The sequence below is a fragment of the Polypterus senegalus genome, chromosome 6 (assembly GCF_016835505.1).
Source record: "Polypterus senegalus isolate Bchr_013 chromosome 6, ASM1683550v1, whole genome shotgun sequence".
Classification (NCBI taxonomy): Eukaryota; Metazoa; Chordata; class Cladistia; order Polypteriformes; family Polypteridae; genus Polypterus; species Polypterus senegalus.
Window position 1 is genome coordinate 117282496 of NC_053159.1, and position 288358 is coordinate 117570853.

At 37.4% G+C, this 288358-nt stretch overlaps 5 protein-coding genes, 1 long non-coding RNA gene and 2 other non-coding genes across 12 annotated transcripts in view; 2 read left to right on the forward strand and 6 right to left on the reverse strand.

Moving 5' to 3' along the window:
- Nucleotides 1-22866, reverse strand: part of castor2 (cytosolic arginine sensor for mTORC1 subunit 2) — a 79113-nt gene extending 56247 nt beyond the window's left edge. The window contains exon 1 of the mRNA XM_039756902.1: nucleotides 22476-22866. Within this exon, the coding sequence (XP_039612836.1) occupies nucleotides 22476-22588 (113 nt within the window). The 5' untranslated portion in view covers nucleotides 22589-22866. The remainder of the gene's footprint in view (nucleotides 1-22475) is intronic.
- Nucleotides 22867-46333: 23467 nt separating this feature from the next.
- LOC120531467 lies at nucleotides 46334-53754 on the reverse strand. Of its 3 annotated transcripts, none has more exons than XR_005634110.1 (9): nucleotides 53649-53754; nucleotides 51480-51544; nucleotides 50518-50557; nucleotides 50139-50184; nucleotides 48678-48716; nucleotides 48381-48422; nucleotides 47957-48021; nucleotides 47600-47669; nucleotides 46334-47021 (listed from the first exon to the last, which is right to left on the reverse strand). It is a non-coding gene; the product is annotated as an uncharacterized LOC120531467 (long non-coding RNA). The 3 variants fall into 3 exon arrangements; XR_005634109.1 differs by having other exon boundaries at nucleotides 48678-48719; XR_005634108.1 differs by lacking the exon at nucleotides 48678-48716 and having other exon boundaries at nucleotides 53649-53753.
- On the reverse strand, nucleotides 48147-48285 carry LOC120531999. Its single transcript, XR_005634187.1, has one exon. It is a non-coding gene; the product is annotated as a small nucleolar RNA SNORA8 (small nucleolar RNA).
- On the reverse strand, nucleotides 48819-48953 carry LOC120532002. Its single transcript, XR_005634190.1, has one exon. It is a non-coding gene; the product is annotated as a small nucleolar RNA SNORA18 (small nucleolar RNA).
- A 6815-nt stretch (nucleotides 53755-60569) lies between the features above and the next one.
- On the reverse strand, nucleotides 60570-72527 carry LOC120531471 (pinopsin-like). The gene is made up of 5 exons (XM_039756907.1): nucleotides 72251-72527; nucleotides 71763-71945; nucleotides 63080-63225; nucleotides 61173-61412; nucleotides 60570-60724 (listed from the first exon to the last, which is right to left on the reverse strand). The coding sequence occupies exons 1-5, from the start codon at nucleotides 72498-72500 to the stop codon at nucleotides 60575-60577; spliced, it is 969 nt and encodes a 322-aa protein (XP_039612841.1). The 5' UTR covers nucleotides 72501-72527; the 3' UTR covers nucleotides 60570-60574.
- Nucleotides 72528-86711: 14184 nt separating this feature from the next.
- On the reverse strand, nucleotides 86712-154701 carry cfap221 (cilia and flagella associated protein 221). Of its 3 annotated transcripts, none has more exons than XM_039756905.1 (26): nucleotides 154625-154701; nucleotides 149789-149871; nucleotides 148370-148536; nucleotides 146982-147082; nucleotides 143118-143204; nucleotides 141550-141645; nucleotides 138938-139038; nucleotides 129664-129767; nucleotides 125572-125731; nucleotides 119190-119322; nucleotides 118998-119109; nucleotides 118530-118638; nucleotides 114053-114140; nucleotides 111456-111545; nucleotides 111091-111186; nucleotides 107286-107376; nucleotides 106964-107097; nucleotides 102162-102242; nucleotides 99874-99981; nucleotides 95916-96080; nucleotides 93422-93577; nucleotides 92882-92982; nucleotides 90699-90794; nucleotides 90238-90351; nucleotides 88805-88870; nucleotides 86712-87055 (listed from the first exon to the last, which is right to left on the reverse strand). In XM_039756905.1, exons 3-26 carry the CDS (start codon nucleotides 148482-148484, stop codon nucleotides 86917-86919), a joined length of 2643 nt encoding a protein of 880 aa, XP_039612839.1. In that variant the 5' UTR covers nucleotides 148485-148536; nucleotides 149789-149871; nucleotides 154625-154701; the 3' UTR covers nucleotides 86712-86916. The 3 variants fall into 3 exon arrangements, with proteins under 3 accessions (XP_039612839.1, XP_039612837.1, XP_039612838.1); XM_039756903.1 differs by having other exon boundaries at nucleotides 90238-90354; XM_039756904.1 differs by lacking the exon at nucleotides 154625-154701 and adding an exon at nucleotides 153948-154024 and having other exon boundaries at nucleotides 90238-90354.
- A 10609-nt stretch (nucleotides 154702-165310) lies between these two features.
- On the forward strand, nucleotides 165311-239872 carry LOC120531470 (secretin receptor-like). Its single transcript, XM_039756906.1, has 13 exons — nucleotides 165311-165940; nucleotides 166234-166339; nucleotides 201476-201586; nucleotides 206820-206923; nucleotides 207176-207273; nucleotides 213718-213850; nucleotides 216679-216832; nucleotides 219304-219364; nucleotides 228936-229002; nucleotides 233146-233240; nucleotides 233475-233613; nucleotides 233957-233998; nucleotides 239195-239872. Exons 1-13 carry the CDS (start codon nucleotides 165893-165895, stop codon nucleotides 239366-239368), a joined length of 1332 nt encoding a protein of 443 aa, XP_039612840.1. The 5' UTR covers nucleotides 165311-165892; the 3' UTR covers nucleotides 239369-239872.
- Nucleotides 239873-254396: 14524 nt separating this feature from the next.
- cpda (carboxypeptidase D, a) overlaps nucleotides 254397-288358 on the forward strand; it is an 80699-nt gene continuing 46737 nt past the window's right edge. The window contains exons 1-3 of the mRNA XM_039756908.1: nucleotides 254397-255185; nucleotides 261777-262024; nucleotides 284949-285091. Coding sequence (XP_039612842.1) covers nucleotides 254503-255185; nucleotides 261777-262024; nucleotides 284949-285091 — 1074 coding nt within the window. The 5' untranslated portion in view covers nucleotides 254397-254502. The remainder of the gene's footprint in view (nucleotides 255186-261776; nucleotides 262025-284948; nucleotides 285092-288358) is intronic.

Here is a 288358-nt window from a genome sequence, read left to right on the forward strand (position 1 = left end):
TGTCTTGTTCAGTGGTTGTCGGGTTTCAGCTTTCCTTACCTTGGCCATGTCTCTGAACACTGAACACCTTGTACTTCTAGGCACTACAGGTAGGTTGCAGTTCTGGAATATGACAGCACTAGAGGATAACGGGTTCCTGGCTGCTTCACTTTTGATTCTTCTCAAATCTGTGATAGTTAATTTGCGTCTTTTTTCTCAACATGTTTTTTGTGACCCTGTTGACTATCTGCAACAAAACGCTTGATGGTTCTATGATCACGCCCCATTATCTTAGCAATTTGTAGAGTGCTGCATCCCACTGAAAGACTTTTTACAATTTTTTACTTTTCAGAGTCAGTTAAATCTCTTTCTGGCCCATTTTGCCTAAGGAAAAGAAGCTGCCTAATAATTATGCACACCTTGATATAGAGTTTTGGTCTCCTTGGGCCATAACCTCCCTCATTACACAAATACATATCACCTGATATGTCTAAATCAAATAAGCATTCAAATGTATACAGCGTGGAGAAAAATTATGATATGGTCAAAATACTCACTTGCCTAATAATTGTGCACACAGTGTATATTCCCCATATTTGATATAACAAACTTTCCATTATAATGAAATATTTTTATGGTCCCATGAGTTTTGTTATAATGGGATTACACCCATATCTCACCATATCATTCATCAGCACCGCCAACCCCACCTTCTTAGCCTTCCCATAAACTTCACCCCTTCTACTAATACAGAAATACACATAATTTAATTTAATTTAAGTTGCAACCTATATTGACGCTTTTTGGGTGACTCACCATTGTATTCAATGGGAAAGGACTGCATACGGTTTGCAAAGAGTCTTGTGATGGAACACCATGGGTTGAATAATTTTGAGAATGCAGAAGTCATTAAAAGTGTCATTTTGTGCTAAATGTGGAGAAACCAATTGTAATATTAGTTATGCTGAGCTATTTAAATTGTTCTTGTTTGATTTGTTCATTGCAAACAGCTGAAAGTTTGTAAATAAACCTAATTTGCAATGGGGGTTGAATAATAATAATGTACTGTATATTGTATTGTAGCTCGGAGTCTGGTCTTGAATGATAAAACTAAATGAAAGCAAGAAATTTAAAAAGCAATTTTCACCAGGAGCCAAATATAAAATAGTTTATAGAAAATAGTCCATGTGCAAACATAAGTTTTATGAAATCACATAATTAATATACAATCTCCTGATCACATTTTTTAAATTTGCCAATGTAAAACATCAAATACAAAAATAGAATTTGTACTCAATGCTGAATAAAAATAATCCACAAAACTGAAAAGTGCACATTATCAATATTATTCTCTGTAAATATGAAGATCATGAAGAAGAAAATAAATTAAAATGCCACCACTTTTATCATTGAACTTTTATACTTAGAAAACATTCATAGGCTTCATTAAAGCCTTTGAATATTAGGACATTAGAACTAACTAGACGAGAAAAGGCCATTCAGCCCAGCAAAGCTCACCAGTCCTATATCTATCTACTTAATTCTTCTTAAAAAAAAACAAAAAAAAAAAACATTAGGTCTAGTTTTGAAAGTCCCTAAAGTCATACTGTCTACTACTCTATTTAGTAGCTTATTCCAAGTGTTGATGGTTCTCTGTGTAAAGATAAACTTCCTAATGTTTGTGCGAAATATACCCCTAACAAATTTCCAACTGTGTCCCCGTGTTCTTGATGAATTCATATTAAAGTAACAGTCTCGATCCACTGTACTAATTTCCTTCATTATTTTAAACACTTCCATCATGTCACCCTCTCAATCTTCTTTTGCTTAAATTGAAATGGCTCAGTTCTTTTAATCTTTCTTCATAATTCATCCCCTGTAGCCCTGGAATGAGCATAGTCAATCTTCTCTGGACGATTCCTTAGCGCTGCTATGTCCTTTTTTTAGTCTGGAGACCAAATCTGCACACAGTACTCCAGATGGGGCTTCTCCAGTGCATTATAAAGCTTAAGCATAACCTCCCTTGGACTTGTACTCCACGCATCATGCTAAATAACCTAACATTCTGTTTGTCTACTTAATGGCTTCTGAACAGTATGGAAATTGATAGCGTAGAGTCCACTATGACTCCTAAATCCATATTGTAAGGTGCACTTTCAATTTTCAGAACTCCCATTGTGTACTCAAACCTAACATTTTTATTTCCTATGTGTAATACCTTACATTTACTGACATTAGATTTCATCTGCCACAAATCTGCCCAAGCCTGTATTCTGTCCAAGTCACTCTGTAATGATTTAGCGGATTCCAAATTATTTGACATTTCCACCTATCTTGGTGTCATCTGCAAACTTAACCAACTTGTTACTTATATTCCTATCCAAATCATTTAAATATTTAAAAAATAGCAGCGGTCCTAGCACTGACCCCTGTACTTTTAACATCACCCAATTCTGATGAGGTTCCTCACACCATACCCTCTGCTTCCTTTTTAAATTTTTTAATTCCAAATTTCGGTATGTATGGCTCTGAGGCTAGGGATCTACACCAGCAATCAGAAGGTTGCCAGTTCAAATTCCGTAAATCCCAGAAGTGAACCTACTCTGTTGGGCTCTTGAGCAAGGCCCTTAACATGAAATTGCTTCATCATGGGTGTGATGTAAATCTGCAGCCCTGCAAGCAGGTCCTCCCATTTACAAGGAAAACTTTGGGGTTGATGGCAGGGTTAACAGTCCAGCCACTGAAAAAAAACTCACACTGTTCCAAGTGCAGTGCTGAGGTGTCACCAGCAGCACTCGGGTCCCAATCCAGTTGGTTAGTTGTGTTTCAACGTGCTATCACTGCATACTCCCAACCTAATCCTCCTATCCTGCATGTACAACATTGTTAAACATGTTACTCTTCTCCTCATCTGTCTCTAAATTGAAAGCTTATCCCAGGCTATTCTCTTTACACTTTGCTGCATCTGCTCAAAATGTGCCATACCAAAGTTAAACTTAACAATTTTGGTTTTTGCATCTGCATTCTTATGAAACACTGAGAATTATATTATATTATGGTCACTTGACCCTAGTGGTCCAATCACCTCTACATCCTCAATTCAATCCTTAGTATAACAAAAAATACTAAATCCAAACAGGCTTCATCCCACGTCAATGACAGTCACTGATTACTACTAAAAACTCCACGTCTTATGCTCCGCCATTTGCAAGATTATCCCAGTTAATATTTAGATAGTTAATGTCCCACGAGACTATAATATCCTCCTATACACTTGCCTTTTTTTATTACTAAAAAGATGTGTGTTGAAATTACTGTTTGCCTTGGGTGGTCTATGTAACACACTCATAGAATACAGACTTTTTCCCTAATGCTTTCCAGGTGAAGCCACAGGTCATCACTAAGATTGAGCTCATTGTCCAACTGAAGCAGACTTGTGTTTAAATTCTTTTTGACATAAACAGAAACCCCATCTCCTTTTCTGTTCTGTCTATCCTTTCTAAAAAGAATGTATATCCCTCTGTTATACTCATCCCCATCTTTGTTATTTAACCAGGTTTCCATTATTGCAATAATATCATAATTATCTTCTGCTACATAAAACTCCAACTCACTTGACTTATTTTTGATACTTATAGCATTAAAAGTTACTTTTAATGTGTTACTCCTTTTATATTTAAACATTGGGTTAGAATTTACATCACTACGCATTTTTATTTTTACACTATTGTTTGTTCCTCCATGTATAATTCTAAACCTAGCTGTCCTAAACTCCTTGCCCTCCCATTCCCTAGTTTAAACAATCCTCACCTAACCTACTCATACTGGTTCACATGTAAAGCGGCTGCAGTGGAACAGGTCCCATCTGTTCCAAAAAGGATTCCCAATGCCCCATAAACCTATAGCCTTCTACCAAACATCATGATTTGAGCCACACGTTAACCCTTCTAATCTAATCAGTCTTACATGGACTAGCACGTGGCATAGGCTGAACTTCAGAAAAGACTACCTAGTCAGTTCTGCACCTCAGCTTGGCACTTAACTCTTTGAATCTGTATTGCAGAACTGACAGATTACCCTTATATATGTGACTAGCAAAATACCCACGCTTCACAGCAGAGAAGTAGTGTGTTAAAGAAGTTATGAAAAAGAAAAGGAAACATTTTAAAAATAACGTAACATGATTGTCAATGTAATTGTTTTGTCAGTGTTATGAATGTTGCTGTCATCAAGGATTTGATTATCATCATTTCTTTCAATCAGGTTCGTATTTGGAGGACGTGTTGTGTTCAAGTTACATTCCATGTTTGTCAACCGTTGTAAAGATAACAGGTTTCATTCATCGAAGTGTTCACTACCCAAATCGCTACTCGTGAATCTAAGATGTTTAACAGGCATTCCAGGTATTAACTTGTGGATTTGCCTGCGAATATTTAGCGGCAGTGTGTCTATGAACTTATGGATTTGCCTGCGAGCATTTAGCGACAGTGTCTCTATGAACTTGTGGATTTGCCTGCGAGTATTTAGCAGCAGCGTCTCTATGAAGTTGTGGATTTTTCTGCGAGTATTTGGCGGCAGTGTCACAAAGTTGTTTCCGTCTAGCTGCATCAGAAAATGTACCACGACGTCTGACACGCCTCCTTTCTACTGTTTTCTCACAGCTTGGATTGCTGCTGTCATAATCAGCTTGAGTTTTATGGTTTGTTTCAATTACGTTAGTATTTGCAGGACTTGTTCTGTTCAACTGACATTCGTCATCTGTCAAGCGTTGTAAGCATACAACCGGTTTCATCGATAACTTCGCATCCAGCTTTTCATAAACATGTGACCACTACTCAAATCGTCACCTGTGAATCTAAGATTTTTAAGAGGCATTGGCGGTTCTCCAAAGGTGTATAATATTTGGCCATTTCGGTAGACTTGAAAGCGACAACCGAACAATTCAGCGGCAGCCATCAACTCACATGCAGAAGCATAGGTGAAGGGCTTAAGCATTTCACTCTTATAGTGCTCCTGTGTAGTATAATTATCTCCTGTACCGTCATCAGTTTACATGTCCCAGTCATTCAATACATAAGACACAATGTTCCTCCGGATATCAAGAGTGAGCCTGATATGGCCGTGCAATACGTAACACAGAGAATGGAAAAGGCAGGCGGCATCGCTGGGCATGGAAACCACTTGGTAAATGACAGCTCTTTGATCGATGCTGATCACCTCAATATACATGTTAATGGGGGTACCGTTGGAATGGTAAAGGAAATGGGTACCTGAACAGTAAACTAAGTCTAAAATACCTACACAATTTAACTATAATCGTAATAAACGAACAATAAAACAGCGGAGAAGCCGTGGATTAAATAAAAAGGCTGCAGTTATCAGCAGGGAGACAGGAATACCGTGGCAAAGCAAGGAAGGGAATGAGGAGACCGGAGCAATGGAGGGCCTTATATAGGCAGGCAGCCAATTACGTGGGAGGCATGGGGATGGGGGACGCAATATAGGCAGGCAGCCAACTATGTGGGAAGCGTGGGGATGGGGGACACAACGCCACCTCACACGACTGCAGGCTATGGACGTATATATGTACGTAAGTAGGATTCAATTATGACCATTACGCACAGAATTTCAAAATGAAACCTGCAAGGAATGAGCCTGCCAGATTTCAGCCTTCTACCTACACGGGAAGTTGGATAATTAGTGATGAGTGAGCCAGTGAGGGCTTTGCCTTTTATTAGTATAGATTCCAACATGGACAATGGCAACTGGATCCACCATTGCTCTGGCCAAGAGCTAATCTACACTTCCAGGGAGATCTCCCACCTGTGCACCCAGAAGACAACACACTGCACGAGACTCTTTGTCTCTGGAGCAAACCTGTGCTTCAATTCCTCTAATGATTGAGTCCCCAAAGATCACCACCCCTCAATCTAATGTGGGAACTGATTTTGAGGTGGACCATTAGAGCTCCTCATCCCTGCCTACCACATCAGACTCATTTAGTTATAGTGTGCATACTAGTTCTAAAATCACTATCAGGATCAGTGACCAATATCATTCAAAACATCTGTAAAATTATGTGCTGTAGCTTCTAGAAGATAAATGCTTGTCAAAAGAGAGGTTTATTAAAATGAAGTCCCGTAAAAACATATAGACAACAGTGCTGCTTTCCAGGATGATCATTTATCCATCTCTTTTATTAACCTGCTTTTTCATCATTACATGGTAATGAGGACCTTGAGCCTACTGCAATTTGAATATACTCAGTGAAAAAAATTACTTCCTCTAATTTTTTCATTCCAACACAAGACTGTCAGAGCAAATGCTGTTATATAGCATGAAGCTTGCATATAAATAAGAGCTTGTGATTTTTATCATTATAATGATTGCTACTGAAAAGTGAGGAATGAATAAATTACTGTCAAAATCAAACTCTTCTAGGTTTAATATTAAATAAAATCCTAAACTGAGATACAGTGGAAAAGTTCAAACTTTTGCATTTGTTCACAACCACACACTCGGGTGACGAACAAGCCAGTTTCCCTTCCGGTTCGTACGTGCTGGTGATTTACGCATGTGTTCAGTTTCTCCACTGTACATTGTTCTCGGTCAGACGTGCATTGCACAGAGGGACTTTAACTCAAAACTGTAATCTCCTCTCCACCCAGTTCCTCCTGACTTCCTTAATGCCAGAATTTGACTCCTGCAGGGTTACTTTTCTTAGTTGTTTATGGTTAGTTTTTGTATAAATTACAGATTTTTCAAATGTTCATTTTTTTCCCTGTGCTTAAAACTCATTTAAAAAAAAGTGTTTACAGCAAGCGGTTTGTAAGGCTCTAGCGTGAACTCTTGCAAGGTTAGTTTTCTCTGTTCAAGGTTTTCTCAGTGTTGTTCAATGTTTTTATATTTTGTTTACTATTACACTGTAAATTCTATAGTATAATTAAATAATTTTGTGCTTAAAAATCTTTAAAAAATATATATTTACATACAGCTCGTACGGTCCGATACAGATTAATTGTATTTACATACAGTCCTATGGGGGAAATTACTTCGGGTCACGACAAAATTGGGTTGCTACCAGAGTTTTGGAACGGATTACAGTCGTGACCCGAAGTTCCACTGTATGTGTTTCACAATATTGATGCAGATTAAGTGCACATTACAACAGAAAAGTTACATTTGTTAATCTAACTTAAAAAAACAGTAATGATTGATTGTTAAAATAACCCTAAAACAACAACTTGCCTGTGTACATTTTTCTGACAAAATAAGTTTCAAAAGTAGCCCATTTGATTGCCAAGAAAAAAATCCACAAGGTAACATTTCTTTCAGTAAAGTGAAATCATCATTTGCCACCATACTCTAGCCAAACATGTCTGCTGATTTAAAGATTCCAGTGTCATAAGCCATCAGTTAAAAGAAGAAATTTGAACTTTTTAAAAAATTGTAAACTCCTAACAGTCTGCGTTAGTGTCTGAAAAGAATATACTTTCAACACAAAGTTATATTCTATAGTTTAAAGTCAAAATCGATTTTATACATCTTGCACAGTCACTCTTTTCTCCTTTCTATGGCTTCAAGTGTCCTTGCAGGTAAAGTATTTTAGTAATTCTGTGTTTATTTTCTTAACATTTTCAAACATTAATAATTATATATATCAGTGTACATCTTACAATTTTGACATATCAAAAATGGAGGTCTGTAAAAGACATTCATTCATCTCAAGTGTTAAAAGCGTGAAAGAGAGATTAAAAAAGAAATAGCTGACTTCCTTAACAAGGAGGGTGTCTTTTTATCCCCAACACCAGAAAAAAAATCTGAAAATGTAGTTTTGACATTAAGTATGGCTACAGTATAGAGTAGAGAAGATATTTAGCGAATTTAAAATCACTTAAAATGTATTTTGGAGGAAAGCATAATTAACTAATGTGTTATGCTTAGTGTGCAAATACATAAATCAAACTTTTGCCTGCTATTAACAGAAATAGGGGAATATTAAAGCATGCATATTAATTCTAAGTTCAAGAGTCTTGCATGGGTACAATTATGCTTGGGGCTACAGAACTGCTCAGCATGCATTTGGAGCTAAAGGTTACATTGCTCTGTAGATTTAAGCATGTATGAACCCCAACCCAGTTCCCCCATCCACACACACTCCATGTTTGCAGAAACTTTAACATGAGGTCTGGTCTTGAGCACAAATACCAGCAAACAGCATTTATACCAAAGTCTATAGTGGTGACAGGTTTCATTTTGTTTATAAGCTACAAAGTATTCAAGCTACTGCTCCACAAACAAAACCAATGACTACTCAAAGCCGGGGCCAAACACCATTAGGTAATTCCACCAGCTTCAAAATCATAATGCAAAAAATGCAATAACAAAAAAAAAAAAAAAAAGTATTAAGCACACAAACACTGTCTACATGAGGTTAAAAATAGTCTGGAATGTGAAGCAGAACAAACCCATGGCTGCTTTTAAAGCACTTAATGCCTAATACTGGCATACAACAGAACACTGCCACAAACAGAAGAAAGTGAATTAGTCTGGTCTGGTCAACTGTTAAATGAGGTGCACCCTTCATGAGCAGTGTTGATATTAGTTAGGTCTTACTCTACCATACCTAATCAACTACTCTCCAATACCGTATTTATTCATTTATCACTATATAGCACTCTAATGGTAGGAACTACGAGTTTCCAATTAATCTTAAAAAAAATGTTCATAGTTACATTAAACTGCCTACTCTATAGGTGGAAAACATGACATCATTGAAAACTCAAAGCTATAGTCTTCTAGTAAACCAAACAAATGACAACATAGCAAAGTTGTAAAAGAACGCAGACAAAATTTTAAGAGAATTATAAAAGGTGAAAATTTGAAACAAAGGATCAAACAAGAAATGAACTACTGTGTCAATTTTCAGACCAAATGGAGATGGAATGTCCTCTATCATGTTAAGTTGAAACCTCAGTACCAAACACAGCATACACATTTATCTTTATTAAAAGTTACAAATCCACTGTAAAATAATGAGCAACAAAACTGCTGGTAATCTATTTTAGAAGGGCCATTCATCTTACCTGTTTTGCTTCTATCAAACAGATTAGTCATTTTGCGCAAACAATTTTTTACGTAAATGCACAAAAAACTTAACTCTTTGTGTAGCCCAATTAAATTTGCCGTACACTAGACTGTCAAGGCATTGTATCTCTAAAGAATATCCAAATATCAGAAAAGAGAACTGTTTGTGGGTAAGGATACAATCAATTTTCAAATGGTCCCAAGCAACTTTCCAAAAAATTTGAATAGGAATAAATTGAGTTGACTTGCTTTGGACATACAGTAGTTAAAGCTCAGACCAAAGGGCCATAATTAACATTCATTACTGGTGGTTCAAGATGCTGTTGAAATTGCAGCACTCCTGTATCTAATCAAAGAACATCACAATTAAAGTTGACATTCTTCAGACAGATGTGCAGATGTTTGCAAATACATTAATTTATAATCCAACTCACACACAAACATGATTCCTTTCTCTTTCTACAAAATGTAACATTCTTCACAACAGCATGCAGTGATCAAATGAAAACTTTACTATTTCACCATAGATTCCAGCCCATCTAAAGCAAGCTACTGCAAAGAAAGACATCAAAGAGAATAAACTTCTAACAAGGTTCTGTGGGAAGAAATTTTGATCACAATAAAAAATCTGGGCCATTGAGAATTTTTCTTGCTGAAAGTGTCCAAGAGTTTCCATCTCATTACTCTAAGCAACTACAATTCTGCAATTGTATCTACCTTTGAAAATCTGCAATAATTACTGCAAAAACATCTTAGCATTTAAGAGGCGCACAGCTGAAAAGAAAAAAAAAAAAACCTCTTGAGAAAAATGGCACACTGCCTAACTAAAAAACTGTTTTAAAAAAACCCATCCAGTCTTTATCAAACTTACTTATTTCAATTTAGGTTTGCAGGAGCCACAGCCTATATCACAAACATCAGGAAGCAAGACAATAGCCAGCCCTAGACAGAGAACCAGTTCATCTCCGGTAACTCTCTCACACAGAGTCATACAGAGCCATTTTATAACTAACCTGCACATCTTTAATTTATGGCAGAGAAAGTTAGGGAGAGGAAAAAGACATCAAGCAAACAAGCCTATCTGTCCACCTATTCATTATCACACCACATTAAATCAGTTCAACATCATAAGAGCCAGAACATATCTTGGCAGAAAGCACCTACAGGCAAGGGTGACAGTTCATACAAGCTAATATATCTATCCACATTTAAATAATAAAACATTGTATATAATATAGCTCCTTAATAGAGTCGCCAATTAATGTAACTTATACATCTTTGGGATATAAGAGAGAAAACCACCATGACAGGTCAAGAAGGTGGTAATTTCCCACTTACAGTAAATTTTAAGGATGGATGGATGGATGTATGGACAGATAGATAGATATTATTGGACTAATATGGGATCCATATCAGTGTCAACAGGCTAAATACAAAAGGACAAGAGTCACCTTTCACAGCAACATTATCTAGCTCTTTCTTAGGAAAACCAGAGGCTAATGTGCTGGACAACTGTAACGTCTTTAAAAATAAAAAAATGAACAGTGAAAACAAAAAACATACTCTTCCAAACTCCACTCTTTATACATACAATAATACCAAGATGAGGCTGGAGAAATAAAATCAAAACTCCAACTTTACTCAAGTTACTAAATCAGAACATATTACAATTGTTTATATATATATTTTCTGGTCAGAAATGGTTCAAAGGCAGTTTGAGTGAGTTGCTCAAGGTCACATCGCTGAGATAAAGGATGAGACTGAACTAGCAACCTCATGGTTTAAGGTTAAATACCCTAATCACTATGTCATACTACCTTCCTATATTTAAAATGGAAAAGACAAATTAAGGGGAAAAACTTTACAAATGTTAAAAAGGGGTTAACTTAAATCTTTTTATTTACTTCACAATTGTTGTCAAAACAAAAAATGTACCGGAGAACTTAAAAGATCCCAATAGCTAAAATGAAAGTGTGTACAATCGTATAATAGTACTTCTGACTACATATAATAACCCTATAAACTGTGAGACATGCATATGTCTTACATTACAGTCTTAAAAAAAGTTTTAAAAGCCCAACAACACTGCATTATTTAAAAAAAAATTAGGACTTTCTGTGCAATTTAGGGAAACGAAAGGCAAGAGTAAAAACAGAAATGAAGCAGTACAAGAATATCTGTAACCTACTGATCAGATTAACACTAAAACCATTACATGATAAAGAATAAACTGTAACTAAAAAAAGAACTTTTTTTTTTTCCAGTGTTTGATGCTAGTGCAAATGCAGTTTCTGCTTTAACAGATCAACAATACTTTAACACAAAATGATACATTCCTGATAGCTATTCTAATTCTCTCTCCATTTCAGCTTCACTTATGCATTTATGATTAACTAAGTTTATGCTTATCATGGCATGTGTTAATGAGATACATTCATCCAAAAGGAAAACAGAAGCTGTAATGTATATAACTAAAAACTTTCTCATAACAGACAAAAAACATATTTTCTATGTCAAACAGTACTTCTGTCATAAGATACTTATTATCTTTATCACAACAAAAACATATTTACTGAGTCAACGGTGAAAAAGAAGCCTGAACAACTGGTATTACCTACTTCATCACGATTTAAATTGCATTATTACTAGCGCAGATTGGGCAACGAGATCCTAACCCCCTTGCTAATCAGCTCCCTAAAAATCTAAATTCAACAACGTAACTGGCCAATACATAAAGCCTTAAACATGTATTCACCTGCTCAGAAAAAGGCACTCATCAGAAATTAAACAACTATTCAAGAATAGAAAACATATTCTTTCCAAACACATATAATGCGTGATCAAATTGTGCATCAAGTAATTCAGTATGTTTAAGGCAGAGATTTGCAACTTACTACTTGATGCAACTAGACATATCACAGGATTACTGTGAAGATCTTCAGGAACCCAGCCACAGGGGATGCACAATCCAGTGTGTTTCTTTGTTCCAGTCCCAAGACGGGATAAATGGGGAGGGTTACATCAGGAAGGGCATCTGGTGTCAAATTTTGCCAGATTAAAATACCGACAACAATACAGATTTCCATACCGGATCGGTCAAGGCCTGGATTAACAACGGCTGCCACCAGTACAGTTAGCCAACATTTTGGGCTACTGTTGGCCGAAGAACGAGAAAAAGAGGGGGGGTGGTGGAGATGTGTCCAGTGGCAGAAGGACAGGAGAAAGGTAAAGAGAGTGGAACTGAGGGTAGGAACTTAGAAAGTTGGCAGTATGACTGGAAGGGGAGAGAGTTAGCTGATGTGATGGAAAGAAGGAAGGTTAATATATTGTACATGGAAGAGACTAAATGGAGGGGTAGTAAGGCCAGGTGGATTGGAGATGGATTCAAATTGTTCTATCATGGTGTGGATGGGAGGAGAAATGGGATAGGGGTTATTCTGAAGGAACAGTATGTCAAGAGTGTTTTGCAGGTGAAAAGAGTGTCAAACAGAGTGATGATTATGAAGCTGGAAACTGAAGGTGTGATGATGAATGTTGTTAGTGCAAATGCCCTGCAAGCTGGGCATGTGATGGGTGAGAAAGAAGATTTCTGGTGTGTTTTGGATGAAGTGATGGACAGTGTACCCAAGAGAGCGGTGATTGGAGTGGATTTAAATGGACATGATGGTGAAGGGAACAGAGGAAATTAGGAGGTGATGGGTAGGTATGATGTCAAGGAGAGGAATGAAGAAGGTCAGATGATAGTGGATTTTGTGAAAAGGATGGACATGGCTGTGGTGAATACAGAGGGAGGAACATAGGGTTATGTACACAGGAAGATTATATCCTATGCAGTAGGGTCAATCTGAAGGAGACAGACGACAGCAAAGTGATGCCAGGGAAAAGTGTAGTTAGGCAGCACAGGATGATGGATCGAAGGAGGATGAGGAGATCAAAAAGAGGAAGAGAGTGAGGGCAGAGCCAAGGATCAAATGGTGGAAGTTGAAGGAAGGAAGAATGCAAGGTTGAGTTCAGAGAGGAGGTAAGACAGGCACTGGGTGGCAGTGAACAGTTGCCAGACAGCTGGGCAACTACAGAAGAAGTAGTAAGAGTGACAGCAAGAAGGGTGCTTGGCGTGACATCTACTCAGAGGAACTCAGAACCTGGTGGTAGAATGGGGAAGTACAGGAGAGTATACAGGGGAAGAGGCTGACAAAGAAGAAGTGGAACAGTCAGAGAGATGCAGAAAGCAGACAAGAGTACAAGGAGATAAGGCTTAAGGTGAAGAGAGAGGTGGCGAAGGCTAAAGAAAAGGCGCATTATGAGTTATATGAGAGGTTGGACACTAAGGTGGGAGAAAAGGACCTAGACAGAGGGACAGAGCTGGGAAAGATGTGCAGCAGGTAATAGTGATAAAAGATAAAGACGGAAACATACTCATAAGTGAGAAGGGTGTGTTGAGCAGATGTCAAGAGTACTGATGAATGAAGAGAAGAAGACAGAGAGAGAGAAGGTTAGATGATGCGGTGATAGTGACTCAGGAAGTGTGTACGAATTAGCAAGGAGGAAGAAAGGACAGCGATGTAGACGATGCAGATGGAAAGGCAGTTGGTCCAGAGTGCATACCGGTGGAAGCATGAGGGTGTTTAGGACAGATGGCAGTTGAGTTTTTAACCAGATTGTTTAATGGAATCTTGAAAGTGAGAGGATGCCTAAGGAGTGAAGAAAAAGTGTACTTGTAACGATTTTTAAGAATAAGGGGGATGTTCAGAGCTGTAGTAACTTTGGGGGGATAAAATTAATGAGCCACAGCATGGAGTTATGGTAAAGAGTAGTGGAAGCTAGGTTAAGAAGGGAGGTGATGATTAGTGAGCAGTAGTATGGTTTCATGCCAGGAAAGAGCAACACCGATTCAATGTTTGCTCTGAGGGTGTTGATGGAGAAATATAGAGAAGGCCAGAAGGAGTTGCATTGCGTCTTTGTGGACCTGGAGAAAGTATATGACAGGGTGCCTCAAGAGAAGTTGTGGTATTGTATGAAGAACTCAGGAGTAGCAGAGAAGTATGTAAGAGCTGTACAGTATATATACAAGGGAAGTGCGACAGTGGTGAGATCTGCGGTAGAAGTAACAGATGCATTTAATGTGGAGGTGGGATCACATCACAGATCGGCTCTGAGCCCTTTCTTATTTGCAATTGTGATGGACAGGTTAACAGACAAGATTAGACAGGAGTCCCCGTGGACCATAATGTTTGCTGATGAGATTGTGATCTGTAGCAAGAGTAGGTAGCAGGTTGAGGAGACCCTGGAGAGGTGAAGTATACGCTCTAGAGAGGGGAGGAATGAAAGTCAGTAGGAACAAGACAGAATACATGTGTGTGAATGAGAGGGAGGTCAATGTAATGGTGATAATGCAGGGAGTAAAGATGGCAAAGGTGGATGAGTTTAAATACTTGGGATCAACAGTAAAAGGCAGAGTGGAATAGGTGGAGAAAAGTGTCAGGAGTAATGTGACAGGAACGGGTATCAGCAAGAGTGAAAGGGAAGGTCTACAGGATGGTAGTGAGATCAGCTATGTTATATGGATTGAAGATGGTGGCACCGACTAAAAAACAAGAGACAGAGCTGGAGGTGACAAAGATGCTAAGATTTGCTTTAGGCGTGACAACGATGGATAGGATTAGGGATGAGTACATTAGAGGGTCAGCTCACTTTAAGCAGTTTGGAGACAAAGTCAGAGAGGTGAGATTGCGTTGGTTTGGACATGTACAGAGAAGAAATGCTGGGTATATTGGGAAAAGGATGCTAAGGATAGAGCTGTCAGGTAAGAGGAAAAGAGGAAGGCCTAAGAGAAGGCTTATTGATATGGTGAAGGAGGACGTTCAGATGATGGGGATAACAGAGCTAGATGTAGAGGACAGGAAGATATGGAAAAAGATGATCCACTGTGGTAATCCCTAACAGGCATAGCCGAAAGAATAAGAATAACTGTGAATATCTTCACAAATTGTGTACGAATTTATTGAAGTGCCCCTTTCTTCAACATTCTGATACTCTTGTTCTTTCTGTTCTGGAATGTTTTGAGAGCCCCACTGTCACAGTTATTGTCAGGAGGTGGGGTTTATCAAATCAGTATTAGGCTTATGAACCAATGCTGAATCCAAAAAAGTATTTTTGGATAAGAATTTAAGTATTTGATGGCACACTTGTGCACAAATGTTTGCTTACTTTAAAAGGACAATGTAGGACTCATAATGAAAATAATTCTAGCTTTGATATACATTGTAAATGTGCTTCTTAATAAAAACTCAAGCCCTTCTGTGATTAAAAAGACACACCTACATAACACAGATAAGGGAAACAGCATTTCCCAGAATGGACTATTTATGCATTAAATTTTTAAACAAGAATATCCTGTTACATTAACCGAAAACATGTAACAAGCTGTTAGTTTTTTTTTTAAATTGTTTCAAGTGTAGGAGAGTACTGATGTGCCCAGATGGCAGCATATGCATGTGACTGACAAGTGGCAGACTAGCAGCCTAGAACAACCACTCTGATAGTACATATGTTCTAGGTAAGCTCTGGCATCCTCTCACCTCAGTTAAGATAAATATTTGAGGAAAGCATGCTATTGAGGCCCATTCACAGCAGTGGGTAAATTAGCAAAAACAATAATTCAAGAGTTGTCATGAACATACACAATCACTGTGCATGGAATCCCTGTGTTTACACAGCAGCTGTCAGGTTATGGCAAGGCTACCAGTTATATCTTTATGTCTATCTAGGTGTAAAATGCTGTAAAATGTTTTTTAGGTACTACTACTAATTTTACTTGTGAGTCTTCATCGGTGTACTAAAATGTGTTCCTGCAACAATTCTTGGTTATCAGTGCAATCAAAAAAATGTAACTATGAGTGTCAGCTTACCGACTGTTGCTAATCAGTTTTTGGCTAATGACAGTGAATCCAGAATGTTTTGAGAAAATCAATAAGCTAACAAAAGCCCTGTCAAATGATTTCGTATGACTACCAGTCATCACAAATTTACCTAGCTAGTGCTCCCAATACAGAAGCATACTGGAATCCAGCCTTATAAGAAGCATGGTTGTTTGACATGTGTCCAGTCATTACATATATGACACTTTTGTATTTCAGCACAGTATTATACACTGTAGCTTACAGCATACTTCATCATGCATCTGCTCAGAATGGTTACGAACAGCTTTCATGCATGCAGTTTACATACAACTCTTACATATGTAGATTAACAACATGTCTTAAAGTAAGTCTATATAAGCTGTAGCAGTGTGTCAAGGTAATCAACATCTCTACTTTAGACTGTGAGAAAAAACCAAAGCACCTGCAGGCAACCCAAAAAAATACATTTGGACTAAAACATACAACTGTCTTAAAAAACACATGAATCAAATTTAAGTTAGAATTTTTCCCATCACAACTTATTTTGTAACACACAAGTATATAATTGAAAGCAACGTTAAATGTGTAGTTTTTAATGAATTACTGTCTTCAAATGTTTGAAGAAAATATACAGACAGTTGGGCAAACAAGAATGCTAAAACTATAAACCGGCAAATGATACAGCTTTTATAAATAATAAAACAAAACACACTTTTCTTCAATATGTGCCAAAAAGCCAACAATGCACAAAACTACATTTGGTGAAAAAAACACCAAAACAGATTACAATATCAACAGTGTAGAAAAATTAGTATTTTTTCCATATGCAGTGGTGTGAAAAACTATTTGCCCCTTCCTGATTTCTTATTCTTTTGCATGTCTGTCACACAAAATGTTTCTGATCATCAAACACATTTAACCATTAGTCAAATATAACACAAGTAAATACAAAGTGCAGTTTTTAAATGATGGTTTTTATTATTTAGGAAGAAAAAAAAAAATCCAAACCTACATGGCCCTGTGTGAAAAAGTAATTGCCCCCTTAACCTAATAACTGGTTGGGCCACCCTTAGCAGCAATAACAGCAATCAAGCGTTTGCGAGAACTTGCAATGAGTCTTTTACAGCGCTCTGAAGGAATTTTGGCCCACTAATCTTTGCAGAATTGTTGTAATTCAGCTTTATTTGAGGGTTTTCTAGCATGAACCGCCTTTTTAAGGTCATGCCATAGCATCTCAATTGGATTCAGGTCAGGACTTTGACTAGGCCACTCCAAAGTCTTCATTTTGTTTTTATTCAGCCATTCAGAGGTGGATTTGCTGGTGTGTTTTGGGTCATTGTCCTGTTGTAGCACCCAAGATCGCTTCAGCTTGAGTTGACGAACAGATGGCCGGACATTCTCCTTCAGGATTTTTTGGTAGACAGTAGAATTCATGGTTCCATCTATCACAGCAAGCCTTCCAGGTCCTGAAGCAGCAAAACAACCCCAGACCATCACACTACCACCACATTTTACTGTTTGTATGATGTTCTTTTTCTGAAATGCTGTGTTCCTTTTACGCCAGATGTAACGGGACATTTGCCTTCCAAAAGTTCAACTTTTGTCTCATCAGTCCACAAGGTATTTTCCCAAAAGTCTTGGCAATCATTGAGATGTTTCTTAGCAAAATTGAGACAAGCTCTAATGTTCTTTTTGCTCAACAGTGGTTTGCGTCTTGGAAATCTGCCATGCAGGTCGTTTTTGCCCAGTTTCTTTCTTATGGTGGAGTCGTGAACACTGACCTTAATTGAGGCAAGTGAGGCCTGCAGTTCTTTAGACGTTGTCCTGGGGTCTTTTGTGACCTCTCGGATGAGTCGTCTCTGCGTTCTTGGGGTAATTTTGGTCGACCGGCCACTCCTGGGAAGGTTCACCACTGTTCCATGTTTTTGCCATTTGTGGATAATGCCTCTCACTGTGGTTCGCTGGAGTCCCAAAGCTTTAGAAATGGCTTTATAACCTTTACCAGACTGATAGATCTCAATTACTTCTGTTCTCATTTATTCCTGAATTTCTTTGGATCTTGGCATGATGTCTAGCTTTTGAGGTGCTTTTGGTCTACTTCTCTGTGTCAGGCAGATCCTATTTAAGTGATTTCTTGATTGAAACAGGTGTGGCATTAATCAGGCCTGGGGGTGGCTACGGAAATTGAACTCAGGTGTGATACACCACAGTTAGGTTATTTTTTAACAAGGGGGCAATTACTTTTTCACACAGGGCCATGTAGGTTTGGATTTTTTTTCTCCCTAAATAATAAAACCATCATTTAAAAACTGCATTTTGTGTTTACTTGTGTTATATTTGACTAATGGTTAAATGTGTTTGATGATCAGAAACATTTTGTGTGACAAACATGCAAAAGAATAAGAAATCAGGACGGGGGCAAATAGTTTTTCACACCACTGTATAACCCCCATTTATTCTTTATTTAATTACGTCTTCAGTGCTCTCCACTTCTTGGAGAGCAACTTCAGATCAAAGGAAAAGCTAAAAGTGGATCTTGTGACCCATACAGCCAAAGCCTGCCTCAAAAACATTCCTAAGCCTCTCAGCATAGCTGTCCAAATTCATTAAGGATGCAGACCCTATGTGAACCTGACATGTTTTTGGTCGCAGTGGTAGAAAGCTGTCTCAGATTCAGTAGTGCCTACAACAACCAAATAGAGGCACTTGTCTACTATGCTACATTAGTATGCAGGTTAATGTTCACACAGGCCAAGACAAAAGGTCGATATGCTCAAACAAATTTGGTTAGAAGTACTGATCCTAGTGAGCAATCTCTTGTGTCTTCTCAAAATTATGTTAGTTCAGTGTAAATGCTAACAAAAGCAGGCAGTTAGGGTTAAATCATTTATATATACATTTGTTAGCAGCAACATTAAAAACAATAAGGCAAATGTGAACAACCAAAAGACATGTATATCATTTCTTATCATCTTGTTTAACTTAAAATCCATCATTTCCTCCTTTTTATTGAATCCATTTCTTCAACTTCTCTTCATTTGCTGTTACCAGAATAACAGTAGCAGGTAGTGCAAGTTTAAGCAAGGGTCGAAGAAGCAACATGCTGAACTGGACAGACCAAGCAAACCTATCTATAGCTACTTTTTCCAAATGCTCCCGTGGCAACCGTGAAACATAATATCTGCAGCCTGCTGAGGATCTGCAACCGAGCCCTCCCTGTTTCAGCTGTGTATAGTATACTCCCTGTGAGTGGTGCCCAGTCTATCCTAAATACAACTGCAAACTACTTTTACTAGCTCCTCTTCATACAAATTATTAACATTTTGAATTCTGAGCTCATCTTTGTATGCTTATACTCAGTAGTTCACTACCCTGAGGTTGTGATCAAAGGACAAGGATACCGACTTAACAGAAATCAAAAGCTTTGTCCATGAACTTAGCTCCTGATTCGCCAACACAGGCTAATACAAAGTGAGCAAAAATGCTGCCACTGCACCAATTCATTGGTTATCTTCCAGATCACCTCTACCCTGAACAACACCTCATGGTATTTTAACTCCTTGAAGTTGCTGCTCACCCCTTATCAAAAGAGAAAAGACACTCATTTCCAAGTGATGTCTCTGAGGTACTAATTCACATTCCTACTACATCACACTGATTTGTGATCTGTTCCAGTGTATGCTGGGGATCACAGTCTGATGAAGCCAAGCGAACAATATCATCCACAGGAAGCAGCAATTCCATCCTTACATTACTACACTAAATATTCTCCAAGCCTTAGCTAAGCCTTAAAATTTAGTCTATAAAAATGAAGAGCTGGAGACAAGACTAGACACATACAGACACTGAATGGACTCAACTTAAGTATACAAACAGAACAATCACTCCCTACATATAAGGAAAGAAATTATGCACATCAGCATTGTCCACTGACAAGACAGAATTAACACTGCCCCAAATGGACTGATACTGGAGGGAGTAATGAGCCCTTTGTATCTGGAAACACACCATCTTTTCCAATCTTTTAAAAATGGGGTCCATCTCCCTAGGTGGCCCTGTCTATGGCAGTGCTCCAATCTTCCATGCATCATTGTAATTGGACGTTAGCCAAAACCCTGCTATGATAATCCAGTCATTTCAGTATTTCGGTTTGGCTCTCCCTCTCCCCTGCAAGTTTGCCATAACAACTGCAAGTCTGCCATAATAAAACATTTTAATCAGTGCTGTGATCTCAGCCACACAAACATCCAACTCTTCCATTAAAGCCTGTTCCAAGGAGGACGTATGTGCTGGTATTGACATTTTTTGACAATATCCACCGTTAATGACAGTACATTTTCTATTTGTTATTCCTTTTTTTCTGCTGGTTGTAACTGATTTTAATATTTACTGCAATATAGCATACTAAACAGATTTATGTCAGCACTAGTTACTACCTTTCCGTTATCCCTTCCCATTTTCTGCAGTGGTGTCCTGAACCACTGACACCTGGTGAAAGTAATCTGCAGCATCTTTAAATGTCCCAACAATTGACAAGACTCAGTGCATTTAACCTTCTAAGACAATGCAACACAAAACAATCCTTAGATGTTAATTTTCTCCAGCATCCCATCAGCTGGAATTTTTGTTTTTGTCTCCTCCCCAGCCATCTGACCATGGCATTAGACTCTTCTGTTTATCTTTATAACCATTTGAGATATAAAAACCTATGTTTAGCTAATTGTTATTTTTAAGCTATACTTAAGGAGTCTTGCATTCTTCATTTATATATATATATATATATATATATATATATATACACACACACACACATTATAATATGTACTTTTTTATCTACCTATTTTTTGTAATTTCTTCTTTTATGTCTAATAAGGCACTTTGAGCTACACTGTTTGAATGGAAATGTGCAATATAAGTAAACTTTGTTGTTATTGTAGCTCAGCGTCAATAAGAGACCAGTAAGAAAGCATGAACCTTCCCAAATGAGAGACCTATCTATCCTATGACACATACTCAGAAGTTAAATTAAAATGCGCATATATACTGTACTGAATATAATGAGCAGTAAAAATACTGTCCACAAAGCAACACAAATTACTTAAGACATGTCAAACATAATAAAATGTGTAAACTATTAAGGAAGAAAAGATACCTACCTTTTTTTGTTTTCTAAAGTTCAAGGGTTCTGCTTCTCTCAGTCCCTCATGTGTTTCTACCTCTAAAATGCTTTAATAAATGTGTAGGGAGTACACAACTACTACAGTGTAGAAGTAAAATTCAGAGAATTCTAAGATAGTGTATATCTTTGGGTGAGGATACTCACTTTAACTGAAGAATGTCTAAGCTGGAGGTGTTCTAGCTTGCCTAAATAACACTGTTTAACACCTTGCTTGGATCAAAGAAGGTTTTGTTGCCCACCTGAAGAATCTATTTAAATCCATATGCTATATACAAAAAACTAAAAAAAACTAAGGACAGCAAGTACTTGTTTATCACAAACCTCCGCTTTAAGCTTAATATGTGGTCAGCATCTGCCCAAAACCTGAAATCTGGCATGTGCCTCGTGTACAATTTCTGCTGTAAATCAGCACATCAAAAGTGGTCAGGGTAACATTTTAGAGTGGGTCAGCAAAGGAATTCCTACTTTGAGACCGAACATGACTGTAGAGTTATGTCAGGCAAATTTTCATCTCATTGTGACCTTTGAGTAAAATCTTTTAAAGCCTAAATTAATACATATGGTACTAACAACTTTCCATTTGCCTCCTTAATATACAGAATATTGTAGGGGTTGAAATTTAGCTCATCTTTTCAATACCATATTATAATGTACAGACAGAAATAAAGACACAACACCAAAATGAATGCTGTTCAGATGTGAGACTGTAAAATTTGTTAAACTACCCCAGTCTTCAACTTTGTACATCAGATGAGTCAGTCTAGCAACATGGTGGAAGCCTCGGAAACAGTACCATAACTCAGCCATCTGTACCAAGGTCTGCGCAGGAGATGAAAGAACATAACAAGGTTTTTCAATTGTCCATTTGTGGGCTATTGGTGACACTTTTGGAAAGGTCTTGGTTAAAGTTCCAAAGAAAAGCTCACAATATAATCCTCTATTAACCTGGAGAAAATTAATGCATCAGGGTGGTGTTCAGGCCAATTTCCCAACCGAAAAGTTCCCCTGAGTGTAACTACTGGGTTCTACGTTCTGAGACCAACACCCCATTCAGTCTATTTAAACAAAACCGCACATAACTAGCTGACTCTGCACTTTTGCGCGACGTGAAAAAAGGCAGGCTGGCAAAAAAACACGGGGGGCTGTAATATGAGGTTGGTGTCAGGATTGGGGGTACAACTCAACTCCTGCGCGCACACGTAACAAACGAACGCGCGCACGCCCCCACTTGTTTTTTTTTTAATGTAAATGAAGGAAGGCGCGCGGAAGTTGTTTACGCGGTGCTGAATGCCCCCCCTCCCCTTCTTTGCTATTCGGGCACGCGCACTCACCCTGTTCTGGAGCGAAGAAAAGCTAGTTTGATGAGTCCATGAGTGAACAGCTGGATCCCCTCCTTGGCTATGCTTGCCACTTTCAGACTGTGCTCCAATATGTGCAGCTCCATCGTCTGCGCCTCTCATTGGGGGCCTCGCGTGAGCTGCATGGGCTTTGCGAGAGAAGCGCAAAACCCGGCGGCTCGGTCCTTAAGTTCACGGTGAAGGCGAAAGGGAAGCAAAGAAAGAAGCCGTTAGAAAAGAAAACGTAGAGCTTGTTAAGAAAGCGAAAGAAAAAGTGCCGGACTGAGTCTCAAAGAGTGTCCACCGAATCGAGCACCGGGTACTCGACTCCTCAGTCCGTCCAGCAGCTGCTTGGGCATCACAAACAAGCTGCCTGCCCATCAACGCGGGAGGGGGCGGGATCGCTCGATCGCCGCAAAGCGTACTGGGACGTGTAGTGCAGCAAGCTCAGAAAGATTAAATGAATTTCACAGCAGTACGACAAAAACACAGGGTCCGGTAGGCTCTGCTGATAGTAGAGTACGGCAACATTGTACTTGAGAGCTGTGTTTCAAAATAATAAAAAGTAAAATGTTTACAACATGCGTTAAAATTAGACACTGCTTCTCTGGCAACGTTATAATACAGTTCAACGTTTGTAGTCTGAATTAAACTCGGTCACAATCATGTCATCATGTAAGCCTCTTTTTATAGAACAGTTTTTGAAAAGTTATAAACTGTTATTTTAACTCCGTGTTTGACAGAGTTTGTGATTGCGAAACAAATCAATGCTGTTAAAAGACTTTCAGATAAAAACAAGCTTTTGGAAAAAGTAACCGTTATTGTCTACTGAATTGGGTGGTAGGTTAGTTTGAGTCTATGTGAAGTGAAGTGGGTGGGAGGGAACGCTCGGAAAGGCTGAACCGCTACTGTTATAAGTTTTAATCTAAGCGTTTCTTCACTTCTCAGACTCTTCCTTTACTTTCTGACCTTTGATTGCAAGCAGAGTGCTGGTCATGCATCTTGTAGTTTTAAGATTAGAAACTCTTTATTCTTGTTTGTCCAATCCATGGCGAATACTGTAGGTATGAAGAAAATTAACCTTAAAGTAGGCCTACCACATTCATTCACAGATTGGCAGACTTTGATAACATGGAAGTCTGAGACGCTGAGACTGGACAATTTAATATGTCGGGGTGCTTTAATCGTTCTTTCAATGGCAGCGTTTTATCACATCCTGTCTCCGTTCGTCATGGTATGGTTGCAGAAAATTCCAAAAGTCACTGAGACAATATGGTGTTTAAGCAAAACGATCATATGGATTGCTGAACAAACGAGCAGCTTAATTTAAAAAAGAAAAATTACAATTGACTACTAGTTTATAACGGTAAAGTGGGATGCCTCATATGAAAGTCACCGAATTCGCTTGGCCCACCTAGATGCCAAGGACTTAAGCTGTTAAATGATGACAAGGAGAACATGGTCTCCTGTAATAGCATAGACAGATCAAAGTGCACAAAAAAAACTTAACTTTACTTCCTGAGATAATGCATCTAATATGAATCAGATTATTCTTTTTATGCTTGTCCAGTACTGTACTTTCACCATAACCTACACAATCAAAGTTTTTTTTAAGGTTTCAGTTACAAAAACATCCTGGGTGTCTTCTGTGCATTATTTGAAGCAATTACTCTTTTTTCCACTTCAAACAGTAGTTAGTGTGCTATGTAATAGGCTTGCACCCCTTGCTTCCTGCCTTACAACCGATTTTGTCAGATTAATGTTTCAGAATCCTACACTTGGACACTATTTTCAAGGAATGGGTGAATGACTGATTGTTCTCTAAACTGATGTAAACTAGCGCTTTATACAGATAATAGGAAGAATTTGCAAGACTACGCAATTAAACACGAAGATTAAAAATGAAGTTTTTCAAATAGATAATTACTGGCAATTCATTCTGTCCATCCATTCACATTATCTTCTTGTTCTAGTACTAAATTCTGAGCTGGAGCCCATCCCACCAACAACACTGCATCCAAATTAGGAACCAGTCCAGGACATGGTGTTAGCCCATCACAGGTTGCACTCATTGGCACCCTCACATTCCACCAGGCCAATTTACCAAGCAATCACATCTCTAGAGTATCACAGGAAACCTGAACTTCCAGAGACAACTGCAAACTTCACACGCATGGACACTGAGCAAAAATCAACTATCTGGGGGTGTGAAACAACAATAACACTAAAAGTTGGCCTCTGTGCCAAATTGTCTATTTTCTGGACAATCTTTTCCATTACGGTACAAACTTTGTATTGTCCTTGTGTGCCCTATGATGGACCAGCACCTCATACAAAACTCGCTCCTGCTTGGAACCAAGTGCCACTGGGATTAATTACGTTTTATGCAACCCAGAGTAAGAATTTTTGAAAATGACAGATAAAATAACTAGAGTTTTCTGAAAAACAAAACCAAAATACAGAAAGATAGTTTATATTGGTGAAATTAAGCAAAATTTGATTTTGAATAAAATCACACGTTATAGACAATTTAATCAGAACATAAGAAATGGAGTTGGAGCTGGAAGGAAGGATATATTTTGCAGAGCATTTGTTTTAAAGTGGAAATTTTTGAAAGGTGGGTATGAGAAAAGCTTAAAAAGTGAGCAGACTATCTGTTCCCTACCAAATAAGTATGCTCTGTTTGATTAGAGAGTTAAGGCCACATAGGTATTTTTTTTTAAGTTTACATAGTGAGTTTTAGCCTTTCTTTGCTCTGTTAGTTGCTTTACTTTGTATAAAAATTATAACATTTGCAAACCTGGTTAATATAATAATAGGGTCACACTGGGATCAGAGCCTGCTGTGGTATCATCAAGCACAATGCTGGAAACAACCCCCAAAGTATATCAGTCCATCATAAGATCCATTGACACACACCCACAAAAAGCCAATCTAGAACTTCCAGTTTAAACTGACATGCTCATTTTTAGAATATGTGAGGAAAGCCAGAGCACCAGGTAAAAAACCTATTGCAGCTGCGAGGATAACATGCATACATGCAAAGGCAGCAACTGGGTGCAGGACTTGAATATTGAATGCCAGATCCCCAAGACTTTGTTATTGTGGCTATCTGGCTTCTGTTTTCACAGAATAACAGGCTCAGGTATTTTGTTTATCTTCACTTAATATTGTACCAGTTCATTGCTCTCTAGGCTCCAATGCTGTCAAAAGAGTTCCTACATTCTTAACAGTGGGAAGCCTTCATTTGCCAGAATATTTGAATGGCTCAAATGCCTGCCCATGCAACCCTCTTGTTTAGTTCTTTTGAAGCAAGAATAACTTTTTTTTTCTAACTTGAACAAAAGAAATAAAACCATGCAAATCTGACCGTAAGTGTGTGACATCCAATAATGTTTTAAATATTATGTTCACTAAATGCTGCTTTTCAAAACCAAACCCTTGTATGTGTGGTAAATTGGATTAAAAGAAATTGAAATGCATGAGTAAGTTAATATAGGCAAGCGTGAGACTTTTTGAAATGGCAGGGAATACCGACACTAGATTCTAATCATTGGCTCTGCGTTCATATCAGTTATCAGGGAATGAGGTGCATTGCTGCCCTGTAAGTATGACATTTAAGACACAATAAGGCCCGTAAAAGTATTCATACACTTGATCAAATCTCTAAATTTACTGAATAACTAATCTATAAAATTTACACACTGTTCAGGAGGAGTGATTGTAATTTGTTCTTCCAGGCAGATTTGCTCCTTTTTTCTGGTTAGTCAGATGATACTTGTGGATTGCATTTGTTCCATATATTTCTCAGGTAGATTTACAATAGATCTTGGATTAAGCCATTCTAGGACATGCTTTGGTCTTGTATTTGAGATTATTGTCCAGCTAAAAAAAATATTTGCTTTTATTTTGTAGGACCCACTGATCCCTCTGTGTTAACCAAATGTAAAGTCCCTGTTGTTAAAAAGAAGTCCCCCGACATTATACTACCACTACCAGACTTCACTGTGGATATGCAGTGTTTTGAGCCGTGGATGGTGTTATTTGTGCTATATACATCTCTTTGAATTTTGTCCAAAAAGCTCTGTATTGGTGTTATCTGACCACAAAACCTTTTTTCACCTTGCAGCTTTGTCATTCTCATGTTTTATGGCAAACTCTAGACATGCTTTTTCAGGTTGTTTTCTGAGTAATGACTTCTTTTGTGTCACCCTCCAATACAGGCCTCTTTTGTAAGTCACTTTGGATAAAGGCTTCTGCTAAGTGAACATGTTATATTTCTGTTAATAAATGAGAAAATGATAATGGGCTGGGGATCTGCCAGGTACCCCTAGTAATTCAATGCAATGAAATGAAATGAAAAACTAAGATTGCGTCCAGCGTGCTTTTCGTCTGGAAACAAGCTTCTCCATTATGGAGTTACGTATGCTAAGCAAGCATGGTCTGAATCGCAGTGCTTTTGCTCTTTAAATAGCTCCTGGGGTGGAAGAAATAGGACTACTGTGGTTATCCTGGCAGTGAAGACACGGGCCGTTCCGGGACTCTTCCACTGCTCTGCGGGGAAGAGAGAAGAGGTGGTTAGCGATTTTTGCCTCTGACAGTTTGGTTGGTTCTTTTAAAATGCTTTCCAAGCAGTCATGTGCGACAATATAAATATTAAGCACAGCTCTAGATATTGTTTGTACACCTTTCCTCAATAGTCTCAGCTATTGCACTCTGCAGCCCCCTCTAAGCGATTGTTGAATGCTGTGTGGCTTCTCTGACAAGCTTCCTTCTTGTTTGTGTAGAGGGTTTTGAGGGGCACGTTTTCCTAGGTGGCATCTGGGTGGTTCATGTTCCTTTTCATTCTCATAACTGAACCAACTGTGGAAACTAGTATACTTGATTATTGCTTGCTTCTCTTTTCTTAATGTATGCACTTTTTCATTGTTTTATGATGGCCTGAAAGCACGGCCAAGCTCTGTGACTGTGACCTCTGGTCTGAGCTGCAGGACCCTATCCCTCAACCTGACATGTCTGCTACCAGATGAATGTAACTTGCTACTTTCTCATAAGCAAATGTGCAATACAAGCAGAATACTGCTTAGTGGACATGTGATCCTGGCACGTCTGCTGACAAGCCCATGTAGGATGCAGATGGCCTCACCTCGACTGCTTGCTATCCTCAGGCAGCTTTGTATCAATTTAATAACAGTTTAATAATTTACATTCAGTTGCTGGGGTTACAACTGCACAGCCCCCGCCAGAGTAATAAAACAACAGGCTGGCTTTTGTCTACCCACAGACTGGTTCCTGATAAGATCAGAATGGAATTTGTTCTATACTTGAAGTATGACAGACGGCAGAGGGAGTGTGGGAGAGCTGCTCTGTTAAGGTTTCCTTTTTTTAGCAGCTGTCTCTCTGATCAGCCTTCACCAGGGTGCTCGCACCATAAACAGAACGTCAAAATGAAGATCCAACTTTCATCTTAGAAAAAGCAGGCCCAAATAGGATCGCACAATGCTTCACAGTTTGTCGACTGGTAGATAATTGGGATTGCAGCAGAATATATAAAAACAAGTAGCTTTTCTCTAGTGGAGTAAAATTTTGATTTCTTCAAGGTTTCGAAATTTGTAATCTATGTTATGACCCTTTGTACAAATAAATCTCACCAAGCCCAAGGAGTCCTGGTGTTCTCTTTTACCAAGATCACTGCAGCACTGATGCAATCCTTGAACATAATGGACATCACAGACTTGAAAATACAGCACAATGCCTGCAGAGTATAATTATTTATTGTTATGCCACCAGTTCCCCTTGAAAATCATGATAAACCTCTGAATAACAGGTTAGGCCCTCACTAGACATCCAAAGGGGTTTAGATTCCTTTGTGCATGATAAACCAAAAATAAACAAGGTGTGTGTGCACAAATACACTGAGCATGACAGGAAATAGAAAGTAGGTTGGGACACTCAATAAAACTAAAAAGCCATCCAATTTTTTCTCTTTTTTTCCCCGAATTGTAACATGCCTCATCCTCCAGAGCACCCGTTACTCTCCAATACCTTTAGAGGGCCAGAAGCAGCACCCTCTTAGGGCCAGCTGAATTCACAGAAGGACCTCCAGGTACGGCCTCACAAAGCACAGTGTAGTATCTACTGCTTTTTATTTCAACTAATTTCATAACTACTAATCAATATCAAGTATAAGCATCAAATATTGTGCATACTCATTTAACAGCTACAGCCCCTAATAGTGAGCTTATCCTCCTTTGACCTTCAGATCAGTCTGAATTTGTTAGAGCATGAATTTGACAATTTGTCAAAAGGTAAGAAATTCTGGAATATGCAAACTCCAACATGTTCTTTATTTGATGCAACTTAGCTGTGGATCTGGATGGTAGAGCCACTAGTGCTACATAGCCCAAAAGCTCTACTGTAGGTTCACAACCCAGCCCTCCACTATCTGTGGAGTGTGCACCTTCTACCATATTTTCATAGACCTTTTATCTGACAGGTGTGCAAGTTAGATTGAGCTGTGACCATAACTAGTCCATATTTGATTTGATATACTTTGCTATACCAGAAGGGGAAACTGTCTTTTTGCATGTTTTTTGGGGGTCAGAGCACAGATTCATCCATTGCATAGCGCCCCTGGAGTAATTTTCATGTTAATGGCCTTGCTCAAAATCCCAGCAGAGTAGGATCTCTTCTGGTAATGGGATGTGGACCATATATGACTGAGTCTGATTGTGCCCTGCAATGCACTAGTGCACAGTCCAATTTCTGCTGAAGTAGACTTGGGTTTCCCTTGATGTTAAACTTTGATTAACATGTTTAGAAAATGGATGGTGTTCTTAACCTTGTGACTGGGGGAACCACACCATTAGGCTGAATTCACTATCACATTCACAGAACCATCATAGTACTCTTATGGCCTTGTGGAAAACTTTGTTGCTATAAAGGGATACGCTTGATCAGCAGGTGCGTTCCGATATTCTGATGTACTCAAATGTTGTTTTACTCATATTAAGCAAAACAATGTGTTCCATGAAAACATCAGTCTGTATTATTGGCAAAATGGGGCCGTTAAGCAATTTTTGTCTTGTCGGGGAACTAAAAATTATCAGGCCAAGATCTATTAACCCACTTTGACTTTCAAAATGATAAAGTTCAGTACCCATGCAAAGATACAAAAGACAGGGATTCAAGAATAACGTGAAAAGGGGTATAGAATTGGCTAAAAGAGGGGAAACACTGCACTATGTCACACAAGCCTTCTGTTTGGATTAGATGAGATGCTTTTTTTAAATACAAAAAAGTTTAACAAAACCTAATCAGCACATTTTTTACATTTGTGGATACTATTAGGTTTTGTGGATTAGTCAGCACATCACTGCACAAGGGTCAGCAGTGCCTCAGCATTTAGGGCAAGTGGAGCACCACCTGCCACCTCCCAGTAGATCACACTGTTGTGCAAAAATTAAATGAACTGTAAACTCACCTAAATAATATACAGAATGTTGCAAATTCAAGTTAGCTATCATGCCCATTTTTTCCAATTTTCATGATATGCTCAATGCAATTTCTTGACCAGAAAAATATTTGTTTGTTGTATGTGATGTTTTCTTTGTGCCTGGCACTACAGCATGTTCCCTGCATATTCTTGCTTATGTGTGTGTATGTGCAGCTTAAGTTGTCAGTTCTGCAATGGGGTGTAAAGTCTAGAGCCCCTTTTAAGTGACACATTAGTTGTTTTTTTGTGATGCATTGAAAAGACGGTACAAAAACTATTAATGACACTGATTACTAATGTACAACATGATTTAGTGCTTGGTCCATTGAATAAAAATTGGAAATTTATTCATATTCTTTAGTATTTCTGCTTTCAGTATTGAATATTCAATGCTGAGAAATCTTGCACTGTGCATATGTTGATAGACCTTCCATTTATGTGATTTTTTTTAAATATCATTATTTGTCTGTTGGTAATCTCATACATTGTGGAACATCATGTACCTTCCTTGCTCCCCAATATGACTGATCGTCCACAGCTTCGTCCATAACACATGAATGATCTTTTTGCTGCAGCAACCCCTGCAAACGTATTTTTTTTGTAATAAAATTTTTATTGATGATAAACAAATAGTACAGTAACAAAAAAGAAGACATTTTCATATTGAAATATTGAAGAAAAAAACATCCACCTGAGAGCTATTTAAGAAAGTAGATACTAATTTAGGACTGATGGCACACACTGTCATCCTGCAAACACATTCATGCCACCAGCTCCACCTCATACTGCTCACTTGGGGTCAGAGACAATACCATCTGTGCTCACTTTCCTCAACTCCATGGGCTGAACCAATCTAAGCCAGGACCCCATACAGAGATTGCTGCAGGTCATGCCAATAGAGTTAAGGAGAGGAACAGGTCTTGTAAGTTCTGCTCTTTATGTGTTTAATAAACTTTCCTTCTCTGTCAGTCACACACACAAACTATGCATGGCCTCTTAAAATGCCAAAGTCTTGTCTCCTCTCATAGCATCGCCCTCTCAGCTCTGTGTGAACCAACCAGAATTTTCATGCCAAAAATAACCACTGAGAAGGAATTTTAAAAATGTGTATATGGGCAGATATGTGGCAAATGAAGTGTAATGTTAGCAAGTGTACAATCTAACACATAGTGACTAAATAAACATAACATTCTCAAATTTGTAAGGGGTGCAGCCTATCCCAGTAGCACCAGACACAATGCAGGAGAAAGACCTGGACAAGGCAGCAGTCCACCCCAAACTCTGCTCACACAAGCACAAATCAAGATTCACTCTCAAATGGCCGATTTGGAATTACACAATTAACCTAACTTGTACATCTTTAGGGATGTAGGAAAAACCTTAAAAAGACATGGGAAGAATGTGTAAACAGCACACAGACAACAGCCAGGCACAATACTCAAAGCAGGGGAGTAAAAATATTCAATAAGTTTACACGGATGTGAGAGGGGCATCCCTGTAGCTAGAACACAGACTTTAAAAAGATAACCAATCAGTGTGTAGAAGTGATTAAAAAGGCCAACAGAATGAAAGAAATCAATAAATACAAAGACAAATAGGATTTTTAATATTTAGCACTCAAGCTCAAATATAACTCAAGAAAGGCTACCTATAAGCTATACAACAAACTTGTGAGACCTTCTATAGTAAGTCTGACATCTGTCTCCACCCACATCTGACTACACCACATCCCACATCATGCCAAGGACAACTTCTCTCCTGACAGGGAAATAAATGGAAGATGATTAAAGGTCAATTTTGCATAAATGTTAGAAAATACTTTTTGTATAGACAATTCTAGATATGTGGAGCATGTTATGAAGTAATGAACATAAAATCAGCCTATAAAAGACCTTCATATATGTACTAAAAATTATTCTGAAAACATTAGGTCAATAAAAAAACAAGTTATGCTGCATTAGTAAGCTTGCTCTTGTCAAAATCGTTTTTGTGTTCTTAACTTTGCAAAGTTTGTGCTCCATACTGTACTGCAATGACTTCATCTTGTTGGTGTCTAAAAAATTATAGGATGACTGGATCACCGGCAGCCATAAGTTTTTTGTGATAAGGCACAAAATGTGGACTCTGATATGTTTCCTTTGGTTCAAATGCTACACTCCAGAGTCATCTGAATTACTGTAACTTCTGTTTTGCTCCTCAAAAGTAAAGCCAGCTTCTGCTGGCCAATTTTACCAAATCTTATTACAACTGGCTAAATGGCTGTTCATACACCATGTGATGCCTGAATGTATGAAAACTCCAGGAACGTTGCTTTTCTTGGTACAATTAGATAGATAGATAGCTAGATAGCTAGACAGATACTTTCTTAATCCCAAGGGGAAATTCACACAGGCCAGTAACAAACTGCCTTTATTAACTCCCCTCTAAATTGTACACACCAATGTTCCAATAGTACACGTTTATCTACTTTGAACAAAGTTGTCTACCTAAATTGGTCAGTCCTTTTGCTGATATTATCCATCCTTCCATTGTCCAACCCGTTATATCCTAACTACAGGGTCACGGGGATCCGGTGGAGCCAATCCCAGCCAACACAGGGCGCAAGGCAGGAAACAAACCCCAGGCACGGCACACACACATACATGCACACATTAGGGACAATTTAGAATCGCCAATGCACCTAACCTGCATGTCTTTGGACTATGGGAGGAAACCAGAGCACCTGGAGGAAACCCACACAGACACGGGGAGAACATGCAAACTCCACGCAGAGAGGACCCGGGAAGCGAACCCGGGTCTCCTAACTGCGAGGCATTGCTGATATTATTTTAAGCATATTTTAGAAATGTTATTCATTTTTGCATGTTGCCAGTAGTAAGTAATTGTGAAACACAATTATATGATATAATCTACTGGTAAACACAAGTACGAGTGATAAACACATTTTCTCTCCAGTTATCTGTTGGCTACTAGAACACTATTTTAGGTTACATTTTTTTAAACCTTCTTGTTCAATTTTTATTGCATTCATCTGCAAAAAATATATGTGTTGTACATACTGACACACAGATTTTGCTTGATATTCTAGAGACCAATAACTGTAGATGTCTGATAAGCTGTGTGTGGTTATTTAAATTTGAATTATTGTATTTCTGATTAAGTGATTAAGAAACAGTAATGAATACAACTAAAAATATTCTGGCAGTGTGTTATTTTAAAATCTGAAAATTTGTCCATCCATTGATCCATCCATCATCCAGCTTAAGGTAATGAGGACCTCCCAGAAGCGTCAGATGCACACCTCAAGCCTGAATGGGATACCAGTCCATCACAGGCCATTCACACACCCAAATTCTTTCATATGGGACCACAATATCTTCTTTAAGCTAAAGAAATGTTATGACGGAGGAGTTGAACTTTCCACGCATCAAGTTCAAACCTAGTTTAAAAAATATAGAAGAGAAAACTGAAATGATGCTCGTAACAAATTATTCTTTTCTGAACCAGATCTCTTCTTGTTAAATTATAAAGGCAAATTAAGAGGAATGGAGGTTCTTGATCTTTTGAGCAATATTGATCACAAAATGATTAGATGTGAAATTGATTCAACAACATACAATTGTACATTAAAAACTATAATTTGTAGAAGGCTGATTTTCTTTAGGGATGAGAAAACACTAGACAGGAAAATTAAAACCATGTAAATATAAGTAAAAGGTGCCACTTTAAAGGTAATCTGATATAGGCCCTAAACATATATATATTTCAAAATTAAATAAAATGAAAAGACTTAAGAAGTGGACAAAGTGCATGAATAAAGACATTGCTGAAGAAATAAAACCAAAATATCACAAAACCAAAAAAAGAGGAATACTGGAAACTGTGGCCAGTAAGAGATAAAAAACAACAAAACAGTTAAAGAAAAATTAAAAAACAACCGTAATTGAAGCAAAGACAAACAGCAAATATTTTTTTAGAACTACCCCAGAAAGAGAGCAGTTGATGAAAATGTAAGTAATCCATGAGTGAAGCAAAGGGAAAAATAATAAAAAATGAACAGCAATAGCAAATTAACTAAATAATTATCATAACCAAATCTTTATAAAAGAAGAAAATATATGAAATTCTTTAGGCAAAAGTAAAAACAGAGTTTACAGATTTTAAAATATCAAGAGCTTCAGGCCGTCAGTGTATTGAAGACTAATACGTGCATCCAATGGGATCTTATTGAAAGAAACTACATACATTATTTTGAAACCTTTTCTGGCATGGATGTGCCATTGCCCTTTTCTTGATGTGTGTTTTAATGTTCTGTTCTGTTTTTGCATATGATTTTGTTTATGAAACTACATTTAATTACCTCTTTTATTTATATTATTGTTTTTTATCAAGTGTTTTAGTTTTTGTCTATCATTTTGTGATCTTCTTTTCTTGGTGTTGTAAATGTCTTTTTTCCTTTCTTTGTTTAACCTGGGCACAGTATGCTATAGGTCTTCAGGGGGCTACTATTATTTTAAGGTCCCTGTAGGCCTCAGTCCAGTTGCTGAGAAGTTGGTTACTTCTGCTCTTTGTTTTGCTCATCTTTTCCACTTCCTCATTATTTTTGTGTAATTTCATTAGTATTTTGACCATATTTCATTATTACTTCATTTCGTGACTTTTGGCATTTTTTTTTGTAGCTTATCACTTTATAAATGTGCTTTGGTTATGTTTGGATTTTTGTTTTGGTTTCTTTAGCATTTAGCTTTGTATTTACTTATTAATTCTTGTTTTGAATATTTTGTTTTATTTTGAATTGTGTTGTGATTTTGACATTTTGAATTCTTGATTTTTTTTTTACTTTTCCTTAATTTAATAAAGTATATTATATAATAAAGTCTTGTTCAATGGAGCCAGGGGCTTTAGTAGTTTCCCTACCTCTCTTTTTGAAAAAGCAAGCCTCAAACCTTTTTTTCAAAGTATACAGGCTGTTTTTTAATTTATATTCTGCTTAATGACTGTGAGACTGTCAATGAGACTACTAATAATTATAAAATAGAATTACTTCTATTCTATCTAAATTTTCCCTTGGGATTAATAAAGTTTGTCTAATCTAATCGATTATATACGATTACTTAAAACTTAAATAATGTACTAATCAACACATAGCATAGGTTCATGAGAGTAAGATTATGCCACTTTTCTGCACAGGCAACTGGATTCCCTTGGGGATCTGCGGAAATTTGGAAAATTTTGTTTAATGTGAAAATGAGGCAAAGTGTTATACCTTGTACTAAAGAAAGCATCTTCCAAAGGATTTAGGGTTTATGTTACATATCAGCAAAGTAAACTGTGCTCAAGTTTATTCCTAGAGGATCATATTGGCTGCAGGATTTTGATTCAATCCAATTATTTATTTAGAAGTAAAATACTGTTGATAACAAAATATAATTTTATGGGTTGTTAGAGATTTCATTCTACCATCTAAGATTATTCTAATATTGTAGATCTTTCTTTTTTAAGGATATAACCTAAATGTACAGGTCAAGGTCTATGGTGGTAAACAATTGGGGACATATGAACAACCCCATTATCACATAACATGCTCCTGTCTCTCTAATACATCTAGTGCATCCAAATGGCACTCAAGTTTGCAGCCTCTGTTTCACTGTTCTGCACTCCTCCACCCACTAATGCCATGAAGTACTTTTCTCAAACAATGTCACTGTACTGTACACATTAGTGAAATTACTTAGAACAAAATGCACTCATGCACCCAGTGTCTTTAAATACACACAAGCAGATGGAATAATACCCCGGTAAGTGATATGCAGTGCAAAGCCTGCCATTTTGCCTGATTTACAGTTAAACAAAAAATCATTAACTTAAATAAAGTAAATACTGAAAACCACATTTGCAGTACATTGAGTTGGCTGTGTCGTTACCTGAACATGCCCTTAGATTGACACGGGAGGGGGATCAATCATTGTCAAAGGAGATGCATCCATTATCATAACTGAAAAACATCTATTGAACAGTGAACATCATCATAATTAATTATGAAAAGGTCAGAGGCATCTGGCACATTTAAGAAAAAAAGATAAAGGTATGTCATGATGTCATCATAAACATTTTTATAGTAGATTCTTGGATTAGTAACAGTAGCACTAAATGAGGATTAGAATAGTAGCTAGTTAACATTATCTAATGTTATACAGCATACCCTATTACATATAAAATTCCCTTAAAATGTTGTGAGTGGAACACAGAGAAAAGATAAGCATAGAAGTTACTAGATTTGCTTTGTCCATCTTGATTATATTGGTTTAGAAAAACAAATCTTCAGTTTTCACTTTAGTGTCTATGGGCATATAACTACAAGCCACATGTTTCTTTATTCACATGAATATTTGGCTTACATAATGATGTTTTGTAATAAACAGCCAGAAACAACTATGGTATCAAAATTTGAAAAAAAGACATTAACTTTTTATATTAATTTAGATGCAATTTGTATATTTTTTAAAGGTCATATCACTGACATTGAGATTGAAGAATCATCTGCTACTGCCTCTTCTTCAGTCCATGCTTCTCAGATGTATGCTTGCGTCCACCATTACAACTTAGATATTACTAGAAGCAGGCCCATAAAATGATAGTAAGTGTAAACCAGTATGTTGTATGTTCTTATAGCCAAACAGTGTACTACACATACAACTACAGAAATGGCACATCTATCACTATGCCTGTATCCTCAGGTGTGAATAATTACAGTACTGTGTTTGTGGTAGTGAATGACTTTCCTGTTGAATTACACTGTTAAAAAAACAAACTCCAGGCTTAAAGAAGAAACTGGTGGACCGCAAAGGGTACAGCAGGTCCATTTACTTCCTTAGTGTGCCTGGACTCATATTTAAATCATGGCTGAAGCTAGTTTGCCTAATTTGCCTACGTAAAATGGATTTTGTAACCAAGTGTAGGTGCAAGTGCATTTTGTAATGGGCTAGTATTTTATTCTGGATTGGTTCCTACCATATATCAGTCGTTACTGGGATATGCGCTGGTTTTACTGCAACTCACCACTAGAAAAGTGAAATTAAAATGGATACTTAGATACAAGTGACCTCATGTGAAAAACACATATCCATAAAATTGAAGCATGCATGAAAATCAGGTTAGCATATGATTATTAAAAGGCTGATAAAGAATTACCACTGTGTCACTACAAATGACAGACTATAAACTCCAGACTCCATGTCAGTACTGTGAATTTTTTTCCCCCCACATATACTGTACAGCTGAAACACAGAAAATGATCTCTCAGTTACATTGACATCAGTGTTTTTGGACAGAGAACAGCCTGGTCTGAAAGCTTTTGTCATTAGAGTAGTCATGACCTGCCCCAGTGCCCTTTTCTATTCATACAAAGGTGCTGAATAAGCACTGCCACAAAGTAGCTGCTTGAGTCAATACCTTAATGTGTCTTCACTGTTTGTTCTATTGGATTGATCACAAGGTTCCATTTACTGCGGGGAAATGTGTTAGGAATAATGGTATCATTTCCTCAGGAGAAAGTAGATGTCTAGATTATTTGTCCAGGCAAACTGGAAGACCAGATTGTTGGCCATTTGAAAAGTGCAATCAAAACATGAGAATGGTACCTTGGTTCTTCATGCTTACATTCTTGAAGCATGCACTTATTGATGCATGTCCAAATATAGTCTCCCGGTTATGTTAAAGGACAAGAGCAGTTAGTGCCTCTGTATCACAGCTCCAGGGATGCTCTTTTTATTAGCATTACTGAACATTTGGCCAAAGATGTTACCCAAGGTGGCTATGATTATAATTCAAAACAATTTTTACATCAGGAGCACAGGCCAGTTAAGTAACCTGATTAGGGTTACAAAGTATGTTAAAGGTGTTAACTAAACTGTCAGCCTTGTGGTTTAAGGTCCAGTATACAAGATGTTATGTCAAGAGGACAAAAAGGAAGAACCAGGAGATAAAAGGGACAAAATGTAAAATAGCACCAAAACGCGTAATTAAAGACCAAAGAAAGAAAGAGATCAGAGAAATGAAAAAGCATGACTGAACTTTAAAGTAATTTGTTTTTTTTTTTAATCTGCAAACTCAATTAGCCAACTTTAAATACTATAAGAAACGTCACTTCGTTTGTGACCTCCAACATAGCTGCTAGGAACCACAAGGCAACAGTAAATAAACTATGCAAAATACTGATTCCCATGTAAAATCAAAATGCTGTTGCAAGGAAACTTAACTAAATTTAAAAAAAATACTTTAAAATGATACTAAACCAAACTACACAGACATCAAAATTGTGTACAAGTAATTAAATCCTGACCAAAAACAATTCAATCACAACACAAGACCACATTCCCCATACTATCACTGCTTTTACATCCTCTGTGAGCCTTCTCTGGGTTGAATGGTAGTGCTAAAACTGGCACATTAAGCTAACCTACTCCATAAATTGGTTTCAAGAATTTCTAAGATATTCTTGGGAAATTCAAATTCAAGAGAAAGAAAAAAGGGACATATCTCTTCCAGCAGGTCCTGGGTCTTGTTGGGCCTAGTACACCTCCTTTCAGATCATCACTACATGCAGGAAAAGTTAGGACTACAGTCTGGTCTCATTCAGGTTTTGTTTTTTTTGGTTGCTTTTACTATTTTCCTTCCAGTCTCTTTTTTTGTTCTTTGCTTTCATTTTATTTGTACAGTATTTTTAATTTATCCTTAAATCACTTCGCCCCAACTTGTGTGTGTGTGTGTGTTTATAGAGGCTCCTTGGTTGTAAATTGCTCTCAAATACTGCAGTATTTGGAACCACAATCATTCAAAAGGAAAATATCATCAGCTTTCTTGGCCACTGCTAATTGCAGCTGCATTAATTTCCATACCTTGTTCGTTTGTTACTTTTCCAGTAAGGTCTGAGGTCTCTGATCTTGAAATTTTTAGATGCTTAGATTGAAGTTGGGATTCAAGGCCTTTTGTTTGGTACTTCATTCTTTGTTGATTTGTTTTCCTTTAGTTCCTTCCTTTCTTGGATCAATACAGGCGGGCCCCAGGTTATAAATGAGTTCCAATCTTGTGGACATTTGTAACCCAATTTTAAATGAAAGTATGAATTTGCGTTGAAAATACCCTTAAACTGAAATATCTGCAAAAAAAGCATAATGCTTCATAATGTATTTTCCATAAAAACATTTTAAACTTATTAATAAAATGCCAGTGAAGCAACATCACTGTATGATAATTAATAAAATAAATAATACTAAATTAATCGGAGGTATGTAGCTCATGGACTTATGCTTAAAATATTTTACACATTCTGATGACACAGTACCTCATAGTGGTGGAAAAGACCCAACGATGGCACAAAGAGCCACCACTAACTGGCAATAGATCCCTCAGTAGAGTAGTGTTATGTTCACTGAGGGATCACAAAGAGTACCAGTTCCACCCCCAACCAGTTATACTCTGAGATGGGCATGTGTACTTTTTTAAGCTTTGAATTACAAGCAATGCAGCTGCCTTTCTAGACGCTCACTATTCACATATTTCATGTGTGGCTGCATGTGTAGTCAATTACATTTGGAGACATATGCATGAAAGCACAAAATTATTGAAAACAGTGACAAAGTCTGTAGTATGCGGTAATATTCTGCACCATGACACCTGCTGCCTATTCATGTGTATAAAAAGTTTTTTGCTTCTTGTGTAGATAAACAACATGCAAGTGTCTGTATAAAAATTAATTGAAATTCACTTTTATGGGGGTTTATGTGCTCATTTGTGTCAGCAGAATTTACTTAACTCGAGACCGCTGTAACCTACAACATGCTTAATTTTTAGTTTTTGTATTTTACTATATTTTACAAGGGGGCTTCGCTTGCCCATCCCCGGGTTTGGTTAACCGGATATACAGTACAATTTAAAGAGATTGTTATTTTTATGGGAATTGTTACATTTGCATTATTTTCACTTTTACTTTAAAACTTTAGTAAAAACAATATTTGGAATTAACTTTTCTTCAAGATCGCATTGAATTTCGATTCCGTCTTTGGACTTACATCGTGACAACACAACGTATAACTGCCTGTGAGTGAATATTGTTTCTTTCTCTCTAATAAATAAAATGACTTTTTCGAATGTTTGTCCATGCTCTTTCTTCTTCACTTAGTCGTTGAAGTGTCATCTAGAACGTATAAAATTATTGTCCTGATAAAATTAAAGAGCTTAGAGCACAGGAACTGTATCTGACAAAAGCATTATGACCGTGGTCTTGTTTTAAAATAGTTATAAGTAGGTCATGACTTAAAAGAATCTCTTGCTAAAAGTCTCCATCTCACAGACTTCATACCACACCAATGTTATTGGAATCTTTTGTTGCTGGCAACATGAATTAGACGATCTACAAGTCTCCGACTTAAAGTTTAAATCCGAACAATATATTCAATCTCTTTTCGCTGTTCCATTATTGCACCGAGTAATAATTTCCATTTGCGCTAATGCGATCTTTCCTATCCTTTTTTAGAGAGTTTCAAATTTTCATACTTTCATTATCTCTAACCTGTTCTGCATGTGTACCATGCCAACATTTTTTAATTCTTTACGTTCTACTTTGTCATCTTCTTTTTGTCCTTTATTTCCAGCCCCAGGCGTGGTTAAATCTCTTGGCACAAAGACTCATCTCGCGGGATGTATAAGTGTCTCTCCGAGAAAATCACGTCTCGTCTCCAAGATTTTTTTTTATAACAGAGAGATATGTTTGAGATTAGTTTTACATTTTTTTCAATTCTTTTCTGGATTTTTAAATTCAATTTTTCTAAAGGTTATCTTTCACAAATGCTTATATTTCTATATTTAACAAATACACTTAAAATATGAAAAGATTAACTTGGTGACCAGGGGCCTCATGTATAACGCCGTGCGTAGAACTCGCACTATAACATGGCATAAGCACAAAAGCCGAAATGTGCTTACGCACAGAAAAATCCAGATGCAGGAATCTGTGCGCATCTAACTTCCACGGTTCTTCCGTTACATAAATCCCGATCAGCATGAAAACTAACACTCGTGCACGCGCATTATGTAACGCCCCAAATCCTCCCAGAATTATGCCTATTTGAATATGCAAATCAATATAAATCGCCCTTAAGCGCAGCCTTCTGTAAAAAGACAATGGGAAAAGCACGGGGAAAATATAAGAATTTCAGCGAATACCAAGTGGAGGCAAAAGAAAAACATACTATTTGTTCAAATAAACCGTGGTATAATCAACAAAATGAAGTTGATCGAGTGACATAGCGTGTTGGAGAAACTTGAAAGCTCACATTCACAAAATCGCACAGTGCCGGAAATAAAAAAGAAGTCACATATCAAAGTTGCCATGAAAAGAAGAGTTGTAAGCCCACTGTCTGAGTGTCATATGAAAGTTTATTAGGGTACAGAGAAAAAAGGCACACGGTGGGGAAAAAGCACGAAATGTCAACTTCAATCTCGACATTTCCACTTTAATCACGTAGTTTATTTTGTCATTTAGTAGAACATTATAAACTTCATCTTAAAATAGTTTAATTAACCAGTTTCTCAAATCACATCGTAATTAAAGTAGCACGTTAAATGCTTTGTTTTGTATTTGATCTTCTACTCGTATGTGCTCTGTGTGTGTGAATCACTACTTGCTTCTTAAACTGGCTCTCTTCCTCCAACTGGACACAGAGTCCATTACATTCGTGATATTACAGCTCTCTGAATAATTAAAATACTGAGATGTATACGTGATGTCATTTTCATGATGATAGGAGTTAAAGCACGTTATTAAACATGTGTTTCACTTCATGAAATAATTTATTGTCGAAATTTGTCGCTGCGTTTTAGCTGTGTTGTTATTTTCTCTTTCTGTGTTATATTCAATATATATTTGGCGTAGCCGTCACTGCTTTTCTTTCCCCAAGTAACCGATCGCCATACAATCAGCTCTGTAATTGACGTTAAGCAATCTGTAAGCTTAGTGCCGATTCTTCAAAAGGTTTAAAGAACATTGAAATATCTTCGTAGTACATGTTTAATTATTCTATCCTTCACGACACTCCCAGTGAAGAATATAGATTATTTAAATGAAGTTAAAGTTTTATGTGTATAATTTAACAAACATATTTTGCTGCATTTCACCTTAAAAATGATATCGTCATCATATGTAAATACGCGCTTTATAAAGTGGCTCAGGTTGTGAGATATTATAACTGTAGTGCAAGTTTACAGTGGGGTGATTGTACTTATAAGTACAAATCGTTCTACAAGGAGCACTTGATTGAGTGCATTTAAAGTTCTTGGGATTAAACTGTTTCTGAACCGCGAGGTCCGTACAGGAAAGGCTTTAAAACGTTTTGCAGTGGCTGAGACAGCGTGTCCTTGAAGCTGTATACCGATAATTCTCTTTCCGATCACCTGCTGCTGTGATTCACACTCAGATACAGTGATATAAATACTCCGAGTCGTGCAGTGAGAGTAATATGGAAAAAGATGATCCGCTGTGGCAACTCCTAACGGGAGGAGCTGAAAGAAGAAGTAACAATGCTAAAGCAGTTATGGTATTTGGAATACTATGGCTGTTCCCTGACCCATTATATTGTTACGAGTTAATTACAATCAGATGCATTACACTAATAAACAATATGCGGTTAGTTTCTGTGTATTTATAAAGCCGCGTCATGAAAATAATGAGTAATCACACAAGAACAGTACCATTGCTTTGACGCTGGGTGCCGCCAGTTTGCAAAACCGAGCGGAGAACTTGCGTACGACAAGGCATGAGGTACCGTGGAAAAGTGCGTGGCTTTATGTCAAGTGTAGGTTTTATACATCGTGATTTGAACGTGGAAAAGTTCTTACACAACATTTCTGTGCGTAAGCACCGTTTATACATGAGGCCCCAGGAGTTTTTTGATGGTTTCCCTCCCCATTTTTGGCAGATCTTGATAACATGAAATCACTTTAACTACTCACTCTGTCACAGGCAGTAAACCTAGAAGCCTTAAACAGCAATTTTATTTTGCCTAATTGTACTCATAATTTCATTCTTTCAATCACTACTCAATGCTTGAGATCACAAGAGAAGACATTGATGTGAAATAGCTTGAATATAAAAGGTTTTCCTGAAGACTTTGCACATGCTCTAACACAATGTGGGAGAGTTGGATCAGGTCAGGATCACCATGGTTCTTGAATTCCATCTCTTCCAATGCCCATTTCAAATGGACTAAACGGTAAGAATGAGAGCACAACTTTTGCATCTAAAACAAACAGACCAAATGGCATATTCACCTAAATCAAAAAGGATGCATTTTTAAAAAACTTGGTGACACTCCAGCCACCACTTTAGCTTGCAAAGTATTCAATCCCCTTGAATGTCACCATAATTTTCTGCATGATGAAAGATTTGCACACATACTTATCTATTCAGTATTTTTAGTGAACTCTTACGCTGTAACAACATATTTCCAAAGTCTAAATAAACCATTTTCTGTAGAAACTGTACTTAATTGCCAAAGAAAATCTCAAAAAGTTAGTGTTTGCATAAGTATTTAAACTTCTGTGATTTGAAAGATCCAGGTTTACATAAATGACAAATTAATCACAAATTCCATAAAGATGATGATCAAATGACTATAAATTAAACAATTAGGGAAAACTTGGGAGTCTGTCATATCCCTCTGGATATACAAATCACCCTTTGTAAGGGACATAGTCTCTGTTGGACAATCATCACAAAAATGAAGGAAAAGGAGCATTCAGCTGCTGTGAGAGAGTGAGTCACTGAAATGCACAAGGCAGGAAAAGGCTACAAAAAATATTGAAAAGCTTGAATGTCCTATTGAGCACTGTTGGACATGTCCTCAAAAAGTTGAAGGTTCATCACAGCATCAAGACTCTTATTAGAACAGGCCATCCATCAAAACAAAACATCACAGCAAGATGTTGACTGGTGAGAGAGGCTACTAAAAATCCAAGTGAAGGTCCAAGGGTCCACATTTTCAAGCGCTTTCTATGAAACAAGCCTCAACAGGCTTGAAGAAATAAAGAAGCTATTCCTTAAAGTCATCCACATAAAAACATGTATGGTAGTAGTTGTAACAAAACAAGAGAAAGACCTAGTTAAGCTGTGGGAGATTTTATGGCCAGATGAGACCAAAATATGTTTGGCAAGTCTTCATTTAGGAATGCCTATGCCTCAGGAAACACCATACCTGCGGTGAAATATGGTGGTAGCATCATGCTATGGGGACGTTTTACATGTGCTGGTACTGGGAATCTCATCAGACTAGGAGACATTTTTATAGACACAAATACTGCACAAAATTGCAGGAAAACTTTTTTCAGTCTGCTATGAACTTAAGGCTCGGCCAAAGATTCATCTTTCAAGTTGACAATGACTCCAAACCTAAGGCCAAAGAAACACTGGAAAGGCTCAAACAGGAGAATGTTATTGAATGGCCACGTCAAAGCCCTGACCTTAACCCTATGGTGAATCTGTGGCAGTATTTGAAAACTACTGTCCAAAGGCACCAAGACACCATCCCTCCTCCCTAGAAGATACGTTCTGCCAAGAAAATGGGTGGGGCCGTGGGGGAATCTCTCCTGAAACATAAGCTGGCACATAACCCAAAACAATTAAGGTGGCTACTGGAGCAAAAGGGTTTTTTGACAAAGTATTAATATGTAGGGCTAAAATACACACACACACACACTAACTTGAGTTTCTTCTTCAATCAAACATCCAGATTGGAGTTGAGTAGATTACAGAAGGGGACCAATGATTTTCCAATATCCAACAGACCTACACTAGACTGTTCTAAATCCACCAGAACCAATACTGTGATTTACAGATAATTCTCTGCTCTTCATAGCAGGGCCTTGAACCAGACATCCCATCATCTGACCCCAGAAGTCTTACCTTTAGAGACTGGCATGATTCTATAGACAAAGATTCTGTTTCTCCATTATATGCATCTCTTAGGTTAGTATGTACTTTTTGGTATGGCTTTCACCATTCTCTTTACTGTACTACGGCCATTCATAATGAGTTATGACACTTTAACCATATATGTTTACCCCAATGCAAAACCCATATTTACTTTGTCTCCCAACCACACAGAGCTCTTTCTATGGAAGCAGCAGCAAACTGCTACTTCAAGCATCTCCTAAAACTATGAAATGCATGCAAGCAGAACTGTGGAAAGGTGCACACAACTGCTGGACACCAAAAATCTACAAAATATATTAACAGAGCATTAGGATACATGCAGGGAGAGAGAACCATTTCCAGAAAAAAAAAGTAATCAAAAAGGTACATACCCCTTCTGGAAAAACCACATTGCCCCCTTGAATGCTCAAGCTAAACAGGTGCCTTACATGGAAGCATTTAACCAGTTATGTTAAAAATGATTTTCATGACTTCTGCATTGTTTCCTCTCACTTTGGTATGTATTAACATGCCAGCAAAAGACAATTTCACAGAATACTTGAAACCATGGCCTCAACATGAAGCAAATGTGCCATTAGAATAAACCGATTCAACTGAAATGTTGAGAGCTCACACCATAGGTTCTACAGGGCTATCATAATCATAAGTTTTTTCAACATCACAATCATTAATACAAAGATTGCATCATTGTCATCTTTCCATATACATGTCATTATTCATAGTTGGTTGAGAACTTCCTAGAAAACAAGACAACCCGAGTGTCTTTCAACAGGGACCACAAAAGTATGATACACACTGCTTTTCTGTTTCAGACATGTGGAACATGTGCTTAAAGAATCTTCAGACGAGCTTAAATGGAATGCCCCATTACAGACATCTGTTTGTACAACTAGGATTAACAGAGATTGAGCCACATTCCGGCTGATTGAGTCTTCTCTCATTTGGCTATGTATCATAGTTCGCTTGCAGTACCAATTTTTATTAAAATCCAAGAGACACACTGGGCCGAGGGAAGGGGCCTCTCTCACTCACCAGCTTCGGGGTGTGTTCCTTAACTCCACTTAGCTTGCGAACGGGAGAACAATTGAATTCAACTTTGATATTTAAAATGTGTTACTTGGGCATTGATGAATTTGTGTCTAGATAGTCTCTTAATGGTATGTCACATTGAAAACACAAACACATTGCAATTCAGATTGTGGATCGTGATAGGATTTTTTGGAAAGATCACCCCATCCCTAATTTGACTAATCAAGTTTTCAAATTTTAATGCTTTGGGAGCGGTGTGTTGGAGACCCCTGGTTTATACTATTCAAAACAGGTAAAAACCACAGAATTACCTGGACCCAAATCTTTGAAGGAGAGTCAAAATTCACACTACAGTTGTACAATTTTAATAACCTTTCAGAAAAGACAAATACATCATTTTTCAACAATCTCCCTGCTTCAATACACTTTTTTTTTATGGTTTTGGGGTACAAAAGTTTGACAGATGGGGTAAAAAAAAAAAAAAAAAGTTTAAGGCTGAGCTGCAAGCAACAAAAGCGCTGTCTTCACCTCTTCAGACATTAATCTCTGTCCCCATATGGCTTCTTTTGAAACCCAAGTCTGTTGTGGATTACTGCATAGAGGGCCATAGCAGATTTGCCACCTCTACGGGCCCTTGTCCTCATCTAGAATCATTTCATGTGCACACTCAATGTCATCAGTTGTGGATGGGCACCCAGGTCCTTCACGGATGACTGACACTTGTGACCTTTCTTGAACGTCCTCAATCCATTCATACACACTTCACAACAAACTTTCTCCATACTGTGCACCCTCACAAAACAAACTAATCACTGCATACTGATCTTTCTCGCAAATCATAAGTGGGGCAGCAAGTGTTTCTCGCACTGCAGTTACAAATGATCCGGCGTAACACGTTCACACCTGCACAGCAGTGACTGGGGAGACCGACCTCGTATGGAAAGTACTGATGAAAACAGTGCTGCCAACAGAGGTTTTAATATAACTGAAGTGCAGATAATTTGACTCTCTCTCATATACCCCATGTGACCTGTGGAAAGGGGAGGAGGAAGAAAAAAAAACCATCAGTATGCAAAAAAGGTTGCACTGGTGGAAAACATGCAAATCATGCAGTCCATTTAACCAGTACTATATTTTGAACATAAGCTACCGATTTCTCATTTCTTTGTAGTCAAGCTTCAAATCTGCAGTTAAATCCTATTATCTCAGATTGAGAAAACAGTATCAATCAATACAGACAAGTTGTAGCCTCTTTCAAGGTAAGAACTCAAATGCTGAAGGATGCAGAGTTCGTGTCTCCAAAAAAAAGGCACTGATCTTGGGTCATTGCGTAAAGAGTCCCCGGAAAAGGAAACAGAGACTCTCTTTGAAAATAACCCCAAGTAATATGTGCATGACGCGATTTACAGTGTTCAAACTCCACAGCTGAGCAATTAGAGTCAAATTTATTTCTTTCCATTGAAACTGTACAAGGAACCACTAGAAGGATTAAGTGAAAGGCTTTGCAAAAAAAACACCACACTGGCAACTTGATGCCTGGGGATGTTTAAATTAGGAAAAAAGTCAAAATGGTTTCAACAAAAAAAGAAAACCCCACATATCACTTACCAGACAGCCTTATGTGCTTAACATGGCTTCAACCCAATTAGTTCTCTCACTTACTGTATTTCCAAACACACTAGGGAAGAAAAAATAAAATAAAATTACAAGGTAGGCAGAAGTAAGGTCTTATGCAAATCTAAAGCCAAGTATGTGCTGCACTTTCCAGCCGACCAACTAGTATAAAAACTAGGGCTTCTTTGGAAAAAGAAAATGCAATCTACTTTTTGGTCATGTCCACAGCTGGCTAGAAACCACACATCCCAGCAGCCTTGGTAATGACCCTAGAACAAAAAAACACCCCCACACACAACCCTTTACAAAAGTTAATCTAGCAAAGGAAAAAAAAAAAAAAATTTTCCATACCTAAAATGGCTCACTTGAAGTTAACCAAAAGTAGCACTTGTATGTGCAGACTGTGCCAGAGGTGCCTAATCAAAAGATATAAAAGTTATAATCAAATCCCCTACGTTTGTCGACCTGAGCCTTTTACTTGCAGACTTTCATTTTAGAACACAATCAAGATGTAGATCTCCTTACATTTCTTGCTATAAAACACTGTCTCAGTAAAAATACCAGGTATCACACACACTGCAGTGAGGAAACCAACGATGCCAAATACAGAATTGCTCTAGCACTGCTTAATGAACAACCCAGCCAGAGAAAATGACTGGGTGCAGATACCATGCAGTGCTGTTACATATACAGAGGACTTTTTTAAATATATATTTGTTATATATCAAGCAGCACCTAACCTGATGCTACTTTCTTCCCATAACCAGACACTCACATTTGGTTGTCAGGCATCCATCTACATGGTGCAGGTCACACCCTGTAATAGAAATGAGGTATAATTAAGGGTCCCTTCAAACAGATATCCTTGAAAAGTGTTTGATATGACACTAGCGCTCAGAACCAAGATAGTGTTCATGATTGGTCACACAGCAGTTGAACTAGAGAGTTCATCACAGCTATATAAATCTAAATGAATGGATCTCAAAGTGAAGGACTGATCCCAAATATACTGCAAGCATTCAGCATGTCAATTTTGAAGAAAAAAAATTACACACTTAACTGTCATTCATACCTGTTTAAGGGCAGCTCTTTTCCCATGAGACCAACCACACTACTAGGGAAAAAAAACCACCATAAGCTTACAAAAACAATCCCATCTTTGCAAGGTCAGTTCACTTCTAAAACCAGTATTTGATAAGCTGCAAGCAAATTAGAGTATTCTGTAGTTTTATCCCAAAATATCCAACTGCTATGGATTAGTGGGTAAAGCTGAACTACAGGTTTTCTTTGCGAGGTTTTTCCAACGATGTGGTCCTACTGAAAAAGACCTATCGGGATAGACCTCAAACATGTTTCCTTAAAAATATGCAGACTAACATTTGACATGTGATGGATAGTACAGGGTGGAAATGTCCCTTTAATTCTCAATACCAAAACAAAACCCCCTCAATTTTACGCTGGGGTTAGTAATGACCTGTACAGATGATATTTCCACTTCATCATCATCATACACCAATCATCTTGAACATGGCTCATTCGGCCTACCATAAAATGCATCTCAGGAACACAAACATCTTTAAGCAACTGCTTAAGCATTCGTCCCGTAAGGCCTTTCCCTCCCCCATCCCTTTTAAAAAGCTAAACACATTGCATGACTGAAACTTTGAACTCAAAAGTTTAACATTACATTTTAATGTTAAAGTACTCTTACTGAAAGGCTCAACCCAATTTTGTGAACCTTGCAGCAAGCTGCAACTCAAGCAGCCTCTTGCACAAGCTCAAAAATTACTCTGAATGGGTTACAATTCACCATCACCACACCCAAATTCCAGTCAGACAAAGCAGTTAAAAGGTTTCCCGTTAATCTAATGCAATTTTGATAGGTGGGAGAAACCAAAGGACATGGAAAAAGAACCCTCTTAGTTTGGAACTTGTAAGTTTCATCTGTGTCTAAGAGTAACTGGAACCCAAACCTCCTGAAGTGAAGGGATAGTGCATCATACCCACTCAGGTTAAAAGTAAAGTTAATTTAAATCAACACATGGTGATGGCAGGGAAAGAACTCCCCATAACTCTTGGCACTACAGGTTGCCCCATACAAATAACTTCCCTAACTGATGGGGTGACACACACATTCAGTGGTTAGAGAGGTTCATTTAACTAGCTTCTAGAAAACTCTAGGGTTAAGGGGTAGTCTCTTGTAGCAACACTCACCAAGTTAAAGGACATGCTAGCAGAACCTGTACTGCTGTGCAACGTTAAGGGTCAGATCTTTAAAGTAGCCCATAGAAAATACTTATACCAGCGGGGACCCACTTAATACATGGAAGATAAGGATACCTCCAATGTCATCCGTTAGTCTTAGAAAGCCATCAACCTGGCAGGCAACTACACTAGCATATAGCAATGCTTGGATTACTGGGGTTCTTTCCAGTTAACTAGGTACTTTCATTTAGACCACTAGCATCTCTAGCTACCCAGGACAAAACCCCAAATTCTGCACCAAATTGTATGGGATCTTATGTATGCTTACCATGCTTGGTACCCTCTGGAGACTCCAACTGTAGTCAGGGCTTATTCTGTTGTAAAAGGAGGAGGAAAGTAGTTTCAAGAGTATTAGAAATATTTTAAAAAGCAATTAGACCTAAGGCAACCATTCAGCCAGCAAAGCTCTGCTTACTCCAACTTAAGGATGTTAGATAAGAACTACTGCTAGCTGTTCAGAAATAAAAACCAAATCTCATTCACTGTCTTTCAGAGCAGTTGAACATTTATTCATTCATCACAACAGCTGTAAAAAAAAGCACTGCACACCTTGTATCAGTTAGGGGCCATGCAGGAATATTCCATATATGCCTTTGGTAAATTAAAACAAAAAAACACTTTAGTGCCAGCGTACACACAATACTTACCACTTTTCGTGATCCAATTTTAACAGTGATTCATTTCTTCCTACAAGAAAAAAAAAACAATTAGATTCTGTACAAGTCAGGGATAAAGACGGATTTCAAATTAATATTGGGTTTTGGGTTTGTTGAAAATAAAGGGGGCGACCTCAGATATTTATCTGGTACTGCCAGTAGTTGTGTCGCCACATATACTGAAAGGTGACGTAGAAATGCTTCAACACATCCATTAGTAAAAAAGGAAGACCTCCAGGTACAAGTCAGAATTATGAACAGAAGCCTGAAATTTCAGACAAGCATTGATATTAAAATACAGTTCTATCCACAGTATACTACAGTCACGATTATAAAAGAGTAGTTTGTACATACCGGCAATAAATAAAGTTAAACGTTAAATGTAAGCAGCTGTAATTCTGCAACATAAAACCGTATTACTGAACTCAATTACTGTTCTAATTCGGAGACCATGGAAGGAATGCAGATGCATAGGTAGGAAACCTGAGACAGCAGTCTCAAAAAGCTGTCCCGATATTCTAAATCCACACTTCCGCACCAATAAAGCAGAAAATAAAATTGAATATGCATTAAAATATTAATTGCACCCCTAATACATTTTATTTGTACAGCACCTTTCACATGCTCCCTAGAATCTTAAATTCTATTCACACTTGTAGGCTCAAACTTTACCACAATAGGAGATAATAGAGAAGGTACCATTTTAGAAAATTCCGATAAAAAATTACATTACTTTTTAAAAATGCACACACGCTGTACGTTAAGTATATGGCAAAATAACCTACAAAGCTAGAAACAAGATGTTCCACCTCGAAAGTATCACTACTGCTGATAGCACAGTAGCGAGTTGCATGAGGGATTTTGCTGTATGCGCCACACGTGTCATAGCCTACTGTGTCAAGACATGGACATGTGTGTTGACGCTCAGAAAGCCAGGCAGGAATGCTACTTACCTTGTCTATAATTCTGTGTCAGATGTTCTGCTTGTGGCAAAATAAAGTACCACCACACACAGCACCTATGGAGATGGAAAAATTACTACAAGAAGCCACTGGTAGGAAAGGTATTCAAAACATCAGATTCAATTTTCCAACGTTTACATCATTTAAGCACCCATATACTGTATTTAAAAACTGAAGTGCAAAAATCTGCACCAGAAAACACCAAAAGTAACAGGTTCAGTTAAAAAACACAACAAACTGTTTCAGGTCTCATTGTCACCATTAGGTATTTGCTCCTAAGTGATGAAAGCAAAACCAGGAATTGTTCTTGCCATGAGTGCAAAATAGGGGACATCTATTATAAAGACTGCCCCCTGCATATATGAAAGGAAACCATGGCTTAATGTTGCATCAATAATTAAATGAAAGTCTGCATTTGTAAAGTAATGCTCCAAAACAAAAAATAACACACACAAAACACTTACCTAGTGCTGAGTGATAAGAAATTGCAAATTGAAAAGGAGGGGGGTATGGGGAAGAGAGAATAAGAGTACAAAGAGATGTACCTTCCAATAAGAAGAAATTATAGGTTTACTGCACACAGATGTGTGGATGCCAAGCATATGCCTTACTTTCAAGAAATATGGAAAACAATGCTTCCCATTATTACCTTTTTTCAATGAAGCTAAACCCACCAAGTCAGCCAGAAATTACATTTCTCCAAATGTAGTTGAAGCACTGAAATGCAATACACACTTAATGGATAAAACCCCTCCCCATTTTTCACTTGCCGACAAGGATAAAGCTTTCATTAACCAAGACGCTTTCTTGCCAACTTAAAGCCAACAGTTCAGAGAATACAATACACAAAAGATATCTTGTCACAACCACCTAAATTCAAAATTTGGCCATTTATAGGTTCGAGAACGCTAAACAAACTAGACTGGAATGGGGGCGCACAAAGGCAAGAATGTGCATGCAAATATTTACACGTTTAGAAGTCAAAACGAACAAGATTTTTATAACGTTACTCCCCTGCCGCCACCGTTATGTCCAAGGATGGTTAAAAAAAAAAAAAACTCGATGGGAACGGTGACGTGTTGGGGCGTGACTACTGCGCATGCGCAGAACAGCCCAGGAGCACTTTTGAATACAGTACATGGTTTATTAGAATACCGGAAGCGGTCAAACCACACTATGAAAAAGTACTACAAAGGCCGGAGTGCCACAGCCACGTCTCTTTCCCGGATAACAATACCCCACAAATCACGCTCCTCCACGTGCCATCGGTCAGACGGAAGTTTCGAGGATCCCTGAACGGTCCACGAAGTCAGATTTTCAATAAGAAAACAATCCTATCCGAATTTGCAGAGTACAATTTACCTTGCACTCCAATCCTATAAAATGTATCCTGTTGAGCCATGTATTTAGATAGATAATTTACTAATCCTAATTCACATACTCCAGCAGCATACTGATAAAAAATATTAATGAGTAACTATTTAGAGCAACGCGACACATTTATCTCCTTCCTTTTTCAAGAAAAGTGGCATGCTGCTCTTAAACGCACTTTTCCACAAGGTTGGGAGCATTCACTGAGAGCGTGTTGCCGCACCCACTCGAGCGCAGAAAAAGCAACACAACTGCGATTTCACATTTCTTCCAGAAATACACGTGGACGCACTGTATCGGGAAGGTGAAATCTCTCAAGCGGACGCTCTGAACACGGAACAGCACGTGGACACAAGATAAGTCGATAATTCAATCTAACGAGCTATAGTTAAAAAGTACAAAACAATACAATACACTTTATACTGTAAATAAGTGAGGGATTCGCCACAGATCATCTGACGCCATCTTGAGATATCAGCGATAACTTAACTACACTGGTAGAACATGCGGTTAATGCATTTTTATGTGCATATTGCACCTCTTAATATACAAAAAGGCACCCCCTGAAATAATCATTTGTCATTGAGAGTGCACCGCCCATTAGTTAGAAACTGCATGGTCAATCCAACAATACAAAGTTGCATGCGGCGTCTTAAAAACAAAATTTGCAGTTATGACGGCTAAATTTTAAACATGGACTTTTAACACCTACAGTGAATGGACAACACATTAAACTGAACCCTTGCAAAAATGCAGACGTACGTCTTCAATACTTCAAGTATATATTACCTGAGGGAATGCATAATCTGATAACGCAAATCTTCGATCTTCTAAAATGAGGCAGTGGAACGTGAGCGAATGAGTTTTATACTGACCATGACACGGGGGAATGAAGGACAGTACAGCCAATCATAAGCGGTTTAAGCGGAAGTAACCGAACAGGAACGTTCCTGTAAGGAGGACGATCTTCCTGCACTACTCCGCCAATGATGAGTGACGTTTCTCACTCTTTGGTCGAGGTTTATATTTCCCGCTTTGTGAAAAGTAATAAGGGCATTCCGAAAATAAATGCATGTTATATACAGATTGTTATAATTTTCCTTCGTTTTAATCTCAGTTTATTTATTACATAGCTAATTTACAGTCACAACAATCGAAACAACTACAAACATAACATTGTTTAACCGCTTGATCTTAATTGGAATAGCTTGAGCCCGGAATCTGTCTTTGCGGCACTTGGTGTAAGGTAGGAAACAGGTTTGATCATGGCGCCAGTCATCTCCAGGTCGAGCAACGTACATCTCCACAAAGGGTGAAGGTAGAATCGCCAATGTAATTAACTAGCTTGTGTTCGTGGGCGGAAAACTGGACTACCCAGTGGAAAACTCACTCAGACACTGGGAGAATGACCGTGCATCACACAGACGATGACCGACATCAGTATTTGATCGAAAACCCTGGATCGATAAAGCAGCAGCGCTATCATATACAAGTATACGATATTATATACATAAAGCAGCCCGAAGTCCGAAATGATTAACAGATGATCACGCCCACAGGATACGCCCGTTTTACTCCGGGCTGCAGCTGTACGCTTCTCCTTTAATAGAACAGGAACCCATTGATTGTTCTGCAACGTTACAGACCCATGGTCCAGGAATAGAGAGTCCTAGTGCGGAACTTGTGTTTACGTTTTGTCCATATTGCACATTTATATAAATTAGATTTCCAAGTCTCTTACTAGTAATATGTCATATAAATGTTAATGTATACCTATATATTAAGTCCAACTAATGACAGAGGCGAGGAAAGCCATACTGCATACTACACAGATTCCATAAATATAGACCTCTCTGTTAAGGCATGATATGTTTACCAAATTTAGATAAGTCACTAATATCTGTGCATTGTTAATATTAGTTTTGCCTGTGTAACAATGATGAATAGTTGAGGAATTTAATAATTAAACTAATAAGATTGTGTTGTTGTTATTGAGCTATGTAAAATGCTATTATGATATATTTCAAAGTAAGACTACATACATAGCTAATTAATTTGCTTCTTATTCACAAGAAAAATGGACAAATAATAAACCTTTATTTAGATGTTTTAATAAATATCAATACAAAAAAGCTATCATATACAGGTGAAATAAATATAAATTCTCTTCAATCAGCTTCTAAGATATTGAGATTTAAACCAGAGAACTCTTTATGCTAGTTTTTCTCTGGGTACCTGTTGTTTCACATCACAATGACAAGCATTAGGAGTCTAAATTGGTAATATATGGTAATGTATGTGAATAAGTGTACTTTGTGGTGAAATGGTGACTCCTCTAGGTATTTTTATCTTATGGGTCTGTGATAGAAGCTGGGTTACCCACAACTCTGAACTGTGTCAAATGGATTTGATAATGAGGGAATGGATGTGTGGATGTTATATATTCATTCCTTATCCAGTTAAAATAAAAAATTACTGAGAGTTCTTTTGAAATTTGTAAACATCCACATTAAAGTTTTACTCTACTAGCCACTATTGTATATTATACAAAATAAATCCACACAATTTAGAGTCAAAGGGACTTAATAACAAAGAAACAGTTGATTGTGCTGTAAGTCTAAAAGATTCCTGGTTTAACATACTGCTTTTATACTTTTCATGTGGGAATGTTTGCATACCATTTGTTTCATTGCTGTGAAAGACACACACACACACACACACACACACACACATATATATATATATATATATATATATATATATATATAAAACAGATTTCTGCAATATCTCCTACTATTTTTGAGGGGCATGTTTTAATTTTCTCTAGCCACAGCAAAACACTATATATTATGTGTGGGTGACAAATTATCATGTTTTGAAAACTTGGGTAGAGAAGCTTAATTTTTCTTTAATTCCCTTTCAAAAACTAGGAAGATGAGTACCCTGTGGTTCTCAAGAAAATAATTCTCCTTTGTCGTTAAAATGAATGTCATTTTAATTGTCAGTCACTTCTTAATTTTGCCATATTATTTTATGTCGTTCTTTGCCCTCTTTTACAGGTATGTAAATCACCTATAAATTCACATTGCCCATTCATTTTTAGATGGCCAGACACCAAAGGCAGGTCACTGAGTGGTTTAGTAATTGTTTAATTTAAAAAAAAAATTTTTTTAGGTGTTAAAAAGTGTTTCAATCCATTGCTTTTGAATGTATCAGCTAGTCTGAGTCATTAGTAGACACCTAAACTCATAGATCTCATTAATGCTATTCAGTGTTTTCCTTTTTTATTATAACTGACCTTTATCCCTTAGATTTAAACTCTCAGATAATTTTTCTTTATTCTGTTTTCAATTTGTATTGTCCAGAATGATGCAGATGGAATTGCAATCTTCATATTGTTTTCTTTTAAGAAGATGCTGCAGTGCAACTATGTGGTTTGTTTGTAGGAACACAACAAAGAACATCTGTTATTTTGTTATTGTTATTGAAGATTAAGTTTATTATTTTACTCCTTTACCCAGTCAACATGTTTCATCATTGTCATTTTGCATAGACATCAAAATGGTGTGAGCCACTAGGGAGTGTTGTGCCACCCTATCCCTCTGACACAGACAGGCAGGACACAGGTTCACTCAACATCTGTGTTTATTTACAGCCTGTGCACACATTACCAACACTGTAATACACAGTCCATTCCCTTCCTTGCTGCCAGTCCATCCACCTCCACTCTCCCTCAGGCTTTGTCCACTCTTTCCCCCCGACTCTAGCCATTGAATGGAGTGAGGCGGCTCCTCTTAATCAGGTCACGGGAGTGTTCCAGGTGGCTCATCAGTATTACCTGGAATCACTCTCTGGTGCGCAGGAGGTACTCTACAGGGCTCTGCAGCTCCCCCTGGCGGCCCCCACAGAACCCTACAGGGCTTCACCAAACTCCAGTTCCTGACATGCCCTGCGGGAATCCGTAGTGCCACAGCTGCCCAGGAGGGCTGCTCTCTAGTGTCCCTGGGGAGGTATTGCCACATCAGTGCCCTCTCCCCTGGTCCTTCCACTCTGCTGGCATCCTGGCCAGGTAGTGGCTGTGGCCGCCCATCACAATGGCTACAGTTAAGCAGATAGAATTAGAAAGCAAAACAACTATAATCTACTGTATGCAGAATGTTGTGCCAGTCCATTACAAGACAGATTCACACAAAGATTTAAAATTTAAGTAAATAATTGATAATTGATAACCAATGTGTATTTATTTGTCTAATCTGTCAAACTCATAAGGAATGTGCATATAAATAGCTTGGAGCTGCTGGTTTGAATTAGGATGGGTAAGAAATGCTGCAAAGGTTTAGTTCTCATTTGTTGTCTATTTTATTTGAAAAGGATTTAGCAGATTAGAAAATAGATACATGGGTGAATGAGTAAGAAAGAATGAAGTATGTTATGAAATATTCATAGATTGGACCTAAAATGTGAATTCTCAATTTAATATTTAGTGCCTATTAATGTTATATGACTTTTTAACTGTTTGTTGACTATGTTGTTCCTTTTTTCTAAACCATTCAGGATTGCATTTTGCTATCAGAATGCTTCAGAGTTACTTCTTATTTATGTCTGATACAGTTTAGTATGGTTGGAATAGTGATATCAAAAAAATAAACATCTTTGTATAAATGGAACAATTCCATTATAGAAATCTTTTGGGAACAACAACACAAGCTGTTCATGTCCATGCTGGCTTTTCTGTGGGTGCTCCCAAGCCATTCTGTATTCCAGAGACATGCCACTTGGGTTGACAGGAAACATTAAATTACCCTCTGAGAGATTAAGTATGGACATTTGAGTGAGTGTACTCTGTGATCACCCCTTCCCAGGTTTGCTGTTGTCTTGTACCCAAAGCTGCTGTTGTAGACTCTGGGTCCTTAAGGTTCTGTATTGGATTAAATATGTTCATCTGTCAAGGAGTCACTGTAGTACAGGGGACAATAACAGAGCATAGGGAATGTAACAAGGCTGAAACTAACATTAGTGACTAAATGGTAGTCAGTAGGGCAGAAGTAAACCATATCTGTGTAAAGGTAACACTGTAAGGAAATGCTTAGAGTGCAATGCATCGTCTTCTGGCAGAGTAAGACATGTAGAAGGGAAGCTGGTATATTTTAAAAATGTAGAAATTAAGTGAGCCAGTTAAGGGGCACAGCACTTTTAGGAGCTACTTGAGGGTAGGAGGAAACTCTGCCTCTGCAGAAGTCACCCTGAAAACAGCATGTCTAGAGGGTCCTAGACTAAAGGAGAGACCATATGGGACTGGTACTCAAAAGGTGTAATCATAGAAATCCCATGAGAGACAAGTGGGATTTTACTGTTATTGCGTTATATTTATTAAAATTCTAAGACTGTTTAAGATTCTGAGTGAATAGCTGTATACAATAATAAATTGAGCGGAATTTAATTGGGACCCTGCTGCCCAAGACAAAGAGGGGATAATTTGAAATTTAAAAGTACTCCTTTAATATAAGTGAGTTTGTGTTTTGGAGGGTGCCCCTTGCCCCAGAAGTGAATCTCAAGAAGATTTAAAGGTTGTTCCTTGATGATTTTGTTAACCCAGTGGTAGAGATTTTGGAGATGTTACAAAAGAGCAGTCAGATATATCTTAAGTTGGGACACTAAAGGTCAACAGATCATTCATTAAGTTTTAGGGACAACCAATGAATTCAAAATTACCAAAAAACAATGTTGTAATCAAAAGATTCTGAACCAAAAAGTTTAGTATGTTTTCCCACTAAGTCATTCTTTTATTTTGCAACAAGTTTTGGATACATCTTATTGTAAAAAGCTATTTTATATACGGTAACATGGATGCCATCATATCTTAGGACATGTTGTACATACATCATATGCCTAACAACCACACAGCACCATAGCAACCAGGTATGCAAAATGGTGGAACCCATAAAATCCAGAAACAAAAATGGTGGCACCCATGACAAACAAATACACAAAATGGACATAAAATGATAGTAATTCAGGAATGGTAAAAATAAGCATTAAGAGTACATATAAATAAGAAAGAACCAGAGTATTATTTTCATAAACCTGATAGCCACATACTGAGCTGACACCAGAGGAGTGAAATATCTGAGGACAGAAGAGGATTTGAAGGGAATAATTTAGCAAAGTGTTTGAAGGTGCAAGACTGCAAAGCTATTTCACACACTGATTTTGGGAGTGATCTGTGGTTTGTCAAGCTCTTACTGGCCATGTATGCTTTCTTTAGTGTTTCATTGTATAATATTTGATTCCTACCTTTTTTCAGTCTTACCTGCATTGGATTAGAAGAATGGCATTTTTGATATCCTGGTGAACTACTTGGCATTTTGCTTCTGTATTACAGCGTTCACCAGGAGGAGCTGTCATGTTATCTTAATCGCTATATTATCTTATAGTATTATTCACTGATTACACATTGTAATATGAATTTAACCAGCTGTTGACCAATTTTGTAATTAAGCTACAAGGATTGACTTGATTTTTATCCTTCAATTCTTTGTAACGTTTCATGGCTGAGCTCAGGTCCTAAGTTGTGATGCTGAGATGGTTTGTCGTATGGTGGGTGCGTCAATGCGTTGTATGGTGGTTGCGTCAATGCGTTGTATCAGTGCTTGCTCCGAACCTTCAATGCTTTGTAAAGCACCATACAATACTGGGCCATGTAAAACTTGATATATAAACTTGGTATGCCTAATGGACTGCTTTAGCAATTTCCACAAAACAACCCAAGACAGGATTTATGGTATTTTTCAAGAAAGCAACTGGCTTCTTAAATTCCACCTAGTCTTAGAGAACTATGTGCTTCAATTAAGCAACCAGTACAGCATAAAGCTGATTCAGCTTTACTCTGACCACTGTGAAGTGTAGATATACTTGTCCCACTTTGTTCCATATCCATACCTGGCATTTCTAATCACAATCAACTCGCTAAGAAATGTCACACTTTAATGAGACCTTGTTTGAAGAGATGCATTCTCCATCTGAAGTGTGTTTGGATGCCATGTGAACAATACTACTGTTTAGCATCTGCATCAACACTGTCATTTGATGAGCTCTAGGCTGTGGTCTGTTCTAGCAAGAAGCTGACAAGAGGAAGTTGTGCATTTGCAGGGAGTGGAGCTGTAACTACTTGTCATCTAGACCTTTAGACTTAGCTATATAATGATATAACAAAAGAGTATGTAAGCCCATATATATGTATGGGAGACAGCAGAAGAAATGACTAAATTTAATCAGCTCAATCAACTAAAGTGAAAACTGGAGTTGGACTTCTTTCTATATTCACCTTAACCACCCTTGGCAGTGAAGTTATATGGTGAATTAGCAGAAGAAACACCTCAAAATAAGACCAGGAACAAACTACCCAGGTGAACTCTGTGGTAAAGGAAAATGCAAAGCACCTCTCAATCAATGAACAATATAAAATAATTAGGAAAGAATAATTTATGAGGAGTAAAGTGAATGGCTTCTACACAACTAGCATATAGTTATAAAAGGACTGAGAACAGTCCTTTTTCTTATGAACCATTCAGCACAGTAACAAGTTTATGTTGTCATCAAATACAGTAATGTGCAATATAGCCAGCCACTGTACAAAGAAAGCACAGACTTTAAGAACTGATAAAATCAGATACTTTGGATCCAGAAATATGTATGGATGATGGCCTGGTTGTGAGTTAGGCTGGGCTGACTTTGGTCCCAGCCCCTGAAGAAACAGAGACAACCTCAGTGCGTCCTGCTGTACTGGAAGCAGAAGATGAAGTCTCCTCTTCTGTAGCAAAAGGATTGCGGCCACAACACATCATAGTCAGCATGCAATTACGGAACTGTGGGAAAATGTATGGGTCAGAGGTCAGTCAGAGTATGATTCGTTTTAACTGTATGCTGATGCTCACTGCATAAACATTACATTTTAAAAGAAAGAAAACTGGAATCCTATATACTCCTGGTTTAGCAATGTCATGCCTGAGAAATGGAATTTTGCAGTCTTATTACTGTATATGGCAGAAGTCATTTAATATTTAATAGAAAAAATGTTCAGAACTCCAATTGGATTTGCTTGGTTTAACAGTTTTAGAAAAGTATACTATATTATGTAAAAAACATGGTATTTCTTTGCCCCCCATCTGAATTTATTGCTGCCAAACGTTTCCTGTCAATTTGCTCCTGACACTTCAGGAATCTCAGTTAATCTCAGCAGGAATGATTGCTTAATGCCAGGAAACCTTAACTCTATAGATGGGCAGTAAAAAGAAGCCTTATTGGTGGTAGTACCTGTTTATTCATGAACACGTAGATAATGGGGTTGTAGACTGTGGCTGTCTTCGAGAAGTAGGAGGGCATGGAGGCTAGAGTTGGATTGATGACTATATCCTTGTCAATTGCTACAACCATGGCAAAGGTGGCATATGGTAACCAGCAAATCAAGAACGCCAATACCATTGCAATGACCATGCGGGTGACCTCCCGTTCAGCCCGCTGGGTGGTCTCAGATTCCTTTTGCTGGGCAGCTACCTGCAACATAAAGAATTAAGACAAAATAAAAGCAGGAAATGATGTTTTTTGAGCATCTAAAAATTGGTTATTCAGCTCAATAATTGTTATTCCTCAAGTGAAAGTCTGAATATATTTATTTGCAATTTGCCTGTGTATGTGAATGTACAACTAGAGGGCCTTGATGGAAAAACAGGGACCTAAATGAATTTAAGGAGTGTGTGAGCAAGATGCTAAAGATCCTTATAAGGTTTTGTGGTGGCACATATGTGGACTGCTTTGGGGGACTTTCTGTGTTTTGTAGGGTCACTAGTTCTCTAATATTTACCCTAGCTATGAATCCCAATGGATGGGAAGCACCCACATTGTATACAGAGACATTGCAATTTTCTGTCATAAAGTGGGTGTAGGGGGCACAGATACTATTACTATTTCATCAAGCTGAGAAGCATCTGGCTCCTGAAATTGGAAATTGAAGTTGGTGAGTTGTGGCAGGCAAGATCATCAAGGAAATATAACATATAGCAAACCCTAACTAATTTCAATTAAGCAAGAACTAACAATGAGGCAGTGTCCGCTCACCTCTGGCTCTAGTACAGAAGAGCAGAGGCATGAAAATAACATGCAAATAGTATCACTGTCAGTTTATGAAATATTTAAGAAGATGTCTCCATGTGTGAATTCATCACTGTGTATATGGGCATTATGAATGTAAATATTGAAAGTGTACTACTAGTTCCACTCATTGGATGTTGACATGTTTTTAATTCAGTATATACAGTAATTACTGTTTATAGTAAGGTACGTAATGTTACACCGTATGGGGTTTGCACCTTTTTCTCAAGGTGTTCCAGCTTCCCTCTCATATTACCAAGACTTGCTTGAAAGGTTAACTTTGGCCTATGTGCATGTGAGTGGGCCTTGTGAAGGATAACATAAATCATATTGTCTTGCTTGGAGGTATGGTTCATTGAGATAGACAGCAACCATGAACTTGACTAGTTGGATTTTAAGATTGTAATGCTATGTTATGTATGAGTTACTGGCAACTATTACATTTTATCTTTCTACAGACCATTTTAAATGCTCTGTCCTCCTCAGTCACTTAACACCTATTGTGTCTCCCATGCAAATAAACTCATCTGTAAGAAATGACAAGTGTCTAGTACGAAATCTACTAGTGAAATACTTATTAATTTTTTTAACGTGAAACTAGTTTGCAATTAATATACCTTTATCAATAGATACACCTGTAAAGGCAGAGCATGAATATAGCTGCCCTACCAAAGTGACAAGGATTCTTAATGTGATTTTTTCAAATAAATGGCACCCTTTCTGAGGCTGGCCTATGCCTTGAATCTGATGTTGCTATAATAGGTCCCATCCCAGGACACTGACCTAGGTTAAGAAGATCTGGTATTGATTGATCGATTGATTGATTGATTGATTGATTGATTGATTGATTGATTGAATGAATTAATAGATTTCATTTGAACAAGTGTCATTAGCGGATCTTTCTTCCATAGCCCTAGATGAAGACCAATCTGTGAGTTTTGCTGCATATAATTTGTGAGAGACACTTTTCTGCCCTGTGCAAATCCTAGGTTTCTTGTCTTGTATCTTACCCTGTGCTCAGACATCTGCCACAAAAGAGGAATTTTGTATTCAAAGATGATGTGTGCACTTACAAGTCTCAGTGTAACCAGAAGGTTCCCATAGGAAAAAATGATCATGCTGAGTGGCATCACAAAGCAAGTAATGAAGAGCATCATGACATAGGAGTTGTTGTTTGTCCCTCCAGTGTACCAGTTAGGACCACAAGAAGTACGCAGGCCTGCAGGAGAAACATGCAGTTAGTTACTGGCAGGGCACCTGTGTTAGAGCTTTGGACCCTACCCTGTTCAATCCATTTTAAGCTTATACTGTAAGTTGGTTGTAGAAACAGCATGGTAACATGGAGGAGGTGCTTTCTCACAACACCAGGACAGTGGGCTCACACCCCAGCAAGATATCTGTGTTCTCCACAGGTCTTTCACATTTTCTCACACATGCCAAAGATTTCTATATTAGGGTAGCTGGTGACACTAAGTTGTCTCGGTGTATATGAGTAAGTGAGTGAATGTGGGTCCTCATAATTGTAAAATATAGAATGTTTTGATCTACAGTAAATAGGCAGCAGATAAAGGAGATCAGAGAGAGGATACAATATAAGTAATTGTAGTTTTACTGTTTTGTGCTGTTTATTTTGATTTCAGATATATGTACAAAGGGGGGCGGCACGGTGGCGCAGTGGTAGCGCTGCTGCCTCGCAGTTAGGAGACCCGAGTTCGCTTCCCGGGTCCTCCCTGCGTGGAGTTTGCATGTTCTCCCGTGTCTGCGTGGGTTTCCTCCGGGCGCTCCGGTTTCCTCCCACAATCCAAAGACATGCAGGTTAGGTGGATTGGCAATTCTAAATTGGCCCTAGTGTGTGCTTGGTGTGTGGGTGTGTTTGTGTGTGTCCTGCGGTGGGTTGGCACCCTGCCCAGGATTGGTTCCTGCCTTGTGCCCTGTGTTGGCTGGGATTGGCTCCAGCAGACCCCCGTGACCCTGTTTTCGGATTCAGCGGGTTAGACAATGGATGGATGGATGTACAAAGGGGAGTATGGTGAAGCTATACCACTACTTATCACATGCCTACAAGCCTTGTTAATCTGTCTGCAAAGTGGCATTATGCCGAGTTGATTGAGATACATGTTTTTGACATTTATTCTACTATTGTGCATGTGACTTTGGCAATTTTCTTTCTCCAAGTCAAAACAACCATGTCAGGTCATATCAAACATCAAGATGATCATGTTTTTCTGCATGAATAGACTTGTTAATAAAGAGCTTCCCCTTAAACAGACTGTTAATCAATGACATTACACTAAGCTGCTGAAGTGTCTGCAGGAACACATTGGGGAAGAAACATTCTCAAGCAGTGCCACACGCAAGTTGCATTTTGTACTCTGACAGCACACCTACACACATTGTCAGTCATTATCCAACCTGCTATATCCTAACTACAGGGTCACGGGGGCCTGCCGGAGCCAATCCCAGCCAACACAGGGCGCAAGACAGGAACAAATCCCCGGGCAGGGCACACACACACAACAAGCACACACTAGGGACAATTTAGGATCACCAATGCACCTAACCTGCATGTCTTTGGACTGTGGGAGGAAACTGGAGCACCAGGAGGAAATCCACGAAGACACAGAGAGAACATGCAAACTACATGCAGGGAAGACCCGAGAATCGATCCCAGGCCTCCTTACTTGCACACATTGTGTTGTCAGTCAAAGGATTTTTGACCAAAAATTATGTGATTGTTGCTTTGCACCCTCCCCCCCAATTTTGCAGATCTCCTACCATGATAGAAATACAGGAAAAATTGCAGGAAGCACTAGACACAGTAACGAAAGATGAGTATGGGAAATATTTCTAGGAAAGGAAGAAACACTACAAGTGTATTGCATCTCAAAGGGAGTATTTTGAAGGTGACTATAATAGGATTGCAGTAGTTGTATAATTTTTTTCCAACAATTCCTTATATTTTTGGGTCCCCCCTCATATATTTTGTGTAACAAAGAAAACTTGGATGACAGTAATAGCATGCTGACAATGTAAATACCAAAGGATTGATTATACACACATAATGCTTCCAGCTGTCACAAGATAGCAATGGAGAGCCACCAGTAACAAAAGTATGCTGCACAAAAAACACAAAATGACAGCAAAGGTTGGAGGAAATGGTCGATACAGTGGCAATATGATGATGGCACTAATGCAGGGGTGCCAACACTTTTTCGGCTTGCAAGGTACTTTTAAAATGACCAGCTCAAAATGATCTACCTATATGAAAAATGATATATATATATATAGTATCAGAGGTGGGTAGTAACGAGTTACATTTACTCCATTACATTTACTTGAGTAACTTTTAAAAAAAATTGTACTTCTAAGAATAGTTTTAGTTTTACTGCACCATACTTTTTACTTTTACTTGAGTACATTTGTGATGAAGAAACGCTACTCTTACTCCGCTACATTGGGCAACACTCGAATCGTTACTTTTTTTCCATTAGATAAAGTCTGACAGACAATTTTCAATCTGCTCTGTGTAGCGTATGCTGTCAAGTTGCGCACATGCCTTCCATTGCGTCTCCAGCCCTGACGCAAGGTTTTGGATGTTCCCCAAATCAAGGCGCTGCAACTTTGAGGAGGGATGTTGCATTTTTCGTTTGAAAGCATTAACTGAGCTAATCATATTGACCATGGTTTTCTCTTTTCCTTGCAGCTGGAAATTAAGCTCATTGAACATGTTTGTCAGATCGGGGAAAAAAATGTCAAGTCAAGCGGCCATTGATCGTTATTAAGTTGCTTGTATTCTGCATGTTTAAAGACAAGGGGAAACTCGTTTTTCTCCGGCCAGGGGTCTTGAAATCTCAGCAGGAATTTCTCCCTAGCCATGTGCCTCAACGAAGGCATCTTTTATCATCTCTCCATCTTGGAAGGACTTCTTATGCTTAATGATTGAGTGACTCACACAGAACGATGCTTCGGTGTGTCTGCATTTGCTTTTGAATTCAGCCAAGTGAAAAATGACCCCTGTCCGATTAACTGTGATTTTTGTTCTCTTTCTCAGATCGCTTTTCGGAAGGAAGTCAGTTTTGCAGTTTTTATGAACAGTTCGAAAGTGCCTTTCCACATTTTCCATCTTTGGAATAGCAATGATAGATTGACAGATCAGACAAACACACTTCGATTGTGACATTGTAAGAGAAAAAAATCCTCTTCCAATTCTACATCCAGCCCATAACCAACAATTGTTTTTTTAATCCCTTCTTTAGTCGATATAAATTGGAAGGCTAACTAGATCACTTAGATAGCTAGAGTTTTGCAGTAGCTCGCGCGTTTGATTGTGCGTGCGGGATGACCAGTGTGTTTGAAGAAAGAAGATCTCAGACTGGCAGCCCTGTATGTCAATCAAGTGGCAAATGCCATAGGGAGGATATATGATAGACTAATATTTAAAAAAAAAATTTTTTTGAATGAAACACAATCTACCTGCACTACCTTTCCGATCTACCGGTCGATCGTGATCAACGGGCACCCCTGCACTAATACAACAATACAATATTATAGCCAGGGTAAACAAAAATATAAATCCAAAATTCCCACAAATGTAAGTTCTGCATGGGGACAAACCTTACAATGATAACAATGTGCAAATCATATGTAAAAAGATGCCCACTAGACTTTTTCTCATCTGCAGCTTGTCCTGAGGTGAAAAATGTGGATGGCTCTATGCTAAACTACAGGATGAGAACTGATAAGGGAATTCTGGAATTTTCTGAGCAAGAATGAAGGGAGTAATAAAGAAGAAATCGAAGTGATTAAGAGTATAATGAATAGCTGTGAGGGATCATGGGCTGGAGTAGACAGGTGTGGTGCAAAGAGACAACAAAGAGGCTGGTAAGGAGAGAAACAGAAAAGGCAAGCAGTTGGTAAAGGGTACAACATATAAAAAATATAATATATAACTTGGACCGAGAGTTTGGTTCAAAGGCATTCTGCCAAAGCCTACTTATAAAATCGGCATCCAGTCAATATAACTAATTGTTCTACTTCAGCTTTAAGTTCCATCTTCAAGTATATGTTTAACTTTTTTTCTTATTTGTTATGAAGAATGTGTTGACTGTTTTTTTTAACCTTTACTAACTTTGTTTATATTTACAGAATATATTTGTTAGCTATAGTTTTTTTTTTTCAGTCTGTATTTTTTTACTTTTGTCATTGTACAACTCTTATTTTTATGATTACTGTTTATGTTCAGATCTCTGTTTTTATAAAGGTACACTTTTAGAAATGCTGGTTCTTTAATAGCACTTTATAGTTCTTTCCTGGGTTCCGCAGTTCCTCATAGAGCCATTGCTTGACAAAGCACCACTCCATTCTGGGAAGGGTTCTTAGAATATACAGTTGGTTCTTTGTGCTTTGAAAAATTTCCTAAAATGTAGAAGAAACCTGAAATCTTTAGTGTATGGCAGGCTAACTAGCAGGACACTCACATATTAAGAAAACCCAAACTTATCTTGTGTTACTGGACGTATGCAGAACAGATTCTTTTAGAATCATAATTGTTTGCTGTATGGGGCCTGTTATGGGTCTAAATAAATAAAGGTTCTTTCTAGAACCTTCATATGGATCTTTTAGGAACCAAAATTGGTCCCCCATGGCATCACTCTGAAGAACCACTCAGGCACCTTTATTTTTTAAGAGTGTATAACAAATATATAAACAGTTCCTTTTTCTTGTCAATAGACACAAAAAGCTTTCTTTGTGTTTATTTCCATATCTCTCTATTATATAAAAAAAATCTTGGGATGAGACAAGACTTTTCCAGAGAGATGATTTCACATCCCGCGAAATGAGACTTTGTACCAAGAGATGAACTGAAAACCTTCGGCAGAAATAAAAGACAAAGAGTAGATGACAAAGTAGAACGTGGTAAAGAGGTTCAAAAACGTTGGTGCAATACACATGCAGAGCAGGATAGAGATTATGAAAGTACTAAAACTCAAAAGTCTCAAAAAACTGATAGTAAAGATTGCATTAGCACTAACAATTGGAAATTATTACTTGTTGAAATAACGTAACAGCAAAAAGAGATCGAATATATAGACATAGGTGATATGACACTACAAGCTACTACAAGTTTAATTTCAAAGAAACCACAATTCGGTCAGGTTTATATTTTCACAGAGAAGCGATGCAACATTGAATTGAAAGAGTTAAACAATTGGATGTATTAGAAATTCTATAGCCAATAATGGATACAAATCCATACGTCCAAAAGTATCGCACTTTAGCCTAAATTTATCTGAAAAACACAGACAAAGAAGTTTTCTTGGATTTCTATATGAATCCAAAAGATCATGCTCGCATATATAATAAACCAACATGTGACAAATTCTCTACAATAATAGTTTTGAAAGACGAAGATATCAAAGACAGAGTTGATATTCATGTTTATCCAAAAGCACAGCATGATTCATTGCAAGCGGCAGATCCGGGAAAGGAGTAGTGTGTAGGGCCCGCACGGGGGTTGGCAAACGAAGTGAGCAGGAGGCAGAGCCCCCTAGTTTGTAATATAGTAATTTAATGTTATTCAGCTATGTTTTTTGAATATTTGTTTAGTCTATTCATTTTTCTTACTAATACTGTATAACTTTATATATTTCACAATTTTGTCTCCTTTCGACCCACTATTGTTGCCTGTCCTTTTTTCCCTTTGTTTTAAATGCATTACATATATGCAAACCCACTGTGAAAATTTATTGGAGTTGTATTTGATAGGATTATTTCTAATTTTCATGTATATGTAGGACACATTTTTATTTTTGTATATAATTCCTAATTCAATTTAAGGTGTTGCCTGCCCCTATGCTTGATCTGTATTGATACTTTGTGGGGTTCACTAAGTTTGTACGATCAATAGACGGTTCTAATTTATTGGATTCACTGGCAGATGATTTCTCACCTGACAAAGACAGAAAGGCCTTCTAAAGCATACCCACATCTCTAATAAGATGTTCCTGAGTTGCTGTAATATTTTTTCTCTATCTAGAAAATCGGTGGGTGAAATAACTGCATTGATCTGCATCACGAGTGGCCTCCACTTATAATGTGGTTCTCATAACAGCTCTCTTATGGTAATTCAGTCCACAAATAAGGAAGTAATAAGTAAGGTTAAGGTTATGGTTGGGAGAATACGTAAGTTTTTAAGTAAGTAAAATTTATTTATAAAGCACCTTCCTCAAGCAGGTGTCACAAAGTGCTATACCATAAAATAATAGAATATAAAAGATATAATAAATATAAAGGAGTTTGCATGTTCTCCCCGTGTCTGCGTGGGTTTCCTCTGGGCGCTCCGGTTTCCTCCCACAATCTAAAGACTTGCAGGTTAGGTGGATTGGCGATTCTAAATTGGCCCTAGTGTGTGCTTGGTGTGTTTGTGTGTGTCCTGCGGTGGGTTGGCACCCTGCCCAGGATTGGTTCCTGCCTTGTGCCCTGTGTTGGCTGGGATTGGCTCCAGCAGACCCCCGTGACCCTGTATTCGGATTCAGCGGGTTAGAAAATGGATGGATGGATGGATAATAAATATAAAATAAAGTAAAAATATAATAACAAAAAGGTAAGTATTAAGTTGGGCTTTAAACTGTTCAACTAATTGCACTGATCACAGAGAAGGAGGAAGACTGTTTCAAAGCCTGGGAGCAACAAATTGAAATGCTTGATCCCCACACATCTTCAGCCTTTAGCAAGGGACAGAAAGAAGGCTTCGTGGACTGGATCACAGGGCTCGACTTAGTGGTGTCTATTGCACTGTCTATTGCACCTTAGTCTACTATTTGCACTTTCTGGTTAGATGCTATCTCTTTGAGGGCTGAATATTTTTTCAGTTTTCTGAAAAGCACACAATGCACTGGTTTCACACATGAATCAACATAAAACGTCTGTTGCTACGTGCTGGGGCTGCTGTTGGCGCATATTTGGCATCTCTGGCGGCCGTGTCTGCGCAGGTGCGCCTCGATGGCCAGCAGGAATGCACAGTGGGCTGGCTGCCTGGCTGTCTTCGCACAGCAGGTAGGTGGTGGTGGTAGTCGCAGTGTGACGCAATATGGTTTGTACCTCATCATCATAAGTGGTGGTCCTACCAGGTGAAGGCTGCTGTAGGCGTATTAGCTGCACGAACGTGTTCAACACCACAATCAGCTGGAGACTGATCAGCCAATATTGGTACCTCAATTTCGTTTTTGATCTCCATCTCCAAATCACTTGCATCAAATTCCAAGTCCGACAAGTCAGAGTCCGGTTCAGCACTAATACGTAAAACATTTATGGAGTATTTTAATTTGCACATCTGCTTTAGTCTCTCAACAGATGTCAATGCTATTTTAGAGGTTGTTTGCTCTTCACTACTCATGTATGTGCAGGGAATCAAGGAAAAATCAGCAAAAGCTACTTAACTTTCCTTCTAGCAAAGAGAATCAAACTAAAACGTAAGGGCGGGTTTTGTTGCAGTTTACAGCCGATTGCTGTCCTCTACCCCTGAATTTTGACAAAAGTCAACATCAGCCCTGAAAGAGCTAAATTGCATTTCATTGTACCTGTACAATGACAGTAAAGTTAAATCTAATCTAATCTAATCCAATAGTGCAGGAGATCCACAATGTATTGAGGAACCTGAGCAGGCAGGGCTCTATAAGTGAGTAAGACAATTTTATATTGTATCCTGAATTTTTCTGGAATCCAATACAAAGAGAATAAATAGCAGAAATGTGAGTCCACGTAAAGGAGCATGTTAAAAGCCTGCGCAGCTGCATTTTTAATGGACTGAAGGCGAGTTAAACCAGATTTGCTTAGACAGATAAAAAGAGAATTACAAAAATCATTGCTGAGGTTGGTTGGGAGCATGCACTGATTCAGTGCATTGCTACACCCACCTTAAAAGTATGAATAAGCATTTCCATCTCAGCCATTGAAACAACAGTCCTTAACTTGGATAAGATTCTCAAATGAAAAATGCAGGAGTGACTAAGGGACCTCAAATGGACATCACAATTCAGGGAGTGATCAAAAACAACACTTAGGATGCGTAGAAAGAGACCTGAGAGAAGCGACAAAAGCTTTTGGCTAATTGCTGTGTATAGGTAAGGAGGGGCAAAAATGAGAAATTCTGTTTTCTGAGAGTTTAGCTTAAGTTGTTGGCTAAAATCCATTTATTACTCTCTGTCAGACAATCAACAAGAAAAGCAAACTTGTATAGTTGTTGGCTCATAAAAGAACAATAGAGCTGGATGTCATCGGCATAAAAATGTTAAGAAATATCCTTAAAAGAATTGATAATATGAGCTAACGGAAGTATAAATAACTAAAAAAGAATAGGCCAAAGGACAGAACCCTGAAGGACAGGATATGAAAGACACTAAAATGTCCCTGAACACCGTTTCATAAATGGTATTACATGTTGCCTGAAAGGTAGGCGTTCAGTGGAGTTCTGCTTCTTTCATCAGCCTGACTGCAGCAACTCTCATCCCACTCAGCAATACAAATAAGCTACACAGCAATAAAGACTTTCATTCCAAGACTAACATTCACAATACTTTTAAGTCTCAACCCAATATTTGTGTGTAGTAGTCAACTATATTTGGATTGGACATGAGACCATTACAGCTGTCTAACAAGATTGAAAACTGTGTAACTGGCCACTACATTTTATAAGGAGGAAGATAAGTAAGAATCTATTGGACAATCATACCCATGCTCATCCCCTTCTATATGTACCTTCAGGGACATAGCTGCTCCAACCAAAGAGAGGTGGTGCTGTCCATATTAGGGACCATACCCAGGTGAAGGTGCATCCAATTACAGCATGCTTCTGCTGGAAGCGAAAATCTCCCATTGGCTTGCAAATGACAATGTAGCGTTCAAAGGCTAAAATGGCCAGTGACCAGAGACCTACAATACCTGTGGAAATAGAAAGACAAAATATTTACTGGAGGCAGAGAGGTTATACAAATTAAGAAACTTTAATTTTAATGTGACCAGGAGCGTATGAGGCGCAGAAAACAGGATTTTGATGGACAGTAGTTTTGCAGGTCTATAGTGCTCCAGAACAGTACTAAATGAATTAATGTTGATGCTGACCATAGTCAGCTACACCCTGCTTCTCTCAGTTTTACTGTTATTCAGGTTTGACAGAGAAAAGAGGCTAAAAGTTGATTTTTTACCTCAGGAGCATATCACATATTGCCAGACACACTTGTCCCTACCTGTCAAGGAGACCATGAAGCCCTCAAACTCACAGACAGACTTCCCCAGTAAAAAGTAGCCATTGGCATTGTTGGAAAAACTGATGGTGCTGCCAAAGAAGGTGACCAGCAGGTCCGCCACTGCCAAGTTGACCAGGATGTAGTTAAGTGGCGAACGTAGTTTCTTGTATCGCACAGACACCACAATGACCAGGCCATTTACGAAGGTGGCAGCCACCACCACTGTGCCCATGAGGGCTGCAACCATCATATAGGTGCTGCGTGGTGCTTGGTAGGGCCACTGAGGACCATCAAAGGGGCCTGGAGTCCCATTTTCAGTTGGTGATGCATCTGCTATGCTTATGTTATTTTGAAGCTGCATGACCACAGAGACAAGAAAGCAAGCGGCTTCCACAAGATCCTGGAGCTAATATTGACTTTCTACAAAAGCCAAAGTTTTTATAGACATGTTGACACCTGTATGTGCTCAAACCCTCACTAAGCCAAACCAATTCCCTAAGCGTGTGCTTGCATTATAACGCATTAAGTAAAGCGGCTTAGAGCACCCTAGGGAGAACAGCCTTTAAAGAACTTGCTTTTTAGGGATTTAAGGTGATCTCCTCCCAGGTCTGTGATTCACTAGGTTTATCTTTTGTGCATGCCATGCTGGGACTTTTCCTGGTTGGGACACCTTAATGAAAGGGCAGTATGGAAGGAGGCATGGCCGGGACTGATCAGAACCAACATGCAAAAGGAAAAAAATGGTGGACAGTAGAGAGAAGCTGGAATATCAAGAGCAGTTCCTCACCCAGTACACAGGGGTCTATGGGAATTGTAGTCCTGCGGGACAACTCTGTCGGGGGCCTTGGGTGCTGCCAGAGGGTACCACAGGGAGAAGGACTCCCTGTTTCAGGAGGTTTCTGTCAGGCTATGGCCCAGTACTGGAAGTACTCCCTGGTGTAACATAAAAGTGAGCTGTCCAGCCTCATCCAGTGAGTCAGAGTCATGAGGCAAAAATGCAAAGCTCACCTGGAGGCGAAAGAAGAGGATTGTTTATTGATAGGTTGTGGATTGGTTGCAAAAGAGGTATTTTGTGAAAACAAAAAAACTTTATTTTACACCTGGAACTGTTTTGTGTGGCATGTCTTAGATTTAAGGGCTCAGTGGCACCCCCTGTCTTTTACACTTTCACACTGCCTCCTAATCGCAGAAAGACCTCAAAAATGAGACAAAATAATGCAAGTAGAGCAGGACTTGTGTCTACATTGCTACCTGTTACCAGAAACCTGTTCTATTTGGTCTAATTGGCATTTAGGGCAACAGAGTCTATACCAGCAAAATACTGGCTAGGCATATGTGTAGGGAATATACAGTACATAACAGGACATTCAGCTGACTCCGGACCACCTTACTGTGGTAGGTAGGAACAAACATGAAGCTCCTGAATAAAAGAAAAGCAGGCTTTCTAATAATGATGTCACCTATCAGCCCAGCTCAGATTTTATTAAGTTGACAGCAGTTGTTAACAGCAAACCTGTAAATGAAAATCCTTGCATATTTTCATTTTTATCCTGTCTTTACAAACCTCCAATAGAAAAAAAAACACCAAACTTATGAATTCTATCTCTTGGTTTAGTCAGATCTTTCTCCCTTTTATAGAAAAAAGCACATAACTTATGAATTTTGATCTTTCAGTTCAAGTGTTTAAGATGAAGAGGTTCTTTAGTTATTTAGTTTCTCATGTTTGTGCTGTGGTGTTCATTTGCCACCCTCCACACAGAGTCCTCTGAGTGTGTGTGTGAGTGTGTACATGTGTGAGATTCTGATTAGCACTTTCTTCCTTGATCTAGGATGAGAAACTCATAATAGCTAGAACTTACTGTATCCTTCACAGGGTTATAAACATTCAGTTACAGTGACATTGGTACCATAATACATTAGATGGCTTTGTCCTATTTATTAAATTACAATTAATAGTTCTTGGAATTAAAGTGGTTGTACTTATTGTTGAGGTAAGCAATGTTTTATTCCTTTCTGGTCAGCTTTCTCCAGATATGTGCAAGAATTTGTTCCTTTCTTTATTTCAGGACTTTATCTCCTTATATGCCTTTGATAGCACCCCCTAGTTGTGGGTGTTACTGCAGTCCCTCTTCCAGGTTTTTACACACACAATGTCCTCAATTGCTGTCAAAGTCAGGCCTGCTGGTAATGAGTCAACTTCCACTGTTAGTCAGGTGAATGCATGTTTTTTACATACAGTCACTCTCTTGTTCATTCTATTCCTCAGCAAGGCTGGGCTAATGGCAACCTCATCCAACTCCAATACAGACAAGTATTCCACCATTCCAGTACAGTACAGTTACCCTTTGGATTAATGGGATTGCTTCATCCTCAGCCACATTGAGACTGAGACGTTGTAGGTGGCAATAAGCATTGGCTTTTAAGCCAGGAACTGTGTTCGAGCCAATGGCAAAAGAATGGGTAATGACAGTCTGTCCTACAAGTAATACTTACCACTACATTCCATTTTATAAGACATCATTGAATATGACTCATGATAATAAAATGTAATAGATAAAAATGCGACATCTCTGCCATTGTTGTAGTCATTAAACAAAAATTAAGTCCATCTGAATGTTATGGCTCACATTTACTGCTGGGCTGGACTGACACCCCACCCAGCAATGTGCCCAAAAATGCTGTTAATGGTTATGCAACCCTGTAATAAATCACAAGGTTCGCTAAATCTCTTTTACAGAATACATACTTCTCTGTCTTCAAAGCCTCACCTTTTCCTAGTAATTTAGTATCCACACTATGGAGCTCCTTTCCGTTCTCAGGCCATGAGTCTATCTTATTGATCACCTTTAAATTGATGACAGCGTTTTAAACAAACTAACATGTTCATAATCTCTCACTTTCTGGAATTGCATCAATCACTCTGTAGATTTTCCTCTATTGTCTGTATGTACTTTTTTCTTAATTATGATATTATTTGAAAATGTGGCTACTATGAAACACATTCTATGCTATAATGATTTAGGGTATGAGATGGTTGTGCTAAGTATGGTCTTCTCAAAAGGACATGGCATTTGGATGACCAAGAGGTCAATGTACAGTATGAGCTCCTGACAACAGTCACAATTGAGGCTTTCTGTTTGTCTTGCTTCGCTAAGCTAAGCAAATATGCCCATCTAAGCCGTATGCTTGAAGGTGACTAGCGGCCAGGCTGATTATTCCGAGTCTGTCTGAAGTGGCTTGGCAGGGCTAAACTGAGCTAATCTGGTTAATGTAATGTGCCTAAGGCTCCTAACGCAGATTGACATACAGGCTTTAAACACATTTTCATATGTGTCGCTCAGTCTGCCCATGATGACTCAACACAATCAACCTGAAGGCTTTGCCTGCCATGTCCACATTTCACACTTGAGTAACTCATTTTTCTCACAGCATCTGGTCTTGTTGAGCAGAGATACTGTAGCACAAAACAAAGCTTAGGGTTGCCCCTTCGCTACAACAAGGTGATTGTCAAAATGCTTTTCTGTGCATCCAGGTACATTCAACAGGTAATATTTGGGCAGCTCAATCTCAAGTCAGAACAAGACCTGGAGAACTGATCAGATGTACAGAATTTTAACTTTGCAGTTACTGCGGGCAGGCAGCGTGACCGAGGAGCTAAGATAACCTTTCAATGTTGTACCTCACAATGCGACTGTAAGCACAACAATCTGCCTGAACTCTAACTTCACTATAATTACTGTAATATGCTCCTTATTGGACTACTTAAGAAAGATATCAATTGGTTGTAGTTAGTTCAGAATTCAACAGCAAAAATCTTAACCAGGAAAAAAGACAATTTGAACACATCTCACCTGTTTAAGTTGGTTATCCATGTCCTTCAGAATTGACTTTAAAATATTACTAATGGTATATAAAGCTTTAAATAATCCTATGTTTTCGAATGCCTGTCCCCTTACATCTCAACTCATAACCTTAGATTTTCTAAAAGTGGCCTGCTTGCTTCTCCAAGAGCTAAACATAAAAAAGTGGTGAGGCGTTTGCTGTAATGTACCAGAACTGTGGAACAGAGATACACCAATCTAATACCATGGATCATTTTTAAAAACTTCTAAAAATCCACTTTTTTAGTTTTACCTTTTTTGTAACTACTTTTTAATTATACTCTTAATTAACTAGGCATGCATAGAATCATCATACTCTTCAGTGAATTTGAAATTGTTATTAATCTTTACTTTGCTCTCTTTTATGGCTTTTCTGTGGTGGTGCTCTGTGTCTCCACTACCTCATCAAAGTCCTGTGCAGTTGCCTGTGATGTTTGAATGAAAGTGGCTATCCCAGCTCCCCACGACACTCACTGTGTTGAATCCTCTGGGATGAAACCCAAAACAATAAGGAACTACTTAAGAACATTTATTTTAGGTAGAATACCCAGAGGGGGCTGCTGAACTTCTGCTGCTGATTGTTTTTTTCTCTAGCTTAACTGGAGTTTCTAAAATTATTTTTGCATTGCACCCTACCCCACCATAACCTATCGTCTATTGGGGAGGATTGAAAGCTTCAGATTCGTCAAAATTTTCGATCTTCGGTTTTTGATGGGTCTCGTTGTTTTAGGGTCCCCTGATACCGAAACATTGACAGCTCCATGATGGGTGTGTATCTGTCTGTGTGTCTGTGTCACCGTTTGTTGAGGATGGCCTAGAGATGAAACAGCTGGGCGGAAAAATACCAAACTCAAAACTTGAGTCTGTTATGAGATGACGATGTGCTGATTAGTTTTTAAGCCAAATCATGCAGGAGAAAGAGGCACTCTAAAGGAACCCTCAGATAGCTCAATCCTGCAATTAATTATGATTTGTTCTTGTCAATTGCTATCGTAATGACCTTTTTTATGATTAGAAAGATTAGCATCAGAGCAGTAAATAATTACTGAAATGTTATAGAATAGTTGAGGTTACTTGGTTCCTAGGGTGTAAAGCCTACTGACGCTCACATCTGAATTTTTTTACGTTTTCCCGGCCATCTGGACCTTCTGGACTCATCCTTAGAGACCTAAAAGCCAATTCAATATAAAGACTCTGCTTCTCTATTGATTAAATATCTATCTCGTGTAAGAGTGTATTATTTTCTTGTATACAAGGGGGTTTTGCCCCCAGCTTGCTTCTCTCACCAACCCCCCAGACCTGCGCTACACTCCAGCCACTTCACGTCTCTGCCGCTTGCGTATGTGGATTTCACTTTCACCAAGCAACACATCTTTTAATTCTCGTGGATACGCCTCTTCATTGGGAAGAAACAGAACTTTTCCCTGATGGCAACACAAATTCGACGATCTGCAAGTCTCCGACTTAAAGTTAAAATCCAAACAATATATTCAATCTCTTTTCGCTGTTCCATTATTTCACCGAGTAATAATTTCCATTTGTTTGCATAATGTGATCTTTACTATGATTTTTTTGAGACTTTTGAATTTTAGTACTTTCATTATCTCTAACCTGCTCTGAATGTGTATCACACCAATGTTTTTGAATTCTTTACGACATTCTACTTTGTCATCTACTCTTTGTCTTTTATTTCTGGCCATGGGCGTGGTTAAATCTCTTGGCACAAAGTTCTTGTCTCACGCAACGTAAAAGTAGTTCTCTGAAAAAGTCACGTCTTGTCCCAGGATTTTTTTTTATTATAATAGAGAGATTTATTCATTATTATTCTTATCTAATTTAATGTAACTACTTCTTTCTCATCTTATAAAACACATTGAGATACATCCTGTGGTACAGAAATAAATGTTGTTTAAAAATTAGACAAATGTTCTGTATTTGTACTGTGCTCAGGGGTGGTGTTCACTATGGAAAAGCATTAAATAAAACTGTTAACAGCTACCTTCAAAGCACAGCTCAGCTGGTTTTTTATTTCTTGGATTTTCAGCAAGGAGAGAGGTGACATGAAGAAGAGGAATCCAACAAGAGGGTAAACAGAAATATCATGGTGGGCAGTGACTCCTTCTCATACTCAATAACCCATAAGATATTTCTTGTGAAAAAAAAAAAAAACTAAACCTCTCGGCCTCTTCCCCTGCTTTTTTTTTTTTTTTACTACAGAACCTATACAGTCCAACTAGGTTTCAGAAGAAAGGTGACACACTTCATCAATTTGACAACAGTTTCTCAGATTGCCCATTGATTAGTTTAGCACCATGTAGTAATTTGTTTATTTCTGTCGTTGTATGCTGTTATGTAATTTTATAGCACAAATATTTTGAATTTGTTTTGCTCCATTTGACACTTTCTATGCTGCAAAAACTTCAAAGCTCAACCTAATGTCTATAAGTGGTCTGTATCTTTTATAGCTGCGGTGTTAAATGTGGTATTATACTACAATTTTATAAGTCTGGTGAGGTGCCTTACTGATGCATGCTGTTAAAGGTCAGTATAAAATAAAGACTGACCGACTGAGAGTGACCTCCATTCACTGTCCCCCAATGATCATCTGTTGTCATTGGTCATTTTAGGCAGGTTCTGTGCCTGTTTTCAGTTTTGTTGATGTCCTCTTCTGTTATCACGTCTTACTTTTTTTGAAAGAAGCTTGTATGGTTGCATGGTGTCAGTATGGTCTAGTCCCAAACTCCCAGTGTGCTTTGATAACATACTCTTAGCAGACCGACTAGTTAGGTTAGTCATACCAATAAAATATATGATCGTTCATAAAAAAGTACTGTGATCAGTATTCCCAACTGCCACTGCCTCTTTCCCATTCTCATATTGTTCTTGGTATCCTGCTCTGGCACCTGGTACTACTGCCACCTTGCCTAAGAGAATCAGAAGGGTGTATCTGCAACCACTGTAGGTAACTGTTGATAGGTGACAGGTTTGTTTCTTCACTGGATTCTCATTCTTCAAAGGATTGTGCATTAGATAGGCAGAAGTTTAGGTAAATTTCACCCAACTCTGAATAGTGAGGTGAAAAGACTGGTGAGTGAAATGATAGAGGCATATTTTATTGCAAATGCTATGGGCATTGTGTCTCATCATTAGTGCTATTCCATAAAAGGAAGATTTTCTGTAGATTATAGAGAGTTAAACGCAGAAGATTTTAGAGATGCCTACATACTGCATAGGTCTGAATAGTCTTTTGACTACTTAAATAAATCAAATTTCTTCTCAAAACTAATGTTTTGTGGATATTGGTAGGTGCAAGTACTTTATTGCATCTTTAGAGGTTTATTTATTAAAACCCTTGGATTAAATTACTGTATACTAACCCAGCAGCTTCAGTTTGCATCAATAACATTTGCTCAGACTACTTTAAACTAGAACGTGGCACTAGACAAGGATGCCCCTTGTCACTGCTGCTGTTTGCGATTGCCATTGAACCACTGGCAATACATTGTCGAAATACTGATCAGATAAAGGGGATTAGCAGAGAAGGACTGGAACAGAAAATCTCATTATATGCAGATGACATGGTACTGTATATATCAGACCCAGAAAATTCTGTGCCTGCAGTCCTAGCAGCACTCACAGAATTTCAAAAGATCTCTGGTCTCAGAATTAATCTGAATAAAAGTGTACTCTTTCCAGTGAATTCTCAAGCATATAATATTAGATTAGACACCCTACCTTTTATCATTGCAGATCAGTTTAAATACCTCGGAGTAAACATCACAAGTAAACATAAAGCTCTTTATCAACAAAATTTCGCCGTCTGCATGGAAAAAATTAAACAAGACTTGCATAGATGGTCAACCCTTCATCTCACACTAGCTGGAAGAATTAACTCTGTTAAGATGAATATTCTTCCTAAGCTCCTTTTTTATTTCAAAACATCCCAATATACATTAGTAAATCGTTCTTTAAGCAATTAGATTCAACAATAACCTAATTTATTTGGAATTCAAAACATCCACGCATCAAAAGAGCGACCCTACAAAGACAAAAGGCAGAAGGTGTCATGGCTCTACCTAACTTCCAGTTTTATTACTGGGCGGCAAATATACAGTCGATAAGAACCTGGACACAAATAGAAGAACATACACAGGCATGGACCGCAATAGAAGTAAAATCCTGCAGTACTTCTTTGTATTCCTTGCTCTGCTCCAATAAACACACGTTATCGGCAATACACTAATAACCCAATTGTGCTCCACTCACTTAGAATTTGGAACCAATGTAGAAAGCATTTTAAGACGGAGAAGCTTTATCTGTGGCACCCCTGCAAGAGAACCACCTCTTTCAACCTTCACAAACATATGCAGTTTTTAATATCTGGAAAAAAATTGGAATTAACTTGCTTAGAGATCTTTATATAGACAACGTCTTTGCATCCTATGAACAATTACATTCCAAATTTAACATTCCAGCTACACATTTCTTTCACTATCTTCAAATCAGGAACTTTGTTAAACATAACCTTCCAGATTTTCCTCATCTTGCACCCTCATCCATGCTGGAAAAAATATTGCTCAATCTCAAGGAATTAGACTCCATCTCTACAATATATAAAATCATTTTACAATCCCTTCCTTTCAAAGATCTAAGAGGACACTGGGAAAAAGATCTCTCAATTAACATATCAGAAAAGGAGTGGAAAGTAGCAATGCAGAGAATTCACTCAAGCTCCATATGCGCAAAGCATACAATTATACAACTCAAAATTATATATCGAGCACATCTGTCTCGACTAAAACTCTCCAAAATGTTTCCAGGGCAAGATCCAACCTGCGAACGTTGCAACCAAGCCCCAGCCTCACTAGGTCACATGTTCTGGGCCTGCTCCAAATTAACATTATTCTGGACAAAAATTTTTAATTACCTCTCAGACAGCCTTGGACTCACAATCCCTCCTAACCCATTAACAGCTGTGTTTGGGGTTCTTCCAGAGGGTCTTAAAGTGGAGAAAGACAAACAAACTGTGATTGCATTCACTACACTGTTGGCACGCAGACTTATTCTGATAAACTGGAAGAACCCAAACTCTCCTCTTTTAAGTCAGTGGGAAACCGATGTGTTATATTATTTGAAATTGGAAAAAATACTTTTTTCAAAACATGGCAGGATCTAATCAGTAATATTTTAAAATAAGATCATAAAGCACAGAGAATTATTAATTTAGGTATGTTTACAAGCCTTATATTTCACGCCGTTTGGCTTGCTCTCTCTCTCTCAGGGGTGGGGATCGATCTGTCCTTAACTCAATTTTTCTTTTTGTAATAACTTGATTGATTTGTATAGATTGCAATAAAATTAATAAAGAAGGGAAAAAAAAAATAAATAAATAAAAAAATAAAACCCTATTGATTTCTGAGTACATACATTGGGTTGTGTACAGCTTTTGATCATGCTGTATCAAATCTTGGCAAACACACAACCAGAAAGTTAGATTCAAGAAAATGTTTGGTAATGCTGGTGTGACCTGAGTTTTACAACTGACTTGAACAAGGTGGGAGTGATGCAAGAAAATAAAAGCCATTCTAAAGAAATAATTCAGCATTTGTGTGTGTGTGTGAGGTAGAATACTGCTGATGCTTCAAAAACACTAAACAAATCATCACTTTCTTGCATGTCCTGATTTTGAGCATTTCAGTTCAGACCTAAGGGGGCTCCAAGTTATGTGGTAGGAACACTAATCACTTTCACCACTGTTATGGCAAAAAAACAACAAAGATCAGTAATATCCTGTAACAAGTGAGGTCTGTAATGTTTAGCAAAATGTTCTTTGGAAGGAACGCACATTGTAAGCTCTCAGTGCTGCAGTTTATAACTCTTAATTAACGGTTGTCTTTGTGCATTACTGGAGTCATTCATTAATCATGACAACTATGTCTTAATTTTGAGGCAGTGATTAAAGTTTGCTTCTTGATTTTCTCTGAAACATTTTAAAAGAACATAACCAACAGTAAACACTTAAAGAACATGTTGCTCATTTCTAAATACACTCTTTCTTAACAATTATGTATTTGTGCATGATTTTTAAGTATCAAAAACTAGAACATTTTGTTGAATGAATAATTACATAGCTGTTGTGAAGGCTAGCGGGGGAGCCACAGAGCCCCAAATCCAAACACGAACACACAAAACACAGTCTCGTGTTCAAATACAGGTGTTTTATTACAAAATATCTTGTACCAACAATTGACAGGTGTTTCTTCTTCTTTCTCTCTCTACACCACACTCTTACCCCTCCAGTCTAGTGTTGCCTGTCTCTGCTCCCAGGTCCAACCCGCCTGGACAAGAAAATGCGGCCTCTTTTATTGAGGACCCCAGAGTGCTTCCAGTGATGTGATGTAGCCAGTCGGAAGCATTTTTGTGTTGTGAGAATGCCAGGGAGATTCTCCCATGGCAGCGCCCTCTATCGTCCTCCAAAGACTCCTACAGGGCTGCTCCTCCAGACTTTAACTTCCATGCAGCTCTGCAGGTGTCCAAAGAGGGACTTTATATAAGGGACACTGCCACCTGTTAAAGTGGGGGATGAACTGCACTCTGTCATGCTCTCCTGCCAATTCTTGTGATCTTCAGGAAACCCATCAAGTAGAGGGATCCTAAGGCATCCCAATCAGCTAATGCCCTCAGCAGTGTCCTTGGGGTTGGGGGTTTGGGGGATGTCCAACCATCCTCTGGAGCATCTAGACAGTGCATCCAAGTTAAAATCACTAGTAAGGCCCATTGGCCAGTTAAAAAGTCCTCCTCACGCCCTGAGAGATGGGGGTCTTAGTAGTGTACCATGGAGAACTGCTTTCAAACCTTTGGTACTTTCAGTGCAGGAGAGCAAGGAGTAGAACTAAGCAGATTTACTGAAATGGAATAGTGAATATTAAAAATATGGCTAAACATATAGATCCCCCTGGATTTTCATTATTAGTTTCCTATAAACTGCCAAAATTGTCACAGAGTATTCATGCTTGGATATGGAGTATTTGGTATTTGTGTGTGTATGTATAGACTGTACACTCACCTAAAGGATTATTAGGAACACCATACTAATACGGTGTTTGACCCCCTTTCACCTTCAGAACTGCCTTAATTCTACGTGGCATCGATTCAACAAGGTGCTGAAAGCATTCTTTAGAAATGTTGGCCCATATTGATAGAATAGCATCTTGCAGTTGATGGAGATTTGTGGGATGCACATCCAGGGCACGAAGCTCCCGTTCCACCACATCCCAAAGATGCTCTATTGAGTTGAGATCTGGTGACTGTGGGGGCCATTTTAGTACAGTGAACTCATTGTCATGTTCAAGAAACCAATTTGAAATGATTCGAGCTTTGTGACATGGTGCATTATCCTGCTGGAAGTAGCCATCAGAGGATGGGTACATGGTGGTCATGAAGGGATGGACATGGTCAGAAACAATGCTCAGGTAGCCCGTGGCATTTAAACGATGCCCAATTGGCACTAACGGGCCTAAAGTGTGCCAAGAAAACATCCCCCACACCATTACACCACCACCACCAGCCTGCACAGTGGTAACAAGGCATGATGGATCCATGTTCTCATTCTGTTTCCAACAAATTCTGACTCTACCATTTGAATGTTTCAACAGAAATCGAGACTCATCGGACCAGGCAACATTTTTCCAGTCTTCAACTGTCCAATTTTGGTGAGCTCGTGCAAATTGTAGCCTCTTTTTCCTATTTGTAGTGGAGATGAGTGGTACCCGGTGGGGTCTTCTGCTGTTGTAGCCCATCCGCCTCAAGGTTGTGCGTGTTGTGGCTTCACAAATGCTTTGCTGCATACCTCGGTTGTAAAGAGTAGTTATTTCAGTTAAAGTTGCTCTTCTATCAGCTTGAATCAGTCGGCCCATTCTCCTCTGACCACTAGCATCAACAAGGCATTTTCGCCCACAGGACTGCCGCATACTGGATGTTTTTCCTTTTTCACACCATTCTTTGTAAACCCTAGAAATGGTTGTGCGTGAAAATCCCAGTAACTGAGCAGATTGTGAAATACTCAGACCGGCCCGCCTGGCACCAACAGCCATGCCACGCTCAAAATTGCTTAAATCACCTTTCTTTCCCATTCTGACATTCAGTTTGGAGTTTGGACCAGGACCACACCCCTAAATGCATTGAAGCAACTGCCATGTGATTGGTTGATTAGATAATTGCATTAATGAGAAATTGAACAGGTGTTCCTAATAATCCTTTAGGTGAGTGTAGATCATAATTATAAAAATAACGGATTTTCCGCTTTTAGACCGAATATATAAAAAATAACAATAGATTGACAGAAATATTTACCCAAAGTGAAGTGAACACCAGCCTCCTAAACATGTTCACATTTGCCCCATGGATTATGATTAAGGACCCTTAATATGCAGGAATGTGCTTTAAAAGGCCAAGAAAATTAAAATTTGAACAATTGGATGGTACTAACGATACCTGCAACTATAAAAGAGATAGAATTTAAATCTAGATTAGAGCAATGATGCACAACAAATCTGCAATAATCTGGAAAATGGTGCTGTAATTATTGGTTATGGATTATCAGGATTACTGTTGAAGCATTATTTTAGAGTTTTAATTAATTTCTCATGTTTTTCTATTAAGCAGCTTTTTGGTGATGTCATCATAGTTCTGAGCTCGGCTATATGCTGTAGTTTGCTTTTTTATTTTAAATATTTACTTCAACAATAAGATTATACATGCAGTATACATAAAACAAGTAATAAATTCAATGTAGTACAGAAGAATATGGGAAACACAAAAATATAAAAAAGGAAAGACAAAGACAGTAAATATGTTCTCACATAACACAGAGAGCTTAGACTGGAAGGCTTAACCAACTTGAGACCTTAGTGGTTCTTCTTAAGTACAGTGAGGTTAAATATACTAAACAATCAGAAAGGAAAAGGTTAAATAATAGGCTACATGTGATCTAGTTACATTTACAAGGGAAATATTTTCCAAACGATATTAAAAAGTTGATCAGGAATACAACAGTATAATTAACAGATATGTTCTCATAAAAAAGCAGTTTTCCGCTCATTGCTATTGACGTAATCATGCTGTAATTTCTATGACTGTATAGTAGGACAGCAACCTGGCTGCAAGTGTCTTGTTAGTTTTGGAATAAAATGAAAAACAGATTCACTGGTTTTGCATATATTTATTTTGATTAACTACATTTTCTTGTTATCATGGCTCCTGAACTTTACTGCGGCTCTTGACAATATTTTAGTCTTTGCTTTTAGGTTTAGTTCGCTAGTATTCTTATTATTTACTTTTTTAATCTTTGTTTGTTTCCCAATTATAAGTTTGCCTTTTGCTCTTAATTATTAAATGAAAGAAAAAAACACTTTCTTTCCTGGTCCAACCCTACTGAAATTACTTTCTGTTTAGGCTGCTAGTCAGTCACATTGATCATCACAGAAATCATTTTATAATAACCACACTTGATACGTTATAGCAGGCATCATACAACACAGTGCATACAAATAACAATTTATGTACAAGGGAAATAAAGCCGTAAGTGCTCAAGAGGAAATTCCAAGCATGCAGAGCCATCTGCAATTGTACAGTAGATATGTGCTGCCAAATGTCCGATTTAGTGAAAAAGTGGTAGTGTATGTCAAATATATCAAGAGTATATTCACAAAAAGTACTAAGAAGCTGGTTTAAAATAAATTGCATGTTGTCATCAGCATGCAAGGGAACCCGAAAAAGAAAAGTTTAATCAGTTCAATATGTTTTTCAGATGTTATACAGCAATATTTTATGATGAAAACTCTAAAGAAGCTTTGGTAAGTATATGCAAGGAGACACATATTCTTTCTTGTTGTTTAGTAAGAGGGATAAAAGAGTGCAATGGAGTGAAATGAAATATAAATAGATGAAACATACAACAATTTATGAAGTAACTTGCATTAATGTGGCAGAATCACATTATTTGCATTAAGACTTTAGTTCTTCTTTTCTGTTTGGAGAGCATGTCAGTTTTGATAAGAGGGGCTATTCTTGTTTAGCATACTGCTGCTTAAAGAGGGCAAAGTACTGCAGATATTATGTCTCATTGTGATAACATATGGGCAGTTACTTAAAATGCAATATCATCGTTTTTATTTTTTTGCATTATAGGCAGCACTCAGATTAGGAGACAAATTCACTACACACCCTTCTGAAGGCTTCTTATTTTTGTAGCCTTGGTCCAATGAAGTACTTTGTCTCACTGTGAAAGTATTCCTCCATTCTTTTGAAAGTAAAGGAAAGGCAAGCTAATCAAACTACATCACAAGACAATTTAAGACATGATCAAATATATGTTACATATGCTAATGTATGTGAAGTATTATTCGACATATGCTTAGGTAAACTTGAAAAGTCTTCTCTGATGGGTAGTATGTAGTCAAAACTAACTTCAGAATTGTATCACTTGTTCTTCACAATATGAGAGCAAAAGTTACATTGCCAAAGTATACTTATAATTGAAAGGAGCCATCTTAATAAAACCTACAAAGAATAACTTCTAGTTGTGTTTAAAGTTATTTATTAAAAATAAAACTGTCCAATATTTAGAACAGACTTCAATAAACTATACTACAAAAAACATACCATTAAAAAAAATGTAATAATTAAAATTTACATGTGGTAATTTAAATGAACTGATTCAATACATTATTCTAAGCACAAAGATTGAATGCCAAATAAAAATGATCATACATCATACATAATAAATTAAATGAGTTCCATTATTAGATTTTTGCCATCAGACTTGGCTACCAGGTTCAGCTGATTCGTGCGTGCCTCGACTTTTGCTCCAAGCTTGTTGGTGAAAGTTTGCAAATATTGCTCCAGCTGTTGTTCTTTTAATTCTCTGAAAAAATCATAAAAACAAAAAATAACCACAAGTTTAATTATTATTAATTTATTATTAATGATTCTCTCCAATTAAATTGATATTTAATTCAAAGATACAGAAAAGTCAGGTGGGTGGTGCTATGAACGACATTTTGCTTAGACATTGCCTACCATCTCTCAAATGTTAGTTATGCATTGTTTTTTAAAAGATACATTTTGATACTGTAAATTAAAAACTTAATATATCATTTTATTGTCTGGGCCACTTAGTCCAAATTAAGATTCAAGTTAGGAAGTATTAGGCATCACATATAAATCTGCACTGGATGGTGTATCAGTTCCTAGCTACAGCCATAAAACACTCACTCCAAGAAAATTTAAATTCACCAATCAACCAAGATCAAATTTTTGAATTGAGGGAAAAAGTAAGAGACCAATGAATAAATCCATAAAAATATAAGAGGAACAATCATATCTCTAATGGAATGCTCTGAAGACAGAATTTGAACAAATGCATATCAGCTGTGAGCACCAATATCCACTATGCCAAGGTGCTGCTCTCTGCTATGCTCTGCTCTGCTCTGACCCTGGACTGTGCCTTCTGGACTTGACTTGAACCCTAAAAAGGAGAGTATTTTAAGACTGTCTTAGGGCACAATTCAGATCACACCTGGAGTCAGGAACAGAGTTTGAAGCGAAAACACCAAAGGCTTGAAAGAAAGTATGGCGAGAGACAGACAGAGAGACAAGGGGTCACAAAGGATGTTCTTAATGGTACTTATGAGGTGAACATGTAGATATGCCAACCTATCAGACCTATGAAGGTACTAAGTGGCAGAAGGGCATTGTTTATTTGTTTACTTCGCTACTTTATGGTACTCCTTGTAAGCATTTCTTGTGTTTCCTATTTAATAAACTCATCATTTTCCATGCTTGTGGCATCCTTGGCATTTTTCTGTATGTGGAAAGTCACAGTTACATATATAGGTACTGTACATGAATATGCATATGTTGTAAATTACAACTTTGAATGCGTGTATATTTCTAAGTACATACCATATTTTTTTTATTCAGTTTATTTTTTATTGAATGTTAGATGCCTATAAATTTTAACTATTATAATGAAATGTGTATAGTACTTCTGAGTCATAAATGGAAAGTGTGGGGAGTTCTGCAGGGACAGCCCATTGTGTGGCACTATTTAAAGTTGACAATTATCCTAATGTGCACCCATTTGGAATGTGGCATGAAAATCTTAACATATAGAGAAAAATCTATGCAAAACGAAAAATTGTATAAACCTCACAAAAACAGTTACCAGACTTGGATTCAAACCTCTTGGAGGTATGGCAGAAGGGGACTTCTCACTAAGCAACTGTGTCTCTTTTAATTGTTCATCACATTAATAAATTTTACAAGTTGAACTGTTGGTTTATTTTTCATAAATCCTAATTGTCCTCCATAATCAATTTTTATCATTTAATTCTTATTTTGTTAAGATTTCTTAGTTATCTAAATGCTTCTAATTTTTGGTATAAATTTTTGTTCTGTGTACAAATGACTTTTTATTGTTATAATTCATTGTTTCTTCATGGTCCTTACACTTAGATATTCTAGTCTAGTTCAAGAAGAGTCAGGAATCATCTTGACAAATAGTATATTACATTTTAGAACCTGACATCTTATCATCCAAATAAGGTAGATTGAGTACATATTGTTCTGGAGAGTAACTTGCTTATTGAAAGTTTAATGTAGCAGTACTTGCCTTGATACTGGACCAGCAGTTGACAGTATTGCTGTTAATAGTGTTTTGCTTTGCAGATCTGTATCACTGAAAAGAAAAAAAGATGATTATTATTGCTTTCAACACTAAAAGGAACTTAATTAACGTATAGTACGACATCAAATAACATGTAAACACATTCAGTCAGTCACTCATTTTTAAACAGTTTATTCCAATTCATGTTTGCAGGGGGCTGAAGCCTAACTCAGGAGAAATGGGCACAAGGCAGGAAACAGATTTGTGGAGGGCAGTAATCAAGTCTAAAGCCTCAAGTTATTCTATACAGTTGTAGCACCAGTTTTCCAATTAATAATTGTGACAGCATGCTTGTTGCCAGAGAAGGTTTCAAGTAACAAAATGAAATTCTGAGGATGAGAAGCACCTTATATTAAAGAAAGAAACTGGAGGAGACTAAAGCCTCATTATGGAGAAGAAACTCAAGATTTTGTTTGGGATGCTTGATAAGGGAGTCTAAAACATTTACATCTGGCACCCTGAAAACAGTGCCAGCGTGATGTAATTGTAGTGTAATGGGTATCTGCTATTTTTTGCATCTGATGATTATTGGCATGGTGGTGCAGTGGTAATGCTACTGCCTTGCAACATGGAAACTGGGGTTTCTGTTTTTGGTGCTCCTTGCATGGAGTTTGCATGTTCTTCCCATATCCGCATGGGAGCACTCTCGCAGTCCAAAGACATGCAGGTTAGATGAATTATCATTGCTAAATCGGCCCTAGTGTGTGTTTGTGTGTGAATATGCTCACCCTGCGATAGACCGGCTTCCTGTCCAGGGATTGTTCCTCCCTTGCACCTGATTGCTTACTGAGAAAGGATCCTAACAACCCTGCTCAGGACAAGCAGGCTTGGAAAATGGATGAATGAATGCTTAATGGAGAACTATTCACTAGTACCACCAGAAAGTAGTGCTGGTAGCATACTTATTTAATTTAGGCAAAATTCTGAACATGTGACAAGTTGTTTTCTTATCTTTCCAGCTCTTCCACAGTCTATAGGATGGTTTAAAAGAAATCTACAACAAAGGCATATGAGTCGTCTTAAATTATTACACTGTGCAACAAACTGAATTGGTGAGCTTTAGCAGGGAGATATGAATGAGAGGTAATGTGGACAGGAGAGGTGGTAACAGAGTGTGTGAGGAGAGAAGACAGAATACAATATGTATTCAGACAAAGATGACTGAACTATAAGATTGGTTTGCACTTTTGCTTTTGTTTATGTAATGTCTCTTATTAACTATTCACACTTATTGTTAATAAGGAATGTCCATAGAACCCAGTTATGACAAAACATTGTACATATCCATTTTAAGCAATTCACAGTCACAGACACACACACACTGTACCATATTTCATATTTCTCTATACTCTTGAGAAAAAAAATCTAGAAACTCCTACCTTTCCTCATTTACCGGCATGCTTGTAACCTGCACGTCTGGTAGTAAACTTTCAATACTTGAAAATTCTGCTTTGATCATCTCTACTGTCAGAGATAAGCGTTCACTTTCAGATCTGCTTAGTGAGCAAAGAAAACAAGAACATTCAGTAACAGAATTAATCCTATAGATAACCAACAGTCATGAATGTGTAAAAGCCTTATATTCACAATAATATTTTAAAATTGCAATATTACAGAATTTAATCCTAGAATTTTTTCCAACAGTGCAAACTTTAGCTTTAGATGTGTTTATTGCTTGTAGACACATATTCTAAAAGACCAATCTTATTTCTGTTAAAGATGTCTTGACCATATAACATGGGATGGGTGACTACTTAGAAAATAAGTTATTTTACTTTTTAGATCAACAGAAAAGTCTCATATTATTTAAGAGACTTTATAATGTAGAATATCACCATACATCTCCTCCATGATATCGTCTTTCAGGTCATCTGGTAAGCCACTCAAAGGCAAAGGAACATCAGTTGGAAGTAAATCTGCATTAAATGGATCAGATCTATAAAGAAAAAATTGTAATTAGACATTCTTACTACACAACAATACAAAAAATGATGTCAATCTAAAACATAATAGTTTTTAAGTCAGTGAATGTCTGCATAGTCTCAAATGCATTATATAAACAATAAAGTCGCTAAAGTGAACGTATATTCTTTTTTATACAGTGGGACTGTATCTAAATTAGTAGCACTATATATCAAGAGTTAATGACATTCTCTGACCCAGATTTTTTCTTTCATTATTTCATAAATATTTACTTATGGATACTTTTGGTGCTTTAACTTTACTGAACAATGTTTTATTAAAATGGAACATTCTATTCACCTAAAATACATTTCAGAAGATGGGCAACTTGATGGCACAGTGGTTAGCATTGCTGCCTCATGGATTCACCTTCCCGGATTCAAATCCCACACCCAGTTGTCATCTGTTTTGAGTTTGCATATTCTCTCTGTATCTCAATGGGTTTTTCACTCAGTACTCTGCTTTTTTCTGATGTAAGGTAAACTGGTAATTCTAAATTGGTGACATACAGTATGTGTGCATAAGTGAGCTCTGTGATGAAGTGGAGTCTTGTGTAGCGCTGTTTCCTGCTCTGCAAAATATGCTGCTGAGCCCTCACGTCCTGAATTTTATTAAGCAGGTTAGAAAATGTTATTTCAGAATAGTCAAAGCCCTGTTTAGAGCTCCTTTGTTTACAGTGAAACATACAGTACTTTATAAAGTCTTATACTATTATACTCAAACTGTTATGCCTCCAATTGAATGTGCAGGTGGACAGTCTGCTCAGTTACTGTATTTGTAGGTTCAGAACCTCCATGAATTAAAACATATTACAGGCAAACATTAAAATATTTTTTGGGTTTTGTGGTAATGAATAAACTATTAATTTTAGTCTAGTTTTTAGATAGATAGACAGTCTAGTTTTTAGACAGACAGACAGACGTAGATAGATAGATAGATAGATAGATAGATAGATAGATAGATAGATAGATAGATAGACAGTTTGACTTTTTAAACAAAAAGTTACAGTCACGGTGAGGCATAATACAGGTTTTCCATATCATTGTTTTGACTTTAATTACTGTTTGAAATGCACTATGATACCAGTAGAAAAGTATGCATGTAGAGTGGGGATTTCATTTTATCTGCTATCTGTGCTTTACGTTGACAGTAGGTTGATGTATGTCCCTATGATTGAGTGTGGATGGCACACCAAAGCCATCTCCAAGGTTGATTCCTGAGCCGATCGGGCAGAGTTAGGCTCTGACCCTTAAAATTCTGGATCGGCTTAAGCAGGCTTAGAAATGGGTGAGTAAAATTATTCTTAACCCATGTATCTAGGGCTGGGGTGTGGGACAGTCAGAGCCTATCCCTGCAATCATAGGGTGCAAGGCAGGTACAGAGCCACAACAGGGGGCCAGTTCACTGCACATGCGCACATGCACACACACAGATACACACAAGGGCCAATTTAGCAATACCCTTTCAATTAAATAAAATTATACTAATATAGATTAAATTAGTTATTTATTATTGATTGTAATTTATATTCTCCACCTTGTACTATCACTTTGAGCTGAAATGTAACATTAATACATTTTTAATGTTTTCAGAAAGTTTGCCTGGTTAAATTTGATTACAAATGTAAATTTATAGGCAGCAATGACTTGTTGGAAAAATGCAACATATTCAAAGAAATGCATATAAATATGATTAATATAACAGGTAATGTCTGACAATAAAATGGTGTAAGCATTTGTAGGCATTCAAAATTTTACTTTTGCTATTTGGATCTCATCAGGAAAAAATGAGGACCCAGAGGCTGCAGTAACTTCAGTAAAGTTGTTGTACCTCAAAGCTGGCCCTCTTTCTGTCCCATTCAATTGGAAGAGTGTTAAAAAAATGGTCTGTGAAGATTTTTTAAACATTTTTTAAAAGTACCTGTAATGAAAGGCAGTGTAGAAAATACAGATTGTTTATTATACCATTACCAGTTGCTAGAATAGGATTCTGGACATGGTGACTATAAGAAGAAAGTATGGTATGTACACACTAATAAGCTTAAAGTTTCAGGAGTGTTACCCTCTAGGATTTGAAGAGATTGCCAAGGATGGTATTACAGACAAAGTAGAAATTCCAGCTGGTGAGAAAGTCTTCCAGTTCATTACTCCCTCTATTACTTCCTGAAATAAAAATGACATTTTGTAAGATTCATATTTATCAATTAAAAAAAAAATACATTCCAATACCATCTAAGTAGCTATAAACTATGAGATGGTAAGAATAAAATATCTAATGAACTTCTGCAGAAACTACACACTAAAGCTTAACAATGCATTGAAAGAAATACATGGTTAAACATTTAGGCAGTACTGTAGAACACTAATATTTCAATATTAATTCTGGCCTAAATGAACAAGCCAAGCATATATCATGTTCTTGCCCTGAAAGAAAATCAGTGTCAGCCACTATTTAAATTAATTAGTCTACTGACCATTACCTACGTCAAAAAGAGGAAGTATCCACAGTGTTGCATATCATACAGTTAATATGTGGTTTACTTCTTTATTTCAAAATAATATAAATATATAATATAAATGTAGGCTCCAGACAACACTTCACCTCTCGATCAAGAAACTTCTTTTGTGTACTATACGCATTGGGAACTCCAGCATAGTTGGTAATGGTGTATCGTGGTAGTGGGCAGAGGTGAAACTCTGTGTCCGATTCCAAGAATGAAAGAGGTTGTTTAAATGAAAACAAGCCAGGAGCAGGATTCTGTAAAGGACAATAAACAAATTAATTTATTCAGATCAATTTGTAATTAAAAAAAAAATGACCTTGAGAGAATTTCCTTGTTAAATATGGCTGGATGTACTGCTACCCAGAATCCAAGCTGTTTTGGTTGCGTGGAGCATTTTGGAAAGTCTGTCCACAGATGGCTCTACTTGTTGCAGTATACTCTGAAATTAACTATAGTGTCCAAGCACCTCACTAGAGAGAATGTTAACAATTTTCTATGTTTAATTTTTTCATTTTATTTTTGATTCTTTTGCAAATAGAATGGGCACAAATCTTTTAAAAATAAATGGTTTCAGATTATACTATTTATTTTTGTGCTTAAATACATATCTATTTTTTATCCAGTTGCTCAGTATCATTGCACAGTTGTTATTCACTTTAAAATATCCAAAAGATTTACGTGTTATATGCAATCAGGATGTAAGCCTAGGTTTCTTTTCTAAAAAGACAGTCACATATCTTGACAACTGCTTTATTTTAAGTCTCTGGCAAATTTTCTGATTACTTTAATGAAAGTTTGTTTTGTAAATTATACACCTAACAATAAGCATGAACTTGAACTTAGGCATTGTATTAGGCAATTTATACAGCGTGTTAACTCAACCACCACTAGATGGCACTACTGCAAGACAAATAACATGTTAGCAACATTTTGTTTGAGCAAGGTACAGTAAGATATTGAATACAGAAAATCTCAATGAGTAATTCTTTTCATGAAAATGTCCCTAGAGGTAAGGAGTTTTCAACTGATCTGGTCTTTGTTTAATTTAGCTAGGTAAGCATTGCTTATCATTAAGATTGCAAAGAATACTTCCTAAACATTTAATTAATTTGAGAATAATACAATGAAAATACAAAATGGCAAATGTAGGCTCTGTATAAAACATTTACAAATCATAGAATATGTCACTCCTGTGACTTACAATCTGAATCACTGAACATTCCCTTAATAAGTCTTAGGTTGCCAGGTGACTACATTACACTTCAACTGCTTTGTTGCTTGTTACCCTTGCTTTTTTTGGTTCTCAGTTCTAAACAGAAATTCCCTATAGATTTGAAAGTGGCTCATGTGATCCAAATTCTCTCACCCTTGCTGCTAATAAAAACCTCTCTCCAGTCCTACTTATGCAATTTTTATTCAAGTGCAGATGTTTGTTTCACTAGCTTCACTACTAGCACTCATTTGGTGTGCTCCTTTTCTACCTTCCCCTAGCCTGTGGCCTCTGCATACTGTATATCCCACCAGGCAGCCTCCATTCTGCTTCAGGCTGCCTCCTAACGGTCTCTCCTATCTTCAGAAATGGATACTATTTCTCATTTCTTGATCCCAAGCTGTGGAAAAAGATTCCGGTGACCAAGCAAACCTATTAATGTTAATGGCCCTCTCAAAAACCTTCCTTACTATTAAGCATCTCATGGCTGCTTAAGCTTTTTGATCTTATCTGTACATCTACAGTTTCCCTTACATTGTATTAATATCTACACTTGAATATGTCTTAGTAACGTGAAGGATATAAAAAGACTTTATTAAATTATTTTAGAAATCATCCTGCTGGATGATATGATGCAATAATGGGAAAGGAACCTCTCAATTAATATCTCAGATAGGCAATGTAATTCAATTATTCATATCATATACCAGGGGGCTTTGCCCCCTGCTCACTTCGCTCGCCAACCCGTTTTTGTTTTTCCAGATTCACACTTTTAAGATTTTTTTTCTTTGAATTGTTGCTATTTCATTAGTTTCACTTTTATTTTAGAACCTCTGTAAAAACAATATTTGGAATCTTTCTAGTCCCAATGTGCTGAATCTTTTTAATGAGGTCAGTGAGACATGTGTTTAATGACTTTGTACCATAATTTAGGATAGGTTTCTCTGTTTTGAATTTCAGCACAGACAAAGCAATCTACATCATCAGCAGTTAAAAGTTAATGAGTGTGTTTCTGCCCGTGCTGTTATTTGGTTGTAAGTAGGGCATGTCTTACAAGAATCTCATGTTCTACGTCATCGCAAGACGGTCCTGGGTCAATCTCTTGGCACAAAGTCCCATGTTTAAGTGTCTTCCGTGATCTTATAAGATCACGTTTCGTCGCCCTACTGTTTCTCTCCAGGATTTTTTTTTATAATAGAGAGACAAGTGTGGTGTAATTCAGCATCACATTACACATTGCACAAATACTTCAAGATCCTCTATACTATATTCAGCACACATTGGCTTATCTTGCTTACTTCAAAGAATTGTAACCTATCTTCTATAACTGGGAAAATGGGGTCTTATATTTTCTAAAGTGACAAAAACATGTTTTTACTTACAAAAATCCTAAGTGGGTCATGTTCTGGGGGATGAATTAGACCATCAGGAGGGGTTAATGTTAAGATTACAGATGTTTGCTGTTTCGATGCTTGATCTTGCTCTTCCTCCAGAGTGTATTCAGGTGCTACAGACTGTGATGTAATCACCTCTGGCATTATCTCCTCCTAAAGAAAGATTAATTGCAGAGATAAATGCTCTTTTTAAGCTACAAAATATAGACATTCACTTTGCGATAATTATATACAGTTTCATACTTTCTTAGTTGCATGAAAATGAAAACAAAATTAAAAAATTAAATATTCTTCATTAATTATCCAACAGTAATAAACTGACTCATTTAGCAAATTTAAAAATCAACAAAGAAAATTGCCAGGTAGAAAGAAAAAAATATATTTGAAAGGCATCCATGGTATCAATAATTGTAAGAAGGACTGTTTATTATTTTGATTCTTACATGAATACTCTTAAGACCCTTTTAATCTTGAAGTTTTTAGGTAATCTCAGAACTGATCAAGGAATTTAGCTTTAATTCAGAACTAGGTAAGCATGTTTGTATGCTCATCTGGCTCTGACTTGACTAAATCATAAAACCTATATCATGCCCCAAATGCAATGAATCTAAATAAGTGCACTTTCAGGAAACATAAACAGCAGGCGGATGCATCTTATTACATTTTACAGCGTATCAAAAAAATTCAGAATTCTTGAAGTAGAGGCATATAAACAATGTGATCGGAAATGAGATTTTTCAAGAATCTTCCCTTATTTTAATAACTAGCCATCCCCTGTGGCTCCGCCCACATAGTAATGAAACAGGACAGTGTGGAGGGTCCTGCCCTGCTGCCTACTCCTGATGTCACACTTCCCCCTCCCCTCAGCCTGTAGCCTCTGTCTCAGATTAGCAGAAATATATCACTCCTGCAAGTGAACTATGATTCTTAGCGAGATGAGGGAAGTCGTAAAATCAAATGGAATGTTCAATCAAATTATAAAAAAAAAAACAGATCTAAATCCTTTAAGTAGTTCTCTCGTTCACAAGCTAAACGGAGGTAAGGAGCGCCCCGAGGCTGGCGCGCGAGTGAGGTGGGCCCAATAAAGACCATCAGTCCTGTTTTCTTCATTTATCCAAAAAATACTTGATTTTTCAAGGTCTCTAACAATGTAGTAGAAACCAATACAGAATTTGAAAAAACCTGTCTGCATTTTGTATGAGCCATAAATTTAACATTAGTAAAATCGCTGCATTTGAAAATATTTTAATATTTTGGACGATAAGAAGGACATTCTTTCCATGTTAAAGATCATGCATTTCATTTGCATCCTAATTTATTAAAGTTGATTTTAAATTACTAAATACTGACTATTACAGTAAGAGCTGCAATAACCAGTACTAAATGAACTGACATTAGATGAACAGGTAAAGGTGTACAGAATCTCACACAGTATCCAGATCTCCCTGAATTTTAATCATATAGATGTATTTAAAAAGTCAGGAGTATGCTTTATTTCAGGGTCATGGTCATCTCTTAGTCAACAAACCTGTATCACTTAGGCATGCATGATGAGAAGGAGAAATCAGAGTAGGTGAAGAAGGCTTAATTGAAAAGTAAAAAAGGCGGTTTTGTGTAACAAAGGATATTTTTGATGTGCCTATTATCACGCCACTGCTGTATCCAGGTAATAGCGGTGTCATTAGCATCCTTAAGATCTTCATCAGTACATGTAGGGCCTCAGGAACATTCATGGAGAATGTGGTCTATTGTGTGGGTGGGCTCACCACAGGGACATTCAGCGCTTGTTGTGAGGCCCCATCTAAATAGGTTGTCCCTTGTTTTGCCCACCTTTGACATATCTCGGTTAAGCACGACCCAGTCTTTCCTAGAGAGGGATGTTCCATTGGGTAGATGCTCTTGAGGTGTAGGAAGAGCTTCATTAGGAGGGCTACAGTCATTCTCCCGCCACCTCTCAAGCCTATGTTTTGTGGACTGCTTTAATTAAGGGGTTCCACTGTGGCGAAATTCTGATGAGAAGGTAGTTGACGATTTACCTCCTGGTGATGGTGAAGTGGGTGTCTGGAGTCCATCAGTTGCTTGAACCTTTCTACTCTTACACTACTTTCTCGTTGTATATGGGGAGGTGCGATCCCGGCCAGCCTGTATAAAGCAGGAAGGCACAATGTGACAGTGATGATTCGGCATGCATTATTTAGCTCAGGGTCAACCTTGTTGGCATGGGTTGACTTAGCCCACACTGGTGCGCAATACTCCGCTTTTGAATAACAGAGTGCCTTGGCCATTGATTGCAGGGTCTTAGGGTCTGCTCCCCAGGATACGTTTGTTAGTTTGCTAAGGAGACTATTCCTGCTGGATATCTTCTTTTTGAGTTTAAAATTTTTTAAAAGACAGTGTCCTGTCCAGAGTGATGCCTAAGTAAACAGGATGTTTGATGTTCTTCAGTACTTTGTTATTTCTCCTGATCTCTAGAGTTGTGTTTGCTTGTCTATTGTTAAGATGAAAGGTATAGACCTGTGTCTTCCCTGGGTTAGCATTAAGGAACCATTTAGTGTAATACTCTGAGACGTTGTTGAGGGCATTGGTAAGTCTCTTTTGGATATCTTGGAAGGAAACAGACTGGGAGGCTAAGCAGAGATCATCTGCATAAATGAACTTCCTAATGTTGGTGAACACAGGCTGGTCGTTGGTATAGATATTGAACAGAACAGGAGCCAGCACTGAACCTTGAGGAAGTCAATTTTTCTGATTCCTCAGGCAACTCTTTTTACCATACATTTCTATGTAGAACCTTCTGTTGACCAGTAGTGACTTGATTATAAGAATCAATGGACTGTTTTGTATGGTTGTAGCAAATTTCAAAAGAAGTGCTCTGTGGTTCACTGTATCATAGGCAGCAGAAAGGTCTACAAACACTGTCCCTGTAATTAGTTTCTGCTCAAACCCATCTTCAATGTATTGAGTTAAGTTCAAGACTTAGCCACATCAGGATTGACCGGGGCGAAAGCCTGCTTGGTCTGGTGACATTTGATCCTTGATGGTTGGGGATATGCGTGCCACTATCATCCTTTTATATACCTTATTTAAGATGCATAACAGTGAAATTGGGCGGTAACTTTTTGGATCTTCTGGGTTTTTTTCAGGTTTCAGTAGTGCCACAACATTTGCTCTTCTCCAGATCTTCGGGATCTTTTGCTTTGACAGCATAATTCTGCTATAATACACTCTGGCTGTTGGTGATTCTTTTATGGAGAGAAAATTGGAGTCATAAAAAGACTGAATATACAGATGCTCATGGGAAAACAAAAAGTTGTGAGTTTTGTTTTCTTCATTCTTATATGATGTTTAGGTAGACAATTTTTGTTATTTTGATATGTACAATTTCAAGGTGAAGCCAAAATTTGGAGTGTATGTAATCTGGGAAGCTAAGAGTTGCTTCTTGTCTGTTTGTGAATATCGTTATTCTCTTGGCCTAATCAGACAATGATCTTTGACATGGACTTGAGCCATTCACTGGTGAATGTATGGCCTGTCAAGCTGTAAGTGTTCTAGCTTCCTGTGCATTACCTCATCCTATCTCTGGGAAGTGGATTAGTCATCCCTAGCATCTATAATTTTACTTGCCTTCCAGTGTCTTATGGGAAAATAATACACATATGCCTAATTATTCTTTCTTAGTCTCCCCTGTACTCGTGATTCTGCGTGTTGTCCTTCTGTGGCATCCTGCACATATTGACTGGCTTACTGGCTTTCCATACTGGTGTTTTTAACTGCTAGTGTTCTCTCTTTGTCTTTACCAATGTGATGCTCTCTTTTTTCTGGAGGTTCAAGTCTGTTTATTATGGCAGCACCTTGTAGTCTAGAGCCTGCTTAGCCCAGAACTTGCTGCAAATCACAGCTTTCACTGAAAAAAAACACTTTTTTGGCCTGCTCAATGTGACCTTACCTCAGCACCTGATCTGAGATTTCTTGATAGTGCTTCAGGGATGTAACTGGTTGACGTCTCAAACACTGACACTGGTTCATACCCCATCAGCTGGTAATATTGAGGAACCTGTACATATTTATAAAAAAGAGTTAAATAAACTTTAAAATATATCCACTCCTGTTGATGCAATAGTTTGAATTTATTGAAAAAAGAGCGTTGTTTATCAAATATGTTTCATTAAAATGCAATGAAAATGTCTTACTTAACACTATTTAAAACTAAAATCCAACACCCCAGAAAATAATCAACTCTCACTTCTTCTACTCACAAATTGTAAAGTCCCTGAACAGTCAATCATTAGAATTCAAATATTGTATTTTTATGCTGCACACTATGTATACATTTTAGTTTTTTATTGATGTTTTGTATTTTGTCACCTAGACTAGCTTCCTGAACACATATATATTTTGTCAGTGGCAGGGACTGCAAAAGTCTGTTTATTTTGGAGTTGTCAGGGACATTAGTAGAGTTTGTAAATGGAATTTCTATCTGTATTTCTTCTGCATTATTTGGACTGAACTAGAATGAAAGTGACACATTAAGCAAACTTTAGACCAAGATTTTCTTTACCCTAAACACTTTTTCTTTTGATTGTTAATTGTTACTCTCTAAGAAAGTTTTTACTTTGGCTAGTCAAAGTCCAAATAGTTCACTGTGCAAGCTACCTTCTTTTATAATGTAATCTCATGTTCTCTATCAACAAGCTGCTTCTGACACCATAAAAAGGTAGCACCCACTAAATAACTTGGACAACAATACAAAATCAAAAAAGCAAGAGATTAAATAATAAAAACTCAGTAATTAAGTACTGTCAATGATCTTACTAAAATAACACTGAAATACAAATAACAAAAACCACCACAAAAATTTATCAACCAATGCCTTCCTGACACTTCTCAGACAAAGATTAATTTATGAAACTCTGTAGTTAATGTACAGAAGCTGATAACTTGTTTAACTTGTATAAAATGAGCAAGACCAACAAGACACTCTGATGATCATTAACTGAAACACATTGTGAAAAATGTTTTTAGTTTTTTTTGGCTCTTTTCTACCTCATCAAGTAGGTCAATAAAACACGAACCATTACTGAAAACCGACATTGTCAGCCTTTGGAGCTATTCTTCAAACATGGCAATAACTCTGTAATGTTGCGCTTTGTTATGTTTACTGTGCTATAGTATCTCTGAGCTCAAATATTTCTTCTGATTCCATGGTACTCCAAATATGAAATCTTTTCCAAGCTCTACCAATGTCTACCAATACTGAATTCCATCCATCCATTTTCTAACCCGCTGAATCCGAATACAGGGTCACGGGGGTCTGCTGGAGCCAATCCCAGCCAACACAGGGCACAAGGGGGGAGGCAGGGTGCCAACCCACCGCAGGACACACACAAACACACCCACACACCAAGCACACACTAGGGCCAATTTAGAATCGCCAATCCACCTAACCTGCATGTCTTTGGATTGTGGGAGGAAACCAGAGCGCCCGGAGGAAACCCACGCAGACACGGGGAGGACATGCAAACTCCATGCAGGGAGGACCGGAAGCGAACCCGGGTCTCCTAACTGCGAGGCAGCAGCGCTACCACTGCGCCACCGTGCCGCCCCCAATACTGAATTGTTGTTCTTAACATAATTTTCTTTTTTTAACAATATCTAAATGGGGGTCTGCTGGAGCCAATCCCAGCCAACACAGGGCGCAAGGCAGGAAACAAACCCTGGGTAGGGCGCCTACACACGCAGACACACACCCACACACCAAGCACACACTAGGGACAATTTAGTATCGCCAATGCACCTAACCTGCATGTCTTTCGACTGTGGGAGGAAACCTACACAGACACGGAGAGAACATGCAAACTCCATGCAGGGAGGACCCGGGAAGCGAACCCGGGTCTCCTAACTGCGAGGCAGCAGCATTACCACTACGCCACCGTAATTACATTTATAAAGGCACCAATTAAAAAAAAGTCCTGTCACTGTTAATTTGCAAAAAGCTCATGATATTTTAGATAAACTGTGCTGGTAAAGATTACTTGATGCTTTACATTCTCTTTTTTTCGGTCTCTTCTGAAAAATAGTCTCTGTTTGTGTGGTTGTGAGGGTAATACTTGATAATAATGAAATGTTGTTCAGTATTATTTATATAACACATTTCTCTAAGAAAAACAGAATGGCTTGTTTGAGTATAAACATACAACTTCACAGTACAGAAAGAAAAACACAAAAGTTATAGACCTTTAACTTGAAGAATGGGACATTCACTTTAAAATTCATGTCCGGTGGCTTTACTGGTACAGGTCCAAGGGAATAGGGAGCCTAAAACATTTAAGTATAAAACATAGGACAATCACTTTAACATTCATAACAAACATTTTATAACATTGTAGACATTTTCATAGAAGCTAAGTAAATGATATCAATAATGTGAAATAAAAGCACTTAAATTCACACATACCTCTGATAGATTTTTATTAAATTGGGCATTTGACCTATTCTAAAATTTTAAATGTGTGCAACACATCTTTCCCAATATATATTATCTTGTACTTTTTTGTTAAGGTGCATACTCTACTTTTTTCTTAAAAAGTAAATGGATTACAGAGAACAGAATTATAATCTACTAAGCAGATGAGCTAGGAGAAAGATGTTTGTTCTTTTGTCTTTATGTTGTTAAGTGTTACATCATATTAAATGTGCAAATTTATAAATTTCAAATAGATGTGTATACTTCTTTAAAAACAATCCAATGTTTCTCTTTTTATGTTTTAATGCCATTAAAGAGTGTGATGTGCAATAATACATCACAAACATTACAATATGCTCAACGTGTTTAATTATCTGATTAATAAAACGAATAATATACTGCAGGACTGTATATACTCTTTTGTACTGCAGAAGTAATTTACATAGTAAACTGTTCAGTAAGCTGTGCAAACTGTAAAATGCAGTATACTTTAGTGCTCATTCTTTAATGTTACCTGTATATATTGTAAATACAGTCATAATTGAAAGACAACACCAGAACAATAGATTGCCATAGTGGAAATGGTTTGGGCAAAATTAAGTAAGGTGAGATTAAGAGTCAAATTATTAAAGATAATACCATATTTAAATGAATTAACAGAGCAAGACTATTAACAACTGAATGTAATGAAAAAGAAATCGCAATGAAGCACGTATACTGTGTACCTGTGGTGAGGAACTCTGAAATAACAAAAGACCTGTGTTACAATTGTGTGTGGCATTGCAATGAATTATCATTTAACCACTCATTACTGTTATTTACTAAATAATAAAAGAAAGGTTTCATCTTATGTATTATACAAGGCATGTGAACAAGTGAGTCGACTGTCTGACAAGGAGGATTTAATTTTACATTAATGTATGAAGGACAGAATAAATCAACAACGGTGTTTTTTTTCTATAGTCTATGCAAAATTTCATAAAATCATTTTTGATAGACTTTTGTTTGATTATCCACAAACCCAGATCATGATGCATTTGATGCACCGATTCTTATACCAGCATGCTGATGACCATCATTCACGTAACGTCCGCTGAATTATAATGACATCGACACAAAATAAAAGGGAACAAGGAAATACAATAATGACTGAAAATAGATTTCAATAATAAAAATTGTTATCAGGTTCAGCACCTAAAAAATCTGTAATGGGAATTAACCATTAATTTTAAAAAAGGCTTTAACAAGCATACAAAAACTGGCCAATGTACAGAATCATAACAAATATATTTTTCTTAATGAGGCAGGGTTTGACTTGAAAAAGAGTAGACATGGAAAGAACTTCAGCCATTAGCCACCAGGGAGTCCTCCATTGTAAATATCATCACATATGGACAATCAAACTGGTGAAATTCAGTTTGATAGAAACCACTATTTTATATCTGTGCATCTCCTTCCATATTCTCCATTCTTAAAACCCAATAGATGTTTTTTTTTTGGCATGGTGATAGCTTATGATCCCAAGCTCCATGCCCCTAAAGAAAATGACATGAAGAAAACAGTGATTCTGTATTTCCTGCCAAGCCTGGATTAATTATTCCCCTGGAAATTTCTCCCAGACCATAGCCAAACACAACATTTACTGTGATACTGATGAAATTCTTTGGACTCTTCGTGAAATGCAACAGCACAATGCTTGATTTACTGTAATTTATTTAATTAATTTAATTTATTTATTTAATTTATTTATGTAATTTATTTATTTAATGCTGATTGACAGTATTTTTGATGAGGGCATGAATGGTTTTGAACAAAGCATAAGTGAACAAGACTCCATTCATTATGAGAAAATGGAAAACTGTTTTTTTGAATTGGTGCTAAGATGCATCTGGCATTGAGAAAATGAGGTACAGTTTTTGTAAATATGTTTAAACAATTAAAAAATGTAAAGCAAACAGCCAGAGCTCAAAAGCTCATAAACTCACTGAATACATTTACTAATGTTTTATTGTTAATGTAACACTTGAAACTAATAAATAAAGTAAAAGCAGTTTAATCTTCTTAGTCTGTCAGAGTACAAAAGTAGGCAAAGTGCTCATGGTTTGAATATTTCATAAAGTGCTCAAGTGAACTTTACACAAAATATAAATATATACACTATAAATGTATATTTAAATATACATATAAATATAAATATAACTCCTCTTCCGGTCACTCACCCACACAATAAGTTCATCCCTCTATCTTATCCTTAATGGATCTTCCAGAACATTTTTTAACTACTTACAGTGGGATGCAAAAGTTTGGGCAACCTTGTTAATAGTCATTATTTTCCTGTATAAATCGTTGGTTGTTATGATAAAAAATGTCAGTTAAATATATCATATAGGAGACACACACAGTGATATTTGAGAAGTGAAATGAAGTTTATTGGATTTACAGAAAGTGTACAATAATTGTTCAAACAATCAGGCAGGTGCAGAAATTTGGGCACCGTTGTCATTTTATTGATTCCAAAACTTTTAGAACGAATTATTGAAACTCAAATTGGCTTGGTAAGCTCAGTGACCCCTGACCTACATAGACAGGTGAATCCTATAATGAGAAAGAGTATTTAAGGGGGTCAATTGTAAGTTTCCCTCCTCCTTTAATTTTCTCTGAAGAGTAGCAACATGGGGGTCACAAAACAACTCTCAAATGACCTGAAGACAAAGATTGTTCACCATCATGGTTTAGGGGAAGGATACAGAAAGCTGTCCAAGAGATTTAAGCTGTCTGTTTCCACAGTTAGGAACATATTGAGGAAATGGAAGACCACAGGCTCAGTTCAAGTTAAGGCTCGAAGTGGCAGACCAAGAAAGATTTCGGATAGACAGAAGCGACGAATGGTGAGAACAGTCAGAGTCAACCCACAGACCAGCACCAAAGACCTACACCATCATCTTGCAGCAGATGGAGTCGCTGTGCATCGTTCAACCATTCGGCGCACTTTACACAAGGAGATGCTGTATACGAGAGGAAGCCTTTTCTCCGCCGACAGCACAAACGGAGCCGCTTGAGGTATGCTCAAGCACATTTGGACAAGCCAGCTTCATTTTGGAATCAATCAATCAATCAACATTTATTTATATAGTACATATTCATACAAAAAAATGTAGCTCAAAGTGCTTTACAAAATGAATAGAAAAATAGAAGACACAATAAAAAATAAACATAAGTCAACATTAATTAACATAGAATAAGTAAGGTCCGATGGCCAGGGTGGACAGAAAAAATAAAAAAAAACTCCAAAAGCTGGAGAAAAAAAAAAAAATCTCTAGGGATTTCAGACCAAGAGACCGCCCAGTCCCCTCTGGGCAGTAATAAGGTGCTGTGGACTGATGAAACTAAAATTGAGTTATTTGAGCATAACAAGGGGCGTTATGCATTTAGGAAAAAGAACACAGCATTCCAAGAAAAACACCTGCTCCTTCAGTAAAATATGGTGGTGGTTCCATCATGCTGTGGGGCTGTGTGGCCAGTGCAGGGACTGGGAATCTTGTCAAAGTTGAGGGACGCATGGATTCCACTCAGTATCAGCAGATTCTGGAGACCAATGTCCAGGAATCAGTGACAAAGCTTAAGCTGCGCCGGGGCTGGATCTTTCAACAAGACAATGACCCGAAACACTGCTCAAAATCCACTAAGGCATTCATGCAGAGGAACAAGTACAACGTTCTGGAATGGCCATCACAGTCCCCAGACCTGAATATAATTGAAAATCTGTGGTGTGAGTTAAAGAGAGCTGTCCATGCTCGTAAGCCATCAAACCTGAATGAACTAGAGATGTTTTGTAAAGAGGAATGGTCCAAAATACCTTCAACCACAATCCAGACTCTCATTGGAACCTACAGGAAGCGTTTAGAGGCTGTAATTTCTGCAAAAGGCGGATCTACTAAATATTGATTTCATTTCTTTTTTGTGGTGCCCAAATTTATGCACCTGCCTGATTTTGTCTGAACAATTATTGCACACTTTCTGTAAATCCAATAAACTTCATTTCACTTCTCAAATATCACTGTGTGTGTCTCCTATATGATATATTTAACTGACATTTTTTATCGTAACAACCAACGATTTATACAGGAAAATAATGACTATTAACAAGGTTGCCCAAACTTTTGCATTCCACTGTAGATGTGCAATAACTCATCTGTTACTTCTCATATGAATAACTTTTATTTTTTTTGTTCTCAAAATATGCATCATTTCATTTATATGCGCAGTTTTATTATGTGAGATACCTCCTGCTCAGTGTGCTATTCTGTTTAGTGAACTAAGAGACTCAGATGTATAGTATCTATTACATTTAATTCACAGCATACCTGTACAGCATAGTGAATGAGGATTTATTGTAGTTTATTTTGATATTTATGTATATTCTAATTTACTGTATATGCTTATTTTATATTTGCTCTTCATGTTACTTGGGCCTTTGTCTATCTGTGCAGATGTAACATAAGTAACTTCCTTTTGGGTTAATAAAGTATTCTGATTCTGATTCAAAATTCAGTTTTATTTATTAGTTACTTACAAGTTCATCTGTCTGATCTGTGGGTGAATAGGTGGGAAGGGTAAAAGGGAGCAGTTTGTCAATGCAGGGCATCCTCATAGATGATTTTAATCTGTTGTCAATCACCAATGGTTCATAACTGCCCAAAGTATTATCTAAAAATAAAATGTGGGAAGAAAAATTTACAAGTTGTGTGTTTATAGTATACTTTAAAGATCTACAATTCATTATCCAATGCAATGCCACCCTATACAATGAATGAAGTCACATAATGTACTCTATAACTTTAATAGTATAGAAGACTTTCTCTTTATATATTCATTATAACACTCTTTATAAATACCTGCTTCTGCAGCTTTAATGCTTTGTTTAATACTCTGGACTAGTACTTTTAAAGTCTCAAGTCTGTTACTCAGCCGGATTCTAATCAGTACCTGGAACAAAGAACATTTTATAACTGAATTAATGTAAAATTAAAAATTATCAACATGCACCATTTCTAAGTCAGTTATGCTTAATTGTATATGATGATTTTGTGATAAGATTTCTCATTGTGAATAATATATCAGAATGTTTGCTTTACAGTAGTATTTTATCAATAAAATGAATCTGCAAAATTAATTCCAACAGTGATTTGTTTATAACTAGCAATAAATTCAATATGGTATACTGCATGCTTTTAACCCAAGAACTTTGCTCTTACTTTTTAAATATGTAATTGCAAAAGGAAAGGTAATCAGTTTACTGATGCTTACTTTAAAAGAAAGTATAGCTGACATACAATAAGCCTGACAAGTCTGTCATTTTGGAAATTCTTAAAAACCAGTCATTTAAAAGAATGGAATAAATATGAACAGGTAATTTCTTAGTAGATAAAGTATATGATTGCATAAAAGAAACATCAGTAAATTTTGTAATTTTTGCAAAGAGATGAAAGTACCAAGCAAAGTGAAAAATGCATGTCCTAAAAATTAAAGATTAAGTGATTGTCAAATGAATGTATACAAGCAAATGTCTTCTTGCAGTTTCTTAACAAAATGTTTCATTATTAAGTGAATGTCAAAAAACTGTATGCAAGCAACTGGGGTTTCCTTTAAAAATGTTTTATTAAAACTAAAACACCACCTTCATCTGCTTAGTTGTAATCCTGCCAATAACAATCTTAAGGTTTTTCTATACCAAGAAACCAAAGCCAAAAATAATATTTTTATGAAATAACCCATGTCTATTTTGCTAAATAATGTGTTTTCAATGCTTACTTTTATTACAGTATTTAATTGGTATCCATATCTATCACAGAACTTTACACATTGCATATCCAAATAATATCTTACCAGTTTGACTGCACAAGTTAAACTATGAGAGCTTTAATACAATAATATATCACAGAAATATCTCCACAGTAAGAACAATACTGAACACCACATTTAATCTAATCTAATTTTAATTTAAAACTTTGAATAATGCTACTATTATTTTTAAAATTTCTCTTTGACAAATCATATCATGCCATGAAAACCTATCAAATATTATTTTGTATAGTGCTTTCAAAGTGATTATAATGAGAACATGCTTCACAGAGTGGTGAACAAGATAATTCTGAACTAAAAAAAATACAGGAAAATACTTAAATTCTGGATGAAGGATTTAACACTCTGGTATTCAGTCACAATATACAAAACTAATAAATAACTCACAAACATCTTTTACAGCAAATTGTTACTCAGATGCATACTAATTTGGCAGTACATGTATATTAAAGTAGAAGTTGTATTGAAGCAAAGGAACAAAACTGACTTAATTAATTAAACTAACATAAGCTTCCTTTAATTCAATGCTGTTCAGGTAAAAATTTCATTCTATATATGAATATGAGGGCAAAACTGACACAAAGATTAGCGCTCCTGCCTCACAAATTCCACATCCTAGCTTCAAGTACTGTGGGCTATCTGGAGTTCATACGTTCCCTTTGTGTCTGGGTGGGTTTTTCATCAGTTACTCCGTTTTTCTCTTTTGCATCCCTATGACTTCTATGTTAGGTTAATTAGCGATTCTAAATTAGCTCTGTGTGGATGCTTGCATTAGTGGGCTCTGTGACAGACTGTTTTTGTCAGTGGGTGTTGGTTTCTGCTACAGCATCTGATGCTATAAGCACAGACTTTGACTCCTGAAACCCTGAATTGGATTGAGCAGGCTTTAGAACATATTAGAATATATACATTAATACAAAGGTTAAACATGTTGTTGAGATTAAATATTTCCTCTGTAGAAATTTCTTATCATGACATTTTATTATGGAGATAACAAATGCAGTTACTCATGCAGTTTTCTAAATGTCTCAATTTATGGGATTCATTTTTACAATGATACGCACTATTCTTTTGTCAAAATATTGTGATAAGGTAATAGTTTCATACTGGTTGCATTGCATCAACTTCTTTCAGAAATGTGTACTTTATTACTCAGAAATGTATATGATTTTTAAAACATGAATTAAAAGAAAACCCATATCAAATTAGATTTTCTTAATTGAGAATTAAAACCATCCATGTAGAGCTGTTTTAGAAATAATGCTTTGCAGTGGCAGGGTTTATAATGTGAAGTAAGTGAAATTTATTCTCATCTAATATGATATCCTTTGTTCTTTGCATATTCATTAAGGTTCACAAAAAGCCAAAGGTTAGATTAGCTATAATCAAATAATTGTTAGAAGACAAGTATTGTATTCCTGTTTACTTTGTAAATCTTCATGTGATTTTGTTTGTTAAGAAAAGATCTAAAAGATAATAAAAATTGATTTATTAAAGTAATTTCTAGCCTTGAACTGGTAAACTTTACTTCAGGTTTCACATTCATCTACAGATAATACGGAGTGCATTGTAACAACAATATTTTCTATAAATAATTTGATGTAGTGATTTAGTAGCATTGTATATTTAAAATGGGGTTGCTGATTTGTTTCTTTAATCGAATTCCTAGTTTAATTAAGTTTTCATTTTCTAGTTTCTTACATTGACTTAATGTGCCTCTTTTTGTTGTTCTTTTTCAGGAAAGTTAAACGTAGGACATTTTGTTGACAGAACTTTAGGCTTGGATTCTATTTAAATTGTTTCCACATAACTGTTGCAGGTGTAAAGTCTTACTTTTTGGGGTGGATCTGTGTTATAATATACAGCAACACTTGTACATTGCAACTAACTTGCTTTTTAAAGCAATTGTGGGGTAGTTTACAGATTCAAATTAAGCAGGCTGGCTAGACATCAGAAAGTACAGTAGCGTCTAGCTAAGATGTTGGTTGCAATAAAAAATCTGCAGCCACTATGAGACCCAAAAGCAACATCAAGAAAGTGGAAGAAGACATGAGAAGTTAAATTAATGTGGAGTTTGGCCAATAAAAAACACAAAGAAACCTCTGATTTAGATGCTGAATGCAGAAATAATGTGTAGCTAATTTGGCATTTAGGGCAAAAACCAAAAATTATGGTAGGTAGTCAAAATTATTGGAAAGGTACAGGGTTCTTCTCTAAGTATTTCCCACTGGCTGTACACATAACCTGAGTGATTCACATCACCTTGCTGCACTCCTGTTGTACAAATATGCATCTGTAAAAACTGTACATGTAACCAACTCTGAAACACTGTTCTACACGCAGTGTGTCTTAAGTATATTTGTTGGTCACTTTCCATTTGCTTCTGTTTAAAAATGAAAAATACATGCCCATAAAATTATACCATTTGAAACCCTTTACTTTATGTTACAATTTGTAGGTAATATATGTACAGGATAGGCAATATACAGATTCTTAAAGTTAAATAATGTCAAAACAAATGCCTGATGTTTGGCAAATGTTAGAGTACTTCTATTAATGATGACCTTCTCTTAAGTCAATGTTCATCCTATTTTTTGGAAGGTTAATCTTTTTTAGGTCTAGAAAAAATATTATACTTAAAAAAAAAAAAAACTACAAAGTAAGTTTACATGTTAGACCCTGTTTAAAGCTCTTTTGAAGTCACTTACTGTCTGCTTTGTCAACTAATATAATGTCTAATAGTGAATGTTTAACTCTCTTGCAAAAATGTTATTCCAGGATATTGTAAGAGATGCTAAAATCAAAGGAACCTAAGTATTTTAATTATACATTACAGACCTTATGAGCAGCCTGTTGGAACCGTTTTAAAGCTCTATATCTTACTTCCCATGGATTGTTCAGATAAGTTTCAAATTTAGGAACGTAGTTAGGAAACTGAAAGAGATTGAAAAAAGATTAAAATAAAAACACAGTTAATAACTCTTAAAAGTCTTTTACTTTATATACAGAAGCCTTTTTTGTTTTTCTAACTAGATTGGTTATTGTACTTTTTAAACACATTGCACGACTTTGTTTTTATTTAAATCATTGTCTTACATCACTTTACAATTAAAGAGTAAACAGAATGAAATATTTGTATGTATGTAATGTATCCAAGATAAGTGAATGTTTATAATATCTGGTACTGTACTTTTAAAAATTACCTCTCCTAAGGTCCGCAAAACTCTTTTTACTGACACCTCTGACTTGGTTCTTTTCAATTCTTCTTCTTTTACGGGGTCACCTCGTTTTACCTAAAATAGTTTTTTATTACATAAGATTACAACTCTGAAATTAATATTAAAAATACCTTATACAATGAACAGTAAGACAGTCCAGATGAAATAATACATGCTGCTTTCAAGCAAAAATGCTGCCTGGATAAGTTTAGACAGCAGAGATATTCTTGGCTTAAAAAAAACATTTTGGTCATTGTACTCCATTATCCCACAGTGCATGCATTAAACAGCCAAAAGACATCTGACAGATGGCAGTAAATCTATTTTTCCCTATCACTGCTGCAAAAGTCACCGGATTTCAGAAAAAAAAAAATTCTAACAAAGTTTTGGGTAATGTCACAATAGATTTTATTTTTTAAGCAAAAAGCAAAAAGTGTGTTGTAGTGTGTTTAACCATACTAGTCTAAATAGTGTGCTGAAATATTTTTGACTCAAAATATCTGTTTATTCTGTGAAAACCAAGTACTGTAAATGTTTACATTTTTTTGTTTAAACCTCATATTTTAAAATTAGCAAGATTGTACTTTTATGCCCAGCATTTCTCACTAATTATATCAAAATCTTAAAAACTGCTCTTTGAAGAACTATTAAGTTTTATGGACCATGCTCTAATTTTACTGAATTACAAATCCTACTCTGAAATATTGTTCTGTGTTTTTGCTTCATTTTGCATTGAAACTTAATTTTTTAACGTCACATTATATTAGACAAGAAACAGTAAGAAAAAATGGAAATATGCTGTTTGTTTGTAAAATAATTGCATAACAAAGACGTAATTGCCTTACAATTAGCTTCTGCATGTGAATCGTTAAAATAACTAATTTCTTTGTCCTAAACCTGATCAATATTCAGGTTGTAAATCTGTAGAACCATTGTGAAAATGAAGACTAAAGAGCACTCCAAAGAAGTTACAGATAAAATAATACAAATACATAAATTAGGAAAAGAGTTCAGAGCTATTCCAAGCAGTCAATGTGGGCATTGTTGGATCAGTTATTATGAAGTGGAGAACACGTCAGACTTCTCAGACATTGCCTAGGAAAGGTTGCCCTTCAAGACACAATGAAGAAATGTGAAAGAAATGTGGAGAATTGTGATTCCTCAGTGACTTCATCAATTGCAGTAAAGGAGGACCCGTTAATCGTATCAAGAGCTCAGTATAACAGTGGCCCATATGGAGGGTAATTCCACATCCAGTGACTCAGTTGTGAAGGTGAACAGGTTTGTGATAAAATGAGACCAAGATAGAGTTTTGCTCAAAATTCAAAGCATACAGTACATTATATGTGGTGCAAATGTAACCATGCCCCCAACTCAAAAGGCACTCTGCAAGTGAAGCAGTGTTATATATGTGGCTGCCTTCCATCAGTAGGAAAAGAGCATCTTATTAAGATAGAAGGAAAAATGGGAGGTGAAAAATACTAGCAAATATCGTAAGGAAACCTATTTCAGTGTGCTAAAAACATGAAACCTGGGCAAAAGGTATGGCAAAGTTCCCAAACACAACCCCAAAGGTAGACTTGGAGTATTTCAAAGACAAAAAAGATGAATATTCTACATTGGCCCAGTCAAAACTCTGATATCAAACTGACTGAGAACCTGTTGCAGATAAGCATCATTTGACTAACCTTAAGAATCTGGAGCAAATCTGCCTGGAAGACTGAACTAAAATCATATAACTCTCAGCAAAACTGAAACATGCTTACCCTAAAAAGTGTAAAGCGCTTTTTGATGAAAAAGATTTCTCTACAAAACATTAGTGTGTTAATTAATACTCATGTTAAGACAATGACACAGATAATTACATTTCAGTGTATGACTTAAAGCAAAATTAGAGTTAGTCAAGGAACAGCAAATTTTTGCAAAGCACTGTATATTTCATCATATTTTATAGGAATATATATATTTAGAAACTGATTGACATAATATTACCAGTGGTTAAATAATCCCTGCGTAACCATGGTATGTTTGTATGTTACCTACATGTCTGCCTGGGTTTTTGTCTACAGATTCCAGTTTTCCAAGGTATGTCAAAGATGTGAGTGTTATGTTCTGGACAGCTCTCAATTTGCACACTGTGAGTTAGAAATGGGGTGTGCATGTGTAAATTCTGTAATGGACTGGTTCTTGACCTTTACCTGAGCAAATCTGGGAAATTAAAATGAATTAATGTAGCTATTTATTTTGAACATGTTCTATTGAAGATAAGAAAATGTCTAACATAACTTGTCATGACTACAGTCTTTAAATTAAATAAAAAATTGAAATATCATTAAAGTACATGAACGTGTATCCTTTCATGTGTACTGTTTGTTTGTTTATGGACAACTAAAAAACATTCAGAAACAGAAAGTTATGATCCAAAAAGTTTCAGAAGTGGAGTTTTCACATGTGAACTAACCTTACCTTTCAGAGATAGAATACACATATAAGCCAGAACAATTCTCAAAATCAATTCATTTTAAAATTTATTTTATATTAGATCTATGAAATTATGCCTAAAATGTTAATATATAGCTCACTTTATATTTATGTAGTTCTACAGATCTCTCTTCCAAAATTTTCTTTCTCATCTTTGAAGACACAGGATCCTTGCCCAAGTGCACCTGCCTGAAAACAATATAAAATATATATATATTTTATTTTCTTATTGTTTACCGATGTGTTTTAATGCCCTAATTTTATCAATAAAGAAATCTGCAATCTTTTATTCAGGCTGTGTGGCGCTAGCAACTAATCCAAAAGTAAACTGCACTTACATTTATTTTAGCAATCATACAGTACATATACTTACAGTAGTTCTGAGCAATTTAGAGCATCCCATCACATTAATATTATGCTTTAAGAGTGCAGGAGGAGCCCATGTACACAATCCACATCAGTATAGACTGCTACAGCTGGGTAGGGGGAGTTTCCCTTGTTGGAATCAACATGGATTTGACAGAATGCAAGTCCAGGTTGTGAAAAAATACTTATGGTGATAATAAGACATCAACAAAGAATACTACTCATAAATAAAAATTGCTACATGCATTACACATGAAGTACCTGGCTTAAAAGAGAAGTATTAGGATAAACTACATGCAAATGTATCCACCTGTTTGTGCTAAGAACAAATAGTGTGATTAAAGAACAAAAGGTAAACCAGGAAAGGATTATAATAGTAGACTGCTTTTATCAAATAGACCCATCCATACATTTCTGAACCCCTTATTCATCCCAATTCAGGGATGAGGACAGCTAAAGTCTGTCCCTACAGAGCCTGTAAAACTGGGCAAAGGAGTAAGAAACCTTGGGCAGGGAGTCAGTCTGTTGCATGACACAGACATACACACACATTCATACCAGGAGACTTCAGAGTTGCCAAATAAGCTGGAAAACAAAAATGAATAAGCAAACAAAAATAAGAAGCAAAAACACATGCAGACAGTGGAGAACAACATGCTCCACACGCACAGGGAATGAAACAGAATGCAATGCCACTCTATAATGAGTATTTTTTTCCTAAACTGTGTATCTTTTTCAGGCCTTTAATGCACAATGAAGTAAGTTACAAGCTTCTCTTTTCCTTTTAGCTATTATAATGAAGAAGACCGCTAGTCATCACATCATTTATAAATGAATTTCCTGTTTTATTTTTTCAATGAACTTAAATATCATTTTATAATAAATAAAGTTAAGTCAAGAATACACAGTTTTACAAGTTTGTATCTACTCTCTATATATAAAATCCTAAGCCTAAAAGTGCAACGATTGTATGTCACGCTTTAAATTGGGCTTATTTTAAAACCTACATATATATATGTTTGGTATCATTCTTTTCAGAATTTATCAAACTTTAATGTGATGTTGTTAGATTTTCAGATTCTTATTCCATTTTTTAAATTATAAACTAAAAAATATCAAGAACTCGTGTCCCACGAGAGGAGACTTTGTGCCAAAAGATTTAACCACACCCGGGGCCAGAAATAAAACACTAATAAAAAGCTGCTGTACAGGCTTTTAAATGTTCGAAGCACTGCACGAGTTGCAGATCACACGGCACGGCAGCAGCAAGCCAGCAGCTGATTGATCAAAGACGAGGTAAAAAAAAACCTATTTGTTTCCGATGAGGTAAAAAAAAAAAAGAACTAGTTGTATCACCGTTTAATAGGGGGTTTCAGAGGAGCGACTGTGTCTCCTTGGGGTGTGTTCAGCCCCCCCCTTCACAACATGAGCGGCAGAGACGTGAAGTGGCTGGCACATAGCGCAGGTTTGGGTTGGCAAGCGAAGCGAGCAGGGGGATCCATCCCCCTAGTACTTAATTTATGCACAGTTTGCATAATACAGTAAATAATGATCAATACGCATTACTATATTATACATTTTTTATGAATTTTTAAGTATTCACTTTAAAAGCATCCTGAATTTTCAGCATTTACTATATAGCATGCTGGATTGTCAGCATATAGTATAAAAAGTGCACGCACATTAGACTTGTTAATATGGAATTCTAGTTTATTTAATTTAATCATGGAAAGTTTTAAGATTTTTTTCATTCACCTGTAGACCATGGTACCCTTTAGTCCCATTATAAGCTACAGGACGAGACAAGGTATTTTTAAAATGTATTAAAAAACAAAACACATTTCACCTTAGAACACAAATTTGTACGGCAAGTAAATACATAAAATGACTGTGAAGAAATAACTTTGACTTGAAAAATACCAAACTTACCCTTTAAGGTTCTAACAGTTTTTCTTTGCTGTTGAAGAGAAACTAAAAATAATACACACTGTATTTTTCAATATATTCTGACATGTAACAATCTATTAGGATTTTCTGGAGAAATTTCAGTTGATTACTAGTACTATTGAAAGAGGTTACATCATTGAATTTTAAAACAAAAGGCTACTTAGGTGCAAGACATAACTAACAAATGTAAGTAATTCTGTAACTGTAAAGTGCCTAGGTATAGCATTCACTGTAGAAAGGTGCTATGTAAATTAAAGTCAAAAAACATGTTAGATTATGTTTCAGATATAAAGTGGAAATAGAGGTTGCTAAATGATCATGACATTTCAATAAAAGAAGACATTTTACCACTGCACAAAGTATGCAAATATACCATGAAAAACTATGTTTTTTAGACAGTATGCAATAGAGACAGCTGAGGTACAGCTAAACAGCCAAAGAGAAATAACTGATAAATAGTGTACCTAGTTAAATATAAGGTGGGCAGTTTTTTTAAAGTCATAATCTGAATAGTAATCAAATATTAGCATTTGAGTAAACTAAAACGTAATTTAGCAGCTGCATTGATTCACACAGATTTTGGTAGGGGCTAGAGATGTTTACAGACTACAATGTAAAATCTTCTCTAATCTTGTCAACATTTTCTCTTCCAGATACACTTAATGTCTTCTACTAACACTTTGATCACAATAACAAATAGAATATCATTCATTTGCCTGCAGCACCACATGATTCTTCCTTCATTTTTCTGCACATGACCTAAAGAGGATATTTAAACAAGTTAATGTCCAGGTAGGATTTCAAGACGTGATTTAAACACTCACACTTACCAATTACCTGATGTCTTCAAAGACATCTTTAAAATCTTAGTAAAAGAATCTGTGCAACCCACCCCCTTCGTTAAAAGGACAACAATTATAGCTGTGACTATGAAAACAAAAGTGGACTGCCTGAATAACTACATCACTCCTATTATGATGAAATGCTGTGAAAGACTAGGCTATGAAACATTAAAGCAGAGCATTCCTGATACCCTGCTCCATGTTCAGTGTATATATTTCAATAATCAGTCCACAAAAGATGTCATATTGTTTGCCCCCATACTATCCTGGGACATCTGGATAATAAAAATTACTATATGGGAGTCCTGATTACAGATTACAGCTTAGCAGTTAACATTGTTGTACATTGAGACCTGATCATCAAACTTGTCAATTTAAGACATAGTGACAATTTTGGAGTTCTAACTAAAAGACATCAGCATGTGCAGATTGGCAGCATCTTATCCTCCACGCTGACCCTGAACACAGGCTCACCACAGGGTAATGTGCTGAGCCCCTTTCTGCACTCCTGGTTCACCTACGACTATGAGACCAAACAGTGATTTAACCCCATCATTAAATTTCCTGATGATATCACCGTCACAGGCTTGATCACCAACAATTATGAGACAGTTTAGAGAGATAAGTTCTAGTTGACGTGTGTGTTTTTTTTGCTGTTTTATTTTTATCCCTGTCTTGAGGAAACATGCAGCTAAGAACCTCATTGTATTATGTGTGCTATTGACTATGTACACATACTGCTAAACGTGAACACTTGTCACTTAATGCATTTCAGTACAAAGGTTAAGTAAAGCATAAAAGAATACTATTCAAAAATTAAAGGTGCACAAAAAATTATAGTAAGATTACTTGAAATTAGAACTGTCTTAAAAACATCTGATTACAAGAACAAAGATTTTAACTACCCCAGAAAGTTTAATGAAAATGAACAATAGATAATTTTTTTAAATACAAAGAAAAAAACTGATATCTCTAAAGGTACATGTAAGGATTTTAGAATTTACAACAGCTAAGTAAAGTACTTTTGTACAACTTTAAATAAAGCAATGTTCACAATCACTAGTATACCCTAACAATGACAAGTATATATTTAAAAGGACAGAAAGTACAATATTTGTTATTCTGACATTGCTTTAATTAGCTTTCCCAAACTGGGAACATCATAGGAGAGGAACTTGAATAAACAGTGAGCTGTCTCCTCAGGCTCTTACACAGTCCAGACACACAACTATTTTGGAACGCCATCATTTATCATCTACATGACATAAAAATGCTAAATATATTATCACAGTTACTATGCAGTTTCCTCATAATAAATATTCTTATTATTGAATATGTATAAAATAATGAATACAAGTTTGTTGTTTTTTTTTTTTTTAGATATTATAAAGTAATAAAAAAGCAGCTGAAGTTGCACTCATACCATCGTAGCTGGTTGGCTTGCTCTTCAAGCACATCCTCTCGAACCCTTTGTTCAAATGCGGCCTCTTTTACTTGTCTTGTCTTTAAACCATCACCAGCCTGGTTTAACACTTAACACAAGAACATGAGGACACTCTGCTTATGTACAAGTAAAATAATTAGCTGTACTTTATACCATTTAGTTAAAGAAACAAACTGAATTGAACTTTACTTGTTTAAAAATTACATTTTATTAGATACTATACTAAGTTATCCATGTTTAATTAAAAATGAACAAATAATTGATGTCAATGTTGTAAGTTAAAAAACATTTTTGACAATTTGTGTGTATTATATAAATATACTTTACTGCCATCTAGTGGAAATCATAATTGTTAAGCAATCATACACCAAAGTCAAAACAAAAAAAAAGAGAAAATGAACACTACTTAAGTCTAAATAAATAAACTTGTAGTCTAAAATGCCTTACCTTCTTTTATCTCTTTCACTCGTAACTTGCCTGGTTGTTGAATTAAAACTTTAGACACTGCATGTGGATTTGATAAATCCAGTGGAAACTTTAGGTCTTTGTAAATAACTTCCTAAAATTGAAAAAGTAGTTATATGCATATGTAGAAATCTTTTTGTATGTAGTATAAAGTTAACATATTGCAACTATTACCTTGGGCTTTTCCTGAAGTTGCACTGATTTCAATTTTCTTTTTGTCCTGGAAATGTGTAAAAGTGATATACGCTGAGGATCAAGTAACTGCTTTGTTGATATGTCTCCTGCTTCTCCATCCTTGTTTTGGGATCTTTAACACAAATAAATTAATAAAATAAATATTAAAAGTATTAAAAGTTGCTTTGGAACATTTTTTATTAGAGTCTATTTTTAAATTCTGAGAGGAAATGCAGTGTGGTTAGTGACATGCACAGTATGTATGAATTAAATGTCTTGCTGGGAAAAAATATACTACTGAGATGTTTTAACATTGCTGACATTTTTCCTTACTAATGATTAACAGCTCAAAATACATTATTGAGATTTTACAACTAGTATATTTATTGGGCGCTCTAAACAAATGTGAACAGTGGTGTCCTTTTGCATGTACCTTCTGTATATTCCACAATGCAAGAACATCTTCTCCTCACTCACTACTCAATGTTAAATTGTACCATTACATTTTTCTTTAAATTGGATTAAACCATTTACTTTAAACAATCCTAAGAAAGTAATTTTAAATATTCCTTAAATGTTCTGAAATTAGCAACTGTGTAAAGTTTCTAGAAAATAAAGGCCTATGTGACCCTTGAACAGGGATCTAAATAAAGGTTTGATATCAAGACCTAATCATGCTATACTTAATTTAAATCTAGCCAGTTATTTATTAACTTTTTAAGCAGTAAATGTAGGGTAGGAAAGTTAAATCAAGTAATAAATGACAGCCTGTTTCTCATGGGAAACACACACACATATATATATATATATATATATATATATATATATATATATATATATATATATATATATATATATATATATATATATATATATATGAGGGAGAGAAAGACAGACAGAGCAAAAATTTTTATATATGTTTTTATCATTAAAGTGAACTATAATTTTAACTTCTACGTAATTAAAAATATTTATTTAACTTGGATTTATATTTAAGTAAAAGTTCACCCTAACATTTAAAGATGCAAACTCTAATTTTAAAACAATGTTCCTCTTAGTATTGTGGAGCATATACGAGTAGACAGTTCATTTAGGTTGCTATGGAAAACTAGAAAATATGACAGTAAATTTTAGTTTATAACACTGTATATCATATCATAAGCATCAACACTACAGTTGTTACTACCTGACATATATTTAAAACCCCCATTTCAAGTAACAGACTTTGAAAATGAGTACAATTTTTACATTTTTACAATCTGTAATGACAGTGCATTTTTCTCCGCTGTGGTGTGCTGGACTGGTAACATTCACTTCAAAACAGGCCCACCGAATCAATAAGCTAACTAAAAGGGCTTACTCAGTTATAGGACACACTCTGGACTCCCTGGAGGTAGTAACAAAGGAGAGAATTAAAAAAACAAAACTGACGGCCTTCATGAACAATGCTGCACAACCTGTCTCTGATACACTAACACCGAGTACATTTAGCCAACATATTATTCAGCAGAATTGTTCTAAGAAGTGCACCACCTCATTCACTAACAGAATTTTGGATAAGCTGTCTTTTATTTAGGTATATTAAAACATACTTGTATAAGCAACATGTATCTAGATACCAATACAGTTATTTAATGTTATAGCTATCAAAATATTTTAATTGTTCTGCTGTTAATAAAAAAACAAGATGAAAAACCTGTAAAATTTTAGGTGCAGTGAGCAATCAAATGAAGCTTTCCCTACAGAAACTGATTGCATAGAATGACTTCATTTGCTATACTATTTAGTGTAATTATTTTTAAACTGGGTGTCAAGGTGGCACAGTGGTTAATACTGCTGCCACACAGGTAAAAAGGCCTGAGTTAGAATCCTTGTCTGTGTCGAGTATGTACATGCTCTGCTTGTCCATGTTAGCTTCATTTAGGTATTAAAGTGTCCTCCTACACAGAATGATATACATGTTGATGAACTGATTACAGGCAGTTTATGTATGTATACCTTTGCTCTATAATCCTGTTGTGGAAAAACTGTGTTCAGAATATAAATGTTTACTGCACTCAACAAACATTTTCAGCAATGATAATAAAATTTAATTTAACCCTATACAGAAGAACATTATTCAGGGTTAGGGGTTTGGTGGGGGTGTTACAATTTTTAGAAAATACTGTACTTTATGTGTGCCACTTCTTCCTTGATTATTCATTTTGAAAATTAGGAATTGATTCCTTTAATGGTTGAGTCCCTTTTCACCCCACAATACTCTGTACAAGATTCATTTTAGAATTAAATACAAAATTGCCCCACTCTTAAAATGCTTGTTAACTAATATATATATTAAAAAATACTTTTTTAAAAACCACGCTTATATTAAGTTAAAAAGTGTACTAAAAAGTAAAAAATAGGTCTCTCATACATCACTTGTAAAATAAAAGTGTGGTCGCTTTTGCTAAAATTTTATTTTTTAGTCTTGGGTTTGTTTTAGTATAACTTTGTAATCAATATTTTAACACTTCCTTTAATATTTCTATCCATTACTATCGCCATCTATTGGTGAAATCTTTAACTATTCTTCATATGAAAATTTCATTTCTTAATTAACATGGATTAATTTATAAATTAGTGAAACTGATTGTTGATTCATGGATTGTCATCGAAGTGAGTAAGTGTACAAAATTTCAAGTCATTTGGACAATAGGAAGTGAGTTAAATATCGATTACAAGATTTGTACCAGACAACAAACAGGTGAAGTTAAAAGAAGCGTGGTAATAATAAAAAGGGCAGAATTTCAGGGGCCTCATGTATTAACAGTGCATATGCACAGAAATGTTGCGTAAGAATGTTTCCACGTTCAAATCGCCAAGTATAAAACCTAAACTTGCCGTAAAGCCACGCACATTTCCACGGTACCTCATACCCTGTTGTACACAAGTTCTCTGCTCGGTTTTGCAGACTGGCGGCACCCAGCGTCAAAGCAGTGCTACTGTTCCTGTGTGGTTACTCCTTATTTTCCTAACGCGGCTTTATAAATACACTGAAACTAACCGCATATTGTTTATTAGTGTAATGCATCTGATCGTAATTAACCTGTAACAATATAATGGTCCAGGGAATAGCCATAGTATTCCAAATATCATAACTGCTTTAGCGTTGTTACTCTCACTTCACCTTCTTTTTCTGCTTTCAGCTGCTCCCATTAGGGTTGCCACAGCGGATCATCTTTTTCCATATTACTCTCACTGCACCACTCGGAGTATTTATATCACTGTATCTGAGTGGTGAATCACAGCAGCAGCTGATCGGAAAGAGAATTATCGGGATACAGCATCAAGCACACACTACCTCAGCCACGGCAAAACGCTTCAGAGTCTTTCCTGTATGGGCCTCGCGGTTCAGAAACAGTTTCATCCCAAGAACTTTAAACACAGTCAATCAGTCCATCAAGTGCTCCTTGTAGAACTGTTTGTACTTATAAGTACAATTACCTCACTGTAAACTTGCACTTCAGTTATAATATTGCAAAACCTGCGCCACTTTATAAAGAGCGTATTTACATATGATGACGATATCATTTTTAAGATGAAATGCAGCAAAATATGTTGATTATATTATACAGATAAAACTAACTTCATTTAAATAATCTATATTGTTAATAATTAAACATGTGAGGACACGGTGCCGCAGCGCTAGCTAGTTCACAGATTGATCCTGATTGATTGCTGTATGCTGGAAGGATAGATGGACAGAATAATTAAACACGTACTAAGAAGATATTTCAATGTTCCTTAAAAGTTTTGAAGAATCATCGTTGTAAGCTTACAGATGGCTTAACGTCTATTACAGAGCTGATTGTGTGGCGATTGGGTATTTGGAGAAAGAAAAGTAAGGACAGGAATTGGGGGTTAGTACGTTTGAAAGAGACAGTACCACCACCGTGTTCCCATGTTTAATAACATGCTTTCATTCCTATCATCATGAAAAAGATATCACATATACATCTCAGTATTTTAATTATTCAGACAGCTGTAATATCACCAATGTAATGGATTCTGTGTTCTATCAGAGGAAGAGAAAGCCGGTTTAAGAACCACATAGTGATTCACACACAGAGCACAAAGAAGATCAAATACAAAACAAAGCATTTAACGTGTTACTTTAGTTACGATGGGATTTGAGAAACTAGTAAATTAATCGATTTTAAGATGAAGTTTATGATGTTCTACTTTAATGACAAAATAAACTACGTGATTAAAGTGGAAATTTCGAGATTAAAGTTGACATTTCCTGCTTTTTACCCCACTGTGTGCCTATTTTTTTTTCTCTGTACTGTAAGCTTTCATACGACACTCAGACGTTGGGCTACGACTCGCCTTTTCACAGCGACTTGGATATGTGACGACTTCTTTTTTATTTTGGTTACTGTGCGGACTTTGTGGACTTGAGCTTTCAAGTTTCTTCGACACTCTGTCACTCGATCAACTACCTTTTGTTGATTATACCACTGTTTAAACCAACAAATAGTAAGTTTTTCCTTGCCTCCACTTGGTATTCGCTGAAATTCGTATATTTTCCCCCGTGCTTTTCCTATTGTCTTTTCACAGAAGGCTGAACTTAAGGGCTATTTATATTGATTTGCATATTCAAAGAGGCGTAATTCTGGGAAGAGTTGGGGCGGGACAGAAGGCGCGTGCACGTGCGTTACTTTTTATGCTGACCGGGATTTATGTAGCGGAAGAACATGGAAGTTGGAGTACGCACAGATTCCTGCATCTAGATTTTTTTGTGCGTAAGCACATTTTGGCTTTTGTGCTTACGTCATGTTATAGTGTGAATTCTATGCATGGTGTTATGCATGAGGCCCCAGGTCATTCTTGAGAAGCAGTTTTGCTAATAGTAAAGCAAGTCTACATTTTTAATAGAATAATTTTTGAAAGTATAACAATTAAAGTGGCATAGTTTTTAAATTTAGGGGACAGGTTTATTTTTAAAGTTTGGATGTGCTGTGTCACAGTTGTGTAATATTGAATTTTAAAAGAAGGATTGGGGTAAAATAATTGTTTCTTTGAACTCTGAATACTTGGTGATCATTCCAACAGACGTGTAGGGAATGGTATAGAATTATTCCTTTTCTCTTATGGCAGGATGATTGCTCCTAATCTGAAACACCACAAACATAGTTGCATTTATTGTATAGAAAATTAAATCACTCAGACACTGGGTTGAGGGAGTGGGGGTTTAGGGAACCATGCAAACTCCACACAGACCGTGAAATGACTAGAATTTGAAAACAGTTGGAAGGCAGCAGAAGCGATAATCAAAACTGTGTTTGTTTAATGTTTAATCAGTCCCTTTCTGAAATGCTGTTTGCAAAGTTTTAGTTTCAGCATCAGGGCCCTAATAATTTCACCTACCAAAAACTTTAAATCATTATCATAGTTGGTGCCATTCTAGCGAATAAATTTATGTCAATGACAATTTAAATACTGGAAATATTTAAAATAATGTGTCAATAATGTTGGAGTCTTCAATACTAAGAAATATAAATGTGTGAAAAGCACATGTGTACAATATATTATAAATACCTATTGTCTCATTTACTTTTTTAAATGCAGTTGCTTGAAGAGGAAGTTGAAACATAAAAACAAAGTCTGTATTATAAAGTTTTAAACAATTAGGCATGAAAAGTAAAATTACATAAAACTTTGTGATAATGAAATTTTTCAAACTGGTACCAAATTAACTTATTTGTTTCTTAAGTTTTTTTTCCAAGACTTTTTCCTAGCTCTGTGGGTAACAATAATGTATTAAACATTAGCAGCTACCAAGATATGAATTTAAAAGGCACTAATATTGTCTAATTTGTAAAATGTTTAATATATGCAATGCCATTTAAATTATCTAAAGGCCATAAAAATATGAAATATGCATATTTGAATTTAATAACCCATGACATCAGCTGAAGCCTATCTCATCAGTGTTAGGGTCACAACAGAAATCAATTCAACCCTTTGCTGAGCACACTGACACTCATACAATACCAATTTACCTGTAGAATGGTCAGCTAATCTACTTTGCACCTCTTTGGGATATAGGAAGATGGAGTACCTGAAGAAATATCAGGAAGACTCAGAGAGAGCACATGAATGTGACACAGACAGTGTCTGGGCTAGGATTTGAATCAAGGATTAATGAACTACTGGACCACCATGCTACCCAATACAAGACATATCACAACTAAAACATATTTTAAGTGTAAATACTTCAAACGTTATGCATAACAAATAAAAATGCACCAGAGTCTAATCAGATAAGTCACCAAGTGAAATCTACTGAAGCTATTTCAGATGAAAAGAATTTTATTAGAATAAAGTCAACATAACTTACTTTATTTGAAGATATGGTGTGGATGTCCCAGTGATTGTGCAAACATAAGGTTGTGAATTAAACTGAGAGACTACAAGTTGAATTGTTGTTTGGGCTGTCCCATATTCAAAAGGTGTGAAGGTGACAATGACATCTATCTGTCCATTGGCTGGTATTATTCCTGAATACATAAAATAAGATATCACTTTCAAGCCCACTTAACTCAGTTCTAGTAAATGTGCAACTATAGCTTAGGACAAGTCAAATGAAAACAACAGATGATGGATATTCAATGACACTCAGTGCTCAATAATGCAAAAAATATATGTAGCTTTGCAATATATGTTATTACTTAAAAACACTATAAAACAAACTACAAAAAACAGGAGAAAAATTATAACAACATACTATACAGAAAAAATAACTCTTTGGATCTACTTATCTAGTAGATCTAATTATGCCACCTATTTCTATTTATTTGAAGTAAGTAGATCTAATATTTAACATATACATGGGGTAATTCATGTTCTCATCATCTACTATTACAATAATAATTTACTGAAAAAAATAAAATATTGGAGCTACTCATAAACGTACCTATTTCAATTTAATCAAATTAGGTTACCCTAATTTAAACCAAATGTGAAGATCCAATGTACAACTTTCTGTGCATTAATCACATCACCATCACCCTTCTGGAAGCACAGTGCTGCTTTCTCACCATAAGGAAACTAGGGTTCGCCTCCCAGGTTCTCCCTGGATTGTGCTTGCATGATCTACCTATTTCTGCATGGGTTTACACCAGGTGCTCCTGTTTCCTTCCACAGTCCAAAGACATGCAGATTAGGTGAATCGGCCGAGCTAAATTGGCCCGAGTGTGCGTTTGTTTTGTGTGGGTGTGTGTATTCGCCCTGTGATGGACTGGCACCCTGTCCAGGGTTTGTTTCTGCCCTGCACCATTTGCTAGCTGGGATAGGCTCCAGCTAACCAGATCTGGATTAAATAGGTTAGACCACCCTGTATCGATACAGCAATACTCTCCAATGTCAATTGTTAGAAACATATACAATTACCTACAAACTCACTCATTTTCTTATAAATCAATTTAAAGTTGGTGTGTAATGGCAAAATCATTTAAAGTTAAAATTCTGAATAAAGTCGACATAAGGCAACTGAGTAATGGCAATGTAACCTACAAAATGATGTGTGATTGATATTGATGATTAAAGCAATGAAATCTTTTTAACTTGTTTACACATAAATTTTATGCATGTATAAATGTCATACCCATTCAGTTGTACTAAAAAGGGTATGAAAAGCCTTAAAACTAAGGCTAATTTTAAGTCAATCTAAATTAGCTGTGTAACAGCAATATGCATCAAGAATCATTTTTCTGAGTGAAAGAATATCAAATTGCCCAGGTAATGATTACACAATAATAGAAAATCACACACACTCTTTAAGATAGATTTTTTTAATGATTTTGGAAAACATTTACGAGATACAACAACTTAACATTCACAATAATACTGCCATTAATTCAAAACATGTTAATGTATACTTTAAAATATATTCAAATTATAACAACAAATATATTTAAAGAGTTAGAGGGTCATTTTTTTACTTTGTGATGTCCAGTATTTACAGCAGCAAGTACATGTTATGCAACTCACCTACCAATGAGCTTTTGTGTTATTTGAAGGATGTGCGGACATATTGCTGCATGGAGTAAAACTGTAAAAGCACTTTAGCTAATCCAGGCCATGAACTTTGAACATATTATTTTAAGTTTATTGTTAACTAAAACAAGTGGAATACTGTGTTTTTATATTTATTCATCCATTATCCAACCTGCTATATCCTAACTACAGGGTCATGGAGGTCTACTGGAGCCAATCCCAGCCAACACAGGGCGCAAGGCAGGAAACAAACCCCAGGCAGGGTGCCAACCCACCGCAGGTTTTTAAATTTAACAGAGGAAAAAAAAACTTTTGAAATCTGTATTCAACAAATTTTAAAAAAAAGAATATAATTTGTGAAAAAAAATATATACATAATTTGTTGTAGTATTAGTTTTAAAGGATAACTTAGCTGAGAATTAGTTTAGCTGAGTACTTCGTCCTTAAAAGGCACAACAAGGAAACACCACAGCGTCTCAAGTACATGTAAACAATTCTAAGAATAACTGCCATTAAGAAGCATGAGGTTTGACAAAGACTACTGGTCAGTGTCAGCATAAGAATCTCTTTGTGATGCTTCTGTAAATTTACGGTTTGGTGCAAAAAATTCTGGACTTCGTCAGTTTTTTTTTATTATTTAAGGGGAAAAATGAAATGGTCACCGTGTACTAGGTGAGAATAAAGGAAAATTACAATCTTGTGTTTGTGAGCAACATAAATATAAATTTAAAAACTGAAAGCACATATGCTAATTGTCAAATTTAAATTTGATTTGGAATATTTTATAACACTCTTACATCCAAACTAATCAGTCTTTAAGATTTTAACACAGATTCAAATTAAAGAAAGAAAAATTCTGCTTTATATTGACTAATTAAATTAAAATAAATCAGTCTGCAACACATCAATTAATTTTCCAAACCTTCTTTTCCCAATACATTGGTGTCACAGCCAGTCTCAGCAGTATTCGACACAAAGAAGGATACAGCACTAGATAAGATGCCCACCCAATAAAGGGAAAATGTGCACACACAGATCCACACTCACTCCTCCAAGGCTAAATTCGCATTCGCCAATTAACATAACACATACACACATATGGAGAGTGGAAAGAAGTAATTATAGTAAGAGAACACGTACACTTCACACAGAGAAGTCACACAGCCAGAAACTGAATGCAGATTCATGAATCTGAGTGACACAAGCCTAACCCTAATTTTTATTCAAGTAATGTATTTAATTTCTGCATTATACTTTATGTTGGTGTAGTAGCTTTTCATAGTTACCAAACTGTACAAAAGTAGTGCAAACAAAAGTGAACATGGTGGACTAAATATGAAAAAATATGTTGAGATCTTTAGATGCTATATATATAAATGATAGATGGATATATACTTTATTAATCCCAAGGGGAAATTCACATAATCCAGCAGCAGTATACTGATACAAAAAAAACAATATTAAATTAAATGGTAATTAAAAAAAAAAAAAATGAAAGAAATGTCATGTCCTAATATAAGATGCATACATTTAACTGTATTCTTTTGCTGTGCAGACTTAAAAAGAGAAACTGGTGCAAAGTTGTAATATTCTTTGGATGGAAGACCAGTCTAGAGGTGACTATACTCACACTCGCTCACCAATTCAGTTACTTACAGCAACACAATTCAGTATAGCATCTCTTTAAAATATGGGAAAAAACAGACGCTAATCAATATTTAAACATATAGGAACAATTATAAATATGCCTTTTAATTAATGATTAAATTATGTATAGGGCGGCACGGTGGTGCAGTGGGTAGCGCTGCTGCCTTGCAGTTAGGAGACCCGGGTCCGTTTCCCGGGTCCACCCTGCATGGAGTTTGCATGTTCTCCCTGTGACTGCGTGGGTTTCCTCTGGGTACTACGGTTTCCTTTCATGCTGGTTAGGTGCATTGGGGATTCTAAATTGTCCCTAGTGTGTGTTTGGTGTGTGTGTGTGTGTGTGCCCTGTGGTGGGCTGGTGCCCTGCATGGGGTTTGTTTCCTGCCTTGCGCCCCGTGTTGGTTGGGATTGGCTCCAGTGACCCTGTAGTTAGCATATAGCGGGTTGGATAATGGATGGATGGTTAAATTGTGTATAATTACAATCACACTGACAAACAATAAGCATAATTTTAGATGGCCAAAATGTGTTTAGATGATAAAGGATTCTTGTGAAATTAAATTCCATTCTGTTGCCAAATAATTTTCTCTGGGGTTGTTGGGTATGAAGGAAAGAATAAGGAAGGATTAAACAAGGAGTCATAAACATATGTGAAACATGAAGAAGTAGAATCCTAGTTATATTTAAAAATCCGGCTGCTATGCAGAATATTACTAAATAATTAATTATCTGTCATTAAAATGTAGTGTCCTTCTATAATACTCAAAAAAATTATATACTAGTAACTCACCTGAAAGTGGCTCAACAATAAATGATTTGTGAGGGTGTATTTCGTAGATCTGAAATTCAAAGTCAATCGGACAGCTGCAGCACAAAGGAATAATGCACACCTTGCTGAAAATTAAAAAAATAAATAAATGAAAAATTAAGCACACATTAAAAAAATGCCAGGAGAACAGTAATGTTAGGTTCTTTTTGAATGGTCAAAAACTGAAAACAGAATATCATATATTCACATGATTAGTCATTGTGTCTTCTGATTGTGATAATAAAATGGCTAACTCAAACAAATGTTGACTCGCATCTTTTCTATTAATGTGGAAGTGTTTTTACTGTAAATGACTGTCATTTAGTCATCACTGCTGAGTCAGGTTTCATTTGCCTGACACAGCACCAGAATAAACATTAAATCATTCCCTTACAGAAACTACTTATTTGATTTCGAATTCAGGAAACTCAGGGAGCTGCAGTCTATCCTGGCAGCATGAAAAGTAAAGCTGTACTTAGTCCTGAATGGAATGCTAATTTCAGCATAAGCAAAAATACTGTTAAGTGGTATATAAAAATTTAAATACAACAGTAGGAATTCAAATGCACTTTTAGAGAACACAAGATTGGTTTCAAATAAATCTTTGAAAAGATTTACACATTATTATTGTATTCAGTACTCCCACTCATTTTTAAACACACTTATTTAATTACATGATCATGCAATCATCCAGGATTGGGTACCTAATTATTATAAGACACAATCATGCAAACACACATACTCAGTCAAACTGGGACAATTTAGTCATCAATTAACCAAACTTGCCTGCCTTAGGATGTGAAAAATGACTATCTAGGGAAGCTAGAGAGAACATGCATACTCTACACAGCGACTAACTTAAAAATAGAACCCAGGTCCCTGGTACTGTGAGACAGCAACATAATAAGTATGAGATATATGCAATTTATTGCTTCAGTTCTTGATCATACAGTTTCAATCAATAGGTTATTATATTTTTAGATATAACAATTTGCCTTTGAATTTTTATTTATTTGCTATTACCCAAATTCATGTACACTACTCACAAAGTCATGTAAATTTCAGTTAAATGTAAAATGCCTTAAAGTTAAAAAAAAAAAAAAGTTACAAATGGCACATTTTAAGATTTTAAGAGTGCCCACATTTTGCTTGCCCTGTTTTTATTTGTTGTTTTTGTACACCATGAGATAATTTATTCTTACTTATATAATAATTAGTACACTATAATTTCTTATTCATTTATTTATTCAGTGTTAATCATAAAACATACTATCTCAATGCTTCCTTTACAAAGCAATTAAGGATAAAATCCAGGACAATCATAACTGTTAAGTATTCAATTCTTTTGATTCAAGCGCACTTTTAGAAGTGAGTATGTATTCCAGTCTCGAGGTGTAAGCACAAGATGGCGTATGTGTAAAAGAAGTAAGAAGCTGGGAAGTGGGGATATATATCAATAAAAAATATATGTCTTCTGATTTGACAAAGCCAAACTACTGTACTTCAGATGGACAAATGGCTTGGGGAATTACTGGAAGAGTTGATGGTGAGGCTATAGGGGGCACTTACCCTGTAGTCTGTGTGTGGATCTTAATGCAACAGTGATGGGGACACGGTGCTGTTAAACTTGGTGCTATCCTTTGGATGAGAAATATAATTGAGGTCCTGACTCTGTGTAGTCATAAAAGATCACAGGACATCTTTTGAAAGAGTAAAGTGTTTTTGGACGTCCTAGATTAATTACCTGGCATGGCCAGGTCATTCCTTATGTGTTATTGGCTAACTATCTCTTTCAACCCTTCACTGCCTAATAGCTAATATACAGTGAGTGTACTGGCATAAAAATGGCTGCCATCATATCATCCAGGTGTATGCTACACATTGTTGGTGCTTAAAGTGGTTCACCTCTGTCTATGTAAAGTGCTCCAAATAGGTTAGAAAAGTGCTATACAAATGTAATTATTATTATTATTATTACATTTATGTGGAGAGGAATATAAAAGAATTTCAAAGACAATTTAAACACAATGGATTAGCCTGAAATCTATCAAACAGAACAAGAAAATGGATCAGAGGACCCAATGGAAGCAAAACTCTTATGCAAAAAAAAAAACTTGACAAGGACAAGCTGGAATTTGGTGAAAAATGAAAAATGTATAACTTTAAAATAACATTTTGGTAAGGACCTACAGAAAACTCATGTAAACGTGTGGAAAACATGCAGCTATGAGGCTGCAGGCATAACCACTGTGCAACCTCATTTTTATACAGTTTATTCAATCAATTCTTTATACTTCTCTTTGACTCTACATCAAATGAGCAAAAAGTAGCATTTGTACTGAATCGTATAATTAGAAAAATAAACTTATTAAAATAAAATGCAATGTAACTAGTTAAACTATCTCTATCACATTAAATTGGACAAAGTGGAATTTTCAAGCACTGAGCACTTACAAAGTCTTTCCTCACAGGTTTCAAAACACATCTATTAGACATAGTCACTTTGTTTGTTGTGCAATCCCCCTGAGCAAAAGGTTTTGTGTGTCATAATCCTTTTGGCATTAAATAAATAAAGTAGAAAAATTGAATTTTTAGTCTGACTACATTTCAGGCAATGTAAATAGGAATTATATAATTTATCACACCTACTTGATGATATACAAATATTTGCTAATATTTGCAGAGTAAAAAATAAAAGGGTAACATCTTTATTAACACATTAAAGTCCCCATCTTTCTTTGTTTGCATCTATAATATAGTAATTTTTCTTTTATCTTTTACATCACAGCTGTTTTAGACTGATCTTGCTTTCAGGGTTTATAAGTGGAAAAATCAATCAAATATAAATTCAGACTATCCATGTATGTATTTATAGTGCATAACAATTATATCACCTGCATATACATGCAGTATGACACTGCACATGGGAAAATATTTTAGCAGTGTCCAGTGCCAGTAAATGCATATGTTTGATTTGTTTTGGTAAAAGCAAGCAAACATATTTGATTCAAGCCATCTATCACTTGCTAATCTGAATGTACTTACTGTTCAAAGCATTAGAAAATACATGAAAAATATACAGTTCTAATACCAATTTTGTAAGTATGGTGGCAATATTATATTTTTAAATGCCTGAACAGTATATTATCAAAAATAAGGCAAACAATGTGTTCCATGTAATTTGCCAACCTCTCTTTTCATATATATCAGGTGTACTACAATGGCACGCTGGTTAGATCTGCTGTCTCACAGATCCAGTGCCCTGGGTACAAATCATACACTTAGTGTATTGTCTCTATGGAAAGAGAGAGAGGGGGAAATGATCAAGTACTTAAACAGTAGCACTTAAGAGACTCTTCTGCCACCGGCGAGTCTTGGCAAGGAAACTGGCTTGGATCCATTCTCCAATATGGAGAATAGTAAATGCAGATGATGTTGTCTCTGACCGGACAGAAAGTTCCGAAGTGAAGCCATTGGTGTGATTGTGTATGCTGTGCACATGTCAGAAATAAGATCATTGGAGATTCATGGAAGGAGCTGTTTATGAACAGAGTAGTGACAGCAGCATTGGATGGTAGCCAAGGAAGGAGAAAATATCTAGTAAAAAGTCACATGAGGGCACAAGGGAGAAGCATGGTTTTTCACAATGTATTATGAATTATTATGTTTTATTATTTTATTATGAATTATTATGTATTATATTATTATTATTATTATGAATGGTTACGAGAATTACTGAAGCCAAAATGTCAGCCAAAAAATTTGGATGTGACTGTCAGTAGGGTTTGCTCCCTAGGTACCAAGGTACCCAAATTATTCTATAACATTTCAGTAATTATTTATTGCTTATTGCTGATCTTTCTGATCATAAAATAGGAAATTATGATAGCAATTGACGAGAAGAATTCATAATTAGTTGTAGAATTACAGCGTTTTAGGGTTCCTCTAGACTCCCTCTTTCTCTCATACAATTTGGCTCAAAAACTAATCAGCACATTGTCATCTCATAACAGGCTTAAGTTTAGAGTTTGGGATTTTTCCCTCCAGCCGGTTTAGCTGTAGACTGTCCTCAAGAAACTGTGACACGCAGACACACACACACAGACAGACATACACCCATCATTGAGATATTGAAGATTTTGGTATCAGGGGATCCTAATACATTGAGATCCGTCAAAAACTGAAAATCAAATATTTTGAGTAATCTAAAGCTTTCGCTCCTTCCCCATAGACAATAGGTTATTATGGGGGAGGCTGCAAAGCAAAAAGCACATATGAATATTTATAAATTTCCAATTTCCAGACAAAGTGATAAATCATATTACACTTTAGTAATCGACTTACTCTTACTGTCATTAATAATGATGATAATGACTACTCCAAAAGAGAAAGATACAGATTTACGCACTGTTTAAGTAGCATCACAAAAAAATCACCAATGGGTTACTTTGAAGGATTCTAGTCTTCAAGGCCCAAGGTAGAACTGAAAAGCTCAGGCTGCGCGGGCACACACCTGAGCAAAAGTAGGCTGCGAACATTGCACCATACCACTAACCAAGCACCCCCGATTCAGAACCAGAAACAAAGAAAATATGTGAGAGACAGACAGACAGACAAACTTTATTTGCCCCATGGGGGAATATTCCAAAAAGAAATATTTTCTAGATAAGAAATTTAATTTAGTAAATTTTTTTAGAAAACTGGAAAAATGTGATTATTATGACTAAGATTGTTATAAACATTTTACCAATATATTAAATAACTGAGTTGTGTTTACTACTTACTTAATTTTTGCACAACAGTGAAATCTGCTTGGGGATGGGGGACCAGTGGCCCTCCTACTCCTAATGCAAAGTCGCCATTGGATGTGTGCTAATAATACCATACTGTACTGTAATATATAGGACTAGAGGTTAAAAATTTTAGAAAGAAATTTTAGTGTTTATAGCTACATAATTTTCTCAAATTACTTTGTAAATTTAATAACAATACTTAAATACTTATGTATAGTATATAGAATATTTATACTGTATACAGAATGCAAAATTGTAATGTTCCACTGTGGTCCCTGCCAAAGTCTTATAATGACACCTGTTAGTGACTGCATGCTATATTTAAAATGAGGCAACATAGTTTGAATTCCGCCTCATATCTTTATATATAATACGCTACTGTGGCTGTCCAGTTGTCTGTCCAGGATTTTAAATCACTTGTAACTCGCAAACCGTTTGAACTATTGACCTGAAATTTGGTACATATATACAGTACTATGTGACATCTAATATCCTATTTTGGGGTGATGATTGACCTCCAATGTTATTCCTCTTTTTATTTTTATTTTATTGTAGAATCAACTCTCGGCAGTGGCCAGCAGGGTAGCTGTGCGACGCATGCATACAGGTGCCGTTCTCATCCCTACCACTTTTGCCATCACTTCCCCTACCTCTTCATATCTTAAATCATTCTTGAGGCAGATTGAAGACTTAAGTTCCAGCTTAAGTGAAAAATGAAAGAAAACGTACTAAGTAATTGTAACACAAACACTGACTTAATCAGTTTTAACACTAAAAGATGCAGACGAAAGAAGAGCAGGCCACTAGGGTGGAGAAAAGAAGAGCCACTCAGCAAGCAGCAAGCCCATCAACCTCTGAGCAAATGAATGCTAAACGTACAGAGAAAGAGGATGAAAACTATGAATGCTCAAGTCAAGTATATTCGTGCTGTTACTGGTACTATATATTATGTATAACTATTTATTAATACTTCACAGCCTTAGAAGCAATGACCAAGAAAATCTAGAATATTATACCGAATTAGGTAAAACTGAAGAAGAAATATACAATTCTTTTGGGAATACTGAGACTGTTCACCTTCTTCTGTTATTAACTATTGTCAACCTTAATACTTTTCGACCTTTTTATCCTATTGGTCGACATACAGTATTTACTTGTAGTATATACTGCAATGTTCTTTTAATATTTCACTTTAAAACCATACCTGCATCTATACTAATAAAAGGCAAAGCCCTCACTGACTCATCACTAATTCTCCAACTCCCCATGTAGGTAGAAGGCTGAAATTTGGCAGGCTCATTCCTTACAGCTTACTTACAAAAGTTGAGCAGGTTTCATTTCGAAATTCTACGCGTAATGGTCATAACTGTAACCTATTTTTCTCCATATACTGTAATGGACATTAGCTCGATGGCCGTGGGGGGCGGAGCTGCGTGTGACATCATCACGCCTCCCACGTAATCACGTGAACTGACTGTGACCGCAGTACGTAGAAAAGAAGGAAGAGCTCCCAAAGAGCGTTGAAGAAAAATGCCAAATACTTTATTCGCGAGATACAAGTTTAATGAGAAGACACGAGGTATAAACGAGACTTTGGATCACTTTGTAACGGAGTTAAAATTGCTGTAGCTAGAAACTTTTAAGGGCCGTGTCTTAGCTAATATTAAATAAAGCCGTGGACATCGCAACAGAGAGCAGCTCACTTGAACTGACTGAACGCAGTACGAGTGATCACTTCCATGCATCAAACCTGTTCAAAAAACGCATTACACAATTGACCAGGTAGGAAAACAATATGCTCCACAGCTAACGCGGTCTTGCGGAAGCTACTTCGTCACGCTGCCACCAAATACTCACAGAAAAATCCACAAGTTAATACACATGCTGTCTCTAGAGTTTCTCCACACTCAATGTATTCCTCGCATCCCCTTTATACCCTCTGATCTCCCATTTCAATTCAGATACCTCCAATTTCCAGTAAGGCTCTGCTGCACGATGACAAGTAAAAAGTCTCAGGGACAGACCCTACAAAACGATGCCATTGATTTCAGGCAAGATTGCTTTTCTCCTGGACAACTATACGTTGCATTCTCAAGAGTGAGCTCGCGCAGCTTCGTCATATTACAACCGGAGTGCAGCCAGAAACTTTTAAGTTCGGGGTCTTAGCTAACATTAAATAAAGCTGTGGACATCGCAACATCACACAAGAGAGCAGCTCACGTGAACTGACTGAACGCAGTACGAGTGATCACTTCCATGCATCAAACCTGTTCAAAAAATGCATTACACAATTGACAAGGTGATGGCTTTATATGTCGTTCGTTTATAAAACAGCGGAGAAGCTGTGTAAAGGCTCTTTCACAAAAAGCCAGCGGAGCGTCTTATATGAGCAGGCAGTCAGCTAAAGAAAGGAATCAATAAATATCTATAATCGTAATAAACGAACAAAAAATAACGTACAAGCCGCGGATTAAATAAAGGAAATGGGTACGTGAACAGTAAAGTAAGTCTTGAATAGCTACACAATAACTATAAGAATCGTAATAAACGAACAATAAAACAGTACAGAACCGCGAAGCAAGGAGAAACGATGGCCTTATATGGCGTTCGTTTATAAAGCAGCGGAGAAGCTGTGTGAAGGCAGCTTCACAAAAAAACAGCAGAGCGCCACATTCTGAATGTATTCCTGGCATCACCGTTATACCCTCTGATCTCCCATTTCAATTCAAATGCCTCAAATTTCCAGTGAGGCTCTGCTTCACGATGACAATTAATAAGTCTCAGGGACACACCCTACAAAAGATTGACATTGATTTGAGGCAACATTACTTTCCTCCTGGACAAAACTATACGTTGCATTCTCAAAAGTAATCTCAGTGCACAGCTTGGTCATATTACAACTGAACTGCTGAACTGACAACGTGGTATACAAAGAGATCCTTAACAGATATTGGTATATTTTCCTTCAGTTTAAAAAGGTTTTCTTTTCTTCTTAATAAAAATTTAAAAGCAGTTATATGTGTATGTATGTATGTATGTATGTGTATATACAGTATATATATGTATGTGTATGTGTGTATATATATATGTATATTTATCTGTATGTATGTATGTATATATGTATATGTGTGAGTGTATGTATGTATGTAGATGTATGTGTGTATATATGTTGATCTGTGTATATATATGTAGATGTGTATATGTTGTGACAGACAGCCGGGTCCCATGCCCAGCCGGGACGCCCCTGTTGTGTATATTCCAGGGGAGCCACCATGGACAGTTCAGTACCTCCCCCGGGACGCTTGGTGGCAGCCTCCATGGCGGACGGTGATTCCCCAACCACCCGCAGGGCTCCATGGGAGATGGAGTCCTCCACAGCCTGGTTGGGGGCTCGGGTGGCCGCTAGGGGGAGCTGCATGGACTCCGCAGCCTGGCTGCTTGAATTCTCAGCCCCACCCGGAAGGGCAATTAGGACCAGGTGGTCAACCACCTGGAACTCTTCCGGGTGGGGTATAAAAAGAGCCAGCCACCTCCACTTGGGGCCAGAATCGGGAGGAAGAGGATGAGGTTGCCTGGGAGGAGTGGTGGAGCAGGAAAGTTTGGTTTGTGTTAGTTTATTTGTGCTTGGACTGTGTTGGGCCTGTGGGACATGGGGAAGACGTGTGCCCACGGCTGAAGATATAAAAATAAAAGTCTTGAGTGTGAACACGTGCCTCTGCGTAGTCTGTGCCGGGTCGGGCGCTATATAGCGCCTTTATCACACTATATATATATATATATATATAGATATGTGTATGTGTAGATATGTGTATATGTAGATATGTTTATATGTATATGTATACATGTTTATATGTGTGTGTGTATATATATATGACAGCAACACTCATAACAGTGACAAAACAATTACATTGACAATCATGTTACATTATTTTTAAAATGTTTCCTTTTCTTTTTCATAACTTCTTTAACACACTACTTCTCCGCTGCGAAGCGCGGGTATTTTGCTAGTACTGAATATTTTTATCAATTCACTGACCTTGCCTGGCTTCTCTGTGTTGAAATATAATAAATATATAATATTTAAATATATCATAAACAAATAATAAATACTAATGTTCTTTTAGAAGTGGGGAGCTCCCAAAATAAGCAATAACCTCTCACCCATACCTAACTTTTTCAATGGCTGCTTCACCACCTCTCATGACAATATAATGAATGCTTTCACCAGATTCACAAATACTCAATGCAGCTTCTTTCACTTCATGTGATGCTTTTCCTGAATTTACACAGATCAGATCTGTTGTTACATTCTCGGGCACAAAACAAAACAGCATTTTACTAATTTTCATTTGCCAGAGTAGACATGAAAAGGAACATTTGCATTTTAACTAATAAAAAGGGTGTAAATTATTAGAAAACAATTCACAACTTTTATTATAGTATGTTTTAAATAACAAATTTACCTTTGCCCCAAAGGAATACTAGGTAAATTTATATGTGAAGGAATATCCAAGTTGTTTATCACTGGATATGCATGTATTGGAACAAGAAGAGTATCATCTCCCTGCAAATAAAAAAAAGACACCTTTGTATATAGTCACTGTACAATACTTAATATCACAAATGTAGTTAGGTTTGAATTTAATTACTTCATTTTACAAGTATTATTTGCAGAATTGTTTACATAAAGTAAACTGTATACACATTTTTTGTTGTGAAGTCTTCACCTTAGCCCAATGACAGAAGTACAAATTCCTGAAGACATTTTCCTGCCAGTTATGACTGGGAAGAGTTTTTAAGTGGATAATTTAATATTGTTATTAGCTAATTGTGTACTTGTGACACAATGAAAACTTAAATGCTGCATAATTGGAGTCTCTCCTTGTCTAGTCTCAATTAAGTACACTAAACTTAGGGTTTGGAAAAGTCATGTTACTGCATATTGTTGAAACATGGCAATTTAAACTGAATGCTCACACTTTTTAAAAATCTCTATTTTTATCTGTAATCTTAGTTATTTAAATTATGTATCTGTGTAAAGCTACAGTATAACTGGTAAATGTATATTTTAAGGCAGATTTTGACCAGATGCAGCAAAATCTAAAAAAGGTAAACTGGGACAAATGTGTAGCAATGGAGAAGGTCGAGGAGCAGTATAGCTGGTTTAAAACCATTTTATATACTGTACAATGCAGGACATTTTCTTACTGAAATTTAGAACCAGCAAGAAGTTAAATAGAATGTTTTAGTGAATAAACAAGAAGCTAAAACAGCTGCAAATAAAAAAGGTATAGAATTCATACAAACAAATATTGTATCTCTTGCACTAGCCATAGGCAAGAAAGCAGAGTTGAAAAAGATAAGAAATAATTGATCGCATAAGCATTCACCCCTTTCAAGTCAGTATGTGGTAGATGCACCTTTGGAGGCTATGATAGCCTTGAGTCTGTGTGCACAGGCCTTTGTCAGTTTTGCACATCTGGAAAACTACACTTTTTCATCATTCTTCTGTGCAAAAATGTTCAAACTCTGTTAGGTTGCATGGGGATTGTGAGTGAACAGCCTTTTTCAAGTCCAGCAACAACTTTTCATTTGGATTGAGATCTGGACTCTGACTCAGGCACTAGAGAACATTAATATTGTTGTTTTTAAGGCATTCCTGTATAGCTTTGGAGTCTTCTTGCTGGAAAACAAATTTTATTCCAAGGGTTAGAGTCAGGGTCAGGTTAGGGTTAACAGAGATACTTGCAGTGTCTGGCTTATGCCAAACATGGAGTTTAGTCTAATGGGCAAAATACTCAATTTTGGTGTCATCAGACCATGGAACTTTCTTCCAGGTGTCTTCAGAGTCCCCCATGTGCCCTTTAGTAAACTCAAGCCAAGATGTTATGTGTGGTTTTTCTCATTACCACTCTCCTATAAGGCTATTAGAGGAGAAGCACTGGGGCAACATTTGTTGCATGCACAGTATATCCAGTTTCACTACTGAATCTTGCATCTCCTACAGCGTTGCCATTTGTCTCTTGGTGGCCTCCCCCACTACTGTTCTTTTTGCACAATCACTCATTTTTGTGGACTGCCAGCTCTAAGCAGATTAATAGCTGTGCCACACTGTTTCCATTTTTTAATGACTGATTTAACTGGACTCTAAAGGATATATATATATTCTTGTATCCTTCCCCTAAATTGTGGTTTCCAATCACTTTTCATGGAGTTGCTTAGAAGTTCTTTTGTCTCAATTGTGTGGGTAAGGCCACCTAGGTATGTCATATTAAGGGGGTGAATACTAATGTAATAAATTACTTTGTGTTTTATATTCATACTTAATTTAGACCTCTTTGAATAAATACATTTTACTTTGACATTAAAAAATATTTCCTGTAAATCAGTGTCAAAAAGCCAAATAACGTCCACTGTGATACAATGATGCATAAAAATAAAATGTGAAAACTTTCAAGAGGGTCGATACTTTTTAAAGACACTGTATAATATGGGTAAATATAGAAAAAACAGAAAGGGCAGCTAAAGACAAGTTTATAGGCAGGAGAAGAAGACAAAATGTATATTGTGGAAAAGAACATCACACATGAAAAGCAAAAGCTGAAAAAATTAGAACACAAATGCTGAACTGTTACAACATAACATGAAATCATGAAATAAGAGGTATACCTGAGACTAAGTAAATGTGATCCACTAGTATGAGAAGAAAGCCTGTCTAAATACTTTGCAAAATTACTAATGAGCTCCACTGGATGGAACTACAACTGCTTATGATTTTTAAGAGCAGATATCATTGGTATCTACAATTGGTAAGGATGCAAGACATAGTAATAAATTGTTATTTGAAAACGTCATATGATTTAATGAAGCAAATATGTTTCAACTGACTGTATTCTTGTACTAATTTTTAAAGAAATAAAAGTATACATGTTAAGGGCAAACCACTATAACTAATTAAGAAAAAAACTAAGAGGACAAATAATTTTACATAAACATAAATATGAGGGTTAGTTTACCTGAATTAATTTATTAGCGCTCTTCACCTGTTTGAAACTTTGGGGTGCACAGTGCTTACCTTACAATGAATACGTATGCTGTCATAAAAGTAGCGCCATTCATCTGGACAGAAATGGACTGTTACTGTATAGCAAAATCCAGGAGCCAATCGATTCTGTACCCAAAATTTAAATAAAAAAAATATGTTACAGATTTTGAGTGCCTTTTTTTTACCAAGTATCATAACATTTTCTACTATATTCACTAGAAGGAGGGATGAACCCAGAAACTATTTTTGGGGAACCACAACTGACAGTTTTCTATTAAGTAATGTCACAGCTTAGATATAGTAAATCAAGCCTAAAGCTTAGGAATTTGTTTTTATTTAATGTATCTCTAATAAACAAGCACCTGATACATACTGTATATAGTGCTCCAATAATCTAAATCATGGCCAAGGGAATGTTGGCACTTAAACCTATATGTAGTAAAGATATTACTAAAGACAAATCTAACAAAAAATAATACTGATAACAATGTGCTAAAACAATATTTTCAGACTATTAACAAAATGTTTTAATTTGCCTGTCCCTTACAGTATATATGTGAATATATAAGTGGTGTTGCTATATTTATTAACTAGAAAGCACTTTGAAATTGTGTTTACTTGAAAGGTATTACATAAAGTAAATATTGATTGTTCGATTAGGAGTAAGAGGTGTAATCTTGTCTATGAAGGCAGCCATATATGAAATACATTGGTATTCATAACTGCAGAATATATGGAAAATAAAGGGTAAGATATTTGAAGCTTCTGCTAATTGCCAGACCTCTGTTTACACAATAGACAGATGCCTCTGTTAATTCAGTGAGGGCCTGGGTGGAACGTTACAAATACATGCTGTATAATAAATCTGGGTAATGTAAACTATGTCATAAACAGATATCTTAACATTCTTCTCCTGTCAAGAATACTAGTAGTATTTAACTGCCATGTTAAAAGTGTGCATCTCTCAGTATTGTATTTCATATTCACTGTGGCCAGAACAATGTCCAATACCTCAACATAACAATGAGTCAGATAAGAAAAATCATTGACTGCTCACACACCACCCAGAATTTAAAGATCACATTTAAAGTATGCAGCACTTATGAAACATAAATATATTTAATACAATATTCAGCCTACAGTACATGGACTCCAGTTATATGTTATTCAATTCTTTGTTCAGGATTTTACTAAACTCATTTCTCTTAAAAATTTCAGAATCAAATATTCCCCAAAACCATAATTTCAATTATTTACATATATTTAAACATTTGTATTATAAAATCAAAAGTCAGGAATTAGAGCAATATTTAAAGTTTTGCCATTAAATGTTATGCATGCTGTTTTTTATTATGTTATAGTAATACTCATATTTGCAATAAAGGAGGATAGGATTCATGTCTGTCTAGAAGCCATAATGTTAGAGGGAAAATGTGTAACACCTGAAAATGATTACATCAATATGGAAAAATTTTATTATTTGGATTATTTTGAAAGTAATTCAAGAATTAACTGTAAAGCAACATATCTACAAACCACCCCATACATGAAATCACAGGCATCACATTTTATTGCAGCAACAAGACAAAAAAAATTACCTTTTTTAAGTATTTGATTTCAAAATACTTTGTCTGAGTAGGCAGTATGTGGATATTGGTTACTTCTGATGAAAGATTAATCAGTTTCTGCAAAAATGAAAAAAATATTTGTGTATATGTCATTGATATATGATGCATATATAATAGTAGATATTCAAAACGATTTAACATTTAGAATTTATTAATTAATACATGTATTACCTATTATTATATTAAGCATATTCAATTTAGAATCACAGAGTGCAACAGTCTATCTATTAAAAAAAGGTTCAAATGCAAAACCTTCTCTTTGAGAATTTAGAAAAATCTGTTAAACAACAATATTTTCTAATAAGATTACACACAACTTTGTCTTTTTACTTTCTCAAAGCATACCATATATGTTTTTTTATTTACATTTTATTGGAAGTACATAAGTTATGTTTCAATGAATATAATTTGACTACCTTTGAAGTGATATCAACAACGTGTGTGTAAAATGCAGTAAAATGCAAGTCATAATAGCTCAAAATGAATGCTCAATCCTAATGAGGCATGGAGCAATTATGACAACTGTAAAATGTTAAAAGCCAATTGATTTTGAGAAAAATTGTTACAGCAGATCTGTTCAAATTAAGCCTTTATCTAGGTTATATGCCGGACACATTCGATTTTTGAAAAATGTAATAACTAATTAAAATCAGAAAATGGTAATGTACAAGTTTTTTTAATATTGCTATCATTTTAAATGGTTGGTTTCAATGTTGGTTGCTTTTCAAAGAAAAGGCATAGACACTTCCACATTGTTTATTATATATTAAACTAGCACTTCTTCAAAGCTCTATCTTTGTTTTACCAATTTATTGTGATGTTACTATGAACCTTCTTTTTAACTCTAATCTTTGTACCTCATCATCAAGTAGGAACTGAAGCAGAAAATTCTAAGGACAATTGTCATTCCCCCCACCAACCTCCTTTAGCCACATTTTGCAACTCACAAGAAGGATGGCAACCTTATTCTAGCCACAGGTATGCATATCTGGAGAAGGCATCTGACAAGGTGCCAGTACAGGTGGTGAGGTGAGCATTGAAAAAATTAGGTGGGAATGAATAGTTAGTGTCTGCAGTGATGTCAATGTATGAGCAAGCAAGAATGATGGTCAGGACAGGACAGCAGATAGGGACAGTGAAAGTTCTGAGGTGAAGGAAGAACTATAAAGGGGATCTGTTCTGAGTCCCCTACACTTCTCTGGTAATTTCCCCCAATGCTATCACAAAAAGCCACTGAGTGCAACACATGGGTTGATGGAAGTGGATGCATAAAAGCTGATATGAAAAGTAGTTTGTAGGCGGTGAGTACTGCACCAAGATTTAGTTAGAGGGGAAAGAGTCCAGACAAAGAAACAGAAAAATACAAGTTTAGAGGTATTACCAGATGATATGAACAGAACGGACCACAACCAGAGGATACATAGAATTGCAGAGAGTGAAAGAAAAAATTAGGGGGTATCTGGCTAACCTGAGAAAACCCAGATGTAATGTACTCTGTTGTAAAGTTTAATGCTGTGGCTGCTCTTATTTTTGATAGCTTCTTTAGATATTTAATGTTTAAAAACCATAAAGTATAATTTCAGCATCCTCCTAGTACCTACCAGGAGTGTGTTTTTCCTTTACTATTATTTATTATACTGCTCAGTTTAAAATTTGCTATTGTTTTTTGCTTAATAAGGCACCTTATGATGGTTCACTTTGTTAAAGTTGCTGTATGAAATACAGTAATTATAGGTTGAGTGAATTCTGTAAAAAAATTATTATTAAACAGTAAAATAATGATTACTTTCTGAATATAAAAAGCATTACTATAAAAATAAGAAGATTAGGCTAATAATTACTACTATTAATGTCATAGTGTGAGAAAATTGCAAGCCTGAAGTAGATTTTTATTATAAAATAATATACTTTTCATTGTGGGTTAATAGTGCACTTCGTTTTAGTTTCAATTTATCGTGATGTAGAGCTCTTCTCAAAGGCATAGATTTACAAAATTAAATATTCATCCATCCTCTAAACCTGCTTTATCCATTACATTATTATGGGAGCTATGGCAACATCAGGTGCAATGCATAAACTAATCATGGAACAGACACCAGTCCATTAAGGGCACACTTGCAAACAGCCCAAATTAACCTAATATCCTCAGGATGCAAGAGAAAACCAGAGTATCCACACAATGTATACATAGACAAAGAGGGAATTTGGAAATTCCTTTCAGATAGTGACTAGGCCAGGGTTTGAAACCACATCCTTGATGCTAGGTGGTAACAGTGCTAACCATTATATCACATCATCATTTAATACTAAAAATAAAATATAAAACATCATTTGACAAAGCAAATTGAGTAAATGGGTAGAAGTATGAAATGTGCATACTTACATGGGTGGATAATAGTAGGCTTATAAGAATGTAAAACACATTTATTCTTGTATTATTATTTATCTCTCTTTTATAAAAAAAAAATCTTGGAAGGCTTAGAGGGAGACGAGACGTGATTTTCTCGGAGATACTTTAACGTCCCGCGAGACAAGGCAGTGAGACGAAAGGACAGCTGCTGTACAGGCTTTTAAATGATCGACGTGCAGCGGAACAAGCAGAACACGCAGCTCGGTGGTAGCAGCAGCAAGCCGGCAGCTGTTCTGACTGCATCTCCTTAGAGCGTGTGTTAAGCCCCCACACAATGCAAGCGGCAGAGACGCGGAGTGGCTGCCGCTTAGTTCACCCCGTGATGGGACAGGGTGGGCGAGCAAAGCGAGCAGGGGGCAAAGGCCCCTAGTTTATTAAATTTTGTATTATTTATTTGTATTATTTGTCTTCTTCTTCTTACTATTATTATTATTTTGTATGCTTACCTACAGTAACAAGTAGACTGCAAGAATGCGTAAAAAATGGCAATTTCATTTGGCAATCTGAACACGTACAAGATTGTACCTAAGTGCACTGTGCCATTGTGCATTCTTTTGAGTCAACAAACTTAATAAAGCTATTGATTTAACAAAGCTATTGTAATAATCAGAACCAGCATGTCTTTTTCCATATGAACAATATAAAACCCTACTTTTGCCAACCCCTGTATATACAAAAATATCTGTAAACATTAATATTGCGACGTTTTAACACTGAAATTATATTAAATGAAAAACTGACAACATAAGACCTGACTGAAAACCATGTTACCAGCATTCCAGAATTCAATTTAAAAAAAAACAAAAAACAGAAACCATATGAACACAAATTTTTCACCAACAAGTTAATGTTGAACTCAGAGAAGAATGTAATACAAAAGTTTGAAAAGTGACACACTGTATTTTGAGAGACATTTTGATTTAGAAAAATGCAACAAGAATACAATCAATATACATAGGTGTGGGATGCAAGTTTCTCATGGGATGTTTTAGAAAAATCACTCTTTACTGAGGTAGTCAACAAAATATATTTCTATATTTGAACTATGCTAAAAAGCTGATGTAAATTTTAAGTAACATATATAAATCATAAATAAAAAAATCATTAAATGTGTTTTCTTATGTTAGTTTACTACTTATTAAGATTAAATATTTATACTTTCTTGCACTGTGATTTGATTGATTTTATTTGGAAATTAATTGTTAAAAAGCTCTTGCTTAATCTTACTCTACCCAGAATGCAGCAGAATCAGATAATAATAATGGCAGTTCCCTGCTGACTTCTGGTAATGTTCCAAGATGCAATTAGATAAGAATAATCATAACTATTCAAACATGACATACATACATATTACAACATTAAGGTTATTTAAATGTTTGCTGCAGTATACAATATTATTTTGTGTCTGCTTTCCTTCATCTTACCAATATTTGTTTGTAACGTTTTCCCAGTTCAAAGCCACCAAAATGCAATACAGCTGGCTCAGCCTGTATTATCCTGTTTTTAAGAAGTTTGGTGTAAACCTCTGAAAGAATAAGATACCCATGAATATAGAAAATGATATCATTGATTGAAAATAACAAATAACATATACGAAATTAAAAACGAAAATGGGATTGGACTGTTGAATAAATTTAATAACACAAGCACATAATGATGATTAATGTAATCAAAGCTGTATCACAATAAGATGCATTTTTATGCAATAAATAATAGGGGAAAACAACAAAAAAGAAACCCAGATGAATAAGAATATAATTAAAGATTAGCAATGTGCTTATATTGAATTTGCAAAATTATTTTTTAGGAGGTTAAATATTTTAAACTCTTGAGACTATACATAAGCAATGTTTTTAAAAAATTCTAAAGCAAATGATACAGTATGTTACCTCTAAACGTTAGTGTGAACACAAACCTTTTGGAAACATTCATTTTTATAACACAAGTCAATTAAGAACAACAAAATGCATTTCTAAAGATAACATGCATTTCATTATTTGACAAAATGCTTCATAAAGATTTTGGCTGTTTATTAATCACACATGTTTTGAAACGATTTATGAATGACTCTAAAAGGCCTGCTACTGCTTTGTCTAAAATCTGAAGCAAGTAAGCTTCATGGTCTATGACTTTATAATGTTTGTCATTATTGGGATTCTGAAGTATGACAGGCCTAATTCATTACTCAAGAAAAAAATCTGAATCAAATGTAATTAATAACACATTATGTAAGCCACTGAAAGAAGATCTATATAGGTATGGAAAGTTTACAATATGAAAATGAAGGATGTACACAATAATGGGAAACACTCATTACTGCATTTTCTTTCACAAACAGCTGTGCACCCACGTGGTACAAACCTTAAGTACTCTAATGCACTGACTTCATGGGCCCAGTTAAGAATGACTTTTGTGTTTCCATTGTACTGTAAAAGACATTTTGATTTTGCTTTTAAATGCATTTACTTCCACATAAGATAAGGTTAATGCAAATTTTGGCTCAATAGTACTGGGCAATCATTCACATGCAAAGCATATATGGTCCCTCAATAATCTCATCAATACAAAATTTATATTTCATTGTCTTATCCAGTCATTGGACTGGAATCTTGTTGATCACCTATGGGATATTCTAAATAGAGTCTTAATATAATATTTACACCTAAACTCACCATTCCCAAAGCTGTTAGGACTTTCTTATGAAATAATATTGCTGTACTCCTGCGGAATATTTGATTATGCCAATTCTTGTTTTTTTCAACCCATACCTGTAACATCTGTAACAGATCTAAAGTACCAGACAGGATCTTACTTGATTCTAACAGATGATTTGGCACTTTATTGTCTTTTTTTGGGTGTTCCACCAGCTGGCCTAATGGCAGAGATACTGACTCCTTGAAGTTTACAGTTGGTTGAATAACCTCCATGTCTAACTAGCTGCATTTGAATCCTAAAAAATGTCCCTTTAGCACCGTCTTCCTAAGAAAAGAAAAACTAGAATAAATGAGGGCAGTGCAGAAATTAAACAAAGGAAATAACCCACTTCTCACCTTATACTGTATAGGTATTTAAAAACAACACCAAACCAAAAAAAATAGATCCAAATCACATTTTTATTGCATATAACTAGTATGAGTAACTACTACTTCTAGTCAATCACCTAAATGCTTAAGTGAAGTCTATGGTTGCGTTTACACAGCAGTGTGAAATTTGTACTTGCATGTCTCTTCAGACAGTTGCTACAAATTCAGTAAAAATAATAATAAAACAGTATACATAGCATGCAACATATATCCAATTAAACACAATATATACAATATGTATTTGCAAGTACCTAGTTATACATAACACATTGTTAAAAGATTTCCAAAGGAAAGTGGGACACAAAACCAATTTTTCTAACCCATTACTTTGCTGTTACATATCAAATGCAGTGGCAAAAAAGACCCACATAAAAGATAACAATTGTCTCTGTAATATACTTTATATCTTATATATTTCTTTATACTTAGTTTTTGTACCAGAGGGACAATAAAAATTATTAAATGTGCATATCCTAATATAAAAATACATTAACTAACATTTTTTCAGTAGTGTCTAAATTTAATAGTGAGTTAGTGTGGTCATGAAAATTATTGGTGCTTTTAAAATAAAGCATGACTGATACTTACTATTGATTCGTTTTACGTATTAGCCACTGATTACAAATGAGAAGCCTTCTGTTTACTAGGTCTGACACTCAGTTTATCGTAAAGCTACCATAATGTCTATTCATCCATTTTTGAAACACACTTTTTTCAGGTGAATACTACAGTGGTTTTAATTGGCATAACTAAACCTGGTCTGAGTGCCATTCTTTCTCAGGATAAATTCAACCTCACACCCAATATAGTCACCAAACAAAATTTTTGGGTTGGGAGGAAACCTTTTAAAACACATGAACACAAGCAAAACCCATACAGAAAACAACCCAGCTTGGAATTAAATTGGCTATCAGTGGCAGTGCTTTTAAAGCCCATTTTAATCCATTAATACCAATCACCACTTTCCCAATGAGTCTTTTGTTTAAAACATTCAAAATAATCTACATATATGTTTTGCCTTTTATTCATGATACAAGTACGAAAAAAGGCAAAAATATCACAATACAAAGAAAATAGTCTTCTTCAAGCAAACAAAAGAGGAAGTACCCAGACATAAAAAGGAGTTATAAAAATTGACCAAAACGTACTTTACTCTCACTGCAACAGGCAAAGGCATAAAACTTTATTGTCTTTCCATGGGGGAGGTGAACAAGTCCCTTCAAGTCAAGGTCTGTGTGTCCAAAAAGATAAATAAACAAATAATTTGTTATAAATATGCTTACAGGCATCAGGTGAATGCAAAAAGAAAAAAGGGTTAGAAGCAGATTTGTTAAATAATAGCACTAGCCAGCAGTATCTGCCAATGTGCACTTTTCCCACTGCCAAGGACACCACTGAATTCTTTGTTATACCATGATTAATGTAGACGAGAAAATGGAAATCAATACAACATTGAAAGGTAAAGATAAGAATATTAAACCAGTGAAAGAATGCCTGATTGTTTTCGTAATCTAAGGTGATACTGCATAGTTACAAATGCCAAAGGCAAATTTCCCCCTGCATGCTATTGCTCTTGGCTGTGTTCATTTTAAAAGTCTGATAAACAGTAAAATATACAAGAAGACTTTTTTTTTATACAACACTTTTTCACTTTTGACACTAATTACATGTGTCATGAATATTCATATAAGTACATTCACCCATCCATTGTTTTTCATATATAGATAATCCAATTCAGGGTCTTTGAAAGATGGACCCTAACCAGGCAGTACAAGGTATTCAGAAAGAAACACGCCACAGACAGGTGCAAGCCTTTAAATATGCAGTCATTAAAACTGTAAACATTTGTTCATCTTATAAATATCTATGAAAGAGCTTTTTCTCAGAATCTGAATTTTGTTTACATTATGACACGGATGATTCATTGAGCCTTCACTCTCTAATCATGTTAAGCTTGTATCGAGCCACATCTTGACCTGCTGCTAAGCTGCCTGTCTTGTGTCCATTTTAAGAAGCATCACTAGTTGTTTCTGTCATTTATTCTTTGAAAAAAAAGACCAAATCTTTTTCTCATCTGACTGTGAAATACTTGTGTTGCTAGTAGCAATGCCCCGAATTTGGTATAAGGCACATCCACTGACAATACTGACAGTCCCAGCTTTTTTTTTGTCTGTTTAGTGTTTAAACTCTTAGTTAACAGGAAGATTAGAATATTATTTTGAGAATACATTATAACGAGGGACCACCCAAAATAACATAAAATTGTAAAAAATATCTGATTCAAATAAAATCAAACCAATTATAGATTTGCCTAAAAAGTTTAAGCATCAGTTTGTTCATTTTGCTCACTAATTTAATTCAAAACTGGATTGCAGGAAACTTGAACTGATCCTAGTAATGATATGCATATGGCAAAACCATCCCTGAATGGAACCTCAGTGAACTGCACAAAACATTCAATATGCATTTCACTGGTATATGGACAGAACAAAAACACACACAAATGCAGAGAATGAATGTACAATAAACCATATACTGTATAGGGATACTGTTCAGCAAAACTGCCACACGTTTCAGAGTCTGGAGTTTAAATCCTGGTCTGTATGAAGTTTGCATATTTTCCCTGTATTTATATAGTTTTCCTCTAGGTGTTCTAGTTAGCAACTATATCACAAATACAATTTGACAGCCAACTCTGAATTGAACCAGTGTGAATCAATATGTACACTTTTATGACTGAAAAGAAATTATCAACACCGAACTATGAAAAGTTCACAAATGAAGGAACATGCAGGTCCAACAAAGAGTCATACTGATTAGTGTCTTATGAAGGACATACTGTAAAGAGCACCACAAAACTGGTTTAGATCTCCTGCACTAACATGCACCCTTCACTCTGAAAATCTGACTAGTTAAATGCTTTGTCGTGATATAAAATAGCATTGTTTGCCTTTACAAATGTGTAGTCTGTGTGCTTTTTAATGCAATGTGCCAGATGTGTGATTTTTAAGTAAGCTTAAACTGAAAAAAACAAATGAGAACAAGTCACATTTTCCGCTTTAATAATAAACTCAAACTTCCTTGGTCCAATTCAGTGTTACAGGAGACAGGTGCCTATTCCAGTACCACTGGACACAAAAAAGGAAGAAGCCATGGCCAGAGCACTTGTCTGATAAAGGACTCACTTACACAGCCATTCTCACACTCACACATGACCAACAGGGAAATTCCAGTAAACCAAACAGTCATATCTTTGAGAAAATGGGGAGAATATGCAAACTGTACAGACAACAAATGTGTGGGAAATTTAAACACAGAAAGCTGGATCAATGAGGAGGCAGCACTAAGCAGTGTGCCAATGTGCTGCTCTAATAACAATAATAGCCCTTATTTTATATAGTGACAATCCCATCCTCAAACAGGATAATTTGAAAGTGTCATTTAGATTAAACATTTTCCTTTTTTATTGTGGTACTATAGTAGTTAGCACTACTCTTTCACAATTCCACTGACCTGGGTTTAAATTCTGCATTTGTTTGTTATCTGTATTGAGTTTTGACTATTGTAACATTTGTGCCGCACATCTTCCAAGTAAAATGTTTTTTCACTTGTATCCCCAAGCTCTGCCTGCTGCTTTAACTGGTAATTCTAAATTGACCCTGTTACGTGACAGTAAGTGCATGAGGGGGCTCTGCATTAGGAGTGCACCTTGTCCAGGGATTTTTCCCTTCTTGCTTTCTTGTGTTCTTAGCCCCCTGCTGTACTCCCTCAACACCAATGACTGCACGGCTACGTATTCCTCCAACACTATCGTGAAGTTTGCAGATGACACGGTGGTACTGGGCTTCATCGCGAAAAACAATGAGGCGGCCTACATGGATGAAGTTGCGAACCTGACATTGTGGGGTCAGGAAAACTGCCTACAGCTCAACATCAGCAAAACCAAGGAGCTGGTGGTGGACTTCAGCAGGAGACAGCAGCGGGACTATAAGCCCCTCATCATTAACGGGACTCCAGTGGAAAGGGTGAACAGTTTTAAATACCTGGGTTTCACATTTCTGAGGACCTTACATGGTCTGAACACATCCAAGTTCAGACCAAAAGGGCAAAGCGGAGACTCTACCATCTCAGACAGCTTAGGAAGTTTGGGGTCTCTTCAGGGATTCTAAAGACTTTCTACTCTGGTGCTGTGGAAAGTATCCTGACACAGAATATTACATCCTGCTGTGTTCAGGACCATAAAGCCCTACAGAGAATGATCTGTGCCGCGGAACACTGCTGCAGGTCAGCTCTACCATCTATGCAGGACATTTACACCAGAAGATGCAGGACCAGAGCTCTCAGGATTATCAAAGACTCCTCTCATCCCAGCAATAGCCTGTTTCATCTGTTAAAATCAGGCAAAAAATTTTGTAGCATCCTGGCCAGGACACAGAGACTCAGAAGGAGTTTCTATCCTCAAGTAATAAGACTGTGAAATCAAAACATCTCATCCATGACCCTCCACATACTTAGACTGGACTGTAAGTTGTACTATGCTGTCTTTCCTTACCGTGTTTTGGAATTGGTCTGTCATTTGACTATGTACCTGTCTAACTTTGGTTTTGCACAATAATCACTGCACTATTGCACCTTAACACTTAATTCTACTTTATTCACATAATTTTACTTATTTATTATGTTCTATTATACTGTTATCTTTCAATCTATGACTTTTTGTTAATCTAACTGATATTCTTCTAACTTTGCAGTTTTTGATAAGCGGATCAGGATGCATTTCATTGCATGTTGTCCTGTATAACTATGCATGTGACAAATAAAAAATCTTGTATCTTTCAGTGGTGCCAGGGCAGGCTTTCTTACCCAGACATAGAATACACATTTTTTAAAGTGTTCATGTATATATACTATTAAAGACTTCAATACATGTTCTGTTTTGGTCAAATATAAAAGCTATCTAATGATAAAAGTAGTCCACTAATGAAAACGTTATATTTGTATTTAAGCTCTGCTTTTTAAGGGAGAAATACAGGATATTGTAAAACACTTAAAAGCAAAGGTGCATATTCAGTAATACTAAAATGTTTGGGAGCAAACAATTATTTTGCATGGTGATTTTCAAAGGTAGAAAGTGATATACTGAGCACATATTCATCCAAGCCCTCTCCTTTCATTATATTGCTGCCTCCCTTCATTTCTGTCTGAACAATGTTGTACAAATTTGGACATAATGAACAGGTAGTCTGATACCTGTCCATATAGCATTCATTTTTTGTCAGACTGGAGAAGGGCGGGGAATTGACTCACCTGTTCTGCAAAGTTAAGAGTATCTTTCCTTCAGTCCTTCATATTTGGCGAGGAATAAACAAGGAAGTGAGTGCAGTCCTTGGTACTCCAGAATGTCCAGAGACACAGGACACGTATTTTGTAAGCATCAGGTACTGTCTTAAAGCTGTAACGTCAAACAAATAACTCGGACTTCCTTTGGTATCAGTTACATTCCCTCTTATTCCGAGCTTGGGTCTCATTGGCCCAGTGTTTACAGAAGATATATTATTTATCTGATTTATACATTTTTAGTTTACCTTTTTATTGAATGTGTTGTGTAGGCTCGATCGGGCTTTTTTGCGTTTAGACTCCTATTTCGCTCTGTATAATTCATTCGCGAATGGTCACTTACTGTACTAATTCTAAGGGTAAACGAGCATTCTACGTATACCGATTATTAGACGACAGAAACGTGTGCAATGTGAATTTCTTCTTAAACGTTTTATGATTTCCGTTAAACGAATCTTGCTTGAATGTACAAAAACTAAGTTCCAATTCCACAAAACTTCAAAAGCTGATATACTGAACAACATGACATGCATCCACCTCTCTACAGCTTCGGAGTGTTCATTTAGGTAAAACGTAGTAATAAAACTATCTATCACGTATTGCTCGTGTTCCATGAGATTTGGGTACATTGTAAAAATTAAAAGTACCTGCCTGACTCCGATGTGAAAACCAGTCAATTTCCTGCAAACAGCAGCGTCGCCATGGTGATAAGACGACCTCTCTTCCGGAGACGAAGACATGTGGGCGGGACTCTCGGTTGAAAGTGAAATCAACGGTTCAACTCAATGATGGGAATAACTAACCCAGCGCAGTAAAGAGACACTTTGGGTATAGTAAAAAAGTAGCATATTTATGTTTACCTCATATTATGACTGTTAACTCGCTAAAGGTCAAAACCACCTTTTGAAGGCGTTTTGAATCGTAATATTTGCCAGTTTCACCTTCGAACTCTGTGTATCTGTTAACCCATTGAATCGACTGCCTTTTAACTCGTGTATATTTACATGCATACAGACATTCTGGCTTTAAAGTTCTTATGCAATTAAATGTAAATGCGGACAATTTCATTGAAATGTATTTAAAATCAACGGGGATTCTTTGTCTACCCTACCTATAAGATGTTTGCAAAAATGGGGCGCTACTGCTTTTAGTGCACACATGGAAACTCCAAAAGGCGTTTACGTCGGTCTTTTGATGGTAGGAGAGTGACAAGTCACCTTCGGGAGAAGAGGAGAGCAAGTGTCCACAGCCAAAAGGGCAACGCTCAGCTTCAAACATACAGACGAGTATTGCAGTAGGTTCAAGGTGACGCCGCTCTCGGAATTCAAGGTTCCTTGATCACGTGCAGATGCATTCACGTGGGATTGGCAGACCCGCACCTTTCAAAAGTCTAGCACCTCCTGGGCAGTGGCAATGTCCTCTCACCGGTTTAAAATTAAATAAAATGAATAGGTCTGTCAAGAGTGTTTTTTGTTCAAACTGTGTGTTGTACAAAGCCATCGGGCTGATGATTCATTTCTTTTCACGCAGATCAAGGGAGATCTCGCATTTCTACCGAAAGAGAAAGTGTAGAGAGAGCAATCCATTCTTTTTCTGAGAGAAAATCGTGACCACAGGAGTTCCTGGATCTCATCCCTCCCACTTCACACATCCTTCCCAGTTCACACTTCATGAATTGCCAGAGTGTGTACCAAAGGTCACAGTCAGATGAAACAAAAAGCAGCAATGCTACCCCAAGCCTCCCTATTTGGAAACCCTCACATTCTTGATTGTGCCTTGATATCTTTTCCAAAAAGACCACAAAGATTAATAGTAACAAGATACAGTCCTGAGAGAGCTGCTTTCATATAGGGATGAATAGTATGCAAGAGCAGCCCAATGCCATCATATTCCTGCAGCACCATGCACAACATATGTCAAGAGACACAGTTATAATCTTTTTCCAAATCTGGAAAACACATGTGGGTTATCATACTCACATGCACTCTCTAGTTACTGTGCCAGGGAGAAGAGCTGGTTTAAGCTTGACAGCCAGGACAAAAATCCACATTGTTCCTACTGCAGCATAGGTTCAGCATTGGGATAGAGGTTCCTTCCAGCACTCTGGCATAGGCCTTATCTGGGAGGCTATAGAGTGTGATCCTTCTGTGCTTCTGTGGTTGGATCACACCCTCTGCCACCTTTCTTAAAAATGGATGCACCACACCAGTCTGCCATTTCAAGGGTATTGCAGTGTGATGTCCTGACTGCCTTAAGACCACAGCTTTCAGCAGCCACTTCCCTAACTGAGGTCTTGAACAGGGTCCTTTCAGATTTAATGTCTATGACCTCAATCTGCACGTTGGGTAAGTTCTTTCAGATAAGGCCGTCTTAACGCATGGGCCCGCTGGGCAGTTGCCCGGGGGCCCCACAAGCATAGGAGCCCTATGCCCCATACCAGTGATGGCGAACCATTTAGAAACCAAGTGCCCAAACTGCAATCCAAAACCCACTTATTTATCGCAAAGTGCCAACATGGCAATTTAACCTGAATACCACCTAAAACTGAACACCAGCATAACCAAGGAGCTGGTGGTGGATTTTAGGAGGCCCAGGCCCCTCATGGACCCCGTGATCATCAGAGGTGAGTGTGTGCAGAGGGTACAGACCTATAAATACCTGGGAGTGCAGCTGGATGATAAATTGGACTGAACTGCCAATACTGATGCTCTGTCTGTCTATGTATCTACTGAGCTTTTAGTTTAGAAAAGCAACTCATACATTAACATCTTTTGTCTTAAAAGAAAAACATAATAACAGAGCTTTCAATGATACAAACAACTTTTTGTTGAAAGGTAAAAGTTTGCATTCGGTATGCTTTTGAACAATTAATGTGCTTTTTGCTGTTGTATGCATGCTGATAATTTGTCTAACCTTGGCTCATACTTTGTAAGCTTGAGAGCAACACATGCAGCACTCAGGTCATCTGTTAGTCTGTTTCTGGTGTCAGATTTGATTTAATTCAAAGCTGAAAACAGCTGCGCACAAGCATAAGATGTTCCAAACAAAGTAAGAAAAGCAATCTCAAGTGCCTTCATTGACTTAAGATTATTTGGCAGAGAATTCCACACTTTAAGGATTTCATTTTCATAACTAACTGTGCTGTCCTTCGTCATCCCTTCGATCCTCTCAAGTGTTTCACGCAGGTCTTCCCTATTAAGCTCCGCCTCCAAAGCTTCCATTATATATTACGGGGTCGTGGATCAGGTGTGGCGATTAGCAACTCCCGGCAATAATTACAGATGCGGACGACTCCTCACCTGTGCGCTTAAGCGAGGACTGCCCGCATCACAAAGCTCTCAGATGTAGGAGATGAACGCATCATTGATGGAAGCCTCAGCTAGATGTTCCCAGGACCCCCTAACTGTTCACCTAGGCTCCCCCTGTTTATCCGACCTACACGCCTAACTTTGAATCCAGCTCACCACCAAATGGTGAACTTTTGACACCACTGCCCCTCTCTTTACCCAGTTGTCCAAAACATGTTGCCTCAGGTTAGATGGCATAACTATAAAGTCTATCACTGAACTTCAGCTCAAGGTGCTGGCATGCACTAATGAGGCTCCTTTTGTTTATACATGGTGTTTGTTATTGATAATCCATGACTAGCACAGAAATCCAATAACAATTCACCATTCTGGTTGCGATCCGGCAGGCCTTTCCTCCCAATCATGCCCCTCTAGATATCTCTGTCATTCCCGACCTGTACATTAAAGTCACTTAGTAAGACTACTGAACCAGTGGATGTCACTCTTTCAAGTGCCTCGCCCACCTCCTCTAAGAAAGGCTCAATACTCCAAACAGCTTTTTGGTGCATATGCCCAAAAAAACAGTCAGAGTTTTCCTCTTTCCAACTTGTGGCTGCATTGAGGCAACCGTCTCATCCACCACAGAAGACTCCAATTGCACAGCCCTCAGCTGGGGGCTTATTAGTATCCCCACATCCACCAGAGGTCTTTCACACATCAGAACTCCAGAGCAGGACAGAGACCACCACCCATCAAGAGGTTTGGTTCCAGAACCCTTGCTATGTGTTGAGGTGATGCGACCTATACATTAAAACAACTTATTGTAAAGTCAAACAGGTGAATGAAAAAGACAGAAAAACTAGACAGGAAGCATGACTGTGATAAAGCTGGGGGTTTGTCTCCCGAATTTCTATAGAAATTAATTTTTATAATAATTTGACTTATATTACTTTATTACTTTTTATCATTATTCATTAAATGCCATTTTGATTTTTTCTCGAGTGGTCAATATTATTTTGTAGAGATCATTTCATGAAGGTAGTCACATAGTTCATGGTTGCTATGCCCATTGCTGGTCAAATGACTAAGAAGTCACTTAGTGTATAATTTCATTGCAAGCTGCCTACTTAAGATGGCAGTGTGCACCTTCTGGCATCCCAGCTTCCTAATTACTACTATTGCTGCTACTGCTACTAGTTATAGTAAACATTTCTTTTGACTACAATTTAGTTTACTGTATCTGATTTTTGTGAAGTTCTGCATGATTATTTTGGGTTATTTTGATCCCTACTCATCTCCTGGTACATTTCTCACATTTTGCTTTAAAGCATTCTACTTTTCTCAAAGTTTCTGTTACACTGGCAAATAATAGGTCTGCATATATCTAATATTGATAAATAATTTACTTCTAATCATTCCTTCTCAAAAAATATGTATTTCCTCAAATTCATTTAGGGTGCAAATATGTGAATTGCATATTAACATGGTTGTAATTTTTTTTTTTTTTACAAGAAGATTTTTTGATGCTAAATGAATCATTGTGTTCAAAACTTCTCTCAAGACTGTGGACCAATACTGACTATATAAATGCTGTATGCAAGAGTAAAGTATAAAGATAAAGAATAAAATACTGTACACTGCTTATAGACAACATGGTAAAGAATACAGTGTCAGATTCCAAATGATGTTGAGGAGGATTACCGATGTTCAACTCTTTCTGATGTAATTCCATTTACTCAGAAGTATTCTACTGATATGGATTTGCGTTCTGTCAACAATGGTTGCACAAAACTGGTTACAATACAATGAATAGTTGTACACTGATATTGTAGAATGATTTACTTACCTGCCTCTTTGGGAAATTCTAATGAAAAGTACCGTTTTATGGGTGGTTGAAATGCACATTTGGGTTACATACATATCGATTAATGAATTGTGAATGAGGTTACTTGTTACTGAGTGTTCTCCAAACCGACAGTTTGATCATGTTCACTTTTGTGTAGCATGGAAATATTATTATGACTGCCAATAACAGTCTGAGTGTAAAACACACTATTATAATTGAATGAAACAGGTATGCCCTCATGCAGAGTTGTGTATAAGAAGAACTCACTCGGCTGAAACCTTGGTTCATCACACAGCATCCAAATTATTTTGAATGTGAGACTTAAATTTCATTTTTAACAATGCCATACCCACTAAGTGGGAGATATTTAAATATAATTAATGTACTAACAGGAATTTTGTTGCCTTTAAATACTGCCTCTCTTTATCTCTCCTTTTACAAAGCTTCTCTAAATTATTATGAATATGATCTGAATTATTTTAGAACTCCATGTTGTAGGATATAGTTAATGATAACTTGCTACAGGTATTTAAGACAGATACATCTCAGGATTTTTCACTGTTTTCCCTGAGAATCTGCAAGTAATTACTTTTGCTCACATTTAAATAAATGTTTCCACCAGGTGAATATTACCAGTTTACTACCCAAGAGTAGGCCAAAAAACAGTTAGTAAAATTGTATGGAAGATGTGTTAACTTGTTTCAACATAGCTTCGAAACCTTGTTGTGCTGAACATAAGTGTAGTGCATTCTGGGAAAGCTGAAAGGCAAAACCGGACTCAGAGTATTTTGCTTAGTTAGAAAGTACAGCTTTTGATTTCAGTGGAAATCAACCCTGACTTGGTGATGATGAATTAGTTCCATTTCCTTTGTTTTGAGAAACTGTATGCTCTGTTAGCAGAAAAAGGCCAGATCCTCACTTTGGGCAAGAAGGGGGTTGACAGAGCGACTGTCTGCCTTTTATTAGACTTAAAAAAAGAGTTCTCTCATTTCAGTTTAGCTGCAAAAATGGAACTTTCAATTCCTTTTTTGACACAGTGGTAAAAAGCTTAGCTCAGTTGCAAAAATGGATATTTATATAGAGATTCTTAGCTGAATATAGACACATAAATGGAGCTTGTTTGACATTTGGAAGAGGAGCCCTCTGACAAAAAAAAAAAAAATCATTTTTTACCTAAGGATATATAATCTGTATCTAGGGAACAGGACCATCTAGGATTTGTCATTTGGAACTGATTGAAGACTGCATGAATTCATCCAGGTTGTATAATTACTTATATTACTTACCAGGGTACATGAAAAAGTAAAGGAAACTTTAAAATTATGCATTAACTGCAACAGCAAGCTGATGTAATACAACACATTTGTGATGGTTTATGGGTATTTCTACACTTGAAATATGAGAATTTTATCAGGTTTCACTTCCTCTACCCAAAAAAAAATGATTCAACAATGGTGCAACCCCACAGTGGAACGTCAATGTTAATTTCACCTTGGTTTCAAGTAGACTAACAACAGGTACATGTTTGAACTACCCATAAGCCACTGCGAACGTGTTGGATTGCATCAGCTTCTACCTGTTTGGGATACTGCACAATTTTCAAACTGTGTTTACTTTTTGATTTACCCTCATGTACTTACTGCTATTGTTTAATGTGCAAATAAATAAGATATTTAAGTAAAGCAAGACAGGAAGTTAAGATTGATCACTCCTTACCTAACTTTGGTTTCTTAAGGATTCAAAAGGATGCTTTTAGGAAGTCCTCTGTTGGTGCAAAGTTGTGTTGAAATAAAAGAGTGAAAGTAAAAGACAGTCTCAGCCAGTGAAGCAACCTGCTGACAGAGGTCCTAAGGTTAAATATATGGGGTACAATACAGAGACAGGTAAAAGGTTAAAGGCAACAGCTGTATACCTGGTTTTCATATTTCTTTCTGACCCCACACCCCCCATTAAGAAAAGAACCTAACTTGGTTACCTGGTGCCTTTCATGTTAAGCACATGCCACAGGTCATCAGATAATGTGAGAAAAGAAAAATAAAACACCTGCCTACCTTGCTCAGACCTAACTAACTCATAATAAGTTGAATAGGAATATTGTACAGTGTGCATTAGACGTATGCCCAACAAGGTATTACATGTATCCCCTCTCTTGGTTAGAGTTGATGTGACTATGTAATTGGAAGATATCTCAATTGATGCTTGAATTTCACTACTAGATTTTATTGCTTGTCTGTTTCTGTGCATTAGCCCAACCAAAACAGAAGTTGTGATTCTGGGCACAAGCCCTGCTTTCTAGTCAATCCAAGAGTTACCGGGAGTGTCCTGGGGGTGTGCAGTGCTTCATAAAATTGTATTCATTTCAAGTACCATGAACCTTTTTGTGAACTGATATCAAGCTCCATTCATTAATGGCACTCGGATTTTGTTGACCGAATGATCAGACAGGAAGCCCTTTCAAATGATTATACTTATAGAGTATTTTAGTGATGCAGCTTATGCACCAAGTCAATAATATTCTTAGATTAAAATGACATGCAGTGGTCTCTTTAGTATTAAATGCTTTGTGTGAGGACAGGGGAGACAGCCAGTTATTGTTACAACTACGAGTAATACTTCCAAACCAATTCTTTGTGAACACAAAATACTGGACATTTTCAACTTTACACATTATGGCATGCATTTAAATTCAAATCCTCATAGGTCAACCATTTTCATTTTGCCATTAACTGCGAGCTCACCTACAAGTGTGCATCATATTGGATCAATTGGACAATGGGCAGTACTCGTCCATACTTACAGTTGGTATACTTGGCACCTTTTGCAGAAAAACACTGGTGCTTTCTGTTTTCTGCTTTCCTTTTCTCCCCTTTTATGTCTGTCCTTGAACATCCTGTCAAATATGGTCCTCTTAACTTTATTGTACATCCTATACTGCCTTCATTTTAGATATACTTTTTCAGCGCATTATTTGATTGATTTTGAACTCTGAACTACTAAATTGGTTTGTAAGCAGTGCAATAATTTTTAAGTACATCAGTTTACCTCCCATACCCCCAAATGTGTTTTTAAGTTAATCGGCTTGGCTTGGCATGAGTAAATATGGTCTTGTGAATATGGCAACCCATCTAAGGTGGACGTTTGGTTTTATACAGTATCTATTGCTGCTGAGAGACAGTCACTGGCTCCCTACACTTCTTAGCTGCATAAGGCAGTTAGAAAGTTTAATGGATGAGTATACAGTCTCAATAAAATAAACTTGGTTTACACTTCTGGGAATACAAGCACAAATATACAAATGAATACACAACCTATAAATAGAGTGTGCCAAAATATGGTATGCATCTGTCATTATAAATGTATCCAAAACTGAAAATTAAATTGTAGTTGCTGTAAAATCTGTGCTGGCCAATTATAAATCTTACACTAATTTTAAAGCTCAATGGCCAGAAAATCTGGAGTTTTGCACTACAATTCTGTGAGCATGATGTGCATTGTATCTTTCAGAAGGTAAATCTTCCAAGCAGCTGGTCCAGATGGCATTTCACTCATGGGCATTTTCAACATCTCACCAGCCCTCTTTGTAATACTTACATGCATTACGACAACTCCAACATAAGGGATACTGCCCAGTGGTACTTTTATTTGTAGCTAAAAAATGTCTCAAAAGGCTAGTAGTATTGCCAAGAGTACAGAGTACAGTGAAATTCTTAACATACATGACTGACCAACCAACAACATGTTGCCACTTTCTTGGTGGCATAATAAACAAGAATGGATTAAATACAGAACTTCATTTTAATGAATAGAAAACACACATACTCTTACCTGATGTTCTGCTTAAAGGTTCACATCTATGGCTCTGCTTCAGGATCCCTAGACCCCTCCAGTTTGCATGTCATTTTAATACGTTGGTGGCGCACCCTCTGTTTGTCCTTATTCAAGACCCTTGAACACCCTGGTAGATTCCACCAATATGCAGTTTACTACTGTGGAGGATGGCCGGCTGTTTATCCCGGCCAATACCCCCAAGCCGCCAGGTGGAGCCCTCCTTGCAGCATGGAGGTTCCCAGAAGGAGTTTTCATGCACCACCTTGCTGGATGCCATGGGGGCCACGAGTGGGAGCTGCAGGGAGGACCGAAGAGTTCTTTGTGCCCTATGACCCGGAAGTTCCTCATAGGAAGAGCGACGGGCTTCCGGGTTAAGAAGAAAAGGACTATTTACCCTGACCGGGAAGGAATAAGGACTTGTGGATTGTTGGGCAGGAACACCTCCGGGTCAGGGAGTATAAAGGACTATGGGAAATCCCAGACGGACGAGCTGAGTTGGGAGGCAGGGTGGCTAAGCGTCTGCGAGTGGAGGATTGGTTTATTTTTTGTTATTGAGTATTGTGGAGAGGAGCGTGCTTTGTGCACATAATTATTATAATAAATAATTATTTGGACTTTTATCTGGTGTCTGACGTATAGTCTGAGGGTGCAAGGGTGCGAGCAAGCACTTATTCTATTACACTACATTTAATTATTTGGCTGACACCTTTATCCAAGGCCACTTACAACATGTATGATATATTTGGTCACATTTCTTTTGGTTTTCCAATTTGAGTTCAGGCAGGAAAAGTGACTTGCTCAGGGTCACATAGTGTCAGTAGCAGGATTTGAACCCATAAGCTCAGTGTCTGAAGTTCAAAACCTTAACCGCTGCACCACACTGCCTACCATTAAGTTCTGTTCATTTGACAATAAAAAACATAAAACCGATTCAGCACTTAAACAGGAGTGCATACACCTTTTAAAATGCCAGAGGAAATATGGCAGGTGCAAGAAGGCATTTATTTATTTTCACTCTGAATAGCAGGTAGCATTGTGTAGTATGGTAACACAACCACTTTAGACAGAAAGGGCATTTTATAAAGTTATAACATCTGTTAAAAAAACTTCTGACTTGCAATCCTTTGCAGCTACAGTATCTACACCAAAATGCGACTGCAATAAATCCATGATAAATGTTTTTTACCATTCCAGACACACATTTTCCCTTCAACAGCCTGGCTGTACTGCATCATCAAAGCTGGTATTCATAAATAGTTACATCACCAAGCAGTACATGTCTTGAATAAGAAGGTCCAAGTTAAGCCAACTTCAATCCTAGATCACTGGGACAGTTAAAAATACGCTTTCATTGTTTTTTGTACATGGGTTTATGTAATATTCTGCACATACTGTTGTATGATTGTACCTTTTATGGTCCACTTGTCATATGATGCTGAGATAGACTGTAGCATCCTGTGACACAGTTATGGAAAAATCAGGTTGAGAAAATGAAAGGTTGCTTATAGACCGTGCTTTATATATTATATTATCCAATAAGGTGAGAACAAGTGTGAGAAGGTATTTAAATATATTTGTTATAAATGGCAAAAATAATTGTAATCTTTCTGCTTAAGCTACAAGTTGATAAAATATCCTCACTTGAAGAACAACAATAACAACATTTATTTATATAGCACATTTTCATACAAAAAGTAGCTCAAAGTGCTTTACATAATGAAGAACAGAAAAATAAAATAAGTCAACATTAATTAACATAGAATAAGAGTAAGGTCCGATGGCCAGGGTGGACAGACAAAACAAAAAAAAACTCCTTTATAACAGTAACCTTTAGTAACAGAGACTCAAGAAGCTGCCCAATAATGTGAAGGGTATGCTATTTAAGGAGACAATCAATTTTGTTTGGGCCACAAACTGACAACTTGATATTTTTGACAAGACTTCCACGTTTCCTTTGCATTCTTTGTTGTCATATAAACACTCATTAATACAAAGGCGGCATCTCTTAGTGCCATTATTGACCTCTCAATTGGCTGCTGGCTTGGCTTTTGCGAACCTTATCTGATTAATGTATCAGAGAGCACGACGGAAGGTGACCTGGTGGTTAGCGTCATTGTGAAGTTGACTTTTTTCCTCTTCGCACTCGCAGTTCCTTTCTTTTGGATATTCCAGCTTACTTCTGTAACTCATTCACGGCTGATAGCTCCTTTTTACTCTTTGCTGTCCAAGTAGTTTCCGGCTTTCTTGACGATTAAGAAATAACGGGTGCAAAAACTGGATCACGCTCAGCAGGATCATTTTGGCTATGATTTAGAATGGCGTATAAAATGTATATCTTACTTTTTTTCTTAACGAGCAGACGTTCAGTTTCTTACTAGATGGAGCAAGCTGACGCGTAGAATTCGACATTCAGGTATTTTACGCTCAGTGTGTTTAGAATAAAAGGACATTTTCCCAGAGTTCTCCGCCTTGTGGGCTTGGCTATAGATGTTATAGGCTTACAGCTATCCTGAAGTCTTACTTCTTACCAGTTTCCACCTGTCACATCTGGCAGGAACGGGAAAAGATACACACATCAGTTTCCCTTTTATTACCTTCTTTAATTTACCCGCGATTAAAGGATCTACTTTGTTCGTACAAATTGGCTCCGATTGAGTTACTATGCTGATCCAACAAATTAGATGAGCTGAGTGTCGATGTTAGAAGAACGCCGAAAGGCATACTTTGCCGCTCCAAGACGCCGATCAGATCGCATCCCGATACGGCGTGTGCGAAACAATGTAATTTAGAAAGCGAGTTTCACCGCCAGAACTGTGACTTAAAAGTTGGGACAAAGTACAAACTGGACAGCGCAGATAATTCATATGTAGACTGCAGTAAAGACGAGGCGGAAGAAATACTGTCACATAACATCAGACGATGACCCGGTGTACGAGGTCCTGCATGTAGCTGTCATGATGTGGATCGTTTATTTGTTTGCATTAGTGGACGTTTGTATACCGGTAAGTGAACACTGGCCAGCTGAACTGTGCGGTTGTCTTTGTAGTGTCTGCTGCAGCCGACTGCAGGAAGACAAACCCCAAATAGAATTTTGTAATAATCATGTTTAAATTGAACTCGATAATCGGTAGACTGATTCGCATTGGCTATTTCATTTTATAATATTAACTAACCTAACAGTATTTATAACCATTTTTGTACAATGCCTTTTATGATTTTTGTCGTCAATGTTAAAAAATAATCTAAACGTGTTTCCCCTGCCTGCCATGTAAAGCAACTTTGTTCTTATCTGAAGGTGGAAGCGGACTGTGAGCTGAGCGCAATTCTAGCTCAGGAAGAGGAGGACTGCTACGGTGTTCTGTCTCAGCAAAATTTGTCCGAAATCGGATACACCACTGAAGGTAAACATTGCACAGCCAACTATGTATCAGTAGATATATAGCAGGCTAAGAGCATTTTTTACAAATGCTACTTGTCTTTTAAATTCATGTTACTCGGTTATGGTCTGTTTGTTGTCTCAAATATATATTGTTATATTTCTCAAGGAATCGTTATGATGGACTGTGTATTTTTAGGGAAACATGCAATTGTAGGAAAACACACTACCTCAGGCATCAAATTCTTATAAAATTAAGAGGTGATAAACTCTTAGTATAACACCACATCTGTCACTAGGTTAGATCATATATTTTCTCATAAAACCTTTATTTAAGAGTAATATTTTAATGCTGTAATCTTATGGAGTCCGGATAAATGAAAATGATACAGCTAACATAAAAATATAGTTTACATGTCTACCAAGAAGGCTTTCTAATTCCCGTTTTTTTTTCTTTGTTTTTAATAAACATGCATAGATTTGTGGGAGATAATACCTTTAAAAAGAACACTGACAGCAACAAATGCACCTCATTCATTCATTTCTAGAATCGGCAGGAAAGCAGAAACCAGTTTTGGATAAGATGACAATCCATTTTTTAGGATTGTTATATACACATTTAGATTCACTCAGTTAAAATAAAACGTATACAATAAATCACATATTTTGATAAATTGAATCTACTTTTTTTTAAGCTTCTACGAGGCTTAAAGTGGCAAGTTTATATATATATATATATATAAATAAATATATATATATATATATATATATATAAATGTTAGCTATAGTAAATTAAAAAATGCTACCTATTGATACCATGCCTTATCTTTTTCTCTAATTCATAATCCAAACATATTAGGATTATTCTGGTTTTAAATAGCATATTTATAAGTTTCTTGGTTGAACAAAACAGTAGCGATGGACACATTCAGCTCTTACCAAAGTCAGTACTAATGGCCCACACTATCTTTCTGTCTCATGCTTGTGCAAAAAAAAGTTAATGTTAATAAACTTAAGCCACCCCGCAATATGTAACTTAAAAATTCATTTTACGTTGTATGCTTTCCACTTGTCTGTTTGGGCGTCTTTCGTAGTTTCCAGCTGTCCTCATCGATTCATACATGTTGCACTAGCAGGTAATTCTAGATCTGTATTGTGTACACGAGTGAGCTCTGTGATGGACTATACCATACCACTATACTATACTATACCTGATGCAGTCAGGATAGGCTCCAAATCTGACTTTTTAATTTTTAACACAATTATTTTAAAATGAAAGTTAGTAGCTGCCTGTATGGACTTTCTATATTATATACATCAGTATGGATTTTCATCCACATACAAATTAAAATTTATTTTAAAACAACATAACTTGAAGTAGTATCATGTGAATATTAGGTTATGTGGGACCCTGAATATGACCCATATGATGTGTGTGTGTGTGTACCCTATGAAGGACTGGTGATCATTTGATCTACTGTGCTCACTGTGTCCTCAGAATAAGCAGGTTGTTAACAGAATGTATCTTATCTAAAACATATATTTGCTAATTTCACAAGATTTAAATACTAAAAAATAATCAAAATATTAAATAAATGTGTAATTATTTAGAAAGAATAATAAAATACAATCCAACTGTAAGCAGCATCCATAATTCGGTATTAAGTAAAACAAAGTAAGCTGGTGCTGTCTTGAAAATGTGCATTGTCAGATTGTCAGTGGTTGCTTTAATGCCTTTGAGTACTGAATTAGGTAAAACTGCTTCATTTTTTGTTGCAATTTTATACACTATATTTTGATGTATTGCTCTGGGTCGACTTATGTACCTGAATGCACAGTATACCTTTCAGTCAGCATCGATATTTTTTACAAAGCGATTAGAAATGCTGGATTTTTTCTTAAAAAATGGATCAGTATGCCAGGTCAGAAAATGTATGCAGTGGGTATTTTGTCATTGGAAGACACAATGCACATAGAACAGGCAGCCCCAAAGTGGATAAAAAAGCAGTGGTAAAATAATTATTACCCACACTTTTACACTAACACTGGAGTGTCGCTCTGTATATTCCACATATGCATATGTGCCAAATCAAGTCGTGTTTTTTTTATCATCTAAGAAAAGCTTATTTGTAGAAATCCATCCATCCATCCATCCATTACCCAACCCGCTTTATCCTAACTACAGGGTCACGGGGGTCTGCTCAATCCAATCCCAGCCAACACAGGGTGCAAGGCAGGAAACAAACCCTGGGCAGGGCGCCAGCCCACCACATATTTGTAGAAATGTTAATTGAAATAGTTTTACAGCATAGGTTTTTTTTTTTTACTTTAATCAATAGTATTTTTGAAAGTGCTGTCTGAACATTATTAATCTTTATTAATAATGTGGCGCAGTGGTAGCGCTACTGCCTGTCAGTAAGGAGACCTGGGTTTGCTTCCCTGGCCTCCCTGCGTGGAGTTTGCATGTTCTCCCCGTGTCTGCGTGGGTTTCCTTCCACAGTCCAAAGACATGCAGGTTAGGTGCATTGCCGATCCTAAATTGTCCCTAGTGTGTGTGCAGTGTGTGTGTGTGTGTATGGCGCCCTGCCCGGGATTTGTTCCTGCCTTGCACCCTGTGCTAGCTGGGATTGGCTCCAGCAGACCCCCATGACCCCATGTTAGGATATAGCGGGTTGGACAATGGCTGACTGACTGACTAATTTTAATAACTTCAATGTTTATTTAGTACCTGACATAACAAGCGCTTCTTCACGCTTATAGCTCAAACACAAGTAAAAAAAAGGCTTAGGTTATAAATGCAAAAGTCAGATTAAGATCACTGCTTATGGAAAAGTAAATAAAAAAGAAAAATGAATATACAGTATAGGAGAAAACAATGTTAAAAGGTTAAGTGTCACTTTGCAAATGCCATGAAGCCTTGGTCCATATAATCATTTTGAAGTGCAAAGACGTGTATGTTTAACCTGCCATCTTGTTCTATTGCTTGCATTGTTCTTGCTACTTTCACATTTATTTAAACTTGAACAAAACATAAGCTATATTTATAAAGGTTTGATGGCCAAGTTTGGGGCTATGTCAGTATGTATCTGCTAAAGTTAAAAACATAGAAACAAATAGAGAGAAAAATATAAACAAGATACTGTATCTAAAATCTGTTTTTAGTTTTTTTCAGTTGTTTTGAAGTGTTGGAAAATAGTGTTACAGCAGGCAGCAGGATCTGTCTGTTCAGATAACTAAACCACGGCACATATCAAAATCAGTGTTATAGGCCAATAAGGAGCTAAGAGGCTTGGAGGAAAAAGAAACGACAGAACAGTCTGTAAAGGTTGAATCTAGAAGTACACTTCAGTTGTTCATACATCAACCTATTCATCAATTTTAAAAAAATACAAATGCCTTTCCAATACAATATATTTAAGGACCTTTATAAACAATCTAAATGTATTAATTTTGATTAGGGTAATAAGGTTTTGCAAAAAAAAATTTAGTTCATCTGTGCACCCTTTGTTTAATTTGTATACTTGCTTGCTATTTCAAGGGTATTTGGTGGATGGATGGGAAGCCTTTGGAGTAGAAGGACCAGGGGAGAGAGCCTGCACAGGGCACTATCTCCTCTGGATCACTAGATTGTAGCCCCCATGGGTTGTAGTGGTGCCTCGGATTCCTGCAGGGCACCATTGGACATGGAGTTCTGCAAATCAGCCCTGTTGGACTCTGTGGATGCCACCGGGGAGTGCTGCAGAACCCTAAATTGCAGGCTTCCACCTCACCTGGAACTGCTTCTGGACTGCACCAATAGGCTACTGAAAGTACTCTTGGGTGTAGCATATTAAAAGCCTTCATTCCAGGTGTCAGAGTCAGGAGGACGGTGATGAAGCTTGCTAGAGGAGGAGTGGAGACAGAGAGAGAGAGAGAGAGAAGAAGAAGAAGAAGAAAAGGACAAAGTGCTGTTTATTTGTGCTTTATACTGTGCTTGTGTGGGAAACGATTAGGGAAGAGTTTCCCATTGCCTAATAAAAGACTTGTGTGTGTTGCTGGAATTGTGTCTGTATATGTTTGTGTCAGGTTTGGGGAGCTGTTTGCAGGCCATAGGTGGTACTGCTACCTTAAGGATCATTTAAAATACTGCACCAGGTCATTGTCATATTTATATGTTCTGCCTGTGTCAGGACAGATTTTCCTACCATGTCACCAAAGAATTTCTAGCTAGGCTGACTGATGATTTGTAATTGGCCTCTGTGTGACTCCATCCAGGACAGTTTCTTTACTTACACCCAATGTTGGTCCGGCCTCAGAATTGGAGAAACCAGATTTTAAAATGTTATGTGTGTAACATCCATCCATCCATTATCCAACCCGCTATATCCTAACTGCAGGGTCACGGAGGTCTGCTGGAGCCAATCGCAGCCAACACAGTATGCAAGGCAGGAAACAAACCCTGGGTAGGGTGCCAGACCACCGCAGGGCTGTATGTAACATTGATTAATTAATTGTTATTGTCACTGGAATTGCAAAGTATTTCAGGAATATGTAATATTCATCACTAATAATAATACAAAAATCCAATATTTTTATTGAAATTGTTCTTTGGCCATAATATCATTGAACAATTTAAGCTAGTGTCTAGTTGTTCGATTTATTAATTGACACTGGCAATAAAATCAAAATGCAGTTATTGAAAAGTTTTTAGGGTTTTTTTTGGTGGTAAAGTTCCTTCATTCAAAAGGCTTCTAAATGTGGCCACAATATTGATAACTTTATCTCAATACTCATAGATTTAAAAGCGAGTCCATTGCCGGGAAATAAAAAAGTGACACCAGTATTTGTTAGTGTGATAAAATTTACAAGATCAAACAATCCATTTATCCTTCCATTCGTGTCCTGCTTATTCCATTATACTGCAGCCTATGCAAACAGATTCTCATGCAAAGCAGGAATCAACCAAGGACAAAGTGCCAGACCACCTCAGAGAATACCTAAGCAGACAGCCACACTCACTCTTACGCGGCTAGTAGTTCCTCACTAGTCAACCTAATCAACAGTTTCTGAAATCCTCAGGCTGACGCCAGCAGAAAGGATGAGAGACAGTCAACTTTTCATCAACAGACTTTGGGCTTTGATAGGAATTAATCAAAGCTGACATTGCCTGGTTGGTTTTTACTGTAGAAAGATTGCAGCATAAGAAATGGTTTCTCTGTACAGAATAAATGTTAAGTTTGAATATTGACTGGGATTTTGCTCTGCTTTGAACTCTTAAACCATCAATGTTTCTGTTTTGAAACAAGTCATCCTATTGAAAGTAATGTGATTAGAAAAGTAGAACGATGAGGTTTCCAGACACTGGTTAGTACTTGCCTCTCCAAACAATAAAAAACAGAGATGTTAGATAAAAATAAATACAGAAACATCATTGGATTGATTGATAGTCTTACTGCTAAGCTGAAAAGCAATTATTTGCATATAGGAAATTCATCATTTAGCAAGGCACAGAAAACAAATGCTGCTTTGCCGATCAGATCTTATGATAAACCTCTTCAGTTTTGTCTTGCTTGTACGTATTAACAGAACACTTTGATTTAATTATTTTTTTCCGGAATCATTTAAAAGTTGTCAACCAATTTTAAACTGACACTTTGAATTTGCTTGAAAAGATTTTGCTATTTTCTTGCTGTGTATGGTGTGCTTAGAATTGTAAATGCTAAATACACTTAGCTATTAACTGTTATGGTTTCATTGTTTACTAGTAAGTATCTTTAAGATATTACTATTTACTATAATCTTGTATGATCTTTACATTTATGATGTTGGTATCTATTTAGCTAGAGTCGTAACTGAGAACTTTTTAAACACCCTGGGACTAAATTCCTCATTTGGAGTAGCATACTGGTAAAAATCATTGCTGTTATAGATTAAGTCAAAAACCTGAACACATCTCTTTGTAATGCATATATTCATCTAGTTTCCTTGTTTTACACCTGTAACTGAAAGGGGGCGCATCTGAACCCCAAAACCCCCCAATACACTAGCACTAACACCAACATAAATTCAAATGATGGTTTATTATAACGCAGATCTGAACGTAATACACAGTTTCACAGTTCAGTTCCTACTTTCTTTACATTCTTTCTTTTGCTCTCTTGACCACCCATGCAGGAAACTGCAGTTTTAATGCCAGACCCGGGTTTACTTCCGGTATCACAACATTACTGGTTGGATTTACTTCTGGGTCAGGAGAAAGTTCCCTGAAATTAGGATCTTTTGTTCCTGCAATTCCCCCTGATTGCACTGATGCAATACTGCAGGGCTGCACCACTGGACTATAACTCCCAGCCTGCTCTTCTGGCATCCATGCAGACACCACCACCCAAGAGGTCTGCCACCTAGGGAGGGAAATACTCCATGCAACCATTCTCCCTCTGTCCTTCCAACAAACCGGGTAATGGTTCATGAATTATACTGGCTGGAACGCCTGCCCATGCCTGACATTTGTTACACACTGTAATGACTTCTTCTGAAGTGCAACAGTGTCAGCATCATTTTACTTCTCCATATATTTTTTTATCTTGGTAACAGCTAATAAGGTAAATTTCTGGTTGCATGACAATACACTGAGAAGCTCAATCAATCATACATTTAGGTTAATTTATTGATATTCTTCATGTTACATTAGTATGCAGTTTTTTGGTAGAGTTGAAAAAGTTAATGTTGTAACCATCTAAAAACAAGGGAAAGGTAATTAGTATCAGGCTGACAAACCAATAATGAAATGAGAACTCTGGCTGAATCAGGCTAAATCATTTGCTGCATTGTGCTGCAGTTGTTAAAACGTTTTCTCTTTATTATGTAGAATGATAGTTTAAAGGTAATCTCTGATCCCACATTTAATTTCTGCCTTGCTGGGAAAGTGATGGGTGGAATATAAAGATGATGCAAGGCCTTCCTAGCAACCATGTGTGATTTTCTAAGACAGTATTAGTCAACAGATACAGACATGAATTATTATGATTATTATGGTGCTGGAGAGTGACCACGCGTAGCATGATCAGCAACACAAGTAAAAATTTACCTACAGTATACTCCATACATGTGAGAATACTTCTAGTAGTACAGAATTTAATTTGAAGGAAACTTGTTTAATTAAGGGAATAAAGCACAAGCAATTAAGCTTAGTCCAGTCAAAAATATAATCATACAGATAATACAGTAATGATGACAGTATGCTCCAGAAATGCACCCCCTTCTCCCACCCAATTCAGAGAACTACATGATAACAGGGTACCTTTTAATGTGGACCCTCATATCTATTAAAACAGGAGAAAATGTTTGTTTGCCCATAACCTGGCTCACATATTTTAGAATAGCATTAATGAATTTATGCTAGTTTCTGAAAACTTCTTGAATCATTTTTTTCCTGTATAAAACAATCAGTCAGTCATTTTCTAATCTGGTTAGTCCCGAGCAGGGTCTCACGGTGTGCCACCATCTATGTCAACTAGCACAAAGCGCAAGGCAGGAACAAAATCTCGACAGAGCACCATTCCAGCACAGGGTGAACACCAAAGTCATACACAGTGGCCAATGTCTTTGGACAGTAGGTGGAAATCAGAGCACCCGGACTAAACCCATACAGATGTGGGGAGAACATGCAAGGTCCACGCAGGGTGGATCCTGGTCTCCTTACTGCGAAGCAGCAGCGCTTACCACTCGGCCACTGTGCCGCCCCAGTAAAAAACAACATTTTTCTATTAAAATATTGCAGGTGGGAAGGATTCCTCCAGTTGAGTAAGACAAGTTCCCATGAAAGGCAATTTAGTGTTGGATTCCACAACAGGTTTTTCATTCTGGTGTCACTCCAGAAGGATTGAGAGTGTTTTCAGAGGCTGAGATTATAAGAAATAATCTGTGTGTAGAGAACTGTCAAAACAAATGACCTTATGAGATGGGCACTTGTTGATGTCAATGACAATTGGTACATTTTACACAGTTTTAATGGAGGTATGTGCATATAATGCACATTTTTAAGTTGAATTATGGCATGATATTCACAAAATGTATTTTATGAATGGCTTCAGAGGAAATGTAGTTCTTAATCAAGATCTTCTTAAAACTGCAGTGACACTTTGTATCCATGTTCACACAGTATGAAACAAATTATGTAATGTTATTTTTGATCATTGTGCATTGTAATTTTAAAACTGTCACATATATACCATAGAACAATAACCAAGCTCTTGCATGGAGCCAGAACAGAACCCACTATACATTATTCTCATACCTACTTATTCCAGTTCCAGGTCGGAGGATCTGAAGCCTGCCTTGGTAGCATTGGATGCATTCTCAAATGTAGAAAGGAGCCATAGACTGTGTCACTTTGACAAATTATATAGCATGCTCAGACTCTCTAACTCAAATTTAGCATGCTTACTTGAATCTACAGATAGACAAATTAAATGGGTTTTTAGGTTTACAGTGTGTGGATGCAGGGTGACTTCCAAAAGTGTTGGGATGCCAACAGGATTGTTGCTTTTAATTCTTGAACTGAAATATAACAGAAATTTGTGCTCGCAGTCACAAAACAGAAATAACGGCAATGCATCTTTCTTATTTCAAAACTTGTAGCTCTTAGAGAGCGATCTGACATGGAGAGCTCTGTCCTATACCAGGTTTGGGTCCAAAAATGAGACACTGACCTCAGGAGGCGTTAGATTTTTATATCCCCTTCTGCTGAAAGGGGTGGGATTAATTTCCCTCAAAAGGGGCGAGAGGCATCTTCTTATTGCTGCAGGGGAAAAGAAAGATTAGGCTGTTAGCAGTGCCCCCCCACCTGACCCCTTTTGCCCCAATGGGGCATTGCCTACTTGTGACTAGCTGGGAAGGTGTTCTTCTGATGCACATGTGTGACATTATTGGCATGTGTACAGTGAAATTCATACCTTGTGCTAATCAACATCTAACTCTTTGCTACTCTTCACTCCACCACTGTTGTGAGTATAACAACCTAACATCAAAACTTCTGTCTTGCTTACTTTAAAAATATGAGTGTAGTTCTCTGAAGCAGTTTGGAACTTTCTAGGTTCAGATTGATATTTAGAATACTGTGATTGTTAAGTGGGTGGCACAGTGCTGGCACTGCTGCCTCACAGTCAGGAGACCAACTTTTGCATCTCGGGTCCTCCCTGTGAGGAGTCTTCATGTTCTCCTCATGTCTGCCTGGGTTTCCTCCGGGTACTCCAGTTTCCTCTCACAGTCCAAAAACATGCAGGTTAGTTGGATTGGCGATAACAAATTGTCTCTAGTGTGTGGTTGGGGGGTGTTTGTGTGTGTGTGTGTGTGTTCACACTACGATGGGCTGGTGCCCCATCCAGGGTTTGTTCCTACTTTGTGTCCTGTGCTACCTGGGATAGGTACAAGCACCCCCTACGACCCTGTTCAGGACACAGCAGTTTAGAAAATGACTGAATTGTTGAGAACATAATATGCCTCCATTTGTACAGTGAGATAAATAAAGAGCAGATAAAGGGATATAAATAAATATTACTATTTTATTATGTTAACTCCCCCTGTGTTCCCGTTCATTCGTATAAGTATGTCTAGCCTATAATGTGGACAGAGAATTCAGAGGCTTCTGTCATTTAGAAAGATGCTGGCATGTTATTTATTTATTTACTGATTATTCACTTTATGGCCCTCTCCAGAAAGTCTGCAGTGGATTCATACAAGTATTTGGTTTGCTTTAAAGCATTTAAAAGAAAAGCAATAGAATCTGAGATGAAATGTTGGCACAGTCTTCAGTGCAGCAGCTTCACATATCCAGAACACTAATGTAAATCCCTGGGTAAGCCTAAGTGAACTCTGTTTTTCCCCATTTCTGTCTTTTATCTCATTTCTTTTTTTTTTTTTCCTAAGCATTCTGCTTTTCCTCCCTTTATTCCAAACACATGTAGGTTAGGATAATTGGTGTCTCTAAAATGATTCATGCCCTGTTTCTGGCTTGTTTGTGCTTTAAAATGAAAACACTTTGCCCTGTAATCCCACAATTAGATTAATTGGATTCAGAAAATTAATGGATGTACTGCTTAAGTGAAAGAATTGTACTTTTTGTTACTTCCTAGAGGACCTAGACTGTTACTGAAAGGTGTCAGTCTGCCAAGTGGTGCCAAAAGATGGCATATTTAGAACTGTTTTTAGCATCGTTCAAATGCAGTGTTTCTAAAGTAATAGTATGTTTCTGTAATAAGTGGAATTCAGCTAAAGATGAAGGATTCTTCTACACAGATCAACAAGAAAAACAGGGAAAGCTACTTTGTTGGGGATTGTCTTTCCATTTCTGTGAGCTGCTAGTTAGCTTTCCTTGCCATTAGTATGGCAAACCTTTCCTCGTGTTTAGGACAGTTGCAGACATGATTGTATCCTTTGATCTAAATTGTACTATGAAGTATGAATTAGTGATGTGTAAAGACAAAGGTTTGTTAAATTCACTGATGCATTTACAATTTGTTTTCCCTTTTTATAGTTAGATAAAGGGAGAATTGTAAAGATTCACTAAGGAAATCTTGATCTTGATTTGATTCTCACCTAAACTCTTAAAAAACTAAGGTGCCAAAGTGGTTCTTCAAAGTGACGCCATAGGGCAGGGGTGTCCAACTCCGGTCCTGGTGGGCTGCAGTGGCTGCAGGTTTTCATTCTAACCATCTTCTTAATTAGTGAGCCATTTTTTCTCCTGACTAACTTGTTTTTACCTTAGTTTTAATTTTGTTTCCTTAATGAGCAGCCAAACAATAATGAGACACAAAACAAGCCGCCACGTGACCAGCTAACCTCAAAATAAAGAAAGGTGAAGGTCTCGGCCATGTTGGATTGCTCAGGTCACCAAAACATCTTGACGGTGGTCTTAGAAAAAACAGAAAATCAGCAGTCTGCTGTGGTAGCATGAGAGCAGCAAGAAGTCATAATATTTAATTACGGCTATAATTAACAGCAAGAATTGACTTCTCATTAAGGAACTGGTTAGAGTGAAATTGGCTGGAGGTTGATGTTCCATTTTAGCTGGTCATCTGTTGGCTCATTTCACATCTCATTTCTGTTTGGCTGCCATTTAATGAAGAAACATGCATTCAGAGGACTGAATCCTTAAAAACAGGGCTATTAAAATGAAGGGAAAAGGAGCTAATTAGCAGTGAAAACTGGTCACTGATTAGGGAAAGGGACAGAATGAAAACCTGCGGCTATTGCGGCCCACCAGGACTAGAGTTGCACACTCCTGCCACAGGGGAACCATTTTTGGTTTCCAAAAGAACCATCCACATGAAGGTTTCAGAAAGTACCTCTGTTTATTTAGGCCTGTAACAGGTTACAAACACAACAAGGTATACATGGTAACAGATTTGTGGAATCGTGATTTTAAAAGGCCTCTTGCTGCATACAGTAACATGACTACGTTCAGGTTTTCTTGATCTGTCAGTATCCTGCCAGGTAGCCTACTTTACGCTGAAGATTTTTGTTTTTCCAAGATACTAATAATCTCTTGAAATCCCAAAAGTCAATTTCATATGAAAATATCCCTTCCTAGAATAAAATTGTTCTATGTCAAACAATAGCTCAATGAAGAACCACACAACTCAGTGCAGTGTCCTAAAATAACTATTTATAAGTGTGGAAGGTGTTTTTTGTGGATTTAACATGCTTTCCACATACGAGTGTACCAGTGTGCATTTCTGACACAGATTTGCTGTGATATTCTGCTGAAGTTTCTATGTGTAAGTGAATATGTGTGAGTGAGGAGTGATGAGTGATTGTGCTCTGTGAGGGATTGGCCATTCAGGACTGGCTTCTTGTTGACTGAGTAAGCCTTAGTCCCCCTGTAACTCTTGACTAGGCTGACTGGGTTGGAAAATAAGAACATAGGAACATGAAAAAAATAAGAAGCAACTATTCAATCCATCAAGCTTGTTTGGTAAGCTAATAGCTAGGTTCCCTCAACGTCCAACCCAGATACTTCTTTAAAGTGGAAAAGGTTTTGCTTCATTTGATGGGTTTGCTAATTTATTTCAAATTCCACTAGCTCTTTGTCTTTGTTTGTTTCCATGATTTAGGCTCGAAGTAACAAACTTTAATCTCTCAAACAAACCTCTAATACAGTATGTGATTACTTATTTAAATTAATTACTTCTGCTGCATTAGCTTTATTGAAAAGCTGCATCAGGTACCTGCATATTATTCTCTGCCAGGACAGGGCTGGTTTAGTTCTGTTACCTTGTCAGAGTAGGCCATGCCCTTCAGCCAGAGGGTGCGCCTGTTTGCTCTTCTTTGCACAGCCACAGTTAAGAATATACCACATGCTTTCTCACTGGTGTTTTATGGAATATGAACATAACCATCCCCAATTTATATTCAACAGTTTTTACAATGTACGTACCTTTTCGTTATATTTGCCTATTTATTTTCTTCTGCATATGTCCTAGAAGAGGACACTTACTGAAACTAAGGCAAATGGCAGGTTGTTACATTTACAAAAATGCATTTAATTTATATTATATGTATTGTTTATGTTCCACTTTTGAAAATAACGAGATCATGTTTAATTTATTGAATCTTGTGGGATGTACAATATACACATTTCAGTCACTTAGGTCGAAGTCAAAATAGTTCTGTTTAGTCCTCACCAGAAATCAATACACACCAAGTGGATTCATCGTCAGTGGAAGTTGGCGGTAAAGTCATGTGACTTTCAATGAAGGAACAGGTTGTGGGTTTGAGTTATTGTGGCTGGTTAAGAGCAAAAGGTTAGTGAAATAAAAGTAAAAAAACACACACATACACACGGACGAGAAATATTCAGATATTCATTTAAAACACTTAATCACACAGACTAACGCTACTCTGTTTTGCATTTTTTCCTCGTATTCTCTTTTATCAAACTATGCTCACTAACTATCCTCACAAGTCAGTAAATGTACTTCTAAGTTGTCTAGATTTACTCGCTTGGTACAGGTACATTTATGTACTTAAAAAAAAACAAAAGTTCTGGATTTTGTTACAGGTCAACAACTTTTAGCACTGCTGTTCATTAGTATTATCATAACATTGCTCAACCAGATAAATACTATTAATACAGACAAATAAATAATACACCCGAATACAATACAGGGCAGTTTCTGAATCTGCTTGTTTGAAAAAAAAATATATATATATATATATATATATATATATATATATATATATATATATATATATATATATATATATATATATATATATATATATATTGTGGCAGTAAGGGGCGCTAGTGCTCCGTTGAACCCTCAGGGATGACTCCAAACACCAGGTAAAATCCAAGACTCCACACTACTCTTATGTTATATCAACACTACCACAATATTCTCTCGCCTCCTCGCCCAGACACTTAGCCACCCTACCTCCCAGCTCAGTTCAGTGTCTGGACTGGCCCATAGTCCTTTTATAGCCCCTGACCCGGAGGCGTTCCTGTCCAATCAGACCACAGTTCCTTATTCCTTCCGGGTCAGGGCAAACAGTCCTTTTCTTCACCCCGGGAGCACGTCGTTCCTTCCCGTCACGTGACCGTGACAGACTCCCGGGTTATAGGGCACACAAGAGCCCATGAGCCCCCCTACAGCGACTCCCGGTGGTCCCTAAGGTATCCAGCAGGGCTGTGTAAAAACACTGCATAGTCCATGAAGCCCTGCTGGAACTTGGGGCACAATCCTGCTATCAGGAGAACTCCTCCTGGCGGCCAGGGGGTGAGGGCCGGAGCACGAAGCCGGCAGTCCTGCACAATATATGTACTTTGTATATATATATATATATATATATATATATATATATATATATATATATATATATATATATATATATATATATATATATATAGTGAAAGAAGGTGCCAAGCAGCAATTTTGCACTTTATATTTTACTAATATTTAACATTTATTCTATAATATATACCATTACATAAATATAAATAAATGTATTTTATAATATAACACAAGGTGCATTTTGTGTTCATATTTTGTTATACATTGGCATGGCATTCTGGCACAACTAAAGAAGCGGTGTTCTTGTACAACTGTTCTACATTTCAGCTTTTAAATACTAATCTTTTGTATTTTTGTTGGTTTGTATTGTTTTTACCAAATAAAACTAGTTTTGGTATAAGCAAACCAGTTTATTTCTTATTAATAACTTTGAATATGAACTATAAAATGATACTAGAACAAGTATACAGTAATTGACAACCTAAACAAGTTATAGCTAAGTAACTTGGTGAGGTGCATTTTTTTAAAAGTTTATAAAACAATTGTTAAAAAATGTATGCTTTCTTGACATGTTCATTTAACAAAATAGAATTAATTTAACAGAGAATGAAAAAGTTTCATTCATTTTATATAAAAATATCATGTTGTTTCAGGATATATTAATTTAGTGCATTAAGCATAATTCAATTATTTTTGATAAAAAAAATTTTATTATGTGCAACCGGTTTACATTTTTTTTTATTTTAATCTGACATACCATTTTTTTCAGTGCTGTTGTGACAATATAAAACGCCAGATATTTTTAGGAGCTTTCTTCCTTGTAGATCTGTGTTGCCCACAATATATTTATTATTGTTTTCTTTAGCCTGCATGTATTACTTTGCATTTGTTTACATGAAATTAGACATCAGAAAATATCCGTCCATCCATCCATTATCCAACCCACTATATACTAACTACAGGGTCAAGGGGGTCTGCTGGAGCCAATCCCAGCCAACACAGGGCGCAAGGCAGGAAACAAACCCCGGGCAGGACGCCAGCCCACCGCAGTCAGAAAATATTATTATTATTATTATTATTTAAAATATTACATTTATCCCAGAAGCACTAGTGGTTGATCATTTGAAACAACAGGAATGTGTGATGTGTGTGTAGTGAATGTCTGCACTATTCTGATCTACAGGGAAGGACTGAAAACCACATGGATATAAAGTCAGTCCTCACCCATTACACAATGTGAGATACTCATCAAGCATATGAAGTTTTTCATGTTTCAATTATATGAAAAGATGTATTTTACAAAGAACATGGTGTAGCAGTAGGGGCCGCTATCGCTCCCTTGAGCCCTCAGGTACCACGCCAAACACCAGGTAAAAGTGCTACAATAATTCTTTTTATTATAATAATGTGCACTAAGCACCCTCCACTCCACACTACTCATAAACCAAGTACAATAACAATAATAATAATAAACCACAATCCTCCACTCCCAGAAGCGTTGCCCTCCTACTACCCAGCTCAGCTCGCCGTCTGGGGTCTCCCACAGTCCTTTATACTCCCTGACCCGGAGGTGTTCCTGCCCAACAGTCCACAAGTCCTTATTTCTTCCGGGTCAGGGTAAATAGTCCTTATCTTCACCCTGTAAGCACGTTGTTTCTTCCTGTCCCGGGATTATGACACACTTCCAGGTTATAGGGCATATATGAGCCCACTGGCCTCCCGACAGCAACTCCCAGTGGTCCCCAAGGTATCCAGCAGGGCTGTGCATAAAAACTACATAGTCCATGAGGCCCTGCTGGAATTCAGGGCCTGTCCATGCTGTCGGGAGAGCTCCTCCTGGCGGCTTGGGGGTGAGGGCCGGAATATGAAGCCAGCCATCCATCACAATGGACATTATTTTGCAATATGGTATCTGATAAGTTTGGTAAAATTCACTTTGAACAAAATTGAAAAGGTTTGAAATTGGAACAGTAAAATTGAAAAGGGAATAGTATATCAAGTAGAGACTTAATTAAACAAATTAACAAAGAAAAATTTGCTTTTGCAGTGGCCAAAGAACGTAGTAGTAGGGTGGGAAAATTATTTGCAATTATTATCATACAGAGCTGTATAACTTGCAGGTTTCTCATGAGAAGATTGTAATGATACAAAACTGATGAAAGCTGTACATTTTTTTGTTACTACAGGCTTAAGTTTTCTTTGGATTAGAGTTATACATTTTGTTCTGACTGTATTTAATGTAAGTTTTGTAAGGCACTTTTGTGAAATTACAGTAAAAAATGTGCGGAACTCAGTTACCTTGTGGAATGGTGTTCTTGTGTTCTTTCTTGTGCATGCAATGGCTTCATTATATGCATTACTTTCTCAGTGCAGATGTACACACACCTTCTTGCTTGATTGCATGTTTAACTTTAATCTTTCACTTGCAGAGTTTATTTTATTCTTTGAAAAATTTTTTGTCTATGCTTAAAATTGACCAAATACACGTCTGCTATGTGTATTCCTGTTTAACCTCGTGACTGTGACAACTACTGATAGGACTGTGACAGAATGACCTTTACGTGAGTTGTAAAGATACAAAGACCAATGTTGACAGTGCACTCAAATTTAGAAGATATCTCAGATCTGTTGCCATGTGATATTTAAGTGTTTGTGACACCTGAACATAATTAGTATTAACAATATATCTTTGTGAGGGGAACCCTTCAAATATTTACAGCTAAAAACTGATTAAAAGAAATGAGCCACAATATATGTAAGATAACAAAACCAACATTGATAAATAATAATAATAAAAATCTGCCCGTTTCTTTAGTATAGCTATGATGTGCTCTGTTGCTGACTCTCACCAGCACACTTAACAAATTAAATATTTTCTTTATTTTTCATGCATGCCTATTTGCATAGATAATGTTTGGGGTGGGAACAAAAGCACAATATGAAACAGAGTAAAAGAAAGCCCTGCGGCCCCTCTGGTCCGACCTGAACAGGTACCTATCTCTATGTTCACTTTCACTTCCTAATTGCTCTTTTTTAATCCTGTAATTACTAAACTGCTCCCGTCCACAAATCATTTGGATGATATTCTCAGAAAAGATAAATCTACAATATAAGAATGACCTAACTTGGCAGAATGAAAGCACCACCAAGTCAGAGAGAATTAGCAAAAAAATAAGAAATTGGTTTGGAACAAAAACTTGCAGCCACTGGGACCCTTCAGAATTGTGAGCCCCCACCTTTAAAAAACACTCCGCCTGCACCTGTCTGTCTAAAGCAACTCCCTTTAGTTGTCTCCTGTACAGCAGAATGCCTGGAGTGGCTCCACTTTCTGAACCATATATCATCGACCCTGTGTTGTCTTCACCTCATTCTCACTAGTGTAGCTCCTAGGTATCTATTGCCACGACTTTCTGAACGATACCATACAATTGCTGGGTGAATCAAAGCAAGGTTTAAAAAAATTCTGCCTTAAATAATTCATCTAATTCCTGAAGCAGCTTTTCATATCTGCTGATCGACTTCAGAGTCACGAGGGTACGGAACCTACCAAGGCATGAAGAGCAAGGCAGTAACCAAACCTGTTATGCCACGTGTGCACTCACTCACACTTATATCAGGCCAAATTAGCATTTCTGAATAAATCAATGTGCATATGTAAGATGTGGAAGGGTAAACAGGGTAACTGGAGAAAAATTTGCGTACACTTTCGGAGTAAGTGAAAGGTCTGTACAGTGACTGGAATTGGATCTAAATCCATTCTCCTGGAACGGAGGCAGATGCATTACCCACTGCACCATTGCAATACATGTACAGTAATTTCATGAGTCCAGAAGAACCACATCTGGGGACAATGTGTAAAAAATTTGTAATGAATAGCAGCAAAATCCACCACTAAAAAGGCTCCGCCTACAGGGTGTCGTCCTAAAAACCCGCCCCCAAATTCTTCCTGTTCATACACTTTAAACAGCCTGGGAGAATCCAAAGAAGCTTGCGAAGCAAACTGAAAAAGAAAGTGAAAAATACTGAAAGACACTGAAAGAAAATAAAAGCTGCAATTTCTGCTATCAATTAAATAGTTCAGTAACACAAGTTAACTGAAGCATAAAGATTTATTTATATATCTTTCTGTCATTTTGACTATTGTGTCATTCCTAATTGGTGTAACAACAGCAACTCGTCTTTAGAGAGGTACTGTGGTCCGTATATAGAGTATGTATTCATGTTAAGTGTTGTGAGTATGTAATAATATGGCATGTTTATTCCCTCCAGGAGTCGCTCTATTGAAACACTTCTAGCCACAGGCTTATTCAACCATGGTGTGCTAAAAAGCACCTCTGGGGGTCTTTTCTGCCCATTGCTATAAGGCAAATCAATACTCCCTCCCAATATATTTGTTAAGTTAATTTTGAAATACCCACTCAATATACATTTATTTATTTATTTGTTTACTTATTGATTTAACGATTTAATGATTGATTGATTGATTGATTGGCTGTATTATCTGTCCTGTGAGTCCTGTGAGTGCTGTATGCATCTGAAATTCTCCCTAACCCTAACCCTAACCCTAATTTATTCTGTGTCTGGGTATTACAATTAGACAGTAATTTTAACTTACTTTAGTTATTTGTGTAGACTGTGAAGCCTCATCCGTGGTTTGTGGTAATGGTGAAGTGTCATTTGGCACATTAACTGTTTCCAGTGTACGGTGTAAAGAAAACTTTTCCTCTGTGGCTGTTCATTATCAGAGGCAAAAAGGCCTCAACTAATGGAGCTCTTTTCACCTCTCCTTTACTTAGTGTGATGGCAAAATGGTACTGTATAGTTATTTTTATTTATTTATTTTTTAAATGGGGCTGCCAATTTTCTGTACCTCACATTTACTGTGACTGTACTATTTTAATTATTAATGACATTAAACCACATACGAGAGGCATAGCATTTTACTACAAGTCCAGCAATGTGCTTGGATGCTAACGTATAGTCTAGTTTCACAGAAGGATCTTTCCCATGTTATGTTTGTTTAGAATATATGTACTGTGTTCTCTCATGCATTTGTTTCACAGTGGGTTTTTTGCAAGATTTCTCAGTCATGGAAGGTTTATCAATCATAAACTTCTTCTTTGCCTTTCGGCTGCTCCCATTTGGGGTTTCCACAGCAGATCATCCTCTTGCATATCTTCCTGTCCCTCTGCATGTTGCTCTGTTACACCCATCACCTGCATGTCCTCTCTCACCACATCCATAATCCTTCTCTTAGGCCTTCCTCTTTTCCTCTTACCTGGCAGCTCCATCCTTAATATCCTTCTCCCAATATACTCAGCATCTCTGTTCTGCACATGTCCAAGCCAACGCAATCTCGCGTCTCTGACTTTGTCTCCCAACCATCAAACCTGAGCTGACCCTCTAATGTACTCATTTCTAATCCTGTTCATCCTCGTCACACTCAAAGCAAATCTTAGCATCTTTAACTCTGCTACCTCCAGCTCTGTCTCCTGTTTTTGGTCAGTGCCACCATCTGCAACCCATATAACATAGCTGGTCTCACTACTGTCCTGTAGACCTTTCCTTTCACTCTTGCTGTTACCCATCTGTCACAAATCACTCCTGACACTCTTCTCCACCCACTCTACCCTGCCTGCACTCTCCTCTTCACCTCTCTTCCACTCTAACCATTACTTTGTACTGTTGCTCCCAGGTATTTAAACTCATTCACCTTCACCAACTCTACTCCCTGCATCCTCACCATTACTCTGACCACCCTGTCATTTACACCCATATTCTGTCTTGTTCCTACTGACCTTCACTCCTCTCCTCTCTAGAGAATACCTCAACCTCTCCGGGGTCTCCTCGACCTGGTCCCTACTCTCATTACACATCATAATGTCATCAACAAATATCTTAGTCCACTGTGACTTCTGTCTAATCTCGTCTGTCAACCTGTCCATCACCATTGCAAAGAAGAAAGGGCTCAGAGCTTATCCCACCTCTACCTTGAATGCATTCATCACTCCTAATGCAGACCTCACCACTGTCACACTTCCTTGTACATATCCTATACCTGGCATGTCAAACACGTGGCCCACGGGCCGCATGCAGGCCACAACAGAAACCTGTGTTCCCTGCATGACAGATCCTAGTTGGCACTAAACTTGTGCAAAATGATTAGTTTCGTTTGTGATTGAATCATTCTGCATCTTCAGCGTTACTTATTGACTTTTCTTACTTCCGCCTTCTGACAAAAGCGTATTTCCCATGGCATTACGGTACCAGAAACACCATCTGCTAGTATAGTTGCAGCTGCGGCGTCAGCTCCTTGATACCCTAGGCATGACACTGCCACTCCTCATGAGCCTTGACCAAAGTTAATGAGCCGCGTCGTTGCAACTGAAGTGCTAGGCTGCGGCAGCCTGGCATGCTACACTACTGCCTGGGCTGCTGAGACTGGCCACAGGGCAGAACTGACCATCACGAGTAGTAATAACGTGCATATTTCACGTAATGGAGCAGGAGATCAACAGGCGGATCGGTGCGGCGTCATGAGCTGTTGGTAGTGACTGAAAGAACGAGATCGCAAATACAAGCGGCTGAAATGAGTTTCCTCCGCAGGGTGTCTGGGCTTTCCCTTAAAGATCGGGTGAGAAGCTCAGTCATCCGGGAGGAGCTCAGAGTGGAGCCACTGCTCCTCCACATCGAGAGGAGTCAGATGAGGTGGCTCGGGCATCTGATCAGGATGCCTCCTGGACGCCTCCCTGATGAGGTGTTCCGGGCATGTCTAACCGGGAGGATGCCCCAGGGAAGACCCAGGACACGCTGGAGGGACTAAGTCTCTCGGCTGGCCTGGGAATGCCTCAGGATTCCCCCGGAATAGCTAGTAGAAGTGGCGGGGGAGAGGGAAGTCTGGGCATCTCTGCTCAAGCTGCTGCCCCCGCGACCCGATCTCGGATAAGTGGAAGAGAATGGATGGAAGGATGGATATTTTCACGTTTTTTGCTCTAGCTTAATGTAATTTTGTGCTAGTTTTGTAATGAACAATTAGTGCAGACTACAGCTGAAGATCTGAAGTGGACGCGAAAAGGTGGTGAGTTGTTTATTAACAAATTTTTGTGATTGTGAGTTTGTAAAATTAGTGTAGGTCAGAGGGCTTTTTGCATATCGGCTTATTTTACAATATAGACTTTGAAGTCAATCAATCAATCAATCAGCATTTATTTATATAGCACATATTCATACAAAAAAAATGTAGCTCAAAGTGCTTTACAAAATGAATAGAAAAATAGAAGACACAATAAAAAATAAACATAAGTCAACATTAATTAACATAGAATAAGTAAGGTCCGATGGCCAGGGTGGACAGAAAAAACTAAAAAAAAACTCCAAAAGCTGGAGAAAAAAATAAAATCTGTGGGGTTCCAGACCACGAGACCGCCCAGTCCCCTCTGGGCAATCTACCTAACATAAGTCAAACAGTCCTCTTTGTATTTAGGGTTCTCATGGAAGGACCTGATGATGATGGTCACGTAGACTTCTGGCTTTCAGTCCATCAATGTTGGTGCATCATGATGCTTTGAGTAGGTGGTGGTGGCGAGGCCACCACAAAGAAACCGGAAAAAGAAACAGAAGAGAGAGTAGGAGTCAGTATGGATTTTAGAGCCACCATGAATAGTTATTATGATGAATTGAACATACAGAGTATCAGTATTAAGTTAAAGTGAAGTTATGAGAAGGCCATGTTAAAGTAATGTGTTTTCAGCAGTGTTTTAAAGTGCTCTACTGTATTTGCCTGGCGAATTCCTATTGGCAGGCTATTCCAGATTTTAGGTGCATAGCAGCAGAAGGCCGCCTCACCACTTCTTTTAAGTTTAGCTTTTGGAATTCTAAGGAGACACTCATTTGAAGATCTAAGGTTACGTTTTGGAATATAAGATGTCAGGCATTCCTATATATAAGATGGAGCGAGATTATTTAAGGTTTTATAAACCATAAGCAGTATTTTAAAGTCAATCCTGAATGACACAGGCAACCAGTGTAGTGACATCAAAACTGGAGAAATGTGTTCGGATTTTCTTTTCCCAGTTAGGATTCTAGCAGCTGCATTCTGCACTCGTTGCAAGTGATTTATGTCTTTTTTGGGTAGTCCTGAGAGGAGTGCGTTACAGTAATCTAGTCTACTGAAAACAAAAGCGTGAACTAATTTCTCAGCATCTTTCAATGATATAAGAGGTCTAACTTTAGCTATGTTTCTTAAGTGAAAAAATGCTGTCCTAGTGGTCTGATGAATATGCGATTTAAAATTCAGATTACAGTCAACAGTTACCCCTAAGTTTTTTACTTCCGTCTTAACTTTTAATCCTAGTGCATCAAGTTTATTTCTGATAACCTCATTGAATCCATTATTGCCAATTACTAAGATTTCAGTTTTCTCTTTATTTACTTTGAGAAAATTACTATTCATCCATTCAGAAATACCAGTAAGACATTGTGTTAGTGTATCGAAAGAGTCGGAGTCATCAGGTGCTATTGATAAGTACAGCTGTGTGTCATCAGCATAGCTGTGGTAGCTCACGTTGTAACCTGAGATAATCTGACCTAACGGAAGCATGTAGATTGAGAAAAACAGTGGACCCAGGATAGAGCCTTGTGGAACACCATATCGGATATCATGTGTCTTTGAGATGTGATTACCACAACTCACAAAGAATTTTCTACCTGCCAGGTAGGATTCAAATCAATTTAAGACCGTGCCAGAGAGGCCCACCCATTGACTAAGGCGATTTCTAAGAATATTATGATCAATGGTGTCAAATGCAGCACTCAGATCTAAGAGGATGAGAACAGATAAATGGCCTCTGTCTGCATTTACCCGCAAGTCATTTACTACTTTAACAAGTGCAGTTTCTGTACTGTGATTTGTTCTGAAGCCTGACTGAAAAGTATCAAGAATAGCATGTTTATTGAGGTGGTCATTTAACTGCATAATGACTGCCTTCTCTAGAATTTTACTTAAGAAGGGCAAGTTGGAGATGGGTCTAAAATTTTCAAAGGCAGAGGGGTCAAGATTATTTTTCTTGAGCAGGGGTTTAACTACAGCAGTCTAAGTAAACTTAGCAAAGTAAAATTAGATTTTTGGAGGATTTGTTTTAAAACTTGAATTACTGAGCAATGAATTCAGTGAGCGTTTTCATGATTTCAGTTCACACGAACAGGACTTTGCGCTGTTTACGTCACCATACTCTTACAACGTTGAGAATGCGCCTGAGAATATCCAAATGGAATTGATTGAACTGCAGTCAGATTCTATTCTGAAGGTAAAATACATCGAAGTTGGTGTGCCAGGCTTGTATGCCTACCTGCCACACTTGTATGTGCAGATCAATAAGTTGGCATCGACAGTACTGCCTATGTTCGGAAGCACTTACCTTTGTGCGCAATTGTTTTCGTTAGTGAAAGCTACCAAAACCCCACATCGCTTAAGACTTACTGTCGAGCACCTTTCATCCCTCAAAAAACTTGCAGCTGCACAAGATTTCAAGCCTGATATTGACGAACTGGTTACTAACAAGAGATGCCAAGCGTTGGGACAAAAGAAATAGATCTCACACTGTAAGACTCCTATATAAGGACCTAGCTAAGAGGCTAAGACTCTAATTGTATGCTGTTGTACAGAGATTGTATGGAAATAAATTGCTTTTCTTTAAACTTTAAGTGTTACATTTTTTAAAGTTTTCAGTATTGGAAAGAAAGCTACAGTAACTTTTTATAATAGTATAATAGTATTTGTTACAGTGTGGCCCGCTGACGCACGTATGGCAGTCGAAGTGGCCCACCAATGGTAGTGAGTTTGACATGCCTGTCCTATACCAGTCTTACATACTTCAATGCCACTCCTAACTTCCTCATACAATACCACAACTCCTTACTAGGCAACCTGTGATATTCTTTCTCTAAGTTCACAAAGATACAATGCAACTCCTTCTGGCCTTCTCTATATTTCTCCATCAACACCCTCAGAGCAAGCATCACATCTATGGTGCTCTTTCCTGGCATGAAACCATACTGCTGCTCACTAATCATCACCTCCCTTCTTCATCTAGCTTCCACTACTCTTTCCCATAACTTTATGCTGTGGCTCATCAGTTTTATCCCTGAGTAGTTACTACAGCTCTTCACATCCTTCCTATTCTTAAAAATTGGTACCAGTACACTTCTTCTCCACTCATCAGGCATCCTCTCAATTTCCTAGATTGCATTAAACAATCTTTTTAAAAAGCTCTACTCCCATTTCTCCTAAACACCTCCATTCTTCCACAGGCATGTCATCAGGACCAACAGTCTTCTCATTTTAATCCTTTTCATACAGTAGTTTTCCTTACTTCCTCCTTGCTAATTGATTGCAATTCTCAATTCACTATCTCCACATCATCCAACCTTCTCTCTCTCTCTCATTCTCTTCATTCATCAGCCTCTCAAAGTACTCTTTCCATCTACTCAACACACTCTCCTCACTTGTGAGCACGTTTCCATCTTTATCCTTTATCATCCTAACCTGCTGCACATCTTTCCCAGCTCGGTCACTCTAGCTAGCCAATCTGTACAGGTCCTTTTCTCCCTCCTTAGTCTCCAACCTTTCATACAGCTCATCCTACACCATTTCTTTAGCCTTCACCACCTCTCTCTTCACCTTATGCCTTATTGCTTTGTACTCTTGTCTACTTTCTGCATCTCTCTGACTATCCCACTTCTTCTTTGTCAACTTCTTCCTGTATATACTCTTCTGTCCTTCCCCATTCCACCACCACATTTCTTTGTTCTCCTTCCTGTGTCCAAATGTCAAACCAAGCACCCTTCCAGCTGTCTCCCTTATCACTTCTGCTGTAGAAGCCCAACTATCTGGTAACTACAGCACTTCCACCCATTGCCTGTCTTACCTTTTCCCTGAACTCCAACTTACAGTCCTTCTTTTTCAACCTTCACCATTTGATCCTTGACTCTCCTCCTCTTCTTGATATCCAACATCATCCTACAGACCACCATTCTATGCTGCCTAACAACACTTTCCTCTACCACCACTTTGCAGTGTGCAATCTCCTTCAGACTGACCCTCCTACATAGGATAAAATCTGTATGCATCTTCCTCCACTCTTGCTTGTCACCCTGTGTTCCTCCCTCTTCTTAAAATACGTATTCACCACACCCATGTCCATCCTTTTTGCAAAATCCACTATTATTTAACCTTCTTCATTCCTCTCCTTGATACCATACCTATCCATTACCTCCTCATTCTCTCTGTTCCCTTCAACAACATTTTCCAACCCGCTGAATCCGAACACAGGGTCACGGGGGTCTGCTGGAGCCAATCCCAGCCAGCATAGGGGACAAGGCAGGAACCAATCCCAGGCAGGGTGCCAACCCACTGCAGGACACACACAAACACACCCACACACCAAGCACACACTAGGGCCAATTTAGAATCACCAATCCACCTAACCTGCATGTCTTTGGACTGTGGGAGGAAACCGGAGCGCCCGGAGGAAACCCACACAGACACGGGGAGAACATGCAAACTCCACGCAGGGTCTCCTAACTGCGAGGCAGCAGCGCTACCACTGCGCCCAAATCTGGTATGGAAATCTGTATTGTTGTCCGCATATTGATCTGGCAAAGTTTTACACCAGATGCCCTTCCTGACATAACCCACCCCATTTGTCCATTATTTATTTACTTATTTATTTATGATTGATTAATTGATATGTTTATCAATCATAAATATAGAATTGATATTGGTTGGACAATGTTGAGAAGAGCACCTGTGTGCTTTGCTTTTAAAATGATCCACCCTTCTTAACTAGAACCCATTGTGACAGATTGGGAGCGCTGTAGTCCCCTTGAACCCTCAGACCAGACGCCAGACACCAGATAAAAGTCCAAATATAATTTTTATTTGAACAAATACGTGCACAAAGCACTCTCCTCTCCACAATACTCATTAATCAATACACAATAATAATTATCAATAAATGCTCCACTCTCCCAGACGCGTTGCCACCCTGCCACCCAGCTCAGCTCAACTCTCGGATCTCCCACAGTCCTTTATATAGTCCGTGACCCGGAAGTGTTTTCTCTCTCTGTCCATGTGACTGGTAACACTTCCGGGTCAGATAAAAACTTCTCTTCTTCAACCCGGAAGCACGTCATTTCCTCTGTCCATGTGACTAAGACGCACTTCCGGGTTGTAGGGAAAACCATCATTGTTCTTTCCTGCAGCGCCTTCTAGCAGCCTCCGTGGTATCCAGCAGGGCTGTGGATAAAAACTTCATTGTCCATAATTCTGTGCTGGCATTCGGGGCACCTCCATGCTGCAAGGAGAGCTCCACCTAGCGGCCTAGGGGTATTGGCCAGGATGAATGGCCGGCCATAGTCCACCCCATTTATTTACTTAAGTAATATTTTTTAGGCTCAGAGTTAGCTAACTTGCTTGTTACAATTCAGAATCCACAATTGCCTATTTTAGTATTAAAAAGCTGCATTTAGGTTTTAATTTTTGCCTGTTTTCTTAACCAGCCATCAGTTAATAATGAGGTGCAAATGTCAAAGAAGCCACAATCTCGCTAACTAATGTGCTTCCATCCAAACCTCTGTATGTGCATCATGAAGTCTCTGTGTTAATACAGCGTTTTGAAATACGTGTGAGAGAAGATAAGGACCAATAAGTACAAATCTATTCCAAACAACAAAACAAAACAATGGTGGGAGGAATGCTGGTGCACCCATGTTGCTGCTGCTCTTCCCTGTTAACAATGTTAAAATTCTCATTGAACCTTACACTTTTTTTAGTTCTTTCACTTTTGCTCCCTGAATGTATAGTTCGTGGATGCAATTAATTACTTTATACTGAATTTGGTTTTATTTTTATGGACTTTGCCTTGACTGAGTCTGCAGTCTCAGGGACAACTGATTTGAACCTTTTTGTAGTTCACTGGAAAAAAACCTTCTTTTGATTGCCCACTCCTGCCTGATGCCTGATTTGTGAACATTTTTCTTTGCATTATGGAGATTTAGGAACTGGGAATGTTCTGTCTTCTTAATTGAAATAGATATACATTGGATTGCTGTTGATGCCTTCTATACATGCTTCAACTGGAGAAATGATCTGATGTTCACATCCACTGGGCTAGCAGTGCTAAGACGATCACACCTGTAATACCCATGGTTATATGTTGTAAAGGCGGCCAGAAGCTCAACTCGGTATGGACGCCCCTGAGATGGAAGGATGGGGGAAGGCAGCTTTTCAAGGACACTGCCTCCCCCAAGACTCTAGATGGCAGCTCCCCTGGACTGCAGTGGTGCCCCGGATACCAGCAGGGCTGTGTTACCGAACTCTATGTCTTATAGTGCCCTGTTGGAATCCAGGGCACCACTGCAGTCCAGGGGATAGTGTGGGTGCCGCCAAGGGAAGCTGTGGGAAGATGGTGGGAGAATAAATTCTCACCTAGCCCAGAAGTACTAATGCATCATGATTAAATACTTGAATTCTCCATTTGACCCGGAAGTGCTGGCAGGTCTCATGGACGGAAGAGCAGGAGTATTTAAAGGACTGCTGAAGGTGGCAACATTGCCACCTAGCGTCCACAATGTATATGTTTATATGTTAGAACCTCTAAATTCTGGTAATTATCTTCATAGCCATCTTATAATATCTCCTACATTTTAATGGATCAATCCCCCATTAACATCAGTCTACGCTTCTACTGTGATATCCAATCCCCTTGGGATTAATAAAGTATCTATCTATCTATCTATCTATCTATCTATCTATCTATCTATCTATCTATCTATCTATCTATCTATCTATCGATTTCTGCTGTGTTGCTATTGTCGCCCATTTGCACCATCCCACTCTGCCTATCTCAGCTTCTCCACCTTGCTGCGCTGCTTAAATGTGCTCTACTACTGTCAGATAAGTTTTACTTTTCTACTATGCTAAAATACTTTTGTGATAAACTCCTGCATATTAAACAGTTTGTCCAGAGCAAATGATCAGACTGGAATGTCCTAAAAGATACTGGTATTGTGCAGTGCCCAAAATATTTACATCATGGGTCAGGGTAAATAGAAAGTTCAATTGCAGCATTGGTTCTGGAATACACCATCCAACTCATTGCTTTGGAAATAAGAGTGTGCCAAATTTGCAATTTGCTAAAAGAAACTCTAGTTATGTGCGGCATGGTGGCACAGTGGGTAGCGCTGCTGCCTTGCAGTTAGGAGACCTGGGTTCGCTCCCCAGGTCCTCCCTGCATGGAGTTTGTATGTTCGCCCCATGTCTTTGTGGGTTTCCTCTGGGTACTCCGGTTTCCTCCCACAGTCCAAAGACATGCAGGTTGGGTGCATTGGCGATTCTAAATTGTTCTTGGCGTGTGTGTGTGTGTGGTGCCCTGCCTGGGGTTTGTTTCCTGCCTTGCACCCTGTGTTGGCTGGGATTGGCTCCAACAGACCCCAGTGACCCTGTAGTTAGGATATAGTGGGTTGGAGGATGGATGGATAAACTCTGGTTATGGATCTGTGCATAATGAACTGTCATTAACTAAAATTGTATTGTTTAACACAAGATCTCTTAATGGCATATCATTGGTGCTATCAGAATGCATTACAGGATCCAAACTTCATATGTTATGCTTAACAGAAATTTGGCAAAAACCATACAAATTTAAGTCTCTTAGCGGCGACAACATCCAGATCCTTTTACTTCACAGAGGCTCACAGCTTAAGGCAAGGCTGAGGGGTCACAGTAATTGTGAGATCTGAGTTAAACATCACAAGAATTCCAACTGACTGCCTATTGTCTTTTGTGTCTGGTTCTTAAACTAATAACAAAATCTGGTCCTGTTTTACTCATTATTCTCTATCGCCCTCCAAAATACAATGTGTTGCTCTTATCTGATCTGACTGAGCTATTAACCCACTTAAGTTCCCTTTCCCAGACAGTCATTCTTCATGGTGATTTCAACATCCATATTGACATTCCTACATGTAAACTGAGAAATTAATTTCTCTCCTTCCTGTACTGTTTTGATTTAGTGCAATATACAGTACTGATCTTCCTACCCACTTTGGTTGTCAAATATTAGACCTCATCTGCACATCTGGATTATCTGTCGACAACACTTAGAGCAGTGATTTGAGCCTTTCTGATCATAAAACATTACTTTTCATTGTCTCATTACCTCTCCCTCCTTTTACCTGTAAACATCAAATTTCTTCCAGAAACCTTGAAAATATATATCCCTCCCTCCTTGCTGGATCCATTTTTGATAATTTTATGTCTTCCCCTATTCTATCTGCACTAGATAGTCTTGTTGACCACTATAACTCAGCCCTTCATTTAGCACTAGATAAAAGAGCTCCTTTAAAACATAAAGTGGTTTCCTTTAAGTGTTCAGCTCCATGGTATGACTCAGAAGTACGGTCTGTGAAAGCAGCTGGCCGACGCCTTGAGAGAATGTCACGTAAGTCTAGCCTCACTGTGCACGTCCGGGTTTTCTCTTGCCATCAAACAACAAACATTTTGGAAGAATACTGAAATAGAAAGTGGCTATGACAACCTGAGGGCTTTGTTCGCTGTAGTTAATGAACAACTTCAACCTGCATCTGGCCCAATTACCTCCTCTACTGAAGTTTGTGAAAAATTCCTCCACTTTTTCTGTAATAAAATCAAAAATCTAAATAATTCAACTAACATAAATCCATCATCCATTCATATCTTTTTCTGTCTTTCTACTCCCTCCAACTCCTTTTCTAAATTTTCATCAGTCACATCTGCATTTGTTAATGACCTGCTTCCTAAGATTAGGTTGACTACTTGTGTACTAGACCCCATCCCCACAATAAACTTCTTAAATCCTGCCTTCATGCAATAATCCCAACTGTTACAACAATAATAAATACATCTTTTGACACTTGCCATGTACCATATCCATTCTTTTATCACATCCCACATCAATTATTATAACTACTCCCCTGGGTAGGTGCCCCTTCAAATCTTGTATCACAGCTCCAGTTGATTCAGAACTCTGCTGCAAGAGTTCTTACACGAAGCAACAACAGCGAGCACATAACACCCATCATGCTTCACCTTTACTGGCTTCCTGTGTCTTACCGGATCAAATATAAAATTCTATTATTAACCCTACGAAGCTTTAAATGGCCTTGCCCTGGACTAGATCATTGACCTTCTCCATCGCTATGCTCCTGTTTGTCCACTATGGTCCTTTGATTCTGGCAATCTTGTTTTGCCCAACACTAACCTGGGTGATAGGGCCTTCAGATGTATAGCACCCCCGACTTTGGAATGACCACCAGAAATTAATGAGATCAATTGACTCAAATAATTCTTAAAAAAAAACTAAAATCTCATCTATTCATGAAGGCATTTAACTTAACCTAACATTCTGATGCTTCTTTCAGTTTACCCCTCTGTCCTGGTGCTCAGGGTAATTTGTATGTATGTATTACAAATGTCAATGTCAATTTATTTATAAAGCACATTTAAAACAACATCAGTAATGTTGTAGCCAAAGTGCTTTAAATTAAAACATACAATGGACATAAATAAAATAAACAGAAATAAATGTAAACTATAAAATGAAATACAGAGAGCAGTGAGTTAAAGAAAAGAAAGACGATGACTAAGAGTAGGGCAACCATCAGTATGAGTGAAGGTCCCTAGAAAGTAGAAATGAGTTTAAAATCTAGTTTTAAACAGTACAATTGAACATGACTCTTTAATGAAATGATGTAAAGAGTTCCACAGATGAGGTGCAGCAGCTACCAATGCCAGATTGGTAGATCTGAAATAAATGATTGGAATTAAGATCAACCAATTGATTATAAGTAATTCTTTCTAATATTTTAGCCAGAAATAGCAATTGGGAAATCGGGTGAAAATTAGCTAACACTCCAGGATCTAAATCTGATGTTATTTGTTCAGGTTTCTCTTCTAGTATTGAATTTAGTATTTTACTTTGGTGTTGTCTTTAATTCTATTTAATGCTTTGTATAGCCTGTATTCATCTGTTTTATTTTTATATACAGAAAATATTTGTATCCAATGTTATATATAACCTGTCATTCTTTCTGAGACTCTGTGAAGTACCTTGAGCATGGGAATTATTATTATTATTATTATTATTATTATTATTATTATTATTATTATTATTATTATTCTCAGAAAACAAAAAAATTACAATGAGATAAAGATTTGTCTTGGAAGAATGAAAGCACTAAGAAGCCTAAAAATGAAATACCAAGTTTCATTAACTGCTAGGCCTGGTGTCTAATTACGAAACTAGTTGGAATGAAAACCTGTACTCACTGTGGACCTCAAGAACCAGATCTGAGGACTCTTGACATAGACCTTTATAATGCCTCTCAGAATATAACCTCTAGGAGCTGCTGTTTGCCCTTGCAACCATGACTTTCACTCATTAACCAGCCATCCAACTGTTATTTTATCTGCTTATTCAGCTCTAAGGCCAGCAGCACTGGGGACATGATGGATAGGATGCCAGTCCTTTACAGGACACATACATTTACACCCCCATACTTGGCCAGTTCAAAATTTCCATCCATCCACCCATCCATCCATCCATCCGTCCATCCATCCATCCGTCCTCTTCCGCTTATCTGAGATCAGGTTACGGGGGCAGCACGTTGAGCAGAGATACCCAGACTTCCCTCTCCCCAGCCACTTCTTCTAGCTCTTCCGGGGGAATTCCAAGGCGTTCTTAGGCCAGCCGAGAGACATAGTCCCTTCAGCGTGTCCTGGGTCTTCCCTGGGGCCTCCTCCCGGTTGGACGTGCCCAGAACACTTCACCAGGGAGGCGTCCAGGAGGCATCGTGATCAGATGCCTGAGCCACCTCATCTGACTCCTCTCGATGCGGAGGAGCAGCAGCTCTACTCTGAGCCCTTCCTGGATGACTGAGCTTCTCACCCTGTCTTTAAGGGAAAGCCCAGACACCCTGTGGAGGAAACTCATTTCAGCCGCTTGTATTCACGATCTTGTTCTTTTGGTCACTACCCATAGCTCATGACCATAGGCAAGGGTAGGAACATAGACCGACTGGTAAATCCTTTTTCACCACGACAGACCGATGCAGAGCACGCATTACTGCGGATGCCGCACAGATCCGCCTGTCGATCTCACGCTCCATTCTTCCCTCACTCGTGAACAACCCCAAGATACTTGAACTCCTCCATTTGGGGCAGGATCTCACTCCCAACCCTGAGAGGGCACTCCACCATTTTCCGGCTGAGGACCATGGTCTCAGATTTGGAGGTGCTGATTCCCATCCCAGCCGCTTCACACTCTGATGCGAACCGATCCAGAAAGAGCTGAAGATCACGGCCTGATGAAGCAAACAGGACAACATCATCTGCAAAAAGCAGTGACCCAAACCGGACCCCCTCAACACCCTGGCTGTGCCTAGAAATTCTGTCCATAAAAGTTATGAACAGAATCGGTGACAAAGGGCAGCCCTGGTGGAGTCCAACTCTCACTGGAAACGGGTTTGACTTACTGCCGGCAATGCGAACCAAGCTCTGACACCAATCGTACAGAGACCGAACAGCCCTTATCAGGGGGTCTGGTACCCCATACTCTCGGAGTACCCCCACAAGATTCCCAGAGGGACACAGAAGAACACCTTTTCCAAGTCCACAAAACACATGTGGACTGGTTGGGCAAACTCTTGTGCACCCCCCAGGACTCTGTTAAAGGTGTAGAGCTGGTCCACTGTTCTGTGACCAGGATGAAAACCACACTGTTTCTCCTGAATCCGAGGTTCGACTATCTGACGGACCCTCCTCTCCAGACTTTTTCAGGGAGGCTGAGGAGTGTGATCCCTCTGTAGTTGGAACACATCCTCAGGTCCCCCTTCTTATAGAGGGTGACCAACGCCCCAGTCTGCCAATCCAGAGGCACTGTCCCTGATGTCCATGCGATGTTGCAGAGGCATGTCAACCAAGACAGTCCTACAACATCCAAAGCCATGATGAACTCCGGGCGTATCTCATCCACCCCCGGGGCCCTGCCACAAAGGAGTTTTTTGACCACCTCGGTGACCTCAGTTCCAGAGATGGGGGATCCCACCTCCAAGTCCTCAGGCTCTGCTTCCTCATTGGAAGGCATTTTAATGGGATTGAGGAGGTCTTCGAAGTACTCCCCCCACCGACCCACAGCGTCCCGAGTCGAGGTCAGCAGTGCAAAATCCCCACCATATACAGTGTTGACACTGCACTGCTTCCCCCTCCTGAGGCGCCGGATGGTGGACCAGAATCTCCTTGAAGCCGTCCGAAAGTCGTTCTCCATGGCCTCCCCAAACTCCTCCCATGCCCGAGTTTTTACCTCAGCAACCACCGAAGCCGCATTCCGCCTGGCCTGCCGGTACCTATCAGCTGCCTCCAGAGTCCCACAGGACTCTTCAGCTTGACGGCATCCCTCACCACCAGTGTCCACCAACGGGTTCAGGGATTGCTGCCACGACAGGCACCGACCACCTTACGGCCACAGCTTCAGTCAGCCGCCTCAACAATAGAGGCACGGAACATGGCCCATTCTGACTCAATGTCCCCCACCTCCCTCGGGATGTGGTCGAAGTTCTGCTGGAGGTGGGAGTTGAAGCTACTTCTGATAGGGGACTCTGCCAGATGTTCCCAGTAGACCCTCACAATACATTTGGGCCTACCAGGCCTGACCGGCATCCTCCCCCACCATCGAAGCCAACTCACCACCAGGTGGTGATCAGTTGACAGCTTCGCCCCCTCTTCACCCGAGTGTCCAAGACATGTGGCCGCAGGTCCGACAACACAACCAAAGTCGATCATCGAACTGAGGCCTAGGGTGTCCTGGTGCCAAGTGCACATATGAACACTCCTATGCTTGAACATAGTGTTCGTTATGGATAATCCATGATGAGCACAGAAGTCCAATAACAAAACACAGCTTGGGTTCAGATCGGGGGGGCCATTCCTCCCAATCACACCCTTCCAGGTCTCACTGTCATTGCCCACGTGAGCATTGAAGTCTCCTAGCAGAATGAGGGAGTCCCCAGAAGGTATGCCCTCTAGTACCCCCTCCAGGGACTCCAAAAAGGGTGGGTACTCCAAACTGCTGTTTGGCGCATAGACGCAAACAACAATTAGGACCCATCCCTACACCTGAAGGCTGAGGGGGACTACCCTCTCGTCCACTGGGGTAAACCCCAATGAACAGGCTCCAAGTCGGGGGGCAATAAGTATGCCCACACCCACTCGGCGCCTCTCACCGGGGGCAACTCCAGAGTGGTAGAGAGTCCAGCCCCTCTCAAGGTGATTGGTTCCAGAGTCCAAGCTGTGTGTTAAGGTGAGCTTGACTATATCTAGCCGGAACCTCTCGACCTCGCGCACTAGTTCAGACTCTTTCCCCTTCAGAAAGGTGACATTCCACGTCCCAAGAGCCAACTTCTGTAGCCGAGGATCGGACCGCCAAGGTCCCCGCCCTCAGCCACCACCCAACTCACACTGCACCCGACCTCCTTGGCCCCTCCCATAGGGGGTGAGCCCATGGGAAGGGGGATCCACGTTGCCTCTTCGAGCTGCACCCAGCCAAGCCCCATGGGTGCAGGCCCAGCCACGAGGTACTCGCCATTGAGCCCCGCCTCCAGGCCTGGCTCCAGAGGTTGGCCCTGGTGACCTGTGTCTGGGCGAGGGAAAACGCAGTCCAAAGTTTTCATTCATCACAGAAGGTTTGCTGAACAGCTCTTTGTCTCATCCCTCACCTAGGATCAGTTTGCCTTGGCTGGCCCTACCAGGGGCGTAAAGACCCGGACAACAGAGCTCCTAGGATCATTGGGACATGCAAACCCCTCCACCACGATAAGGTGGTGGTTCGAGGAGGGGGTTTAAAATTTCCAATTAACCAAAACTGCATGTTTTTGGTATGTGACAGGAAAAAACAGAGAAAGATTTACACATACATGGAAGGAAATTATAAATTCTATACAAGAAGAGCCTGACTGTGTGACAAATTCATGACTGTGGACCTGTGAGACAGCGCTAGTTGGAGCTTCTCTGTTCCAACCTTAAAACTTTATCTTTCCTAACAGCCCATCCATTCATTTAAAACTAACTTATTCCAGTTCAGGGCTGTATGTATTGCATGAAGTCAGAGTCTTAAGGCTGGAGCTTACTCTGGAAGAGATATGAAACCCTGGTTCTTGTTTATGCGATTCAACTTTAAGAATTAACTAATCTGGGAGTTTAATACAAATACAGAATATCAAGTGAATTGTTTTAAAAGTGTAATTTTGACAAGTGGTTCCTAGACATTATTTATTTATCAGTTCTTTATTTTTTGTAGCAATTTGTGAAGGAATGTGGGACCAACTGATCTGCTGGCCATCATCCATTATTGGTAAAACGGTGGCTGTGCCCTGTCCTAATTTCCTTATTGCACTCACAGGAACTGAAGGTAATCCATATTTGATATTCATACTATTTATGGGGTCTGCATTGCAGTTAGATTCAATGGGAATACAAAGCTTTATTAATATAATGAGAAATGCACATTTTACTATACTGCTTGCTTGCTGAAGAGTCTTATGATAGCACAGCAGTTAGCTCTGCTGATTGATGGATCCAGCGTCTTTGGTTTTAATCCAGGCCTGGTCATTGTCTGGTGTTTGCATGTTCTCATCATATCTGTGTGAGTTTTCTTTTAGATGCTCTGTTTTTTCTCATCATTGGGTACTGTGATGGTCTGTTGTCTTGTTCAGCTTATTTTCTGCCTTACACTCGGATAGGCTTGTGAAATTATTAGAGTGGTGGAGCCTATGCATTAAGAACAAGTGGTGCTGTTGTGCAAAAATGAAATAATTAGTAAACTTATCTAAATAATTTAAAATATTAGTAAAATATTTATAGAAAACTCAACTTAGTCATTATGATAATATTTTTTGTAATTTTTCCATGATATGTTTAATGCAATATCTAGAGAAACATGCCTTTTTGGATTTTTTGGAAGTTTTATTTCTGCCTGATGCCACTGGCCTGTTTCTGAGTTGCTGGGGCAGACCCTTTGACCTTCCAGTATTTCTGCCATGCTTTTACTCAAATGTGTGTGAACATACAGCTTGAACTTTTCAGTCCTGCCTTGGGGCTTGAAGGCTAAAGCTCATTTATGTGTCTGATTGGTTGCTTTTTTGTGATGCAACTTTATCGGAGTGTGGATTTGTTGTACATTTCACTATTTTGGAACAATCAACATCTTTATCATCATCATTGATTACTTATGTACAATACAATGTTGCACTTTCCTCACTGAACAAAAATTGGAAATTTATGAATGTTTATTTGTGGTTCTGCTTTTAATGTTAAGTATTTAATGTCCAGCATCTGGTGTCTTGAAACGCAAATAAATGCAGAGATGACACTGGACAATAGTATGTTACCCTATTATAGCATCCATCCATCCATTCATTTTCCAACCCGCTGAATCCGAACACAGGGTCACGGGGGTCTGCTGGAGCCAATCCCAGCCAACACAGGGCACAAGGCAGGAACCAATCCCGGGCAGGGTGCCAACCCACCGCAGCCTATTATAGCAATGTTTTCTAATTTGTCTACTAATATATTTAATATTTATTTATGTTTAATATAAAGTCACATGTGACCAATATGGGGCATTGCAGCACCACAAACCCAGAAACAATCTCTCAGATACAAGTCCTGGGTGCAAATGCAGGTTTATTTATACAAATAACTTACAAAAAGCTTCTTTAATTATAAAAATAAACAGAATTATCTCTTTTCATTTTCCTCCCACTCCTCCAGGTGAGCTTTGCCCTTTTCCAACCAACTCCAACTTGCCTGAATGAGGTTGAGCATATTCTTTTATCTTGGAATATTTCTGGTGCCAGGGCATTGCCCATTGGAAGTAATTCTGGGTCAAACAGAAGACCCAAAAAATATGGATCATTGTTCCTTGCTGCACTCCCTGGTGGTACTCATGGATCCTGACCAGGCTGTGTCATGGAACTACAGTTCCCAGCATTCCTTGCAGATGTCTGTACAGGTAGCATCACCCAGGGACGTTGCCACAGTGTATTTATGCCACACCATAAAAGTGCCCCCCGGGGCGGGCTGCCCCTGCCGCCCCCCACTACGCTACGCCACTGCAGATAGGCTGTCTCCCCTATCTAAGCATAATTCTGGCCACTTTGCTGTGATGGAGAAAGGTTAAATACAAGGCATGTGCGTTGTCCATCACATACTTTAGCTTTTTAGCTTAATAATTACTATTTCTTGGATATGTAGGTAAAAAATCAATTATGATTTTATATCATTTTTAAATATTGTTTTTATTGATGTTAAATTAGTCAGAATTTCAGTTACTTCACAAAGGTTATAATATTTATGATTAAGAGGTGTTTTCCCTTTCAGCAGCAGAAATGAATAGAGTGTAGAATATTCAGATTGTTAATGCTATAATGAACACAATTTTATTGGATATTGGTTGTCACAAATAAATTATTCATGATAACCAATTCTTCCATTCAAATGGTTTTATTTATATCTTGAATGTGTGTCTTGTGATGGTGGTACCTCTGTGTGTCACCCTGACCTGGAAAAAGTGTGGAGGAGTCCTAACATATCAAAATAACATTTTTGTTTTATTTGCCAAGAGACACATAACCCATAATGACAAAGTGAAAACATGTTTTTATAATGATCTGCAAATTCTTAAAAATGAAGAACAGGTCAGCTGCAGGCAGTTGTCTCATTATGTGGTTCCTTTTCCCACATTCCACACTGTCCTTCCCTTATTATGTACCTCCTGGAATAACTATTCCTAAGAGTTTAGCCTCCTTGCTAGGACAGGTACTGTAAACTTCAGCCTCCCTGCCAGGATGGTCTCTGTATGGTATCAAATCTCAGTTCATTTTCTTTTCATGTGTAGCTTTTGGAGGGTGGAATGAGGTGCCCACCTCCATTTGAAATTCTGACTCCCTCAATGTCTTTAAGAAGCATTTGAACGGTCTCTTGTTTGGTGATTTTTTGTCTGATATTAGCTGTTAGGTTTTGTAACCTTGGGATTGTAGTTTGCTTGTACTGTATTCTGAGCTATTCACTTGTGATGATCAATTTTGTACCCTTGTCCTGTTATGCTTGTTCCCAAATGGTCCCCCAGGCTGATGTTTATTTGTTTGCGTCAACCTCCTTTGTAAGTCACTTTGGATAAAGCATCTGCTAAGCAAATAAATGTAAACGTAAATGCTCATACCTGTTCCCCACCTGTCCACCTATAAATTTGATGGTAGACAACTTTCTGTCAGCCGTGGATCTTCTCATGTCCTGATGACATTAGTAAAGAGTTGCATTTCTGAAAAAGGAAAACAAAGGTAAAGGTTATTTCCATGCTGAAAGAAATTAAAGAAGATCAAAGACTCAATGGCTTAGACTGGAATGCATATAAGAAAAAGACAACAATTTCAGAATTTGTAAGGTTTTGGAGAGCTGGAGCTTACATTGACTGTAAGAAATCAACTATGGACAAGACAACAAGCCACAACAAGGAGAATTAAAAATATCTATGATCTACATGTATAGAAACTTTTTTATTTCATTTTTTTCTTGATATAACATTTAACCATCAAATGGCTCATGTACAGTTATGGTGAACATAATTTGAAAAATAAAGAAAATCCTTCAATGAGCTCATTACACATTTTAAACAGGTTTAGAGCATGAATCTATATATATAATTCACTAAGGCAAGACACCCATCGAAAGGAAAGACACCCATGGAAAGCACACCGGAAGGGGCGTGGATTCACTAAGCCGCCAACAAGTAAGATACCTATGGCACACGCAGGGAGGAGCCACGCCCACCAACTCCAAGACCATTGGATATGACAACTCGCAGAACCACGCCCACCAACTCGGACGGGATGACACAGGAAAAACAGCGTCATTTATGTTCGTCTGTTGTAGAGTCCACATGCACCTCTGAGCCACGTTGACTGCTCATAGAGGCATGTTTCTCGCGGAAGTGAATCACTATATGCAGCGTGTAAAACAGTTTGCGAGGGGTATCCCATGGGATCCTTAAAACAATCCTTTAAAACTGAGGTTACAACACAATGAAGGAAGCAGTCTTTAAAAACCAATAAGCCCTGTGCCTCTGTTTCATTACCGTCTCACCTGCTTCACCAATGCATGCCCTACAACAGTCGAGACGCTCTCTCAGCAGCTGACATTCTCTGTGCCTGACCAGTTCACACAGAGGCAGTGCGAGAGAAAGCCGCGCCAGAGACAGACAGAGGCACACACACAGGCAGCTGGTGGGCGGGTCTCCGTGAGTTTCTCTTGCGGGCGGGCACATGACCAGGCGGTGTGTATGCTTCGAGAACGAGGGTGGATGCGGCAGGACTATCTAAGAACAGGTATGTTTGTCACGGATGTAAATCACTGTATGCGGTGTGTAAAACAGTTTCCAAGGGGTTTCCCATGGTCTTACAGTTGGTGGGCGGGTGTCTGTCAGTTGCTCTTGCGACCGAGCACATGACCAGGCAGTGTGTATGCTTCGAGTGCAAGGGTGGACGTGACAGGACCATCTAGGAAAAATCATGTTGCGGATGTAAATCGCTGTATGCAGTGTGTAAAACAGTTTGTCACAGATGTGAATCGCTGTATGTGGCGTGTAGAACAGTTTGCGAGGGATGTCTTACAGTGGTCTTACAGTTGGTGGGTGGGTCTCTGTTGGTTGCTCCTGTGAGCAGGCACATGACCAGGCAGTGTGTATGCTTCGAGAGCGTGGGTGGATGCGACAGCACCATCTAAGAAGAATCATATTTGTCGCGAATGTGAATCGCTGTATGCAGCGTGTATAACGCTGTATTGTATGTTTCCCTCTCCAGAGTTACATCTTTTCATTCACCTTCAGTCGTATCCTCAAAACCAACCCCATTTGGACAACTGTGTCTTTCAGGAAGTGTTCACCCATCAATACATAATTATGCGGCATATGCTACGCCACGGGTTGGCTAGTAAGATATAATACTGTTAGACAAGATGCATTTAAACAGTATAATCTGAAGTTTTGCATGTCAACTTTACTTATATTGAATAGCTACAGGGACCCAGCCCTCCTGTAGCACACTTACAGTATACTGTATGGTGACAATGCCCTCTTATACTGGACTTTAATAGTGACCCAGACCTCCAGTATTGTGTTGGACAATTGTTTCACCATGTCTTGTAATATATTTAAAGATCCTAAAAATAAAAAATATCTTTAAAGTTAGATTGTTGCAAAATATTAATTTATATGAACAATTTATAAGAAACGTTGAGGAGAATGAACACCCTAATATTAAGCCAATCAAATTTCCCCCCACTTCCATGTTCCATTCTCACAGTTCTTCCTTCAATTCAGTGACAACCTTCTGCTCCTCCTCCACAGCATTTTAACTAGATGGACGCCAAGAACGTCAGGCCATCAGCTGGATATCCCCCTCAGCCAAGATGGCTTTTCTCATAATAAAATGTTCAAGCACTTTCAAAATGGGCTATGTTCTTGGAGATGTACAAGATATTGATTTAGAACATAACATTTGATGTGATAATAAAGGACCATTAGATTCATAATGTCTCATCACCAAGTTGCTAACATACACTGATAATGGAAATATTATTTGTTACAGGATTTGTCTACAGAAATTGTACCAGTCATGGTTGGTCAGATTCATTTCCTAGACATGATGTTGCATGTGGATTGAATCATAACAGCACAGTTGAAGAAGTGAGTGTAAGTCCATGCAATATGAACATAACGTGACTTGAAAAAAATTAATAAAGGTAAAATATATTTTTATTACAAGTTTATATTGCAGCTTCAATTATTCTAAACTATAAGACTGCTCTCTAAAACAATACTCATTAATGTAATTTAATTAAGTTTTTATTGAGCAGGTTTACATGAAAAAAATTCTTGTATCATAACATTATTGAATCCACAGCACTGTACCAGCAAGTAATTTTTCTTCATTTATTTTTAAAGAATTCTTACTTCATGAATCTGAAGACTGTCTACACAGTTGGATATAGCACATCCATGGTGTCTTTAATAATTGCAATTGCAATTCTTTGTTTTTTTAAGTAAGTATTATTAATTTTTACTTTAACAATGATTCTGCTGAATTTTATACTGTCATCAATTCATAATTATAATTATGTGGTTTATTAATATTTAATTATGTATTTTATGCATCATCTGACATTTTAGTATTTTTTAACACTAAGATTCCAATACAAAAAAAAATCCCTAAATTCTTTACACATGTATTATTGCAAAAGCTAAAGGAATAACATTTTATATATTGTCGTCGACTGAGGAAACGCAAAGTCCACCAAAGAAATGTTGGGGTTCCAACTGGGTTGCCTCTTTTAATAACTGATGAGCCCTGAAAATACAGAGGGCTTAATGGCACAAATAACCAGGAGAAAAAAACAAAAACAATAGAGCCAGGTAGGGCTGAGGGTTGTTTTAAGTCTCTGTTAAGCAATTACTTTGTCAGGGAGAAGCTCTGTCCTGCGGTCTGCTTGTTCGAGACCCCTGCTAGGAGTACCTTGGCTTTATAGTCGCAGGACCGGAAGGGGCGGAGTCGATTATCCATCAGGGGTCGGGTCCGAGGCCATGGCAGATAAGAGAAAAGATGAATAACAGAACAGCTACTGTAAAAACGATATACAGTGGATTAGTTTAGCAAATAGTCGTATTTAGTTACAAAACAAAACTATATTAACAAAATGTAATATAGTATTAACAAAATTAATCAATTCATACTGTATAATATTGTAACAACCAGCCTAATAAACAAATATAACTCAGAGGTACTAGAGGTTTCGATGTTTTACTTGGAGTATTCATTCCATAACAAGCAGTGCCCTGTCTTATCTGGGTTACAGTGCACACCTCTAAAACAATAAAAGAAAGCTTTCCCTACCAGTTAATGGCAGGAGATACTGCCAGTTGCGTTCTTTTTTTATCTTTACCGCAAACACTCCTGCTTATTGACACATTGACCCCTTACTCAAAACTTCCTTCCATCATATCTTCCCTTTCCTCCTAACTTCTCCCGTCACTCATCTTCTAAGAGGTGTGTCATCCCCTTACAGAGCAGAAGCCCTTCATCCAGTCCCATCACTTACAGCATTGACTCCACCCTTTCTGTTCCCGGCATCTCAAGCTACCTGCAACAAAATATAATATAAGAGAATTTAAAAAGAAAACTACAATACAGGAGAACATTAACATTAATAGAAACATTTTTCAGTTTTGTCAACATCACACTTTATATGTTCTTCCTACTCCATAAATTGAAGTAACACTTGGAGCACTTTCGCCATTTTGTGCCTGTTTATTAATTTCAATTTTGTTTGTGATATTTCCAACACCACACACATACGTTTATCGGCCACTCCAATGTATAGTAGATTAAATTATAACAAAAGTGAAAAGCTATGAAACGATATTAAAACTGAAGATACATAACTGACACTGTGATTTCAAAATGTGGCATGACACAAGGTGTTGGGAAAGAACACTACACGCTAGCACAAACGAGAGTTGATCAAACGTACATAGCTCGCAGTCTACCACACGGGAGTAGTAGTATAGTAGTAGGTAGGCGCTGGTGTGTGCTATGGTTTTTTTTGGGAGCGGGGGCCTGATGGTTAATGGAGACTGAACGTTAATCGAGTGATGGATAATCGAGGTTTTACTGTATATATAGATAGATAGATAGATAGATAGATAGATAGATAGATAGATAGATAGATAGATACTTTATTAATCCCAAGGGGAAATTCACATAATCCAGCAGCAGTATACTGATACAAAGAAACAATATTAAATTAAATAGTAATAAAAATGAAAAAAAAATTTAAATAAAATTAATGTTCGCATTTACTCCCCCTGGTGGAATTGAAGAGTCGCATAGTGTGGGGGAGGAATGATCTCCTCAGTCTGTCAGTGGAGCAGGACAGTGACAAAAGTCTGTCACTGTAGCTACTCCTCTGCCTGGAGATGACACTGTTAAGTGGATGCAGTGGATTCTTCATGATTGACAGGAGTTTGCTTAATGCCTGTCGCTCTGCCACAGATGTTAAAATGTCCAACTTTAATCCTACAATGGAGCCTGCCTTCTTAACAAGTTTGTCCAGGCGTGAGGCGTCTTTCATCTTTATGCTGCCACCCCAGCACACCACCGCGTAGAAGAGGGCACTCGCCACAACCGTCTGGTAGAACATCTGCAGCAACTTACTGCAGATGTTGAAGGATGCCAACCTTCTCAGAAAGTATAGTCTGCTCTGACCTTTCTTACATAGAGCATCAGTATTGGCAGTCCAGTCCAATTTGTCATCCAGCTGCACTCCCAGATATTTAAAGGTCTGCACCCTCTGCACACAGTCACCTCTGATGATCACAGGGTCCATGAGGGGCCTAGGCCTCCTAAAATCCACCACCAGCTCCTATATATATTTATATATATATGAATATATATGTAAATATATGTACAGTATATATATATATTTTTCCTTTGGATCTTGATTTTTACAAATACTATCCCCGTGTCCAGTTGTATAACATAACACTTTTAAACTTGTTTAACCCAATTGGGTCACAGGCAACCAGAACCTATCCTAGAAGCTCTGGGCATAAGGCAGGAAACTGCACTGAACAGGGCACCAGTTTATCGCCGAGCCCAAATACATATTCACCCAAACAGAAACAACTTGGAATTCAGGAATGTGGTGAAAAGAAAAAAAAAAAAGAGTACCAAGAGTAAAAGCCATGTGGACAAGGGTAGAACATGCAGCCTCCAAACAGACAACAACTGAATGTGAGATTGAGAATGCTAAATTTGTGAGATAGCAGCACTACCCAATATGCCACCTCCGTTTAGTTTATTTCTCTTAAACATGTTGTTAAAGTCATTTAGCAAAGTGTTTCACAGCATCAGGGAGTAAGGGGACTGGATTCTGTTCTTCTGGGTAATCATCTGTGTGTTTTCTCTGACGACCCTGGTTTCCTCCACATCCTATACACAAGCGATTTAGTTTAACTTGTGTTTCAATTGTAACTTTGTAACTCTGAATTGAGTGAGAGAGTGACAATAAGAGTGTCCAGCAATAAACTGATATCTCTGTGTTATAGCGGCGTTAAAAAGAAGGGTCAGGTTTTAAATCCGTATAGCCGTGTCGTTCTCCGTGGGCCCAATTGCACGACCGTGGAGAGTTAATGAGGTGATTGGGGCAAGTCGCACCTGCACTTGTGGGTGCGGTCGATCTCGATTACCTCATTGGCTTCCTGCGGGGTATAATTAAGGCGCTGCGCCCACGGAGACGCTTGAGGAAATGTATATATACGGGCCGACACCAAGGAGGGAGAGAAATGGAAGGATCGAGGAAAATAAAAAGCGTGAGGTTATGATCTGGCCACCTGGAAAGTGGAAACACCACGAGCTGGGACACAGCGAAGGACCGTTAGGCCGATGCGCTCTGGAGGATAGTTCGCCCCACTGATTGTTCGAGTGCGTGGGGTGAGCAGGGTAGGTGTCCTCCCGAGGGATCCGAGGAGCGACTACGGGTGCGCGAAGGATGAAGGGAGGAGGGCCGACTTCGACGGTCTGGCAGTGACGTCCGCAAGGATGCCAAGACGGAGGTTGGCTGAAGGTGCTCATGGCTGTTAAGGATCTCAGCCGCTGATGGAGCAATGGGTGAGACGGGGAGAGAGATACGGAGGTGGGCCGGAGAGTGTGAGAGAGAGAGACTGCATTTTTAACTTTTGCACATTTTTTTTGACCTCGGATTTTAAAGGATTTATTTGATTGGTATACCCACTTGACACTGATTTTATGGAGTATTTATTGGAACTGATGCACTGCACTTTTGTTTTGATCATTTTAATAAAATTTTGGATATCCCTTGGCTTCCTGTGAGATTTGTCCTCATTTGTCCGGTCATTTCGGTGACATTGCCGACGGTGTTGAGTTTAAGGCTCCCATAAAGACGGATGGGAGCGTGAAGCGGACCCGCATCTTCAATCTCATCCAGGGATGGGTTCCATCATGTAAAGTATAACGGATCAATCATTAAGAAAATACTTGAATGTTAAATGGATAGACCATCAGCTGATAAATGTCCTACATACTGAATGTAACTAAAGACAAAAGTTAAACACACTGGTATTCTTAGAGTATACAGTATGTCAGTTAAGTGATATGCTGGCCGCACATTGAAAAAGTGATAGGATTTAAACCCAAGGGTGTATTCTGATGGAAGCTCGTACTCCTGAAGAAATGAGCTTTTTATTCATACCCATGGCTAAGACATTCTTCCACACAGACTGTTATGATTTTTGCATGATTGTCTTTACTATCGATTTTCTAGTAGTAGTTATTAGTGTTGGGAGCTTTTTGCAGTGTTTGAGTATGAATGTTTTATATTTGTATATTGGCTTTAACTGTCACTCTTGATGGCTTATTTATACATTGATTCCTTTTAATTCCTTTTTATTTTGCTATTGCTTTATTTATATCTGGTATCCGAGCTGGACCTAGAGTTATTTTCACCTGAGGCAGAAGGATACATTTCCACCCCTATGTATATAGTTTTAAGTATTAAATGAATGATTTTGAGAACAAAAATGTAATTATTAAATAAAAAATCGCAACACAGTACAATAGTAATAGGAACATTAAAATTGCACTTTTTTTTTTTTTTAAAAAAAGAAAAAGAAATCACACAGTTGACAAAAGAAACAAGTATTACATGAGATGAATTAGAATATTACAAAATTTTTCAGTAAATTAAGAGACAAAATATCGGATATTTTAGACAATTTAATATAATTGCAATAAATTAAATGCCCAATATAGAATCTTAGTTTTATTTCTCTTGCTTTTAGTGAAACGGATTCATTAATTTTGTCAATTCCTGTTCGATTGATAAAACTGCCATATTTGACTTTTTTTTTTTTTTTATATAAACTTAAGCTGCTTTCACCAGAATGTACAGTAACAGGTAGTGTTAGGAATATTCTCATGCAGCTTTTAAATTTGGGTGGGACTGAATTAAACTATATTCATGAATCTTTTTTAAAAAAAATCTAAACTTGTAGCTGCTTTACGGTCTGGAATTAATGTCATTGCCCGATTTTTAAAACTGATTATTTCAAATAAGAATTCAACAGAATTTATATTGTTTGGATATTTAAGTGATAAGCTGATTTTTAAAATTTTCTGTATCCGTTGACTAATTTTTCACCGGTTAAAAATTTGAAATCGGATGAAATCCCTTAGTTTTTTATATCTCCATCTAAGTTGTGATATTAAAATAAAATGTATCTATTGCTCCTTGCATCATACAAGGAAACGAGTGTATCAAACGAGAGTGTTTAATGCAGATCATCAGTTTAAGGTATTTGACAAACATTGCAACATTTGGCTTTTTTCTTTTGCAATTTAATTTTCATCATCAATTTGGTGCCCTTTCCCATTGTTCACCTGAGGCAAGTGCCTTGTTTGCCTCACCCTTGTCCCAGCCCTGCCTGGTATACATTTATAACTTTAAGAACATTGTTCTACTCTTTTTCTCAAGCTAAGTGTATTAAGTGTGTGTGTGTGTGTGTGTGTGTGTGTGTGTGTGTGTGTGTTATGTGTATATATATATGTGTATATATATATGTGTGTGTGTATATATGTGTATGTATATATGTATGTGTGTGTGTATATATATATATATATATATATATATATATATATATATATATATATATATATATATATATATATATATATATATATATATATATATATATACACACACACACATGTGTACATTAATGTGTACATTCTTAGAATTGTTTAGTCCAGGGTTATGCTGGCAGCATTGAGTGTAAGTTAAGAAACAACTGTGGATGGAGTACCAGCCCATTGCACACATCTAACTGGGGTCAAATGAGGATCAACAATTCACCTAATATGTATGACTTTGGGCATTTGGGAGAATTACTCATAGAAAACCCTGTATAGACTTGAGAACATTTTTAAATTCCTTCAAGACAATGGCTAGGTGCAAGATTTGAATTCAGGATTCCAGACCACTGCTGCCTGTATAAAACTATAAGTTGAATTTTATATTTAAATACATAAATATAATAAATGTGTAAAATACAGTATGTCTGTGAACCGTTTAACCATATTGTCATAGTTACTCAGTGATTACTCATTAGTAACTATTTTCACAAAGTGTTATTTAAGACCAAATTGTTAAGTATAAAGGCTACGAGACTTTATCATAATGTACCCCAATAAATAAATCAGCTGGGTAAGCATAAAATACCTTTCTTTAACATAGAGCTTGTTATTTGGCATTTATTTAAAAACTTAATCTATTTTAACAGAAAAATGGACAAAAGATGAATGATGTATGAAAACAGGCTGAAATATTAACTTCTTCGGTTCCAAATGAAATCTACTTAGATTTGTCATTCACTTTCTTACAGTTATCTAAATTCTGTGTTTTCTTCTTTCTCAGGAAACTTCATTGTTCACGGAATTTCATTCACATGCAGCTGTTTGTGTCTTTTGTACTCCGAGCACTTTCTGTACTCATTAAAGACAGAATCTTGTTTTCTTCTGAAGACATCTATCATTGTAATGTTGAATGGGTAATTATCTTGTTGTGTGGTGGAAGAATCTTCGATATTATATTGTATTTTATTGTTCTTGGTATGAATAGTTCTTGTAATTGAAAATACCCTAGGATTTTTTTTTTGTAAATCCAAGTGCTTACTTGGCGTAACAGGCATCACAAAATTAATGAAGTGAGACAGGACATTAATACAGTTGTTTAAGATATAACACATTTTATAAACTGCACATGCTTTGCCTTTCTTAAAATATGTTAAAAGAAAAACAAATCCTGCAAGTGACTCTGAATTATTTAATACCATTTATTCATTTCAGTTCATAAATGTGTTACTATACCTACATACATTCATTCTCCAACACGCTTAATCCTATTTAAGGTCAGGAGGGGCTGCAGTTTATCCTGGCAGGATTGGGAGTATGGCAAGAAACAACCTGCACCCGGTGCCAGTCCATTGCAGATTCATTATTACCATATGTTAGTGCAAATATAGCAACTGCAGTTACATCAACAAATGAAAAACATTATTAAATAAAGACATAAACAACATCCACAAGAACAGCATGTGCAAATATTTAAAATGCTTGGTCAAGACACGATGAGCAAATGAGCTAGGTTAGGTGACTTGCATCTACATGGATTTCCAATTTAATATGAAAAACTGAAGAATTTTTATAAAAAGTGGGCATATCCTTGTGAGAACTGTAAATGGAATCATGCCTTTGTGAAATCCCAGCGATTTTGGACATTTTTCCAGTGATTCATTGAACATGCAAGTCTCATCCTGGCTAACCCTACACTTTAACTGGGTAAATGGGAGATTGGGAAGAGAGAGTGAGTGAATAAGAACACCCATACTCCAATCAAAGATTATGGAAATAAACACAAAAGGACATTAATCACAAAGCTGTCTGTAAAGCACCTACATGGTGACCTTGAAAATGCCATATTTGAGCTGCCTAATATTACAATAGTCCAGTTGTATTGTTTGATCAGAGCCTTTGCACTTTTTAAGAAAGGCAGATCGCTGCTCCTCGATCCCCTTCTCATTGAATTCAGGCTCATGTTGTGTTAAACTTTTGCCAGTATGTACTGTAGCACTGCCAGCATATAAATCCTAGACTGTGACAAAGTGCTTTTCAAACATATTTACAGAAACGCACATCTGCAGCTATCACTGGAATTGTGAAGGTAATGTGGAGTAGTGTTGAATATGTTGTTAGTTATAAAACAATTTTCCTCCTTTTTGGGCTTGAGTAAAATCAAAAGGCATAGCCTTTGGATTCTCCAGATTTACACGCAGACCACAGGGTTCCACAGTTCCCTCTGATGGCCTCACCAAGCCCTCTTCCGGCAACAATCCAAGGTTTTTCCAGATAGTCTTGCATTCAAGTTATAAACTTTATGTTATATAAAGGCCAATAAATCATCCACGACTGTTAATAAAATCAGGACACATTGTAGATATTTTCTTCAGAATTGTAGTGCAGGCAGATTCAGTTTCTTGCTCAGGGTCACACACTGAGTCAGTGATGAGGGCTGAACCAGTAATCCTGAACTTTAAAGTACACTGCTTTATCCACTAACATACTAAAATATTGCACTACATCCCTATTATGTTTCTCTTGGCTTCTAAAGTTTGTTAAAATTTATTAAACATAAATGGTATTTCAGTTTAATAAATTGGTACATAGTGTGTGCTTGGTGTGTGGATGTGTGTGTTTGTGTGCGCGTCCTGCCCGGGGTTTGTTTCCTGCCTTGCACGCTGTGTTGGCTGGGATTGGCTCCAGCAGACCCCCGTGACCCTGTAGTTAGGATATAGCGGGTTGGATGATGGATGGATGGATGGTACATAGTTTGTATGTGTATAGCATTAACATCTGAATTGGTATCTATGATGATGTTGTAGCGCCATCTAGTGACACATATTCTTGTTTATTAATATTCTTGTAGTTAATAAACGTTTTTAGAAATAATTTACTCTTAATCAGTCAAGCTAGCTTTTAAAACAGAAAGACCAAAGCAGGTACATTATAAAACACGACATTACTAGAACTGAAAATATTTTATTTTTTTGAATACATTATGCCTATTGTTACAATATATAAAATGTATTTCAGCCACTTGTGTTAAATAGAAGCTGTACTTGTAATGTAAAGGTTTCTGCTTTTTAAAAGTATATTTTATTTTATATTCATTTAGACTGAATGTATAATGTTTGCATAATGTTCCATGTCCAGACCTTAGTGGTTGTGGCTCATATCTAAAGTTATACTAATTTATAGCACAATATGAACTTCGTTTCAGGTTTAGATATCCTTACATTGCATTTACCAGTACAACGTCTTGCTGAAATGGTGGGGCAGTGGTGATCGCTCCTACTTTACACATTCAGTGTCATGTGTTCAGATATCTTAAGTGTGTGGAGTTTGCAGGTTCTCTCCATCTCCCTGTAGGGTACTCTGGTTTTTAGATCCACATCATTAATAGGGCAAATTTCAATTGGTCTCTGAGGGTCTGTAAAAGTGGGCCTGGAGAGATACTGGCACCCTGTCTATTGCTGTTTCCTGCTTTGCACCAAGTGCTACTAGTATAGACTCTGCTGCCCGACAGCCTTTTATTTGATTAAATGTGTTTGAGAATCTGTATTTGTATGTATGTGTTTGTTAAATTTAACACCTGCATGCTGTCATTTGAATAATGCTGTCAATGTTGCCTGTTGTGAATGTGACGTTCATGTTGGATTTATATGCTGTTGCTGCAGCCTGATTATGGGTCAGGCACCTCAGGCAAACTTCAGTATTTATGAATATCACACTGTTGTTGCATATCTCTTTTTTTCTGCAGGAGGGATGTAAATTTGCATTATTTTTCTTTCATTACTGCATCATGGCCAACTATAGCTGGCTGCTGATTGAAGGACTTTATCTCCACACCTTACTGGTTGTATCATTCTTCACAACGAAAAAATATTTTTGGTGGTACATATCTTTTGGCTGGGGTATGTTGATTTTATGTCATATGAATAAAAATAAGAACTGGCAGTGACAATGAAGATTGTTTAAAACAATGACTAGATTGAAAAAGGAAAATTGTGCCGTCAAACATTTACAGAGTATATGCCAATACTGTAAAAGATTAAACTCTTGAAGAACAAAAGAGCACCTATGTAAACATTTACAAAACTGCCCCTTAACCATCTTTTGTTGTTCATGCTGTTTAAGACTCGGTGAGAGTCGGCTGAGTTTTAATCTTTCATTGTGTATCACACAAATGCCTTCTTCCTCTAGAGTAGTGGTTTTCAAATTCAGTCCTGTGGCCACTTGAGGCGGCAGGTTATGTCCTAAACAACTTTTGAAGCTAAATTCACTGGTGCTGCCAAAGAGCATCAGTAGTCACTGTACCACCATGAAAGCAGAAATACACAAAAAACGCCCTTCTATTCACTCATTTCCTGAGTCTCCCTAATCCTGTATGGGGTCCTGGGGAGCCAGACCACCCTGGATTTAGTGCCAGTTCATAGCCATTCTTATTCACATACGCACATTCAGTGAAGACATACAGTACAATAGAGTATGATAAAGGTTGTGTATCTACCTAAATTATATAATCATGTATCGAAATTCTTCAGTGTGGTGCGCATAAAGCAGAATTCTGGCAGACCAAATACAGTACGCCATGCAGTGCCACCCGGAAATAAAGAAGATGAACAATATCACAGTAAGGTTTACAAAGCAAACAAAAAGATTACAAAAAATTCTAAGAGGTAAATAGAATAAACATCCTGGATTCAAAACTTCCCACACTATTTCCATGTACTGTAGCGTTTGCACATTGTCTACAAGTCTGCTTGGGTTTTTCTTCCACATTTCAAACAATCTACTGGTAAAAGTTGATTGGAAATTCCAAATTGGCACCTTTTAATAATATTAATAATAATAATAATTCTTTACAAGGGTGGCACAGTGGTAGCACTGGAGCCTCACAGTTAGGAGACCCGGGTTCGCTTCCCGGGTTCTCCCTGCATGTTCTCCCCGTGTCTGCGTCGGTTTCCTCCGGGTACTCCGGTTTCTTCCCACAGTCCAAAGACATGCAGGTTAGGTGCATTGGCGGTCCTAAATTGTCCCTAGTGTGTGTGTGTGTGCCCTGCGGTGGGCTGGCGCCCTGCCCGGGGTTTGTTCCTGCCTTGCACCTTGTGTTGGCTGGGATTGGCTCCAGCAGACCCCTGTGTTAGGATATAGCAGATTGGACAATGACTGACTGACTAATTCTTTACAGTTATATGGTACTTTTCTCACTACTCAAAATGCTTTACATAGAGAATGGGGAGCTACTTCAATCACCACCAATGTATAGTTTCCACCTGGATGATGTGACAGCAGACATTTTTACACCAGTGCACTCACCACACATTATCTATTAGGTGGTGATATGGTGAGAGAAGTATACAATTGGTGGCAGGGGGTGATTACAGGGCCAGAATGACTAGGCTGTGGTGGCAGTTCAGCCAAGACATCAGGAAACGCCCTACACTTTATGAAGGATAAAGGTATCTTTTATGACCACAGAAAGTCAGGACCTCAGATCTCTCATTCAAAGGCCAAAACCATATTTGCAGCACAATGTCCACTTCACTGTGGCATTGGGACTTACACACAGACCACAAGGTAAGTTCCCCCTGGTGGTCTCACCAACACCTTTTCCAGCAGTAACCCTAGCTTTTATTAGATTTTTCTCACATCCAAGTACTGGTCAAGCCCGAGCATGATTCTGGTTTCTACCTTTGTAGGTGCGTATGTGTTCATAAATGGGTGAATGAGCCTTACAATGAACTGGCATCTGCCCTGGGCTCTTTCATGCCTTACACGCAATGTCATCAGAATAGGCTTCATTCCCAACAATCCTCGCCTGAATTAAGCTCGTTTGAGAATGTTATGCTATGTAATATGTGTCCAGATATTACAGTTCAATGGATCTGTGCAGCATTTTTGCCTTAGGAGCCAAAGTCCTCATTATACCATCAACTGAGTGGTAGCAAAGTGCAGACATTTAACAAATGCAGGCTGATTTTAAATTTGTACTGTTAAATACATTATGATTTGGATTGGGAGAACTATCAGTAGCTAGAAGTCTGCAGTGTATAGTCATGCACATTGAGGCTGTGGTTGGATTGATTAGATGCTTTCACAGGAGGAAGGCAGCGAGAGAGAGAAAAGCCCTTTTAGTCATAATATCTAGATAATTCTTGAGTTAACAATCACAGAAATATACTAGCATTCCACCATTCACAGATGCCAGGTTGATTCTGCAATTTTCCAGGGTCAATAGTGTTTACATTCAGCCATTACTAAATGTAGAACTGGGATAAGCTTGCCCATAAAATGGAAGGGAGAATGTGTTTTTTTTTTTTTGTAATTTTTCCTGTTTATCTATACTATAGATCACAAAGTTACATGTTGGTTTGTTTTGCAGGTTCACCAATGATATTTGTTGTTGCTTGGTCTATTGCACGCAAATTGCATGATGATGTGGGGTAAGTTCAACCGTCAATGTAGTAATTCAGATCAAATTATGAATCTCTAGTCTCTGGTTCCTCTCATACTGAGCAGGATTGTTTTGCGACAAACATCAACTGACTAAACAAAGCTTACAGTTCAAATGAGTGGTGAACAGTCAAGCTGTTAATAATATCTGTTTTACAAGAGGCAATAAAAAGTTAGAAATGTAATTTTTTATCAGTACAATGGTACTGACATTATCACTAACCACTAAAAAAAACAAATTTTGAAACAGTTCTTTTTAACTGGGGTTTCTGGGCTCCTTCTTCTCTGTGTGAAGGCTGTGTTTGACTTGAAGTGATCTTTTGCAGGATATAAGCTTACTAGCAAGTCGGTTGACACGAGCACAATCTAAGAACACCTGATCAGTCAGATCCTGCGTAGATTATACACAAGTGTACAGCTGGCCAGGCACTACAAATACTGTATATGTGTACATAATTTACTTTAATAAAAAATTAGAAATGTCTAAAATAAAGGACAAAAAATTATTTTTGAAGAATTAGTTGAACTTCTAAATTAGGAGTGCTAGACTGAGCTCTCCCAAGATATATAGTGCATGCTTATGAGTTGTTTTTTTTACCACTTCAGCTGATTCCTAACTAGTTGAAAAGTTGTTTATGACATGCAAACAAGAATTGCGTTGTACACTGCACATGTGACAATACTACCAGTACCACAACCACTAAATTAACAGAAGTGAGTTACATCACACTTGTTTGGTCAGTGTACAAAATTCCCCGTAGCAATCAAGCAGGTCCTGTTAGTGCTCCAGTGTTGGCTGAGCACTGAAATCTTTACTCTGGTACTACGGATTATTGTCATAACACGCAAAGTGGCAAGGATTATTGTGAATGAGAAAAGACCAGGAGATGATTGGAATGGAAGGAATTCATGACTGGAGTTTAAGGAGTGGCTAGGGTCTAACATAAATATGTTAATAATCAAGAAATACAATAGTTAAATCCATCCAGCTCCAAACAACACTGATTTGCATGTTGTCTACTGTTAAAACAGAGCAGACCCTTTGTTCTGGGGCAGTGCCCATCCTATCAGACTACTTGGCCTGTCCATTAATGATTTTTATGAGAAAATATACTCTCCTGTATTTAAAAAATTTTTAACATATATAGCTAACATTAACTAACATATATTAGAGAATTCAAAAAAAGAAAATTTACAAGAACACCAGCCACCATATACAGATACAAATTGTTTCCTTTCACTTCCAAGAGAGTGTTGCCCTCTGCCTGCCGACTCTGACTCATCAAAATGAGGCGGCTTGCTGTCTTTTAAAGTCAACCCGAGAACTGCTTTCAGTCTCTTATCCAAGTCATCCAAAGAACGTACAGGTCATGTGAAAACCATGTCAGTCCTCCCTAGTAGCGCCCTCTGGCGGGCCCCAATGACCACAATAGGGCTGCATTTCTGGACTCCAACTCCCATGCCACCCTGCAGGTGTCCTAATTGGGTTTAGTCATGAGGAACACTGCCACCTGTTGTATAGGGAAATGTCCTGCACCTTTTGACCAGTCCTTCCATTATGGCCTCCTGGCCGGGTAGGAATCCTACCTTTATCCCAGCCAGGATGCCTGTCCTTTCTTTCTTCCTGGCACCTACTCTCTCTTTATATATAAATACCCATAAACTGTTTGCACTTGGCTTGCACCCAACCCTCTGTGGCTGGCTCCTAGACTTTCTGACTGGCAGGCCCCAGTCTGTCAGGATTGGTAATAGGATTTCAGCCACCATTATCACAAACACAGGCACCCCACAGGGAAGCATCCTCAGTCCCATACTCTACACCATGTTCACCCACGACTGTTTCGCCTCCCACAAAGATAACATCATCCTAAAGTTTGCAGACGACACTGCAGTGATAGGACTCATCACTGGTGGGGATGAGGCGGCCTACAGGAGAGAGGTGGACAGTCTGTCGTGGTGTGAAGACAACAATCTCAGCCTCAACACAGACGAGACAAAGGAGATGATAGTGGACATGAGGAAAGAGAGGAAACCTCACCAGCCACTGTTCATCCGAGGGCTTGAAGTGGAGAGGGTGAGCAGCATTAAATACTTGGGCGTCTACATCAGTGAGGACCTCACTTGGACACTTAATACTACACAGCTGTACTTTCTGAGGAGGCTGAGGAAGTTTGGTATGTTGATGAAGATCCTCTGCAACTTTTATAGCTGCATTGTTGAGAGCATCTTGACCAGCTGCATTACCATGTGGTACGGCAACACTACTGCTATGAACCGCAGACGCCTGCAGAGAGTGGTAAAGACTGCTGAGAAAATCTCCAGGACCCCACTGCACTCCCTGCAGTGCAACTACAACTGTAGGAGAATTGCCTCAATCCTCAGGGACCCCATTCACCTCCAACACGAACAGTTCACACTTCTACCCTCAGGCAGGAGGTACAGAAGTATTAAATGCAGGACTTCCAGGCTAAAGAACTCTTTCTTTCCCAAGGCCATTAGACTCCTAAATAAATGACTGGAGTTTATAACCATGGTTCACCTCATTATATCTACCTCACACAACTGTCTTTGACTTTTCCATCACACACCTACCTGCACAATTACACTTTATACTTCTGTTTTTATACTTTATTCTGCCTCTGTTACTTATTATCTGTCTGCTACTTAATATTTATTTGTATCTTTATGCATTGGTCTTGTCATTTGATGTGAACAGCAAAGAAAGAATTTAATTGTACAAGGAAATGTGTTTCCTTACTGTGCACATGACAATAAATATAAGTATCTATATATATAATTCACTAAGGCAAGACAACCATGGAAAGCACGCTGGAAGGGGCGTGGATTCACTAAGCCGCCGACCAGTAAGACACCTATGGTGCACGCAGGAAGGAGCCACGCCGGAGGTGAATCGCCATATGCAGCGTGTAAAACAGTTTGCGAGGGGTATCTCATGGGATCCTTAAAACAATCCTTTACAACTGAGGTTAAAACACAATGAAGTAAGCAGTCTTTAAAAAACGAGTTTTCGGTTACGAGGCACGACCGCGTGCACCATAGCAATCTGTTTTACACGCTACATACTGCCTATTCAAAAAGATGCTCTGAACAAATCACCATCACACACACTTCTGATACAAAATATTTAATAAATAAAAGTGTGATATCTATCTCTTTGGTTAAGTAAATATTAATATAACACTGAAAATGCTCCAACTTTGAAAACAGTTAACACAATCCCAGAAAGCACTTGAATAATGCGCCATTTTGTGAATTCTCAAAAAAAAAGAATGTACTTATTTTGCTGCAATTACAATAAGTAAACTAAAAAGACACAAAAGTTTTCTGTAATTTTAAATAGTGTTAACAATATTTCTTTATAATTTTGAAGTATTACATTTGTTAATGTAAGTGAGATTTATTTTATATTATGAACAATTTGTGATATGTGACTTGCCACACAACATGGAGACTGCTGTTGACATCCTCTCCGTGTCAGTGTGGGTTTGCTCCCGTAGTCCAAAGACAGATATGCAGGTTAGGTGAACTGGCGATCCTAAATTGGCTCAGAAGTCTGGGTGTGTTCACCATGTGATCATTCCTGCTTTGCACCTGATGCTTGTTGGGATAGGCTTCTATTTCCCAGTTACCCTGCTCTTGATAAGTGGGTTTAGGAGATGGTTAGATGGATGGATTTGGAATATGATTTAAATTAAGTGCATGCAGCAGTAAAAATGTGCCTTTAAAAAAATAAAGTTATTTTTAATGTAATATCTGTCCACCTGAGCCTAAATGTCAGACTCTGCTGAAGGCAGGAATTGTAGCTGATAAAGGGAAAGCAAAAGTTACAATACAATGAGGCAAAACCAAAACCATTCAATTAGAAACCACAGGGCAAAACACAGTCACACATCACAAACCAAAGTGATCAAAAATCAGGAAACCAAACCAAACATTAGGGTCTACTTACAAAGAAGCTAACTAACGCTATTACAAACTAGAGAGTTTTGTGTATGTGGAGGGATCACTTGAAGGTACAAACACCACCAAAATTATATTCTTTTTCCTGTGACATCACAAGTGTGACAGCACAGTCACATGATCAACATAGGAGCATTGCATAAATAACACAAATTAGGATAGTTCAAGAAAAACAGGTGTCAGAATATGAGTCTATATGTAAATAAAACATCATAAATAATAAACTCGGCAAAAAAAGAAACGTCCCTTTTTCAGGACTGTGTATTTCAACAATAATGTTTTAAAAATCCAAATAACTTTACAGATCTTCATTGTAAAGGGTTTAAACAATGTTTTCCATACATGTTCAATTAACCATAATCAATTAATTAACATGCACCTGTGGAATGGTCGTTAAGACCTTAACAGCTTACAGAAAGTAGGCATTTAAGGTCACAGTTCTAAAAACGCAGGACACTAAAGAGACTTGTCTACCGACTGTGAAAAACACCCAAAGAAAGATGCCCAGGGTCCCTGCTCATCTGCGTGAATGTGCATTAGGCATGCTGCAGGGAGGCATGAGGACTGCTGATGTGGCTAGGGCAATAAATTGCCATGTCCGCACTGTAAGACGCCTAAGACAGCGCTACAGGGAGACAGGAAGGACAGCTGATCATCCTCGCAGTGGAAGACCACGTGTAACAACACCTGCACAGGATCGGTACATCCGAATATCACACCTGCGTGACAGGTACAGGATGGCCACAACAACTGCCCGAGTCACACCAGGAACACACAATCCCTCCATCAGTGCTCAGACTGTCCGCAATAGGCTGAGAGAGGCTGGACTGAGGGCTTGTAGGCCTGTTGAAAGGCAGGTCCATACCAGACATCACCAGCAACAATGCCGCCTATGGGCACAAACCCACCTTTGCTGGACCAGACAGGAGTGGCAAAAAGTGCTCTTCACTGATGAGTCACGGTTTTGTCTTACCAGGGGTGATGGACGGATTCGTGTTTATCATCGAAGGAATGAGCGTTACACCGAGGCCAGTACCCTGGAGCGGGATCGATTTGGATCGATGGCTAGGGCCATTCCCCCCAGAAATGTCCAGAAACTTGCAGGTGCTTTGGTGGAAGAGTGGGGTAACATCTCACAGCAAGAACTGACAAATCTGGTCCAGTCCATGAGGAGGAGATGCACTGCAGTACTTCAAGCAGCTGGTGGCCACACCTGATACTGACTGGTACTTTTGATTTTGAGCCTCCCTTCATTCAGGGACACATTGTGAAACATTTTTAGTTTATGTCTTATGGTGTTGACTCTTTTAGTGTTCATACAAATATTTACACGTTAAGTTTACTGAAAGTAAAAACAGTTGAAAGTCAGAGGACGTTTCTTTTTTTGCTGAGTATAGAAAAATAATACATAAAAGTGTGTATACTACAAATATACAATACATTAGCTATGTATAATGACATTTTAGAATATACCTTTATTAGGTAGACAAATACAACATACATTTATAAGCCTTCTGGAAACAAATGCCATGCCACTTTGAAGTTCTGGCCAGCATCATTCAGAACAGCCCCTTTTCATGACACATACACATTTAGATGCAGTGTGTGAAAGGCTGCTGCATCTTTTCTCTAATCTGTCAATGCCAGTTCCGTTTAAAGTGAGTACTGATCGAGGCCTCCTGCCATTGACCTGAACACACTCCGGCTGGCTGCTGGGAATGGAAGTCCTCTTGGTAGCCTTCCCACAGGTTCATCCCAATAATGAGGTTGTAACATTTTACCCCAAGACCCCCATGAGACTGATGACTTCACTTTTTTGTTTTAATGCACTATGGGAAACAACAAATATGAATAGGAAAAAAGACACATGGTTCCCAACTTGAATGCTGTCAGCATCATGATATTAGCAATCGCTGTTGGGCTTTTCATCATTATTTTTCAGGTGATGTCCCTCGCACTCGAGCCTTAACACCTATGTGAAAGGTTAAATGAAAGTGTCAAATCCTACTATTTTAAAGGTTCGTCTTGCTAGGTGGGCTGCTGCCACTTAAGCATTTCCCCCTGCCCAAAATGTGAAGCACTCACAGACAGTTGCAGTCCAGTCTGTAAAGAACTTTCTGCACTTTGCTTCTGTATTTTCTTGCACACTTCGCAATGAGTAACACATTATTTAAATTTATTTTCAAGGACCCACCAAAATTTTGATTTTCAGGTTTTCAGGGGTTGTCATACCCTCAAGACCTCCTGTATTTTGTACCTTGTGACCCGAGTAGAAACATTTGCCTGTTTATTTCACGTTCCCTATAGGAACCACCATAGCACTTTACATGTATAACCCTCAGAAGCTCTTTTATAAAAATTGTTTAAGGCTTAAAAATTTAAAAACAGCAGGACAACAATCAGACAAATATTACATTGCACATCATCCATTCCTAGCGTTCCATTGTAACCCATACTTTCTCAGAAAGGGAGCAGTTTAAAAATTGGCAGACACTCAAGGCTAAAGTATCTTGTGTGCAGTTTTACATTCATCACTGGCAACACTACAGACTTGCTGTCATAAGCCCAGAATATTCTGTGCAATGAAAAGTAATGGCAGGTCAGGGATGCCAGAAGTCTGAATAAACTGTAGGCTAGTGGCTACAGCATTGGTGGAAACAGTGGAAGAAACTAAGATGAAGGCAAAATTAGAGGCCATCATGACTAATCCTGTCCATCTTCTCCAAGATATGCTGTTCTGAAGTCTCCCATTACTTTTCATGAAAGGATTAACCAGTGGAAAACTGACATTCTTTGTTATTTCAAATTAGAAAAACTCAAATTCTCTTTAAGAGGATATGTTTAAAACATGGCAAGAATTCTTTAATATAATTTTAGTGTCAGCATGCCAGCCCTGTTATTAACTCTCTTATACTGTTAATAAATGAAAATTTAGATTTTTTTTTTTTTTTTTTTGCTTGTGTCTTTTTTTCTTCTTCTTCTCTTGGTTAGAGGTTGAATCTTGTTTTGTTTTTTCTTTGTATTTTTATTTTTTTCTGTTTTCTTTGGAAAGATTTTGGGGCAAATTGTATCTGTTTTCTTAATATTATTTATTTGATTGAGAAGTATGCTGTTGTAATGTTTTGCTTTTCAAAAATAAAATCAAAATTATTTTAAAAAAACACCAAGTGCAGGCCAAAGGGCATGGTGACAAATGCATATAGGCAAAATATGCAATAAGTATCTGCAGCTAGTGAAATTTAATTTGGTGAATACTTACTAAAATAATGAAAAATCTGCCTGCACACTAAAATAAAATCAGCTTTAACTTTTTTGGAACTTTTGTACCTTAGGGTGCCCTATGAATATCTTTCCTCTCAAATTAGAGGTATCCAAGTCCAAATATGTCCATCTTAATCGCTGCCTGTAACAGATAATACAGACTTACAGAGGGATTGTGCAGAATGGGGTGAGATAAATTACAAAGTACATTTATTTATTATTTACATGGCTTTGTTTTTTCTCTCCATTTAGTGTTTATCTTTGTACTACATGTTTTGTTTTACCACAGTTTCTTTATTTCATTTGTATTGGTTTTTTATATAAAATGTATTTATTTCCACTCAACATAATAATGTTTACAGCAGTTTTTGGGTCTTGGTGCTTTGTGATTGCTCTTTTGCTGAAACTTTTGTATTCATTCTTAGTTTAGGCAAGTCTTTTATATTTGTTTTCCTTTACTCCCATATGACATCTTTCTTATTGGCTTAGATGTTTTGCTTGAGAATGGACAACTTCATTGCTTATTCTCATTCTCCTCATGATCTATTAACCTTTTCTCATCCTAGATTATGTCTTGATATCTCAATGACATCCATTTTAGAAAGCTGAATGCATCTATAAACAGCATGGCCAACAGATGTCATCCTTCCCTTCTCAAGGAAGCATTCTGTAAATGGCAGCAACTCCACAGTCAAGTGATAGTTAAACACAGATAACCAAAAGGAGTTGGGGAACCAAAAACGTGAGATGGGCTTAGCATGCAAGTTATATGACATTTTGAACCTCGTTGGTTATGAGAGCTCAAGTCAGTCAAACTTGTCTAAAAAGGTGCTTACAAGTAATGGCCAAACCTCCAGTAAAATAATGAGAAGTTGAGCAAAATGACACCTTTTATTGGCTAACTATAGAGATTACAATATGCAAGAATTTCAAGGCAACTCAGGCATAATCTTTTTAGTTAGCCAATAAAAGGTGTCATTTTGCTCATAACAATCTATTAATCACTCTGTCTTTATTTTATGCTATTTATAGTTTGTACAATATTTTTTATTACATGTACTTTATGCAAGAATGGTTGACAGTAGGTTAAAGCCACAAGTGTACAGGTTCAAATCTCGCTGTTAACTCACAGTGATAGCCCACAAGTGTGTCATTTTCAATGGTGGCTTTCAAAACTGGTACAATAAAAGACTTACTGAAAACCTGCCACCGTTTCCTTGCATCTTCACACCCTAATGCCTTTGTACCCTTGCCCTTGGACCTGGGTTTAGACATGCCCACCGGTCACATCTGTGCACAGCTATATTTAATACTGGAGAATTTTCTAGTGTAGCATATTGTCACAACAGTTTGTGCTGATGCCACACAGTACTAGGAACTCGGCCCAGTCGGCAGATCTGTGGCATTTCTCAGTGTGTCTCTTCTTAAAGATAGAGAGGTTAGGAGCATGCACTGAAACAACACACATTACCGCACTCGCCACACGACAACCAATTCAGGATCCAGATTAGGACCCGAGTGCAGCCATGCAACGGGTGATACCTCAGCACCACATTAGTTCAGATGGAGTGGAACAGTATGAGGTTTTTAGGTTTTTTTTTAATGGGGGCATTCAGATTAAGTGGTTGTTGTAAACTGGCTCTGTATAAGTGAGTGTGGTCTATTGTGTGTACATGTGCCCAGGAAGGAACTGACCTCCCACGCAGAGTTAATTGTTGCCTCCAGGCCCCCTATTCCTCTGTATAGTGAGCTGGGGATCCCAAAAATGAAAAACAAAAGAAATGGAATGATTAGCAAGGAAACCAAAAGAAATGTCTGAAGTATGCATCAAAGCACAAACATATTAGCTAATAGACGAGGCTATCTGAATATCCTTCCGTGATTAACTCACAAGCCAATGGATATGTTCAATTTATCTTTATAGCTAGACATAGAGTATAATGCTTCCCCCATATTACATACTCCCTGTTTCATGCCGTTATTCATCACATTGTCAGAGGTCCTGTAATAGTAAACAACACAGCAACCACAAATCTATGTGGCATTACTGTCGCAGCAATAAAATAAAAAACAAACTTTCAAAAACCCTGAAGAATCCAAACTGGAGCTATGCCAGACTAACTCTGCCACCTTTTGTCCTGGGAGATAAACTGTACCTACTAGACATTTCTCCCTGTCCATCCATTATATGATTGTCCCGACTGGGATATGAACTTAGAGTTACTGCTGCTGGGTTGCAAATCCACTTACGTATTCCATTCACTATGGCCATCTGTTCAAGCATTTACATCTGTAATATGTTTTATGTTTCATTCACAGATGCTGGGAAAATGAAAATCTTCAAATCAAGTGGATTATTAAAGGACCAATAATTATAACCATTTTTGTAAGTAGCACGAACCAGAAAAGGTAGTCATTAGAGAATAAACTTTACTCCAGGAATTTCTAGTCATTCTTTATGATGTATAAATCAATTGATAAATCACAAGTTAATAAAGATTGTTATATATTGTTCATATTTTCCGTTGCCTAAATGGTTACTGTGATAGGCCTTAAACCATGCAAAACTTCCACAGATTAGGCTACAGGTAAAATGAGCCATTCATGGAATAAATTTTGCCAAGCGTGAAGGTAATGCCAATACACAATGCCAGGATGGGATTCTGGGTGTGCTTCCTTCATCAGCCACACCCCTTAAAAAAAGTGTTTCTTGTTACTAGGTAACAGTTTTTATACAGTAATTTTGAGAATACATAACACACATTGTGTTGTGATCTTCATGTCATTTTCCATTTTTCTATTCTGTTGAGTCTGTTGTGTCTTTTATATTTTTAAACTTTTTTTTGCTTAATCCTTTTATTTTATTTATGTTTATTGCTTGTTAAGACTAAGTCTTAGCCTTTTAGTTTCCCTAGCTTTTACATATGGTTTAAATATGAAGTTTTGCATTTGTTAGCTACAGTATCTTGTTCACCATTTATCCATATGATGTACATGTCATGATCTTGTGTTTAGGGTCACTATTGTACACATTTATGTTCATTATATAAATTTTTAATGCTGTTATTTATTATTATTTTAATGATGGTGATGTCATTGAGGAATCTTTTTTGTTTTTTTAAGTTCATTTCTAATTGCATTAGCCATATTGTTTGTAACAATGACATTTGTTGCCACCCTTATGCAATGACGTGCAGTGAGGTTCATGGCTGCTGAGGCTCTGACTCCTTCAGAATCAGATTTACAAATACATGAACCCAAAAGAGTAGCTTATTCACTATTCAATTGGCATCATGCACAATGACTACTGGTTATGTTTCATATGTCATCAGCATTCTTTACACACACAGGTAAGGCACATATTTGGCTAAGAAAGAACATTACATTTATAGCGGCAATAGAGAGTGGAGAGAGCGCATTTGCTCTGCACCCTCCATGTGTTCTAAATTTGCTCTTGCAATTCCACAATTCATACTCATTCAATACAAATAAAAGTATAGAGTGGTGTACAAAAAAAACGGATTTCAGTTTTGAATTTAATTAATACAGTATATTTAGTTGTTTTTAAAAGCTTTCAATTCTGGTGCTTTAATCAATTTTAGTACAGACTGTTCAACAAAAGGATAACAAGAAAAAACAAAAGAATATTTTATTTAAGGTCAAAATATAGTTTTTAAATGTTGGATTGTTTTTTTTTCTTAGTCTGATCCCATTTTTTATAAAATTAAAAACCATTTATGGTCTTTATTTGTAAATGAAGTCCATGTACCTATCCTTCTCCACGAAAATCTCCATCAATTTCTTGTAAAAGTCCTCCTTATTTTCCTTTAGTTTTAAAAGTCTTCCATTTTGGCAGTCAGTTGGAACAAAAAATAAAAGTAAACGGAGCGCTGCAGTGCACTTGACTTTCTGATATCACTGACTTATTGGTGCCAAGAGCCAATAGAAGAACAGCAGCAACAAGCACCTGTTGGGCTCACATGTGCCCCCTTCGGTGTGCCACAGTACTGTCTGCCTCACCTTGTGCCTTTTCACTGCGGTTTTATGTCCGATCATCAGGACTAAATATGTCACACACATTCATTAAAGATATTAGCCAGACTATGGAAAGTTAGGGTGTATAATAAACGTATCTGCAAACATATTGGTGACATACAGCAAGACAGTGACAGGTTCATGCCAATTGCAGGCATCAACCCAGCGTGTGAGGGACAGCGCAGTCCACTTTGTGGTGAGGCTCATTGCTGCTGCGCCTCACGTTTCACCCCTGTCTTTAAACAGGAAATGCACAAATTCAGCAATTTTTATTTTAAAAAAGATCGAAATTATTGGACTCATACAGAACACAGACTAGTGGACAAATTTACTTTATGTTATCATTATTATTTTTTTATTTTTCACCATGCAATCCACGTAAAGACTGGCACCACAGTAACAAAGACATTCAAGTGCTGTGAAAAACAACTATTTTCAGCACTATTTCACAAGCAAGTTAGGGCTAAGGATCTTCACCAATTAGCAGATGCTTTTTGCAACATTAAGCTCTCAACCTCGATTTTCAGATTGTGTTTTGGTTTTTGACATATGTTATTAATCAATTTTGATTTTATTTTTTTCTGAAAAGAATACATTTTATCTAGCAAATTTAGAGCATTTTAGGTATATTCTTTTTTCTTTAACAACCTAACCTAAGGGAACACTAATATCCTTCATTAAAAGTTAATATTATTGGCATCATTATTTTCTCCGCAACGTCATTTTGTGGCGTTGCCATTATGCATTGCTCTGGGGTTGCTACACCCAAAGTCACACCCGATTACGCCATCAGCACATCAGCGATATAAATAGCTTCCTATCAGGTCATTCCAGTGTTCAGCTTTGTGGATATCTAAAAGACTTTTGTGCGTGTTACTTGTCAAGTAGCTTTGTGGATATCTAAAAGACTTTTGTGCGTGTTACTTGTCAAGTTTTACTTGGTTAGACCTTGCTTTTGATTTTTGACTGCAATTTTGTTTTACCCTGCTGTTCTGTCTTTAGATCATGCTTGAATTCCTCGTTACAATCTCTGTTATTCCTGACTGCGTTCACTTCCTGATCGTCATTAACCTCTGTCTGCTTTACTTGCCAGTGGCAGAACACTTTCATTTTCCAATGATCCCAGTTAATATCTCCCTCCTACTTAATTGGGAACACAGGTCTTTTCAAGGCATACATAACAGTATAAGAAGAGCCAGATATTTGCTAAGATGTATGGAGTTGCTCTTGTGGCAATCAGCCTGACTTGGTATTCCTTGTTAACATGGTGTCAGCTAACTTTCTCTAGGCAATGAAATAAAATGTCAAAATCTCTTCCTTTCTTCATCCCTTCACTTCTGAGAATGTTGTACAACTCTCCTTGTCAAGCAACATTTTACCATTTTCCCTGATTATGCCAAAGACATTTAACATAATAATATGAAACTGCCAAGGCTACTCTCCAAAGTCACATACATTCTTTAAAACTATCATTTCCCAAAATGCACACTCTTTATAGATAGTCTGCCACTTGACATGACTTAGCAAATGGATTCATAAGAATAAAGTTCAAATACAGTACTAAATGCTTTTCTTAGAAGCACAGAGCCACTGATCATTTTAAAGATGACTTGGGTTGTGTTCCTAGCTTGGTCAGTATCTCTGTGGACAGTGAGTACAGTGTCTCCTTGTGTTTGTGTTTTTTTACACCCATATCAGAAGGGTCTGCAGGTTTGGTTTAAGTAGTGTTTCCACATTGGCTGAATGTGCGTGAGGGTGTATGTGTCATGGAACAACACTGCTTACCCAACACTGCTGAGGGAGGCTTCCATGTAGTGGAAAAAGTGTGATGGATGGGTGAATGGTTCGATCAATCTACTGATAATCTATTTAAGCAGGAAAACTACTAAAATCGAAACTTCTACATTTTTGCTTTAAAAACGTCAGTTCTTTAAAACATGTAACTATCCATCCATCCATTATCAAACCCGCTATATCCTAACTACAGGGTCACGGGGGGTCTGCTGGAACCAATCCCAGCCTACACAGGGTGCAAGGCAGGAAACAAACCCCGGGCAGGGCACCAGCCCACCACAGGAACATGTAACTAGATAAGTGCAATTTGTCTGCTCAAGTGAGATAACTATAGTTCAGTTAATGATATATATCCCTTCGTCCGTCTATTTTTCATGCACTTGTTCATTTCATGGTCATTGGGAGGTTTGGACCATCCCAGCAGCAATTAGTACAAGGTTGGGACCAACACTGGATGTTGTGTCAGACCATCACAGTGTGTAATCACACACACGTCCTCACTCACAGTCACTTTAAATTCTCCCAACTATGTTCCCATGTATGAACAAAAAGAGAGAGAGCCCAGAGGAAAGCATGCACACAGACAAGGGGAGCCTGTGCAAACTACAAAGAGTTAATTCATATTTCTCTTGGCATTTAAGGAATATGGTGCTCAAGCATTTGAAAATTGTAAGAAAATATTTAATGTTTCTTTTTACAGATCAATTTTATATTCTTTGTGAACATAATAAAAATACTTATTGGCAAATTAAAGACAATGGATACTTCACAAAGAAAGGATTTTAGCCAATACAAGTAAGTTTGTATTTATTTTGTTTTCATTTTTCACATTTATTTTGAATATTAAAATATTAATTAAAAATCTTGTTGCAAAATAATTTTCTGTTTTACACAAAAATTTAAATTATGGGAAAAATAATTAGTTAAATAATAGGTAGAACATAAAAATTTGTAACATAACATACCATCCCAATTTGATATTATGAAACCAGGTAAACGTGTGGATATTTATCTATTACTTTTGCTTAGGAGACTGGCAAAGTCAACCCTTTTGTTAATACCTCTCTTTGGCATGCATTACACCGTACTGGCATTCATCCCTGGAAATGTGAGCAGTCAGGTTTTTTATGCCCGGTTGTTCTTTGAACTTGGGATTGGATCATTTCAGGTAGAATCTTTTTTTTTTCTGAAGCTTCTCTTTTATTGTTACAGTGCATTTGGCAAGCGCCTTATACAGATTGTATGTGTGTCATCTCTATTTATACAGTATACATGAAATAGGAATAACACACAATTACAAAAATCACCTTTTTCTAATGCAAATCTTATGAAAGGTTCTGCTACATTTTCCAATTTCTTTAACTTTGCATAATATGCTGGTACGATATGCTTAAAAACTTTTTATTTTAATTTTCTGAGCACAGAAATCACTTGATTATAGAAATTATTGATATTATTCTTATTTCATTCTAAAAGGACTTCCTATTTTCTTTTTTCTTCATTTCATACAGGGCTTTGTGGTTGCAGTTCTGTATTGCTTTTTAAATGGAGAGGTAAGTCCCTATTTTAAACTATATAGAATTAAGAAAATGAATATGCGGAAAATACATGTATAATATTTCATTAAATTATCCATCATTTTGCTTTATTTTTCTTTGGTGCAAAAGAAAATTGTTTTTTTTTTTTCTTTATTATTGCTTACTGATTACTGCTACAGTGTGCTGTTGAATTTTTAAGACAAAAACATATGTTTAATACAGTATATTCTAATTAGATGTGAGTGTCCATGCATTTAATGTACTTTGCTGTAATATCCTGCAATCTTGTTGTATTAAATTATGGAGGAAGAATATAAGAAATGTTTTGATGATTACAGGCCACTGGACCCAAAATATCTCAGATAACCCTCTAAGATCTGAAATCCCCCAAGGTGCCACTCTTAACTACAGTGCTTGGCATTTTCTTCTACATATCCACAGTAGTCAACCTTTGACTAACTGCTAGCATGGGTTGACTGTCTATTCTGATGGCATATTATGAGTATTTCATGTGAATTACCCAGAACTGAGCAAATGCATATTACATACAGTACATAACCTACCATATAGATACATAACATTCTCAAACTTGCTTAATCCAATTCAGGAATGTGAGGGGCCAGAGCCTATCATGGCAGCACTGTGTCATGGACAGGAAACAGCCCTGGATGGAACTCAAGTCTATCATAGGGCCCACTCCCTCACCAATATCCACAGAAGCCAATCTGAAGTCACTTCTTAACCTAACCTGCATATACAGTATTTGGTGGTGTGCAAGAAAAATTGGAATACCTAGAGGAATCTTCCTGTCTTGCTATATGGTTGCGAGACATGGATGCTATCCAGTGACCTGAGACGAAGACTGGACTCCTTTGGTACTCTGTCTCTTCGGAGAATCCTTGGGTACCGTTGCTTTGACTTTGTGTCGATTGAGCGGTTGCTAATGGAGTCCCGAATGAGGTACATTACCTGCACTGCGAGGGAACGTTAGTTACGGCACTATGGCCATGTGGCGCGAATCCCAGAGTGTAATCCAGCTCACAGGATCTTCATTGTTGAGGACCCCAGAGGCTTGACCAGGCCAAGGGGTCGCCCACATAACATGTGGTATCAGCAGATAGAGGGTCATTTCCGGAGGGTGGGACTGGACCACGTGTCTTCCTAGGGGGTTGCCAACCAGGATACTGAGCTGGTTCGTCATGTGGTGGGTGCTGTACCAGTGCATGCTCCCCAACCTGACCTGACCTAGAGGAAACCCTATGATGTGATAAATGTAGAAACTCCACACTATATTTCACTAGCCATGGGATGCAAAACAAGAATACTTTGAGTCATACTGCCAACTGCACCACTATGCCATTCTACATTGTGTACAATGAAGTGTAATTTTTAAGTTATCTCAAGACAAATTCATTGCCATATTCTAATTTTATAAATAAGACTTTTGCATTACTATACAGTTGAATTCACAATCTCTGCATCTATGTTCATATTTATTTAAGTGACCCCCCCATTGTGGCCATTCATATATTAAATTATATATATACAGAGTATATACTAGGCTGACCCGCCTTTTAAGGTGACCGACTTTTAAGTTGACCACTTCTTAAGGCAATTCAATATGTAGATCAATTTGATATTTTATACAAACTCATTAATTTGGTTATATTGCATTTGAGCGGTATTACTTTAATACTCGTAGTTTCTGTTATTTTTGTGATGAAATTTAAACTTTTTCTATATTGAGGTCGCCCTTTTGAACCCCCCTGATATTTACTACACGGTGAGGCATTTGTACTCCATCAACATTAATTATTTCCAGAGTCATAATTTTGTCTATTTTTCCAGCGCATCACGCACAAAAGCAAGGGAACGATGGGAGCACCAGAACTCTGCTTCGTACCGCAATCTGCAAGCAGTAAGTCTGTGATAAGCGGAATACCGCTACGCTTTCCACTCACGGGATGGAAAAACAATCCCAACCGCTTTTATATAGAAGGATACTCTGCTGCCATATAATTAATCATCAACTTGTTTCTTGTAAGAAACAAATAAAAATCATTGAAATTGTGTGACCACTGGGGGGTACTGGATAAACCATGAGTCCAAATTTTAGAATAACTTGCTAACTCCAGATATATTGTAGTAGCTGAGTCTACTGACCACACTAGAAGGCTGAAAGAGTGGGTTTTAGTGCATATTTGTCATTCCATATTATTGAAGTCAAAGAAAAACATGATGGCTGTAATGAGATACCAGATTTTCTAATTTCCTGGCATCATTTGCAGCTAACTGTAAAAATACAATGGACTGGTGTTGATTCAAGTCGTGTGTCCAGTGTTACCTGGATTAGCTTTGGTCCCCCACGATTTTCGTTCAGAATAGTAAGATTTAAGAGTAATGAACACATGCAAATTAAACAAAAAATGTATAACCAAAACTAGAGCTTTTCCCCATCCAATATTTCAAATTGATCTGTTTGTTTGTGTAATTAAAGTGTTACAAATAGACAAGCAAAATGTCATAATAACTTAAATCTGTTTTGTGCAGAAAACATGCTAATACTCATGAATTGGAATAAGCACATCTCAAATATTTTTTTAAAAAACAGGTGGCATCTTTAAAATAACTAAAATGGCCCATTAAAATTATAATGGTCAAAATTAAATTTCAAAATAGAAATTTAAAAAAATATTTTTTTTTAACTGTCTTCAATGTAGGCTACCGTTCTGTTTCAGTTAAGCTATGCTGCTGACACAAATTGCTGTCAGTGGACGTTCAGAACTCAAACGCTGGTCCTGCCTTCCACACAGACAGCAAAGATACAACACAAGAAACACATATTTGGATTAATGAGACCAATGGGGCTTTTGACAATAATGGTGTCTTTTCTGTAGCATGCACGCTCTATGTGTGCTTTGTTACAAGTTCAGCAGTCACCAAAGCGATGGAGGCAGTGGCCTTATCAAAATATGGTACTTTTTTATCATTTTTTTTGTATAATGCAAAAACTGAAAAGTAAACACTATCATACTATTTGAATATTGACCCTGAACTTCAACAGCCTGCCTTTTACCAAGATGAGATATTCTAAAGCCTCACTGACAATGGTCACAGTTGAGGTTCCCAAAATATCACACTTTGTACTACATCCCACTGCTTTCACGCTGGCCAGCAGTCCCTTCACATGACAATTGTGAAATGCAGTGGCATAGCTAGGGGCAGGTGGAGGGGCGGTCCACCCCGGGTGACTCATTTTTGGGGGTGGCATTATTGGCAAAAAGGCTCAGTACAATTCGTGTGTAAGCAGCAGGGTTTGGAAAAATATCACTCATGTATGAAAAAAAGTAAAAGCCACAAATGGCTCAAAAATAATTTTCAGACTGTCCTTCTGTGACGGCATCAGACACAGCAGTTGTATTGTATGAGGCAATAACAAAAATAAACATAAGCATTACACCGGTAATAATTTCTAGGAAGATAAACAACTAATTTATAATTTATAATTTCATTATCAATCCAAATGCATTCTTGTTCTGCACAGAAAACATCCCCACCTATCACTTGTACACTACACTGGTTCTGTTTTCGCAGCGCAGCTTATCAGTGTGTCTATACTATATTCTTCTCTAGTTGATGCTTATAAATAACTATCTGTGAAAATGTATTGCTGTTTCTCTATATATGAATAAATCTATGCAAAAATAATCTTAATTTTTCTCTATATATCATTTTAGTTTTTTATTTAAATAGGTTAACATATTCAAATATGTTGGAGGGCAGCAAATTGAAGCACCGCCCGGCCCGAGCAGCATGAACTCTAGCTACGTCACTGGTGAAATGTCAGTAAAAGTTCCTGATGTATCCAAGCACGCTAGGAAAGGGGGCTTGTTATTTTGGATAGAGATATAACCATAGGTTTCATACTTGTGAAAATGAACATTTCTGCAAAGGTTAGCAGCTGTTCATTTGCTATAGAATTCAATCCAAAACTCTCAACCTATACATTTTTGTCAGAATTTTACATCACATATGTTCTGATATTACAAGGCTCACAAAACTCAAAAAAGGCATAATTTCAAAAACTAGGCCTTAAAAATCAAAAATCATAAAGTAGACCTGACTCTGAACTTCCTAAGCAATCTTGTGGCCTGCATGCACAAAAAAAACGTCAGTCTTACAAACTGTAAAATGTGGAGGGGAACCATAAAACAACCCACATAACAAAACAGCCCCTGTTGCCATAATAATAATACAATTTATTCATAATTTATTCAAAAATCTTAACAGTAAGAGAATTCCAAAATGTAAAGGAGAAAATACAAATTTTTTCCTTCAACAGGCAACCCCAAAAATTAACAAATCTAAACCTGTAAACTAAAAAATCAATTCCAAAAACAGGCATAGGTCCTTAACCAAAGGATCAAAATAACTTACAAAATCCTTAATCAGAAATGCAACATCCAAGAATGAGAACCAAACAAAACAGCAAGAACTAATTCTTCAACAATAATACTGAGGCATCATGGGCCTTTATATAGGCCACAACTGAAAATAAAATAAAAGCATATTCAGTAACATGAAACATAAAATACATAAAAAGCAGAAAAATACAGAGAAAAAAAATTAAAGTCAGAGGCAAAGCTCTGCATGGCATAATGTACCTCAGGTGCCCGTGCTCAAGACTTGGTAAAATAAACATGTGCTGTGTAAATAGTATGATGTGTGTTTGCAGTTCAGCTGTTATTTGAGAAGCTGTCATAGTCTCTTCTAGTCAGTGTGCAGATGGGATTTTTTTAGGTGGAAAAGTAATTTGTGCTCATGGTCAGGTAGTTGCTACCCAAATTGCTGACTTTAATTGGCTAGAATAAAGTTTACAGTTATAAGACAAATAAAATAAATTTCACCAATGGACTTATTAAACACAACAGATTTACCTTGGTTTGTATGATGTTTATCATGAGGTAAATCTTATTTTGGGTGAAATGATTACTTTGAAATGTTCTGTATGGGTGTGTGAATCCTTATGTATTTGATAGCTCAGTACAGTACTTCTACAATAAAGCTGGACCTCCTTTTGCACCCTCTATACCAATTGTATTATCGAATTTAGGTACTGTAATGTAATCATTTTCTCCTTAAATTAACAGAGCAGAACAGTTCAACGCATGAATGGTCCAATTCAATTAAAAAAAAAGTTTTATTTTTTAGGTACAAAGTGAAATAAGGAGAAAATGGGGACGATGGAGACTGAAGAAACATTTTTATTCAGACTCAAGGAATAATCGCAGCTCTATCAGTAATGGAGGTAGTGGTGTCACACAGGTCTCTCTGTCAACACGGGTACGCAGGAAAAGTAGTCTGGAAAGCTCAAGCTTGGTGTGAACAGTGGACAAATAATCTTAAAGAAAGAAAAGGATTCTGGTGGTAGAGAAGCTTAGCATGCAAAGTGTTTGGATGCCAAAGTGTGACTGCAGATTACAAAACAAATGATGGTTGATTTTATTCGATCAACTTATTTTATTATGGCATTCATTAACTTGCAATATGCTGAGCTAAGATCAAGACGTTCTGCACTCTGTAAATGTGGCACTAAAATAAAAAGTCTGTGAAGGAAAGAACTGGCACAATAGGCAGGAAAAGAAGATTTCAGAAAAGGCTCAAGACTTTAAATAAATGTTGTCCATGTTAAGGCTGTCTTTATATGGAGACCCTGCAATCCAAGATGGACTTGGTAACTGAAGTGGATGGATAGGAGGAAAAGGAAGCCACTGATCCCCCTAAGGAGTTAGCACTGCTTACAGCCCCAATTAAAATGGTGTCATTGATTTCATATTGTGGCGAACATAAACAGAACTTTCTTGTACGCTGCATTGAAAGTGTGATTAAATGATGTTCTAGCAAATAAAAAAAGCTGTTTTTTTCTTCAAAAATGGATTTGCAAACCTTAAGATGAGTCACTGACACACTGTAATTACTTTGTTCTCAGAATATAACAGGTAGAAATTATGCTGTTTTGAAAAAAAAAAAGTGCAAGCAGTGGTATAAAAGTTATTCTTTTCATGTTTTTTAATGAGTTTTTCTGACTGGACCACATAAGGATATGGAGAATATTCAAAATGAGCAGGCTTTGCTATTTTGTTTCTTGTAGTGACTGCAGGAATGGCTGCATTGTTCTATTGTTAATATACGGGTCTGGTTTTACCATTTATCTGCTTGCAGCTTTTGGAATGTATTTGTGTAAGCCATTCATGTGGTAATTATTTGTGATACACAACCAACAATGTACAAATCTTAGCACATACCAAAGCATACCAAACAGAGTACTATATCTGTGTTTTATACCTGTCTCTAACTTCTTTTCTATTTGTTACCTATTTTTTCTTTTTACAGTACTATACAACTGCATTCAACAAGAGGAGCTTAACCAGTATGTACGGTTGTGTAACTATAGCTAAAGGCCACAACAGTAACACATTTTTTAACGGTTACCAAGGGAGTAAATCAGTTGCTCAGCTTTAGACGTTAAAAGGAATAACCAGACGGTTTTGTCACTAACAGTTCTTAGAATCTGATACCAGCATCTATAGATGCATTTTAGGAAGTAGACATAGTTCAGAGCAGAAATACATGATGGAAACAAAGGAAGAAAGTTCATGGTCTCATGCATTTATACGAGTTTCATCTTTGCTGGCTGGATGTCACAAAGACAACTGAAATCCATCTTGTTTTTGCCCATTTACTTAATTACTAGCTGTGTTACAGATTGCTAAAACAGCTTGAAATCTAAGTAATTAATGTAAATCTCTGTGTTAATGTTTGCAGAGCACCATCTATTGGAATGTATGTTTTAATGCTGGCAGTAATACAATGCATTGCATTTGTCATTCCACCAGATGGTGCATCGGTAAATGCATTACTATAAATGTTTGTGATGCGCCATCTGTTGGAATGATAAATGCAATGCTTATGTTTCTTTTATATACAATTTGGTATGGGATTCGTAAAAGCAGCGTTAATGTTTGTGATGCACAATCTGTTGGAATGACAAATGCAATGCATTTTATTGGTACAAATGTTTGTGATGCTCCATCTTTTGATTCGGCAGAGACATAGAAACTGGACAGACACACGGACACTTATCCTAGCTGTCTCTCTCTCATTTATTTCAAATATTTAATTTAATACAGAAATTTCATGATGCATACTGTATACACAATGGTAAACAGATCCCATTTAGAACTGGTGGTCCTTTGTCATTTGCATCTTATTATTATATAATAGCTTATTAAGAAAAGTTATGAAACCATTAAATCATAAATTCAAGTATTTAAATCAATCAGCAATTAAGGGTTCTTGAGTGTAACAAGTAAGTTTACTAAAAGTATACAAAAAAACAAACTGCTTTAGTAGCAAATGAATGGGTTCTAATGAAGAAATCGGTTGAGGCAAAAACCTGCAGCTTCCAGGACTGTGTTGGAGTACCCCAGATTTAGGGTATCATCATCCGTGTAGTTAGTCTTGATAGAATTATAACATACACATAACATTCTCTAAGAGGCCTAATTCAAACCTGAGTCGGTCAGAGGCCTGCTCCAGTCCTAACATTATCAAGTGCAAGGCTTTCTACTTAATCCAATTCAGAGTTGTATGGTGCCGGGCTGTATACTTGGGCACACGGCAGGAAACAGTCCTAGATAGGAAGCCAGTAGATCTCAGAACCCACTGACAAAGGGCCAATTTAGAATTGGAAATCAGCCCAACAAGCATGCATTTGCAGATATGTGGGGGAAAAACAGAGTACCCGAAGGAAAATCCCAATGGAACTAGAAAGAAGCTCCCATAGAATACTCAGGTATGAAGTTTAAACCCAGGATGCTTGGTTAGTGAAGCAGCAGCACTACCAACTGAAGTACCATGTGCCATCCTGGGCACAAAAGAAATTGTTGCTTGATATACTAATTACGATGAAGCATTGTGGCCAAGAATTTAACCAAGCATTTCTTTTGTATTATGGCTAAAAAAGTAAAAATTGTAAAGAATATTCACGATGGATGTAAAACCCAATGTCTCTAACTTTTGTCCCTGTTTAGCTCCACAAGTACAGTATGTATATATGTAAAGCTTTATATAAACTGCTTCTGAAGTAATAGTAGTAATAATATTGTCATGTGTTTACCCAAAATCCATAACAAAGATGCAATGGATACAGAGTACCAAACAATAAAGGTAGCTGAACTCCTTAATAACATTTCTATTAGGAGGTTACTAATGTTAATTTCATTTATACAGTATTTGTGTAATGAGGGTAAGATAAAAAAAAAAACCATACCGAATGTTCACTTCTTTATTACTAAAAAAATGGACACTCTGTTAGAAACCCAACATAATCTTGACATTCTCAGACTGCAAAGGCATGCAATTTCAGGGACATATTCATTTTGAGTAAAATGTTTATTAACAAATTACCAGCTCATCTTTGTTTTAACGTTTTATCTTCTCTGGTGATGACAGAAGGTTTACATTTCATTTTGCTTTTTCAAAAACCAGACAAAAGTATGAACCCATGAAGAAAGTCCTGGCATAAACTTGTAAATTCCGATTCTCTGGTAATTTTGCTTAAGTTTGGCAAGAAGCAGGTAATCTTGAAGGCTGTAAATTAGAGTAAATGTAATCATATTAGACTTCTAGACACTGTAAAAGATGTTTCATCATTTCCACAACATTTCTAAACTGCTGAAAGTCTTTAAAAATGGTTAGAGTAAAATATTTAAATAGTTAGAAGTAAATTCCAGGAATGTGAAATGACAATCCCTCACTTTGTATATATTCACTGCTTTACTTTTTTGGTTATGTTTTTAACAACAGAAAACTTAAAGCTGTTAAATCTACAGACTTTAATTTGTCTCACTTACTACTGAAACAGTCTTAATGACTGTATTTGAAGATTGGCAGGTATTTAATAAAAAGGCATGTGATGGTCTTCTGGCTTGCCTTCCATATTTCACTGTATTCTGTACTCATGCCAATATGATGACACTAAACTGGCCTCATATGACTGAATATCGGCAAGTGAGTTGTTGTGACCTGTGATGGACTGGCATCATGTTTTGGGTTCCCTGCTGATTTTCTCCTGATGCCTAGATAGCTACTGGCACCATTTGACTCTAAATTTGGATTACATGATTACAGTGAATGGATGGATGTTGCTCCTAAAAGAGCATGGAGGTTAGAGTTACTTCCTCACAGTTTTGGAAGGTTGGTTTCAAATTCTTGCTTAATGAGGAAAATTGTCCCTAGTGTGTGCTTGGTGTGTGTGTGTGTGTGTGCCCTGCGGTGGGCTGGCGCCCTGCCCGGGGTTTGTTCCTGCCTTGCACCCTGTGTCTAGCAGACCCCCTGACCCTGTGTTAGGATGTAACAGGTTGGAAAATGACTGACTGACTGACTGTGTGGATTTTGCACACTTACCACACTGCTACATGACTTTTTAACCGATGTCTCAAATATGTTCATGTTACATCATTTCGTGACTGGATGTGAGTGAAGTTGGATATGTCTGTGAAAAAGTGCCATAAGGTGGACAGATGCCCTGTGATAGCTACTTTGGTAGCCTTTGCGAATGTAGTGCAATATTTTGATTAATCAGATACAGTAAACGGATGATTGGATGAAGGTATGGAAAACAAGTTATATATAATTAAAAAAGAAATGACAGCTCCATTCATCCATAAATTCCTAATTTTCCTCAGACAACATCCATGTACACACAAAACAATATGCAAACATCATAGAGATAGAAGACAGACTGGCAATCCAATCTAAGGCCCTATAAAGCAGTAGAGTTAACTACTGTGCCACTGTGGCTCACTAATTGCATTTAATAGAATGTAATTTTTTAACTCTTTTGCAAAAAAATGTTATTTTAGAGTTACATTTATAGATTTCTGAATCTAGTACTTTTAAAACAGAGTTTGTCCCAATTTGTCCAGTCCTCTGTCTTCACCACCTCTCACCTCTTTCTTTCTCAACAGTCATCCTTCACTAGGCTACCTGTGTAGAATTTGCATGTTCTTTGTGTCTATGAGGAGTTTTCTCCTTCATCACTAGTTTTCCTCTCACAAAACATTCATTTTAGGTTGACTGGAATGTCTACATCAGCCTTACATGAATGAGTGTGTCTGTGAAGGACTGACACCTTCTGATTCCTTGAAATCCTGAGTTAAATCAATGAGTTAAAAAATTGATTGTTTACAGTAAAAAAAAAATCTGAAGTTCAATCAGAAAGAAACCCTTCCCATGCATCTTACATTCCATGATGATGAGCTTGAGTGAGACCCCATAAACAGATTCACAGTGACAACACAACAGTGCTTTGTCAGTTAAAAGGCTTGCTTTGGAACACCTTGTCTGTAATGTTTCTGTAACAGGTAAGCAGATGACAAAGACAGTTTCAAAACTTTTTATGGTACTAGGGGGCTCTGCCCCCCTGCTCGCTTCGCTCACCAACCCCCAGGCGGGCACTATGCGCTAGCCACTTCGCGGATCTGCTGCTCATGTATGGAGAAGCGGATGTACTATTTAAACAGATTATTATTTTCATGGGAATTGTTACATATGCATAATAGAACAAACTATTTTACATTACAGCGAGTAATCAACCATAGTAAAAAATAGTAAAACGTAATAAATTGAAAGAAAAATATGTTTCATGTTGTGTTAGAGGTATATGTTACATTATACATTTTCATACTGTTTGGCTTTGCAATTAACATGCAAATACTTTTTAAAATTTCACTTTTACTTTAAAACTTCAGCAAAAACACTATTTAGAATTAACGTTTCGTCAATATCGCATTGAATTTTGATTCCGTGTTTGGACTTATATCGTGACAACTCAACGTACAACTGCCTGTGAGTGAATATTGTTTCTTTCTCTCTAATAAATAAACTGACTTTTTGTAATGTTTGTCCTTGTGATTTGTTAATTGTCATAGTAAAAGTTATTCTAACTGGAAACTGTAAACATTTTAATGCAGATGGCATATCAAAATCTCCTTTTGTGTTTACTGTTATCCGCGGAAGATGTACTACATTACCTTTCTTGTTGCCTGTTAAATTTTTAAATGTCAGAATTGTTCGACCAATTTTGAATACAACTAATCTTGTCCTATTGCATAGCCTATCGTTCATACTTATATTATGCAATAACATTACGATACATTCTTCTTTCAACAGTAACTCGGTCGGTGGAAGACCGGACGGTGTTAACGGTTGTAGATATTTTATGAAATATTGTAAGTTGATGTTTTCATCTTCCGCACCATCACCACCAACTATTCCAGCACAGTCTATTGATACGCATTTAACCAATTTGCCGTGTAACCGATCAACAATTTTCACATTAATTTGTTTGACTTTATCGTTACTCAGTGCTAGAATTGCCTGTGTACTCATTTCTTCTGTTGATAACCCTTCGGAATGAAATTCTTCAATTAGATTTGGACATAATATGTCTTCTTTAATTGGGAATTTAAAGTGAGGAAAACACAAAAATTTATAAGGGCTGATAGTGCAGGAACTGTGTCTGACAAAAGCATTCACACAAATGAGAGGTGAGAGAGCCGTAGGTATGGGCCGTTAACCAGAAATGGTTACGAGGAGGGCGGGACTTAAAAAAATCTCTTGGCAAAAGTCTTGTCTCGTCTGAAGATTTTTTTTTATAATAGAGAGATATATTGAAAGTTAGGTGTCCAGCTGGCAAGAAATTTCCAGTGGTATGTATGCCACCCAAACGTGAAAGCCCAAATTGAGAATTCTTCATGAGACAGTAACCCACAACAGTATATAAAACATTACATGTCAGTGCAGTTAGGCAGGGAGTGGTAAGCCCTGCACATGTAACAGTAAATAATAGTGAAAAAGAAGCCAAGCAGGACACAGGCACAACTTCTTCACACTCACCATGGCAGATTAAATATTTTTCTTAGGAAAGGTTAGATTCTGTATGTTAATGGGGAGAGCAGGTTACACAGCGGCCATTGTGGCCCCAAGACTTTTCAGATTTGAACCCAGATAAAAAGAAATGGGACAACAGTGTGTGTGTTGTTGTTTTCATTTTTTATTTTGTATTTTCCTTTTAATTAACTCTTCCCTATGCGATATTGTGAATACGCACCATACATTGTGATGAATATTAAACTTCTTAGGCATATCTCTAGATGAAGTCTAAACAAGGGAACTCTCACAATGTATTATAGGCATCAGCACATTCTTGAAATAGTTCAGGGAAAATGAACAACAAATGACTGTCAAAAATTCTAGAATTAAAATCTGTAATCTGTGAGACACGTCCTTTGAATCAATTCAGCTTTCCATCATATTTACCTGAGTATAGTTAAGGATGTTTATTAACGTATTTCTCTGAGACTAAACTAATGGGACAATTCATCTGCAAAGTCACCAATGTAATACATTTTCAAGTTGTAACATTTTCAATTTGCTTTGAGTGAAGTCGTCTTCACAAAATTGTGTTTGATGGCTTATGACATCTGTTGAGTGCCAGGAGGGTGTAAAATTGCAGTTTGCTTCTTGGTGAAGAATGTAATGTCAATAATGGATTCCTAAATTGCAGTAAATTTACAAAAGGCGAAATCTTTAAACATTAAGGAAAAAATAGCATTTTGCACCTTTAAATGCAATGAGGCATTGGAAATATGCTATTGTAGCATACAGCAATAAAACAAGAATACCTACTATAAACCACCAGTTTTCAAACCAGCTTAAATTAAGTCTAACATCACAGTCTAACCTGGAAAGATCAGTTGCAAGGCCTGCATCAGCACTGAATAGGGTGCAGAGTATCACAAGACATATACTGTATACAGTATGTCCATTATTATCATTTATTATGGAGTCAAGTAATGACTGTTTCAGACATACTTAAAAAAACAAACAAACAAACAAGAAGCTTGTGTATAAAATACCGGCCACATTACCAATAAATGCAGAACTATTTGTTATCTCTTCCCATATGTGTACCTTCAGTGCCTTTCCTCAGTATTTTAGTGTATATGAACCTACCTTGATTGGCATTTTCTCAGTTCCTACAAAATCTGCTCTTCAGACTCTGTCAATTTGAGCCATCTTGCTCTCCCCTGTCTGCATTTACACTTTCCATCGTGGAAGGCGACTCTCAACATGCATCCGACACCTTTACTCCTCCTTGAGTATCTCACACTTACGCTTCCTCATTAGATTGTGTCGCCAAAGCCAAACTGACCAATCACGCCAAAAAAATCAAACAGAACAGATTCTTTGGAGGGATCGAACTCTCACTCAGTCCTTACAGTTTTATTATACCAGTACAATAGATTAGCTTCAAGCATCTTCCAAATTTACAGCATTTCATAGCAAAATCAACAGCATCGGAGGCACATATTGAATAGGCAAGCTGTTTCTAGCAGACAAGGAAAATGAGAGGCTACAGCAACCTACAGAATATAAGGGGACAAGCTCATAAATTATATTGAGATGCAGAGTACACGGTTCATTAAAACAATAGAAATTGTCCCACATAGTATAAAATAATAAATTAATAACATCACTTAATTAAAACTAAACAACTTAAAGTAATAATAATTAAACAACACCCCAAAACAATAGTGTGAACAAAAAAAACATGATATTTGTGTGGGAATAAAGTGTATTCTAGGATAATTGGCACAGGTTGTAATGTTTTTTTTTTCATTTCTCCTTTTTTGAGATTTATCTTGTTGAAGGTTTTTGCTTAATTAATGGTTCTATGATTTACTTATTTTTTTCCTTTATTAGTTGATTAGTCATTTTGCTCATTACTATTTAACTATTTTACTGTTTACACCTGAACCCGACTTTTTTCAAAAAATGAACAATGTTTTAGAATTGTGAGAGTCTGGGACTGGGAAAAGGGACTGGTGAACCAGGCTGCCGAGGTGGGCATTAAATGTCTACCACCTTCATGTTGTAAGGACACGGCTGCGTGGGTCCCACCAACACTACTGGATGGAAAGCTCAGGGGTTGTTCTTGATTTCATTCTTGATCTGTACAGTTGGTAGACACAATCTATTTTGTGTCCCCCTTTTTGATCAGTGGTTCCCGCTAAAGTGACCTGCTATTAAGTTGAAAAACTTTCTTAATACTTCCTAACATGGATGAAGAGGAAAAAAGGAAAATATGCACACTCCAACTGATAAACGAAACAAATGAGGCATTTTACAACGTAAAAAACAAACTGCCAAAACTGAAACTGAGGGGAAACAAAAGTATAACTGCAAAACAGTTTAAGCAAACTGTTTTATTTACGAAAAGTAATAATATGAAGATCTGATAGAGTGAAACTTCACATAAAAACTGTGTGCTATAAATATTGCCAGTTCTGCTTAAGAATTCACATGTTTAGTTCAGGGACACACTGGCAGAAATTACTGGGCATATGAAATTGCTTATTCTTACTCCTAAATAAGGTCTGAAATACCCAAAGAGGATAGGGATTGCAGATAATGACTGCAATGACCTCTGTAATGTAAACTGACTAGTCCCAAGGTTTACGCTCATTAAAGTGGCTTTTTTGCCAGTGTAAATTTTGGAAAAGTGTCTACACAGTTTACAGGAAATTGCATGTCTTGCTGTGCTGCAAATACAATTTAGTATGAGTAAAACGTGTGCATTTTTTATTATTATAATTGTTTATAATTTTGCTATATTTCTTGAAGTGGTCTGCTGATTAAAAATGGATAGATCTGATGGTGGTGTGAATTCTTTCTCACCTGCCATTTCTGGAGGTTGTGTGTTGACCTGCAAGATTTCAACAGGGTGTGATGATTCATTTTTAATTGGTGAGTTTAGGACATTCTTTGAATTGGAGTTCCTTATTGAAATATCTGCTAAATGAGCTTTGTTTCACCTGATTATGTCATATATTAGCATACAAGCATGCAGTGTCATGCCAATGATAGAAGTTGGCAAACTATACTTGAACAATGTTAGAGAAAGGTTGGGCATTTGACAATAAAGCTAAAAGAAGCAGGTGCAAAATAACCCTTCAGGACTGGGAGTGACAGTCTTCTGATTGGGTGTGCCAGGGCACACCTGTAGCCTTGAACCTTGCCACACAGTCATCTAACAGCTGTCTGCTCATAGATCACGAAGGTACAATGTTCTTTGGTGGCTTCTTTCACACATTGTGGTCACCTCTCCTGAGACTCTCACAGCTTCTTCTCATGTAGAAGAAGTTGCTTCAGAAACACCAGGCTACACTTCTGCCTTGTTCTCTGGTATTCTCAGAATATCGTCCATCTATCCATTGTAACAAGAAAAGACATAAATGAAAGGTAAAAGTGCATTGGTGCCAATAAGTTTATTAGCCAAAAAAGCTAAAGACTGCAGCTGAAAATCAACAGTGGCACAAATGCTCTTTAAATAACTGTGTGATGATGTTTCATTCAAATGACTTGCACCTTTGGAATGGGTGGTTTTGAAGAAGCAGCCTCTGTTGTTTTCCTGGGTGATTTTCCTGTGTGAGAATTTAAAAAAGAAGATGGGTGATCAGCTGTTATACTCCCAATCCTTCTCCTGATGTACCTTTGAAATTCTTCCCTGAAGGATGCAGACCTGATCTGCATGTCTGACACCTTCAGGTTTGGAAACTGCTTATTCCAGTTCAGGGCTGTGAAGGTCAGAACCTGTTGTAGTAGTATTAGGTGCAAGGCAGGAACCTACTCTGAACGGGCCTCTAATATGTCAAAGAAAACACTTGTGTGCACAGATGCTGATTGAGAGTCACCAATCAATATAACTAACATGGACATTTTTGGGAAGTGTAAAGATAAACAGAATACAATACCTAGAAGAATACTAATGCAGACATAGGAAAAACATCAAAACATATCAAATCAACTGATTTTCCAGAAATTTTCCAAAAATTTCTGAAAAAAATATCAGATGTACCCATATAATCCAGGGTACACCCTGTAAAATTATTTTGATGTAAGATCAGTGCTTTCCAAGATACAGCCAATTTTGTGAGGGGAGAGGGGTGTCAAATTTGACAGCTTTATTTTTTTTATCAATTTCACAAAACCATATCTCAAGACCTAAACCAACTAGCAGGCTCAAATTTTGCATATTGGTACCTTTATAGATATAATGCGTAACAAAATCAAAAAGTGTGGTTCCGGATGGCACCACTTGCTAAGAGCAGACCTTCATGGCTTTGCCATGTTGGGGTTTTCAGAAAGCATACTTCTAACTGATATTGCCTGCTGATTTTTTTTCCATGTTTAGATACCGACACAAGACTTTTCAAAATGTTATAAACAAATAAGAAACTGCATTAGGGTTTGACCAGCAGACTTCTCAAATGTGAAAAAATCATTTTGGGTCTAATTTTCAGACCAGCTTAATGCACTGTGGGAATGTTCAGACATTTTTAAAAATATTTTTCCTGTATCCTACATGGTCCCTTCTTTCTCAAAAAACAAGTCTTATGTAGATCTTTGATTTCTATTTTCCATTCTAAACATGGGTTAAATGAATCATTTGTCAGTAATGATAAAGATCAATTTCTTCATCACTAACTTGGGTATAGGATTAATGGAAAAAATCCCAAAATCCATCAAATATCCAAAGGCATATTAAGCACAATACATAAACAAAAGCTACTTGATTTATCATTCCATACAACACTAGTTATAATGAAAAGTTAACATCTTACTATTGCAGCAGCAGGAATATGACCCATTTCATTCCTGTTTCAATCAAAGTGCAGAGTGGAGGGCATGAGGGCTGTCTATGAGATAAAGATGGTACTGCCTCCCATTGACTTTCTAACAGGCCTCCATGATCACATTATTTTTTGTTGCAACAAGTACATTAACCATAACTACCTTGCTTGCCCTTTATATGTTAAACGAATATTGCAAACCTTCCTTAAGCAACAGCCACTCTTTCTTTTGCCCTGGTGCCTTAGTAAAACATGCCTCCAAGCAACTTTTGTAATGGCATGGCATGCTGATGAGTTTCACTCTCTCTTTCCACCCTTCTAGCATTCTTCTTTCTATTCTTCCTCTCTTTTTCCATTCTTCTTCTATTTTTCCATCTTGTAACATCTTGCCAGCTAGACAGTGCTCTACAATCTCAATATAACAGGCATTTCTGTCTATTTTACAGGAACATGACATACTGCTTTAATTCCTGAGTGAGCTTTAATAAAAAATGCAACTAAAACTACAGACAGTTTTAACTCTTTGCAAAGCCTGCTAACATGTTTCATAATTGTTATCTACACTACCCATAACATCCATCCATCCATTATCCAGCCCGCTACATCCTAACTACAGGGTCACAGGGGTTTGCTGGAGCCAATCCCAGCCAACACAGGGTGCAAGGCAGGAAACAAACCCTGGGCAGGGCGCCAGCCCACCGCAGGGCACACACACACACCAAGCACACACTAGGGACAATTTAGAATCACCAATGCACCTAACCTGCATGTCTTTGGACTGTGGAAGGAAACCGGAGTACCTGGAGGAAACCCACGCAGACATGGGGAGAACACGCAAACTCCACGCAGGGAGGACCCAGGAAGCGAACCCGGGTCTTACCCACAACATCAAAGTGCTAATCTATTTTGCAAATTTCAGAATTGTAATTTATACTAGCTATAATATCAAAATATCCATCTGGCCTAATTAATCCCATTCAGAGTCCAAAAATCAGATGCAAACAAGACAAATTCAAAACCTGGATGGGATACTAGTTTGTTGCAGGAAACACACACACATACATCAACACATTTTTTTGTAATAAACAAATTTTATTTACACATTACACATTACAAAATATTCATATCCCAAGGCCTTTGCCATTTCCATCACCAAAAACAAAGAAAAATCTATATACGTTATAATGAAAAATTTCATTTTCAAATCATCTTTAATTCCGTATTCTCTTTTTCATATTCATACATTCTCTTCCTTCAAATATTAGACATATTTATTTTTAAATACTTCCATCTCTATTTAAAATACAATTTCCAGGAAAATTCCCATTTCCCAATATCTACAAGCACCACATCTTCACATCTCTCTTTACTTTCTCTTCTAACTCACTTTCCAAAAGCTTTTGTACCAACCTCCTTTCTCTGGACACATTTCTGTTTATCAAAATACTCCTGGAATCACTTATTCACTACTTTGACATACGTATCAGCATCCAGATCAAAAAAGGATTCTCTTGAACTCCCTCAATTTCCTCAGAGTCCTTCTCCACTTAAAATCAACTCATACGACAGATGAACTGAGCCTGGTACCAAGCCCAGTAATCCCTCAACTTCTGCCCACACTTCTTGTGTCCCGCTACACTCCAAATTGTTTCCACTTGTCCACAGTCTGGTCTTTAGCACTTACAGTATTTGTCTGTGATAAATTGTGTCTATAAAGTCTGTCTGTAACTGACAATCTCCCCCACACCAGTCAATTCAAGATGAAGGCTATCTCAAGTAATTGGAATTAACTCTTTCCCTAAATGAATCCTGCCTATTGGATTGCACGTTTATGTCACTTGGTTTACTCAACTGTCATTTATATTTGAGACAGATAACCCTCCCACAACCCTAATTTTAACCATAATGTAATAAGGCGTATCACATAACTACTCTTACTTGCGGCTCCAGGGTTGAGGCTCCAGGCTGCAGACAGACATGTTTGAGTTCAAATCTTTCAGGATATTCTCCAGTCTCTTTGGCTGTACCTCATTCACCCATAGGGAAAGTGATGACCTGATATGCATGATTTGGAGTTGGGGAGGAAAGCAAGAATACTTAAAGAAAAGCTCACTCAAAAAAGGAAAACAAGTGAAAATATTCACCCCACTCATTGAATATATAAATGTCCTTTCTTCATTGGTTTGGCCTCCATCCAGGCCTTTAATGACCACTTGGGCACAACCATCAGCAGTGTGTTTGTCTACAGAGAGCATGTCGACCTTGTCAAGAGGTTTACTTACCTCAGCAGTGACATTCATGCCTCTGGTGACTCTTCCTATGAAATAAGTAGATGGATTGGGAGAGCATGGGGGGTCATGAGGTCACTGGAAAGGGGTGTGTGGCGCTCCAGATATCTATGCAAAAGGATGAAGATCCAAGTGTTTAGAGTCCTGCTGCTTTCTGTCTTGCTATATGGTTGTGAGACATGGGTGGTATCCAGTAACCTGAGACAAACACTGGACTCCTTCGGTACTGTGTCTCTATGGAGAATCCTTGGGTACCGCTGGTTTGACTTTGTTATCGAACTAACAGTTGCTCATGGAGTAACACCTGTCTTCGGCAGGTAGATGGTAATTTCCAGGGCTGGGATTGGACCACGTATCTGCCTGGGGGGTTGCCAACCAGGATCCGGAGCTGTTTCATTGTATGGTGAGTGCGGCAATGCACTGTACCAGTACATGCTCCCCAACCTGACCTGACCTTTCTCCATTACAAGGTCTTAGAGGCCATATAAAATACAGTATATGTCAAATGTATTTGGATGGCTGTCAATTATAAAAGGCCTGTTAAAGCCCATTGAGATACTGTGTGATTTCAGACTACACAAAAATGTATTGTTGTTGCTGTTGTTATGTGTGCCAAGGATTTCGGGCATTGACGTATTTACCTTTTAAATAACAATGCATAAAAAAACATAGCAAAACCCCAGTGTGAATGGCAAGACAAGCAGCATATGCCTAATTATGCAAATATGTTTTAAGCATTGTGGGTATATTTTATTTGGAAAATTTTACAGAATAGCAGATAGAATATACATATATATATATATAGAAACACTGATATCGCTACTCCATATTTGCAGAATCATCACCATAAGACCAAAGTGGACTTTTTCGTTGTTTGTTGCATACATATTTCCTCCCTTCCAATTTATTTTTTGAAACCATATTTCGAAGACATGTCCGTTTTGGCCAAGATGTAGCTTTTACGATTTGGAATATTCCATCTGCAAGTAAAAACACGTTAATGTGCATTATAGATTTATAACGTTTCCTTGTGTCCGGTGTTTTAAAATTATGGAAGTAAACGATGCCACTGTGCTGAATTATGTCGAGTATCCACGTAATGTTAGAGACTTGTTCCCAGTATTTTAAATATGTACCCATAAAATACCCTGAACTACCGTGAGTTCTCAAATAATGAACGTTTTAATTCCCCAAAGTTTAATTTTATACATACATGAGACATTGGCAAGCAGCAGACGTCAGATGAGTGGACGCTTGCAATAGCACTTGCAATAAGTTACCCGTTATCTTTTAGAAGCCTTTCATGTCCTGCGCATGACCAATTCGCTCCTCCAAATGAAGCCCCACCCCTCACGTAACCAGGACACGCGATCCCGGAAGCGGTTGAAAAGCAAAAGGAGTGAAGCAGTATTTGGCGGACAGTGTGAAGAGTGCGAGTTACTTGAGGAGGTTGTTGGGGTTTTTTGGGAACATGGAGAAGAGACAGCAGGAAAGGGGGCATCTCCATCATCGTCTAAGATCGTCGTTGAACTCAGGTTTTCTTTTTGTCTCTCTGGTCTCCCTGTTTATACTGAACCCCTGGTGCTGCTGCGAGGGTGTTTGGGTCAGGAGACTCGCCAAACAGGACAGTCCGCTTCCGATCTCCGTGGAAAAATACGATCGCTACTACAATTACGAAGAGCTGACAGAGCGACTAAGGGCCTTAGAACAAGCCTACCCAGGCCTCGCCAAGCTCTCAAGTGTGGGCCAGTCGGCTCAGGGTAGAGAGCTGTGGGTGATGCAGATCACACGGGACCCAAACACAGAGCAACCGGACAAGCCCAAGTTCAAGTACGTCGGGAATATGCACGGAGACGAGACGGTGTCCCGCCAGGTGCTTGTATACCTAATCGAATACCTGTTAGATAGCTATGGAGAGGTGGAGCGCGTAAGCCGGATCCTGAACACAACCGACGTGTACATCATGCCCAGCATGAACCCAGACGGCTTCGAAAAGTCAAAGGAGGGGGACTGTCAAGGAGAGAACGGGGGTCGAGAAAACAAAAACAACATTGACCTCAACAGAAGCTTTCCCGATCAGTTCGTGAAAGTCCAGGTGTCGAAGGATCTTATCCCGGAGGCGATGGCCGTCATGAGGTGGATCCTCGACAAACGGTAACAAAACTTTCATAACTTGCTACCAGACGCTTTGATTTCATCTCTGTAAAATCTGGACCTGAAAGTTTTCTAAAACTAAAAGATTTCGTCTAGTTTACTGAGTGGCAATTCATGAATCTCTACTGGCTGCTGGGCCAATGGGCGGCGCCGCTTTGTGTTCGTCAGATTGTCCTAATAGCTTTAAGCACTTGACTAAATAGCTTAGCCCCGCTACCTGAATTAAAGTGTTTCCTGATTTCTCCTTTAAACGTAGTTCACTTTATTTTTAGGCAGTGTCGTAATTGTAAGTTTCGTATTTCTAATGCGATCGCACTGTTTCTGTACTCAAATTCTTTTCCGGATTTCTCCAGTGATTACTCCTTGTATTTCGGGTGCCGTGTTCTTTATTTATGTCAGTGAAGAGTGATAGCTTTTTTCTGAAATATATGGTGTAGAGCTTTCTTGCTTTATATTGTGCTATCAATTATTGTTTAATTTACAAGTATAAAAAATCTGATTTAACACCAGTCGCCCAAATTAGGGGTGTTCTTTTCATTAAGAAATGTAATGATTTACATCATAGACTGGAAGTATATAATGTACAAGAATGTCTCAAATGTTTCCATATTTAAATGTGTGCTTCAATTTAAATGTTTATATTCTAAATATTCTTGATTGTAACAGAAATTGGTCATTTTTCACTCTCTGGTAGAGGTTCATAGAGGGTTAGATCCATAGTAAAGAATCAAAATTAATGTCATATTGGTAATCACTGACTTTGAAATAGTCTAAAGTGATACCCTACATGCTTATGTTTTAAATTTGTTATTTTTAACCTTTTAGGAATGGCTCTTAGGGAGCTAGGCCCACCTTTCTTGATCAGTAACATCAAAATGGCATAAAAAGACACTTCACATGCCAATATTACCCATCCCCATTTTTTCTTAGTTTTGTGTAAAGGACTAACTTTGACCACTCATATCTGATTAGGGCAGTTTTTCCTAACCTCGGTCCAGGGAACACTGTGGCTGCAGGTTTTTGCTCCAACCGGATTTCTAATCAGTGACAACACCTGATAACACTGATCTCATTTCATTAGCTGGTATTATTTTTCTTTTATTATACACTAGCAAAATACCCGGGCTTTGCAGCGGCGAAGTACTGCCTTAAAATTTTTATTAAGAAAAGTAAACCATGTGAAAAGCAATCTTGCCTCAAATCTCACAGCTTGGATTGCTGCCGTCATAATCGGTTTGAGTTTCATGGTTTGTTTCAATTACGACAGTATTTGCAGGACTTGTGTTGAAGTGACATTCGGCATCTGTCAAGCATTGTAAGCATACAACCGGTTTCATCGATAACTTCACATCCAGCTTTTGAGAGTTTAAACATTCATAAACATCAAAGTGTCCACTACTGAAATCGTCACCTGTGAATCTAAGATGTTTAAGAGGCATTGACAGTTGTCGAAAGGTGTAAAATATTTAGCCATTTCGGTATACTTGGAAGCGACAACCGAACAATTCAGCGGCAGCCATCAACTCACATGCAGAACCATAGGTGAAGGGCTTAAGCATTTCACTCTTCTAGTGCTCCTGTGTAGTATAATTATCTCCTGTACCATCATCAGTCCACACCTTGAACCTGTCCCAGTCATTCAATACATAAGACACAATGTTCCTCCGGATATCAAGAGTGAGCCTGATGTGGCCGTGAAATTTGTAGCACAGAGAATGGAAAAGGCAGGTGCCATTTCCAGGCAAGGAAACCACTCGGTAAGTGACAGTTCTTTGATTGATGGTGATCACCTCGATAGACATGTTAATGGCCTCAATAGACATTTAATGGGGGTACGGTTGGAACGATAAAGGAAATGGGTACCTGAACAATGTAAAGTAAGTCTAAAATATCTACACAATAACTATAATCGTAATAAACGAACAATAAAATAGCGGAGAAGCCGTGGATTAAATAAAAAGACTGCAGTTATCAGCAGGGAAATGTGAATACTGTGGCGAAGCAAGGAAGGGAATGAAGAGACCGGAGCAACAGACGGCCTTATATAGGCAGGCAGCCAACAACGTGGGAGGCGTGGGGATGGGGGACCCAACTCCTCCTCACACTGCGACCGAGCTCCAGGCTATGGACGTATATATGTACGTAAGTAGGATTCAGTTAGCGCAGGGAAGCCGCCTACCAAATTTCGTGAAGATGGTGCCATAAATAAGAAAGTTCAATATGGCGGACGTTGTCTACTGTTATGACCGTTGCGTGTAGAATTTCTAAATGAAACCTGCTTAACTTTTGTAAGTAAGCTGTAAGGAATGAGCCTGCCAAATTTCAGCCTTCTACCTACACGAGTCAGTGAGGGCTTTGCCTTTTATTAGTATAGATTCAGAAAAGCACATCAGCATGATTTTTACATTTATAAGACATTTAGAAATATTTCTGCTTTTGCTATAGATTTAAATGCTTAATTCTCTTTTGATGACTTCATTATATTTTGCCCTTTCTCTGTGCAGTTTTTCCCTTTGTTACATCTTATTAATGACAATTAAAAACGAGCAAAGCAGACACACTGGCAAACAACACTGAATAATCAAAGGCTGCAACTAGTTTAGCAGCAAACCCAGTAATTATTAAATAATGGATTAATTAAACAATTAGAACACCTAGAAAAGTAAAATGAGAATCAAGATGAAAATATTGTTAAAAAGAAAAAAGACATTCTCATATAGCTGCTTCGTACATTTTAATATATACAATATATATATATATTTATTTATTTATTTATTTACAGAGAGAGAGAGATAGATAGATATATTTACCTTACTTAGTTTTCTAACTTTTATATTGTTCCCAAAACACAGAACTTGGGAAATAACACATCACTTAATTAGTCCAGGAGTCCAATTAAAAACATAAGCTGGTTGGAACAAAAACCTGCAGCCACAGTGTGCCCCTGGGACCGAGGTTGGGAAACACTGGAATAGGGGATGAACCCATAGGTTTGGTCAAGTCCTTCTAATCATTTTTGCAGAAGTCACCTATTGGTTTACTTTTTATTGTAAATGCAAATGTTCCTGCACAATATGTGGTCCAAATGGCCTAAGAATGAGTTATTTTTGTCTGGTCCAGAGGACAAAATTAGGGGAAACCCTAAACCGCTCAATGTTTGTCATAATTAAACAGCAAGATGCATCAACGTACATACCGTATGTGGGGATTTTTATGTACTGATGAATCAGGAGGTGCCAGACAAAAAATATTAAAAGTGATTTCTAAGTATTCATAAGTAATTCATCCATCCATCCATCCATTATCCAACCTGTTATATCCTAACTACAGGGTCACGGGGGTCTGCTGGAGCCAATCCCAGCCAACACAGGGCGCAAGGCAGGAAACAAACCCCGGGCAGGTCGCCATCCCACCACAGGGCACACACACACACACACACACCCCCCCAACACACACTAGGGACAATTTAGGATTGCCAATGCACCTAACCTGCATGTCTTTGGACTGTGGGAGGAAACCAGAGCACCTGGAGGAAACCCAGGCAGACACAGGGAGAACATCCAAACTCCACGCAGGCAGGACCCAGGAAGTGAACCCAGGTCTCTTTACTGCAAGGCCGCAGTGCTAGTACCACTGCGCCACTGTGCCACCCTTGTAAAGAATTATTATTAATATTATTAAAGGTGCCAATTTGTAATTTCCAATCAACTTAACCAGCAGATGGTTTGGAATGTTGAAGGAAACCCCAAGCAGAATTGTAGACAATGTGCAAATGCTACCACTGTGCCACCCCTAAGTAATTCTTATGAACACAAATTAATCCTTTCCTTAATTGTTATCTTTATTAAAAGCACTTAAGTCACAAGGATACCAGTTAGTTTCCACCTCACTGAATAATCCTCAGTCAAGTCACCTAACCCTTCCCTATTCCAATTAATGCAGTGATAAGTGAAGCCATTGGTTTACTGGGTAGATTAAGTATGCAAGCTTTTGAGGCTCCTCAGACCCTTTACAACTTGCTTGAAGAAGTGGCCCGAGGTGCCTGGAAAGCTTGTAGATTGCAATCTACTTGGTTAGCCAATTTTTAAATTGAAACTGTTGTGATATTTTAATTTAACTAAAGGCTACATTCAGTGCAGTGTGTAGCACTGCTGCTTCACAACTCTAACTATTTGGGTACTACCTCCATTACTAAAAGAACATTCTCTGGTTTCCAGACTCATACCAAAGATGTGCATAATGGATACATTGCCATTGCAAAAGTGACCATCTATAACTGAATGTTGTTTTTGTAAAATACTGTCCTGCTCACGGGTGGACAGGTTTGAAAATTAGTTCATAGGTGGTGGGAAAGTGGTTTAGGGAATGAGTGCTAGTGCCACACAGGTTCAAGAAATTAGTTATGAATTGCAGACTGGCCACTGTATAGAGTTTGCCTCCTATGTTAGGACAGGTTTTTACCTCTTCACCTGCAGCCCAAGAATGTACAGGTTAACTGTCTGATTGAATGGTAGTAAATGTGCCCTGTGACATATGGGCACTTTCTTTCTAGTATTTGTACCTTGTCCCATTCGCTATCTTGATAGATTTCATGTCCTTGAAGCTATTAACATTGGGTTCAAGCATGTTTGAAGAGTAGATGAATAAATATTATGGCTGTCCATGAATAATTTTGATCACATGTACCTTTTTATTTTGAAAACTTGTTCTGTGTCACCATATTTATGAATTCATCATATGGGTAAAACAAATCCCTGAAAGTTCATGAAAATTTTAATTTTATAAAATCAGGTTAGTATGGTGGTGACCTTTTGGACAGATCTCTTTCTAAACATTTTTTTTTTTGCCGTTAGTTAGGAATGATCAAAACAGTTGCAAACGGAACTGTGTGACTCTTAGAGAAGCATCTGGTATAATGTTGTTTCCAGTTAATGCTTGTCTGGTATCCAATTTTAATATAATAAAGGAAATTCTAAAAATGAGTCAAAGTGAGGTGATAATTAAAGCATTCCTGTATGTTAAACAGAACAGATTTGCTAGAGAAGATGTAGATGGTTGGCTGATGATGCCAAGAACCCACATAATTCACTGAGTAAGGTTTTTGGACACTAAACATTATACTAACAAACCTAGTAGTTTTTATTTATTATGCATTATTGTTTAGTGTGTGAATGCAGATTAAATATTTTTATGCATTCCCCATTTTAAAAAACACAATGTTACTTTGAAATCAACAGATGATGTGAATTAGAGATGCCCAATGGGCAACCATTATTTCCTTTTTTACATAGGTTGTATGAATGTTCTCTGTATTTTTATCTTGCTGCAAGATTTAAATTGGAAATCACATTCTGCTCTTGTAGTAATATTTATCTTTCTTTGGGGGTTTCATTTAAAAGAGTCAACAAACAAAGAGACATTGGTGAAGAAAACTGGCTAAAGTGAAATTCCTAGAATCTGCTGGACTTAAAGCTTTCTTTTTTCTTGAGCTGCTACAATATCCAGTTCATCTTTCTTGTTCAGCAAAATTGCTCCTACTTTTGTCAATAATAAATTATTTCGAGATGCAATGCTCAGTTTGCTTTTATACAAATAAAACCTAGTTCTTTGAATAAGAGGTCATCTACTCACTTTGTTGGACACACAATTGAAGTGAAAAAAGCTTTATTTACATGGGAGAAACCCAGGGCATCTGTTAATATATACTGTAATTCCAATCAGAGAATGATAAAGAACTACAAAAATTCCAAGTGTATACTAATGTTTTTGTCTCTAATGAAAACCTGGACTACCTCTTCAAATACCAATGTCTTATACATATTAGGTGTAAGTCACAACTTGTGTTTTAAGAATTAGAATCGCAACTAGAACCCACCGCTTCATGAGTGTCTCCACAAGTTTAATTTGTCGATTCTTATTTCTAGTTGCCCCAATAAGCATGTCAGGTTTTTCTACTTTGAAATATTTAAAGATTTGGATTAGGTTCACTCCACACATAGCATTCTTTTTTCAAAACTAATGGATGCCCTTTAATCCTTGAATGTAGTTAGTTGCTCCTTTTTGGATAGTTTGTAGACCTGGTATGTCTTTTCTATACTGAGGTGACTGCACTTTAACCCAGTTTATAGAATACAATATCATGGTTTAGGTTGACCAGTTTTTACAATATAAGCCATTCATTTTGTTTTGCTTCATTTTTCTGGAGATTATAAGCACATCTGTGACTATTATCCTTCAAAACAGAACCTTTGTTTTCTTGAAAATTATTTATATAGAATCCACAATCAATTTACTTTTCTGCGTTTGCTGTGCTCTCTTTCTTTTTTGTATAGTTTGTGACGGCTTGAACATGAGGCAGGATACTGGTGTGTCAAACCATAAATCATGTTTGAAAATTAAATGAGATTTCAAGTTTGCATTTTATTAGACACTGGCTATAATCCAAGAAGTACTTACAATATTTTATCTTGATAATCTTGAGTTATTTTTTTGGAACTGCAGGTGCATTGATTTATTTATTGCCCTCTCTGCTTTTTATTTACTGTATCCATTTCACTCTTAACATATGTGTATTCTGTTACCTCTTCAAAGGTTTGTTCTCTCTGGGAATCTACATGGTGGAACTGTTGTTGCCAGCTACCCCTATGATGACTCTCCTAGCCATGAAACAGCTGGTGTGTACAGTCGCTCACCGGATGATGTGGTTTTTAAATATCTGGCCAAGAGCTATGCAGAAAAGCATCCGCTAATGCAGACAGGAAGACCTAACTGCCAGGACACACCACATGAAACTTTTAAAGATGGCATCACTAATGGAGCTCAGTGGTATGATGTAACTGGTAAGCAATGTATTTTTTAATTATAATTTCAGTTTCAAAAAATGCTTATTTGAATTTCTGTTAATAATTAGTGATAGTGGCATTATTGATTATCTTCACAAATCATTTGTGATCACAGTCTGCAGTCTCAGGAAGCATCGGAAGATCTGTTATTCTCCCATCCAAAGACCAGTATCACACTACACTCCTTACAACTTGTGGAGCATGTTGCATTTAATGACAGCATCCTTTGCCTTGAGGATGCCAGACTACATAACTAGGAATTACAGGACATAATGGCTTACACGACTCCCTCATGACTTCTCAGCACTGTTTCCAATTTCATATTGTGTTGTGAAAGTATCATAAGGTCAGCACATTTTGGCAGTCAGTTAATCTGAAGTCTTATTCTTTTTTGCTCTGCGCTTTCATAGCTTGACCAAGCCAAGATGTTAAATACACACTTGTGCTGGTTCCAAGGTTGCATGAACCTCTGTCGTGTTTGAGTGGTCCTGAACACCCATTTTTCTTGATTTCCTGAGGCCACCATTGCTCTTCTCTGCATTTCTTTTTCATTGTCATCTACTCTGTGGGCATTTTAAGCATTGTACTTTTAGCTGAGCACTTACTGGTTTTCATCTCTCACAGATATATGCGTTCTGCTACGACTTGTGACATAGTCAAACCGGTTTGGTTTTGTACTGGCTTGCTGCATAGGATATGACTATAATTTATGAAGATCTTACCACAGGCAGTTTGCAATTTCGTTTCATATTGGTACGGTACATATGGAGACCCTTCCACCCATCCATTTTCCTATCCTGCTTATCCATTTGATTTCAAGGGAGGCTGTTGCCTATCACAGAAACACTGGGAGAGAGATAGAAACCAACCCTGGACCAGGTGGCCAGTGTACTGCTGTTTGCACTAATGCACAAACTTCACACTTACTGAACCAATTTACATCTGTAAACTAACCAAACATGCACTTGTACAAACCTACCCAGCACCTCCTTGAAAATAGTAAGAAATTTCTTTCAAGAATAAAGCTATTTTAGAAGAATAACATTTCATTCTGTTTTAAGATGAGGTTTATGATGCATGTTTGTTGTAGCTGTGTAATGTTTATTTGAGTATGTAAATGATTTAGTGGTGTGTTAAAGCAGGAAGAGGCAAGCACAGCAGAGATGGAGATAAATCTAAAAAAAATGCAGTAGGTCTAAAAAACAAATATGCAGAGAGAGGAATTAAAAGGACCAACAGATAAGGTTGTTGTGAAATGCTACTTTGGGGAGGCTGACTTGGCAAAAATGAAAATGATTTTAGCTTTTATACCAATGGTACAATGAATCTTACACTAATGGTGACCAAGCAGTAACACCACTTCAGAACCGATTTGCTGAAAAGGTTTGATTTGTCGTAATTATTGCGAAAATTAATGTATGTTAACATGAGGTATTGTTGCTTGACACTATCAGTGCATTAATAGAGACTTTCCTTACAGCATTGGGGTTTAGTTTAGATCTCACAATCATTGAGAAATAATTTCCCCAAAATTTAACCAAGATAGCTAAGGCCTACAGCTTAAAAAAATGTTGAAGAACTAAGTGGGAATTAAGATTTTACTATGTGACCTTGATGAAACCAAGTATTTTAAGACTAAAAATTATCAAGACTGATCTATGGACAACAATGTCCAAAGGAAGAGTATGTTGACTCATGAGAATTACATTGTGTTCATTTCATTGAATTCTGTACAGTATGTAGCCATAGTCCTTTGACCTTAATTTTATTTTGTGTTATACCTCTTATTGTAGAATGTAGTTGCTGTTATGCTCTATGACTTGCCCAATCAGTACAATTCAGTAAGACAGCCTTGCCATTTAGCATCAGTATTTCTCAACTAACTCACAAGGAGAGCTTGGGAAAACTTAACCTATCCTTCTTGAGATTTTGAGCAGTTTGCCAAGATCTCTTTGATGCTATCCAAAAATATTCCTCAAGACCTCTCTTTACCTCACTCACACATACATTTTCATTTCATGAACCATTGTAGCTGCTATGTGTTTTCATCTTTGTTATATTTGGAGCCCCCCTCTCTTTCTCCTTTGTTTGATCTACCAACAGGTTATAGGTTTGCCAGAGTGATTCAGATCAGACGTTGTGACTTGAAAGTCAGTCATTGAAAACTGGCAAAAGGTATTCTTGTAGTAAGTGTTCATATGACAAAGGCCAACCATGTGTACAAATATGGTGTGCATTATGGCTAATTTAGTAACAATTCTTAACTTGGACATGACTGTTCCTAACAACAAATATCTTGGGAGATAGTGTATGGGGTGCGGGGACGACATACCCTGTTCTACTTGCCTATATTAAAAAAAACTTGCCGCCATACACATTGCCAATTTAAATTTTTGTTTTCTTTCCCTAGTTTTTATGTTCTACTACACCAGTTGAATTTTTGTTTGAGAATCGGCCATATTTTTAAAATGGCTGGGGGTGGGACCCCAATTAGATATATTGAGTTTGATAGGAGTTGTTTATATAGTATATGTTTTTTTGCCACCTTTGAGAATACAATTCTTCAAAAGTAATTTCCACTTAACATCACTTTTTTTGTATGGACTTTGTTGTGTGGCTTAGGACTTGAAAGCTTTACTGTATTACTTTTACCTATTTCTGTTTTTATGGTTGTTGTTCATTGTCTTTGAAATTGGGCCTCAACTGTAAGGATTTTCAGTAATGTATTCCCTTCACATTGTCTTATCATGACTAAATTCAGCTAGAGGCTCCAAAATCTAAAAGAAAGTTAGTAAAAATAATTTTCTACACCTGCTTAATTTACATTCAGATACATGGGAGGAGAGTAAAGGATCAAGCTTAGCACAAAAGTAAATCCTGGGCTTGTTTTTTAAAAAGACTAGGGGGCTCCGCCCCCTGCTTGCTTTGCTCGCCCACCCCCGGGTTTGGTTTACCGGATATAAAATTTGAAAGAGATTGTTATTTTCATGGGAATTGTTGCATATGCATTACCTTCATTTTTACTTTAAAACTTTTGTCAAAACAATACTTGTCCTTTATTTGTGTCCCCGGGCGTGGTTAAATCTCTTTCTCGCAGGACGTATAATGCTACTCATGTTATGGGGGGGGTCACGGAGCTGAACGCACGCTAAGGAGATGCCGTCGGATCATCTGCTGACTTTCTGCTGCTACTGCTGCTGGCGAGCTGCATGTTCTGCTTGTCATGCGCCGATCATTTAAAAGCCTGTTCAGCAGCTGTCCTTTTGCCTCTTAAGTGGAGAAGCGGTGAGATCATCTGCTGGCTTGCTGCTGCTGGCGAGCTGCGTGTTCTGCTTGTCGCTTGCCATTGTTTTAAGAGCTGAAGTGTGTCTGCCAAAAGCTTTCCAACAACTGCTAGGTTAGATGTCCGTGAACTTGTTTTAAATGTTGTCTCACTGCCTTGTCTTGTGTGACGTTTAAGTGTCTGTCACAGTACGTCATATTGTCTTCTGAGAAGATCACGTCACGTCTCCCTTCCAAAAATTTTTTTTATAATAGAGAGAAAGTGTCTGCCACAGTTGTATCCAAAAAGAGTGTTTTTGTGTGCTACCTTTAAATATTCTGATGTGAGCTCATGCTGGGAAAAGTTTAAACTTCCCACAACCTTGTATTAATGAGGTAGTATAAAATGAATAGGTATAATTAAAAATCCAGCACATTTAACAACTTGTATTAAAAGCATGAACAGACATGACACAAAATCATAATTTTCACACGCAAGTAAAATTTTAAAGACATTATGTACACCTTGTTTAGCAGGATTTTCCATTTGTCATGTGCTGGAGGGGTTGCCACTGTAAAAAAGTTGCATAAGTTTTAAATATTCTTATAACACAAACTGTCAGATGCATAAAAATATCAAGGCTTTCATGCAAACAACCATTTCCAAACGAAGTGTGATCATTAACAAGTATCTAAAATGTCAAACTTGTCTGTTTACATGTACAGTATCTGCTAATATGATGTGCTCAGCTTTTTTGAATTCTTATTTTAATGCAGATGAATGGGTGGAGGTTTGGGAGTGGACAGTTCATGCAAGCTGAAACACACAGAAGGCTGAAAGGGATAATTGTACTAACTGTTTGCTAATTTTTAAACTGAAGTCAAATTAGAATAATACGCATTGCAATGTTTTATTTCACTGTGTCATTATATGCATATTATAACCTGACTGTCTTGTTTGCTTATTATTCAAGTACTACAGTCTATATATACAATTTTTAAAAAAAGGCACAGTAGCACAATGGTTAATACTTTAGCTTTGTGGAACTTGAGTGTTCTCTGTCTTTTTTTTGGTCTGATATGTGCGAATGTTTCCTGTGATGGATTTGCACCACTGGACTTGATTGATTTCTATCATGCCCCCAACACTGTTGGCATAGGCTATAACATCCACAGGGTTGGAAATGGATTAAGCAGGTTTGAAAATATATTAATAAAAGATGCATTGTTAAATCTCCTCTCCAATTTACTTACATTTTTGTGAGATCCTGTTTGTAGATGTTAACCAATTTGCATATTGCAAAAGAAGCATGCAAACAAAGAAGCTTTGAAGTTAATTTACCCTTTCATTTTAACCTACACAAATATAATTTAAAGGTTTTCTATCTACAAAGATAGAAACTATCAAGTGATTCATTTATTACAACTTTGTAACATGTTGGTCTTTTATTATGTGGCCGGAATTTCATAAAGCAGTTGTGGGAATCACATTTTATTTAAAAATCCACACAGGTTAATTTTTTTTTTCAATAAATACAACTAAAATAAAACCCCATCATCATGGCTAATTTTTATCTAATTAGTGCAACAGTGCAAGTTAATAATAAATATTTGGTGCTTGTGAACACAGTTCACTTAAGTTCAATAGTTTGAGTGTTTTAATAATTTTCATAGATCAAATGCAATTACAAGCTTACAAACTTAAGTACTAATTACACACACAGAAAGATCTAGGTTAATTTAAACACACAGCTACATAAAGAAATTCCAGACTGATTAACATAAATTGATCCTAACAATATCTATCTATCTTCTAAGCCTGCTTATCTATGGCAGTGTTGTGGGGAAGATGGAGCTTATCCCAGCAAGCACAAGGCAGGAACAGTCTTATATATGGTGCCAACTCATTGCAAGGTGAACAAACTTACATACTATGAACAATTCAGCATCACTAGTCTTACTAGCCTGTATATGTTGGGACTGTGGGATGAACCCAAGAGAGAACATGCCAACTCCATGTAGGGAGCACCTGGGATGTGAACCCTGGTTTACTTGTTGCAAGGAGGCAGCTATAGCTGACAACAGAGGAATGTAAAACAAAATCTCCACTCAACAGCATCTTGCAGAAAATAACCCTCTCAGTTTCGAGGTTGTTCATGGTTGGTTAGAACAGGGATTTATTCAGTTGGCTTTGTCTACTAACCATTTTAACTTTTCGTGTCTCCAAGAGGACAATTTAGGATGAATGAGGAATTTGGAAATAGACCGCAAGATAAATAACTGGCTAATAAAAGAAGACTATAGATAGCCCTGAAAAGAAAGAAGAGCCTTTGCCATCATTCTTGAATGTTAGGGATCAATAGATATGGCAGGTAAAAATTGTGATAAGCTTTAAAAAAGTCAATGTTTTAAAACTTTTGCATAGTCCATTAGGGATGGGTATCAGCACTGTTGTCCCAATTCAATTCCAGATCACAATGCCCCAATTTGATTCATTATCTATTTCATCTTGACTGAATTAGTGTGTACTGATATATTTGAAGTGGTGGCTTTTTTAGAAATTACTTAACCATGTATAGAAAACATTAATATAACATGACAAATTTCACTAACACACTTTATTTGAAGGGAGTCTACATTGTAACTTCATAACACATGCATAAGTATGAAATGACATTTAAGAAGAAATACTTGATCGATTAGTAATGAACGGTTTACACCAGTGTTTGGAAGATGTGGAACAAAATATCATTGCTCTTTTTTAAAAAAAAATTCACAGCACTGCACTCATTCAAAATTCACCCTAATTTAGCTAATATATATATCACCACATCATAGTCCACACATATTATGGTGGTGCTCCTTGTTTTAATACATTGCAATGGCATTGACTTTATAAAACATCTGTATCATCTTGCGAATAATATTTGTATAAAATAATCAAATATTGCTTCTTCAATAATAAATGTTATTCAATAACCTATTTGTGTTATGAATCTCCATGTACATACCCTTCAACTAATCATTTAGCCAGATTTATTCCCCTATTGGAATTTTAATCATGAATTAGTCAAAAATTAAAGATACAGTGGGAAGACTCATGTATTTCTATCTATACTAATAAAAGGCAAAGCCCTCACTCACTCACTCACTCACTCACTGACTCATCACTAATTCTCCAACTTCCCGTGTGGGTGGAAGGCTGAAATTTGGCAGGTTCATTCCTTACAGCTTCCTTACAAAAGTTGGGCAGGTTTTATATCGAAATTCTACGCGTAATGGTCATAACTGGAAGCAGTTTTTCTCCATTTACTGTAATGGAGATGAGCTTCAACGCCGTGAGGGCGGAGTTTCGTGTGACATCATCACGCCTCCCACGTAATCACGCAGTACATAGAAAACCAGGAAGACCTCAAAAATGCGCTGAAGAAAACATGCATTATATAATTGAGAAGGCAGCGAAACAATAAGAAGTGAGCGAGTGACATATACAACCATATTCATGAGTTCTGCTACTTCGGAAACAAAGCACGATGTAAACCTACACTTTAAATTAAGTTCATAGACAGGCTGCGCTGGCGTTTGTAATTTAGTGCCTGCCCATATAAGGCCGTCCGTCAGCGGCAATCCAATAGCAAACTGCCACGGGTAAATATTCACGGGTGAAGGACTGTGCTTATGGAGAGGAAGATGAGATGGTCAGGGTGGTGTTTGACACAAACTCAGCGAAACTGCGAGAGAAAGTTTTAAGTGCCAGGACTAAGGTAACATTAAATACAGCCACGGACATAGCACGAGATGGCACCAGCACAGCTGGGAACCTTCGATGCATGTACACCGAGCGCTCACGTGAACTGACGCGTGCACAGATAAAAGGCAACAGTTCCAAAGAGCTGAACAAAACCGAATTACACAATTGAAAAGGCAGCAAAAATATGAAGCGTCTGATAAGCATATTCATAAATCCAGCTACTGCGGAAACAAAGCACACGGTGGAAAAAGTCAATGTCCCGCAACAGTGTAAAAAAAACCCGTGCATGCAGTGTGTCAGGTCTCAGATAAAGAAGAAGACGAGCTGTTTATTGATGCAGTAAGAAACGAATCGATGAAAGAAACCTGTCATCTTTACAACGATTGACAAACACGGAATGTAACTTGAACACAACACATCCTACAAATACGAGCCTGATTGAAAGAAATAATGATAATCAAATCCTTGATGACAGCAACACTCAGTAACACTCACAAAACAAATACTGTATATTGACAGTCATGTTACGTTATTTTTAAAATGTTCCCTTTTCTTTTCTAGCTTTTTAACACACTACTTCTCCGCTGCGATACGCGGGTATATATATATATGTATATATATATTCCGATCTACATACTCGAATAATGGACACTTTATTCGCCATCAATGATTGTTTTGGTAAAGCCATACTCAGTGTATTCATTAGATGAACGGTAAAAAAGTAAGAGCGAGGGGAGGATGACTCATTGAGGCATGCAGGCTGTAGTCTTGCGTCAACTCTATCTGAATTGCGCGATCACATTTGAAAAATATATCTTTTCAAGTTCTATTTAGTCCATATGTGTAAACTCAAGGGCGCGGGCCACATCCGCCCGGCGTAATTATATCCGCCCGAGATCATTTTATATACTGTATTATTGTTATTAATGGCCCGGGTATATGAAGCGCTGGTAACACAATAAACTACAGATCCCATAATGCAGCGCTTCAGCTGCCTTGCCAACACTTAGCGTTAATCAAGTCTACCTTATGATGCTGCAAGTTATTGCGAAGCTAGAGTTATTGCGCACTGAGTTTGCACGGCGCTTTGGTGACTTTGAAGAACAAAAAAAGTCCGTCTACATGCAGCTCGAACCTTGTGCATGTTTGGTAGCACATATCTGTGTGAGAAGCCCTTCTCAGTGATAAAGACTAACAAAACAGCACACAGGAGTCGCCTTACTGATGAGCACCTGCAATCCATCCTGAGAATCTCCACAACACAGAACCTCACACCAAACAGAAACGAACTTGTGGCCAAAAAAAGATGCCAGGCGTCCAGCTCTAAAATGACATATGAGCAAAGACAACTGAATGATTTGATTTGTTATTGCACGTAAGAGCGGAGTCAACCGTTTTAACAAACAGCGTATTGCACTGATACGAAATAGCTGTGTGTGTATATATGTAGATATGTATGTATATGTATATATATGTTTATATAGTTGTGTGTGTATGTATGTATATATATGTGTATTTGTGTGTATATATGTGTGTGTATGTATGTATGTATGTGTGTGTGTATATGTAGATATATATATGTATGTACAGTATATATGTGTATATGTATAGATATGTATATATATATATATGTGTTTATGTGTGTGTGTAAATATATATATATATATATATATAATATATATATATGAATGACAACAACACTCATCTCTCACAACAGTGACAAAACAATTACATTGACAATCAGGTTACGTTATTTTCAAAATGTTTCCTTTTCTTTTTCATTGCTTCTTTAACACACTACTTCTCCGCTGCGAAGCGCGGGTATTTTGCTAGTAATTCTATAAGTTACACATATCTTCAGTTGCTCACTTGTAGTAGTCATGTTAATCAGTCTCTCAAATGTGTCCTCAGACATAAAGGAACCATTTTAAAACAAGGATCTAGAACTGATACTTGTTGATATTGAATGAATGGGGCATAAAAGGAAAAGCACAGGCCATTGTAACTAATAATGTCATTATTATGGAGTTACTTCAAGTCGGCTCCTTTGCGCACATTTGTATCACACGCTGCTCTTAAAGTTCCAATAATTGCCTGCTTGCTTTGCTTGGTGAAGCACACTGCAGTTTTTTTTCACTGAAGCACAGCTAGCCACCATATGTGTCGAGTTGTTTTTAATGTGTAATTGTCACATAGGAATCTGCTCTCCTGGATTTTCAGCTGTCACAAGTTAGGGCTACTCTTTCCACAGGCCAGAGAGATGTGGCATCGCTTTGCTTAGGATCTTCATATAGCCTAGGCACAATAACTTCTCTCAGTTGCTTTCTGGTTGGTATGGCATATCACATTTCAAAAACCTGTATCATTTGCTGAAAGCCCTCATTTTCAACAACAGTGCAGGGTCTTATCATTACAAATAAAAACTGCTATAGATTCTGTTATTTTTATTTTCATGAGACAAATTAAACAGAAGTTCTGAGCTACCCGCTGTCTCTAGAGAATGGATTGTGTAGGCTTTACTGTATTTGTTTTAGATGTTGACTGAGATTGTGTTTATGGATAATGTCAGGATAAATGATTTTTCACATTTGTTGTGTTCCAACAGTAATTAAAGTCTGAGTCTCACCGCTTATATATGGCTTTGCGTTATTCCAGCTGTTCTTTACCAATGCACCGTTTGAATCCATAGTAAGGCCAGACATCTGATTTAAGTGTCTAAGACACTTGATTTCAGTTTAAGAGGACACCCAGTTTTATGGGAGATAAAGTGTTTTTTCAGTAGAAAAACTTAACAGGTGCATTAGTTGACGTTAACATTATACAAAGTTAATCTAAATTAACTCTTTAATTCAATAATTGTTTTTTATCAGTATGCTGCTGCTGAAGTATGTGAATTTCCCCTTAGGAGTAATAAAGTATCTATCTCTATCTCTAGTGCCATCTACTTAATCAGATGGCAAAAACTAAGATAAGCAAAAATCAACATATAATAATTGAGCAGTACAGAGATTCACAAGATCAATCTTGAGACTTTAAGAATCAATATTGAATCGTGAAAGTGAGAAATAATGATTACCGTATTTCCCCAACGATAGGCCGTGGCATATACATTAATTTTACAAACCTGCGTAATGGATGCAGCTTGCTTAAATGGGGCAGCCTATCTTAAAAACATTTCAGTCGCCATTCCTCATGCATTAATTTTGTAGGCTATTGTTGAAACTATCCCATTGTCCTCACACTACGCGAGAATCCATTCTTTAAGTCATTTCTCCAAGTTTGGCCATTTTGCTTCCCTTGTACGCCTTACACACCTACGTGGCAGAAGCACATGCAAGGCTTCCTCATTTGTCTGCCAATTTCTCACTTGTTTTTCATCTACTTCAAAGTGGCGTCCAGCTGCACGATTGCCGTTTTCTTTCGCGAAAGCAACGGCCTGGAGCTTAAATTCTGCAGTGTAGGGCTTGCGTTACAGCATGATATCGGTAAGTGCAAAATTTTATCAATTTAATTGTTCGTGCTCAACTATAATGTCACTATAGTGTTGCAAAGGATTTACATGCTTTTACTTCAGATTGGTAAATTCAGTAACGCCGTGGCTAATAACTTGGGGCGGCTTATCTTAGAGTTTTAAAACATAAATGAGCATTTTCTGCGGCCTATAATGTGGGGAGGCTTATGATTGGGGAAATACGGTAATCGGAAAATGTATATTTTTTTACCCAGACTTATTGTCCAGATTGGTGGCATGACAAAAGGGTGGTATCAAGTGTGCACAGAAAAATGTATACAACGACAAAACAGACCAGCTAGTGACCCCTTTGTTACATTTATTTACTGGAAAGATACAGTATTTTCTTTTTTAATCATACAAGTGAAATGTATATGTAGAATAATAAAACATTGTGTTTTGTATAAATGTGTGTTTTAAAAATAATACAGCTGCACCCTACTACTCAAAAGGATTGGGTAGCAGTTAATTTTTCTATTTCACTTCCTGCTTGAAATTACATAGCTCTCTAGCCAATATCCTTAAAGGGGGTTGGCTCATTAATTCAAGACAGTTCACAGACAAGTCCATGCATTAAGACATTAATTTTACTCAATATTCTGAAAGTAGTAGACTTGCTTATTTCACACAGACCATAAACAAGTAAATACACAAAGACATTATGTTTAAGACATTAATACAACAATGACACATTTCTTTTCTTGTTTCCTTTTGTGATGTAACAGGCTTTTTGTTTAAAAGTATGCACATGCTCTTCAAAAGCAGCAAGAATGTCATCACAAGGCACAAAACCTAAATCTTAATGACATTTTAACATATAAGGAATGTGTAATTTTTTAAGTGTCCATGCATTAAGTTCCTGCACTTTTGTTTTCCACAGTAACTGCTCAAGATGAAAAGAGCTTACCTTATTTGTCACTACTCATTTTTGTTGATTTCATTTTGTCTTGTGCACTTTTGTTAGTATGCCATACAAATGCTTGTGTGCCTCAGCTTGCTATATATATTGAAAAAGAAGATCAAGACAGACCATTGTAACAATTTTTGATATTATATTTACCCAGTTAGTGGCCAAAGATCTCGCAGAGATGAACACAAAGCAGTGTTGTGAAAGTTAAATACACATTAAAACTGAGGCTGATGCAAATAATCAGAGGCAGAGGGAAAAATACACCCACATTAAAGAATCTTTCCCTTTAAAACCCAAGGGCAGGGGACAAAAATTACATGCAGTATTAGTAATAAAAGTACATGCAATATTAGTAGTAATTTTAACATGTATGACTGTCAATAGCATAGTAAAATCTGGGAGCTGAACTGTAATTGCTTTCCTTTTTTGCATGCTGCCTATGTAAATGCTGTTGTAAAATTGGCTGCTTCATTTAATGACTGGCTATTATGAAACCTGCTGAAACCACAAAAGATAATCACACCTCCACCAGCCAATGCTCATAACTTTTAAATGGGGCACACTACCATAGCTAAAGTGTAATTAATTTGAAACAGAAATTCTTGCTTATTTAATATGAATTTATACCAAGCAGTGTGCAAAAATCAGGGGTCTTATTGTCTGAATATTAAAATCATTCTCTGGTACTATGGAATATCCAATAATTTACATGTGAATAATTTTATCAGTCAGGATATGCATACCTTAAGTTGATGAATTGCATTATGCATAGTTAATGCCTCTGCAAACAAAAACTACACCAGCACGTGAAAAATCCCCTTTTCCTGATATTTGTGCTACTTAAATGCTAAGTGTGGGGCCTCAGTTTATTTGTTTCCTAAGGAAGTTGCTGCCCTTTTTCTTAAACGCTATTGATTTAAAAGACATACTCTACTTTCTTGCAGGCAGGCTGCTGCCCAGTCAAACATCTATTTCCCCAAACACCTCCCGAAAGAAGTGCTTGCAAACATGGACCTCAATAATTGTTCATTTTTAATTGGAATATAGCCATCATTTATTTATATTACATGAGGATATATTTTTTTTTTTTTTGTTTTTTTAAGATTTTCATCATTATCACCGCAGTCTTAATTTTGCTTTCCCTGGTGTTCTTGTTTTTTAGATTGTTATTTCCTAATGAGCATGCAGGCTATAAATAGTTGCTTCCTTTCAGTATCATCTGACCTTGTGTTTTCTCTGCTCATTATTGTCATTGTTAGATTACAATAGAGCAAACTCACCAGAAAAAAAGAGTAATCTTTTGGAAAATGACAAAGAGTTTGAAACTACTGCATAAGATTTATAATATTTCTATTAATTTTTAATCTCTCAATGCTATGTTTTTCTGGTTGCAGAATAAGAGAAGGAAAGGAGATTAATTAATTAGATCAATGGTGAAATGAATCACTGATTATAAAATTAGTCAGAAGAAAAACCTGCAGCTTCAGGTAGCCCCTGTCAAATGGGTGTGCTTATTGCAGAGTATCTGGTTTAATACAATACTTGGACAGAAATGGAAGTGAAAATAGTGGAGTACTGACAATTACTAATCTCTCAATTCATAAATAATTGGGTGGTGTCATAATAAAAGAATTTTACAGTGTAAGAATTATATGACATGGGAGAATGAAAGCATCAACAAGCCATAAAATTAAATAACAAGTTCCATTACTGGCAAGGGTTGGCTTCTAATTAAGTAATTGTGTTGGAGCAAGAACCTACAGGAACAGACTTGAGGAACCTTGTACTGCAATAAAAACGTTTACTTCCATGCTTTTCTTTTCTCTTCCTCTTACCAATCCTGTTTGCTTGTTTTGATTGACCCCTTTCTTTTTCTTCCTCAAAACCTCTTCAGTCTTGAGATGGATTAAGTTCAATTTTTTTCCATCGCTTCATAGGTCTCTCATTTATATTTACTTGGATGTACGCATGGGAGCACTGATCTCTGATGTGTGCTGATCAGTGCTGCCGTACTGCCTTGTTTTATTCTACATTCATGGCCATGTTGCATTTATGAATCACTAACTGAAATCCAGCCATCAATCTTGGTATATTCTACATAAATATCTTTAGTAAAATAATTTGGTATTTTTAGCATGGAATTACCCAAAAAATGACTGCTGGCTATAGCTGGTCCACTATATCTTTGACTTTACCAAACAAGTCCTTGGTCTGAAAAATTTTACACTGACTTATATGAAACATGTTTTCTTCGCTTCATTAGACCAACTTGTTGGTTATTGCTTATTTTTCATCATTTTTTTATATAAATGAAGGCAAATTGAATCTATGCAAAATAGTTAATTCTGTTTAGTTAAAATGTTATTTGCATATTCTGCAACGTGCCTTTGGCTTTTGCAAAGTTTTTTTGGGGGGCAGAGCTCCCTAACCCCCCCACATTGTTTTGTCTTGAAGATGTAGCAGTCATGAACTTAATGTCTTCTTACACCCGCTTTGACTCTAATAACAAGCAACACATCATTTAATTGCCTGCAGCACCATATGATTCATCTTTCTTTTTTTTTTTTTGTTTCTTTACGTGACGCAAGAAAGATGTTTAAACAAGTTATTATCCGTAGACCAATTAGGTGACGTGTTCAATGACATCTTTAATATTTTTTTGAAAGAATCTGTTGTCCCCACCTACTTCAAAAGAACAACAATTATCCTTTTGTCAAAGAATACTATCTTATGAACAGCTTCGATTTCTATCTACAGGTCATAAGATTACTGAACAGCTAATACATCCATTCATCCATCCATTTTCATCCCACTTATCCTGAACAGATTTGCAGGGAAGCTGGGGCATATCCCGGCAAATATCAGGTGCAAAGTAGGAACGTTCCTTGGATAGAGTGCCAGCCCATCACAGGTCGAACACACTCACATACAAACACACACCAGGGCTAATTTAGCAATGTCATAAGAACAGATAACTTTCTTACTTGATTTCTGCTTTTAAACATCAACTACTTGTAGCTTAACTACTTACAAAAACTAGCCAGTAAGGGAGCTAAAAACTGTAAAAAGCAGATCATAGTGTAACTGCTCTTTATATGCCAATTAGCTTTCTTCTGCCAGCACCATCACAGTTTGAGTTTGGCACTAATTTGAAGCTACATGGACGTTATGAATATCCAGTATTCAAAGGGAATGCAGGAAGTGAAAAGTGAGCTGCTGCTCGGGCATCAATCAACACTGTGTGCTCAGAAGGAACACCAAAAATAGTTAAAGCACAGTCATCTATCCTGTGTTTATGTGGCTAAGCACTAGGCATTTTTCTTAGTGCTCTTCCTGTTTTACCACTAGTTCTAGCTATCCACTAAATTAAATGTTCATGCCTTTACTACCTAGGTCAATCAATGACTGCTGCTTCTCATTGATCAGTGTGCTGGCTGTTCCCAACACAGTTTTACAGAAAGGGCCATATAAAGAAGTCCTTGTTGAGGAGCTTTGAAGGCCTTTTCTATCCTACCTTAAATTACTGTAACAGTATGGTACACTCATACCTACAATATCCTTTATTTCACCATTATTACCTGTCAAATGCATGCATTTTTATGCATAACATAAGTTTTTTTATAGATATTTCAACAAAGGTATTGTTTTAGTAATCAATGTATAAAGTAAAATCTCAGTATACATAATATGCATTTGACCATAGGGAGTGTGTATTTCAGTGCACGGTATATGAGACAGAATCTCTCAGTAGAGAACATGTGTTTCAATATACAGTCTGTGGAATTCAGTATAGAATTTATTTACTTTTAAGAAAGACATGTGCCTTGAACAGCAGCTCATAAATTAATAGATAGCACCATTACTGCAGACATACATACATAAAAAAAAAAAATCTGCAGACTGTTTTTACTGGATTTCTGAAAATTTTAGATGAAAAAGCAGAGACGATTTAATTTATATTTTTTGTTACAAAAGCAGATTTGTTGCAAACGAAAGTGCCCCAAATAGTGTGTTTACTTGTTAATGTGACAATGTTGTTACAAGTGGAATTTTAATGTTCATGAGTAGGCATCATTAACTTTTCAGTTATGGAAAATGCCAATGAATAAATGTAGTATTATGCATGTATTAAGTAATCTATGTTGATTCTTTTGTCACTCTTTGTAAAGCATATGGCAAAGTTACCCACTTGCTGGTGGTGGTGGTGGTGGTGTTAGTAGTAGTAATAGTAGTGGTGGTGGTGGTTGTGGTGTGAGGTGTTGTGCACCAGCGCTGAGAGAGAACCCGCTGCTGTGCAATATCATGCCCTACTCGATGCAGTTTAGAAGTCAGAAACCTGCTTGTTCACTTCTAGGATGGAAATTCCCTTTAGCTCAACTGGTCAAGCAGCCACTGACTAACTTGTAAAAGTAAGCCACCACAGGCTTATGGAGCCCTGGGAGACCTCATTGGTGACAGTTCCATTTGTTCTTACAAATGAAATTCAGTCTCTAAAAATCTTCAGTTATATATGGCATAATTAGCTATACTGCCATGTGACTTAGTAAATTTTACTGTACCAAAAGAGATAAAAATATACAATGAGAAATGCAAACTAGGTAAGATATTAAATTTCAGAGTTACCACTGAACAAAAATTCAGATTCATATGCTAAATGGTGACTAATCAGCAGTGTTTTGTAGATATTTAAAACTTAGTTTTAGATATGTGCTAGATATGTGTTCCGTATTTGAATTTGTAACAAGAACTATATGTATATCCTTGAAATGCTACTGGGGCTACTTTGTACCAACAGCAATACATCTGCATAATGCCTCACTGTGTCTGTGACAGTCAAGTCAGATCAGTTTTTTTTTTTTTTATAATTTTCGTGCTTTATAATCACTCTGGTGTGTGTTCACACCAAAGTGTATGTGCATGTTTATGTACTTACTTATCTACCTATTTAATCTTAGGGTTTTGAAGAAGAGGAGTATCACCTGAGTTAATTTTTGTTTGCATTGTCCTGCTTAACACACTTTACACGTCCTTACAGAGACAGTTAACTTTTTAAAATCTCTTGCTTCTTAAAATATAAATTGCCATTTGGTTTCTCTGTTTGCTTGCAGTACACTCTGGCATATTTCCACCGTGGTTGAGACGTTTTTGGTCAGGTTGCCTTTTGCAGTGCTATTAGTTAAACAAATATGTTCTGTTTCACATTCTTAACATAACAAATTATTTCGTGTTTCTCATTCTTAAATAATCAGGATTACAAAATGTATGCATGCTTTCCATTTTGACTGTTTAATTTATAAATCTGCATATCTTAGTGATTTATGATATGTGCTGGACACTTGCTACCTCTAGTGGTCTGTTGTGCTCATACATTCTGGGTTCTAATAGTCCATTTAAATAAATGTCGGGCTCGGGTTGGTGGCAGGATTGGCACTCCAGCCACCATAAAAAACCTCACACTGTTCCAGTTTGGTGCTGGGTTGCCTGCAGCACTCGGGTCCCAATCTGGGTGGTTCGTCATGTGGTGGGTGCGGCAACACACTGTATCTACGCATGCTCCCAACCTCTCTCTCCCTCTCTATCTTTCAAAGTACAGTGGCATGTAAAAGTTTGTGCAGCTTTGCTTAAAATGTCTGTTACTGTGAATAGTTAAATGAACTGATCACCAAAAGGCATAAACTTAAACTGACAAATTTATTTAATATTTTAAGCAAGTTTACATTTTATTTCCATCATTCACAGTTACAAAATATTAAAAAAATGAAAAGGGCCTGAAACAAAAGTTTGGGAATCCCGACATGGTCAGTACTTAGTAACACCTCCTTTCACAAGTATATCTTGTAAACACTTAGAGTCTTTCAGTTCTTACTTGGGGTATTTTTGCCCATTTATCTTTGCAAAAGGCTTCTGATTCTGCAAGAATCTTGTGTTGTCTTGCATGCACTGCTCTTTTGACCTCTATCCACAGATTTTCAATGATGTTTATGTCAGGTGACTGTGAGGACCTTGGGAAAACCATTGGCTTGCACACCTTAAACACAGTTGTATATTTTGGGGTGTGTTTCGAATCATTATCTTGCTGTAGGACCCATCCTGTTTTTAACTTCAACTTTTTTTTACAGATGGGGTGATATTTTCTTTCAGAATTTGCTGGTATTTATTTGAATCCATTCATCCCTCTACCAATGACATTTTCCCTGTGCCAGTGGCTGCAACACAAGTCTAAAGCATGATCAATCCTCCCCTATGCTTAATAGTTGAAGAGATGTTCTTTTCCTGGCACCCTTTTTTCATCAAACATACCTTTGTATACGTTGTGGTTCAAAAAGTTCTTCGTTGATTTCAGTCTACAAAACTGTTTCCAAAATGCATCAGGCTTATTTAGATGTTCATTTGTAAACTTCAGGTGCTAAATCTTGTGGCTAGGACACAGGAAAGGTTTTCTTCTGCTGGGGTTTCCTAATGATGACTATGAACAAGTCATAACATTAATGACCTTAAGGTTTTAGATCTTGGTAAAAGTTATCCGAGACCCCAAATATCTTTGGGTGCCCAAACTTTTACTTGGTGTGCATTTCCTTTTTTTCACTGTACAATTGTACAAAATAAAAACAATACAGTAAACTTTTATAAAATGCTGAAAACAAATTTGTCATCCTTAACTGAATGCCTTTTGGTGATCATTTCATCTTCTGCTCACTTAATTAACTATTTGCTGTAAGACATTTTAAGCAAGGGAACCCAAACTTTTACATGCCAGTATAAGCTTTAGAACCAGTTTTTCTATTATTGGAACCACATGGGTCCCATAAATCCCCAATACATTCTGTTTGATATTGCCTTTTTGTCTAGAGTAGTTGTGTTGGCCTTTTTGCTAATCCTCCAGAACATCCCTTTCTCTTGGAAGTTCAAAAGCCATCTGCTGAGTTGTGTGCTTTTTTATGCCCTGTAAAATTTTGCAGACATCTTCCTAGGATTTCTTTCAGTCTGTTACCCTTGGAGGTTAGGACTTCAATAGTACCATTCAGGACTGCAAACAACCCCAACAATACACAGAAAAATGAAAAAAAAAAACATTTTCTTTCAGTATAAAAACTGGATTCAACATTTAAGTTTTTTTTTGGTAACCGATACAAATGTCACCTTTCCAACATTTTTTTTCCCCTGAGACTTTTTATAGATCATAAATTGCTGAAGCTGACATAGGGCCAGGGCTTTCTCAAGGGTTGAGTGGGCCCAGGGTATAATTGGTGTAGAGGAGGGTTGGTTGATGGGTGGTGGTGTTGCAGGTTTCAGACTCTTGTGTGGACAGCTGTGGTCAGAGAGTAGCACTGAGGTTAGTGCAGTTGTTAATGCTATCAGTTCCTTTGGTTGTCTCACCAGTGTCCTTGCTGTCAAGATTACCACTAGTATCCTTTTTTCTTTGGTCTTAGTTTTGCAACAGACCTTTCAAAAGTCATTTTACATTTGCATCAACTTCTTCTGCTTTGTTTTTCTCATCTGCTACCTTAGCTATGCCACATTCTGCAATTTACTTTTAGCTTCCAATGGATGATGCAGTAAATGTATGACAGATGTGCCTCCAGTTTTGAGTAATACATCTGCTCTTCCATTAATTTCAGATTTTATTGTGGGTAAAAATAAGAGTTTCGTATAACACATTATTAAAATGTTTATGTATTTATATTTAATGTGAGTGTGAAGAGGGGATATGAATTGGGGAGTAGGAGTAGGTGGCAGCCCACTTTGCCTCTCCCAGAATGACTGCTCTGTATAGAGCTCATGTGTATACAGTAAAGTGATTTGAGGTATGGGTACTGTATAAAAACACTGATTTCTACAACTTTTTTAATTAAAAACTTTTTGAGTGCATTTGTTGTCCCACTTTAAAGTAGTTTCCATCAAAAGCTACACTAAAGCATTCCAGGTTTCCTAGCATTTTATGAACTAAACTTTATGAGACTCTGTTAAGTATAAAGGCATATTCTTATTAAATGTCTTTCTTATATCTATATATGCATACTTGCGGTGGAAACAACATAATAATGGTAAGCCGTGGTTATGTATCAGCAGCCCAGGAAAAGAAATGTTGCTACCAAGGGCACAATGCAAACTGAATAAATAGAAACTGTTCTCCCCAAAAAGGAGTGACACTCCCTTCCTCTATTACATGAAGATATAGACTTTCCAAATCATCATGGCAACCTTTATTCAGAGTTTGAGAAAACTGGTGCTGTACTCAGTTCATTATCTTCACCACAATCTTGCACAGAGAGATACTGTAGGCCAGAATTTGCATTAAAAAAAAACATAAAAATGTTCAAGCTGCTGTTCTGTTTTCTTTGGCCTTGAAAACATTTGTACACTTAGCCCTCACATAATTGAAATCAACCTCAAACCATTGCATAGGTCCAGCACTGTTGACCATACCAGTATTGACTGTGAATTGCTATTAACACTGAATTTGGATTTCTGTGCAGATAATGTAGTGTCAGAAAAATTCCTAAAACCTAACATGATCAAATTCAGATTTGGGTGGATATGTAAACATAAAGTGTAATGTAAATACATGTGAATGTTTTGTGTATAGGAATTGAATTGTTAAAATATAATCGCATATTACACAATGGGGATGGTACAGTGATGCACTGGATACCATTGTTATGTTACAGATCCAGTGTTCCAGGTTCAAATCTCGTACTCAGTTACTGTCAGTGCAGAATTTGAACATTCTCTGAATGTTTAGGAAAAATCTAGTTTTCCTTCCCCAGCCCCCAAAAGCCATGCTGGTTAGGTTAATTGGCAGTTGCACATTGGCCCATCATAAGTGTTCCCTCTGGTGAACTTCTGTTCATTATGTTCATGGCAGCTTTCAGTACAGTGCTGCCAGAATAGGTTGTAACATTCCTTGCATGTTTTGTTGTGTTACGTTATGTATTACGCAATAAGAGGACAGGGGGCTGGACACATTTGCCTTTTGAGGATTCACTGTGTACAGTGGAGTTCATTAACAAGAACTCAACATCAGTCCATGAATTCTTCCATTCATTTTCGAAAGCTGCTTAATTAGAATTTTGTGCTGCAAAAACAGCCTATAGATGTTAGCACTGGAAACAAGGCTAGAACCAATCCAGAACAGGGTACCAGTCCAACTTATGGCCTAATAACATCCCTACTCACAAAGAGCTAGTGTAAAGTTGACACTTATCTCACTTTGCACATATTTGAAATGGTGGAAAAAATTCTGAGAACATAAGACTTGAAAACTGTGGGATGCAAAAATCAAACACATGCAATTAAAAAGGGTAGTATTTTGTACTGCTCACCATGTGGGTAAAGGTTATGGGATATTATGCTTAAGCTATATAATGTCTTTTAAAATACTGCATTGTTTTGCTCCATGTTACAAGGAGGACAGCCACAAACTGTGCTTATTCAAGTGAAAGAGACAAATCATTAAATTATAATACATAATGGGATTAAGAGGGAACAATAGATAGATAGATACTTTATTAATCCCAAGGGGAAATTCACATACTCCAGCAGCAGAATTCTGATAAAGAACAATATTAAATTAAAGTGTGATAAAAATGCAGGTAAAGCAGACAATAACTTTGTATAATGGTAACGTTTAAACCCAGTGGAATTGAAGAGTCGCATAGTGTGGGGGAGGAAAGATCTCCTCAGTATGTGTGTGTATATATATATATATATATATATATATATATATATATATATATATATATATATATAGTCGATTCCTGTTAATCGGACCACATCGGGACGCGATCATTTTGGTCCTAATAACCGGCTGGTCCGATTACACGAACATGCCCTGTACATGTGCAACCAAGACGGAATGTGCTATAAGTAACATATTAAAATGTCATTATGACTTTTATTGTGCTGCACACGCGTATGGCGAACGTACAAACAAGAACTACGTACATGTACGGTTGCTTACAACTTTGTTTATTGAAAAAGTAATCTACAAATTCTTCGAAACGATCTACATGACACTCAGCATGCGAAGCACAATAAAAAAGATTACATTACCAAATTCCAGTCAATGTTTGAAGAACTTGTCTAGTGTGATCTGACGCATTCTGTTGATGCACTGCACTTGAACAAAATTACCACAAACATCTAACCCATCAATGGGACTGCCTTCATTTCCCTCCTGCATGAAATAGCATCACAAAGTTTCAATGCATTTCCTGGCATCCTGTGTTGTCACTTGCACTAACTCATTAGGGTCATCATCATCACTTTACTTGTCTTCCGCGTTACGCTTACATCTGCTTTCTGCTGGCGACTTGTGGCTTCTTTTTCTTATTCTCTGTCACGTTCTTTGGTCCGATTAAGTGGAATTTTGGTCCAAATAAGCGAACAATATTAGGCTTATGTAATATGTTCTGGTTCAGTTCTTTAGGATTTGGTCTGAATAAGCGGCTGGTCCGATTAACCAGTGGTCCAATTAACCGGAATCGACTGTGTGTGTGTGTATATGTGTATATGTATATATATATATATATATATATATATATATATATATATATATATATATATATATATATATATATATATATATATATATATATATATATATATATATATATATATATATATAAAATAAAGATTTTTTAGGAGTAAATATGGTAAATGTCAACTGTTACTGCTTTTTAGAAGAAACACAGAGGTTCAGAAAGAAAATGTTGAAAGGTAAACTTAACACAAATTTCAAGTAGAATTGTGGGAGTTTCCACCTGTTTCTCAGCTCACATGTTTTACATATTTGAGCATAGGTTATTTACACTTATTGTTAATACTAAAAACTTAATTGGAACAACGCCATTGCTGTTAATGCCATAGCCAACATTTGCAGATCTTTTAAACTGATATAATAATGATCCTAATAAAAATATTTGCTCATAGCAAGAAATTACTTATTTTGAATGAAATTTTCATTTTCAAGTGGGTTTCATGGTGGTACACAAGTTAATAATTTTGCTGCAAACCTCCTAATACCTAAAAACTATTTCTCTGGTGAGTGACTGAGTGTAGTTTGCAAGTTCCCCCATGTCTGTGTGGACCCCTATCTAGATGCTGTGAGTTTCTTCTCGCATTACAAAGAAGTGGATGTTAGGTCAGTTAGTGACTCTCAGTTGACCCATTATTAGTGCAAGAGTATACCCTATCACGGACTTGCACTTTATACAATTGGTTCTTACCTTGTTCCTGTTACTGCTTTGACTGAATCTGCCACCCTAGGCCTGAGCTGGTTCATGTCATTTTTAGAATGGATGGATGAATAGTCTGCATGTGAAAGATACCCTGTATCACATACATAGTAGGAAATAGAAAAAGGAAATAATAAAAGCTTTTTGATTTCCTCAGCAATTAAACTAAACTAGAGTTTTTTTTTTGTTTTTTTTTAACCTTTTGATTTTAACGCCCATATTAATAATTGCATTTTTTAACTTATTTTCAGGAGGCATGCAAGATTTCAACTATTTACAAGGGAATTGCTTTGAAGTTACAATGGAGCTAAGTTGCTGTAAATATCCACCAGCAAGTCAACTGGCCAAAGAATGGGAATATAATCAGGAGTCGCTTGTAACATACATAGAGAAGGTTTGATTTCAGAACCTTGGCTTATTAAATAAACTTCCTTGAAGTTGGCTTATTAAATAAAGTTCCTTCTTTTGTAAATTTTCCATTTTCCTTTATATGGGTAACCTTTAAACAATTCTCAGATCTGTTTTAAAAAGCACAAAGAAAAGATTCATAACATGTTGTAGAAGATAAAGCATGTGCCATTTTTCAGTAGTATTATTATGTCATAATAGTTTGAATGATAAATACTTTAAAAACCCACTTGGTTTGCACATTAAGTTGTATATTAATTTATGTAATACATGGAGCCATCAGAGAAAGGCAAAATAAGTAAACACTTATTGTTTAAAGAAACTTTCTTTTTAGCCTGCAAACTGGACTGGCAACTGTGTTGATTGTGAACATCATTAAGTTATGTTGATTTTCAACCATGAAGTAATTAAGTTAAATTTGTAAAGAACACATGCTAATGTTCCCAAAAACAAAACTAACATTAGGGTTTCAAGATTTTTCTTGCCACCCTGAACTGTTTAACTTTATTATGCTTTATTCAGCATACTGTTAACTACTTACACATAAAATGACACCTTTTATTGGCCAACTAAATAGATTACAATATGCAAGCTTTGTTTTAGAGATTTGACCCAACAGGTTATTGGAAATAATATACACAAATAAAAATGGCATGGACAATAATGATGGGACCCTTTACTGAATATATTGTTGTACAACCTTTAGAGGCAATCACTGTAAACGAACAATTACTGTAGCTCACAATAAGACATATGCACCTGTCATCAGGTATTTTGGCTTATTCTTCCTGAGTGAGCAGCTCCAGCTATGTTCGGATTGAAGGGTGCCTTCTCCAGACTGCATGTTTCAGTTCTTTGTATAGACATTTGATAGGATTCAAATTAGGGCTCATAGAAGGCCACTTCAAAATGGTCCAATATTTTGTTTTTAGCCATGCTTGGGTGCTTTTAGATGTGTGTTTTGTGTCATTATCTGGTTGGAGAATCCATGACATGCGATTAAGACAGAGTTTTCTGACACTGGGCAGCACATTTCATTCCAGAATGTCAAGAGATTTAATTGTTCTTTGCACATACTCAAGGCACCCCATGCCAGGCACAGCTAACATCCCAAAATATTACAGAGCCTCCTCCATGTTTCATAGTAGGTATGGTGTTCTTTTCTTTTTTCATCTTAATTTTTCATCTTTGGACATAGTTTGTGGCTTGACAAAAAGTTACAGTTTTATCTCATCTGCTTAAAGGACATTCTACCAGAAACATTGTGGCTTGACAATGTGCATTTTAGCAAGTTTCAGTCTGGCTTTTTATGTTTTTCTTTCAACGGTGGAATTCTCTTGGGATGTCTTCAATGGGGCCCACTGTCACTCAAAAAGCAATGGATGGTGTGATCAGACACTGATTGACCTTGACCTTAGAGTTCCACTTGCATCTCTTTGGAAGTTGCCCTTGGCTTTTATTCTACCATTCTCACTATCCCAATTCTCACTATCCTTCTGCCCATTCCTGGGGTTGTTTTTCCTCCTGTAGCCATGTCCAGAGAGTTTAGCTACACAGTCCCATGGATCTTAACCTTCTCAATAATATTTGCCACCATTTTCTTTCTGATCTCCTAAGACAACTTTCTCCTTTGTTTTCTCTGGTCCATGTTCAGTGCGGGACACATGATGATATCAAACAGCAGAGTGACCTCTTTTCTCCATTTAAATAGGGTGAATGACTGATTGCATGATTGAAGACGTGTGTGATACTAATTAAAGAAAACAACTAGTTTGGAAAAGATCATTCTCATCCAATTACTTTTGATTTTTTTAGGGTTAACAATAAATGTGTCTAGGTTATTTTTAGAATATTTTAGTAGAATAAGCAATACTTTATCTCTGTTTCCACTTGCTTTGCTTTACTTGATGACATATCAAAGGCATGCAGGTACACATGGGACATTAGCTTTTTATTTAATCACTTTTCCGATGCCAATGAGCTGTAAAGGTACCAACAATATGTCCACATCTATACAGTAGAAGCATTGTGAAAACATAATTATTATTAACTGCTGTGCATAAACAGATTATCATTTCCAAAAGCATCCAGTTTCAGTAGTTTAATTAATTAAAAAAGCTGTACTTTCCTGCTTTACAAATATAAAACCCATGCTGTTTTATTTATGGAAAATATCTCATTCTAATTTACCACACTGAGGATACTACTATACTTTGGTGCTCTTGTAATTTCTTGCTGTGGTTCCATTAACTCCAAAAGGGACAGAAAGATAAGAGTAATTAAAATTTCTGCATGCTTAATGGGTGACCATTTATGTAAATCACTTTCAAATGTTTGTTCAACTACATATGTAATTATACCATGGGTTATGGACTTAACTTCTTTTTAATATTATATTCTATAAACAAACCCGGATGCTTCCCAAAAAGTGCCAATAAATGTGGGGAAATCTGCTGTGAAATCTACAGAAATGGACCAAAAATTACATTTGTTTGTCAGAAGTTAATTAACTGCTTATATATATGAACAAGTTTGGGAACCCCTGTCAGCCTGTATAATAATTTACTCTACTTTCAACAAAAAAGATAACAGTGGTATGTCTTTCATTTCCTAGGAACATCTGAGTACTGGGGTGTTTTCTGAACAAAGATTTTTAGTGAAGCAGAATTTAGTTGTATGAAATTAAATCAAATGTGAAAAACTGGCTGTGCACAAATTTAGGTACCCTTGTAATTTTGCTGATTTGAATGCATGTCACTGCTCAATACTGATTACTTGCAACACCAAATTGGTTGGATTAGCACGTTAAGCCTCGAACTTCATAGACAGGTGTGTCCAATCATAAGAAAAGGTATTTAAGGTGGTCAATTGCAAGTTGTGCTTCCCTTTGACTCTCCTCTGAAGAGTGACAGCCTGGGATCCTTAAATCAACTCTCAAAAGATCTGAAAACAAAGATTGTTCAGTATCATGATTTAGGGAGAGGCTACAAAAAGCTATTTCAGATGTTTAAACTGTCAGTTTCAACTGTAAGGAATGTAATCAGGAAATGGAAGGCCACAGGCACAATTGCTGTTAAACTCAGGTCTGGCAGGCCAAGAAAAATACAGGAGCGGCATATGCGCAGGATTGTGAGAATGGTTACAGACAACCCACAGATCACCTCCAAAGACCTGCAAGAACATCTTGCTGCAGATGGTGTATCTGTACATCGTTCTACAATTCAGCACAGTTTGCACAAAGAACATCTGTATG

Bases quoted from the DNA above. Each gene is read 5' to 3' on its own strand.
- cfap221 (XM_039756903.1), bottom strand. From the start codon at position 148,484: ATGGAGGTTATTCAACCAACTGTAAACTTCAAGGAGTCAGTATCTCTG. The intron at 111,187-111,455 runs GTAATTTTTAAA...AATCTCTTTCAG, and splicing joins TTTTGCGGACCTTAGGAGAG to TTTCCTAACTACGTTCCTAA. The intron at 88,871-90,237 runs GTAGGAGTTTCT...TTTTCTTTTCAG, and splicing joins ATGCCGGTAAATGAGGAAAG to TGATACAGATCTGCAAAGCA.
- LOC120531471 (XM_039756907.1), bottom strand. From the start codon at position 72,500: ATGATGGTTGCAGCCCTCATGGGCACAGTGGTGGTGGCTGCCACCTTC. The intron at 61,413-63,079 runs GTAAGTGCACAC...TTTATGTTGCAG, and splicing joins TTCTGGTTACACTGAGACTT to GTAGCTGCCCAGCAAAAGGA. The intron at 60,725-61,172 runs GTACTACCACCA...ATTTTCCCACAG, and splicing joins ACGTGTTCATGAATAAACAG to TTCCGTAATTGCATGCTGAC.
- LOC120531470 (XM_039756906.1), top strand. From the start codon at position 165,893: ATGATGTGGATCGTTTATTTGTTTGCATTAGTGGACGTTTGTATACCG. The intron at 166,340-201,475 runs GTAAACATTGCA...TATTTTTTGTAG, and splicing joins AATCGGATACACCACTGAAG to CAATTTGTGAAGGAATGTGG. The intron at 213,851-216,678 runs GTAATTATCTTG...TTTTTTCTGCAG, and splicing joins ATCATTGTAATGTTGAATGG to GAGGGATGTAAATTTGCATT.